Source organism: Oncorhynchus mykiss, chromosome 29 (genome assembly GCF_057628025.1).
Source record: "Oncorhynchus mykiss isolate SJ-2025 chromosome 29, ASM5762802v1, whole genome shotgun sequence".
NCBI lineage: Eukaryota > Metazoa > Chordata > Actinopteri > Salmoniformes > Salmonidae > Oncorhynchus > Oncorhynchus mykiss.
The window spans coordinates 27,842,933-28,092,838 of record NC_143050.1 but is presented as its reverse complement, the minus strand read 5'-3'; the positions used below and the strand labels follow the sequence as shown (position 1 = coordinate 28,092,838).

The 249,906-nt window shown below is 43.6% G+C and overlaps 5 protein-coding genes and 1 pseudogene across 17 annotated transcripts; 4 read left to right on the top strand and 2 right to left on the bottom strand.

Annotated features, from left to right (window-relative positions):
• Positions 1-10,262: 10,262 nt before the first annotated feature.
• Positions 10,263-15,918, bottom strand: LOC110509788 (ADP-ribosylation factor-like protein 3). Of its 3 annotated transcripts, none has more exons than XR_016493316.1 (6): positions 15,599-15,711; positions 14,311-14,454; positions 13,648-13,764; positions 13,500-13,545; positions 13,182-13,367; positions 10,263-11,129 (listed from the first exon to the last, which is right to left on the bottom strand). XR_016493316.1 is itself a non-coding variant. In XM_021590894.3 (6 exons), exons 1-6 carry the CDS (start codon positions 15,599-15,601, stop codon positions 11,082-11,084), a joined length of 549 nt encoding a protein of 182 aa, XP_021446569.1. In that variant the 5' UTR covers positions 15,602-15,918; the 3' UTR covers positions 10,263-11,081. The 3 variants fall into 3 exon arrangements, 2 of the variants coding, with proteins under 2 accessions (XP_021446569.1, XP_021446568.1); XM_021590894.3 differs by having other exon boundaries at positions 13,495-13,545; positions 15,599-15,918; XM_021590893.3 differs by lacking the exon at positions 15,599-15,711 and having other exon boundaries at positions 13,495-13,545; positions 14,311-14,472.
• A 25,493-nt stretch (positions 15,919-41,411) lies between these two features.
• Positions 41,412-54,216, top strand: wbp1 (WW domain binding protein 1). 2 transcript variants are annotated; one of them, XM_021590896.3, is made up of 4 exons: positions 41,412-41,687; positions 48,353-48,455; positions 48,702-48,869; positions 51,502-54,216. In XM_021590896.3, the coding sequence occupies exons 1-4, from the start codon at positions 41,625-41,627 to the stop codon at positions 52,002-52,004; spliced, it is 837 nt and encodes a 278-aa protein (XP_021446571.3). In that variant the 5' UTR covers positions 41,412-41,624; the 3' UTR covers positions 52,005-54,216. The 2 variants fall into 2 exon arrangements, with proteins under 2 accessions (XP_021446571.3, XP_021446572.3); XM_021590897.3 differs by having other exon boundaries at positions 41,454-41,687; positions 48,353-48,416.
• Positions 54,217-60,157: 5,941 nt separating this feature from the next.
• lman2la (lectin, mannose-binding 2-like a) lies at positions 60,158-64,975 on the bottom strand. 2 transcript variants are annotated; one of them, XM_021590898.3, is made up of 9 exons: positions 64,735-64,975; positions 64,376-64,494; positions 63,998-64,115; positions 63,825-63,907; positions 63,398-63,430; positions 62,933-63,094; positions 62,089-62,203; positions 61,654-61,776; positions 60,158-61,177 (listed from the first exon to the last, which is right to left on the bottom strand). In XM_021590898.3, exons 1-9 carry the CDS (start codon positions 64,862-64,864, stop codon positions 61,035-61,037), a joined length of 1,026 nt encoding a protein of 341 aa, XP_021446573.1. In that variant the 5' UTR covers positions 64,865-64,975; the 3' UTR covers positions 60,158-61,034. The 2 variants fall into 2 exon arrangements, with proteins under 2 accessions (XP_021446573.1, XP_021446574.2); XM_021590899.3 differs by having other exon boundaries at positions 60,158-61,071; positions 64,735-64,973.
• A 14,547-nt stretch (positions 64,976-79,522) lies between these two features.
• On the top strand, positions 79,523-94,580 carry LOC110509341 (mitochondrial fission process protein 1-like; annotated as a pseudogene). The gene is made up of 4 exons (XR_016493149.1): positions 79,523-79,565; positions 88,806-88,933; positions 89,227-89,460; positions 93,582-94,580. The product of XR_016493149.1 is annotated as a mitochondrial fission process protein 1-like (transcript).
• A 1,382-nt stretch (positions 94,581-95,962) lies between these two features.
• On the top strand, positions 95,963-97,402 carry LOC149970404 (uncharacterized). Its single transcript, XM_090226938.1, has 3 exons — positions 95,963-96,061; positions 96,278-96,544; positions 97,191-97,402. Exons 1-3 carry the CDS (start codon positions 95,998-96,000, stop codon positions 97,346-97,348), a joined length of 489 nt encoding a protein of 162 aa, XP_090083064.1. The 5' UTR covers positions 95,963-95,997; the 3' UTR covers positions 97,349-97,402.
• Positions 97,403-125,798: 28,396 nt separating this feature from the next.
• Positions 125,799-235,326, top strand: LOC110509342 (mediator of RNA polymerase II transcription subunit 13-like). 8 transcript variants are annotated; one of them, XM_090226937.1, is made up of 31 exons: positions 125,799-127,356; positions 139,591-139,828; positions 190,427-190,511; positions 191,155-191,238; positions 210,227-210,372; positions 210,592-210,816; positions 215,985-216,149; positions 216,947-217,103; positions 217,247-217,351; positions 217,678-218,340; positions 218,441-218,642; positions 218,737-218,812; positions 218,918-219,048; positions 219,234-219,306; positions 219,588-219,805; positions 220,807-220,985; positions 221,179-222,107; positions 222,567-222,746; positions 223,174-223,409; positions 223,593-223,818; positions 225,021-225,336; positions 225,478-225,736; positions 225,942-226,130; positions 228,704-228,927; positions 229,252-229,394; positions 229,668-229,826; positions 230,394-230,558; positions 231,253-231,404; positions 232,514-232,678; positions 232,798-232,925; positions 233,194-235,326. In XM_090226937.1, exons 1-31 carry the CDS (start codon positions 127,285-127,287, stop codon positions 233,324-233,326), a joined length of 6,423 nt encoding a protein of 2,140 aa, XP_090083063.1. In that variant the 5' UTR covers positions 125,799-127,284; the 3' UTR covers positions 233,327-235,326. The 8 variants fall into 8 exon arrangements, with proteins under 8 accessions (XP_090083063.1, XP_036823187.1, XP_090083062.1 ...); XM_036967292.2 differs by having other exon boundaries at positions 220,771-220,985; XM_090226936.1 differs by having other exon boundaries at positions 219,585-219,805.
• The last annotated feature ends 14,580 nt before the right edge of the window (positions 235,327-249,906 follow it).

The following is a 249,906-nucleotide window of genomic DNA, read 5'->3' as shown; positions in this document are numbered from 1 at the left end:
AATTACCAGTTGTGAAGTTGTAAATACCAGTTAGATGGATTCATGTTCTTTGAACTTGTTGAGAAACGCAGATTGGCTAATGGCCAACAAACTGCTTCAACCATGAACTAAAAGTACATCATTCTTGTACAGAGCCTTCAAAAAATATGAATGATTCTTGAATTATGGACTAAATAGATTTTTTTTCACCCATCGACACACAATACCCCATAATGACAAAGTGAAAACTTGTTTTTGGAAATGTTAGCAAATATATTGAAAATTAAATACAGAAATATTATATTAGTAGTCACACCCCTTTGCTATGACACTCCAAATTGAGCTTGTGTGCATCCAATCTCCATTGATCACCCTTGAGATGTCACTACAACTTGATCAGAGTCCACCTGTGGCCAATTCAATTGATTGGACATGATTTAGAAAGACACCTGTCTATATAAGGTCCCACAATTGACAGTGCATGTCAGAGCCATGAGGTTGAAGGAATTGTCCGTAGAGCTCCACGACGGGATGGTGTCGAGGCGCATTGAAGGTCCCCAAGAACACAGTGGCCTCCATCATTCTTAAATGGAAGAAGTCTGGAACCACCAAAACACTTCCTAGAGCTGGCTGCCTGAACAAACTGAGCAATCGGCGGAGAAGGGACTTGTTCAGGGAGGTGGCCAAGAACCTGATGGTCACTCTGACAGAGCTCCAGAGTTCCTCTGGGGAGATGGGAGAAACTTCCGGTAGGACAACCATTTCTGCAGCACTCCACCAATCAGACCTTTATGGTAAAGTGGCCAGACGCCACTCCTCAGTAAAAGGCTCACGACAGCCCGCTTGGAGTTTGCCAAAAGGCACCTATAGGACTCTCAGACCATGAGAAACATCTGGTCTGATGAAACCAAGATTGAACTCTTTGGCCTGAATACCAAGAACCACGTCTGGAGGAAACCTGGCACCATCCCTACGGTGAAGCATGGTGGTGGCAGCATCATGCTGTGGGGATGTTTTTCAGTGGCAGGGACTGGAAGACTAGTCAGAATCGAGGGAAAGATGAACGAAGCAAATTACAAAGCGATCCTTGATGAAAACCTGCTCCAGAGCGGTCAGGACTCTGAATGTCCTTGAGTGGCCCTGCCAGAGCCCGGACTTGAACATCTCTGTAGAGACCTGAAAATAGCTGTGCAGCGACGCTCCCCATCCAACCTGACAGAGCTTTTTTTATTTAAAAACATTTTTTTTTTTTACAAACTTGGAAAGATTTCTAAAAACCTGTTTTTGCTTTGTCAGTATGGAGTATTGTGTAGTTTGATGAGGGACAATTGCAATACATTATAGAATAAGGCTGTAACGTAACAAAATGTGGAAAAGGTCTAGGGATCTGAATACTTTCCAAGTGCACTGTGTGTGAGTGTGTGGATAGGGGTTGAGTCAAAGGATCACTGATAAGATTCACACGGGTCGGAGCTGCCACACGAATCAATGACTGACGACACAGATGCCACAAGCCAGAGATGAGACGGGACCATGCAGAAGAAGGAACTCAGATTTCCTTTTGCTTCAACATCTCTCATATTGTTTGTAATTTTCTTTCATAAAATAGCTGTAGCCATACCGCTGAAATCACAAGCCAGCTACTACTTGCTAGCTTCATTGACAAACACGTATCTAGTTAGCAAGTGATTTTCGGCACTGATAAACAGTGTGTAACTTGTACGTTTTTAAGATAGTTTGACAGCTTGCAGATGATGAAGTTGTAGACATGTTATTGTTCTCAGAGATCATGTCATGAGAGTACATACAGACTTTCCCGACTCAATAGACTGTACAGTACATGCAGTGCACTGACTAGTTTCTCAAGCACATTTTTTTAACTTGAGAAATACTGCATTAAACACCTTATTTAGATGTAAAATTTCCCGACGAAGGCCTCCTTGGCAAAACAAATTCTGAACTGCCGACGGTGGTTACTTCCCCTCAGGACGGCCCCTCCACCACCACTCTGGTGCTGGACATGGACCCAGTGGACCTTTCAACTCCTCCTCTACCAGGGCTGTAGCCAGGGTCTGAGTCTTAGTGAGGTCTGGAGGGACATTTTAAGAAAGTTCAAGCTCAATTACTGTATTTCTATACAATTTAAAAACTGAAATGCTATTTGGAGATAAAAAAAAAAACAAGCAAAGACTACCCCAACCATTATCACATTGGTTGCTGTAGCTTCATTCACTTCAGTATGATCTACAAACACATACCCTATTACCTATCAAATTAGCTGCTGTACTCACATTGACTCAGCACAGGGATTCAAAACAATAATTTGATACGTATAGAGGGATCTGTTAGCAGAAAAATATTTTATTAACAAAAGGTAAGCAAATACGCTTGCTTTACATAACCTTTTGTCTTTGTTGCAGTTTTACAGCTAATTTCCTGCAATTATTCACATTTTGCCGTGACTCATGACATGTTAATATGATATCTGAGTGAGAGTGACTAACAAAATACATGGGGGATCCCTGGAGGTCAAGGCCACCTGGAGGTCAGGGCTACTGGGCACGTGCCCCGCATTCCCTGTCGGTAAAGTTTTATTAAGCTGGCTAGACTTAATAAACTCATTTACCTATCTAAAAATATTTAACTGACATGGGCTAATTGTGTGACTGCATGTCAGTAAGTGACATGTAACAAGAAGAAAACTGCTGGTGCACAACCAAGTATCGAAAATGCATCTTGTGTATTATACTATTATAGCAGCGGGAGGTCCGGGCTCACTGACAGACAAGCAACAGAGACAGACATGGCTGTGTGACGTGTCACAACAAAGGCTGCTCTCACTTTGGGAAGGGATTGCGGACCTTCTTCCTCCTGCGGGGTGGAGGTTTGCTTCTGCTCTCGGCCCATGTCTCGCTGGGCTATGGCTGGGGCCCTCCACGGGGCATGAAGAAACCAGTCTCAGGTGGAGAACAGAGCCATAGATACATATGAGGACACTGAGGTCTGGACCACGATAATATAAATAAAATAAAAACTCAGTCAGGGTCTCAACTTACTGTTAAGAATGCAAAAAACATTTCCTTAGGTCTTTCCTTCCTGTACAATCCTGTATTGCACGATTGCATCATTACATGCCATTAAATACTTAATTTCTTAACACTTTCAAAACATTTTTGGGGTATAATGTAATCTAATCTCGCTTCAGCTCTCAGCACAGACTGTGAAACTGTGTGTGTTAGTGTGAGAGGGGACGGGCTGGATGTAGCCAATCAGAATCAAGTGAATTGATGGATGAAATGTCTCTAGCTGAATCCTGGGAGAAGACCGTCTCCAGAGAGAGGGCTGCTCTGCCCGTTACTGCTTTTACACATCCTTATTTGCTCTCGTTGCCTTCTTTGATCAATGTTGATGCCCGGCTTTGTGATGCCCGTAAAGGCATATACAGTACTAGTAAAGAATATGGACACACCTACTCATTCCAAGGTTTTTCTTAATTTTTTTATTTTTTTACATTGTAGAATAATAGTGAAAACATCAAAACTATGAAATAACACATCATGTAATAGCCAACAAAGTATTACACGAATCAAAATATATTTTATATTTGAGATTCTTCAAAGTAACCATCTTTTGCCTTGATGACAGCTTTGCACACTCTTGGAATTCTCTCAACCAGCTTCATGAGGTATAGTCACCTGGAATGCCTTGTTAAAAGTACATTTGTGGAATTTCTTTCCTTCTTAACGCGTTTGAGCCAATCAGTTGTGTTGTGACAAGATAGGGGTGGTATACAGAAGATAGCCCTATTTGGTAAAAGACCAAGTCCATATTATGACAAGAACAGCTCAAATAAGCAAAGAGAAACAACAGCCCATCATTACTTTAAGACATAGGTCAGTCAATCTGGAAAATGTCAAGAATATTGAAAGTTTGTTCAAGTGCAGTTGCAAAAACGATCAAACGCTATGATGAAACTAGCTCTCATGAGGACCACCACAGGAATGGAAGACCCAGAGTTACCTCTGCTGCAGAGCATAAGTTCATTTGAGTTAATTTCACTTCAGATTGTGGCCAAAATAAATGCTTAACAGACACATATCAACATCAACTGTTCAGAGGAGACTGCGTGAATCAGGCCTTCATGGTCGAATTGCTGCAAAGAAACCAATACTAAAGAACATCAGTAACACGAAAAGACTTGCTTTGGCCAAGAAACACAAGCAATGGACAATAGACCGGTGGAAATCTGTCCTTTGTTTGATGAGTCCAAACCAAATTTTTGGTTCCAACCGCCATGTCTTTGTGAGACGCAGAGTAGGTGAACGGATGACCTCCGCATATGTGGTTTCCACCGTGAAGCATGGAGGAGGTGTGATGGTGTGGGGATGTTTGTCTGTTGACACTGTCAGTGATTTGTTTAGAATTCAAGGCAGCATGGCTACAGCATGGCTACCAAGGCAGCATTAACCAGCATGGCTACCACAGCATTCTGCAGCGATACGCCATCCCAACTGATTTACACTATCATTTGTTTTTCAACAGGACAATGACCCAACACACCTCCAGGCTGTGTAAGGGCTATTTGACCAAGGAGAGTGATGGAGTGTTGCATCAGATGACCTCGCCTCCACAATCACCCGACCTCAACCCAATTGAGATGGTTTGGGATGAGTTGGACCGCAGAGTGAAGGAAAAGCAGCCAACAAGTGCTCAGTTCATGTGGGAACCCCTTCAAGACTTTTGGAAAAGCATTCCAGGTGGATCTGGTTGAAAGAATGCCAAGAGTGTGCAAAGCTGTCATCAAGGCAAAGGGTGGCTTCTTTGAAGAATCTAAAATCTCAAATATATTTTGATTTGTTTAATACTTTTTTGGTTACTACATGATTCCATATGTGTTATTTCATAGTTTTGATGTCTTCACTATTATTCTATAATGTAGAAAATAGTTTAAAAAAAGAAAAACCCTGGAACGAGTAGGTGTGTCCAAACTTTTGACTGGTATATATATACACACACACTACATGAACAACAGTATGTGGACACCTGCTCGTCGAACATATCATTCCAAGGCCATTAATATGAGCTAGTCCCCTCTTTGCTGTCATAACAGCCTCCACTCTTCTGAGAAGGCTTTCCACTAGATGTTGGAACATTGCTGCGGGGACTTGCTTCCATTCAGTCACAAGAGCATTAGTGAGGTCGAGCACTGATGTTGGGCAATTAGGCCTGGCTCGCAGTCGGTGTTCGAAATCCTCCCAAAGGTGTTCGATTGGGTTGAGGTCAGGGTTCTGTGCAGGCCAGTCTAGTTCTTCCCTACCAATCTCGACAAATAATTTCTGTATGGACCTCGCTTTGTGCACAGGGGCATTGTCATGCTGAAACAGGAAAGGTCCTTCCCCAAACTGTTGCCACAAAGTTGGAAGCACAGAAGCGTGTAGAATGTCATTGTATGCTGTAGCGTTAAGATTTCCCTTCACTGGAACAAAGGGGCCAAGCCTGAACCATGAAAAACAGCCCCAGACCATTATTCGTCCTCCACCAAACTTTACAGTACAAATCAAATCAAACTTTGTCACATGCGCCTAATACAACAGGTGTAGTAGACCTTACCGTGAAATGCTTACTTACAAGACCTTAACCAACAATGCAGTTGAAGAAAGAGTTAGGAATATATTTACCAAATAAACTAAAGTTAAAAATAATAAAAACTGAAAAATGTAACACAATAAAATAACGAGGCTATATACAGGGGGTACCGGTACTGAGTCAATGTGCGGGGGTGCAGGTTAGTCGAGGTAATTTGTACATGTATTGGGGCAGGTAGCGTTCTCCTGACATCTGCCAAACCCAGATTTGTCCGTCGGATTGCCAGATGATCACTCCAGAGAACGCGTATCCACTGCTCCAGAGTCCAATGACAGCGAGCTTTACATCACTCCAGCCGCCGCTTGGTATAGTGCATGGTGATATTAGGTTTGTGTGCGGCTGCTCGACCAGGGAAACCCATTCGTGAAGCTCCCGATGAACAGTTATTGCGCTAACATTGCTTCCAGAGGCAGTTTGGAACTCGGTAGTAAGTGCTGTAACCGAGGACAGACGATTTTGGCACTTGACGGTCCCGTTCTGTGAAATGGTGTGACCTACCACTTTGCGGCGTAGCTGTTGTTGCTCCTAGATGTTTCCACTTCACAATAACAGCACTTACAGTTGACTGGGGCAGCTCTAGCAGAGCAGAAATTTGATGAACTGACTTGTTAGAAAGGTGGCATCCTATGACGGTTCCAAGGTGAAAGTCAATGAGCTCTTCAGTAAGGCCCTTCTACTGCCAACGTTTGTCTATGGAGATTGCATTGCTGTGTGCGCGATTTTATACACCTGTCTGCAACGGGTGTGGCTGAATTAGCCTAATCCACTAATTTGAAGGGGTCTCCACATACTTTTATATATACATTGTAGTTGTGTAGAGAGAGATTGATTAATTTCAGTTTGACCTTTCATGTCTAGTTTTATAAATGTTATTATGTTGCTGGTTATTGTTACAGTATAATAACTGTATTACAAATATTATTTTTTATTTTCAAACAATAAAGTAGGCAGAGCAGCAGAAGTAACAATCTGCTATAGGGAAAGTAAGACAAATATTAGGAAATTAATCATACAGTATCAGAGAAAGACTACAAAATGGTTGTTTAAATTAATATATCCACATAGACAGTCACTGATTGGAGTTTACCAGAGTAAGTGCCCCTCTACAAGGCCCCTCTTAGCCTTGTACATTTGCCTATTTGTTAGTTAAGATTTGTCTGTATCCTTTTCTCAAAAGTAAAAAAAATAAAGAGCATTTAAAAGGTGTTTATCAAAAAAATCTTCCCAGGGGGCTGATGGCCCCAATCAATGTTATACTCTCCTACGCCCCTGCCTGTAGTATAGTTACAGACAGAGACTGTGTGACACACAACACTTTAATTAAGTTAGAGGATATCTCTCTCTTTACCCTGCTGGTCAATCTGTCTTTCTGTCCTTCGTTTCCCCTGTGTGGGAGGCCGGTGTTCTGGGGTAAGAAGCTGGGAAAGTCCCATGATTTATGGCCTACTGCAGGCCTGACTGCCTCTCGCCTCAGCGAGGTTAGCAGTGAGGGTAACGAGGGTTGATTGCTTCGCTCTATTCTCTTATTTGGGAAATCCTATATTGTTCATTGGGATTTATTGTCACTCTCATCCTCTGCAGTTTGTGATCTGATTAACATCATATTTGGGAAAGGGAAACAACTTTGAGTGCATTTTATTAGTTTGATTATTACATTGTGTGGTTCAGATGTTAATAATTAAGCAATGCAGAGAGAGAGAGTTATGGAGATTTTATCACCTGTCTCACATGGTAGACTTTCATTTCCCTGTTATATTTTTTTCACTTTTCACCTTTAGAAGAGCACTACATGCACCCCATAAAACTATAAACACCTATTTATACACTGGACAAACCCAAGAGCTAAACTTGTGATTCTTTATTTAATTTTCTCAGAACTTAAATGCAACTCCTTATAGATTTCCTCATTTCAGTAGAAAATATATGAAATACTTTTTTAGAATCCATTTCATTAATACGTTCATCTTTACATTACATGTTTCTCTGCTTAGGTAGAGTGATGACCACTATTGCTTTCAAGTGTACCAAAGCAGCAAACCACAGTGAATATGGATGGATCACACTTGTGCATGGTCTACAAAACCCTCCATACTCTATGCTGACTGTTGAATCACCTTGAGGTCCAGTTGAATACTCCTGCTCTCGTTTTGCCTCAGATGGAGGATCAACAGACTTCGGGTTATTAAAGCCAGCCAAGCTTACATGGAGAGCACGGCACACGGCAGAATATTGTGACTCAAGGCCAGAGGAGGAGGTTTGTTTTTATCATGGCAAAGCACCCAAATCATGTTGGTATGAAGAGGGCTATATAAATGCAAATTGTATTGGAGATCTATTAGAGTCCTGGAAAAGGGTTGTATGTAAATGTCTATAAGACCACAGTGGAGCACTCAGCCCAGGCAGATTAGTATGGGCTGCGATAAAAGACAAAATAGAAATAAAAAAAATGGAATTGCCTTGTGGTAAATCATGGTGAACAAGGTGAGAACTTCACTGAATGGTTGAGGTATTCTATGTGATTTATTGTATATGCAAGAGAGATGTATTGAAGAGAGATTGTTGTAAATGCGCCAGTGTCAGAGATTGGTGGGTGCAGTTCATAGTATTTGCTTTACTACGGAAAGAACTCTCATGCATAAAATGTGATCGTGTTCAAATTCTAAGGTACGAAATCCAGAGATCATTAGAGTTGCGTTTCGTAGTAATTTGGGGCTTTTATTGTAGTGGTGCAAATTCTCTAGTCTAGACGAACTACATTAGTCCAGCCCAATGAGAGTGAGAAACAAGGGAAAGTTTAAATCGGCTAAATCATTTCTTGCTTTGCTTGTTTGTGTCCTAAAGGATACTGAATAATGACTTTATTTTACCCTATAAAATCACAACCAATATAGATCAATTAATTAAGCCCATAACATAAACTCATCACATACACATGTTGAAATGTATGTTGTTGAAAAACAGTACAAGTACTATGCAACAAGAGGGGACATGTGAGTGCCTTGAGCAAGCATTGTCATGGAGATCAATAGTAGAGAAATAGTGCCCTCTAGTAATTTTCTAGTAGAAGCGCAGGCATTCCTGTCTGACATTCGGTGCTTGGGCCTTAGTAGCTAGGTTCCTATCCAATTTGCAACAGATTTTCATGGGAATTTTCTGGAATCTGCATGAAACAATATGCACATTATCCCACCAGTGTGTTGCCAAGAAACAGATTTATTACAGATAAAAGTATGTGCTTGATAACATAGTCCAACTCAATCATCAAGTTTGCAGACAACACAACGAGACAGCCTACAGGGAGGTGGTGAGGGCACTTGGAGTGTGGTGTCAGGAAAACAACCTCTCACTCAACGTCAACAAAACAAAGGAGAAGATCGTAGACTTCAGGAAAGAGCAGAGGGAGCACCCCCCTATCCACATCAAAGGGACAGCAGTGGAGAAGGTGGAAAGTTAAGTTCCTGGGCATACACATCACAGACAAACTGAAATTGTCCACCCCCAAAGACAGTGTGGTGAAGAAGGCACAACAGCACGTCTTCAACCTCAGGAGGCTGAAGAAATGTGGCTTGTCACCCAAAACCCTGACAAACTTTTACAGATGCACAACCGAGAGCATCCTGTCGGCAACTGCACCGCCCTCAACCGCAAGGCTCTCTAGAGGCTTGTGTAGTGTGCACAACGCATCACCGGGGGCAAATTACCTGCCCTCCATGACACTTACAGCACTGGATGTCACAGGAAGGCCAAAAATGTCATCAAGGACAACAACCACCCGAGCCACTGTCTATTCACACCGCTACCATCCAGAAGGCGAGGTCAGTTCAGGTGCATCAAATAGCTTCTATCTCAAGGCCATCAGACTGCTAAACAACAATCACTAACTCAGAGGCTGCTACCTACATTGAGACCCAATCACTAGTCACACTTTAAACAATGGCACTTTAATCTTACATTACTCATATCACATGCATATTCTGTATTTTATACCACCTACTGCACCTTGCCTATGCCGCTCGACCATCGCTCATCCATATACCTATATGTACATATTCTCATTCACCCCTTTAGATTTGTGTGTATTAGGTAGATGTTGAGGAATTGTTAGATTACTTGTTTAATATTAATGCACTGTTGGAACTAGAAGCACAAGCATTTCACTACACTCGCATTAACATCTGTGTATGTGATAAATACATTTTGATTTGCACATAAAATAACTTTTGCGGTTAAATTCCCCTGTACCGAAGAAAAAAATACAAGTTAAATGGGTTGCCATCACATTTTCAACTCTATTGATGTTTTTGTCACAAAAACGGATTAGTTAGCCTTATAGAACATTTGCCCCACTGTGTGGGTCGGCTACCTACATGAGATTATTACGGATAATAGAAGCGATAAAATGTGTTTGTTAAATGGTAGCCAAGCATCGATCATCATGTCACCAGAATAAGACCCTCAATATTTATTGAAAAGGTGCATCAAGCTTTCCCGAGTCATAGTGGGAGGACCACATAACATCATTGCGTGACTCCAAGTTGACTTCGATATGATAGTTATTAAATCAATATTTGCGAATTAAGGCGTTTCAACTGCCATTTCGCGCATAATTTATTTTACCGACACAAAAAGATCAGAGCATTTTGAACAAACACATTTTATTTGTTAATTCTTTAGGTAATTAAATTGGCATGAAATGGTTGGATAGAAACCTGGTTACTGATACAGAGCAGGATATTTCCCTGCCCCACTGGTACTAAGGACAGAGTTTCAATCACATACAAGCAAACAAAGTACCCACTGGGCAAAAACTGGTTGAATCAACATTGTTTCCACATCATTTCAACCCAAAATAATCTATGTGATAACATGGAATCAACATGGAAAACTAAATGTCATCAACATAAGGGCATGTTGTGTTTTTTTTTCACCCAACTTTTAACCGAAATCCAATGACACGATGAAAGTTTTTGTTTATTTCACGTTGAATTCAGGTTAGTTGACAACTCAACCAAATGTAAATCAAAACTAGACGTTAGAACTGATGTCTGTGCCCAGTGGGTCGTGTCTATTCAGCTGTTCATTCTTAAAAAACTACTTTCATAATGTAGACATCTTCACAATAAGCCTCCTGACTATTACAAAAAGGTGGCAAAAGTAAGCACACAGAAATGACAGTGGAGTAATATCTGAATAATTGAAATGTTTAAATAATAACGTATATACAGTATATACAACTGGAGAAGCATTAATAAAATGCTGGTAATGTCAACATTACAGAAACTTTCTCTTTAAAGTATTTACTCTATTGCAACTGGCTCAGGATCTAGTCCAAAAAATATCACAATACTTTTAAAACATATTATGACAGCAAGTCAAAAGCTTTGATAATGAACACCACTCCACCTTTCACCTCCTACCCTTCGTTTGAGTCTTTGGGAATAAGTATACCCCTGGCGTCACTTCTTACGAACTGCTATGTTCTTGCACACCCACGTCATGCCATCCTATAAAGTAAGTAAACAGACTCATATTACACCGGCATAGTATTAAACGTTAGTGTGCAATCAGTGTCTATGATGCTCTCTAAATGTTTGTACAGTATGTGTGTGTTGTGTGCAAATGTAGTGTACGGGCGGTGTGTGTGTACAGTGCATTCTGAAATGATTCAGAACCCTTGACTTTTCCACATCTTGTTACGTTACAGCCTTATTCTAAAATGGATTAAATGAATATTTTTCCTCATCCATCCACACACTACCCCATAATGACAAATCGAAAACAGGTTTTTAGAAATGTTTGCTAATTTATAAAAAATAATAAACCGAAAAAACATATTTACATCATAAGTATTCAGACCCTTTGCTATGATACTCGAAATTGAGCACAGGTGCATCCTGTTTCCATTGATCATCCTCGAGATGTTTCTACAACTTGAGTGGAGTCCACCTGTGGGAAATTCAATTAATTGGACATGATTTGTAAAGGCCTGTCTATATAAGGTCCCACAGTTGACGGTGCATGTCAGATAAAAAAACCAAACCATGAGGTCGAAGGAATTGTCTGTAGAGCTCGGAGACATGATTGTGTCGAGGCACAGATCTATGGAAGGGTAACAGAACATGTTTGCAACATTGAAGGTCCCCAAGAACACAGTCGCCTCCATCATTCTTAAATGGAAGAAGTTTGGAACCACCAAGACTCTTCCTAGAGCTGGCCGCCCAGCCAAACTGAGCAATCGGGGAAGAAGGGACATGTTCAAGGAGGTGACCAAGAACCTGAAGGTCACTCTGAAAGAGCTCCAGAGTTCCTCTGTGGAGATGGGAGAACCTTTCAGAATGACAACCATATCTGCAGCACTCCACCAAGGATGTATAGTAGAGTGGCCAGACGGAAGACAATCCTCAGTAAAAGGCACATGACAGCCAGCTTGGAGTTTGCCAAAAGGCTTCTAAAGGACACTCAGACCATAAGAAACAAGATTCTCTGTTCTGATGAAAACAAGATTGAACTCTTTGGCCTGAATGCCAAGCGTCACGTCTGGAGGAAACCTGGTAACATCCGTACGGTGAAGCATGGTGGTGGCAGCATCATGCTGTGGGGATGTTTTTCAGCGGCAGGGACTGGGAGACTAGTCAGGTTGAATGAAGCAAAGTACAGAGAGATCCTTGATGAAAACCTGCTCCAGAGCGCTCAGGACAACAACCCTTCCAACAGGACAACAATCCTAAGCACACAGCCAAGACAACACAGGGGTGGCTTCGAGGCCTCCCGAGTGGTGCAGTGGTCTAAGGCACTGCATCGCAGTGCTAGCTGTGGCACTAGAGATTCTGGGTTCGAGTCCAGGCTCTGTTGAGCCGGCCGCAACTGGGAGACCCATGGGGTGGCACACAATTGGGTCACGTCTGGGTTAGGGGAGGGTTTGGTTGGCAGGGATGTTCTTGTCCAACCGCACACTAGAGACTCCTGTGGCGGGCCGGGCGGAGTGCACGCCGACGGGGTCGCCAGGTGTACGGTGTTTCCTTTGACACATTGGTACGGCTGGATTCCGGGTTAAGTGGGCAGTGTGTCAAGAAGCAGTGCGGCTTGGTTGGGTTGTTTTGCCTCTCCCGAGTCCTTACAGGAGTTGTAGCGATGAGACAAGACTGTAACTACTAATTGGATACAACGAAATTGGGGTGAAAACGGGTTAAAAAAAAATTAAAGTATATATAAAAAAAATGTACAACAAGGAATGGCTTTGGGATAAGTCTCTGAATGTCCTTGAGTGGCCCAGCTAGAGCCCAGACTTGAATCCAATCAAACATCTCTGGAGAGACCTGAAAATAGCTGTGCAGCAAAGTCCCCATCCAACCTAACAGAGCTTGAGAGGATCTGCAAATACAGGTGTGCCAAGCTTGTAGCGTCATACCCAAGAAGACTCAAGGCTGTAATCGCTGCCAAAGGTGCAACAAAGTACTGAGTAATGGGTCTGAATACTTATGTAAATTTGATATTTGTTTTTTCTTTTTAATACATTTGCAAAAATGTCTAAACCACCGTAGATGTGTGTTTTATACCTGTACTCCCTCTGCGGTAATTGCAGAGCAGGCCTGGATCTGCCATACCCGGTCTCTGATGGTGTGCAGGTTGAGACCCTCAGCTAGCTCTGATGCAGGAGCCGCAGTCATCAGGTCCTGCTTGTTGGCAAATATCAACAGTGGCACCATGCTCAACTTCTCTTCTTCCATCAACTCAGCTAGCTCCTGTGTGTTTGTGTGTGTGTAAGAGAAGGGCGGGGGAGGGGTTCAATCAATAACTGCATCAAAATAGGGATATCAGAAGACAGCTGAATAGAATATTGTGCATTTTTACAGACTGGTGCCGCTTTACCTGACCTGTCTCTTCAAAGCGTTTCCTGTCTGAACTGTCAATCACATAGATCTGTGACGAAGATGGACAGAGGAGAGTATTAGTGACAGATAGCTTGATACGGTTGAACCTTTCTGTCTCCATTTATTTGTGGTCAGAACTTTTTGGACCTACCAGTACGTCTGTGTTCTCAAAGTAGTTCCTCCAGTACGGGCGGATCTTGCGCTGGCCTCCAATGTCCCAAACATTTAGCTTAAATCCCTGGGACTGCATGCTCTTTATGTTGAATCCCTGTGGACAGAGGAGGAGAGTGCCCATCAATGCAATGCTTTAGACAGTTTGTGATCACTGTGAGCATGTGTAACTATGCTTTCATGAGTGTCTGAGCTGTGTTTATGCTATTGTCTGTATCCAGGGTTGGGCAGGTTACTTCCTAAATGTAATATTTTACAGTTACTAGTTAGTTACCTGTCAAATTGTATTCAGTAATGTACATTTTGGAACACCCAAACACAGTAAAGTAATATGTTTATTCTGTTACTTTTGGATTACTTTCCCCTTAAGAGGCATTAGAAGATCACAAAAAGGATCCATCAAATGCATTTGGTGCGTCATCATAGTGATCTCTGCATTTTTATTTTTATTTTGCTACATCATTTCTGAATTTAAAAGTAATCAAAGTAGTCATCTAGTTTTTCAAAAGTATCTGTAATCTGATTACAATATTTTTAATGGTAACGTAACTGATTGCAGGTATTGTTTCTTCTAATAAGTTAATATGTAACTGATTACATGTAATCAATTACTCCCCAATCCTGTGTACATCAGTACATTTACCTGAGTAGGGGTGATGTGGCTGACATCCTCTGAGGCCAGCTGTTTAAGCAGGGTGGTCTTGCCAGCGTTGTCCAGCCCTAGCAACAGTAACCGCACCTCCTGGTCCGGAGAGTGCTTCAGTCTTCGCAGAATCGACAGCAAACCCTGCAGTTCATCACACATCCAGGTCAGGTGACATCATGACAAACAGCACAAGTTGGTATTTAGGTTATAGCTATGTAATGAAATAAGAACCTAGGCAACAAGGCATTAGGTTCAAACATAATTAACAGCAGGTGGTCCAGCTACAAACAACTTATGTTCTGTTAACAGGGTTACCTGAAAGCACATTATTGCATAACAGAGCCAACACACCAGGGCAGAAATAATGCGGAGGCCAGAGGCCAGGGGCCACGGGCAACCTCAGCCAATCACGAAACGCCCTGGTGTGATTGGGTTTGGCATGGCACAGATTAATCAAGACGAGCCCGAGCTCTGTGTGCAGGAGGAAATAAGCACTAAGAGCACAGATTTAACTGTTAGCCTCTTGCCATGGCCTACTTTCACACCACCTTTGATTGGACAGTTGAGACATGTGCACAGCACGAAGACTCTTCCAGTGTTGAGGGAGGCTTAAGAGGTCTTCTTATTCACTGCTGTCACTGTACTTTTTGATCTAGCCAACTAAATAGACAGCAGATTCTCTACCCACATCCTTGTGATATAGTTCATGTCACAATCACTGTAGATTACATGCAATCTGAGTAGGCAACAATAATTCGGACTAGCTAAATAAATTGAAAGACTACACGTGTCACGGGTGATTCTGTAGTCAGCTTGGAGGATGAATGTATTTTCAAAGGTTTGGGGTACTTTATTACTGCAGGAATCAGTAATATGGTATCAAGCCGTACTTGTTAGTTTAAATAACTGATTACCAACCACAAGTTAAAAAGGTGTCCATAACATTTGAAACGTTGTCACTGTTATTAGCTAGCTATAGCTTGCCTATGCGTAACCTTACTTGACAGATAAGACATGGTATTATTTGTTATAAAGTTATGTTCTGACAGTAACAACAGTAATTCATTATTTACATGAATGACAATAAGCATGCCCTGCCAGGTAGACCTTTTTGGCAGGTACAGGCTGTACTGTAGCTAACGTTAACTGTTAGCTGTTAGAAAGCTACGTTAAAGTTAGTCGCGTCGCACTTTTTGGATAACTGCCTAACGTTACTCTCTCACCCATACGATATTGCATTTAGCTCAATTCCAACTTTATGTTGATCATATTGCAGGGTACTTACCATGGTTTGCTCAGCTAGTGGCTCCTGTTCGGGCTCAGTGAGTGGATTAGCTAGCTAGCTAGTAGCATTTGACTGTATTCATTCTGAACAGCTGAAAAGCTCCCCGTAGCTATGGTAGCCGTGACGTCACCATAAACAACGACCTGGGCCATTATTTGGCCGGGCACGAGACCCATTTATATCTACGATTATTTAAGTTTTTATGAATAGGAATGGCCAATCTTAATAAGTGATCTCTTACTAAATTGTCTTCATTTCCAGTGCTTGTGACTCACTCAGACAAATAGTCTACAGCAGGGATTTCGCAAGTATGGCTAACTGCGGCAGAGAGCATAGGCGAGTTGGTGTGTCGAAAGGAGTGAGTGTGTGTGTGTGTGTGGAAAGCGAATACGGTAATATGGCATATTTGTTGTCACACAAGACCGTTATGCGTGGCTGATTGGGCTGCACAACAAATCGATAAACCGGCAAACAGTGCACTGGTGTATGGACATCCTGCCGACCTGAGACCTGACCAATAGTGTGCAACTGCAGCCCGCAATTCGGCAGTTCCCCCCTCAATCATTCCATTGGTACATTTATGAACACCCCCGCTCCCCCCTCGAACAATTCAATTCAAGAGGCTTTATTGGCATGGGAAACATATGTTAACTTTGTCTAAGCAAATTAGGTAGATAGTATACAAAAGTTAAATAAACAATAAAAATGAACAGTTAACATTACACTCACAGAAGTTCCAAAATAATAAAGACATAAATGTCATTTATGTATATATACACAGTGTTGTTACGATGTACAAATGGTTAAAGTACAAAAGGGAAAATAAATAAGCATAAATATGGGTTATATTTACAATGGAGTTTGTTTTTCACTGGTTGACCTTTTCTTGTAGCAACAGGTCACAATCTTGCTGCTGTGATGGCACACTGTGGTATTTTACCCAGTAGACAGTAGACATGGGAGTTTATCAAAATCAGGTTTGTTTTCAAATTCTTTGTGGATCTGTGTAATCTGAGGGAAAAATGTGTCTCTAATGTGGTCATACATTAGGCAGGAGGTTAGGAAGTGCCGCTCAGTTTCCACCTCAATTTGTGGGCAGTGTGCCCATAGCCTGTAGCCTGTCTTCTCGAACATCTCATTGGTTCTGTGCACCCCACTGTTTACGAGTGTATGGCTAGCTATAGCTACCCCTGCCCCTTCATCAAATCAAATGTTATTGGTCACATACAATTGGTTAGTAGATGTCAATGCGAGCGTAGCAAAATGCTTGTGCTTCTAGTTCCAACAGTACAGTAATATCTAACGAGTGATCTAACAATTCCTCAACATTTACCTAATACACACAAATCTAACGGGGTGAATGAGAATATGTACATATAAGTATATGAATGAGCGATGGACGAGCGGCATAGGCAAGGTGCAATAGATGGTATAAAATACAGTATATGCATGTGATATGAGTAATGTAAGATATGTAAACATGATTAAAGTGGCATTATTTAAAGTGGCATTGTTTAAAATGACTAGTGATCCGTTTATTAAAGTGTCCAGTGATTGGGTCTCAATGTAGGCAGCAGCTTCTGATTGTGATTGCTGTTTAGCAGTCTGATGGCCTTGAGAATGAAAAATAGCTTCTCTCTCTCGGTCCCAGCTTTGATGCACCTGTACTGACTTCGCCTTCTGGATGATAGCGATGTGAACAGACAGTGGCTCGGGTGGTTGTAGTCCCTGATGATACTTTTGGCCTTCCTGTGACATCAGGTGCTGTAGGTGTCATGGAGGGCAGGTAGTTTGCCCCCGGTGATTTTTCTACATATTCCCCAAGGTGTCTACAGCATTGTGACGTAGTTTCACGCCTTTATGTTGAAGAATAAGTGTAAGCGGCTACATTGCGCAAGTGGTCACCTGATGGCTCTGAGTGATTCTTGCGTAAAATACAGAGGTAGCCATTTTTCCTCTCGCTCCTACTGAAAAACATTTGCTATCTCACTGGGAGTCTCGTGAGTGAAAACATCCGAAGCTCATCAAAGGTAAACAATTTAATTTAATTGCTTTTCTGATTTTCGTGACCAAGTTACCTGCTGCTAGCTGGACATAATGCTATGCTAGGCTATCGATAAACTTACACAAATGCTTGTCTTGCTTTGGCTGTAAAGCATATTTTGAAAATCTGAGATTACAGGGTGATTAACAAAAGGCTAAGCTGTGTTTCAATATATTTCACTTGTGAATTTCATGAATAGGAATATTTATGTCCGTTGCGTTATGCTAATTAGTGTCAGATGATGACAACGATCCCAGACACGGGATGGAGTTACAACAAGTTTTAAGAGGTCCCAGTTTTTGAATGTGGCATATGTACCACAGTACAGTTGAAGTCGGACGTTCACATACACTTAGGTTGGAGTCATTAAAACTCGTTTTTTCAACCACTCCACAATTTTCTTGTTAACAAACTATAGTTTTGGCATGTTGGTTAGGACATCTACTTTGTGCATGACACAAGTAATTTTTCCAACAATTGTTTACAGACAGATTATTTCACTTACCATTTACTGTATCACAATTGGGTCAGAAGTGGGTCAGAAGTTTACATACACTAAGTTGACTGTGCCTTTAAACACCTTCCAGAAAATGATGTCATGGCGTTAGAAGCTTCTGATAGGTTAATTGACATAATTTGAGTCAGTTGGAGGTGTACCAGTGGATGTATTTCAAGGCCTACCTTCTAACTCAGTGCCTCTTTGCTTGACATCATGGGAAAACCAAAAGAAATCAGCCAAGACCTCAGGAAAAAAATTGTAGACCTCAGCAAGTCTGGTTTATCCTTGGGAACAATTTCCAAACTCCTGAAGGTATCACATTCATCTGTACAAACAATAGTACACAAGTATAAGCACCATTGGACCGCGCAGCCGTCATACCGCTCAGGAAGGAGACGTGTTCTGTCTCCTAGAGATGAACGTACTTTGGTGTGACTCAATCCCAGAACAACAGCAAAGGACCTTGTGAAGATGCTGGAGGAAACAGGTACAAAAGTAATACACACACACACACATACATACACACAGTGGGGCAAAAAAATAGTTAGCCACCAATTGTGCAAGTTCTCCCACTTAAAAAGATGAGGCCTGTAATTTTCATCATAGGTACACTTCAACTATGACAGACAAAATGAGAAAAGAAAATCCAGAAAATCACATTGTAGGATTTTTAATTTATTTATTTGAAAATTATGGTGGAAAATAAGTATTTGGTCACCTACAAACAAGATTTCTGGCTCTCACAGACCTCTTTAAGAGGCTCCTCAGTCCTCCACTCGTTACCTGTATTAATGGCACCTGTTTGAACTTATCAGTATAAAAGACACCTGTCCACAACCTCAAACAGTCACACACACCAAACTCCACTATGGCCAAGACCAAAGAGCTGTCAAAGGACACCAGAAACAAAATTGCAGGAGGACAAAGAATGCTGTGTTGCATCCAAAGAACACCATACCTACTGTGAAGCATGGGGGTGGAAACATCATGCTTTGGGGCTGTTTTTCTGCAAAGGGACCAGGACGACTGATCCGTGTAAAAGGAAAGAATGAATGGCTCCATGTATCGTGAGATTTTGTGTGAAAACCTCCTTCCATCAGCAAGGGCATTGAAGATGAAACGTGGCTGGGTCTTTCAGCATGACAATGATCCCAAACACACCGCCCGGGCAATGAAGGAGTGGCTTCGTAAGAAGCATTTCAAGGTCCTGGAGTGGCCTAGCCAGTCTCCAGATCTCAACCCCATAGAAAATCTTTGGAGGGAGTTGAAAGTCCATGTTGCCCAGCAACAGCCCCAAAACATCACTGCTCTAGAGGAGATCTGCATGGAGGAATGGGCCAAAATACCAGCAACAGTGTGTGAAAACCTTGTGAAGACTTATCGAAAACATTTGACCTCTGTCATTGCCAACAAAGGGTTTATAACAAAGTATTGAGATAAACTTGTTATTGACCAAATACTTATTTTCCACCATAATTTGCAAATAAATTCATGAAAAAATCCTACAATGTGATTTTCTGTATTTTTTTTCTCATTTTGTCTGTCATAGTTGAAGGGTACCCATGATGAAAATTACAGGCCTCTCTCATCTTTTTAAGTGGGAGAACTTTCACAATTGGTGGCTGACTAAATACTTTTTTGCCCCACTCACTGTATGTATGTATGTATGTATGTATGTATGTATGTATGTATGTATGTATGTATGTATGTATGTATGTATGTATGTATGTATGTATGTATGTATGTATGTATGTATGTATGTATGTATGTATGTATGTATGTATGTATGTATGTATGCATGTATGCATACAGTAAAACAAGTCCTATATCGACAACCTGAAAGGTCGCTCAGCAAGGAAGAAGCCACTGTTCCAAAACCACCAGAAAAAAGCCAGACTACGGTTTGCAACTGCACATGGGGACAAAGATCGTACTTTTTGGAGAATTGTCCTCTGGTCTGATGAAACAAAAATAGAACTGTTTGGCCATAATGACCATCGTTATGTCTGGAGGAAAGAGGGGGTAGGCTGCTATCCTACTTGAAATAAAATCATGGGAGGTAGAAAAAAATTGCCACATTAGCTACCACCGGCAACACAACCTGGTCTCAGCTGGTCTCAGAGCATTTCGTATTATTCTTTTCTATTATTTTACCTTTAGACTTGTGTGTATTGTTGTGAATTGTTTGATACTACTGCATTGTTGGAGCTAGGAACCCAAGCTTTTCGCTACACCAGCGATAATATCCGCTTAATATGTGTATGTGACCAATACAATTTGGATTTCAGAGTCCCAGTTCCCAGTTTTTTTGAATGCGGCATTACACAGAACAATGTGTGTAATTGCTAGCTATTCTTTTGAGTGCTGACGATACAACATTTTATGCGACTTTGGAGCTCCAGTCCGCCCACACAAGTCGCGTGCAACTCCATTGTATTGTGGAGTTGAGTTAAATCAATTTTTCCCAGTCGGAGCTTGTTTTTTTTACTTGTTCCCAGGTGTTGTGAATACACTAAAAAGTCAGAAGTCTGAGATTACCGAGTTCCCAGTTGTTTTGTACAAGGCATCAATAGATGGGTTAGCTGACAATGTCAGGAAAACAATGTGCACTCTTTAATGGGGCAGAAGTCTAAAAAACTACCATGTGGGGAATCATAGGTGACTCATTGCAGCTAGTTTCATCTTGTTCTTGATACCGTGTCTTGTATTGAGTTATTTTGACTGATTTCATGTCAATGCTAATATAACAAAAAAAATCCCTAGCTAGCTAACCAAAAACTGTAAAACTGTATTTGAGAGACAAGTGCTCATTGTGCAAATGTATTTATGTTTTCAATAAACATTGGAGACAAAATATAGTTTACACGTTGGCAACAATCTAAGCCATCCGTCTGTTTTGCCCCATAGTTGCACACGTCGGTTTATGTTGCTAAACAACTCCTTTCTTTAATTACATTTTTTTAGACGATAAGATATGCATATTAGTAGATTTGGATAGGAAACACTGACATTTCTAAAACTGTTTGAATCATGTCTGTGAGTATAATAGAACTTATTTAGCAGGCGAAACCCCGAGGACAAACCATTCAGATTTGTTTTTTGAGGTCACCTCTTTTCAATGGGTTTTCATTGGGAAACCAGAACTTGCAGTTCCTACCGCTTCCACTGGATGTCAACAGTCTTTAGAAAATGGTTGAGGTTTTTCCTTTGTGTAATGAAGTAGCCCTGTTCAGAACGAGGGCTGCCAGACCTCTGGTTGAAACAGCTCTCATTCTCTCACCCTTCACAGTAGAAGCCTCAAACAAGGTTTTAAAGACTGTTGACATTTAGTGGAAGCCGTAGGAAGTGCAATATGAACCCATAGACACTGTATATTCAATAGGCAATGACTTGGAAAAAACTACAAACCTCAGATTTTCCACTTCCTGGTTGGATTTTTTTCTCAGGTTTTTGCCTGCCATATGAGTTCTGTTATACTCACAGACATCATTCAAACAGTTTTAGAAACTTCAAAGTGTTTTCTATCCAAATCTACTAATTATATGCATATTCTAGCTTTTGGACCTGAGTAGCAGGCAGTTTACTCTGGGCACCTTATTATCCAAAGAAGTTTTAAGGTATGATTGACGGTAGGTTGTCCACACCAACTAGTATAAAGAGTGTTTTCTCCTGCTTCGCCCCACAGATCTTTACTATAGGCTTCTGAGATATTCTGTATGTGAATCGCTGTCTGCAATTGCATTTTATTACTACAGAGTTTAATTCCAAGGTTCCTGTTTCAGCTATCTGGAAGACTGATTGTTGAAGGAAACTTACATCACCCCATGCAAAAGACCACCCAACATTTGGCGAGCTTGCCAGGAGTTGGTGACCACTGCGTCTGGATGATCTTCGTCCCACTGTGCAGCTCATCAAATTATAAGGTAAGCAGACGCCTGTTAAACCAAAAGTTTGAAATGAGAAAAAGCACTGTAATATGATGTATATGTGGTAAATGACACAGAATCCCAGATGTAATAGTTAGAAATTCCTGAGGGTCTAATGGAACCTTGTGTGAGGGACTTGGTTAGAATGAACCAAATCAGTACTGAGGTACTGGGTGACAAGTGATTGAAAGTGTTATTTGCGCATGGTGTCCTTACCTGAGGGAAGGCACAGGTTTTAAGAATGGTTGTGTCACGGCTGTCTTCGTCCTCCTCATCTGACGAGAAGAAGCGAGAAGGATCGGAGGACCAATACGCAGCGTGGTAAGTGTTCGTCATTTTATTGGAAAAAACTGAACACCACAAAACAACAAAATTACACCCGTGACGCTAATAAACAATAGTGCTGACACAAACACTACACATAGACAATCACCCACAACAACATAACAGGCTACCTAAATATGGTTCCCAATCAGAGACAATGACTAACACCTGCCTCTGATTGAGAACCATATCAGGCCAAACACAGAAACAGACAAACTAGACATCCAACATAGAATGCCCACTCAGATCACACCCTGACTAAACAAAACATAGAAACATACAAAGCAAACTATGGTCAGGGCGTGACAGGTTGTGTATGGTGTCCTTACCTGAGGGAAGACATTGGTTTTGTTTTGATATATGCACAGTTGCTGGGATTATAGATTTGGTGTGGGACAATTGTTGTATGAGTTGAGTGTATTTGATAACAGTCAATGGATATATGCTAGTCAATATCAATCATTTATATGTGCTGAAATAAATCTAGACTGGTATAGACAACAGGTCTGGAAGACTAGTACAAGAAGGGATAGATTTGCAAATTGCGTATTGGGAAAGACATGTTGTGAGTTTACTCTTCTATTACATCCACAAGAGAGGAGACAGGGAGACCACATACTGAAGTTAAAATACAATTGAAACCAATTGTGGTTATTTACCACACATATGTGGAACCATTTACAATTGCGTGGTTAGTGAATAAATGTAGTGAAACTAAAGAAGACGAGGGGTTAGAGAAAATAGAACTGCGTTGGGTATATCATCCTATGTTAGGTTCTACTACCCGTATACTGGGATAGAACTGGGTTTTTCTACAGTACCATACAGCTAAGTCACTCAGTCCACATTACATAGAACCTGATTAAAACAAAATCACGGAGCACCATGACAGATTCAACCAAAGGCAGTGCAGAGACAGTGGGGCCCACACCAACGAAGGCTGGGCCTCACCTCTCCCACACTGCCCTGACTGATGCTGACTTTTCGTTGACGGTTCTGCATATATAGATCAAACCACAGGGAAGAAACATGCAGGGTTTGGTATTGTGACAATGGATAGAACCAGCTCAACAGGCTGAAATTTTGGCGCTAACCACTGCCTGTGAAATGAGAGAAAGGAAAAGGTTTACACTTTTCTTTTATTCTGCTTATGCAATAGGGGGTTGTCTCTCCTAGTGTGGTGTCTGGAGGAGTAGGGGTTTTCACAATGCTTGTGGAAGTCCTATTTGTAATATAACTATGGTTTTAGATCTCTTGGAGGCTATGATGCTGCCCTCTGCTTTGGCTGTTGTGAAGGTTGCTGCTCACACTGGGGGGAAAGATTGTGTGAGTATGGGTAACGCCATGGCAGATGAGGCTAAATTAGCTGCCTCAAAGTGTCATAGGCACTCCATGTCCTTCTCTGCTACTGTTGGGAAAGACACTGATGATTTGGCATCTAAACAGGCTTTGGATGTTGGTTCTCATTTGGTATAACAACAGCGGGGTAGTAAACTTGACACAGTTTCTAAAATTTGGAGACAGACTGTCTGGCAGACAGTGAATGCCAGCTTGTCTTATCACCTCTGTTTGCCAAGTGGCCCATTTGTCAAGGGGGGGATATGATAGAGGCAATTTCTTTGGATTGGTTTTGTCCAAATTTGACTCAGCATGTGAAACAGTTTCTGTTTCGATGTGCTACGTGCACGCAATTTAACATTGCCAAAGGAACACCTCTGAAACCAGGTCATTTCCCTATGCCAAGAGGACCATTTGTCCATCTTGCCATGGATTGTATAGATCTTGCAGAAAGACAAGAAAGTAAAAGGTACTGTTTAGTCCTTATTGACAGGTTCACCAGGCAGGTGGAGGCATTTCCCACCACACACTGTGATGCTAAGACAGTAGCAAAGCTACTAGTGAGGGAGATAACATCTCAGAAACACCAAATCTAGGTATTATCTGCAGACAACGGTACCCACTTCACTGGTGATATAGTGAAGCAGGTAGCCATAAGGATGGGAGTGGACCAGAAGTTTGTGTCCATCTACCACCCCCAGAGTAATGGGGTTACCGAGAGAGCTAACCAATCCATTAAACAAGGGCTAGCTTAGGCATGCCGATCCACCAAGAAATCTTGGGTGGATTGTTTACCACTGGTGTTAATGAAAATGTGCAGTAGTGTTAATAAAGGCATGGGGTGTACACCACATGAAATGTTGACAGGAAGACCCATGAATGACAGACAAATAGACAACATTCTAGCTGAAGTAGAACACTTGGAGTACATGAAAGAGCTAACTACTATTGTCAGATCTCTCCACTCTCACACTTGGAAAGCTCAGGAGGAGGTACTAGGTGAGGACCCCGACTACCAGCCTGTGGAGGTTGGAGACTGGGTCAAAATCCGGGTCCACAAGAGAAAATGGAACCAGACAAAATGGATGGCGTCATTCGAGGCAACCATGGCAACTCCAACGGCAGTTAGAGTTCAGGAAAGGTCCGGCTGGCAACACCTGTCCTACTGCCAGAAGGTGTTCAGCCCACAGGAGATAATGGAGCCAGACACAGTCTGAAACAAGAGGCAGAAGCAGATGTGAGTCGAGACCAAAGACTTGAAAAAGATGAAGGGCACGATCAAAGCCCTGAAGAACCAACTGTTTTACATGATCAGCAAGGTTATGTTGTAAATAAACAAACTGTCACGTCTGCTCCCGCTCCCCCCCGGTTCTTGAGGGCACCAGGCTGCCCAGCATCACGCACTCCTGCAATCTATTACGCACATCTGCCTCCCCTCGTCACGCGCGTCAGCGATATTGAACTCACCCATCACCTGTTTATTACCTCCCCTATATTTGTCAGTTCCATTGCTCTGCTCCCCGCTGCTGCATTAATTGTTTTTTGTCTGTGTTACTTGTTTGCTGACACTGTTCCTGTCTCATTCCATGTCCTTTCTATATTAAATGTTTACTCCCCGTACCTGCTTCGTCTCTCCAGCGTCATACATGTGACACAAACCCTATAAGAGAGGGAATACGACAGCATGTGGTCATTGGTGGTTGACTGTGTTGGCTCTATCCACACTACACTCTTGACCCAAACTGCTACAGACCTATATCTATCCTACCATGCCTTTCTAAGGTCTTCGAAAGCCAAGTCAACAAACAGATTACCGACCATTTCGAATCTCACCATACCTTCTCTGCTATGCAATCTGGTTTCAGAGCTGGTCATGGGTGCACCTCAGCCACGCTCAAGGTCCTAAATTATATCTTAACCGCCATCGATAAGAAACATTACTGTGCAGCCGTATTCATTGATCTGGCCAAGGCTTTCGACTCTGTCAATCACCACATCCTCATCGGCAGACTCGACAGCCTTGGTTTCTCAAATGATTGCCTTGCCTGGTTCACCAACTACTTCTCTGATAGAGTTCAGTGTGTCAAATCGGAGGGTCTGCTGTCCGGACCTCTGGCAGTCTCTATGGGGGTGCCACAGGGTTCAATTCTTGGACCGACTCTCTTCTCTGTATACATCAATGAGGTCGCTCTTGCTGCTGGTGAGTCTCTGATCCACCTCTACGCAGACGACACCATTCTGTATACTTCTGGCCCTTCTTTGGACACTGTGTTAACAACCCTCCAGGCAAGCTTCAATGCCATACAACTCTCCTTCCGTGGCCTCCAATTGCTCTTAAATACAAGTAAAACTAAATGCATGCTCTTCAACCGATCGCTACCTGTACCTACCCGCCTGTCCAACATTACTACTCTGGACGGCTCTGACTTAGAATACGTGGACAACTACAAATACTTAGGTGTCTGGTTAGACTGTAAACTCTCCTTCCAGACCCATATCAAACATCTCCAATCCAAAGTTAAATCTAGAATTGGCTTCCTATTTCGCAACAAAGCATCCTTCACTCATGTTGCCAAACATACCCTTGTAAAACTGACCATCCTACCAATCCTCGACTTTGGCGATGTCATTTACAAAATAGCCTCCAATACCCTACTCAACAAATTGGATGCAGTCTATCACAGTGCAATCCGTTTTGTCACCAAAGCCCCATATACTACCCACCATTGCGACCTGTACGCTCTCGTTGGCTGGCCCTCGCTTCATACTCGTCGCCAAACCCACTGGCTCCATGTCATCTACAAGACCCTGCTAGGTAAAGTCCCCCCTTATCTCAGCTCGCTGGTCACCATTGCATCTCCCACCTGTAGCACACGCTCCAGCAGGTATATCTCTCTAGTCACCCCCAAAACCAATTATTTCTTTGGCCGCCTCTCCTTCCAGTTCTCTGCTGCCAATGACTGGAACGAACTGCAAAAATCTCTGAAACTGGAAACACTTATCTCCCTCACTAGCTTTAAGCACCAACTGTCAGAGCAGTTCACAGATTACTGCACCTGTACATAGCCCACCTATAATTTAGCCCAAACAACTACCTCTTTCCCTACTGTATTTTATTTTTTTATTTATTTTGCTCCTTTGCACCCCATTATTTGTATTTCTACTTTGCACATTCTCCCATTGCAAATCTACCATTCCAGTGTTTTACTTGCTATATTGTATTTACTTTGCCACCATGGCCTTTTTGCCTTTACCTCCCTTATCTCACCTCATTTGCTCACATCGTATATAGACTTGTTTATACTGTATTATTGACTGTATGTTTGTTTTACTCCATGTGTAACTCTGTGTCGTTGTATGTGTCGAACTGCTTTGCTTTATCTTGGCCAGGTCGCAATTGTAAATGAGAACTTGTTCTCAACTTGCCTACCTGGTTAAATAAAGGTGAAATAAAAAAATAAAAAAAATAAAAAAATGTTGTGTGGGTGAAGCCGGCCCTGTCAACACGTGGGTAAAGTTTGTTTGAGACTTAGATAGAAAAGTGTCCCCAAACTGGACTGCGGTGTTAATTTAGTCTAAACCCAAATCCATGAGAGAGTTGTTTGGTTCAATGAGTAGACCAATGGCAGAGACAGATCAGGTGGAATGTTGTATTTTATGAGGAGGGAAAAAGACAAGCAGAGCCAGTGTAATTGTACCATAGGATTCTTTAATGGACATGAGCTAATTGATCAGGGTAATAAGAACATATCGAAAGGGACTGGGATACAAGATCTGGGGAGGGTGTTTGACAAATGGGAATCCAGAAGCTGTGGATAAAATAGGGACTGTAACTCATGGGTTTTGGTCATGGCATAATCCCCGGGATTATGATAATTAAAAGACAGTTAGGAAAAGGCTTATGTGTACTCACCCAACAATGTATGGTTGGAGTGAAAACCTGGGGACCACTGTGGCTGAACCAATTTTAGAGAATCTGAAGGAAGAACGTGTTCCGCCATTATGTATCTGTAACAATGGCTCTTTGGCTGTGTGTGTGTAACAGTGCATTGTATGTCATATGCAGGCTACCTCCCTGAAGAAGAAGAGCGAAGAAGAATGTCTCATATTTAATTACTAGAGTGATCTATCTTGCTCTAAATGATGGTATGGGATCACCTTGGGGGTTTATGTGGATTTGCGGTGGTAGAGGTTATCTGGCAATTCCAAATAACTGCCGCGGGTGTTGTTTCCTCAGTGAAACTCTACCAATGCTCTCAGACCCCACCTTTGCTATACTAACTAATCGTTCCACTGATCCCATTTCCACACGTATGAAAAGGTTGATTCCAATTAACAATGAGGCGTATGGCCATGTCCTTAAACCAGCTGAGATAATCGGTATCTCCATTATTCCTAGCATTGGTGTATCCATTTTAGGTAAATGGATTAATAATTTGATTTACTTGCTACAAGCTCATATTAATTTGACCTACAAGAGTTTTAGCCAGCTCTGCCTGGATGTCCAGAATCTTAAGGCAGGATTACCTGCTGGACCTCGATGACGAATGCGTAATGATACTTCCTGACTCCTCCGATAACATGACCAAAATCCTGCTTGATATGTCTAAACTCTCTAATACTCTCAGCCCTAGTGACGATGTTCTGACCAGGATGGGTAAAGGGTTCACTGGGAAATTTGGAAATGTTATGGGCCAATGCCATGATTACTGTATATATGTGATAACCTTTATATGCTTGCAATGTGCAATGATGGAAAAGTACTGGGTAATGGAGATGTACTGCTTTTAGTTCTCAGGCTGAGAATTGCCTGCACCTGCTGATAGTCACGCAGCCTCAAGGCCGAGATGTTCCGAAAGCAGCAAAGCGCCTGAGACTACACAGGTGTGGCTGATGGCTTATAGTAGAGTGAGAAACCCCAGTCTAGACATGTTTTCTCATCTTGGATACTTTGTATCTAATTCATTGCAACAATGTTAAGGTATGATTGACGGTTGGTTGTCCACACCAACTAGTATAAAGAGTGTTGGGTCCTGTTCACCACACAGATCTTTACTATAGACTACTGAGGTATTCTGTATGTGAATCTCTGTCTGCAATTGCATTTTATTACTAAAGAGTTTTATACCAAGGTTCCTGTGATTGTTGAAGGAAACTTACATCACCCTAAGCAAAGGACCACCCAACAGCAAGCAGTAAGAGGTAAGGCAAAATTGGGCAACCTTGCCTAATTCCTCTTCCGCAGACAGATTGGACATCAATTATCGAGAAGAAGCAAGTCTTTCTTGGGCATAGGTATTAATGTAATCAGACCTTGAGTCAAACTGGGTGGGAGAGCATTATTTGCAATGCTTTCAGAAAAGACCTGCAACAGAAATAGGGCTAACTGTTGAGAAAAAGTTGTGTAAAACTCAGCAGATTATACCATCAATCCCAGGAGACTTGTTCTTTTGAAGGTGTTCAATAGAATAAATGATCTCTTCAACTATAATAGGGTCATCACACTGTTCCCGCTCAGTTTCCCCAATTGATTTCACATCCCCCAGAGAGTCAAAGAAAAGAGTTGAGGAAACCTCACAATACAAACTATATAAATTCCTGTAGAAGTTGCAACTAAAGTTAGAGATTAATTTGGGATAATCTGTGATGAGACCATTAATATTTAGTTGTTGAATTGTATTATTTTTAGAGTGGTATTTTTCTAACCTGAAAAAATAAGATGAATTTTCTTCACCCTCCTCTAGCCACTTCTTCCTAAATCTGACAAGGCCTCCCTCTGCTTTCAGTTAATACAACTTGTTTTGTAGCTCAAACAGAACAGCTGTCACGCCCTGACCTTAGTTATCTTTGTTTTCTTTATTATTTTGGTTAGGTCAGGGTTTGACGAGGGTCATATATGTGTTTTTGTCCTGTCTAGGGTTTTTGTATGTTTATGGGGTTGTTTTTCCAGTCTAGGTGTTTTTATGTCTATGGTTGCCTAGATTGGTTCTCAATCAGTGGCAGCTGTTTATCGTTGTCTCTGATTGGGGACCATATTTAGGTAGCCATATTCCTTGGGTATTTCGTGGGTTATTATTCTGTGTGTTGTTGCCTGTTTCAGCACTCGTTGTATATAGCTTCACGGTTTGTTCAGTGTTTGTTCTTCTCATTAAAAGAGTTATGTACTCTTATTAAGCTGCACCTTTGTCTCCTCGTTACAACGAACGTGACAACATCTTAGTCCTCCTCAGAGACTTTCAACAGGCTTTTGAACAAGAGGTGATCTTTGTAATTACACCTTCTTCAGCTCTCCTCCTCTTGGCAAGAATACTCCCATCTTTTCTTAAATATTTTCCATTCTCATATTTAATGTATGAATTGTTATTTATTGCTTTGTTCCAAAAGTGTGTAATGAAATTGATTATCTCCATCTTGACCAACACATATATTAATATAGAGCTATTAAGCTTCCAGTAGGATGCTCTGCCAAGGCCATTATCAGTGATAAAAAGTTTAATGTCAATATAAATAGCTCCATGATCATGTCAGGAGAATTTTCAATCCCAATGATAATAACAATCAATCAATATCTTTGACCAATCCCCGATGTTTGTAAGACCATGGGTTTAATAATAATTAGTCAAAGACTCAGCTTATGCAAAAGGTTAGTACAGTCTATTCACGAGAACGTTCTCTAGTCAAGAATACAAAAACATCCATTTTATAGCTGCGCACATACTTCCACACAAACAGCAGGTATCCTACGCACATACTGTATCACTACCCAGCTGACAAAGATTAGGGAGACCGTGAGAAGTACTCCCCTCCCAAATCTCCAAGAGCCCTAGTCAGGTCCGCACCGGATTTTGCTCAGTCTGTGTCTAAGATACTATAAAGATATTGTACAGATATATTGTTTTACCCTAATTCTGACAAACTACACACATCATCAGATTATAATTTTATGATTCTAATCAATTACATACAATTATACGTTTTCAGAGTGAATTATTTCATCATTATATTTCAACATTGAAATTATTTTATCAATCCACCCTTAATGTCTAAATAATACACACTAATACATCAAACACTATATGGAAACAAATGTTATACAAAAATAATCAAAACCAGTACATGCATGTACATTTGATATTTATCAATGACTGTTCTAGGCCTATATCAAATTTTAAAACTCTTCCTGTAAGGATTTTTATTACAATATTCATAAAAAACAGTCTAAACATAAAACATTGTCTCCTCCAACATTGGCTCCTCATAGTAAAAAAAAACCTGGAGACCTGTATTCCTCATCCCACTGGCCAGAGCTCGGAATCGGTCCGAATCTCACCATCTGTTGCGTCATTGACCTCTCCAGAGTCCTAGTGATCTAACCTCTCACACATGGGACCAAACAACATCCACTCAGAACCAAAACACTCATACAAGTGAAAGTTGCCAACAACACAATGATTATGACATTTTTACATTTCCCAAACATACTGTCAAACCAATTCGTAAGAGAATTATCCACCCCAGAGTTCTCTGCTAATTTGTGAGCTGATGTGGTTAACCCAACCAGGGCCTTGGTCACTGATCCGTCTGGAGCTGTGTTATTTAAAAAATAAACGTACAGCAATGAACCCCAATCATTCTACATGCCCCGCCCTTTTCTGCCAATAACATATCGAGAGTCAATCTATTTTACCAGGTCATGAGGGAGGTGGCGGATAATTGGTCAGAGAACCCCCTTACTGTATCCCCAGTATCATTCACGAATCTCTGTTGATTATAATGGAGGTCATTAATCCAATCCACATTTTTATTTATTGTCAACCACCAAAAGAATGTAGTGGTATGATCTACCTATTTGATTCATAGCTTTGCATTAATCTGTAACTTCCCTGAGGATGCCAATAGCATCCATCTAGACAAAGCTACTCCCATCCTGGTCAAAACTCCTCCTGTGCCTACTTCAGCCTCCTATAACTGGCCTCTGATGACTAACTCAAACTGGTTGGACCAATAACCCCGGGGAGCAAGTTCCTAACCACCCTTTTTGGTAGTTTCTGTCGTATGCGTCCTTTGCTGGTACAAGCCCTCCCTACATCAGTTATAGGTGCTGTGAGGTTAAGAATTGTCTCCTGTACTTCCAAACCTAAGTCGGTCACATTAACGATTACCTTTCAGCCATTAAAATCCTCTGAGTTCTCGGTGCCATTCTTGTATCTATAACACTGGTACTCATCAGGAGTTAAAGTGAGCCGAGGTGAGTTGGCAGAGTACTTCAATCTGGCCAACCCAATCCCTGTAAAGTTATTTGCTTTCATAGGGAATTGTTTAATGTTTACCTTAAATCCTACATCTTGATCGTCTTTGACTCCTTATTCTGTAAGACACTCATCAGTGTATTATATAGTTTATCTTTGACTTCTTATCAATGACAATGGCATCCTATAATTAGTACAGGTAGGTGGTGGATATGGATGTATCAGAAAGGTTACCAAGACTATGATGCAGCTCAGAGCCCCTACTCTTCCCAAAAACCGCCAACCCTCTCCTGCCCTTAGTCGGTCTGCTAGGTACCACCCCATACTCACACTTCTAGGATCACCCACAGTGATGAGCGGTCGGGATAGGAAATCTTCATTAAGGAGGTAACCCCCGGACCCTGTTGGTACTCGGTTCTTCTCCTAACTCTGTGTGTGATCAGCAGTGCTTTGTGTATGTGTACATACCCTTTTGCAGTGGGTAACGCGGACCCAAGTGACTCTCTCAGCTATTCTAATGGCAAAGGCGGTGGTTTAACAGAACCTGGTATGGGCCTTCCCAACGGGGCTGCTTCCAGTCTATTCTCCTCAGGGACTGGATCCACACCCAGTCTCCTGGTTGGATTGAGTGAATCACCTTATCCTGTAATTCACCTGTTGGACACAAAATCTTGGACATACGGGTTTGGTTAACAAACAGTCTTCTCATGTGTTCTAGTATATCTTCAACTTCTATGTCTACCTGTTCTGGTCCCTAACTCTGGCCTTCTATTTGTTCTACCTGATTACCTAAACTGTCATCCATTATTTAAATAAATAGATCCTAGTAACCCAACTCTAGGGATAATATCTTGACCTAATTATTTTGTTACCATAATCGTGTCCGCCAAGTAAGTTGGGAACTCTTCTACCCATTTGCTATATTTATCTATTATGTCTAATAGATAAATGACCTAATTACCTGTACCATCCCTCCGGTTGATACATGGCTCTGCCCATGTATCAATATGGCTGCATACCTAAACAATGACTTAGGTAGTATGGGCAACTTATCCTTGTACCAAATATTTTCTGAAGCCCTCTTTTCCTGTCTTAGGATGTGTGACTCCTTCTAATGCCCTTGCTACATCCCTCTGTGTCCATGCCCTATAGACTTCTATCGTGTCTGGTTATGCTCCGTCCCCAGCTCTGGGGTTGGGTAAGGTTATGAGTGGAAATTGGGGTATCTTCTCATCGTCTTCTAATTATTCTGTGTCACTTCTATCTTCTCTCAATCCTGGCTTATTATGAGATTCTAACCTTTGTAACGCTCCAGGTCTCCTGCTCCTCACTCCCAGTCTCTCCCCCTCCTTCTCCCAAACCATCAAGGTCACCTTAGGCCTCCGCATAGGGCGGGGGAGCCCTTCTCCATCTGACTTTTCTACTATCTGTCTGTCGCTCCTTCCCACAACCGTCAGTAACAAATATAGGTTGTTTCCAAATATTGACTAAATGTCTCATCTGTCTGTCTGAACTCATGGATTTTTAGAAAAATCACATGTCTATGGTAGTAATCTCTAAGGTTATTACATAGTTTGATTAAGGTTATCTTGATGCTCTCAATGATCCTGAATCACCACAGATGTCATATATCCCTGTCCTGTTGGCTTAGAATATGTTCTAAATACTTAACATAAGTCTACCATTAGTCCAAGGCTATGCCATTTCTTTCTTCTTATTGGTTCAAATTACAAATGTCAAATAACTATAAACTCGTTCATAATTATCACTTACACAAATTACCTTGAAATCAGTATTACAAATGACCTTAAATTCATTATCCAAATGGCCCTCCCATGAGGCTGATCAGATCACAAAGGAAAGCCATGATAGAGGTCAAAAGTCATACCACCCTTTCACAGTAGTGTTTCTTAAAATATTAGACAAATTAAAGAAAAAACGTCAACCCTTTTCTAGATGTTATATCCCAGGTTCCAAGAATAATCCCTTTATCAAAATAATTTACGTGTTTAATTCAAACTCAGAAAATAAAACTTACTTGTGTGTGTACCCCTTTAAGATATCGTGTCTCTAAGAAAAATGGAAATTTCCTCAAACCCAAAGGTTAAAAACAAACAAAAGATTTCCAGGCCTTTTCAATTTGGTAGAAATATGCCTCTATCTCACTGCTCCCTTCAAGATTACAGCCCCCAGAAAACATTCCAAAGAGAGACAATGAAGCACTCCTTTTCCCAGAAAGAAAACACTTGGTCAGCATTCATTATACTACCCCGATTCAGAAACCCAAACGTTGACTACAAACAAAACCTAATAATAATAATGATACCCATTGTACTCTTTCCAATCATTAGTTTTAAATTTCCTCAATGGTTATATGTACTTAATTGAACATGCCTTGGATACAATACTGTACTTTAAATCTATGAAATTCCCCTACTACTTGACTAGTTTGGCCCAAGCTTGCTTTGCAACATTAAAACCCATTCAGTCTGTCTGCAAACAGTCTCAAAATGCTTGATAGGAATATCCTGCCATTAGACACACAACTGTGATTAATGAGCACTGTCCCTGTAAAATCAAATTAACTCAACCTGCAATCCACTTTACTGACCTGACATTGTTCCACGTAATGGAAACAGATTATAATGTTAGAATACATTAACTTCCTGTTCAAATTCACTGGTCTTACCTAAACAATCAACAACAAAAAAATAATAATCAAAAACTATCACGAATCGTAAAGGTTTTAACTATTCAGACCTGTATTCCTCTCAGCCAAATATAAACCAACTCCCCTATTCTTTCCCGCAGGCGAAAACATGATCCTTACTCAAACAGAGTTCTGCTTTAATTCTGTCGTAAGGCAGGCGAAAACATGATCCTTACTCAAACAGAGTTCTGCTTTAATTCTGTCGTAAGAGTAAAACCAAACTTTCCAACTTTCTCTTCTCTTTCGGCTTCACCCTTATCTTCTCTTTTCCCTTCCTCTCTTGACTCTTGTCACTCTCTCCTACTCAGAATTGAGGAATAATTACTATTATGACTTTTGATAAGTTATTAGGTCTCACACGCACATCATTCTTTCCCCTGCTGATATCTTTCTTGTAACTTTCTCAATAAGGTTGCCAAATCCTGTCCTCCTTTCTGTGTCCTCTGAATCCCCACTGTCATTCCTCATTTAGTCATGCCTGTTCTTCCTCATCCTCGGACTCTTCTCGCTCTCTCATTCGCCTACGTTCCCTCTTCTGTCTCTCCCTAAACTGTCTCTGTCTACTGTTCCTTGGTGGGGCCTTTGCAGTTGTAGCAGTTTCTGTCCTCGGGTTCTATCCACTTTCTACACTCCCTGTTTTCCCCCTTTCTTTTTAAAATCTTTCCTGCAATTTCCTCAAGAGTGGCGAACAAATGTTCTGCTTCTGTCTGTTCTTTCTTAGTTTTCGTTTCCTTGCCATTATGCTCATGGTGTATAGCATACCTCTTTACTCTTTACTTTGGCTAATGTTCCCCATCAGTCTCTTTTATGATTTGGCAAATTTCAGGCTTCAGAACACTCTCCCTCCTCTCCCTGTCTAGGATCTACCAGTCCATTATTAGCATTGAACACGTCTCTCAGTCTCTCTAAATACTGGCTAACAGTTTCCCCATCCCCTTGTGTATCTTTGAAAAGTCTGCATGTCTATGGTAATAGAACTGTGTCAATTTGTCTGCATAATCCCCATCTCCTGCCCATGGTAAAACCGGTTCTCCTCCTTGCCCTGGAACCCAGGCTCCTCTCACTGCTTAAATAACCCGGACGACGCTAGGCCAACCGAACGACAGAGCCTGGGCGCGAACCCAGGGACTCTGATGGCACAGCTGTTGGTGGTACAGCGCCCTTAACCACTGCGCCACCCGGGAGGCCCATTACCTTCTACTCTTTTCCGGGCCTCTGACAGCCACACCCTGGCTGTATCCAAACCTTCTGATTGTTGTCTCTGGATGTTATTACCACAGGTTTCATGCATCTGTTCTATTATAACCTCCAGCTTGTCCACATCTAGTCGCCCCATAAACCCGTATTTCTTTCTCCATTTCGGACCATAATACACATTCCTCTTATCCTCAGACTGCATATACCTCCCGTCCCTGGTTAATTCCGGGACCTCTTGAGGATTTACCACCCATGTTTATTCAATTACTGTTATGCTTATTCTCACAATCTATGTGTGTACTTACTCAATTACTACATTTATTTTCTAATATGTATTCTCACTTTCTATGGGTGTAACCACCTTCCTCCTGTTTGGAATAATCAGACCTATTTTGCGAGCCTCCGGTAGATCTCAACTATCCTCTCCAAAATGTATTTTGACAGGGGATCTATATTCATACAAATTATGTCCCTGACCTACTTTCTTATCATTTTTATTATTATATTTCACCTTCCACATTACGTTTTTCCGCCTAATATATTATGCAAAAGGTGAGTAGAGTCTATTCACGAGAACGTTCTCTAGTCAAGAATACAAAAACATCCATTTTATAGCTGCGCACATATTTCCACACAAAACAGTAGGTATCCTACGCACATACATACACACAAACAGTAGGTATCCTACGCACATACATACACACAAACAGTAGGTATCCTACGCACATACATACACACAAACAGTAGGTATCCTACGCACATACATACACACAAACAGTAGGTATCCTACGCACATGCATATACACAAACAGTAGGTATCCTATGCACATACTGTATCACCACCCAACCGACAAAGATTAGGGAGACCGTGAGAAGTACTCCCTGTCCTCCCCCAAGATTAGGGGGACAGTGAGAAGTACTCCCCACCCCTACCAAATCTCCCAGAGGCCTAGCCAGGTCGGCCCCCGAACTTTGCTCAGACAGTCTGTGTCTAAGATACTATAAAGATATATTGTACAGATATATAGTTTTACCCTAATTCTGACTAAAACTACACACGTCATTAATTATAATTTTACTGACTAAAATCACACACAATCAGATTATACTTTTATGATTCTAATCAATTTCATACAATTATAAGGTCTCAGAGTGAATAATTTCATCATTATCTTTCAACATTTAAATGATTTCATCAGATCAGTAAGGGGAGTGGCCAGGATGTTAACAGAAATACCCTGTTAATCAAAACGTTTAGACAACAATCAAAAATCTATGCATGATTGTCTGGAGCGTGCCTTATTACTCCAAGTGAAAGACTTTACTCTCCTCTATCTATAATGTCAAACCTTTCCATAAACTGCCTAAAACTTGTATTCATAGAAGTGGACTTTCCCGGAGGCCATCTATCAATTAAATTATTCGTAGAAATATTAAAATCCCCACCTACTATAAGTAAAGCATTAAGGAATTTGGTTAGCCAATGGAGAATACACTTTTCTAAGGATTCAAGTAAGTGATCATTTTGAAGTTTGGAATTGTAACCACAAATGTTGGGAATAATAATGATGTTGTTACAGTTGATAACAAGACAAAGAAAGTGACCAGAAGGGTCAGAGTCAGAGTGCAAAATACTTCCATTGAAATTATTCTTTAGAGTGGTAACTCCAGCAGAGAGTTCAGAACCATGAGAGAGACATACTGCCCTACCAAGCAAAAAGGCATTAACTACTCATTTGGTCAAAAATGAGTTGTCATTTTTGCTACAATAAATACATGCTTAATCATCTGGACAAGTATCCTGCCTCTATTGTATTGTGCTTGGAGAAAATGGGGGTCATGTTAGCAGTGACTGCATGAAGTTACTGTGAAGCCAAGGTAAATAAAAGCCATTTTTCTCAATTCCACGCTATGAGCAGTTACTGCCTTTTCGCTTGGTAGGGCAGCATATATCATTACCCCACTGAGATCTCCAGAAGTTGATGTCGGTAGCAACTGAATGAGACTCTTGAAAAAAACATCTGTTTTAAGCTGTTTGGCAAATAAAAATAAGGCTTTGCACTTTACATTATTTCTTAACCCCCTAGCATTGAGTGAAACTATAGACAACGACAAAGTGGAATTTTGAACAAAGTACAACGAGCTAAACAACAATTGCAAATCAAATAAGAATGAAAGGAAACCAGCGTTGCACACCATATAGATAGATATAAATGATTGAGTGAGAGTAGTTTAGCATAACAAAGCTAACCACCAGAACAAGAAACAACAAAGAGCTTGCTCACTGACTATAGTCCAGGTAAAAATATCAGAAGTGAGAGAACAAATAAAATTGTAAATATCCATTACTCCAGTAATCCTGTGCAGTTAGAATGAAGGTTATATCACCTTAGAGCCGGGAGTGGGATCTGCTCACATCAGAGGTAGCTATCTAGGTAGCCTATGTTGACCAACGGGCACAGTCTATGACAGTTCCCAAGGAGTAAGGTTGATTTCGGATCAGTTGATGAAAGCGCCCCCTCAGAGGAAGTAAGCCGCTTTCACTTCTTTTCATGCTTTTTCCACAGCTGGCCAGTTTCTCACTCCTTTCTCTGTCTGCTTTCGAGAGGTCTTCAGCAAACCGCAGGTTGTTATCGCGTAGGAAAGTAGATTTCTTGGCTGCTTTCCAAATGGCATCACTGTAGATCCGTGATGTGAACTGGAGAAGGACACCTCTGGGCTTGGAGTCACCCTGCCTTCTCGTGCCGAGGCGATGTACAGTGTCGACAACATCTGCTAGCTTAGCCTTCTCTACAGGGAGGATAGCTTGGTAGACAGGCACGTGTCATAGAGTCTGTCAGACCAGTATAGTTGTGGCAGTTGTCAATCAAAGCATTTGTCTCCTGTGTAAAGACATTGGATGATGCCTGAGCATTGCTAGCTGAGGAGGTAGCCATAAGATGTCTCTTCTGTCAGTGCGCTGTGACATTTTGGAAAATATAATCTTAAATCATCAATAACCTGTTTTTTTAGCAAGCAAAGTAGTAATTTGGTAGTTCAAAATAATACACTTTTCGCTATCTTCAAAAGTTGGTATGCAGAGCTTGGTAGGACACGTGTGCTCAAGCTGCCATCTTGGAGCCTCTCCTAAACAACTCCTTTCCACATGCCCACTACTTTCTTTTCGACACACCCAATATTTGACACGCCCACTACTTTCCTTTCGACACACCCACTCGCCCATACTCCGGTCGCCATATTGAGTGGTAGCTCCCCCTTCTCGGGTTTGTTCCAACTAGGTACCACACCTGATCAACTGAGCTAATTGATCAGTTCAGTGATTTCCTAAATTCAACACACCTGGTTTTCCAAGTTGCTTACCCTTGGTCTACAGGTAACGCTAAAATTTGGGGATTTTTTTCCATAGCAATTTGCTATTATTTTTAGCTTGTCTGTCTGAAAACCATGAACTTTACTACCAGTAGATACACTGCTCAAAAAAATAAAGGGAACACTTAAACAACACAATGTAACTCCAAGTCAATCACACTTCTGTGAAATCAAACTGTCCACTTAGGAAGCAACACTGATTGACAATAAATTTCACATGCTGTTGTGCAAATGGAATAGACAACAGGTGGAAATTATAGGCAATTAGCAAGACACCCCCAATAAAGGAGTGGTTCTGCAGGTGGTGACCACAGACCACTTCTCAGTTCCTATGCTTCATGGCTGATGTTCTGGTCACTTTTGAATGCTGGCGGTGCTTTTACTCTAGTGGTAGCATGAGACGGAGTCTACAACCCACACAAGTGGCTCAGGTAGTGCAGCTCATCCAGGATGGCACATCAATGCGAGCTGTGGCAAGAAAGTTTGCTGTGTCTGTCCGCGTAGTGTCCAAAGCATGGAGGCGCTACCAGGAGACAGGCCAGTGCATCAGGAGATGTGGAGGAGGCCGTAGGAGGGCAACAACCCAGCAGCAGGACCGCTACTTCCGCCTTTGTGCAAGGAGGAGCACTGCCAGAGCCCTGCAAAATGACCTCCAGCAGGCCACAAATGTGCATGTGTCTGCTCAAACGGTCAGAAACAGACTCCATGAGGGTGGTATGAGGGCCCGACGTCCACAGGTGGGGGTTGTGCTTACAGCCCAACACTGTGCAGGACGTTTGGCATTTGCCAGAGAACACCAAGATTTGCAAATTCGCCACTGGCGCCCTGTACTTTTCACATATGAACGCAGGTTCACACTGAGCACATGTGACAGACATGACAGTCTGGAGATGCCGTGGAGAACGTTCTGCTGCCTGCAACATCCTCCAGCATGACCGGTTTGGCGGTGGGTCAGTCATGGTGTGGGGTGGCATTTCTTTGGGGGGACGCACAGCCCTCCATGTGCTCGCCAGAGGTAGCCTGACTGCCAATTAGGTACCGAGATGAGCTCCTCAGACCCCTTGTGAGACCATATGCTGGTGCGGTTGGCCCTGGGTTCCTCCTAATGCAAGACAATGCTAGACCTCATGTGGCTGGAGTGTGCCAGCAGTTCCTGCAAGAGGAAGGCATTGATGCTATGGACTGGCCCGCCCGTTCCCCAGACCTGAATCCAATTGAGCACATCTGGGACATCAAGTCTCGCTCCATCCACCGCCATGTTGCACCACAGACTGTCCAGGAGTTGGCGGATGCTTTAGTCCAGGTCTGGGAGGAGATCCCTCAGGAGACCATCCACCACCTCATCAGGAGCATGCCCAGGCGTTGTAGGGAGGTCATACAGGCACATGGAGGCCACACACACTACTGAGCCTCATTTTTACTTGTTTTAAGGACATTACATCAAAGTTGGATCAGCCTGTAGTGTGGTTTTCCACTTTAATCCAGACCTCCATAGGTTGATAAATTTGATTTCCATTGATCCTTTGTGTGATTTTCTTGTCAGCACATTCAACTATGTAAAGAAAAAAGTATTTAATACGAATATTTCATTCATTCAGATCTAGGATGTGTTATTTTAGTGTTCCCTTTATTTTTTTGAGCAGTGTATTATGTCCTCCAATAAGTGTTTTATTTGTCCTTTTGAAAACTGATATTACAGTAAAGTACACACATTAAAGGGTAAATAAATATGTTTTAAGCAAAATTGTTTAGTTTTTTTTTTGACAATTGAAAACTTCAAGGATTTGGGCAGGGTTGTCAAACGCATTCCATGGTGAGCAGAGTGTCTGCAGGTTTTCGGTTTTTCCATTTAAATTAAGGCCTAGAAAACCAGGTGAGTTCCTTACTAATTTGTGACCTTAATTCATCAATCAAGTACAAGGGGGAGAAAAAAACACACACACTTGGCCCTCTGTGGAATGAGTTGGACATGTGAAGTAGGGCATTGAAGGAGTTGGTTTGATGGGAAGTCGTAATGTCATTTGCCTTTTTCCCAATATGTCATGATATATATGTCATGGACCACCTATTGAGCTGTTCATTTTGTTACACACACCTTTTAAGTAAATCCGATGTTAAATGGGGTGAAAAGGAGACAGGAGTGCCACTTTACAAGTTGCACAAAAATACTTCTCCAGTTGTATTACAACACCGCCATCCAGTGGCTAGTGCAACATCTCTGTTTCTGGTTGAGATTTGAGTCACTGAACGCCTTCCGACAGAGACAAAACATGTCATGTACGTAACGGTTTGAATTAGCTGTTCATTTCACAAGTTGTGGATCACCTGCTATATGATTCCCGTCGTGTTGTTGGCCAACAACCCAGAAAGATGCCACAGAAAACACTGGGATCCATTGTAGGTCTGCTTTGCACCGGGACCTGTTTGGTACAGGTAAGCTGCAGTTTGCGTTCATAGCGCGGTAAGTTCTTTTAACCAAGCCCGTGGATCGCAGCTGGAAGTAGGCCTTCTATTGTGCCTTTTTGTTTCCCCACAAAGGAACTTGGGCATGGCTCGCTAGCAACTCCAACTTTGGGTGACGTCAGTTTGGGCAAATCGTGTGTTTGTTGATATATTTATAGCTACTATGTTTATAGCTTCAAATACTTACGATATTATCCGAAGTTTTTAAACTATTGGTACAATTAGTTGATAAACCAACAATAGCTAGCTACCCTAACGTTCGGTTATTTTGTCCGGTAGAGCACCGCAGTATACCTTTTTTTGCTTTCGATATTTAGAATTTGCTCATTTGTTCCTAGGATGATGATGGTAGAGAAGAAGGTTCACACAGTTTTTTTTACCGAGAGTTTTCTTTAAGAGGGGGTAAAGGAGAAAATATGCTATTTTCTTGCGCTCGGGTGGTATAGGCGACCTTAGTAAAAGTACAATACCGGTGATTGCGTGAAAGTAAAAACATATACATTGTGTTCCAATTCAGGAGAATTAGACCTAATATAAAGATTATACACACTGCATCGGGCCTTCAGTAGCTGAAGGCCCAATATTTTGTTGAGATTACCTTTTTAGTTACTACGAGTGTTATATTTAACCCCCCATCCATGCTGTATTAATGATTTTACCACTTTCCTGATATTTTTTTTTTTTTTTTTTATATTTAAAAAAAATGTATGTGCATTTTTTTTTTATTGTGATAGTTCTAAATGTTAATACCCATATGATCTACAGACAAGTGTGGTGGGTTCCTTTACTTTTCATATGAAAGGTACACTTAATTTTTCCAAAATTATTTTCCTTAATTTTTAAAAAGCTATTTATCCTGTTATAGCTGTGGTTATTTGTTCTCATACAGATTTAATTTTCAATAGTTTCTTATCCAAATTACCTATGTGTTAAACCACTTGACGTTAGGTCAGTCCCTCCAACTTGCCCTCTTAATGGCTAGGTGGAAGTTTCAAACTGCTGATACCAGTCTCCACAAGCTTTGATCTCCACAAGTGCATATGTTTTAGGTGTTGTGCCAATGACATTCCTGTGGAAGATGTCGTTTTTCAGAAGGGGCAAGAAATGGGTATCTTGGCTCTGGTTATTGAATAGCTTAACATGGTAGGCCTACTTCTTGTGAGAGAATAGGTTCCTACCCCGGTGTCTTGGCTAAATTCCCCATTTGGACAATACCATAATGTTTGTAATCATTCCTCTGACAAGTAATTATAGCTCATTCAATCAACTCTCCACCCTATGCAACTAACACTTGTTGAACGCTAAAAAATAATTATTTTATTTAAACTACTAATAAAATATTTACATTTCGGCCTTCATCAAAACAATGACAGACGGAATGGACAAGTACATGGGGATTAGGGAAGACAATCAGCTGGTGGTGCCAGTGAGAGGTGTCTGTCAATACAAGTAGGTCCACAGGGTAAGAGGTATTGTGGTCAATGGCTCCACCTAGTGGTATATACATGATGTTAAATATGTGCAATATTTAAAATATTTTTCCGCTTCAGATTTCAAAACCATCTTCATATAGAGCTACAGAAATGTTGATCTGTACGTGAACAAATAACCACAGCTGTAGTAGTATAAATATCTGTTTTTTTTTTTTTTAAATGGAGAAATTTGGAAAAAAGTAAAAGGTGTACGTACCTAAGACAGGTTATAGCTCGTGGACAGTGAGTTATTGAAAAAAGGACAAAACATTGTAAATATTCATGAAATTCTAATGGGTGTACTATGAAAGAGGGAGGTCTGTGACTTAACATCAAGTGGTTTTACAGGTACAGTGCCTTAGTAAAGTATTCTGACCCCTTGACTTTTTCCACATTTTGTTACAGCCTTATTTTAAAAGGGATTAAATATGTTTTTCCTCCGCAATCTACAAATGGTACCCCATAATGACAAAGCAAAAACTGATTTTTAGATTTTTTTTGCCCATTTATTAAATAATACATTTACATTCAGACCCTTTTGCTATGAGACTCAGAATTGAGTTCCAGTGTTTCCATTGATCATCATTGATGTTTCTACAACTTGATTGGAGTCCACCAGTGATAAATTCAATTGATTGGAGAGGATTTGGAAAGGCACACAAATGTCTATATAAGGTCCCACAGTTGACAGTGCATGTCGGAGCAAAAACCAAGCCATGAAGTCGAAGGAATTGTCCATAGAGATCTGAGACAGGGTTGTGTCGTGGCCCAGATCTGGGGAAGGGTACCAAACATTTCTGCAGCATTGAAGGTCCCCAAGAACACAGTGGCCTCCACCATTCTTAAATGGAAGAGGTTTGGAACCACCAAGACTCTTCCTAGAGCTGGCCCCCTGGCCAAACTGGGCAATCGGGGAGAAGGGCCTTGGTTAATGAGTTGACCAAGAACCCGATGGTCAATCTGACAGAGCTCCGGAGTTCCTCTGTGGAGATGGGAGAACCTTCCAGAAGCACAACCATCTCTGCAGCACTCTACCAATCAGGCCTTTATGGTAGAATGGCCAGATGGAAGCCACTCCTCAGTAAAAGGCACATTATAGCCCGCTTGGAGTTTGCCAAAAGGCACCTAAAGACCATGACCATGAGAAACAAGATGATCTGGTCTGATGAAACCAAGATTGAACTCTTTGGCCTGAATGCCAAGCGTCATGTCTGGAGGAAACCTGGCACCATCCCTATGGTGAAGCAGGGTGATGGTAGCATCATGCTGGGTCTGAATACTTATGTAAATGACATTTCAGTTTATTTGTAATTAGCTAAATGTAACTTTTTTTTGTTGCTTTGTCATTATGGGGTATTGTGTGTAGATGTGGGGAAAAAACAAATTAATACATTTTAGAATAAGGCTCTAACATAACTAATGTGGAAAATGTCAAGGGGTCTAAATACTTTCCGAAGGCACTGTATGTCATTTGGATAAGAAATTATAAAAAATAAAAAAAAAGATCAGTACGTGAACAAATAACCATAATTCGCAGTGGTTAAGGGCGCTGTACTGCAGCGCCAGCTGTGCCATCAGAGTCCCTGGGTTCGCGCCCAGGCTCTGTCGTAACCGGCCGCGACCGGGAAGTCCGTGGGGCGACGCACAATTGGCCTAGCGTCGTCCGGGTTAGGGAGGGATTGGCCGGTAGGGATCTCCTTGTCTCATCGTGCACCAGCGACTCCTGTGGCGGGCCGGGCGCAGTGCGCACTAGCCAAGGTTGCCAGGTGCACGGTGTAGCCTCCGACACATTGGTGCGGCTGGCTTCCGGGTTGGATGCGCGCTGTGTTAAGAAGCAGTACGGCTGGTTGGGTTGTGTATCGGAGGACGCATGACATTCAGCCTTCGTCTCTCCCGAGCCCGTACGGGAGTTGTAGCAATGAGACAAGATAGTAGCTACTACAACAATTGGATACCACGAAATTGGGGAGAAAAAGGGGTAAAATTAAAAAAATTACCTAAAAATTAAAAAAATTACCATAATTGTGATAGGATTAAATATGTATAACATTTAAGGGCAATTATTTTGGGAAAAAAACTAAAGGTGTACCTTTCATGAGAGGTAAAGGAACCCACCGCTCAAATGGATAGGAAGGTATTGAATGTTAGACCTAACTTAATAAAAAATGGCAAGTTACAACGTATATTTGTAGAAACTGGTGAGCAGTGGCGAAAATGAGAGCCATGAGCGTAGAGCCATCGCTTGTGCCTCATCTCCCTACATTGCTAATGGTGCGCATCAGTTATTTCAGATGGTGTCAACGTAAAAGACATTTTGAGAGTAGAATGTTGATGTTTTTTAAGTCACAAGAAGTGACCTTGTCAGTCGTTCTTTTAAAAATCTCCCCCAGCAAAGAACCCACCCCTACCTTTCCCACCGCTGCTGAAAAATATCCTAGGGGAAAAACTGAAGATCATAGGTCGATTTATGATCTTGTCATTTTTACATAACACCTTCAAAATAAAGTATTAAAATATAATTGTTGTGGGGGGGACAAAGTTGGCATTAAGGTGCACTATGCAGAAATCTAATAGTTTGCCTACAGTCATTTCAGTTTGTAACCACAAGTAAGTATAGTGTTGAGAATAATTGTGCCATCTAATCTGCTATGGAAAATATATATTTCACAACAACAAATATTGTATTTCCAACTGTTTGAAGCTGGTGTACAAAAGTGAGACGGGGAAAAAACAACGGGAAGCATAGAAATAGCGCACTTAACAGATCTACCGCTTCTTAGGCTTGCTTTCAATGAGAATGACAGATCTATAACTCACTTTTCTATGTGATTTTTCAGTTCTCCAAAAAGAACATTATTGCAGCTTTAATTGATTAAATCCTGTAATCACCAGGTTCTGCTGATGGCACTTTTAAGATGGTCCTTTAGCCTCGAATGTATAATATTCCCCCCCTTTTTTTTTTTTTTAAACCAACAAAGTCACTTCTTGAAAAATGGGGTGGATTTGGAAAAAGGTTTACCCTTGCTCTCTACCGTTATCTGATTCTACTTATATCACTCGTCTTCCTAGGACCTTCAGTGGGCGAGGTATTGACGAGCAAACTTCGAATATCCAAACTGAAAACAAATTTAATGTGGCGGTCCACTAAACTAGCTAGCTAATGTTTGCAAGCATAATATTTTGTAGACATAGTGAGATTTTATCTGTAGCTACTGGACAATTTACTATTTTGAAGTATACAACAAGTCACTTCGATAGCTGGCTGTTAGCTACCACCAGTAAACACAGCACGCAAAATGACTGGTGAGCGAGCTAGCTTTCTAGCTAAGTAACTGCATTTTTCCATTTATGTATTTGTTGGTAGCAATGTATATAGCTTGCTGTAACTTAGCTAGCTACTGGCCACAAACCAGTTTTATTTAGCCTATCACAGTACCTGGTTAAAATGCTACTCTGCTAGACTTAGTTAAAACAACTTGAGTGCATTTGGCAGCTTCTATGATATGTTTGTATAATCAGGGGATGTCACTTACCTGTCAATGCAACACCTATAGTGCATTCAGAAAGTGTTCAGACCCCATGACTTTTCTCACATTTTGTTACGTGTACAGCCTTATTCTAAAATTAATACAATTATTTCCCCCCCCCCCCCCCCCCCCTCGCCAATCTACACATTACCCCATAATGACAAAACAAAAACAGGTTTCGAAATGTTTGCAAATTTATCAAAAAGAAAATTAAAATCACATTTTCATAAGTCGTCAGACCCTTTACTCAGTACTTTGTTGAAGCACCTTTGGCAGTGATTACAGCCTCACTGTATTCTTGGTATGACGCTACAAGCTTGGCACACCTGTATTTGGGGAGTTTCTCCCATTCTTCTCTGCAGATCCTCTCAAGTTCTGTCAGGTTTGATTGGGAGCGTCGCTACACAGCTATTTTAAGAGAGAGCTCCAGAGATCTTCAGAGATGTTCGATCGGTTTCAAGTCCGGGCTCTGGTTGGGCCATTTCAAGGACATTCAGAGACTTGTCCCGAAGCCACTTCTGTGTTTTGGCTGTGTGCTTAGGGTCGTTGTCCTGTTGAAAGGTGAAATTCCGTCCCAGTCTGAGGTACTGAGTGCTCTGGAGCAGGTTTTCATCAAGGATCTCTGTACTTTGCTGTTCATCTTTCCCTTGATCCTGACTAGTCTCTCAGTCCCTGCCGCTGAAAAACATCCCCACAGCATGACGCTGCCACCACCATGCTTCACCGTGTGGATAGTGCCGTGTTTCCTCCAGACGCGACGCTTGGCAGTCAGGCCGATGAGTTCAATCTTGGTTTCATCAGACCAGAGAATTGTTTCTCATGGTCAGAGTCCTTTAGGTGCCTTTTGGCAAACTCCAAGCAGGCTGTCGTGCATTTTTACTAAGGAGTGGTTTCCGTCTGGCCACTCTACCATAAAGGCCTGATTGGTGGAGTGCTACATGCACTGTGAACTGTGGAACCTTGTATAGACAGGTGTGTGCCTTTTCAAATCATGTCCAATCAATTTAATTTACTTCTGGTGGACTCCCAAGTTGTAGAAAAAGGATGATCAATGGAAACAGGATGCGCCTGAGCTCAATTTCGAGTCTCATAGCAAAGGGTCTGAATACTTATGTAAATGAGGTATTTCCGATTTAATGTATTTTATTTGCCAAAATGTCTAAACCTGTTTTCACATTTATTCATTTTTTTAAATTTAACTAGGCAAGTCAGTTAAGGACAAATGATTATTTACAATGATGGCCAAACCCGGGCGACGCTGGGCCAATTGTGCACTTCGCTATGGGACTCCCAATCACGGCCGGATGTGATACAGTATTGTGTGTGGATTGAGGATTTGAATGAATCCATTTTAGCATAAGGCCGTAATGTGGAAAAATGGAAGGGGTCTGAATACTTTCAGAATGCACTATTTTCTCATTTGATTTAACGCATTGAAGGCTATTTGAATGTTCATCCACAGTGAAAGTGGGTCTGTGACTTTGCAGGCTTGCTTGTTAGTGTTTTGTGCAGTAAATGCCAATGTAACTTTGTCAAACAGCTGAGCATGTTTGCATAATCCTGAGATTTTCTCCCAGTTGTGTGTGTGTGTGAGAGAGATGTCACTGAATAGCATGCCTGTGTGTTTGTGTTTTAGGGTAAGGAGTTCTGTTTTGGAGTGAACAATGAGCAATACCGGTGTGAGATGGGGTACTGCTGCGGTGAGACGGAGTGCTGCACCTACTACTACGAGCTGTGGTGTATGTTCTGAGTGTCCTCTTCTATCCTTGCCTTTCTAGCACCACTGTCCCTCTTCCTGATATTTATTTTCCTCTGATTTTTACATGATATATTCTTCATTATGGGAATCTCTGAATTTGTCACTTTCATTGAGTCACTCCAATTTGACAAATAAATATGTAGTAATGCTGAAATCAATGGCGCTGAAACAAATTAGCATTGGCCAAAATGGGTTGATTGAATGTATCTACATTATTTTTTTGCAGGGTTCTGGCTGGTGTGGACCCTCATCATAATGCTGAGTTGCTGCTGTGCCTACCGTCACCGCCGGGTCAAGATGCGGCTGCAGCAGGAGCAGCGCCAGCGCGAAATCAGCCTTATGGCCTACCAGGGTGCTTCTAGCGCCTTCATTTCCCCTCCACCTCTCAATCTGAGTGAGTCTCTCAGCCCCAACTGGCTACTTATTGCATGACCCCCCCCCCCCCCCCCCCCCCCCCCCATCTGCACCTATTACATCCCTGAAATGACTTTACCACTTGTCCCTGAGTCAACTGTTTAGAGTAATTAGGCCTAGTGGCTTGGAGATGGTTCTTAGCAGATTCAGAACCATGCCTGACAATTAGTTATTTAGTTCAACACCAGATAACCCTATCTAGACCGTGTTAACCCTTTACACTTGTGGGAATTGGCCTAAATGTTTAGGGCTAAATTTAAATGTTTCTTACAAAATAAATATTAAATGCATAAGCATGGTAGCATTTGAAAGGGAACAGTTTGGAGATTACGGGAAAATGATTAGACCAAAGTTGAGGACACAACAGATCATCTGAAAACAGACTGAATCCAAACATGATACTGTTGATTTAATGTGCATTTTGATATTCACTGTTTTTTTGTTTTTTGTTGCTGCATTTGTTGATAATGAAATCTGAAAATACTCTGGATACATTCAGTAAAGTGATAAAAATATTCCTGGAAAAAGTGGGGTGGCTGCAATAGACAAAAAAATGACAAGGATTTGAGTGAGAGGATTAACTGGTGTCTCCATGTGGCCACACCTCTCCAAAGTGTGAACAGTTCCTAGGTAATTTCAATGCACTTTTTGACTCAAAGAAGAGTCTTCAACTAAAGTTATATCTTTTTTGCTGTCCTAGCTGTGCCGTTGAACTACAGCAAGCACACTTCTAGTTGTTTAGAATACTGCATCCCCGCCATCACACAATTACTTTTTACGTAATCCAAAAATGGCCCTTTTTTTTTTATAAATCACAATCAGGTCAGGTGAGCATCATTTGAAAGCTTCTTCTGTTACCAACATGACAAGTTTATAGGGTTGTCACAATATCCAAATTTTTACTTGGATACTCGGTTTAGTGTCGCAATACTCGATAGCATCATAATTCCTAATACCAAAACGATACCACAGCAAAAAAAAGGCATATTAGCCAAAGCCACGGAATGGCACTTGATCCAGACCGATTAAGTCAGCTACAGCTCTGTTCAATCGTTGTGCATCTTTTGAGTTTAAAATCATTGCAGTTGCACTTAATTATGTCGACATTTTTGAGACGTCTGTGCATGCCTTAATGAATCAATTATACAGTCAATTTGAATTTTTACCAATCTAACGACGTAATGGGAATAATTTATTTGAATGGTTAATCTCTATTGATAAACTAGGTACATCAAGATGTAGCCTAGGCCTATCCACAATACAGATGAATTTCTATTCAATAGGAGTGTGCATACATTGAGTTATTGAGCTTGTTTTGGCTGATTTCATGGGGCTACAGTTGACAAGCTGTACTGATCAACAACATTTGCCTAGACGTGGCTTCTTTTATAAAACTGTGTGCTGCCTTTAGCTAGCAATGATGTAATTCGCGAGGCAAGAGGGGGGTGACCTGTCGGAGCACAGTCAGTTCTCTGAGGCAATAGGTCATCTTTGTGAGAGAGACCGAATAAGTGAATGAATGACGTTTTTGGTGGCAATCAGCATATTTTGCATTATGGTTTGCATATTAAGACAAAGTACTATGGTAATGAATTGCTTTTTAGCCGTCAGCTAGCTAGCAAGGAAAGTTAGCCTACAAAGCTGGAAACTACCGGTATCTTTGTCCATTGTAAAGGGTTGTAGCCTGTATGGACATTGTTTTGCGAACAGTAATTAAGTTTCTACATGCTGTGTCACATTATTCAAGCGTGTTAACTTCTGTGGAGCATGAGCAGGGAGCTAACATGATGCACCCCAGACTCCCAGTGCAGGCTAGCAATGAAGTGGAGCAGGCACGGTGCGCACTATAATAAGAGGTTGGCTGCGCTGATACAGGCTTGACACGTTTGACAGAAGTACCGGAAAAAATAAATAAATCTAGTACCGAACCATTTTTCATGTTCTACTATCGAAAAAGTACAGAAGTTTTGGTATACCGAAAACACTACAAGCTAAGTTCTAAAATACGATCTTAGTGTCAGGCTTTGACAGGGCAATTCAGAGAAACGGATCGTAATTTTGTTACGCATAGAAATGAGTCGTGCATGTTCTGCTGCACAGTTTCTTCACAATAGACAAACGGACTCATTCTGTTCAGAACAACCCAGGGTATGACCCCATGTCATCTTGTACATCAAACATAGTGATCAGAGACGTTGACACGGTATATGATATGGAAATGTGAGGTTCGCATTTGGACTGTTTGGCTTGATTGTATGATTTCGAAACGGTATTTATTATAATCGACGTTTCATCTTTCAAAATAGAGTCCTTTTAATTTACAGCTTTTCCCTCAGACAACAAATTTTTTTGCAGAAGTTGCCCAATTTGCAGGAGGGATGGGGGCAACTTGTCATGTGCTCAAGTTTCAGAACGGCGGTCAGTCAACCTATACAGCGCCGTGAAGCACAGAGCCTGAGCTCTGACGTCATTTATAGCATATTACTGTACAGCCACTTCATTCCAATTCAGGCGGTATTGGTGCCCAAATCTGCAATTTTCAAACCGTATATGGGTATGAGTGTAAAGGGTTAAGATGGTTGACTCCTGTGTGTTTGTTTATTTACACCAAGGGTTCTGGACAGACTGCAAGCTTCCTGACTATGAGGAGGTGGTGGGTCATCCCCCGACTCCCCCTCCGCCTTACTCCGAGATTCCCCCAGAGACCACCACTGCCATCATGCTGCCCTCCATCCAATCAGAAGTGGTCTTGATGCTGGAGCCCTCAACAGAGGACGTGCCAAGAGAGGAGCAGACCGCCAATTTGTCATCAGACCAAGAAGCCGCGTCTGTGCCCAGCCAATCAGAGCGACCAGTGGAGGTGGACCCTGAAGGCCCATTGGAGGAGCTGCTGACCCGGCGCAGGCACGTGACGGGCGACTCAGGGATTGAGGTGTGTGTTTGCCAACTAGATGAGGGCTCTGGGCCGGAGGAGGACGAGGAGCTGGTGTGTCAGGGGGCCACGGGGGACTGCTGCTCTGCCTCTGATAACCACCACACCCTCAGACATAAAGCGAGAACCCCTGAGCCCCAACCTCAGGGTCAGACCACCAGCACCGGAGACCGCCTGGTCTGAGCTCCACCACCTACCATCCCAGAGGCTGCTGTTGCTGCCCGATCTGTGCTTTAGGGAGGGAGACCCAGGAGAGCTCTTGTCATTGTCATCATAACAATAACTCCGACACCACCAGCAAATGAATGCCCCACAATAACTCACCAAATTAACCAGGTTGTCCTGTTGTTTAACATCTTTCTCAGTTATGATCCATATAATGAAGATGACAAAAAGAAAAGCTCTTATTTGAGAAATATGATTTTTTCGTGTGGCTAATGACTTAATTGTTTAATACCCATGGTCCCTCTGCTTTGTTTAGTTCTTAACATGGGGATGATGAGGAAGAATGTTAAGTCTTCCTGGATGGGGGAGGGGCTAAAACCTCTAGAGACCACCAGGTGGTAAGAAGAGGTGTTGACGCTGGCACAGAATTGACTACATCTACCCACCCCCACTGTCTGGCCTGGACATTTTCTTCTGGTCCTTCTAACATTTCCCCCGCGTGGGGACAGGACAGTATACCGCAACAGTCACCAACCCACAGGCCTCTAGGCCCCAGCACATAAGGGTCAAAACAGGAAAATAATGCTTCAAGACACAATCCTGACCTGAGGGGACTGAACAAGGTGTACGACAAAAGGAACTTGTTTTGTTTTTGTAAGGGTGTGTACTGTGTAATCTAGGAGACAGCTGCAAAGTGATGTCACCCCTGAGTCATCTTAGCCTGTGCCTGGTTTCTTCGAGAAGTGACGGCAGGGCTATTTGCATCTAGAGAAGAGGCTGGGAAGGGGAAGTGAAGCTGTGCCTGTCTCTTATAGGCTCTCCATCTCTGGACTATGTCCCAGTAACATCAGACTCCTCCCCCTGAATCCCCCCGCTTCCCATCCCTCGTGACTCCACCAGTACTCCGGTCAACACTTGGCCAGACTGAAATGTATTGAATGGACTGGAACAGACGTTTTGATGTGCGGCCAAGTTCTGTCTGTGGCCAAGTGAACTCAAGACTGTAAGCTGTGACATTATCCCATCGCTGTGCCTGCAACTTGGTGTCTATAAAAAGCCTTGCGGTGGTCGACTGTGTGTCCCCCAGCCCGGCAGTGATATTACCAGGGATACTGAAGGTTCAGCTCTCTAGTACTTTGCTCCTTTATCATTTTCTTGTCATTGTATTACTTCTTTCTAAAACCAGCTTTGGCTGAGGCCACTATTACCCACATTAATAGCAACACAGCTCTACCAAGGTGCTGCTGTGGGTGTATTGTGTGTTTTATAGGATGTGTAGAGGAGTAGTCTTATTTAGGGTAGCCACAAAGTGCCCTGGCCCCTGGTGTAATGCACTCAACTCACCAGGCTTTAGACCACTTTTATAAACAATGCACTAGGATATTGCATGGAAGGCATGAGTCATTTGTTTTTGTCTGTGTGTAGGTAGTGTGTTCTGATTCGTTGTGTCTGCAACATATAGCGACACACTCCTAGGCCATTGGCCCCAAGCTGGCACTGATGAATCGGCGTTTGCTGTTTTGATCCAGCATCAGCCAGAGCCTGATAGTGACGCAGCTTCATCACGAGTCTCCTGGTCGTGTGGGGCTTGGACTGAGTGAATCAAGGTTTTAAGTATAGACACCCTGTACCTAGTTTCATTATGTTATGACTGCACGGGGCCTGCAGTGTGCTGTTGCATACACCCTTGGCTTGCGGTGGTGTGAACCCTGTAGAAGCAATGCTAGAGATTTGTGGTAGTATTTTCCATTCAGTGGGGGTGGCTTTGCTGTGTGTGTAGTGTTAGCATAGCTGCACACAGATAAACTGCATGTACCTCAGTGTTGTGCGTCGCAGAGTTGTAGAATCGGGTGTGGAGTGCATGTGATCTTACTGTGCAGTTCCACCTTGAAGAAGAAGCACCACACAAGTCCAGCTGCTTTAAATGGCAGTGATGTTTTATTATTTAGGGTATTGATTTGCCTTCATACAGCACTGATCAATTAGGTTATGGACTGATGCACTGTTTATTAACATCTAATGAAAAAGGAAATTGACACAGATGTATTCTGAATATCTATCCATAAATATGTAGGATCTTAATTTGATCACTCTGTTGCAGGAGAACTTTCCTGCAATTCAGGAAATGTAAAACGTGTTGCATTTGAGATTTTAAAATTCAAAAGGCACTCAAACATCTGAGGTGTCTTTGTTGCAGGTGCATGGTAACGGTTGAGGAAAAATAAGAAAACTGCACACTGCTCTGGCTAGTATCACTGCTCTGGCTAGTATCACTGCTCTGGCTAGTATCACTGCTCTGGCTAGTATCACTGCTCTGGCTAGTATCACTGCTCTGGCTAGTATCACTGCGCTGGCTAGTATCACTGCGCTGGCTAGTATCACTGCTCTGGCTAGTATCACTGCTCTGGCTAGTATCACTGCGCTGGCTAGTATCACTGCGCTGGCTAGTATCACTGCGCTGGCTAGTATCACTGCTCTGGCTAGTATCACTGCTCTGGCTAGTATCACTGCTCTGGCTAGTATCACTGCTCTGGCTAGTATCACTGCTCTGGCTAGTATCACTGCTCTGGCTAGTATCACTGCGCTGGCTAGTATCACTGCGCTGGCTAGTATCACTGCTCTGGCTAGTATCACTGCGCTGGCTAGTATCACTGCGCTGGCTAGTATCACTGCTCTGGCTAGTATCACTGCTCTGGCTAGTATCACTGCTCTGGCTAGTATCACTGCTCTGGCTAGTATCACTGCTCTGGCTAGTATCACTGCGCTGGCTAGTATCACTGCGCTGGCTAGTATCACTGCGCTGGCTAGTATCACTGCGCTGGCTAGTATCACTGCTCTGGCTAGTATCACTGCGCTGGCTAGTATCACTGCGCTGGCTAGTATCACTGCTCTGGCTAGTATCACTGCTCTGGCTAGTATCACTGCTCTGGCTAGTATCACTGCTCTGGCTAGTATCACTGCTCTGGCTAGTATCACTGCGCTGGCTAGTATCACTGCTCTGGCTAGTATCACTGCTCTGGCTAGTATCACTGCTCTGGCTAGTATCACTGCTCTGGCTAGTATCACTGCTCTGGCTAGTATCACTGCTCTGGCTAGTATCACTGCGCTGGCTAGTATCACTGCGCGGCTAGTATCACTGCTCTGGCTAGTATCACTGCTCTGGCTAGTATCACTGCTCTGGCTAGTATCACTGCTCTGGCTAGTATCACTGCTCTGGCTAGTATCACTGCTCTGGCTAGTATCACTGCTCTGGCTAGTATCACTGCGCTGGCTAGTATCACTGCGCTGGCTAGTATCACTGCGCTGGCTAGTATCACTGCTCTGGCTAGTATCACTGCTCTGGCTAGTATCACTGCTCTGGCTAGTATCACTGCTCTGGCTAGTATCACTGCTCTGGCTAGTATCACTGCTCTGGCTAGTATCACTGCTCTGGCTAGTATCACTGCGCTGGCTAGTATCACTGCGCTGGCTAGTATCACTGCGCTGGCTAGTATCACTGCTCTGGCTAGTATCACTGCTCTGGCTAGTATCACTGCTCTGGCTAGTATCACTGCTCTTTGTTAAGCTTTATATATCAGCCTTAAGGCCTTATTTTGTACTATAAACTTTAATAGAATACTTATGAAATGCACATTGATATATTTGGTGACACGTTTATTTTCCCTCGACTCCAACCCCTTTCGATGCATCGTACTGGGTGGAGTGGAGCAATGTCTACAGAAGGGTGCAAATTAAAAATACAAAAGCTCTGGGGGGGAAAAAGGCCTTGAGGCAGATACGTAAAGCTTAATAAAGAGCAATGGTACTTTTTGTTTTTCCCCCTCGTGTATTTGAGACTTAAAAAGGATTCTGCAGTTATGTCATTTTCACTTTGAAATTTCAGACATGATTGTATCAACCCCTACAAAAATGTCCATGAATTATATTTTCACATTTCCTGTTGCTGCATGATTATTTTCCTGCTGTAGCAAACTGGCTCAAATGTAAGTTTCTACATCTAAGTTGTCTGTCTTCAACAGTGTGAAGCCTTGATGCTGTAGAAGTAACGTTTTAGAAGTCGTAGAGCATAGTCATGCACACACACTCCTGTTCTCATTCTCACATTAGGACATGTTTTTGATAAGACACCTTAAGCTGCCTTGGTAGGTTGCTAGGGAACAGACATGAGGATCGAGCTGCAGAAGGCCTATGAACAGGCTCCGTTTAGAGGTCATTCTGAGGCATAGGGAAATGCCTTACTGCGGTCAGTTGAAGTTGGGTACAGGTAGACTAGATGTGTTTTAGGCTTCTGTATTTGATGAGTAGGTGGTTATATTTCAGACGTATGCTTTTTGAAGATGGAAAAAATGTTTGAGCATGTCTTTCCCCCCCCCCCCCCCTGGTAGTCCAGAGTCGTCCTTTATACAAATGGAGTCTGAAGTGTAAACGTCTGACATGTATTGGTCAGCTCAACTTGTTGTTCTAGGATGTGGTAAACTCAGAGTGAAACCACAAGACAAGATCATGACTCCTATATGTTGCAGAAATTGTGGCCTGTAGAATAGGCAACATTTATTTAGTCAGAAAACATATGAGAAATTCCGTTATCTGTGGTCATGTAGAATTTTCTTCTTAGGTACCCCTATTTTGCTTAGATAAAAAAAAAAAAAAAAGTTTAAAGGATATGATGGACATTAGTTTGATATTTGAAATGACCTGAAAGCATGTTGAATTAGTAAATGGGAGAAAAAAAATGTACATGAATGCTTGTTTTGTTTTCTTGTGATTCATGTTTTTTTGTAATGGTTGGGGAAAATCTCCCAACTACAAATGTAGAGGCTGAAGTGCATTCATTTTGATGCAGTATAGATGAAGGTAATAGAAATTGAAAAGGTGTTTTCTTGTTTTTGAAATGAGGATAATGGGGACCCATGGATTCAGTCCCATTGCTTACTGGGCAAGATAATTGCCAAACAAACTTATTTGGCTTTCACGTGTTTACCTAGATAAAGGGCTATCAGTCAATCATGGACAAACATCCTTCCATTCATCTGTTCTGTAATTTTCCGCTTTGCCTACAGTTGCAGACATGGTAATATCTGAACATAATTGTTTGGACATCTTTTCTGTAGTAAATAATAGGCTATTTGTAAAAAAAACAACAAAAAAACAATTATATTGATATTTTCTTTTGTTTTCAATGTTCAGAAGCTTGTATCTCTCTCTTTTCCTCTCAAGCCCCCCACCTGGTCCACATGGCCTCTCTGGTATACCAGCAAAGAGGGCACAAGCTAGGTCCAGTGGCAGGTTGGGTACATGGTCCCTGGTGAGGTAACTATCCCCAGGTGTGATGATTTTTTTTTTGGGGGGGGGGTGGCTTGAGTCATGGCTCGTTGCATAAACCTCTGAATCATGAGGAACCCCTCCCCCTCCAGGGGGCCCAAACATGGTCACAGAGAGTGCGTGGTAACCCTCACCAATGTTGGTCATTTTTGAGGCAGGGTTCTTGCCCACGCATGTACTGCAGGCACAGTGCACAATTTATATTTTGAGATTGTTTGCCAGTACCAAACAATTACTGTACTCAAACCCACATGTGACGTCTCACTTACATATGCATACTGTCCTATTGTCATGAATAGCAAACATGCTGTTTTTTATGGACATCTGTATTTGACACTGATCAGAAATCTACTATTGGCACCAGTGCCATCAGTTGTCAGCTCAAGTTTAATTTACCTTGCTCACTAGGCCAAGTCTCTGTCATTGTAGAATATCCTCCTTTCACCCGAAGTGTTCCTCTTCATTTCAGCGACACACGCCTCTGTAATATACTGTACCTGACTAGGCTATGCAAAAACATAAACCCACTGATGTATGCTGCAATAACTCCTGTCTGTAGTTGCCAGTACAAGCAATATTTCTGTCACACTGTACCTCAGTTGGTATGTGTAATGTCTTTGTTTAAAAAAATATATATATATATATATATATAAAACAAAAATTCATGGTTATTATTGCTACTATGTCATTTGTGTGTATGCTTTAAAAGTAAATGTGTATCTTCATGTTACCTCTTGGTGTGTGTGGGGAGGGGAGAAAAGATGAAGCCCTTCTAGTAAATTCTTCACCTTTCTGTTCATCTTTAGTGATATAGTGGATGGAATGTTTTGCTCTCATTCTAATTTAAGTATATTACTCTTGCTTTTATTATTATGGGGGGGTACATCTGTTTTGGTTAAAGTAGTGTTTTGAATGCTTTTTGTGGGATTAATGCCATTTTAATCTTTCCTCAGACTAACATTTATTCTGTTTGCTCTGTGGGTACTTTTGCCACTGGTCCATCCCTTGTGTGTTGCCCTGTCATGGCGCATTGGGTGTCTTTGTAAACCGCAGCACGTCTGTCTGTTTTTGGTATTTGAGGCATTTTCAATGACTAAATAGTAATAAGGTCTGGCCTTTTTCTCCTCGATTGCCCAACCTTTTGATATAGATAGCGACCTGTATGGAAGCCAATATAACCCAATGCTAGATGGCAGAGTGACGACACCTCAGCTAGCCCGGAATATTTTTAATTTTTACATGGTCTCACTTAGGGGTGGGTTGCACTTGAATTATACAACACTAAGGCAACAATGTACTCGCCCCATAATCAAGGATGCTCTGTTACCCACTTGTAACCCAGATGTTTCTTGCATTTCTCCCTCAACCATAGTTGGATAATGTCAAGCGGATGTTGATTCGCGTGGGAAGACTTTTCCAAAACAGCACAAATACCCACGCTTGAAAAGGAAGCGGTTGTCCAGAAGCGCATACCCCTTTCATTATCACCTAGAACAAGCCAAACAAATAGAGGAATGCACTGAAATGTGTGGTACATTTGAATGCTTTGGTTTAGTGGGGGTCTGCTGTGTACTCTAGGGGTCATTTGTATTTTATTTTTTATAATAAAACAAACCTTGGCACTCAACTGAAGTTGTACTGTTGTTTTTTGCTTGGAACTTTCTAGTTTGCTGTTGTTTCTCAAGCCTATAGTGTTGGCGTTTTGATAGACTACTTGAGAGCATAACATACTCCACAGTAAGCGGTTCCCCACCCAGGCATCTGAACCAGTTGTGCTATTGCTCGGAGCATCAGAAGGCAGAGTGAGATGGTGTCTGAGGCACGCGGAGGAGGAGTACCCAAGACATCCTCTAACATGCTCTTCTTTAGGGACAAAGTCACATGTAGTAGTCCCACATTGCCAGATATGCCTAAAAGGATGGGGGCAACACTTCCAAGTATAATATTAGTGCAGAACACAAACTTAACCATGTGTGGTTTCATGATATACAATCGCGTGACTTGAGTAGAATATTTCCTTCAACCTTCAGTGACGGTAATACAACATTACCTGCTATCATTCCTACTTTGACACCCATTTGGTTGAAACTAAGCCAAAGATATGGGACTCGTATCTACGGTACATCTTAATGATCATTATCCATTTTATTGACCTACTTTCCCATATCCTGAGCTGACAAGTGAGGAAACGACATCACTAAGGGTTGTAACTTAATGGCAAGAAAAACGAGTTTACCATCAATATAGTAAACAAGCTCCTGTATTTTACATATTGTGGAAAGACGAGGCACAGACCGAGTGGCTTAACAGGAGTAAAAGGCAGCATGTGCAATGCACTGTCTTCAAACACTGCTCATGAAACGAGACACAGTTTAGATGCAGTGGATTGTCTTGTTCTCAGAATGTGGAATTAAAATGGATTGTATCTGCAGTATCCCATTTCCAAACTATAATTCAATGTTCCCAACCTTTCTCGGTTACTGTACCACCAACTGAATTTTGTTCTGCCCGGAGTACCCCCTTGTGCATTTTACCAGTAGGCCTATGGTCTCATGAGTTAAGTACCCCCTAGGGGTCCAAGAACTCCTGGTTTGGAACCCCTGCTATCATTTATTGAAATTCCTTTTCAAATTTGAATGGTTAAAATTCTGAGGTCAGGTGTGGGGAAAAACAGTAAAGTACACATTGGTTTCGGATCGAAACCACTGGCTAGGGCGCTCTGGTAATATGTCACAAAACCAAAACAGTTTGGGTGGGTGCAGAAAAGCAAAGGGGCACAACCTAACTTGAAGTTAAGTCTGGATACTGTAAGATCAGGCAACTCAAATAAATGAATGCAACCAAAAGGAGAGGGATTGGTCACCTTTTCATTTCATATACAGAATAAAAGAAAAACGACCTAATCACTCTTAACATAAATAGTGGTAAAATAATGACTAGTCTAGCACCTTCATGCATTCTACTGTAGATTCAGTTTGACAACAAAAGCATATTCTCTGCAACCATACATTTTTCAAACTAATAAAATTGAGTATGAGAATTCATTGAAACCGTCTGAATCAATTGAAACGCACAAAGACTTACATTGATTGCAAGCACCATAGAGGCAAATATGACATGATGCTGTTTCTAGAGCGAAGCAGAAAAGTGACGGATCAATTGCCAGATAGGCCATTGAAAACATCTTTGGTGTGACACGGATCAAGCGCTGATGGGACCTGGTCATGTGGAGTCAGAACACATCGGTTACTTTGTCTCTGACATTCAAAACGCTAAAACTGAGTATAAATCCATCTCCCCAGACCCTTAAAAAGACAACCAAACTATTAACCAGCAATGGCACTGTCTGACAACACGGAGGTCATTTTCACACAGTAAGTACATAATAATAATAATAATATGCTCTATATTTGTGTAGAGTAAGGCCTGGTTGGTGAGAGTAGGGGTGGGGACAGACAAACTTTCTGTATGTCTACTCATGGCAGGGGTCAGTGTGGTTGGCTACTGTAGTTGAAATGCATCCACCGCTGCTCAGTCTTTCCCAGGATTCATTAGTGTTGTCCCAATGGTACCTCTGTCCATCAAGCATATTGGTCTACATTGGGAGGTCAGTTATATTGTCTCCATCTTGCCAGTCATTTCAATATCTCAGTGCAGTTGTCGGCAGACTACAGTAGTGGTTATGATGGGAGGCCTCCCTCCCGCTCTTTTCCCCCTCTCTCCGTCTCAGTAGAAGCGTTTGCGTCTGTTCTCGTTCCAGTGGCTGTAGACGATGAGGCCGACCACGATGAGCAGGAAACAGCCCAGCATGGAGAAGAGGATGGTGAAGAACATAGCAATACTACTCCACCCTTCTTCATTCTCACCCACTGACACAGAGAGATAGAGATGTTAGTATGGATAGAAAGTGAAAAATAGTGACAAGGAGCCATAATAAGTAGGCCTTAGACAAGTACGCCTTGTCTGAGCCAGAACAGCCCATAGGGGCAGTAGCCTATCCCCTGTTTCTGTAGCATGAGGCATCTTGATGTACAAGTACACCCCCTGGACAGGAAGGTAGTTTATCACATGGCCTTACCCCCAATCCATCTCTTTAATGCTGAGTGACAAGCAGAAAGGCATCAGGTCCCATTTTTAGTGTCTTTTTGGTATGACCAGGGATCGAATCCCCAAACTTCTGCCAGTCTCAGGGCAGACACTACATGTCACTGAGTTGGTTAAAGAGCCCTAATACTATAACATAATTTGATAGTATATATATTTGAGCTTTTTATCAAGAATAACTGTTATTTGAGTAGAGTAACGCCAATGAAGTGTATGTTTGTGAGAGGTAGTGGAGCCTTACTCTTTAGTAGGTCCATGTTATCTACACTGGGTAGAGTGATCTCATCTTCCTCCTCCTTTTCCTCTGTCTCACTGCGTAACACAGTCAGCTGGTACAGTTTCAGGGAGACCACATCATGATTGTCTGTGAACAGACCGTTTCAGTCATTCAAAGAAAACTGCAGCAAGAACACATTCAAATGGACCAAAATGCAATATCTTAGTTCCCTATTAGACCACATGCCCTCAATTTGACTTACGTGTCACATTAATTTCATTCTGGGCATATCAAAATAAATTATAGTGATAATCTGGGATGGTCATATCTCACTTGAAATTAGAGACCTCAAGGATACACCAAGTAGATTAAGTAAATAAAAACTAGGCGCTAATTCATGGCAATAAAACAGCTGACTTCATTCACGCTACTATGTAAAACAGTAGAGGGGAGTACTACCAGAGAGATCTCCAGTGACGGCCGAGGCTCCAAAGTAGTAGCCCTGGGGCAGCCGTACCCCCGGTATGTCCAGGCAGTCCCTCCATTCATGCTGCCCATCAATGTCAATCATAATCTAGTAGAGATAGAGATTAGGAGTATGGTTAACAGGGTCAGCCAGGTCACCCGTGACACAAGTCAGTATTTGACATCCATCTATGTCTGAGGACGCCGGGAGATGACGTGGAAACCGACCACTAGGTTCAAGTACAGTGTAGGTTTTGGTTTTGGTTTTGCTAGGGTGCTGTGGACAGGAATGTCATACAAGCAAGCCAATACAGCAAGCCAGTAAGCATCTGCCTCTGGTGCCAAAGGTTGTATGTTCGAATCCAGCAATATAACGTTTCGTTGTTGTTTTTTTAAAGCCTATCCCAAACCTTAACCATTCATACTTAATGCCCAAAGTTAACCCTAACCTCAAATGTTAGTTAATGCCTAAACTTAACCTTAAACACTTTGAAATGTGACATTTGGAACAACTTCGAAACTTTACATTTTGAGAAACATGGTTGAACATCTAATTCTGACGTGAGACTGTGAGAGCTAGTTGAACAGAGTATGCCCAGGCACTACCTAACACAGTCAAAGCATCATATCTCTGACATTCTCTTGCAAAGTTGAGTTAACGGGTGTGAATGAAACAATTCACTTCAACACAACAGATATCTGTTTGTACAGAAGTGACCCAATATGCATCTTGGATAAAATGAGGCATTACATTATTATTAAGTTAATACACAATAACTTGGATATTGATAACATCGTAGAGTCGTTCAAATGTATGTGTGTGTGTGCCTGCTCTCACCGTGAGCCTGCGACGGACATATCTGATGAAGATGAAGGTGTCGTGGTTGAGGTTGCGCACCATGGCGTTGCAGCCGCCCAGCTCAGTGGGACGCCCGTCTCGTTCGTGGTCGTAACTAATGCTTCCGTTCCCCACCATGGCCAACACAAAGGGGAAGATCCTCTGGTGGAAGGTGTGAAAAAAGAAAGCAGGTACCGAATAGTGAGAGATAGATTCAGAGCAACAGGTAAAAGATGCAGCATCCACAACAGTACAATACTGCTGGTAATAGTTGCTTGAGTGACCTCATTCTCTACCTAATCCCCTACTCATCCAAATGCACATTTTTATTCAAGGTGCAACCAATTGTTAATAGGTAGTAAACAACAAGAACGTGGGGGAGCATGTTCATTAGGGGGTTGATGAGAGTAGCTAAGGAGAGGGGTATGGGGGGCATTTGGTATGGGTGGTCCAAACATGGGGTACCTGTGTGCGTGTGGTGTACCTCGTCTTCTGTGCCTGTCTCCGTAGGGATGCACAAAACAGAGAAGCACAACACAAGGCCCATTACACAGGTATGTGAGCCCTGCCCAAAACAAGCACTCCCAACAAAACCGTATAAATATTCCACTGTATTGGCTTGCTTGTATGACTATGGTCTGTTTTGAGGTGGGAGGTGTTAGTTGTCAGTTAGCTAAGGCCCCTCTCAGAGCACAGGAAGATCAGGACATGTTGACCCAGATTTGACAGGATATGACACAAACACTGCTGCCAGACAGTACAATAAAATAAAAAGGAAGTGGTTGAGATAAAGTCCTATAATTGGTGACATAGCATATAACAGTATTGTAGCTACTCCTTCCCTCCACAGAAACACATAGAAGAGGTTGACAGGTATATGCACATACTGTACCTCAAGGTGTTTTTCCTCATTGGGGTACGTGTCCACAAATACACCCAGCCCTGTGAAAAGGTCCTGATTCCCAAACACAGGACCTACACAATGACAGAAATGCATTTATACAGTTGCATTGCATTGTACCTACACTCTGGTATTTCTGTTGGAACTACATTGTGGGACAGTACCTTTCTGCATGCGCTCCTTGGTGTACCAAATTGCCAGTCCATCCCCATTCAGATTCTTCTTGCCTTGGCCATGAATCTTAAAGTGCACTTGTAACTCCCAGTCCCTTAGGTGACAGGGCTGGCCACACAAACATACATAGATATGACCATTTTGGCAAAGCTGTGCAAAATGTGACATGCATAGAGAGCAGTGGAGGCTGGTGGGAGGAATGGCATCAATGGAACGGTATCAAACATATGGAAACCATGTTACACTCCGTTCCATTAATGCCATTACAATGAGCCCATCCTCCTATAGCTCCCCCCATCAGCCTCCTCTGATAGAGAGAATCAGTATCAGTGATGTAGACTTAACAGTGTGCAATGTTCTGTACTCACAATGCGGCTCCACACTGCCCCCTGCTTGCTCTGCATGTCTGTTGTGAGGCGCACCTGCTCTGTGGTTACCATGGCATCGCCCATCAATTCCCAATGGGAGGAGCTGGACGACCCCACACCTAAGCACACATTATTTGTAACACACATAGAACAGAAAATACTGAGGGACAGTTGTCATATTATATAAAACAAGTTGTACATAGCGTAGAGCCTTGATGTAGTGGGAGCAAAAAACGATCTTACGAGCATCAACACTCTACAGTCAGTATAACATTGTTGCAATGTCGAATATACAGCATTAATTTCAGCGTTCTCACATTATACTATAATAAAGGGTGATACAATGGCGCTAACGTTACCTTGATAGGGTTTTGACAATGAATGCTCCCTTTTCAGAAACTCCTCCATTTCATGATTATCATCGTCGGCAAAAGATCGACAAGTTGTAATAAGAATAATCACAAACGTCCAATATGTTTTTAGAGTCATGGTCTGACGAATAAAAATATCGGAGAGAATATTCAATATCTGTCAGTTGTTGTTTGTGGCGGCGGCCATTTCAGATTACGACTCCTCCCATTCAACAATAAAACGCCCTATGGCTTGTGATTGGTTTGTAGGTTCGCATTGCGTCTTGTTATTTGTTCACTTGGTTGTCAATCACTTTACACTTTCCAAATCAAATACATTTTTATTTATCACATGCGGCGAATACAATTGGTGTAGACTTTACAGTGAAATGCTTGCTTACGAACCATTCCAAACGATACAGAGTAAAACAATAAAAATACATATATATTTAATAACTAACACGAGGAATAAAATTAAATACACAAGAATGGCGCTATATACAGGGAGTACCAGTACCAGATCAATGTATAGAGAGGTACAAGGTATTTGAGGTACACTCTTAAGAAAAAAATGGTTCCAAATGGTTTATTCGGCTGTCCCTAGGATAACACTTTTTGGTTCCAAGTAGGACCTTTTTGGGTTCATGTAGAACCCTTTTGGGTTCCACGTAGAAACCTCTGTGGATAGGGTTCTACATGGAACCCATAAGGGTTCTACCTGGATCCAAGAATGGTTGTTCAAAGGGTTACCCTATGGGGACAGGCAAAGAACCCTTTTAGGTTTTAGATAACACTTTTTTTTCTAAGAGTTTAGATACAGTATGGACATGAAGGCAGGGTAAAGTGACATTGTGATAGATGATAATAAGAGTAAAATAAACAGAGCAGCAGCAGCAAATGATCAGTGCAAAAGTGTATGTGAATGTATGTATGTAATGTGTATATGTGTTGTGTCAGTCTATGTGTGTGTGTATATAGTGTATGGGTTTTGTGTGGGAGTGTCTATGTAGAGTGTGTGAGTGAGTGTGTATGTAGTTTGTACACTGAACAAAAACAAAGATTTTACTGAGTTACAGTTCATAAGGAAATCAGTCATTTGAAATACATTCATTAGGCCAAAAATCTATGTAATTCACATTACTGGGATTACAGATATGCATCTGTTGTCACATATACCTTAAAAAGAAGTAGGGCATGGATCAGAAAAACAGTCAGTATCTGGTGTGACCACCATTTGCCTCATGTTGTGCGACACATCTCCTTTGCATAGAGTTGATCAGGCTGTTGATTGTGGCCTATGGAATGTTGTCTGACTCCTCTTCAATGGCTGTGTGAAGTTGCTGGATATTGGCAGGAACTGGAACTCACTGTCATACATGTCGCTCCAGAGCATCCCAAACGGGCTCAATGGGTGACATGTCTGGTGAGTATGCAAGCCATGGAAAAACGGGGACATTTTTAGCTTCCAGGAATTGTGCACAGATCCTTGCGACATGGGGCCGTGCATTATCATGCTGAAACATGAGGGGATGGCGACAGATCGTATCTCTGTGCATTCAAATTACCATCGGAAAAATGCATTTGTGTTCGTTGTCCATAGCTTATGCCTGCCCATACCATAACCCCACCGCCACCATGGGGCACTCTGTTCACAGTGTTGACATCAGCAAACCGCTCACCCACACAGTCTGCCATCTGCCCGGTACAGTTGAAAACTTGATTAATCAATGAAGAGCACACTTCTGCAGCTTGAAAGTGGCCATCGAAGGTGAGCATTTGCCCACTGCAGTTACAGTCAGGCAAGACCCTGGTGAGGACAACGAGCACACAGATGAGCTTCCCAGAGACGGTTTCAGTTTGTGCAGAACATGTTTGGTTGTGTAAACCCACAGTTTAATCAGCTGTCCGGGTGGTTGGTCTCAGACGATTCCGCAGGTGAAGAAGCCAGATGTGGCGGTCCTGGGCTGGCGTGTTTACACATGGTCTGCTGTTGTGAGGCCGGTTGGACATACTGCCAAATTCTCTAAAAAGAAGTTGGAGGTGCACCTGTTTAATAATAATGCTGACTATTTAGCAGTCTGGCTATTTAGCAGTTTTATGGCTTGGGGGTAGAAGCTGTCTCTGAGCTGAGAGCCATTGCTCCGGTACCGTTTACCAGACGGTAGTTGTGTGAACAGTCTATGGCTTGGGTGGCTGGAGTCTTTGGCAATTTTTCAAACCTTCCTCTGATACTGTCAATAGAAACATGCAGAGATTGGCTAAATCAGATCAATATCTCGGACTATGTATGATGCCTATTTATGATGCTACAGTCAGAAAGGAAGAGGCGATCCAGTACCTCTGCTACAGTGTGATCCATTGAGGTAGCCTATATGAACGATGTGACCGATATATTCCGCTAAATCCCAATTTCAATTATGTGTTAATCTTGGTTGTCATTAGTTACAAACATCCACAAAGTCAAAATTGGCTATATGTTAAAACCTCATGAAAACAAATATTCACTTTTTGGTCTTAATTTAAGTTTAGGGTTAGGCATAAGGTTAGTAGTGTGGTTAAGATTAAGTTTAAAAGAACACTAACTGTCGGTGTATGACATCAATTATCATCAGGGACTATCTATAAATTCTTTACTTTTATCACGGGACTTGGACTTTATCCTTCTGTGAAATATTATATTTGTGAGTTTATAGTGGTTGAATCTCATGATAATAGTCCTAACAATGTACCAGTACATTTGAAGTCAGACAAATAGACTACAGTATGCTTTTTTCACTTTCTGAATAGCACCCTACAGTTTTAGATACTCCCTCAGTGTGTCGCAATGCAAGACTTGATTCGCACAACTGCTAGTTGTGGGACTGTCCATCTACAGTCATGGCCAAAAGTTTTGAGAATGACACAAATATTAATTTTCACAGTCTGCTGCTTCAGTGTCTTTAGATATTTTTGTCAGATGTTACTATGGAATACTGAAGTATAATTACAAGCATTTCATAAGTGTCAAAGGCTTTTATTGACAATTACATGAAGTTGATTTCAAAGAGTCAATATTTACAGTGTTGACCCTTCTTTTTCAAGACCTCTGCAATCCGCCCTGGCATGCTGTCAATTAACTTCTGGGCCACATCCTGACTGATGGTAGCCCATTCTTGCATAATCAATACTTGGAGTTTGTCAGAATTTGTGGGGTTTTGTTTGTCCACCCGCCTCTTGAGGATTGACCACAATTTCTCAATGGGATTAAGGTCTGGGGAGTTTCCTGGCCATGGACCCCAAATATCAATGTTTTGTTCCCCGAGCCACTTAGTTATCACTTTTGCCTCATGGCAAGGTGCTCCATCATGCTGGAAAAGGCATTGTTCATCACCAAACTGTTCCAGGATGGTCGGGAGAAGTTGCTCTCAGAGGATGTGTTGGTACCGTTCTTTATTCATGGCTGTGTTCTTAGTGAGTGAGCCCACTCCCTTGGCTGAGAAGCAACCCCACACATGAATGGTCTCAGGATGCTTTACTGTTGGCATGACACAGGACTGATGGTAGCGCTCACCTTGTCTTCTCCGGACAAGCTTTTTTACGGATGCCCCAAACAATCGGAAAGGGGATTCACCAGAGAAAATTACTTTACCCCAGTCCTCAGCAGTCCAATCCCTGTACCTTTTGCAGAATATCAGTCTGTCCCTGATGTTTTCCTGGAGAGAAGTGGCTTCTTTGCTGCCCTTCTTCACATCATGTCAGTGATTCTCTCGTTACCACAGATGTGAGTGTTGATGAGGGCAAGGCTGGAGATCCCTCTGTCATGCTGGTTGAGTTCGAATAACAAACTGAAAGCTTCAAAAGGAGGGTGGTGCTTGGAATCATTGTTCTTCCTCTGTCAGCCATGGTTACCTGCAAGGAAACACGTGCCGTCATCATTGCTTTGCACAAAAAGGGCTTCACAGGCAAGGATATTGCTGCCAGTAAGATTGCACCTAAATCAACCATTTATCGGATCATTAAGAACTTCAAGGAGAGCGGTTCAATTGTTGTGAAGAAGGCTTCAGGGCGCCAGGACCGTCTCCTAAAGTTGATTCAGATGCGGGATCAGGGCACTGTCAGTACAGAGCTTGCTCAGGAATGGCAGCAGGCAGGTGTGAGTGCATCTGCACACAGAGTGATGCAAAGACTTTTGGAGGATGGCTTAGTGTCAACTGGTCCTTTTGTGGCAGGGCTGAAATGCAGTGGAAATGTTTTCTTGGGATTCAGTTCATTTGCATAACATTCTGGAGTATATGTAAATTGCCATCATACAAACTGAGGCAGCAGACTTTGTGAAAATTAATATTTGTGTCATTCTCAAAACTTTTAGCCACGACTGTACAGTATCGTTACATATGTAAGACAAAATTTTATACATTGTGTAAAGAAGCATGGATCCCATTCAAGAAAAACAGAGCAAGGAGGTCGTCATTTATCGTGACACATGGGTCCGCGATAGTAGTTGTTTATAGATGTCTTGAACAAAGGATTTGTCCCGTCTCAACCCTCTCATCATTGTCAGACCAAGCGTAGGTAGCTAGGTAACTAATCGGAAAAAGATGTAGCTCGAGCTGGGTTGCTAGCTAGCCAGTTGGTCTAGTATGAATGTGATTCAGTTATAAATAGCTCCCCTGTACTATACGTGGTATTGCTTTGTTATTGTTGCATTAGACCAATTCTAAACTTGGCAAAACCATCAAATAGTACTGTAGTCAAATAGCTAGTTATTTCAAACAGCTACAACTAGCTAGCTAGCTTAGTGGGATTGGGTTAAATTCCAAGGTACTTCTTACGTGACTCATTATTGACAAAAAATGAAACGCCCATAACATCTGCACCAGTACCATTACTGAGGTAAAGACAGTTTCAAGTTGGATATTCGACGGATATATGCGCTTTCAAACCACTTTCAAACCACTTGAGCCACAGACTACAAATAAGTGTCATGTTAGAAAAAATGTTGGAAAAATTGCGAACAACATTACACAGGTCTTATTTTCACGATTTGGACATTAATTCGCTTTCCAAAGCTAATAAACATGTGTAAATGTGAGCATCATTTTGTAGTCCTAGTTGAATTAGTTACGGAGTGTAAACAAATTCCAAACTTTTTTTACATTTGAATTTCAACAGCTCCTTGGTCATGTGACCTACTTGACTCAAACAAGGTCCAGAATGTCCACTGACTACCCTTCTATATTTCACACCCTTTAGTTTGTCCATCTTCATCTCACACGATTTTACATTCATTTTTCAAAATGTAAAATGTCAATAGCTCCTTGGTCATGTGACCTAGGGACTTCAAACAAGGTTCAGAATGTCCACTCAGTGGGCCTACACATTGCACACCCGTTAGTTTGTAAATTTTCATCTCACAAGATTTTACATTAATTTTCTAAATGTAAAATCTCAATAGCTCCTTGGTCATGTAACCTAATGACTTCAAACATGATGCAGAATGTACCCTTCTATATTGCAAACTCTTGTTTGTGTACTGTAAAATCACGCGGTGTAACGTACATTTTTCATAGTTTTACATTTCAATAGCTCCTTGGTCATGTCAATTACACACCTAAGAAGTGTGCAGTGGATATACACCCATATTGCATAACCTCTAGTTATGTCTCTTCTATATTGTTGTACATTAATAGTAATTTGACAATTAGGGGGTTTGGTCCAGTGTTGGGTTTACACTTTTCTTTAATATTTATCTATAATAATTGGTAGTTCTAAGTACTTATTGTAAATTATTTTTTTCCCACAGTATTTAACAGTGGTACACAATAGGAGAGAGACAGATAATATCTTCTTTCGTTGTTAATATCAACCATAAAGGAAAAGAGCAAAGTATGAGAGTCATGCTATTAATTGTCCAAAGCAGGGATGGAGAGTGAGCTAGTGAAGTAGGCTGCAGTGGGTTTGCTGGTCAATACATATACTGAACATGTAACCACAGTAATGGTGTCAAGTAAATAAAAATGTAATATTGACAAATTAAACTGAAATTGTAGAGCTTTAATCTTTTCCAACATGTCAGACACTTAACTTCAAATAAGTATGAAACATTTCACAGTGTTAACTTTCTCTTTATCCCTGGTTGATGGACATTTCAGAGCCTCTTCAGTGTGGATGGGGTATAGCATACATTTTCAACAACAAAGACTGCACTTCTAGTTTGTGTTCTTTACTCTGTTGAACTCTTTTGTCTTCATTCCTAGGCACAGCACATGGAACCACCGTTGGCATGCAAAACATTCAATCTAAAACAAAACAAAGCGTAACACGTTATAAATAATATCAAATATCAATGCAGTATGACGAATAACAAATTAGCCATGTTATATCATAAATTGTCTTTGCATGCAGTCAATGTTGTCAAAAGATTAGAAACATGTTAAATAAAGTTACTAACCCAGTCAGTCTTTGGGCCATATCCGGGTTCTTTATCAGTGGCACACATGAAGCAGTTGTTGGCTTTGTTGAACTCTGAAATCATAGGCATGAACTGAACATACTACATAAAAATAAAGAATTTACATTTACTTTGTATTAAATGTCATTACATACTAGACATTTTTAGTACACTGCTTAAAAAAATAAAGGGAACACTTAAACAACACACTGTAACTCCTAGTCAATCACACTTCTGTGAAATCAAACTGTCCACTTAGGAAGCAACACTGATTGACAATAAATGTCACATGCTGTTGTGCAAATGGAATAGACAGCAGGTGGAAATTATAGGCAATTAGCAAGACACCCCCAATAAAGGAGTGGTTCTGCATGTGATAACCACAGACCACTTCTCAGTTCCTATGCTTCCTGTCTGATGTTTTGGTCACTTTTGAATGCTGGCGGTGCTTTCACTCTAGTGGTAGCATGAGACGGAGTCTACAACCCACACAAGTGGCTCAGGTAGTGCAGCTCATCCAGGATGGCACATCAATGCGAGCCGTGGCAAGAAGGTTTTGCTGTGTCGGTCAGCGTAGTGTCCAGAGCATGGGGGCGCTACCAGGAGACAGGCCAGTGCATCAGGAGATGTGGAGGAGGCCGTAGGAGGGCAACAACCCAGCAGCAGGACCGCTACTTCCGCCTTTGTGCAAGGAGGAGCAGGAGGAGCACTGCCAGAGCCCTGCAAAATGACCTCCAGCAGGCCACAAATGTGCATGTGTCTGCTCAAACGGTCAGAAACAGACTCCATGAGGGTGGTATGAGGGCCCGACGTCCACAGGTGGGGGTTGTGCTTACAGCCCAACACCGTGCAGGACGTTTGGCATTTGCCAGAGAACACCAAGTTTGGCAAATTCGCTACTGGCGCCCTGTGCTCTTCACAGATGAAAGCAGGTTCACACTGAGCACATGTGACAGACGTGACAGAGTCTGGAGACGCCGTGGAGAACATTCTGCTGCCTGCAACGTCCTCCAGCATGACCGGTTTGGCGGTGGGTCAGTCATGTTGTGGGGTGGCATTTCTTTGGGGGGCCGCACAGCCCTCCATGTGCTCGCCAAAGGTAGCCTGACTGCCATTAGGTACCGAGATGAGATCCTCAGGCCCCTTGTGAGACCATGTGCTGGTGCGGTTGGCCCTGGGATCCTCCTAATGCAAGGCAATGCTAGACCTCATGTGGCTGGAGTGTGTCAGCAGTTCCTGAAAGAGGAAGGCATTGATGCTATGGACTGGCCCGCCCGTTTCCCAGACCTGAATCCAATTGAGCACATCTGGGACATCATGTCTCGCTCCATCCACCAATGCCACGTTGCACCACAGACTGTCCAGGAGTTGGCGGATGCTTTAATCCAGGTCTGGGAGGAGATCCCTCAGGAGACCATCCACCACCTCATCAGGAGCATGCCCAGGCGTTGTAGGGAGGTCATACAGGCACATGGAGGCCACACACACTACTGAGCCTAATTTTGACTTGTTTTAAGGACATTACATCAAAGTTGGATCAGTCTGTAGTGTGATTTTCCACTTTAATTTTGAGTGTGACTCCAAATCCAGACCTCCATGGGTTGATAAATTTGATTTCCATTGATCATTTGTGTGATTTTGTTGTCAGCACATTCAACTATGTAAAGAAAAAAGTATTTAATAAGAATATTGCATTCATTCAGATCTAGGATGTGTTATTTTTTTGAGCAGTGTATATCCTCAGCCATTTCTTTTCGCAGTTGCTCCATGTGTTTTTGAAGGCTCCATATCATTTTGGGAGGGGATGTTGGGGAAGTTCTGTACAACTTCCTTGACCATCTATGTAAGGTCTTGGGTGTCGTGAATGTGGAGTCAGGCGCAGGGAAACAGAGAGTTCAGTATAGTGCTCTTTTAATGCACACACAGTAAAAACACGGCTACCCACTAAACACTGGGTGCTTAAAACAAAATGCCCCAGATACGGGGAACGAAAATATAACAGCACTATACACTAACATACAACAGCACGTTCGTCTCTAACCAACACCAGGGTTACAATATTCAATCCCGCACAAAGAAACGTGCGGGCCGGCTGACTAATAAAACCCAACTAATTACAAACTTAAAACAGGTGCTATCAATAAACATATAAGGAGGGGGAGGAAAGAAATCAGTGGCAGCTAGTAGACCGGCGATGACGACCGCCGAGCGCCACCCGAACGGGAAGGGGAGCCACCTTCGGTCGGACTCGTGACAATCTTCACCAAAAAATAAAATAGAGTTTTTGACGTAATTGTCACATAACAGCTAACCATTTATTATTGAAAATATAACTATCAAACCTGCATTACAAAGACCCCACCGCTGAAGGTGTCCTGCTGCATGGTGTGAATGATTTCCCCTCCTTTCCACTTTATGTCCACCAAGTCGTCTTTTCCATGACAGGATCTTCTCATTTTGAAGTACTCTTTTTTATGTAAACATAACGGAATTCTGATTAGTTATAGGCAAATGAATACACAAGCCAAATGTGTATGCTGTTTTCCTTATCACTATAATCTAGTAGTAGTTTAGTAGTAGAGGTAATTTCCTTTATGCCCTATTCTACACACAGCCTAAATTATAGGCACTGAACCATTTACAGGACAATAATAAAAGTAGCATATAGGATCCAACCCTATCACAGAGTGAATACATGTTGAGCATTTGTAGACTTTAAGAAAAAAATATTAAGTGACAGTTTCATCAGTACGTGCTTAAAGAAAGTCATATCACAAAGATCACAGATGACAGTGCCCACCAAATCTATGACAATAGAGAATGAATTGTAAGCACCAAAGTGTGTTTGTCAAAATAACATTTGAAAATGTCAGTTGTTGAACATAATACTTCTATTTGCAATAGCAATTTATGATATATGCAGTTGAGGAATATTCCATGTACCAACACTACATGTAGGATGGACATAAGACATTCCCACATACAGAATTTTTGTATTTATTATTTCAGCTTTATTCAACCAAGTAAGCCAGTTGAGAACAAGTTCTCATTTACAACTGAAACCTGGCCAAGATAAAGCAAAGCAGTGTGACACAAACAACACAGAGTTACACATGGAATAAACTAACATACAGTCAATAACACAATAGAAAAGTCTATATACAGTGTGTGCAAATGAAGTAAGATTAGGGAGGTAAGGCAATAAATAGACCACAGTGGCAAAATAATTACAGATGGGCTATGGACAGGTACAATGATCTGTAAGCTGCTCTGATAGCTGATGCTTAAAGATAGTGAGGGAGATATGAGTCTCCAGCTTCAGTGATTTTTGCAATTAGTTTCAGTCATTGGCAGCAGAGAACTGGAAGGAAAGGTGGTCAAAAGAGGAATTGTCTTTTGGGGTGACCAGTGAAATATGCCTGCTGGAGCATGTGCTACGGGTGGGTGCTGCTATGGTGACCAGTGAGCTGAGATAAGGTGGGGCTTTACCTAGCAAGGACGTATAGATGACCTGGAGCCAGTGGGTTTGGCGACGAATATGAAGCGAGGGCCAGCAAACGAGAGCATACAGGTCGCAGTGGTGGGTAGTATATGGGGCTTTGGTGACAAAATGGATGGCACTGTGATAGACTGCATCCAATTTGCCAAGTCAAGGATCGGTAGCATAGTCAGTTTTACGAGGGTATGTTTGGCAGCATGAGTGAAGGATGCTTTGTGGCGAAATAGGAAGCTAATTCTAGGTTTAATTTTGGATTAGAGATGCTTAATATGAGTCTGGAAGGAGAGTTTACAGTCTAGCCAGACACCTAGGTATTTGTAGTTGTCCACATATTTTACGTCAGAACCGTCCAGAGTAGTGATGCTAGGCGGGCGGGCAGGTGCGGGCAGTGATCGGTTGAAGAGCCTGCATTTAGTTTTACTTGCATTTAAGAGCAGTTGGAGGCGACGGAAGGAGAGTTGCATGGTTAGTTAACACAGATTCCAAAGAAGGGTCAGAATTATACAGAATGGTGTCGTCTGCGTAGAAGTGGATCAGAGAATCACCAGCCGCAAGAGCAACATCATTGATGTATACAGAGAAAAGAGTCGACCCGAGAATTGAACCTTGTGGCACCCCCATATAGACTGCCAGAGGTCCGGACAACAGGCCCTCCGATTTGACACACTGAACTCTATCTGAGAAGTAGTTGGTGAACCGGGTGAGGCAGTCATTTGAGAACCCAAGGCTGTTGAGTCTGCCGATAAGTTCCTAACTTCCCTGAAAAGTTGCATATCGTGGGGGCTCTTCGATGCTAATGCAGTTGGCCCCACAGGATGTTTTTGTGCTGGTTAAGGGCAGTCAGGTCTGGAGTGAACGAAGGGCTACATCTGTTCTTTGTTAAAAAAAATTGAATGGGGCATGTTTAATTAAGATGGTGAGGAAAGCACTTTTAAATAATAACCAGGCATCCTCTACTGACGGAATGAGGTCAATATCTTTCCAGGATACCCGGGCCAGGTCGATTAGAAAGGCCTACTCGCTGAAGTGTTTTAGGGAGCATTTGACTGTGATGAGGGATGGTCATTTGACGCAGGCAATGAGGCAGTGATTGCTGAGATCCTGGTTGAAGACAGCAGAGGTGTATTTAGAGGACAGGTTGGTCAGGATGATATTTATGAGGATGCCGGAGTTTATGGATTTGGGGTTGTACCTGGTAGGTTCCATGATCATTTGGGTGAGATTGAGGGCATCTAGCTTAGATTATAGGATGGCCAGGGTGTTAAGCATTTCACAGTTTAAGTCACCTAACAGTACAAACTCTGAAGATAAATGGGGGACAATTCATTCAGATATGGTGTCCAGGGTGCATCTGGCGGCTGAGGGGGGTCTATAACAAGCGGCAACAGTGAGATTTATTTCTGGAAAGGTGGATTTTTAAAAGTAGAAGCTCGAACTGTTTGGGCACAGACCTGGATAGCATGACAGAACTCTGCAGTAGATTGCAACACCACCTCCTTTGGCAGTTCAGTCTTGGGGGAAAATGTATACACATACATAGAGGCCACTCAGAATCCAGAATGAATATGACAATGTGGCCAGCACAGGACATAATACACCCTTCCAACAATCTACTTATTGATCTTCTTTACTTCTTATCTGGTAAACTGCTACTGTGTGTCAATAAAAGAGCCACAATTAGGGGTTAGTGTACTCCAGTAAAAAAGGTCTGGTTTAGATTAAAAACTATTGCCCTGTGTCCCCGTTCATAGGGGCATGAGAGACTCGTCACTGCTAGAATTGAGTTGGCACTTTATTGGCCCAAACACCCACAGACCAACAAGGTTGAGGTTACTCACGACAGTAATTAGAATGTTTTTTTTTGTTGTATTGATGCATTGTGTTTTCTAACTATCCAAGAATTGGATCCAAAGTGTTCGGAAATATTTGTTCCCATAAATACAAAGGAGGATGTCTCTCCTCATACCTCTGGCACTTTAGTCAGAATGCCAGACTGTGCACCACAGAGCCAATCAGGAGAGAATACATACTGGTCAACGGTGCCAATTGAAAGTCGAGGGGTGTGTTTGTGCCTTTTGGATTACTCTCTCTTTACAGAAATCCCCTGTGGTTCAAGTCAAGAGCTACCCTTCTGCTTTCAGTCTGCTCTGTGCATGTCTGAAAGTGACAGAGCCAGCAGCCAAGAGTTTTTCACAGTATTTCATAAAAAATGATGACACTTGTGAATGTAGGTAAAATGCTAATATGTATTAGATCCAGTACAATGGAATAACTAAGACCTGAATGCAGCATGTTCCGATTCCTCCTTCTCTGGGCCAGCTGACTGATACGGCCTGCATGCACAGCCTTCTGTCTTTCTCTCTCATTCTCATATACCTGTCTCCAACCGCTTCTCTCCTTGCCCTCTCCCTGTCTTCAAATCAAATGTTTTGTCACATGCGACAAATACAACAGGTACAGTAGACCTTACCGTGAAATGCTTACTTTTCAAACCCGTAACCAACAATGCAGTTGAGAAAAACAAGAGTTAAGAAAAATATTTGCTAAATTAACTAAAGTAAAAATAAAAGATCAACAATAAAATAACAATAACGTGGCTATATACAGTTGGTACCGGTGCTGAGTCAATGTGCGGGGGTACAGGTTAGTCGAGGTAATATGTACATGTAGGTAGGGGTAAAGTGATTATGCATAGATAATAAATTGCCTGTAGCGGCAGTGTAAAAATAAAGGGGGGGGGGGGGGGGGGGGGGGTCACTGCAAATAGTTTAGGTAGCCATTTGATTAGTTGTTTGGCAGTCTTATGGCTTGGGGGTAGAAGCTGTGACCTGGCACTCCAGTACCGCTTGCCATGCGGTAGCAAAGAGAACAGTCTATGACTACGGTGGCTGGAGTCTTTGGCAATTTTTAGGGCTTTCCTCTGACACTGCCTGGTATAGAGGTCCTGGGTGGCTAGACGCTTGGCCTCAGGGATGTACTGGGCCGTACGCATTACCCTTTGTAGCGCCTTGCGGTCAGAGGCAGAGCAGTTGCCATACCAGGCGGTGATGCAACCAGTCAGGATACTCTCGATGGTGCAGCTGTAGAACATTTTGAGGATCTGAGGACCCATGCCAAATGTTTTCAGTCTTCTGAGGGGGAATAGGCATTGTCATTCCCTCTTCACGACTGTCTTGGTGTGTTTGAACCATGATAGTGATGTGGAGACTAAGGAACTTGAAGCTCTCAACCAACTCCACTACAGCCCCGTTGATGAGAATGGGGATGGGGTCGGCCCTCCTTTTCCATGATCATCTCCTTTGTCTTGACGTTGAGGGAGAGGTTGTTGTCCTGGCACCACACTGTAGGGTCTCTGACCTCCTCCCTATATGCTGTCTCATCATTGTCGGTGATCAGGCCTACCACCATTGTGTTGTCGGCAAACTTGATAATGGTGTTGGAGTCGTACTTGGCCACGCAGTCGTGGGTGAACAGGGAGTACAGGAGGGGACTAAGCACGCACACCTAAGGGGCCCCTGTGTTGAGGATCAGCGTGGCAGATGTGATGTTCCCTACCCTTACCACCTGGGGGTGGCCCGTCAGGAAGTCCAGGATCCAGTTGCAGAGGGACGTGTTTAGTCCCAGGGTCCTTAGCTTATTGATGAGTTTTGAGGGCACTATGGTGTTGAACGCTGAGCTGTAGTCAATGAACGGCATTCTCACATAGGTGTTCCTGTTGTCCAGGTGGGAAAGGGCAGTGTTGATTGCAATAGAGATGGGGGGGGGGGGGGGGGGTATGCACATTTTAGTGGGTTTAGGGTTTCTGGAATGATGGTGTTGTGAGCCATGACCAGCCTTTCAAAGCACTTCATGGCTACAGACGTGAGTGCTACAGGTCGGTAGTCTTCTTGAAAAATGTAGGTATTACAGACTCGGCCAGGGACAGGTTGAAAATGTCAGTGAAAACACTTGCCAGTTGGTCAGCACATGCTCAGAGTACACGTCCTGGTAATCCGTCTGTTGACCTGTTTTAAAGTTCTTGCTCACATCAGCTATGGCAAGCGTGATCACACAGTCATCAGGAACAGCTGGTGCTCTCATGCATCCTTCAGTATTGCTTACCTCGAAGTGTGCATATAAGTAATTTAGCTCGTCTTTTAGGCTTGTGTCACTGGGCAGCTTGCATCTGGGCTTCCCTTTGTAGTCTGTAATAGCTTGCAAGCCCTGCCACATCCAATGAGCGTCGGAGCCGGTGGAGTAGGATTCAATCTTTGTCCAGTATTTACGCTTTGCCTGTTTGATGGTTCATCTGAGGGCATAGAAGGATTGGGGTATGTACGTACGTACGGTCACTGTGGGGACAACGTCATCAATGCACTTATTGATTAAGCCGGTGACTGATGCCATCGGATGAGTCCCGGAACATATTACAGTCTGTGCTAGCAAAAGTTCCGTATTTAGCAAGTCACTGGTACTTCCTGCTTTAGCTTTAGCTTGTAAGCGAGAATCAGGAAGATTAGAATTATGGTCAGATTTGACAAAAGGAAGGCGAGGGAGAGCTTTGTACGCGTCTCTGTGTGGAGTAAAGGTGGTATAGAGTTTTTTCCCCCCTCTTGTTGCACATGTAACATGCTGTTAGAAATTAGGTCAAAAGGATTTAAGTTTCCCTGCATTAAAGTCCCCGGTCACTAGGAGTGCCCCTTATGGATGAGCATTTTCTTGTTTGCTTTTGGCTCTATACAGCTCGTTGAGTGTGGTCTTAGCGCCAGCATCAGTTTGTGGTGGTAAATAGACAGAATATAGATGAAAACCTTCTTGGTAAATAGTGTGGTCTATCATGAGATACTCGACCTTAAGGATAGAAGCGCCCATCGGCGTAATTGTTCACGATGTTGGAAAAGATTTTCCAGTTGTGTCACAACTTCCGCAGAAGTTGGTCCCTCTCCTTGTTCGGGTGGCGTTTGGCGGTCAACGTCACCGGTTTTCTAGTCGCCACCGATCCACGTTTCATTTTCCATTTGTTGTGTCTTTATTGTACACACCTGGTTTCCATTCCATAATTATTGTTCCCTATTTAACCCTCTGGTTCCCCCATGGTTTTGTGCGTGTTTGTTCATGTTTAGTTGTCTTGACTTTGTGAGCTGGAATATTTTTCTCCTTCTTGGAATATTTTGTTTTGTGTTTGAGTAAAGTTACGAATATTACTCATCTCTGTGTCCTGCGCCTGACTCCGCCTTACCTGCATCACCTAGACACTTGACAAGTTGTTTCATCAGGAATGTATGATGATCCCTCCACCTAAAGCTAAAGACAGGCACAATATAGTTGACCTCCGTGCAGGCTTTTGAAAATACATACGAACTAACTGATTTGGTTGCATTGGAACCATTGAATTCGGCACAACCTAAAATTGCCACTTTGGAGTCGGGACTATACGCCACTGAAGAGATTCTTATGGCTTTCAAATAATCTCGCCCGCAGACTTCCTCTTCCAGTGCGTACCCCGGCAGAGTTGTCCCACTCAGGGCCTGTTTGATCTGGCATAGCGCAAGACGTATCTTAAGCCATTCTCTCATCCGCAACGCAGGAGAAAAACTCCCTGCTTTTATTTGAAAAAGGGTGCTGTGGCCGCTGTTTGTGAAAATCTTCACTGTTGAATCGTCCGGTTGGAAAATGTAACCCATATGGCAGTCACTCATATCCCGCACTCCATTAAAACAATCAGGGGCATCCCAAATAATGTCTTCGATGGTTTTGTCATTGTGTTCTTGACAAGAGGAACACAGTACACATGTTTAATTTCTTATTTAGTGTTCTGGGTTTATTTTAATTTCTTATTTAGTGTTCTGGGTTTATTTTAATTTATTCTTTAGTGTTCTGGGGTTTATTTTAATTTCTTATTTAGTGTTCTGGGTTTTATTTTAATTTCTTATTTAGTGTTCTGGGGGCTTATCGAGGTCGTTCATGGTGTTAACAGCTCTTACTTATCCTCTTTGGGCTATGGGGCAGTATTTTAATGTCCGGAGGAAAAACGTGCCCAAAGTAAACTGCCTGCTACTCAGGCCCAGAAGCTAGGATATGCATTTAATTGGTACATTTGGATAGAAAACACTCTAAAGTTTCTAAACCTGTTAAAATAATGTGTGAGTATAACAGAACTGATATGGTAGGCGAAACCCCGAGGACAAACCATCGGGGGAAAAAATCAGTCTACCACTATTTCCAATGGCTGTCATGTTTATTATGAGGCGAAATCCTCCCAAATGTCAGTTACTAAGGCTTCCACTAGATGTCAACAGTCTTTAGAAAGAGTTTAAGGCTTGTTTTTGGAAAAATGAGCTAGAATTTGTAGTTTTTCTATGTGGCTCCCATTTTGGCTGCGTTCTTTGTTTATCTCCGGTAAAGACAATAACGATTCTCCATTATTGTGTCATTTATTTACGTATTAGGGTACCTGAGGTTTTATTATAAATGTTGTTTGACTTGTTTGGAAAAGTTTATTATTTTTGTATGCATTTTGAAGGAGGGAAACCGGTGGATTACTGAATGAAGCGCGCCAGCTAAACTGAGTTTTTGGGGACATAAAGAAGGCCATTATCGAACAAAAGGACCATTTGTGATGTATCTGGGACCTTTTGGAGTGCCAACAGAAGAAGATCTTCAAAGGTAAGTAAGTCATTTATTTTATCGCTATTTCTGACTTTCGTGGCGCACCTGCCTGGTTGAAAAATGTTTTTCATGCTTTTGTGTGCAGGCCGCTGTCCTCAGATAATCACATGGTGTGCTTTCGCCGTAAAGCCATTTTGAAATCTGACACAGCGGCTGGATTAATAACAAGAAAACAAAAACTTAAGCTTTATTTTGATGTATGACACTTGTATTTTCATAAATGTTAAATATGACTATTTCTGTAATTTGAATTTCGCGCTCTGCAATTTGACCAGATGTTGTCGAGGTGTGCCGCTAGCGGAACACCTAGCCATAACAGGTTTTAAGTGAGCAAAACCTTGAGACTTCCTAAATATTGGATTTTGCGCACCAGCTGTTATTGACATATAGACAGAACCGCCACCACTTGTCTGATCGGAGGCAGCTGTTATATCTTGCTGATGCACGGATAAACCAGCCAACTGTATTTTATCCATGTCGTCGTTCACCCACGACTCTGTGAAACATAAGATATTACAGTTTTTAACTTAATCTCCCGTTGGTAAGATAGTCTTGAACGGAGCTCATCCAGTATATTTTCCAATGATTGCATGTTGACAAATAGTACGGATGGTTGAGGCGGGCGGGTTACCCACTCGCCGACGAATTCTCACAAGGCACCACGACCTGAGTCCCCTATATCAGCGTCAACTCTTCGTGCGAATGACGGGGATTTGGGCCTGGTCGGATACCTGGAGTAAATCTTTCACGTCGTTAAAGAAAAAATCTTCATCCAGTTTGAAGTGAGTAATCACTGTTCTGATAACCAGAAGCTATTTTCGGTAATAAGAGATGGGGGCAGAAACATTATGTACAATAAAAAAAATGTGCTGACTCACTCCCAGAACAATTATTTTGTGTGGAGGTGCTGACTAATGGCAAATAAATTCTAAACTATAAAAATAGAGTCCCACACCCCATATATAAACTCCCAGTAATTTATTGGAGTGTTTGACTCTCTTTATTTTCATAGAAACTTTATGTACAAAATAAGTTACAAACAATACAATAAAACATGCATAAACAGCACAATTGGTTAGGACCTGTAAAACGGCATCCATCGCTTCCGTCGTCATTCTAATAAAACTGTGTCTTTCTCTCTCTCTGTCACTCACACTCTCACCTCCCCCTTTGCTGAGCTGAGATGTGCTGGAGCAGTACTAGTAGTAGACAACTCTGTTTACTGTACCAAGGCACGCACGCACGCACGCACAGACAGACAGACAGACAGACAGACAGACAGACAGACAGACAGACAGACAGACAGACAGACAGACAGTCAGTCAGTCAGTCAGTCAGTCAGTCAGTCGATGATATCAAGAATGCAGCTCTGGGACATAGACTTGATCTTATCTTAGCTGTTTTCATGCAGGTTGTTTGATTGTGCCAATAAAGCACTTTGATTTGATTGGCTTATTATCTCAGAAGCACAAACGGCTCTGGAGCCTCCTTAAGTAGCCACATAAACATCTAGCCTATAACTAGAGCTTCATGTTTAGCAAATGAAGCATCTTTAAAAAGTTATTACAACACCAATCAATTGTCGATCAGTGTATTGTAAAACACATTCAGTAGCCTGTGTGGTAGTTGAAAAAGGGAAATTACAGATACAGTGTTACAGAATATGTCATTTGTGCTCAGAATGTACTGTTCTGGCATAATGAGTACCATAACCTGTTCCAGATACAGATTCACTGAAGTGGCAGAATTGGACTCTGTTCACCTGATAAGAAAGATAGTGAAGGGCTGCTGTGTGCATTGAATGTATTTTTAGTGCTGCCAGTGTGTTAGGAGAAGAAGGCTACAAGCAGGGCTCTAAATTATATTTTTCTTTGGTAGCACTGGTAGTCTGGTCCCAGTGGTCCCTGTCCCCTTACCAGGCTCAAACCAATAGTCCTCTGATCGCAAACAGCTGTGGCAGCTCTCCTTGACAACGTACAAACCAGTTTGCTAGCTCCATTGGCAAGATTTCAAGCTAGTGAGATACTTTCATGCCAACTCCTTTTGATACCAAACATGACATTGGCATGACAAGGAGTGGCAAGTTCTAGAATGTTAAAAAACAGACTGGGGTACCCAGGCTATAGCTCTGTTGCTCCCAAGTTCTAGCACTGGTGCTCCAAATTTACTGGTACTCCCAGCACAAAACAGTATAGGAACACCAGAGAAGGAGATTAGGCCTATCCTATCTTTGAAGCACATCTCCTGGAGTAGCTATCCAGCTCCTTTCTTTTCTTCCAAAACCATCTTAAACCATAGCCTATTGGCCATTGGTCACATCACCAGGTTGTTAGCCAACTACATGACTGGACAAGGTATCAGGTCAACAAATAGTTAGTGGTCCACTAGGAGGCTAGTTTAACACGGCCCACGACATGGTTTATGAAATTACAAAATGTGACCCACCAAAAATGTAGCTCCAGTAATATGAATCATAACTTTTGAACAGTTTGCCTAGCCTAGTTTTCTGCATTGCATCTGTCGTCGAAAGCCAAGTTAACAAACAGATCACCGACCATTTCTAATCCCACCGTACCTTCTCCGCTATGCAATCTGGTTTCAGGGCTGGTCATGGGTGCACCTCAGCCATGCTCAAGGTCCTAAACGATATCATAACCGCCATCGATAAGAGACAATACCGTGCAGCCGTATTCATCAACCTGGCCAAGGCTTTCGACTCTGTCAATCACCACATTCTTATCGGCAGACTCTACAGCCTTGGTTTCTCAAAGGACTGCCTCGCCTGGTTCACCAACAACTTCTCAGATAGAGTTCAGTGTGTCAAATCGGAGGGCCTGTTGTCCGGACCTCTGGCAGTCTCTATGGGGGTGCCACAGGGTTCAATTCTCGGGCTAACTCTCTTCTCTGTATATATCAATGATGTCGCTCTTGCTGCTGGTGATTCTCTGATCCACCTCTACGTAGACAACACCATTCTATACTTCTGGCCCTTCTTTGGACACTGTGTTAACTAACCTCCAGACGAGCTTCAATGCCATACAACTCTCCTTCCGTGGCCTCCAAATGCAAGTAAAACTAAATGCATACACTTCAACCGATCGCTGGCCGCACCTTCCCGCCCGTACAGCATCACTACTCTGGACGGTTCTGACTTAGAATATGTGGACAACTACAAATACCTAGGTGTCTGGTTAGACTGTAAACTCTCCTTCCAGACTCACATTAAGCATCTCCAATCCAAAATTAAATCTAGAATCAGCTTCCTATTTCACAACAAAGCATCCTTCACTTATGCTGCCAAACATACCCTCGTAAAACTGACTATCCTACCGATCCTCGACTTCAGTGATGTCATTTACAAAATAGCCTCTAACACTCTACTCAACAAATTGGATGCAGTCTATCACAGTGCCATCCGTTTTGTCACCAAAGCCCCATATACTACCCACCACTGTGACCTGTACTCTCTCGTTGGCTGGCCCTCACTTCATACTTATCACCAGACCCACTGGCTCCAGGTCATCTACAAGTCTTTGCTAGGTGAAACCCCCCCTCCTTATCTCAGCTCACTGGTCACCATAGCAGCACCCACCCGTAGCACGTGCTCCAGCAGGTATATTTCACTGGTCACCCCCAAAGCCAATTACTCCTTTGGCTGCCTTTCCTTACAGTTTTCTGCTGCCAATGACTGTAACTAATTGCAAGAATCACTGAAGCTGGAGACTCATATCTCCCTCACTAACTTTAAGCACCAGCTGTCAGAGCAGCTCATAGGTCACTGCACCTGTACGTAGCCCATCCAACTACCTCATCCCCATACTGTATTTATTTATTTTGCTCCTTTGCACCCCAGTATCTCTACTTGCGCATTCATCTTCTGCACATCTATCACTCTAGTGTTTAATTGCTATATTGTAATTACTTCGCCACTATGGCCTATTTATTGCCTTACCTCCCTTATCTTACCTCATTTGCACACACTGTATATATACTTTTTCTACTGTATTATTGACTGTATGCTTGTTTATTCCATGTGTAACTCTGTGTTGTTGTTTGTGTCTAACTGCTTTGCTTTATCTTGGCCAGGTCGCAGTTCTCAACTAGCCTACTTGGTTAAATAAAGTGTGTGAAATATAAATATATTTTTAAATTGTAAAGGTGGAACCATGATGGAAGTAGCCAAGTACCTCCACTCCACAAAGATTTAATCCACAGAGTTGAGTGCTGACTAGAGTTGAGTTGAACCTCAGACACCCTTGAGTTGCTATGCAGTCGATACTTAAAACCATTCAAATCTTAAACCATAACCGTGTATCTATGTTTGTTGTTGCATGTATTTTTTGTTTGTTACTGAAATACAAACTCTAGTCTCAGCTCAACTCTATGGATGGAGTTGAGTCAGACTTGTCCGTTCTTATGGTTCTCACAGGTGAAGCGTAAAGGTTAGTGAACACTGCTGTTACCCTGCTCCCCAACCAAGGTGCATGAATGAGGAGAAAAATTCAGCAACTCTTTGAGGACAGTGGAAGTTGATAAAAGTGATTATTCCAGACAGGAAACAGTTTCCCGTACATTTTCCGTCAGAAACATTTTATTCTACTGTTTAAAATTGCAAATAGGATAATTGGTCATAAAGTCAATCTTGTCCAAAACAGAAGAGTTTTGTGAGACTTGTGGTCATGACTGTATCACAATGTGAATGAAGGTTGGGTTTGTAAATCCTGCCCACAGCTGGCAGCACACAAGTAATAATCAATTCAGAGTGCAGCTGCATGTGACCCAATCGTAATGTCTATGGTCATTTTTGGTTAACTTTAGGGCTAGTTTGGGACCATCAGTAAATTACACAATGTACATGGGACAATATGTTAAAATTCCAATAGCTCCAAATGTTAATGACTTAAACCTCAAACCAACTATAAATTGTAGAAATGAATTCACAAATATTGAAAGCATTTAATGAGAAAATGTAAAAGGATTGCAACATTAAAATAGACTAATTTACATTGTGTCATTTATTTACACTCCCTAACCCCAGAGATAGGCTATCCAAAGGCAAACTAACATTTCCACGGTTGCACACCAGCTGGCTGAAGTTACAGTAATTGGCGAAATTATTTGGCTAACTCTTCCCACATGCGAACACACAACTGAAAACAACTGAGTCGTGTGCAATAGCATTTTTAATCAACCAAATCAGGAAGTAAAAAAAACATCAGGAATTGCAGTCGCCCTTTAAAGAAGCAGTCATCAGATTCCACTGTCCTCTGAGGGTTGTTGAATTTCCTGTAAACTCTCAAGTTATAGAACCATCTCTCAGGCCAAATATGATACAAATGTAACAACAACCGGAGCGCGTCGGACACAAAACACTAAATTGAACAACTGCTTGTTTCCAACACCACAAATATGTTGCCGTTCAATGTATTATGTGGCTAAATATTTTTCTAGGCACACTGATCAAATCAATATTCCAGGTCGTACAGCGAAGTGTTTTTGAGCATATACGGCCAAGAAGGTCGCAATTGGAGCCCAGAGTACAACACTATTGATACCATTTTATTTATTTTCCTTTTCACAGCACTAGCATATATAGGCTGTGAACACAATGTGTCATGATGACTAGGGGTGTGTTCTTAAATTCTGGAGCATTGTCAGATTGTCCTTTTGTAAATTCAGAGCGCACACCGGACGCTCAGGCGGAGGAATCAAGCACCACGCTAATTGGCTAGCTACTTCCAGACACAAATGAGAACATCTGTGTCCATTTTAGTCATCCGAGCAGAAATGTTTAGGCTCTTCTCATGTTATCCAGAACGTTGGTGACCGTGCTGCTGGCAACGATTTAATGACGCTTTTTTTTTGCCGATGTTTACTTGACAACGGCCATATTCAGTCGGTGTTCAGGCTGAGCGTTCGTAAATTCATCAATTCTGCTCCCTGCACACACAGGCGAGAGTGCTCTGAAATTGGGAGTAGATAGCCAGAGCGAATTTACGAATGTTTGACTGATTCTTGCTCAAAATTAGCTATTTTTAAAAGTTTGCCCCTATCCCATTTAATGTAACTCCAGGTATATCACAAATGAACTGGTTGTTGAGACATATCGAGTGACTACTAGAATCAACGACGTCAGTAGTTTGCGTCGCCTTATGTACCATGTGGCTATCGACCATTAAATCGGGGAGGGGTCTGTCCTTGTTCGTAAATTGGTAACGCGCGATATCTCAAGACGGCACTGGTCCGATTTTGACGAAATTTGGGTGCGTCTTGGCATAGCGACCCGGCAAACTTGCATTGATTTCCGCCATTTTGAATTTCGTTTGAGGGGAAAACACTTAAACTGCTGATCTTCTGGCAGCGAATTACCGATTTGTATGAACGTTCATATGTTATCTGGCAGACCACAGGTCTCTCAGTGCAATATTTTCCAGACTAGTACCTAATACACAGCTGTGTGGTCTGCCACATAAATGCATATAAATCAGTCAAGGATATTCGTATTGTAACTCAATTTGGTACACGTTGCGAATTATGTCTTGCCATAGATATTCACGGGGGGCGCTGCGTCATTCGCGGGGACGACATTCTGCATGGTTTTCTGTTGTATTTCAAATCAAATTGTATATGTCAATTGTATTTTGTGCCGAATACAACAGCAGGTGCTTACCTACAAGCCCTTAACCAATAATGCAGTTGTGCTGTGTCTAGTGTTTATTTTAATTTTATTTGATTTAACTAGGCAAGTCTGTTAAAGTCAAATTCTTATTTACAATGACAGCCTACCAAAAGTCAAAAATAAAATAAAAATATCGTCGGGGCTGGGGTAGGCCGTCATTGTAATAATACGAATTTGTTCTTAACTGACTTGCCTAATTAAATAAATAAGGAGAGACCTAAGACAACATCATAGCAAGGCAGCAACACAACATGGTACAAAATGTGTCTTCTGTCTGTGCTGTCCATTTTGTCTTACTATTTTATTTATTTTTAATTCCAGCCCCATCCTCACATGAGGCCTCTTGCCATCATCGTAAATAAAAATGTGTACATAATTGGCTTACCTGGTTAAATAAAAAAGGCCTACGGATCTAACGTTAGCCTAATGTTTGCCCACAGGGTGGCAGTACAGGTTCAGCAGCAGCCAACAGCTGCGTACTAATGACAGACCAAGGGCATTATTAGTCATTCCAACCCTGTTGGAGCAGACGGTGCATATTGCTCCAAAGGTCACCGCCCATTCTAGGGAAAGAGTTGTGTCAGGGGGGTTACTGCTAATAAGCAGAACACTGAACAAAAGTCTATATTAATGTACCCCCCTTTATATGGCAGAGGTCCAAGAGGGAAATTTGAATTATTATTCTAATACATTATGTTTTACCTCCCCAACTCTCCTCCGGTGAGGGTTGGCTATGATTTGTGTAGAGGCCTCTCACAACAGTGAGGCAGTTAAAGCCTTATTACACTCGTATCTTACCCTGGCATGTAATCTTGTGCTGACAGGCTATGCCAATGAGGTGGGGGAGGCCTTCCGTGCCCTGGCGCCAGTGAGCGCTGTATGGGCCACACGTGCGGTTGCCACCGTGTATGTTTCCGCTGATGATTTGGACAAGGGGAAGAAGGCTGCTGTGGTAAGGAAGGACTTTTTGTAAAAGCAAAGCTTTATGGTCTCTTGGAGCGGCAGGTAAACTAGCAGTTAAGAGCGTTGGGCCAGTAACCGAAGGGTTGCCGGTTCAAATTCCCAAGCCGGCAAGGTGGAAAAATCTGCCGTTCTGCCCTTGAGCAAGGCAGTTAACCCCCAACGTTGACGTCAATTTAAGGCAGCCCCCTGCACCTCTCTGATTCCGAGGGGTTGGATTAAATGCAGAATACACATTTTGGTTGAATGCATTCGGTTGTGCAATTATCTATCCCTGTTCTGTAGGAGCATGGTGACAACCCAGGGAAGAGAACCAAGGTAGCTGCAGCGGTGGTGGACACGTTTTGTATGGCAGGCCCTGGCTTCGGTCGCTATCCCATGCTTCACCATCAACTGTGTGTGTGCTGCCTCTCTCTACCTCCTAGGAAGAACCACGCACCTGCCCCTCTCCGTACGCAAGTGGACCACCATGGCCATCGGCCTCTCCACCATTCCCTTCATCATCCACCCTATCGACAGGTCAGTGTGTGTGTTGGTGGGGGGTTAAGTGTGTGTGTACATGTGTGCCAGATATACACTGAGTGTACAAAACATAAAGAATCCAGGTGAAATTTACATGGATTGTGTATGTTTGCTATTCAGAGGGTGAATGGGTAAGACAAAAATATTTAGTGCCTTTGAACGGGGTATGGTAGTAGGTGCCTTTGAACGGGGTATGGTAGTAGGTGCCTTTGAACGGGGTATGGTAGTAGGTGCCTTTGAACGGGGTATGGTAGTAGGTGCCTTTGAACGGGGTATGGTAGTAGGTACCTTTGAACGGGGTATGGTAGTAGGTGCCTTTGAACGGGGTATGGTAGTAGGTGCCTTTGAACGGGGTATGGTAGTAGGTGCCTTTGAACGGGGTATGGTAGTAGGTGCCTTTGAACGGGGTATGGTAGTAGGTACCTTTGAACGGGGTATGGTAGTAGGTGCCTTTGAACGGGGTATGGTAGTAGGTGCCTTTGAACGGGGTATGGTAGTAGGTGCCTTTGAACGGGGTATGGTAGTAGGTGCCTTTGAACGGGGTATGGTAGTAGGTGCCTTTGAACGGGGTATGGTAGTAGGTGCCTTTGAACGGGGTATGGTAGTAGGTGCCAGGCGCACCGGTTTGAACTGCAACGCTGCTGTGTTTTTCACACTCAACAGTTTCACGTGTGTATCAAGAATGGTCCACCACCCAAAGGATATCTAGCCAACTTCACATAACTGTGGGAAGCATTGGCGACAACATGGGCCAGCATCTCTGTGGAACGCTTTCGACACCTTGTAAAGTCCATGACCCAACTCAATATTAAGAAGGTGTTGTTAATGTTTTGTACACTCCGTGTATGTTCGAGAGAGAGAGCATGATAAACGTGTGTGAGAAAGAAAGGAGGGAGAGCAAGAGAAACTCTGCGAGTGACAGGGGGGGAAGAGTGTGTACTTAGGGACGTTTGCAATTCAATGTTTATGGAAAGAAGTTTGTCAAGGTATTAGTTTGCAGTTAAATGTCTAAGCCTGCCTGTGTGTGTGTGTGCACCACACCAGCCCATTGAGATGAACAATTCCCACATTATCTTAGTTAACAACATGACATTTAAAAAAAAATATGTTTGCATCTATTTAAGTGTCATATTAGGAGTCACACACACCTTTGCTTCTGTCATATAATTTTTTAAGGCTTGGTAGCCTACTTTATGTCATGTTAGATGTGTAGCCACCATTCTTATTTATCTCAATCCATGAGGTCTCAATGAAGAGGTATATTCAGGGTTCAGTTTGTAGGGGGGTGGGAGGGATTCCCCCTCTCTGCTTCTGCCATCCCTATGGACTTCCCCACCTCTGGTATGCATTACATTTATTTAGAAATTACAGGTCATTGGCTTCCTAAAAAAAAGTGCTGTTTTGTTTTATCACTTGAATGCAATTTGTTCTGTCAGGAAACCTGCAATTTGGGCAGCCCACAGCTTTTCTCAAACAGCTGATTGTGGAGTTGCTGTCACGAACAGCAGACAACATGCGATTGTGGGGAAAACACTGTTTTGAAAGCAAAAGGTCTCTGCTGAAAAGCAGAGAAATTCAAACTCCCTGTATTGGCTCCACTGTTTTACAACCAGAGTATCTTGCATGGCTTTGAGATACAGCCTACACAGTAAATGTTGCATTACCCACAGTTGAAGTCGGAAGTTTACATACACCTTAGCCAAATACATTTAAACTCAGTTTCACAATTCCTGAAAATTCCCTGTCTTAGGTCAGTTAGGATCACCACTTTATTTTAAGAATGTGAAATGTCAGAATAAAAGTAGATAGAATGAGTTATTTCAGCTTTGATTTCTTTCATCACATTCCCAGTGGGTCAGACGTTTACATACACTCAATTAGTATTTGGTAGCATTGCCTTTAAATTGTTTAACTTGAGTCAAATGTTTCGGGTAGCCTTCCACAAGCTTCCCACAATAAGTTGGGTGAATTTTGGCCCATTCCTCCTGACAGAGCTGGTGTAACAGAGTCAGGTTTGTAAGGCCTCCTTTCTTGCACACGCTTTTTCAGTACTGCCCACACATTTTCTATTGGATCGAGGTCAGGGCTTTGTGATGGCCAATCCAATGCATTGACTTTGTTGTCCTTAAGCCATTTTGCAACAACTTTGGAAGTATTCTTGGGGTCATTGTGTATTTGGAAGACCCATTTGCGACCAAGCTTTAACTTCCTGACTGATGTCTTGATGTTTCTTCAATACATCCACATAATTTTCCTCCCTCATGATTCCATCTATTTTGTGAAGTGCACCAGTCTCTCCTGCAGCAAAGCACCCCCACAACATGATGCTGCCACCCCCATGCTTCTTGGTTGGGATTGTGTTCTTCGGCTTACAAGCGATGGTCATTATGGCCAAACAGTTCTATTTTTGTTTCATCAGACCAGAGGACATTTCTCCAAAAAGGACAATCATTGTCCTCATGTGCAGTTGCAAACTGTAGTCTGGCTTTTTTTATGGTTGTTTTGGAGCTGTGGCTTCTTCCTTGCTGAGCGGCCTTTCAGGTTATGTCGATATAGGACTCATTTTACTGTGGATATAGATACTTTTGTACCTGTTTCCTCCAGCATCTCCACAAGGTCCTTTGCTGTTGTTCTGGGATTTATTTGCACTTTTCGCACCGAAGTACGTTTATCTCTAGGATCAGAACGCATCTCCTTGCTGAGCGGTATGACGGCTGCGTGGTCCCGTGGTATTTATACTTGCGTACTATTGTTTGTACAGATGAATGTGGTACCTTCAGGAGTTTGGAAATTGCTCCCAAGGATGAACCAGACTTGTTGAGGTCTACAATTTTTTTTATTAGTTCTTTGCGGATTTCTTTTTGATTTTCCCATGATGCCAAGCAGAGGCACTGAGTTTGAAGGTAGGTCTTGAAATACATCCACAGGTACACCTCCAATTGACTCAAATTATGTCAATTAGCCTATCAGAAGCTTCTAAAGCCATGACATAATTTTCTGGAATTTTCCAAGCTGTTTAAAGGCACAGTCAACTTAGTGTATATACATTTCTGACCCACTGGAATTGTGATACAGCGATAAGTGAAATAATCTGCCTGTAAACAATTATTGGAAAACCTACTTGTGTCATGCACAAAGTAGATGTCCTAACCGACTTGCCAAAACTATAGTTTGTTAACAAGACATTTGTGGAGTGGTTGAAAAACAAGTTTTAATGACTCCAACCTAAGTGTATGTAAACTTCTGATTTCAACTGTATATCATAAAGCCTTACTTCGATGGCCTAATTTTACCCTAGCAGTTTTAGGAAATTCCTGGGTTACAGGCCACATCAGGCCTGCAAGTCACATTATGCTGGTTTGCAAAGTGATGCGTAATTCCTATTGGAGTCCATCCAGAGTTAGGATATCCAACAGTTGGAATTTTTATTCACTTGCATTCAGAATGACAGCCAGGGTTAGGAAACTTCATTAAAAAAGACTCCCTAAAACATTTAAAATGGAACAACCATTTCAGTAACGGGTGCAATAAATATATCTAACTGATTGGATTAGTTAGAAAAATGTATGCTATTTATCTTTGTACAGCATCAGACCAATCAATCAATGCACCTACAAAATCCCAGATATTAAAAACAATCCTAAAATAATCTAGCTGCAGTAGAGCATGCTGGGAAATATGATAATGATGGGACTGTTTTACACTACAAAGTGAAAAACAATAACTGTGGTTATTAACACCAAAACTGTGGGTTATTTTACACCACTGAGTGTTACTTTCACTTTTATAGAGTGAATTTAACCCCTTAATCAAAACTAGAAATGTTACACTGAAAAATCAACGCTGGCCAATTTGTTGTGTATTCACCCACCTAGTGCGGCCATTCACAGTGAGTGCATAGTTAAAACTATATCTATCGGCCTATATGCACTTGGTAATGGCTGTAGGGAGCCAGGACACTTTATTAACAAATGTTCCCCCCTTTATTCGTTCAACATATGGAACTCTGGGTTCACGAGTGGCTTTGTAAATTGTAATGGTCTTCACTGTGTCTGAGGTAAGGTCCCATCCTTGCTAACTCAAACCCTAAAGCCCTTCTCTGTCTCTATGCTCCACAGGGGAGTGGACTTCCTACTGGACTCCAGCCTGCGTACGGTCAGTCTATAGGAAAGAAGCACGACTAAAAGGACCACATCCATCCTGTAGCCAGCTGTAGCCAGCTTGAAGCCTCTGCTGATCACTCTACTAACGTCACTGTGAAGCCAACACAGCAGGGTTACTCAACTCCAGTCCTCCAGAGTCCACAGTTGTCTATGCCCCTCTCTTTCAACCCTATTGTCATCTTTTTATTTTCAACTCCCACGTTAGGGGGACTTAGGACTCCTCGGCCCGTCAATTACATTGTATCAGGGAGAATAGAGATCCAGTAGACAGTGTTGCCCTCCAGGACTGGAGTTGAATACCCCTAGCTGCTACTGGCCTGCAGTGCACACCTGTTCATGTTCAGACCTCCACTTGGCGTGTATCCAGGTAGCTCTTGCTGTTAGCCATATTCAGGAAACATTCGGGTCAGTGTCATCATACCTGGCATTGAGAACCTATTTTCATTACAAGTAAACATTTATCTTAGTTTTTTTGTTTATTACAGAAAGAATGACAATGCACAGTTGTCTGTCACTTTGAATAAAGCTTGACAGAGTATAGTGTGATGCACTTTTCAATGTTCAGTCTTGAGATTAACCTCAGAGCTTTTTTGCCCCTTGCCATTCAACACTGAGTTGAACAGAATATATGTTAAGTTTTTGTTAGCAGTAATGATTCAGTTCCTTTGGTGACATTTTAGGTATAGAAAGTATTGTAATAATTGTGTAACATGGCCTATGCAGAAAGCGTATGAAACGATTATGCATAAAATACATATCATTATTGCCAAGGCTACCCATCAGTATACATTGCTGTGCTGCACTATGCAACAAAACCAAGTCATTTTACACAAAAATGGGAATTGCGATTGGAATGTGTAAGTGAATGTGACATACTGGGAAATGTTGCCAATTGTTCATACACCAGAACTAACATTCAGCAACAATTGTTATTTAAATGTTGTTATAAGTCAATTCCTGTGTTTGTTATATAATGTTTAATTCTTAGTGAATGTGAAAAAGCCAAAGGCAACAAAACTCGACAGCTTTGTGATAGTTTGTGAACATTTCCTCTTTCAGATCATTTGTCCACATCGTCACAAAATCAAATGTCATACTGTATTTCAATGTCTTTTTTTAACAGATTTATTTTCATGCTGGAAACATAAGGGAATGTTTAACTGTTGTTTCCACAACATTTTCCTCAAAGATTTAACACTTGTAAGAGACACTTATTTTATAACATGCTTTATTTCCAATGTTTTAGCCTTAATATTCAAATATGTTTTCAAACCAGCTACTGAAATCATTTGACATTTTCTTTAGTATGAAAAAAGTTCAAACACATTTTATCATTGAAACTGAAAGATATACTGTAATGTGCCATTACCTAGTTTGAAACTGTTTTAAAATATACTCTAGAAAAACAACATATCCTATATTGTATAAATCAATAATGTTGCCTTATTTCTTTCCTCAAGCATTGGTATGTGCAAACAATGTTCTACATATTTTAACAGTTTATAAGCGAGAATAAGAATCTTTGTTTTAATGAATGGGCAACCCTTCATACACAGCCAAAACATTATTGCAGAGAGTAATTTAACTTTCAAAAATCCATATCACAGTTTAACATTCCTTTTATGCTGCAGTGTCAGAAAAAATTGAGTAACTATGGATGTGTTATGACAACACACTTACTGGCAACAAGTAGCACAGAACTGTCACAGTAGCATTCCTCTGGGGAATTATGATTGATAACTCTTGCCAAGAGATATTGTTCAGTGTTTGATGTTAGTCACTAAGGTCTAACATGTTGGACAAATGTCTGCATTCATTTGAAACGACTTTGGGTGCATTTAGAAAAAATATGTGTGGTCAATGGAGAATGATAGAGGCCTCTAGTGGCCAAAAGGCCATGCTAGCAGGGGCGTGCCATTGAGGGCTTCCTTGATGTTAATATAGTCAACTGGGTGGGACTTCCAATTTCATTGGCTGATCCCACCTGGTGGCCCTGTTGGAGTCATGTCCAACCTGCTCATCAGGAGGGATCAGCCAGTCTTGAAGAAGAAAATGTACTACTTCAAAATGGAGGTAGCCTCAATGGAACATATACAAAGATACAGAGTTCTCTATCTCTGTGGTGCAGTCACCTCTTTCATTCCCTGCAGATTGTACTGCAACAATGCAACACAACATAGATTAACCAATAAAATGCCTAGAGTGCCACTGTCAAAACCAATCAAATCAAAGAGCTCAATGAGTTCAACTAGTGTTAGTAATTCGTCCTGATTGAGTAAGCGTTCCACAGCTGACAGCACTTGTTTTAATTAACTGCATTAGCTACTCACATAAAAAGTCCAGGTGGCCTGAGTGCAGGAATATAGTCAGAATGATGTTCTTTATCAACAGTGCTCTGTTTTTGATGCTTGTGGCCACAACTGTGGCCCAAACAGGTGTGCCAAACAATTTGATAACTGGCTTAATGTTTATTTAAGTCTGGCTCTACCATTTTTAAAGCTTGCATTCATTTTCCTTTTGCTAATGTGGAAACTTATTAAGTTATCTGTTTCCTGTTTTTAATTTTTTTAAATCTTTTTTTTACAAAAAGCAGTGAAGTTAGGTGTGCCTCTGACTTGTTTCAGCTCTGTTCTTCCCTCCACTACCTCTAGGAGTTCCACAATTAAGGTACAGTGTAGACCAGTGGACCATCTCTGTGGAGATTCCACAAACGTATGACTCGGATGAGCTGCAGCCGTATGACTCGGATGAGCTGCAGCCGTATGACTCGGATGAGCTGCAGCCGTATGACTCGGATGAGCTGCAGCCGTATGACTCGGATGAGCTGCAGCCGTATGACTCGGATGAGCTGCAGCCGTATGACTCGGTTGAGCTGCAGCCGTATGACTCGGATGAGACTCCTGGTGTAGAGGAACAAGGTGAGCTGATGTCCTCCACTCATTCAGTTATCACCTTTTTATTGAGTTTGTGTAGACATTGTTTTGATCTGAGGACCAGAAGTACATTTCTGGTGTATTCATTCTGTTGTGAAATGCTTCTTAAATGGAAATGAACAGGGAGGGACGTAACTTGTCCATTGTACTTCTTTGCAACTGTTTGGCCTAACGACTACACCCCTGGGTCAATGCTCGGCTATCATAATGTGGTCAGTGTGGCCCCGGAAATGTCTCAAACATACTTAAATCAAGGGATGGAAGATAACTCTATAATCCAACGTGACACATTGTAGATTGAAATACTAGTTTAAACTGCCTTTTTGTCCTCGCGCTAGCTAAAGTTAGGCTATAACAACCCCTTGGATTCCATAACAGCTACCCCAATGCTAGGTGTTGCCTTTTCATGTAATCCAATTGGCTACTTTTGCCTAGCATGAGGCTGAAAAGGCCAGCTCATCAAAGCTAGCAGTATTTCAATTTGTTATTTCTGGTAATGAGTACAGTGCTCCTCCATCCCTGGACTTGAGATATGTTTACAAGCCATATTTTGCGCTGCCCACATGGCTTAGCATTGTTTGTAACGTCCAAGTAGGTCATCAACTAAGTTGAAATATATTGTCTTTTCCAGGTCAACTGACGGTGTGTCCAGTCTGGCTCTTGTTACTGGTGGTCCCTCTAGTGTTGCTGACTGCTATGGGAGCTTTGTCTGTGGGCTACTACATGTGTGTGTGGAGGGGTGGTAGAATAGGCTACTGGCCCAGCAGAGACCTATTAACAAAATGTTAACAAGTTTGCTTTCTGTTCTGATTGGTTTGACAATAAATGATTGCATAAATGTTTCTTCCTGCCTTTGTAAAGTCCTACACTGATGTGTAAATAGATTACATGAAATGTCCACAAGAGGGCCTCGCAATTCACTGACTTGTCAGTGAACCGCTTGCTACTGGGAATTCTATATGCTACAATTCATCTGGACCTAGGAGATTCCAGGCAGTCAAAGGTGTTCCTTTGGGATGCGTTATGTTCATCTCCCATGTTAGGGTTGGTAGTGTCATTTAGGCTAAACTCATTGATCTTGTTTTTGTGATGGCCATGGGGTCACATTGTGACAACTGGTGGTGCTCCTGACTGCTTGCTACACCTTCAGAAACATTTTTTGCAGTAGTTCTAGTTTCTTTCTGCTGTGGCTTCAGGACAACTTTAAGGATGCACTTGCATACCACCAGCGGTCACATTAACATGTGGTGTGCCCTGCGCTAGAATCAATGAGACCATCACTACCCAGGCGCAAATCAGAGGAAAGGGGCAATTGTTCATCCGTCTCACCAATGTCCCCCTTTTCCCAGCCCCTGTGAATGCCCATCACATACAGGGAGAATAATTAAATTCCTCAGCTGTCTCCTTTGGCCTCCTAATGCCACCTGATATTGGTCAAGGGTGCCTCATGTGTTTGCTCTAGGGCTGGTCCTCTCAACCCTGAATGAAAACCTTACACTGTGTACATGCACTGCTCTCCAACCTGTCAGTCAGAACATAGTTCTGATTATGCTAATTAAGGGGAATCTAGTCCACTAACATGGGTTAGCGGAAGTTGAAATCTAGACTGGAGAACTGGCTGCTGGTTTGTTGGTGTATGATGCTTTCCCATGCAAATGGGACTATGCTGTTCTGGTGGCCGGACTGGGACAATAATTCAGCCCCCCTCGGCAGGCCACCAGTCATGCAAACACCCCATCCCTACACACACCCTGACCCTACCTAGACAGGCAGTAGTACTGACACATTGGCAGTACAGCATAGCGTCTCAACCATTTCTGTGCCAGAGACTGACAAGACATGGTATTTTTTTATTTTCTTTAACCGGCTCGTTTAAAACAAATACAATTGAAACACCACTGGAGATGACGGGGGGGGGGGGGGCAAGACGATGTACAAAAAGTGGTGTAATTTCTAAACAGTTCACCCGATATGGATGACAATACCCTCAAATTAAAGCTCAGTCTGCAGTTTACCTTAGTTGTAGCATTTCAAATTCATAGTGCTGGAGTACATACCCAAAACACTATCATACTTTTGTAGCTCACTGTATTTTACTGAACCTATTCTAGTGCTTGACATTTCGGGTTGACAATTAGTCTATAATTGCCATACATTGTTAAAATAGAGCTCTGGAATTTCCAGATTAGTTTTTTGGTCAATAGAGATTAATTACATCCGGTAAATGTGTCCTAAAAACATTGTAGGCTACTACCCTTGAGACCTACAGTATAGGCCTTTGCCCTCGCAGTGGCTGGTGTGCATTTTGCACCCCCCCCCCCCCCCCCCCCCCCTCCATATCCAATGCAAGAGAGGGGGCAGCAGGGTAGCCTAGTGGTTAGAGCGTTGGACTAGTAACCGGAAGGTTGCAATTTCAAACCCCCGAGCTGACAACGTACAAATCTGTCGTTCTGCCCCTGAACAGGCAGTTAACCCACTGTTCCTAGGCTGTCATTGAAAATAAGAATTTGTTCTTAACTAACTTGACAGATATTTAACCAGGCATCTCTTGTCTATATATTACACCTACAGAAAGCTGAGACCGTTGATTCATCAAGGACAAAGCTTCTAAAGCTGTTTTTCCCACAAAGTAATTTTGCATGGGGGGAGAGGAGTGGCTCGCTCATCACAGCAGCATGCCCCAGCGAAGCAGACACTTCCATTGCATGAGGATAATGCACTTTACTGTTTGACCAAATCATGGTTTTAGCTGTCTAAAACAGCACGTTTTGAGTAAGGTGACAATGTAGAATGTCTTTCTACGTAGGCACTCTTTCCGTTTGGCTGTGTAACTGATGACAGAATCGGAGCAGGTCTCTTTGCTGATGCCGTGTTTGACTTTGAGGCTGAGCTGTCAGGCAAACTCACATTATCAGAAAACTGGTCTGGCCCATCTTGGTAGGGGGGTTGGCTGTTGCCCATTGATCAGGCTCATTATAGATTAGTATAACAGAGAAGTTGCGCAATAATAATTTTAAAAAAATGACCACACAATGTCACATTTTTTATGTGACAAATATATCTGTGTGTGTCAATTTCGAGCTGCCCACCCAACAAAAAACTGATTCAGCCCATCTGGCATTTTTCAGAATTGCCAGATGACCAATCTGACCCTGTGGCCCAATGCACTATTTAGACACTATGTTGGTGTTACCTGTATACAAAAGCATAGCACCATTTTAATGGCAAAGCATCAGACACCAACCAACAATCAGTACCTGTTTCTCATTCCCTCTAATCCATTTTCACACCACGGTCTAGATTCCCCTCTTAATGATCATAATCAGAAGTATGTTCTGATTGGCAGGTTGGAGCGAGGTGTATCGGTACACAGTGTGATAGTAAGTTTTTAATTCAGGGTTGTGAGAGGACCTCCCCCAGATCAAATACACATACTGTACATGTTATGAGGCTGGCTCCCTTGAGCAATATCAGGTGTTATTTAGAGGCCGACGGAAACAGAGCTGATGAATTGAAGTAATTTCTCCGTATGTGATGGATGGGGGTGTTCACAGGGTCTGGGAAAAGGGGAGTATTGTTCATCTGTCCGATAGCCACATCCCTCTTTGATTTGTGCCTGGGTAGTGAAGGCCAAGATAACCCCCCCCCTCCCCTTTAGCTCCCACCCCATCCCCACACCCCAGTCGTCCCACTCATAACAATGCATGAGAGCGGGAACTGTCAAAAACATGACAAGCCAACACAATTATTTGGTACTTTGGCTATAATTTTATATACTTCATGTTATTTCTTAAGTAGCCTAATATCTAAATGACTAAAACAGAATTTTGTACAAAATTGCGGTACTAAAATTGCACAGATTAATTTCTTCACTAAAGTTATGAGTACTTAATGCTTATGTTAAAAATAGAATATGGCATGTAGAATGAAAATGACTCTCAATCATGTTGACTGATGACCTGTAGTTACTACAGTTAACTGTCAAAATAATGGAAACACTGCTGTCAATACAAACTATATTGACAGCAAGTGCTTCCACACAGGTGTGGTTCCTGAGTTAATTAAGCAATGAACATCCCTTAGGGTCATGTGTATATAAATGCTGGGCAGGCCGGTATTTTGGCCACCATGGCATGCCCCCATCCACAGGGCACAAGTGGTCACTGAATGGTTCGGTGAGCATGAAAACAACGTAAACCACACAGCGCCTTCAGAAAGTATTCATACCCCTGACTTGTGCCACATGTTGTTACAGCCGGAATAAATCAAAAATAAAAACCACCCACCCACACAAAATTCCCCCATAAAGAAAAAGGAAAACATGTTTTTAGAAATGTTTGCAAATAAAGAAATACCTAAATTACGTAAGTATTCACACCCCTGAGTGAACACTTTGTAGAGAAGCACCTTTGGTGGCAATTACAGATGTGATTATTTTTGGGATAAGTCTCTAAGAGCTTTGCACACCTGGATTGTACAATATTTGGCCATCTTTTAAAAACGGTCATGTTGATCGTTAATCATTGCTAGACAGCCATTTTCAAGTCTTGCCATAGATTCTCAAGACGATTTAAGTCAACACTGTAACTAGGCCACTCAGGAGCATTCAATCTTGTCTTGTATAACTCCAATGTAGATTTGGCCTTGGGTTTTAGGTTATTGTCCTGCTGGAAGGAGTCTGTTGAGAGTCCGAGATTCTGTTGGAAAGCAGACTAAACCAGGTTTTCTTATGGGATTTTGCCAGAGCTGACAGCTGTTTCCCGTTTTTTTTCTTTCAGAAAAACTAGTCTTTGCCAGTGACAAGCATACCCATAACATAATGCAGCACCACCATGCTTGATAATATGAGAGTGGTACTCAGTGATGTGTTGGATTTCCCCCAAACATAATGCTTTTTATACAAGACAAAAAGTTAATTTCTTTGCAACATTCTTTGCAGTATTACTTTAGTGCCTTGTTGCAAACAGGATGCGTGGTTTGGAATATTCTGGTTTTGTACAAGCTTCCTTCTTTTCACTCTGTCATTTAGGTTATTATTGTGGAGTAACTACAAAGTTGTTGATCCATCCTCAGTTTTCTCCTGTCACAGCCAAACTCTGGAACTGTTTTAAAATCACCATTATCCTCATTGTGAAATCCCTGAACAGATTCCTTCCTCTCCGGCAACGGCGTTGGGGAGGACTCATGTATCTTGTAGTGACTGGGTGTATTGATACCTAAAATGTAAATAATAACTTCACCATGCTCAAAGGGATATTCAGCATCTGCTTTTTTTCTTTCTTTTACACATCTACCAATCGTTCACTTCTTTGTGAGGCATTGAAACCCTCCCAGGTCTTTGTGGTTGAATCTGTGCTTGACATTTCAAATCAATTCAAATTGTATTAGTCACGTTGCGCCGAATACAACAGTGAAATGCTTACTTAAGAGCCCCTAACCAACAATGCAGTTTAAAAAAATATATGAATAAGAAATAAAAGTAACAAATAATTCATTAGCAGCAGTAAAATAGCAATAGCGAGACTATATACAGGGGGGTACCGGTACAGAGTCAATGTGCGGGTGCACCGTTTAGTCAAGGTAATTGAGGTAATATGTACATGTAGGTAGTGACTATTCATAGATGACAACAACAGAGAGTAGCAGCAATGTAAAAGAGGGGGGAGGGGGGGGGACAATGCAAATAGTCTAGGAAGCCATTTGATTAGATGTTCAGGAGTCTTATGGTTTGGGGGTAGAAGCTCTTTAGAAGCCTCTTGGACCAAGCTATGGCGCTCCGGTACCGCTTGCCGTGTGGTAGCAGAGAAAACAGTCTATGACTAGGGTTGCTGGAGTCTTTGACAATTTTTAGGCCCTTCCTCTGACACTGCCTGGTGTAGAGGTCCTGGGTGGCTAGATGCTTGGCCTCAGGGATGTACTGGGCCGTACGCGTTACCCTTTGTAGCGCCTTGCGGTTGGAGGCCGAGCAGTTGTCATACCAGGCAGTGATGCAACCAGTCAGGATGCTCTCTATGATGCAGCTGTAGAACATTTTGAGGATCTGAGGACCCATGCCAAATCTTTTCAGTCTCCTGAGAGGGAATAGGTTTTGTCATGCCCTCTTCACAACTGTCTTGGTGTGCTTGGACCATGTTAGTTTGTTGGTGATGTGGACGTCAAGGAACTTGAAGCTCTCAACCTGCTCCACTGCAGCCCTGTTGATGAGAATGGGGGGCGTGCTCGGTCCTCTTTTTTTCCTGTGGTCCACAATAATCTCCTTTGTATTGATCACGTTGAGGGAGAGGTTGTTGTCCTGGCACCACAAGGCCAGGTCTCTGACCTCCTCCCGGGAGGCTGTCTCGTCATTGTCGGTGATCAAGCTGTGCATAAATGAGAACAACAGAGAGTAGCAGCACTGTTGTGTCATTGGCAAACTTGATGGTGTTGGAGTCGTGCCTGGCCGTGCAGTCATGAGTGAACAGGGAGTACAGGAGGGGACTGAGCACGCACCCCTTGGGGGCCCCTGTGTTGAGGATCAGCGTGGCAGATGTGTTGTTACCTACTCTTACCACCTGGGGGTGGCCCGTCAGGTAGTCCAGGATCCAGTTGCAAAGGGAGGTGTTTAGTCCCAGGGTCCTTAGCTTATTGATGAGCTTTGAGGTCACTAAGGTGTTGAACGCTGAGCTGAAGTCAATGAATAGCATTCTCACATAGGTGTTCCTTTTGTCCAGCTGGGAAAGGGCAGTGTGGACTGTGGATCTGTTAGGGTGGTATGCAAATTGGAGTGGGTCTAGGGTTTCTGGGATAATGGTGTTGATGTGAGCCATGACCAGCCTTTCAAAGCACTTCATGGCTACAGATGTGAGTGCTACGGGTCGTTAGTCATTTAAGCAGGTTACCTTAGTATTCTTTTTTACTACCTTACAGATATGTGTGGGGTACAAAGATGGGGTAGTTATTAAAAAATAATATTAAACACTATTATTGAACACTGAATGAGTCCATGCAACTTACTATGTGATTTGCTAAGCTCATTTTTACTCCTAAACGTATTTAAGCAACCACAAGAAAGGGGTTGATTACTTATTGATATTTCAGATTGACATGATTTTATCATTTTCGAAAATGTTCTTCAAACAAAATTCCACTTTGGCATTATGGGGCATTGTGTGTAGATCAGTGACACAAAATCTAAATGTAATCCATTTAACATTCAGGCTGTAACATAAATGTGGAAAAAGGGAAAGGGGTGTGAATACTTTCTGAAGGCTCTGTAGGCCATGGCCATCTTAGTTACCATATCTCAACCTAATTGAACACTTATTATGGGAGATTCTGGAACGGCGTCTGAGACAGTGTTTTCCACTATCAACAAAACATCAAATTATGGAATTTCTTGTGGAAGAATGGTGTGGCATCCCTTCAATAGAGTTCCAGACGTCTGGTAGAATCTATGCCAAGGTGTATTGAAGATGTTCTGGCTTGTGGCCCAATTCCCTATTAAGACACTATGTCGGTATTTATTTTATTTAGCAGTTACTTGAATGTTTTCTTTGTACGTTAATTACCCAAAGTGTAATTCTGTTGTTCGTAGGGAAAATGAAGGTCCCTCCTGCTCCCATGAGTAGACCAGGAATCAACAACCGTACCTAAAATGACTGAAGAATATACACAGAGCAGAGATGCTGGCATTTCATATTTTTACAGAATGTTACAAGTACCACATGATTCTCTGACACAAGATACTAAATAATTCTTTGGAGTGGAGTAGGTTAGAAAACATTTTGGTCATGGTAGATTTATAAATGGTTAAGCTCATTGACGGGCCACATTAAGGGCAATAATTAAAGTGTTTTATCCACACTGGTGGATTTATTGAGGTCAGCTGAAGTCTACATTTGGTTAGCAGTGGCAGTGTATGTGTAGATTGATTTTCATGAATGATTCTACCTCAGATCAAAAGTGAAAACAAAAAGAAACCGAGCATATCAATTAAACCATAAAATAAATAGGGGAAGGAAATTAGAAAAATGATGCCAGAAATCTAAATTAATACACTTTCAGTTACATCTTTGAAATGGTTACCGAACAAGAATCATCAACTGGATAAGGCTGCTTTGAGGGTACTTTGCTTATTCAAGCGGACAACAAAAATGCATAATTATATACAGTGGGGCAAAAAAGTATTTAGTCAGCCACTAATTGTGCAAGTTCTCCCACTTAAAAAGATGAGAGAGGCCTGTAATTTTCATCATAGGTACACTTCAACTATGACAGACAAAATGAGAAAAAAAATCCAGAAAATCACATTGTAGGATTTTTAATGAATTTATTTGCAAATTATGGTGGAAAATAAAGGCCTGATTGGTGGAGTGCTGCAGAGATGGTTGTGCTTCTGGAAGGTTCTCCCATCTCCACAGAGGAACTCTGGAGCTCTGTCAGAGTGACTATTGGGTTCCTGGTCACCTCCCTGACCAAGGCTCTTCTTCCCCGATTAATCAGTTTGTCCGGACGGCCAGCTCTAGGAAGAGTCTTTGTGGTTCCAAACTTCTTCCATTGAAGAATGATGGAGGCCACTGTGTTCTTGGGGACCATTAAAGCTACAGAAAGGTTTTGCTTCCCTTCCCCAGATCTGTGCCTCGACACAATCCTCTCTCGGAGCTCTACGAACACTTCCTTTGACCTCATGGCTTGGTTTTTGCTCTGACATGCTATGTCAACTGTGGGACCTTATATAGACAGGTGTGTGCCTTTAAAAATCATGTCCAATCAATTGAATTTACCACAGGTAGACTCCAATCAAGTTGTAGAAACCTCTCAAGGATGATCAATGGAAACAGGATGTACCTGAGCACTATTTCGAGTCTCATAGCAAAGGGTCTGAATACTTATGTAAATAAGGTATTTCTGTTTTATACATTTTCAAACCTGTTTTTGCTTTGTCATTATGGGGCATTGTGTGTGGATTGAAGCATACAGTCATTTGTTGCAATTGGAAATGACTGGACATGTACACGTACAGTACATCAAGAACAATGGTCTTGAACAGAATGTCCAATACCGTACATTTAATTTGTGTTTGTATGTTTGTATCAATAACCAAGAATATAACCAATAACTGCTTAGTAGAGAATCTAAAAATAGACTAAATGCTAGGAGTAATACTTCAAACACAGGTGGATCACTATGTGTTAGCTTAATAAATGCCCTCAGAGGTTAGAGCAAAAACAACACAAAGGGTCAAATGTCAATAATCTGGCATAGGCTGATAGGGTTAACCATATTGCCTCCATCACAGAACCATTTCGCCTTCATTCCAAGGTGGGAAAAGTGTAACAGATTGATACTTAGTTTTGTGATACTATAGTGATAGTTGATTTTATGCTGTAAAGTATGATGTGCCTGGAATGCTCTGTAGGTCTCAGTGTTGCTCTCTTTTTTTAAATGTGTCTGGAGAAGTTAAAAAGTGAGCTGGCCATAAGCGTTACATTATGTATGAGGAACTCCTGCTGGATTTAGTTCAGGTGGCATCATAAGGGGCAGCGAAGTGGATATTCTGCCCTTTCACTTAAGGCCCACTATCTGTGGTAATCTCTCTACATAAAAGCAGCACAACCATGGTTATCATTGTACCCACTCTTTGAGATGGCGATTCAGACGTTTTCATGTTGCACTATGTCTGATGTGGTTATACAGTACGACTACAAACAGTGGTGTAGTAGAGGGTAAATGCAGTTAAATGCAGTTTACCCACTTTTTTTTGCTTGCCAGGTTACCCACCTTTTGCAGAAAAATCCATTGAAGAAAAATGCATTATTAGTTTTTTTACCGATACCAGCGATCAAACTTAACCCACCATTTTTTTTGTTACCACTACATCACTGACTACAAAACATACATTGGTTATCCCATCTCATCTCTCTGTTAAATAGGAGAATTATCATTACAGATACAGCGTTGCCAAAATACACTACCAGTCAAAAGTTTGGACACACCTACTCATTCAAGGGTTTTTCTTATTTTTATTTTTTTACTATGTTCTGCATTTGTAATAAAAATGAACTAGGCAAGTCAGTTAAGAATAAATTCTTATTTACAATGACGACTTACCCTGGCCAAACCCTAACTCAGATGGCACTGGGCCAATTGTGCGCTGAATAGGGACTCCCAATCACGGCCGGCTGGGATATAGCCTGGAATTGAACCATGGTCTGTAGTGATGCCTCTAGCACTGAGATGCAATGCCTTAGACCGCTGTGCCACTCGGGAGCCCCCAACATTGTAGAATAATAGTGAAGACATCAAAACTATGAAATAACACATGGAATCATGTAGTAACCCAGTAGCCACCATTTGCCTTGATGACAGCTTTGCACACTCTTGGCATTCTCTAAACCAGCTTCATGAGGCAGTCGCCTGGAATGCATTTTAATTAACAGGTGTGCCTTGTTAAAAGTTAATTTGTTGAATTTCTTTCCTTCTTAATGTGTTTGAGCCAATCAGTTGTGTTGTGAGAAGGTAGGGGTGGTATACAGAAAATAGCCCTATTTGGTAAAAGACCAAGTCCATATTATGGCAAGAACAGCTAAAATAAGCAAAGAGAAATTACTGTCCATCATTACTTTAAGACATGAAGGTCAGTCAATCTGGAAAATTTCCAGAAATTTGAAAGTTTCTTCAAGTGCAGTTGAAAAAACCATCAGGCACTATGATGAAACTGGCTCTCATGAAGACCGCCACAGGAAAGGAAGACCCAGAGTTATCTCTGCTGCAGAGGATAAGTTCATTAGAGTTAATTGCACCTCAGATTACTGCTGTGTCTTTGTGAGATGCAGAGTAGGTGAACGGATGAACTCCACATGTGTGGTTCCCAACATGAAGCATGGAAGAGGAGGTGTGATGGTGTGGGAGTGCTTTGCTGGTGACACTGTCAGTGATTTATTTAGAATTCAAGGTACACTTAACCAGCATGGCTACCATAGCATTCTGCAGAGATACGCCATCCCATCTGGTTTGCACTTAGTCCCACTATCATTTGTTTTTCAACAGGACAATGACCCAAAACACACCTCTAGGCTGTGTAAGGGCTATTTGACCAAGAATGGAGAGTGATGGAGTACAGCATCAGATGACCTGGCCTCCACAATCACCCGACCTCAACCCAGTTGAGATGGTTTGGGATGAGTTGGACCGCAGAGTGAAAGGAAAAGAAGCCAACAAGTGCTCAGTTTATGTGGGAACTCCTTAAAGACAGTTGGAAAATAATTTATCGTGAAGCTGGTTGAGAGAATGCCAAGAGTGTGCAAAGCTGTCATCAAGGCAAAGTGTGGCTACATTGAATAATCTAAAATATGAAATATGTAACACTTTTTTGGTTACTACGTGATTCCGTATGTGTTATTTCATAGTTTTGATATCCTCACTATTATTCTACAATGTAGAAAACCCCTTGAATGAGTAGGTGTGTCCAAACTTTTCACTGGTACTGTACATGTATATACTTCGGGGTTATTTGGTTGTTTTTGAAAACAAATGTCCTAGTCAATGGAGAAAGTGTGCTTGACATAAACAACCAAATCACATTTAATTTTGAAGTCAATATTCTGTTTGGGGGTTTATGGAACAGCTCTTAATTTCAGTTGGAGTCTTAAATACTTTTAACTAGCCTGGAGAAAGAAATGAAGCCATTTTCATAACACATTTCACTACTTTGCTTCGTTTCTGCCAAATAGGGATTACATGAATAATTAAGGGCTTCAGGGAAAAACATTGATGAAGTTGTCAATTTCTTTGTGAATATGAAATATGCATGCCTAGTTAAAATATGAAGAAATAAAGCGAGACAATCAGCCTGAAACTATGACAGTATGTTATATTTTAATTCAGTTAATGAAAAACACCTAACAAAGGTAACTGATTTCTGCCTCAAATAATCAAGGGTCAAATATGACAGAGCCTTTCAAGCCATGTCTATGCAGTTCTCTTTGCTGGAATATATCTAACATCCGGTTTGATTAACATAGTTGTTGTCCTTGAAATTGACATGTAATAATGCTTGATACTCTTTTGAATGATCTATCACATGACAGAGCCTACAAAGCCCTTTGAGCTTATCCCTCCAAATCACAGAGAAGCACATCGACACCACAGCCTAGTACCCTTTCTGATGCAGTATGTTGGTACAAGCCAAATGCAGGGGGACCAAACCCTAACGCTAAAATAAGGCCAAAATATATTCTTCTAAAGCAGTGAATGAGTTATTAGTTTGTGTTTCAGTGCCCAAAGACAAAGCTTCCGAGCTTTACAGAGGCATGTGGCAAGCACATAAAATCATGGAAGCGCCACATGCTGGAAAATAATGCCAGATTAGGGAGAATTACAGTATATTTGGCACAGTAGACTCATGCAGGGGGAGATAGGACCTTGGCGAGGGGGCTACATTCTTCTCACTAACACAGACATGCATCATATTAATTCGTAGCAGTGCCACATAAACCAGGAAGGGTAACGGGACCCGGCACATACAACAAAACATACAACAGTCACAACACATCAAATATTGTGGAACAAATACTGAAACAACTACAAACATAATTGTATGATGAACATGAAAATATATTACACTGTAATAAATTGACACGGCCAAACAATCAGGCAGGTCCTTGTAGATAATATACGAGAAAACAACAAGGTGACGACAGCCTGCAGAGATATCAGGAGACCTGTAGCCACAGCAGTGCTTTGGGAAGTGGCTCGAATTGTCTATCGCTCTCTCGCTCTCTTTCTCTCTCTCGCTGGACTGCTATAATTTTCTTGGGTGGAATGATGGATGAGCTGGTGTCAGCCTGTGTTCATTATAATGCAGACCATCTATTCTTCTGTGAGACACCCTGTACTCCAGGAAATGCCAGAGAGGTATTGGGCTCGGGAGGGAAGAGAAACTCACGTCTGCCCATAGAGGAATCTGCTGAGGCTTTTGTTGATTTACCACCTAGTGATGATCAATCAATCAGTAATGAAGATAGTGTTCTTCTGTATTCTTTTAGGGCACTTAAAGCACAGTCACTATGCCATGATTACAACCCTTTTCAGGACCTGCTTTGCACACTGTGTTACCTTCCAACTAACACAGCCATTACGCTGTTGTGTTTGTCTGCGAGATTTATGTAGGTCATGCCTATCAAACTATTGAAACGATAAATGATTCATGATGGTTTCTCCACCTAAAGCAAAGCTTTTCTAAGAGGTAACGCTTGCAAGGACTTAAGTGAAACACAAAGTTCCATGTCTTTATTTGTAGACACAGGTGGCTTAATGTCCTTCATTTATCAAAACACAACAAAACGAAAAGCACTTCCGTTCCAATTATTAGAGTAGTTGTTGATAGCAGTGAGTCCAAGGATTTATGTCCACTGTCTCTGCAGGTGTTTTTGGGGTGTGAGGAGGGAACACACAAACACACCTTAACAAGACTAACCAGAGTCTAGACACAGGCATTAGATGCAATCATTACAGTAATGCCTGTTTCCATTCTAATCTAGCTCACGTCACTGAGATACGCTGGCTGTGATTAGGAATGTGTTGTACTGAAATAGATTCAACTAAGTGGATAGCACTTCACTGTATGAGCCGTCTAGCTAGTAAACACAAATGTGTAGTGTAACGCTACATGGGAGAGTCCTTTGGAGGCCTGGAGGAGGTATTGAACGAGGAGGGAAAAAAAGTACAAATGAATTCTGGCTTGTTCCCTGAGCAGGGGATCAATAACGACGAGGAGGCTGAGCTCTCACCCATCTGATTCATATCTTTGTTTTTTCTGCTCTTCAGCTCGAAACACAAGGCAAGACGCCAAAGTGGTAAATTTGCTGGCCAGATATTTCAGGTGTTTCCTCAACACATGCAGCATGAATAACAGCATGACTAGGCCATTAAATGCAATAGCTATCACCATCTCATGATGTAAACTCCCCTACGTATTTATTTGGACAGTGAAGCTACAACTTTTAATTTTGCTCTATACTCAAGCATTTTAGGTTTGAGATCAAATGTTTTACATGAGGCGACAGTAGACTAAACAATGCCCCCTTTTATTTTAGGGTATGTTCATATCTGTTTTAACATTTAGAAATGAATGCACTTCATGTACAGCATCTAGTCCCCCGATGTGAAGGTGTCAAAAGGATTTGGACACATTCACTTATATTCATAATCATGGTAGCATCCACATTAATGTAGAAGTATTCTGAAACATATGATATTCTTATTTACAATAAAAGCCACTCAAAAATGACGCAAACCATTATTTACTGTTAATTTCTATTGGGCACAACATAATCCAAAACACAACCAAAAGGAACAGCAAATGCCTCCAAAATGTTTGTAAGCTCGATGTAGTTATTGTGTGCCATTGCTGACAGGTGTATCAAATCGAGCACACAGCCATGCAATCTCCATAGACAAACATTGGCAGTAGGATGGCCTTACTGAAGAGCTAAGAGATTTTTAAAGTAGCACCGTCATAGGATGCCACCTTTCCAACATGTCAGTTTGTCAGATTTCTACCCTGCTAGAGCTTCCCCGGGCCAACTGTAAGTGGTGTTATTGTGAAGTCGAAACGTCTAGGCCGTGAAGTAGTAGGCCACACAAGCTTACAGAATGGGACAGGCCAAGTGCTGAAGTTCGTAGCACAAAATAAATCACCTGTCCTTGGTTGCAACACTCACTACGACTTCCAAACTGCCTCTGGACGCAACGTCAGCACAAGAACTGTGTTCGTCGGGAGCTCCATGAAATGGGTTTCCATGGCCGAGCATCTGCACACAAGCCTAAGATCACCATGCGCAATGCCAAGTGTTGGCTGGAGTGGTGTAAAGCCCGCCACCATTGGAGCAGTGGAAACGCATTTTCTGGAGTGATGAATCACACTTCACCATCTGGCAGTCCGACGGACAAATCTGGATTTGGTGGAAGCCAGGAGAACGTTACCTGCCCCAATACATAGTGTGAACTGTAAAGTTTGGGGGAAGAGGAATAATGGTCTGGGGCTGTTTTTCATGGTTCTGGCTAGGCCCCTTAGTTCCAGTGAAGAAAAATCTTAACACTACAGCATACATTCTAGACGATTATGTGCTTCAAACTGTGTGGCAACAGTTTGGGGAAGGCCCTTTCCTGGTCCACAACCCTACACCTTTGGGATGAATTGGAACGCCGACTGCGAGCCAGGCCAAATCGCCAAACATCAGTGCTCGACCTCACTAATGTTCTTGTGGCTGAATGGAAGCAAGTCGCTGCAGCAACATTCCAACATCTAGTGGAAAACCTTCCCAGAAGAGTGGAGGCTGTAATAGCAGCAAAGAGGGGACCGACTCCATATTAATGATATTGGAATGAGAAGTTTGACAAGCAGGTGTCCAAATACTTTTGATCATGTAGTGTACATCAAGTGCTTTCATTTCTAAATGGTTAAACAGATATGTATGAATTAACCTCAAATAAAAGGTGACATTCTGTGTTGCCTCATAAAACCTTTTGATTTCAAATTCAAAATGATGTATTTTAAAGTTTATAAATCTGGCACACCTGGCTCATTTGGTTGTGTATTCTACATCACTATAAACATTTTAAGATATTATTGGGCTACAATTATATTTCATACAGGTATAGTCATGCAAAATGTATCAAATAAGACCCATTGAGTTGTTTGGCAGCCATTTTGGAAAAAGACTTCTGAGGGGTTAATGCGCTGTGGGGTTAATGCACTCACTTAAGCCTGAACAGTGCCTGCCAGGCAGCACTGTCTCCCAGGCTGCGTTCTGCCCCCAGGACCAGAGCAGTCACATGTAAGGGACAACGAGCCAGATAGTCTCATTCAAACAGAGCAAGAAAGCTGAAGCCTAGAGGAAATAATGTAATATAGCTAGGCTAGCATCTTTCACATTTTTACTTTATACTGATGTATCACTGATATTATTTCAGATTGAGTTGTTGTAGAATAATAATATTTTTGTGTTTGTTAGTTAGCTTTTTGAAGGGCTGCTAGCAAGCTCACTTGGCTAGATAGTCTTGTTAGTCATCCAACAATGACATCCACATCCGACTTCTTCACCTGCCGGATTGTCTGAGACCAGCCACCTGGACAGCTGATGAAACTGTGGGTTTTCACAACTGAAGAATTTCAGCACAAACTGTCAGAAACCGTCTCAGGGAAGCTCATCTGTGTGCTCTTCGTCCTCACCAGGGTCTTGACCAGACTGCAGTTCGGCGTTGTAACCGACTTCAGTGGGAAAATGCTCACCTTCGATGGCCACTGGCACACTGGAGAAGTGTGCTCTTCAACTGTACCGGGCAGATGGCAGACAGGCAGATGGCAGACGGGCAGATGGCAGACGGGCGTCGTGTGGGCGGTTTGCTGATGTCAACCTTGTGAACAGAGTGCTCCATGGTGGCGGTGCGGTTATGGTATGGGCAGGTATAAGCTACGGACAACGAACATAAAAGCATTTTATTGATAGCAATTTGAATGCACAGAGATTCTCATGAGGAGATCCTGAGGCCCAGTGTCATGCCATTCATCTGCCGCCATTACGTCATGTTTCAGCATGATAATGCACAGTCCCATGACACAAGGATCTGTACACAGTTCCTGGAAGCTGAAAATGTCCCAGTTCTTCCATGGCCTGCATAGTCACCAGACATGTCACCCGTTGAGCATGTTTGGGATGCTATGGATCGACATGTACTACAGCATGTTCCAGTTCCCACCAATGTCCAGCAACTTCACACAGCCATTGAAGAGGAGTGGAACAACATGCCATAGGCCACAATCAACAGCCTGATCAACTCTATGTGAAGGAGATGTGTCGCGCTGCATAAGGGCAAGTTGGTGTTCACATCAGACTGACTGGTTTTCTGATCCACGCCCATACGTTTTTTAAATCTGGGACCAACAGATGCATATCTGCATTCCCAGTCATGTGAAATCTATAGATTAGGGCCTAATGAATGTATTTCAATTTACTGATTTCCTTATATGAACTGTAACTCAGTAGAATCTTTGAAATAGTTTCATGTTGAGTTTAATCTCTCTTTAGAGTCTTTAATGAAAAGAAGCAGATATAGTATTATTGAGGATTTGCTGTGAATGATCTGTGTGTCCCATTTCTCTCTGCCTGGGTGTAACTGTGTGCATTTGGTCCCTTCAGTCACTCCATACCCAAAGTTGGAGCTCCTCTACTATGCTGAGCCGGGGATTCTGGAATTCTGGGATTCTGGAATTCTACAGAAGTTCTACAGGAACCCAGTCTACTTACAGTTTGTGCAAATGTAGATTTTGTTTTCATTTCTTAAAAGAGGGACTAGAAATATGGGCTCAATCAGGATATGGACAAGGTCAGGACAAAACACCCATGTTGGCACCAGATATAAATGACGCTAGAGTAAGACGAGACAAGCCATCATCTTCAACAGTGCATCTATTGTCACAGGTCTAATTCAACATTGCCTCCACAGTGCTTCTTTTAGAACACAAGCCGGGAGGTGAAATAACAGCAAAATGTACACAATAGCCAGTGTGTTGGAATAGCAACAAAAAAAACAGCAGTGCTTAAATAAGAGTTCAAGTGCAACCCATTTCACCAGGAGGCAAATGTAAACAGGGGAAATCCTTTGTAGTCTTGATAAGAAAACTAATCTCCCCACACCTAAGACAGGTAAGTCCTCAGGCTGGTCTGGGTTTGGGGCTAGGACATACGCCTGAAGAGAAGCATGACAGGACATATGAACATACTGTAAGTGGTGTTAGCGGATAGTGTTCTAATACAGATTTTTTTCATGCTTCTAGAAAGAGGGGTTTCGTCACCTCACAAAATTGTCAGATTTTTTATGGTTGTCTTGTCGGTACTTCGCCAGCCACATTGACTTAAAAATAAAACTGCTTTGCTCTGCTAATATAAAAACCCTCTCCTCTAATGTAGTTGGTTTCCAGCAGCTTGTCCAAAGGAGAGTTTACGTACTCTGAGTCCTCTCTGCTCTTTCTGGGCAACTAGTCATTCCCCTTCTCTCCCCTCTGCCTTGTCCCCTCCCCTTCGACTAGGGCGCTGCAGGCTCCGCCTTCACTTTCTAGTGGATGAAATGGCAAATATGAACAAGAATAGAGACACATCAACTTTAACTTTAAATACATGTTATCCATTCTGCCACAGGTCAAGCTCTGCCGCTTTACCCCCTCAGCTCTCATTCTGGACCGCTCCCCCTCAGCTCTCATTCTGGACCGCTCCCCCTCAGCTCTCATTCTGGACCGCTCCCCCTCAGCTCTCATTCTGGACCGCTCCCCCTCAGCTCTCATTCTGGACCGCTCCCCCTCAGCTCTCATTCTGGACTGCTCCCCCTCAGCTCTCATTCTGGACCGCTCCCCCTCAGCTCTCATTCTGGACCGCTCCCCCTCAGCTCTCATTCTGGACCGCTCCCCCTCAGCTCTCATTCTGGACCGCTCCCCCTCAGCTCTCATTCTGGACCGCTCCCCCTCAGCTCTCATTCTGGACCGCTCCCCCTCAGGCAGAACGTTTATCACCCAAAGAACTCGGCGAGTGAGACAGAATAGCATCAAATAACTTGGTTGTCCATGCATCTACAGATAAATGTATCTACGGTAAATGTACCTTCTCTGGATTGAAACCTTGTATTGTTGGACAATAACATTCATTGAATTTATTTTTGGGAAAATCAACAGTTTACTGAAACATGCACACATGTTTTCTGTTCTGATTGACATTGCAGCATCAGCACAGCACTGACAAAGCCTAAATGGACTTAATGCTGGACAACTGTATACGTTTACTATAGTTGTGGAGCCTCTCAGTTTTCCCCTTTCTACCAGTGGAGACTGCTGTGGGGAGGATGGCTTCTAATAATGGCTGGAACAGAGCAAATGGAATGGCATCAAACACATGGAAACCATGTTGTTTGATATATTTGATAGCATTCCACTGATTCCGCTCCAGCCGTTACCACGAGCACATTCTCCCCAATTAAGGTGCCACCAACCTCCTGTGAATTCTACATCCTGTCGCGAAACTTCCGAAGACAAGTTGGTGCACGTTTATCAGTTGAATTAATGAGGGCTTGTAATCAGCACCATCACACCAACTGCTCAAATCGCTTATGTATTTTTTAAAATGTATTTTGTGCACTTCTTTGACATATGATCTTCTGCTGAATTAGTTACAATCACAGCTGGATTTGTCTCGTCATTGGTGGGAATTTCTCCAATGACTATGAATTTGAGAGAGGTAAACATTTGTTCAACCTCATTCTTCAGAAGTGTCAGGGCTATTATGTACTAGTAGAAGGAATGCAATGCAATATGTTTACATCAGGACTAAGGAGTGCACCATTTAAGTTGAATCAATATTATGTTACACAATATCAGATGCGTAACTTACTGTACTGCAATGCTTCAGTGACACCATTCCTCTTATCACAGCGTTCCCTGCTGATGGATCCCTAAGATGTCCCCTGTCTTGTCTTATCAGCCAATGGTGTGTAGCCTGTTACTATTTCTTGTTACCTTTTTAGGACTAAATTACCCTTTCAATTCCAAATGGCAATCACTGTAGGCCTATGTAAACCAATTAGCATGCCAATTAGCCTGGCAAGCATGTTCATATGTAAATATTTCAATTAGTCATTGTGATGCTGAATTTTGAAAGGAGGCTGTCAGATATTTTCATGATACTTACTTGTAGTACATGGAACCAGAAAAGTTACACTGTGGACTGAATTGATTTACTTGATTTATTTAATGTTACGGTCAACCATCACACATCTAATTAGACAAAGACAAAAGCATTAGTGAAACAAAGTAGTACATCCAATCATTGATTGAAGAAGGACTACAATGAAGGTCAGGTAGCAGTCTTGACCCAATTCATATGGATAGACACAAAATTGGCTCATGACAAAGCCTACAAGGCATCATCCTAATTTATGAGCCTCTGAGGCTGCTATTGAATCTGATCAGCCTGGCAAGAATAGAGATCACCCACTGGATCATATACATCAGCCTATAAGGCACTGACTGTTAATATGCCTGCGAGGAGCTTTGCTCATCAAACAGCCTACGAGGCAGCATCTTGATTTATCAGTCTCTGAGGCTTCTATTGAATCTGATGAGCCTGGGAAGCTATAGAGTTCACCCACAGGATCATATGCATCAGCCTATAAGGCACATTGATAGCTAATACTGTATGCCTGCAAGAAGCTTTTCTCATGAAACAGCCTACAAGGCAGCCTCCATCCTGAGTATTCGAGACTGATATTGAATCTGATCAGACTGGCATACAGCTCAGCCACTGGATCATATGCATCAGCCTATAAGGCACTTTGATTTAGGAGCGTTAATCATGAAACAGCCTACAAGACAGCATCCGGACTTATAAGCCTCTGAAGCTGATATTGAATCTGATCAAGCTCTGAGGCTGAAAGCTAATCTGATCAGCCTGTCAGGAATGGAGCTCTGTAAATATTATCCTCAAAACATGAAGTGTCCCTTATAATTATACACATATTAGTTAGGCAAGCTAACAACCAGCATAGATAACTAGCTAGCTTTCTAGCTAGCTAACAAGACAACCTAGCTAACTAGCTCGCAAGACTAGCTAGCCAAGTGAGCTTGAAAAGCAGCCCTGCTAGCTAGCTAACAAACATAAAAAGATTGCTCATCTACAACAAACCAGTCTGGATCTGTTTGAATGTGGCTCAACGGATCGTTGTTCCTTGCCTGCGATTGGCTCTGGTCTTTGGGGTGGCACACAGCCTGGGGGACAGCGCAGCCTGGGAGACAGTGCTGCCTTTCAGGCACTGTTCAGAGATTAAATGCCCCACAAACGGTTAATGTGTCAATCCTGTTATGCTCTACAGTGCAGTCAGAAAGTATTCATACCCCTTGACTTAATGTTGTGTTACAGCCTGAATTCAAAGTGGATTAAATACTTTAAAAATCTCACCCATCTACACACAATACCCCATAATGACACAGTCAAAACATGTTTTGAGACATTTTTGCAAATGTGTCAAAACTGAAATACAGACATAGCTAATTTACATAAATATTCACAACCCTGAGTCAATACTTTGTAGAAGCACCATTGGCAGCAATTACAGTTGTGATTCTTTCTGCATAAATCTCTAAGAGCTTTCCACACCTGGATTGCGCAACATTGTCCCATTATTCTTTTCAAAATTCTTCAATCTCTGTCAAATTGGCTGTTGATCATTGCTAGACAGCCATTTTCAGGTCTTGCCATAGATTTTCAAGTAGCTTCAAGACAAATCTGTAACTCGGCAACTCAGGGAACAATCACTGTATTCTTGGTAAGCAACTCCAGTGTAGATTTGGCCTTGTGTTTTAATTTATTGTTCTGCTGAAAGGTGAATTCATCTCCCAGTGTCTGGTGGAAAGCAGACTGAACCAGATTCCTGTAGGATTTTACCTGTGCTTAGCTCCATTCCGTTTATTTTTTATCCTGAAAAACTACCTAGTCTTTAACGATTACAAGCATACCCATAACATGATGAAACCACCACTATGCTTGAAAATATATAGTGGTACTCAGTAATGTGTTGTATTGGATTTGACCCAAACATATCACTTTGTATTCAGGACAAAAAGTGAATTGCTTTGCCAAATTTTTTTGCAGTATTACTTTAGTGCCTTGTTTTTAACAGGATGCATGTTTTGGAATATTTTTTTTCTGTAAAAACTCCTTTCACCATTGGCCTCATGGAGAAATCCCTGAGCAGTTTCCTTCCACTCCAGCAACCGAGTTAGGAAGAACGCCTTTATCTTGTAGTGACTGGGTGTATTACTACACCACCCAAAGTGTATTTAATAACTTCCCCATGCTCAAAGGGATATTCAATGTCTTTTTTTCATTTTTACCCATCTACCAATTCTTTGCGAGTCACTGGAAAACGTCCCTAGTTTTTGTGGTGGAATCTGTTTGAAATTCACTGCTCGACTGAGGAACCTTACAGTATGTGTGGGGTACAGAGATGAGGTAGGCATTGAAAAATGTTAAACACTATGATTGCACACAAAGTGAGTCCATGCAACTTATTGTGTGTCTTGTTGAGCAAATTTGTAACTCCTGAAATGATTTAGGCTTTCCATAAAAAAAGGGTTTGAATACGACGTAAGACATTTCAGCTATTCATTTCTAATTACACTTTCACATTATCCCTTCTATTGTGTAGGCCAGTGACACAATCTAAATTTAATCAATTTTAAACTGTCTGTAACACAACACCATTTTGAAAAAGTCAAGGGGTGTGAATACTTTCTGAAGGCACTGTATATCCACACATCTTTTTAAACCCCTGTAATAGCTGTGTGTGTGAAATATGGTAATCCAAAAAGATAGCCACCCCACTATAAGGAAATCTATGGCTAAGCTTCCAACATTCTCATGTCAACGGCGCAATATGAATAATAATAATAATATATGTATTTTATATAGCACTTTTATACAGAATATGGTTGATTTTTAAACAATAGTTGTAGTTGGTGCTTTCAAAGTTGGTTATATTATATATCATTTTCCATGACCTTTTCAGAACCACTGGTCAAACTAAGTTTAAAATGTATCAGAGTTTCCTTTAATAAGCAATTTATACAGGTCATCCTGATATGTACCTTAGAGGTCAAAGGTCAACGTTTGGTTGATCTGAACATTCCAAAACTGTGTCTGATGGATAGCTGTGAATCTAAACTTTCCAATGATATATGATGAAAGGGTATACAGTACATGAGCAATAACTTGTTGAATACCATATGGGAAACTTAATGGGATGGAGGGATGAAAGAAAGAGTGATAAAAGCTGCCATTGCTGCACTGTTATCACACATTTTCCAACTCTAGGGACGTAGACCTTCAAAAAAATATCCTCTTCACCCCCGGCGAGCCTGACAGACCCCCCTTGCTCATGCACTATTATGACAGTATAAAAGGTCAGCCATTTTGGTGTGGGAGTATGTCAACCTGTCACGCCCTGGCCATAGAGAGGCTTTTTATTATCTATTTTGGTGAGGCCAGGGTGTGACTAGGGTGGGCGTTCTATGTTCTTTTTTCTATGTTTTTGTATTTCTTTGTTTTTGGCCGGGTATGGTTCTCAATCAGGGACAGCTGTCTGCCGTTGTCTCTGATTGAGAACCATACTTAGGTAGCTCTTGCCCACATGGATTTTGTGGGTAGTTGTTTTCTGTGTCTGTGTTTTCACCATTCAGAACTGTTTCGATTTTCATTTAGTTGTTTCACTTGGTTATTTTGTATTTTGTGTTCAGTGATATTAAATTTACATGGACACTTACCACGCTGCGATTTGGTCCGATCTTTCCTGTTCATCAGACGAAGAAGTTCGTTACACAACCATGGACAGACAGTGATGTGTTACGATATTGTGTAAACTAATACATTTGAAGATTATCTACACATTTTGTTTGTTAGTTAGCTAGCCAGTCAGTTTTAGAGTAATGATTACATACTGCCAATATGCCAACATTCCATATAAACAATCCAGTCAACCCACAGCCATACCGTTTCTGGAATCAGTTGATGATAGGACTTAGACAAGTTGTACATGCAACAACTACTGATATTGTGTCATGTTATTGTAACGGATGTGAAACGGCTAGCTTAGTTAGCGTGGGCGCTAAACAGCGTTTCAATCAGTGACGTCACTTGCTCTGAGACCTTGAAGTAGTAGTTCCCCTTGCTCTGCAAGGGCCGCGGCTTTTGTGGAGCGATGGGTAACGACGCTTCGTAGGCGTCAGTTGTTGATGTGTGCAGAAGGTCCCTGGTTCGCGCCCGGGTATGGGCGAGGGGACGGTTTAAAATTATACTGTTACATTATTACACTCACAGAAAATAAATATCTAGACACTTATGGTCTGTTTACATATATGTTAGAGGCTATTTTATACGGAAAGTGTGTATAAAACCGGTATAAACTGTATTATAATTATATAACAATATTTGGGGCTGACAATATTTATATTAAACAATGTCAAATTTATCAAATGCCTTACTTTTATTTTCCTGTAGAAGCAGGAAATGCATTCCAAACCATTTTCTGGGTTTGGCATGGGTCCTCAAATCCTCCAAAAGTTATACAGCTGTACCATTGAGAGCATCTTGACTGGCTGCGTCACTACTTGATATGGAAATAGCACCGCCCTCAATCGCATGGCGCTACAGAGGTCGGTGTGGACAGCCCAGTACATCACCGTGGCCAACCTCCCTGCCATCCAGGACCTCTATATCAGGAGGTGTGAAATAAAGCCCTGGAAAATCCAACCACCCAAGCCATAGAATGTTGTCTCTGCTTCCGCATGGAAAGCTTTACCGGTGCATCATGTCTGACACCAACAGGCTTCTGAACAGCTTCTATCATTGTGCCATAAGACTGCAAAATAGCTAACGAGCTAACAAAATGGCTACACGGACTGTCTGTGTTGACCCTTGTATTTGATTCTTATTTTTGCACTGTCTCTATGTAATCACAGGGCCCAACACACTCCGCACACTGATACTCCAACACACATACAAACACTCACTATCATTTGCTCACACACACAATATGCACATACATTTATAATGACTTCCGGCGCCGACAGAGATGGCCGCCTCGCTTCGCGTTCCTAGGAAACTATGCAGTGTTTTGTTTTTTTACGTGTTATTTCTTACATTAGTACCCCAGGTCATCTTAGGTTTCATTACATACAGTCGAGAAGAACTACTGAATATAAGATCAGCGTCAACTCACCATCAGTACGACCAAGAATATGTTTTTCGCGACGCGGATCCTGTGTTCTGCCTTTTACCCAGGACAACGGAATGGATCCCATGCAGCGACCCAAAAAAACGACTCCGAAAAAGAGGGAAACGAGGCGGTCTTCTGGTCAGACTCCGGAGACGGGCACATCGTGCACCATTCCCTAGCATTCTTCTCGCCAATGTCCAGTCTCTTGACAACAAGGTTGATGAAATCCGAGCAAGGGTAGCATTCCAGAGGGACATCAGAGACTGTAACGTTCTTTGCTTCACGGAAACATGGATCACTGGAGAGACGCTATCCGAGGCGGTGCAGCCAGCGGGTTTCTCCACGCATCGCGCCGACAGAAACAAACATCTTTCTGGTAAGAAGAGGGAAGGGGGCGTATGCCTTATGGCTAACGAGACATGGTGTGATGAAAGAAACATACAGGAACTCAAATCCTTCTGTTCACCTGATTTAGAATTCCTCACAATCAAATGTAGACCGCATTATCTACCAAGAGAATTCTCTTCGATTATAATCACAGCCGTATATATCCCCCCCCAAGCAGACACATCGATGGCTCTGAACGAACTTTATTTGACTCTTTGCAAACTGGAATCCATTTATCCGGAGGCTGCATTCATTGTAGCTGGGGATTTTAACAAAGCTAATCTGAAAACAAGACTCCCTAAATTTTATCAGCATATCGATTGCGCAACCAGGGGTGGAAAAACCTTGGATCATTGTTACTCTAACTTCCGCGACGCATATAAGGCCCTGCCCCGCCCTCCTTTCGGAAAAGCTGACCACGACTCCATTTTGTTGATCCCTGCCTACAGACAGAAACTAAAACAAGAGGCTCCCACGCTGAGGTCTGTCCAACGCTGGTCCGACCAAGCTGACTCCACACTCCAAGACTGCTTCCATCACTTGCTTCCATCATCTTTTTTGCCCGCTTTGAGGACAATACAGTGCCACTGACACGGCCTGCAACGAAAACATGCGGACTCTCCTTCACTGCAGCCGAGGTGAGTAAGACATTTAAACGTGTTAACCCTCGCAAGGCTGCAGGCCCAGACGGCATCCCCAGCCGCGCCCTCAGAGCATGCGCAGACCAGCTGGCCGGTGTGTTTACGGACATATTCAATCAATCCCTATACCAGTCTGCTGTTCCCACATGCTTCAAGAGGGCCACCATTGTTCCTGTTCCCAAGAAAGCTAAGGTAACTGAGCTAAACGACTACCACCCCGTAGCACTCACTTCCGTCATCATGAAGTGCTTTGAGAGACTAGTCAAGGACCATATCACCTCCACCCTAGACCCACTCCAATTTGCTTACCGCCCAAATAGGTCCACAGACGATGCAATCTCAACCACACTGCACACTGCCCTAACCCATCTGGACAAGAGGAATACCTATGTGAGAATGCTGTTCATCGACTACAGCTCGGCATTCAACACCATAGTACCCTCCAAGCTCGTCATCAAGCTCGAGACCCTGGGTCTCGACCCCGCCCTGTGCAACTGGGTACTGGACTTCCTGACGGGCCGCCCCCAGGTGGTGAGGGTAGGCAACAACATCTCCACCCCGCTGATCCTCAACACTGGGGCCCCACAAAGGTGCGTTCTGAGCCCTCTCCTGTACTCCCTGTTCACCCACGACTGCGTGGCCACGCACGCCTCCAACTCAATCATCAAGTTTGCGGACGACACAACAGTGGTAGGCTTGATTACCAACAACGACGAGACGGCCTACAGGGAGGAGGTGAGGGCCCTCGGAGTGTGGTATCAGGAAAATAACCTCACACTCAACGTCAACAAAACTAAGGAGATGATTGTGGACTTCAGGAAACAGCAGAGGGAACACCCCCCTATCCACATCGATGGAACAGTAGTGGAGAGGGAAACAAGTTTTAAGTTCCTCGGCATACACATCACAGACAAACTGAATTGGTCCACTCACACAGACAGCATCGTGAAGAAGGCGCAGCAGCGCCTCTTCAACCTCAGGAGGCTGAAGAAATTCGGTTTGTCACCAAAAGCACTCACAAACTTCTACAGATGCATAATCGAGAGCATCCTGGCGGGCTGTATCACCGCCTGGTACGGCAACTGCTCCGCCCACAACCGTAAGGCTCTCCAGAGGGTAGTGAGGTCTGCACAACGCATCACCGGGGGCAAACTACCTGCCCTCCAGGACACCTACACCACCCGATGTTACAGGAAGGCCATAAAGATCATCAAGGACATCAACCACCCGAGCCACTGCCTGTTCACCCCGCTATCATCCAGAAGGCGAGGTCAGTACAGGTGCATCAAAGCTGGGACCGAGAGACTGAAAAACAGCTTCTATCTCAAGGCCATCAGACTGTTAAACAGCCACCACTAACATTGAGTGGCTGCTGCCAACACACTGACACTGACACTGACTCAACTCCAGCCACTTTAATAATGGGAATTGATGGGAAATTATGTAAATATAACACTAGCCACTTTAAACAATGCTACCTTATATAATGTTACTTACCCTACATTATTCATCTCATATGCATACGTATATACTGTACTCTATATCATCGACTGCATCCTTATGTAATACATGTATCACTAGCCACTTTAACTATGCCACTTTGTTTACATACTCACCTCATGTATATACTGTACCCGATACCATCTACTGTATCCTGCCTATGCTGCTCTGTACCATCACTCATTCATATATCCTTATGTACATATTCTTTATCCCCTTACACTGTGTATAAGACAGTAGTTTTGGTATTGTTAGTTAGATTACTTGTTGGTTATTACTGCATTGTCGGAACTAGAAGCACAAGCATTTCGCTACACTCGCATTAACATCTGCTAACCATGTGTATGTGACAAATAAAATTTGATTTGACTCTACACATACACACACCCACTCACATGCTGCTACTCTGTTTATCATATATCCTGACCTTACCCTTATAAGGCGACTAGGCATCAGGCTCCCGAGTGGTGCAGTGGTCTAAGGTACTGCATCTCAGTGCTAAGAGATGGCGTCATTACAGAACCTGGTTTGATTCCGGCCAGTATCACAACTGGCCGTCATCGGGAGTCCCATAGGGCGGCGCACAATTGGCCCAGCATCGTCCAGGTTATGGGGAGGGTTTGGCCGGGTTAGGTCGTCATTGTAAAATAAGCATTTGTTCTTAACTGACTTGCTGTCACGCCCTGGTCTTAGTATTTTGTGTTTTCTTTATTAATTTGGTCAGGCCAGGGTGTGACATGGGTTTTGTATGTGGTGTGTTTTGTCTTGGGGTTTTTGTTAGGTATTGGGTTTGTGGTTTAGTAGGGGTATCTAGCATAGTCTATGGCTGTCTGGAGTGGTTCTCAATCAGAGGCAGGTGTTTATCGTTGTCTCTGATTGGGAACCATATTTAGGCAGCCATATTCTTTGAGTGTTTCGTGGGTGATTGTTCCTGTCTCTGTTTGTTTACACCAGATAGGCTGTATAGGTTTTCACGTTACGTTTGTTGTTTTTGTATTGTTCGTTTTTTCGTCATCATTAAATATGTATCAAGAATACCACGCTGCATTTTGGTCCGACTCTCCTTCACCTAAAGAAAACCGTTACACTTGCCTAGTTAAATAAAGGTTAAATACAATATATCTATATATCTATATATATCTATATAAAATATATACATATCTACCTCTATTGATCCAGGATCCCTGCACATTGTAAATATGGTGCTGGAACTGACCATGTATGTAGTATGCTTACTTACTTTATTGTGCTCTTCTTATTTCTTATTTGTATATCTCCTGTGTTTTGTTCTACCTTGTTATTTTTAGTACTACATTGTTATTGATCACTGTATTGTTGGGTTTAGAGCTTCCAAGAAAGGCATTTCACTGTACTTGTAGATGTGACATTAAAACCTTTGATTGTGACACTATCATGGATGTAGTCATTGGGTGATTCTGACTTTCCTTGTTTATGACATCACCTGGAAACCCTGTAAATAGAAGGCTCTGCTGTGAATGATTACATTATGTAATAATCATAATGCAACACAGTCTATTACCAACGAAGGAATTGCAACAGTGATGTAACAATAACATGTGTAGGCCTGGTAATGATTCCATTGATACATTCACTGCAACCGTTCTATTGTTAAGCATAACAATGTAACAACGCAACAATACACTGTAACAATAGGGGAGATAATGTGTGATGTGGTTAGATGACAGCTGATTGCCAGTGAGAGCCACTGGCGCCTCTAGCGTCGCATCAAGGCCTGTGTCAAAGATTTTAATCTAAACAGTGCTGTAATCCCTTACTTTGATCACGTGAGGACTCTATTTGGCCAAATGGGAAAGCGAGTCTCTCGTAGCCTGCCGGCCGCCATTACATTGCTATGCGTGGTGGGCTGCTGTTCGCGTAAGCACTCAGTAGTACACACTCACATACACACAGAGTGAGAGCCACACATATTCCTACATACACACACACACACACACACACGCTCACTTACGAATGTTACAGCAAAGACACTGATTGAGACATAAACAATGCCTGGAAAGGGACTCGCTGCTTCTGAATTACTTGATGAGAAACACCGCATATCATCGACGGTTTAATGTATGATTTTCACATCATAAATGTTGCTTTAAGATGGAACACGTAATTTTCCACGTTTTTTTAGAGGGAGATAAGGAGACTAGACTCGTCTGACCAGTGTGCAGCATTTATTTGACAATCATAACGTCAGACAGGGATTGTCACCATTACTGGATTGTCAACGTTTTATTGGATACATTACTGCAGCTATTGTTATTTCAAGCTAAATAAATATTTCGAGGTCTAATTACCAGGAAACTGGCAGGACATTTCGTAATGATATAAAAGAGAAAGGAAGGATGGATTTAAAAAAAAAAAAAAACCTCGGTCTACTGCTGCCGTTTTCCTTCTGGTGGATTGAGTATACTTTTCGTTTGAAGAAATAAGAAAATGTTTCACATTAACATATTGAATTGACTTTTTGTTTGCGAGACCATCGACTCCTGCAGTCCACCTTGGGTTACCCGACCAAAGAGCAATATTTTATTTTGCAGTCTGATGTTATTTGCAAAGTGAAACAAGGATTAAACATTCCAGTCACAGTTGCCTGTTGTGTGTGGCAGGCTACATTGTGAGGGGGACGGTGGTGGTAAGAAAGAAAGCTATTAATAGCTCATGCAATTCTAGAAAACTATCACAACTGGTGCATTAGCTTGTGCGGCTGGGAATCGAATTTAGATTTCTTGCATGCAATTCGCAGCTGACTGGTCTCCAACACCTAAACGGTCGATTTCGTGTTCAATTAGGGGATAATAAACGCGTAATAAACTACAGTGTTTTTCTAGAAGTTCTCGGACTAAGCACTCGTTTTGATGGGGTTTTACGCGCTGGAAGAAAATAATAGATCGACTTCACATGGATTACACTATTATACATATATGTACATTTTTTAAAATAAATTATTAAAGTAGGGCTACCATCAGAAAGACTGGAATGGAAACGGATTGACATTTCTCTCCATGGATTAAGACACGGATACATTTTAGCCTAGCCTACCTGCTTTCTGCGTTCGACAATGATCAGGTTTGGATCGCCTGAGCTGGACTGTAACAATGTTCTGATCTGCGAACCCACTTGGATGTACGAAAAGAAACCATTAGTTTGGTATACAGTCAACGCGGGTTATTGATACATTTGGAATTCTTTCTTTGTTGACAAAATAATTGGGCTACTTGAGGTTAGCTGTTGATCTGTTAGACAATTTCCCGTGTTTTGGCGGTGGCGTGGCAGACTTGTGAGGGAACCGATTTGTCACCACTGCTCGGTTTTGATACCGATCAAGGATTTCGAAATGCCCTGCACTGACGACCCGATCGGCGGACGATTATGACTACAGCAGCGAATTGGGTGGCTAACGGGGCAAGCCTTGAAGACTGCCACTCCAACCTCTTCTCTCTGGTACAGTAAAACAAATAATGGGTGCACATAAAGACATGAGCGAGGCGTGAGCGACAAGTCATAAGACCGTAGTAGGCAAGCTTTAGATCTGCACTCGCAGTACAAAGGTGAACCAATTGTCGGGGCAGTTATTAACCAATCATTAACGCGAGCCACTGGTCTAGGAAAACTACTGTATTTTTTATGACTAAACGTATTATGATACTATATTATACTTCACGGGCTTTAACACTAGGCCTACATTGTTTTGTAGCTTGTTCAAATATATACAGCCTCATAAAAAATAGTAGCCTAATATTGCCAGTTTATTGTTCATGTCACACTTTAATTTCTAGGCCTATAATTTATTTTAAATTCACCAAATTATGTCACTATTGCTTTTTCTTAGCCGACAGCATGGTAGCTTAGTGATGTGACATTGTGTAGACAGATTGAACTAGCAGACATACTTAAAAATCAAGACAGACAAAACAATGAAGAATAGCTAGGCCTATTAAGACTTACACTAAAACCTGGAACACTTTCTCCGAACTGCACTTCTCAACAACTCACGTGGAAAAAGCATTTCCACTGTAGCCTCTCAAGTATTTTTTGAGTTGGTGGAAAAATGTGAGGCATTTCCTGATTTTCTGCAAATCATTTTGTAATAGTAGCAATGCAAAGGCTACCATAGGCCTAGGCTACTGCCCAAACAGAGCACTCAAGAGCAGCAGGTTATGACACCGAAGGGTACTCAAAGCAATTATTATACCTGGATTGATATGAAATAAGAGGTATTCAAAAGCTATTTATTCAACCCTTTACCCCTCTGCTCAAAGTGCAGGTGAAGTAATGTGTTCTGTCCTAGAAAGGAAACATGAGCTGTCTGCCAGTAGCATGTCTCAAGTTAACAACAGGATTTCCACTTTCAAAGTCCTTATTGGAAGATTATATGCAACCTTTGCTCAGATTATCAAACAGACCTTTCATTTTACATGCATTAGCGGAATTCACAAGTTTCTGTTATGGCCTTGATTCAATCCCAACTCTCCATGTCCCAAACGTTTCTCAACTTCACTGAGTTTGACCCTGCACTCACAGAGTTAACTGCATTGCACTACTACTACATGCACTGAAGTGGAAAGGCATGTGGATTGAGTTTGGGCATGGGGTCAGGAGCCACAACAACAATAGGGGTCCTGGGGGCATTTTAGGTTATGATGCTGGTAGTCATGTTCATCTCTAGTAGCATTGTGCCTCCGACACTACACTAGTTACAGTCACGCTCTCAGTGTGGTTTGTGAGGTTTCGCGGTAGCAGGCGAACCTTTCCTCCAATGTGGCCAGCGAGTGTGGGAGGAGAGGAGGAAAACCTTTGCAGGAGATTTATCCAATACCGTGCAAATTCAGGGACGCCCTCTTGATTGATTTAGTGCTCTCTGTTGGTATACATTCATTTAATCAGATCAAATTTAAGTGTGTTTAGTGCAGTCACCAGAGCTCCCCTGTCAGGTTCTCTCTTTCAGCGGGCCTGTGGAAACAGAGTAAAAGAGTGATTGTTTTTTTTGTCAACTTTCTATGCCCAGTGTTTTCCCTCCAAAAGACTCCCCCTGCATTATTATGCTATGCTGTGCAGAGGGCTGGCAAGGCTCCACGCTCTCTCTGTCTGTGTGAACAGAAAGGTGAGAGGGAAGAGGAAAGTCTGCTTGTTGTTCTGAATATTTATAAGTGGTTAGAGGCACAGCAGTTAGTTACTGTGGTGGCTGTCAGGAAGTCAAAGTCAGATGAGCACTAATGACAAACCAGTGTCTTGTCAAGGAGGGAGAGAGATGGGGAGATCGCTCACTGCAGTGTGCTGAGGTCAAACAGAAAAGCCGGAATTTAGAGTCATGTTTCATGCGCTATTGCTTTTGTATTACTGCTAATACTTCTATAATAACTATTGTGTACCATATTTGTCATTGTGTTTACATGGTGACAGTTCCTGTACGTATATTATATTTAAATATGTTCACACCTTGGTCTCAGGGTCATGTATGTGCAGCATAGTTTATGTAAAGTTGGTGCTTTACCAGTGAAAGTAATTTTCTGACAGCCTGTTGAACACCATGCCCCTGTGCAGTAACCTCGTCTGAATGATTTAATACGTGTTATTATTATTATTATTGACCATGTCAATAGAACACCTAAAAAGTTTAGCATTAAGCAGCATATATTCATTAGAAACAGATTACTGTCAGCCTATGTCAACTGCATTGTGAGAGAAAGGCTGTTAAAAATGTAAAATACTTTCATCTCAGTATCATCATGACTGGTACGACCAAAAAAATCCTCGAAAAAGAATGAACAGGAGCCTAAGAAAGAGGGGTATGAAGAAAGAACTTAAGCAGTCTTGTTTGAGGCAGAAGAATCTGTCTTTCTTTCTAGTGCTGGATAAAAGCAGTTAGAGAGTGAACGAGCGGAGCAGGGGAATCTGTTTTCGTTTGAGGGAAGTATTATGTGTGATGTGTATTTCCTGAGCGCTAGCCTCGGCCCATTTGAGAGAAAGAGAAAGTGAGAGAGAGAGAGAGAGAGAGAGAGAGAGAGAGAGAGAGAGAGAGAGAGAGAGAGAAAGAAAGGGAGAGAGATCATGGCTGTCCCTCTAGCTTGGGCAGGTTCTTTATACTGACTCATGCTTGAGTCACTGCTAAAATATGAAACACAAGGAGCGCACAGCCCATGACGCAGGGAGCATCAGCATGTGCACAAACACACAAGCTAACACACACACACAGGGGGAAGCAAACACACACACATGCTTGCAAAAACACACTAAGGTATCAGAATATGCTCATAAACATATTTACACACACACACACACACACACACACACACACACACACACACACACACACACAGGGACATGTACGCTTGTACAAACATAGGTTGGATTTTCTTGCTTTAATTAATGGCGTCCTCCTGTCCCCCAGACAGGGATGCTCGGAGTGAAACACTGGTAATTAAGTGTCGTCAAGTGGAGGTATAATGTGATCAGCTAAGAGGTGCTTATTAGACAAACTGTATTCCAATAGAGGTCCATGCATGTATAATGATAACCAACCGTGTAAGATGGAGAGCGAGGGGAATAAGATAAGAGATGAGCTGGTTAATACAATTGAACAGGATGACCCACTGTATTTAGGTTACTTAGTGGCCCTGCTCATAAGGAGCTATAATAATGGCCAGTATTCAAATGTTGGAGGATTACTACTATGTGCTCACCCGGGACTTTGTTCTTTAAGTACTAAAAGAGCATCAAGCCAGGAATTCTGGGATGCTAACTCTTAGAAAAAATGGTTCCAAAAGAGTTATTCGGCTGTCCCCATAGGAGAACCCTTTTGGGTTTCATGTAGAACTCTCTGTGAAAAGGGTTCTACATCGAACCCAAAAGGGTTCTACCTGGAACTAAAAGGGCTCTTTTTTTTTTCAAAGGGTTCTCTTTTGGGGACAGCCAAATAACCATTTTAGGTTCTAGATAGCACCTTTTTTTTTCTAAGAGTGTAGATCTCTAGCCCAATGCCCTGTGGTCTTTCTCCATCTGGCCAGCTATAGCGCTCCGTCTATCAGTGCCCTAGTAGCCAAACCAAGACCAACTCCAGCCTTCCTTGGCTGGTCTTCTTGCTATAGTGTAGTGACAGTTTGCCCTGGCCTCACTTGGAAAGGCTGTGTGTAGAGTTAGCTAATCTCCCTCTGTCACTGCATGGGGATCCCTGTCATCACAACAGGGCTCTACTCAGTGGGGGCTTGTCCCCCCATATCATCCTTCCAGGATAACATCCTTAGCTCAACACAGACCCACTTTACCCCCACTCCTCTGTCCCCCCCCCCCCCCCACACACACACACACACACACACAACCGGCCCAATAGATTACTCCACTACAAATCAATCTATTAACGAGCCTTCTCACATTTCACAGGGGTGGGCATGATGATTGAGGGAGGGGAAGGCAGAGAAAGAGGCCTCTCTTTGCTACCAATCCCTTGATATAAATCCTGGGTGGTGGGCCATAGATCTTGTCTGAGCGGGACCTGTCTCAGCCCTGCCAGAGAGTTGAAGTACGACTGAAAAAGAGGGGAGAGGTAGCCAACTTGGTCCTGTGTGGGACAGGGTGTGGGTCAGGGATGGGGATGGGGACAGGGAGTGGGACAGGGATGGTAACGGCATGAATGGGGTGGGTGGGAGATCTTTTGGAGTGGCTTGATTTTGAAATATGTCAGCCCTGCAGTGCCAGCTGTGTGCTATTCTTAGCCCTCTGGTGTTCCTGCATACAGGGCGACAGAAGGGAGAGTGGAAAAGGGGACTTGGCAGGAATGAGCAGTGGTGAGGCTGATGCTGTGGCTGCTACTGAGGGGATGTCTAACATTGTGATGCTCCTCAGCCAGGACTGCCCTCTTTATCTCCATCAAAGGGACACAACCTGTTTGGGTGACACTTAGTTTTTCCCCTCACACTATTTCATATGGCTCGATAGAGTTTCACCACACTGTTTTCCCACCATAATGCTGGCTTTTGGAAATCTGTTTTCATGATTTCCATGATGCGATTTCTCATATGTGAACTTGATACTGTGTTTTAAAAGCTTGATTGTTTGGGTATCAACACGCTGTGACTGGGAGAGGATTAGGTGTCATCCAGAGATGCTGTAAGGATGTTTTACAGATGTTGTGGTCTTTGTTACTGCAGCACTGAGAAGCCTTTTGTAATTACCATAATTGACCCAGCAATCTTGATAGAGAGAGCATTTCCATTTAAAGGAGCCATCTCTCTCGGCTTGTAACTGGGCTAATATTATTTGTGCTTCTGACGGTTTAGCCAATATATGGCACTTGGCTGCGATTCAATAACAGTTATACTCCAGTTAAAGGCTGTTTAAAGCCACAGAAGAGTGTCCGGGATAAGAGTAGCTAGGTGAAATACGTTTTGTTGTGCGGTTGTGAAGTCTAATAACGATGTGGTCATGTCCTATTGAGAAATGGTCCCCAATGAATCAGCGGTGCACTCTCGAGGAAACGAACATGCTAGGTCCAGATTGTTGATTTGAAAACCATCGCCAGCGCATTGATTTGTGCCGCGCTGCTGCCACAAGTGTGCTCTCATCTTAAATTAGCAGACATCCGGCCTTTTCACATGGTAATGAACATTTGCACACTCAATCTCAGCCCTGGCACACACGGTGAATGGGATTTCCAATATAATGTGGAGACACGTTGGAGTCAATATAGTCGATGCCTTGTCATGCAGTGCGTATTGAGCCTCAGCGATGATAAAAAAATGTGCTATCTAGAACCTAAAGGGTTAGATGTTCCCTTATGAACAAGATAAACTATGTATATGTAAGGGAAGCAGCCCAGAGTGAATTGTACTGGAGTACTTGAAGGTCATGCTAGGCTGTGTTAAGATGTTGCGAGAGACAGGAAGTCAAGGCACTCAGTCAGTGCAGTCACTTCTCTGATTCTTCTCTTGAAGGGCTCTGATTCTTCTCTTGAAGGGCTCTGATTCTTCTCTTGAAGGGCTCTGATTCCATGCTGCCACTCCCACTTGGTAAACAAACAGCAGATTACAGGCAGAAGAGAAGTGAGCTGCAGGTCTAAACCTGTTCAGGTGTCAGTGCATGGTTCTGTAATGCCAGCGCTGCAGACAGAGAGAGGTGGGCTATTGATGTCTGTTTCTGTTGTTTACTTAGTGTAATGAAGCAAGTCATGTTAGGTTCATGAACATAGGACTTTTTATTTTTTCTGTAGGCATTCAATTTGCATTCACTTTTAATTACATAGGCGACATCCAATTATTTATATCATATTTCAGACTTTCATTTACATCTGTCCAATTTAAATGTTGAACACGTCTCTGCTGCCTCCTTGCAGTGCTCAATGAAGTCAGTACATCTGGATAATGTCAAATTGTTCGTAACAAAAGCACAGTCATAACCTTCAGAGTTATCTTATATACTGAAAAAATATAAATGCAACATGTAAAGTGTTGGTCCAATGTTTCATGAGCTGAAATAAAATATCCCTGAATTTTTCCCTACACACAAAAAACGCATTTCTCTCAGAATGTGTGCACAAATTTGTTTACATCCCTGTTAGTGAACATTTCTCCTGACAGGTGTGGCATATCAAGAAGCTGATTAAACTGCATGATCATTACACAGGTGCACCTTGTGCTGGGGACAATAAAAGGCCACTCTAAAATGTGCAGTTTTGTCACACAACACAATGCCACAGATGTCTTGAGTTTTGAGTGAGTGTGCAACTGCAGGAATGTATGTCCAATATGTCCAACCGGCCTCACATCCGCAGACCACGTGTAACTACGCCAGCCCAGGACCTCCACATCCGGCTTCCTCACCTACGGGATTGTCTGAGATCAGCCACCCGGACAGCGGATGAAACTGAGGAGTATTTCTGTCTGTAATAAAGCCCTTTTGTGCTAAAAAAATAATTCTGATTGGCTGGGCCTGGCTCCCAATTGGGTGGACATGTGCCCTCCGAAGCCCACCCATGGCTGTGCCCCTGCCCTGTGATGTGAAATAAATAGATTAGGGCCTAATGAATTTATTACAGTTGAGTGATTTCCTTATATGAATTGTAACCCAGTAAAATCGTTGAAATTGTTGTATGTTGCGTTTTACTGAAAATGTATATTTTTGTTCAGTATAGTTGGATATTAATGTGCTGCTTCTGTTAAGTCAGGGGCTTTCCTGACATTTATATTGTGCTGGATATAGTCATTATTATTATTATTCCAATCAGAGACAGTGAATTTCAGGTGCATGGTAGCTAATGGAGGTGTTACCGGAGAGAGAGAAGGAGGGGAGGGCAAGAGATGGAGAATTACATCCCTTTGTAATTTACAGTCAACAGAACAGACCCCTAAACTGCTTGAAATGTTATCTTTCTGCAGTAACCCTGGAGACAGAATCTTGAAAATTGAATAAGTTGCTGAAGTCTTACAGATTGTGTATGTTGCCTAGCAACTGTTTTTACTTCCCTTTTTCTTCCTGGTGTATTTCTTCTGGCCTGTCACAGTTAATTAAGTTGTGCTGGAGACACACTTCTGGTAAATGTATTTGCTCATTAATAATTCACGTTAAGCAGGGCCACTGTTTTAGGTAGGTCCTCCGTTTAAGATTGAACCCAACAGTATGGCCCCATGTCTTTGTTTGTCAGCATTTGTTTGCCACACCAAACACTGGCTATGTGTGGCCTCTCTCCCCCTTCTTCATTGGTCTTCCTCCTTCTCATGTCCCGCCCCCCTCCCCTTGCATCAGGTGAGAAGTCAGAGGTTGATTGCAGCTCTCCGCAGTGTGAGCCACAGCTGATTGGCAGGTCCATCCGTCACTCTGCCCCCGGGGACGGGTGTAGCTCTAATTAGGTCGCTTGGCTTGCTTGCCTCCTAGGGCCAGATCCTACAACAGAAACACGATCAAATGACGCCCCTTCCTTTGTAGGGCCTTGTAGAGGTGCCGGCAGAGGGCAGAATAAAAGCACCTGTTTAGTGCCGAGAGTCTTAGAGGCCCTTTTCTGCACCTGTTTCGTGCTTTTGTGTTCCTGTCTTGTCTCCTCTGCTATGCTCATATCTGCAGAGCTCCCTGTGCACCGTAAAATGCAAAAGGGAAAAAAGCAGGCGGTAATATGGGTTAATTTGAATTCAATGGGCTAATTGAAGAAGGGGGATCTAGCCTGTTCTGATTTCTCATAGTCAATCAGACTGGTCCTTATAGGCTCTCAGGACTTCCAGTGTCTGCCACCCTCCCTGGCCATGCGGAAAATAGATTCTTTCTGGTTTTCAAAATAGTTACATTTTTCAACACAGACTACAGGGTAAAGGTCATTTCAGTTTCCAAATCAAATCATTTCAGGAGTTGAGCAATAATTTTCTGAAAATAATACAAATATTTTCCAATTCATGTGAAATCTATTTATGACTTGAATTTCAGATTATTTTCTAAATTTGAGCTAAATGGATTTGACTCTGTTGAGTCCTTTTGGATGATATGTGAGTGTCGTGTCTACAGTATTGTAGACCTTCCAAAACAGCTTGTCAGTTAAACAAACCCCACATATTGGCAGCATGGCAAGTGTCTTCAGATATTTGACAGGCGGAAAATGCCACCCTGACAGAAAGTGTTTCACAGAAGCTTTGATAGGTAAAGCTGCTGATATATCAGCTGTCTCTCTATTGCCTAAAGTGCTCTCCTCTGTCCAACTCTATCGCTCTTACGTTGCTACAAGGATCCTAGAGTGGTATCAGTGTTATACTCTCTCATCATTCAGATGGTGCGGCTTTGATACCAGGTCCTCATCTCCCGACTGGTGAGGAGACGCTCCTGTTCAAGACACCCACATTCTAAAAATACTAAATGGCCTTAAATAGTGAGGAAGTTACTTTTTTTAGAAACTCAAGCTGTTTGCTAAACTGAACTTAACATTCAGACAGAAAAGATAGCATTGTGTGTTGATAATACGTCAAGAGTGTATGAACTCCAGACAACTCTGTGCTATATTTTTTGTTGTTGTCGCTGCTTACAAAAGGCTGCTTTTTATGATTGGCTACCTGTGGGTTTGTGTAACGAAACAATAGAGTGCCCTAACAGTGTTGTTTGTCATGGAAGGGGAAGGAAGGAAGTGTTCCCCACCAACTATACAGTCGTGCCTCTGCGTGTGTTGTCTTGCATGACCTTGTGTTCAATGCACACCTTTCTGTTCCAGACTGTTGCAGTGCCTTGTGTGCACGAGCACGCGTGTCTTTCAGCGTGGAGGTAAAATGGCCTTTGCGGCATGGAGGTAAAATCCATTCCCTACGTCTCGTAGAGGTTTTCCGCAACGCTCCAAGTTGCTAGCCCTTTCCTGCAGTCAAATGACCTAGTGACCTCATGGGTGGAATGTTATTCATATTTTTCATAATTTCATAATTAATAAACATACTTTCTTTTAAACTGCCGAAATACGTTTTTTCTATGTCAAACGGTTTTGTTATATATCAGTCTTCTGTGATGTATATAAAGTGTAATATTGGGATGCAAACTCAAAATGTAATACATTTCAACTCTATATCTGACGTGGTACAGGCGTCTTTTTTTTTTTAAGCCCATAACCATGTGTGTGAGGTGTATACTGTGGTTTCAAAGTAGATTTGTTTAAGACTATCAAGAAAGTAAGAAGTGAGAAGTGAAGTGACCATGATTTAGCCCACTGCAGTAAAAGGTTAAGGCAGGACAATAAGCTGAATGTTTTCTCGCTCCACGATCACTCTTGTGGCTTCACCTTTCTGTCGGTCGCTGACCTCAAAGGTGAAGCTCGAGTCAAGTGTGCTTTCCTGTCTGTGTGGAAACCTTTTAACCTGTGTTATGGGGCTTTACCTGTTATTATGTGTCTCCTGTTCAGAGTCTATAGGTTTCTATTAGGTTGTGTACACTATGTTTACTGTATACAGCATACTCACTATCAACATACTGAGATGTGCTGGTTTGCTGAGGCGTAATACAGTGAACCCAAACCAGTAGTTGTAACATCTACATTACTACATTATATAAGTGTGCCTGTACTGTATGTGCCTGACTGGACACTACTTGCAATTCCAGCTATGTGTGTGTGCCAAAGGTTCACCAGAGGAGAAGCTTTGACTCCCATATGTGTTTGATTACAACCAGATGCTTAGTGTTTTCTGTATGACCTCTGGGGAAGGATCTTCTATTGGTTGATACCTGAAACACAGATATGCACTGAAAGCTCACAGTTAGACTCTCTCTTCTTCTCCACAGACTAGGGAGAGATAGCACTTCTCACTTGTTGCTGTTATCAATCACAGGATGTATAATACCATAGGCAGCACTGTCACAGAGAGAGAGAGAGAAAAGCGAGAGAGACGAATGAAGAGAAAAGCGAGGTAATGGAGGTTAGAGGAAGGTCCTCTCCGTGACTGTGTTCATTAAGAGATGAGAGAGCAAAGGGTCAGTAAACAAGGTGCATGAAAAAGTTCTGTTTTTATTACTTGTGGAAAAAATTGATTTGGAGGAAACTGGTTGTTTGCACATGTTGTGAGTGATTTATGCTCCCTCGATGTATGAGGGATAAAGTGTCACTAGCCCTCTCACTTCCGCTCCTTGGCTCCCAGGCTGCACAGCAACCTGCCCAGGGCCTGCACACACACACCTCATTATCACATCACGCCTGTTATCATTGGACAAAATTATTCTCGCTGACTGTCAACCAGAAAATGTGCCTCTAAAATTGAGCGCCCTTAGTCTGCATCACAGCTCTGGACTGTGTGCATGTGTGTGTGTGTATGTGTTTGCATGTGTGTGTGTGAGGTACTGTGCCATTAGATTAGCTTATAGCAGGAGTTCCTTCACGGTTCAATGGGGTCATCATGGGGGTTATTGATATGTGATGCGTAGGGGGAGTCTAGTGCAGTCTCAGCCATAGTAAAACACTACATGGCCTCCCAGTGATCCTGTTTCAGGTTTAGAAGTGACCCCTGTCAGACTCTCTCTAAGGTTTTGACATTCACAGAGAGTGACTCGTCCTCGGGCCGATGTCGGATTTCTTCTCCTCTGCTTTGGGAGAAGCACATCCTTGACCTCCGGCGGGACTATTTTTAGGCCAGATTATCGACGTGTCAATGTTTATATCTCAGATTACACACACTCTGTCATTATGGACGAGTGGGTTTGTAATTACGAGCTACGTTTTTTCACAGGGGCTGTCTGTGACACACTCGTATGCTATACTGTACAGACAGACAACCACACTTGCATGTACGCATGCACGCACGCACGCACGCACACACTCACACACACACAAACAAACACTCACACAAACAAACAGTACACACACAGTACACACAGTACACACATTTTCCTGCGTGTGTCTGTCCATTTGGCCGGTTCTTCCATCAAACTCCAATGGGACAGATAGTATTCTTTTCTCCAAGTTGGTGAGGGGTGGCGTGGTGCCAGCCAGGACGGCGTGCCAAGCTAGGCCCTCACAGCTTGCTGAACACAGGAGAGAAGCCTAGCCCTGGCAGTGTGGCTCACAGAGCGATCTCCCTTATCCTGCCAAATCTGCTTCTGTGGGTATTGAACACAGCCTTTGTGAGATGTTCATTTTCAGCCTTGTTCTTCATAGACACCCACACTGGATCATAATTTGACGACTCTGTTATTGAGTTGCGTTCAAAAGCAAAATCAATGTCTCTTGTGGGGACTTCAGGGTTTTCAGCCATAACTTCCCTAATATGGATCAATGGCCCCATTGTTTATTGTATTTAAATAAAACCCAAACCACAGAAGGGAAAAGACAGACTGTACACATGACAACAATATTCCACCCAAGCCAGACTGTTTTACCTTTCTGAGAAAATCTATCCTCGGTGTCATTGGTGTTTTCACATCTGATTAAAGATCCCTCTCCCTGGTGCAGTGGGGGTGCCTTTTTACTGCTCATCGATAGATTGAACAAACGTCCTATTTGACAAGGCTGTCTGCTGCCTCGCTCCCCCAGCCCTCTGATAGACAACATAAATGCGTTTTATTCCATCAAATGAAATTGAGAAGATGTCAGATACTGGCTATGCTGCGGTGATTGACCCTGACACAATTTCTCCCCCCTTCTTCTCTCGCTCTTTGTCTTTCTTTCTTTCTTTCTTTCTCTGTTGCTCTCTATTAATCACTCTCTCATTTTCTCTCTCTCTCACACCTGCTTATTCAGTGTCATACTATACAGTATATACATTTTTACAACAGCTCTGGTGAAATTAAAATATGAATCATGTGAATAGAATAATAGTAGTAGCAGTGGATTTATTCACATTTTTTTTTACAAGGCATTAATCAGAACCCTTGTTAGCAGGAAGGCCATAGTACAATACTGTTTAGAGAGCATAGTCATTGAGGTGAACATGTTCAATTATAGCGGGACCAATCCTTGTGTATTATATCCTGGTTATGTCATATTGAGGCCACTCATCTCCTTCATTACAGTAATCCACCACTCAATTACAATTCAACCAACTTTATTGATACTAATTCGTTTTTACGATAATACAAAAATAATTACAGTATTCAAATACAATAATTCAAAGCTCTCTGTCTCTCTCTATGTATTGCAGTTCAATTAAATTCACTTTATTGATACTAATTATGATAACACAAAATAATGACAGTATGCAGAAATAATAATAACACACTCTTTCTCTTTTTCTTCTCCAGGCGGAGCTGACGGGCATCAAATGGCGGTGCTACAGCTTCCGCGGCGGTGGCGAGTACGGACCGGTGATCTCAGCGCCGGCACAGGATGACCCGGTGCTGCGCAGCTTCATACGCTGTGTGCAGGCCAACCTGCTGTGTGTGTGGCGCCGCAAAGTCAAGCCTGACGCCAAGGAGCTGTGGATCTTCTGGTGGGGCGATGAGCCCAACCTCTCCGACGTCATCCATCACGAGCTGGAAGGTGAGCCCGCCGCTGCTGATCGCTGTTGCGCAGTCATACGCTCATCTTCTCCCCCCTTCTTCTGACCTCCCTTGCTCTCCACTTTCTATCCCCCCATCCCTCCAGTAGGCTACCACCACCCTCTGGGTTTGTTGCATGTGGACCTTGAGAGTGACAGTTGAATAGGCATTTTATTAAAAGTGCTCATGCTGTGCTGTGGGGTCAGTGACTTGGGGGAAAAGGGGCTTTATGTTTAGTGATGTGTAGCGTTGTGTGGTCCGTGTTTTACTGTCTTGTGTTGTGTGGCATTGTGCTGGCTCAGGAAAGTCTCTGTAATGAAGCACACAGTAAGACCCTACGTGCGATTTTTTTTGCTGTTGTTTAGATCCTGTATGTGTGTGTGTGTGTGTGTGTGTGTGCATTACCGAGAGATATCTCACCTGAAAGAGTGCCACTGTCAGCACTATCTCCTCTATTTATAGAAACATTTGCAATATCTGGCTGCACGCTTGCAGCAGGGAACTAGCTTATTGACTAAGCCAGGGGAAGAGAAAGATAAGAGGGACAAGAGGAGGAAGTGAAGGATTGGTTTATGGAAAGGTTTTGGTAGTAATGCAGTGAGCGGGAGAAGGGATGAGAGAGGAGGAATGAGTAAAGCAGAGAGAGGGAGAAGGGATGAGAAAGGAGGAATGAGTAAAGCAGAGAGAGGGAGAAGGGATGAGAGAAGAGGAATGAGTAAAGCAGAGAGAGGGAGAAGGGATGAGAGAAGAGAAGAGGAATGAGTAAATCAGAGAGAGGGAGAAGGGATGAGAGAGGAGGAATGAGTAAAGCAGAGAGAGGGAGAAGGGATGAGAGAGGAGGAATGAGTAAATCAGAGAGAGGGAGAAGGGATGAGAGAAGAGGAATGAGTAAAGCAGAGAGAGGGAGAAGAGATGAGAGAAGAGAAGAGGAATGAGTAAAGCAGAGAGAGGGAGTAGGGATGAGAGAAGAGAAGAGGAATGAGTAAATCAGAGAGAGGGAGAAGGGATGAGAGAAGAGGAATGAGTAAAGCAGAGAGAGGGAGAAGGGATGAGAGAAGAGAAGAGGAATGAGTAAAGCAGAGAGAGGGAGAAGGGATGAGAGAGGAGGAATGAGTAAAGCAAAGAGAGGGAGAAGGGATGAGAGAAGAGAAGAGGAATGAGTAAAGCAGAGAGAGGGAGAAGGGATGATAGAGGAGGAATGAGTAAAGCAACGAGAGGGAGAAGGGATGAGAGAGGAGGAATGAGTTAAGCAGAGAGAGGGAGAAGAGATGAGAGAAGAGGAATGAGTAAAGCAGAGAGAGGGAGAAGGGATGAGAGAAGAGAAGAGGAATGAGTAAAGCAGAGAGAGGGAGAAGGGATGAGAGAGGAGGAATGAGTTAAGCAGAGAGAGGGAGAAGGGATGAGAGAGGAGGAATGAGTTAAGCAGAGAGAGGGAGAAGGGATGAGAGAAGAGGAATGAGTAAAGCAGAGAGAGGGAGAAGGGATGATAGAGGAGGAAGAGAACTAGTAGTAAGGAGAAGGGGTGGTCTAGTGGAGAGATAGAGATGAGAAGGCAGGAGCAGCGAGAGCAATCTTCCCGCTTTCTCATCTTCATTTGTTAATGGAAGGTGACACTAATGAGTGGGAATGCTTCTGCATGGGTCAGCGTGGCTGGATCTTGTGCGTGTGTCTTCCCGTCTGTGGTCGGAGACCTACTGTTCATATTGAATGCAGAGATGTGTAACCACCACTGTTTCAATTGTTGTTGTTGGCTGTAGGAAGTGTGAGTCTATTTGAGTCCCAGAGATATTGAACGCTTCAGTAGATCCAAACTTCAGAAATGTGTCCGTCTTTGAAATGTAGTGAAATGCATTATTAATATGTGCAAAATTACAACTATTGATATTTATGAGCATCTGGATTATTAGTAACAATTGTGACCCTCTTGACATGTCAAATTAAACAAAGGGTTTGTTGTTGTAGGAGGATTATTTATGAAAATCAAAAGCAACAGAGGGAGAAACATTCATAGTGTATCTCTCTCTCTCCTGACCTGGAGTTACATAAAACAGTGAAGAGGAGGAGGGGGGCAGCATAGAACAAGTCCACTAATCTAATCTCCCCAGTCATTCCTCGCCACTGGGCCACACTTATCGATTCTCCTCATTGTCCAAAAAAGTGTATGCAGGAGAAAACACTGTGGTGCTGCTGCTGATTGCATAACCTCTGCAAGATTTCACTGCTGCTGATGTTTCTCTACCGCTGCAGAGGCAGTCCGTCAGCACTCAGCAGGGGAAGCTTGGATCCTCTGTGTTCACTCTGCAAAACACTATCGACATGAAGAGTCTGACTAAGGCTGAAGCTGTCATATGGTCGAGAGGGTATTCTACACAAAAGAAGCCCACTTAACTTTCCCACTTTCTCACGTTGTCCCTCCAGAGCACATGAGCCAAATATTAAGCACAATATTTCAGGTTTCCTGTAGTTTCTTCAAACCTGTTGTACAGTTGGCACAGAACATGCTCTCAAAGTGAACAGCCTAAGAGGCCAAAGTCACATCTTCTTTAAATTATTTTTGATTGGTTGTTGGTCTGAGCAGGCTTTAGCAGGCTGGTGTGTATGTGTGTGTTTTATGGCAGAGAACAGGGAGGGAAGGCAGGGCTTCCTGCTTATCAGATAAAGCGTGGGAGAAAAATATGCAGTGTTTTTTTTTCTTCTTCCCAGAGCGTAGGACTGCTATACTGTGGCCTCCATTACCAAGACATCCAGTCCCCTCCCTCACTCGGTCACTCACAAACCAAACATGCTTAACCCCCCCTCACCCCTCCATTCCTTAGAATCCGCTCTGAACTCCCCAAGAGCACGAGGGTTTCCAGACCCTGGGTGCCCCACCATACCCTGTCCCCTCCTCTAACCTCCTATTTTCCCCCTCCAATTATTCCTGCATTTTCCCCTGGCATGTCTCCACACAGGGACCTCTGTGCAGCTGGCCGGGAGCCACAGGGAGCCAAAGGTCGAGGGAGCTGAATAGAGCACAGGACAAAGACCTGGTTACATTGTAATGGGCTGGCTGGGAGACCTCTGTCTCTGGGAGGGAGAGCACCTCAGAACAGGAACACAGAGGCCAGAGATAATGCTTTAGAGGGGGAAAAAACCTGACTAACTGACTCGTGTTTTGATGTGGTTTAGCTAAATATGAGGCGATACGGTGTAGCTAAGGATGATGTTATAGCCTAATTCCTAGGCTGCCTGTTATACGGAATACTTTTTACAGTTCAATATTATGAAATAATTGTATGCAATATTAATTACAGTGATACCATTGCATATGTTTGAGTTTTCATTTTAAACGTGGTAATCAGGTTGATACATTTAATGATAATGTCATTATTTCATAGCTTGTATTTACAGTTTGGAGTATATGGTTTTCAGTAAATATCTAAGTGAAAAAAGAGCTCCAGTAATATAATTTCTCTGTTTAATCCGGATTATGCAATTTGCCAGAATGATTGTCCTCTGACCTAGCCCATGGTCACTGTGTGGTGTGCTGTGAGCTGCCCTTTCCCCCTGAGCACTAAAAATGGATACATACTCATTGTGAGCCAGATGTACTAAGCTTTTACATCACTGCAAAGTTACTGCAAAGGTACCTGAAAAAAATACACTTTCATGCTTTAGCTCTGATATTCAATTGAGCTGTGTAATCTTTGCAGTGGCAGAACATCTCAATAAATCTGGTACCTCAGACAACAGTCCACACATGCTCCATCTGTGTTCAGGTATCAGTGTCTCAGGCGCTCTCTCAGCCCGGCTCTGTATGCCATTGTCATTGGCTCAATGTCGAACCAGTGGAGTGTTTAAACATCATGCCCAATGCATGTGGCTCTGCGATTAGCTTCCCCAGGGTCCTAAGACCTGGTGGAATTGCCCTATATTTTCACTATCTCACTAGTACTGCTTTATGAAAATCTCTTATTTCTTTATTTCTGAGATGACTCTTTTTGTAAGGGTGGTGAGGGGGTAATCTGATCTAGTTCTGGCCGTTTGCTGAGGAGGAGAAGTTATTTATCAGTATGTGCCTGTGCCCTACGGTGTGGGCCGTGTCATGCATGCCTGAGAGGCTGTGACGTGCTGTAAGATGAGTCAATCTGTGTCCACGGATATCCGGTCAACACCTCATGGCAATCGGAATATTTTAACCTACTGTAATGATTACATTTGACTGTGTGGTTATTAGATGGGACTATTGATATTAGTGTTGTCATGACTACCATAACCCAGTTTGCCCCAGAGTCATGTACAGTATATAGAGTTGGGCCAATGCGGATTCTGACTGAACGTTCTGAGAGTGCCACTTTTTCCTCCATAGCCGTTGCTAAGCAATAATTGACACTTCCACCTTGTGCTGTTTATTTCGGATAGTTTTCAAAGCCTATGAAGATGTCCAGTGAAAGCAGATATGCAATGTGCTGACACCACAACACAGTACCGACTTGGAAACAGGATTATTCGTAATGATATGAAATAAAAACATTTGTTCAAGTCACATCCTCATTTGCTTGTTTACAGCGGATCATTTCAAAGGGAATTGTCCGAGGCGATCTCTTATTGTTGCATCCAACGATGTGTATAAATCCTCGATGGCTGATGCTATTTAATGGCTAATGAAGCCACCGGCCGCAATATTGCTACTCCTCAGAAGGAGCAGTCCTCCATAGGAATGAATGGATTTCTACAGTATTTCAATAAAATGTTTCAAGGACAAAATGCCATGTATTTATGTATTTCTTTGATATAGTGGGGACAGTATCATTAGTATCAACAAATGTATGTTCAGTTCACATAATATAATTTAAAAGTATGCATTAAGGTGTCTTAATAAAATATACTAGTTATTTATATAGCTTCCAAAATCAAAAATATATTTTACAATGGAGGAGTACCAGAATGGCTGCACTGTGGCTTCAAAACAGTGCCCCGTCTGTCATCTAGGGCTAATACATGTCATTGGTTACATCACCAACATTTAGAGAAAAAAGGTGCTAACATGGCATCCGTTCTGAAACCTGGCCGAGCTCTCGTAAATTACTCGGGTTTGCCTTATCTGTGACCTAGAACAACTAGGCCCTGCTTTGCCATACCTTCGACTCACATTGTGTATCTGATCCCCTTCACTGGTCCAGGGTCAGATTGGTTCTTTAGCTCATAATGTTTGACAATGCGCTGGTGAGCTACTATGTACATCCACAAAGAAGAAACCATATAAACTGCAACTCTTTTTCTCCTGTGGTAGTCGAGCGAGGGAGCGTTGTAGTAGTTTTCCGTCATTTGTAGCTAGTGTAGTAATACCCACATAGTGAAGTAATACCCACAAGGTCGTGGTTACAACTCCGACCGATGTGGCCCAAAACCGAGAAGCAAGCTTCGAAGTCGGAACAGTTTGTCTGGTTGAAGCGAGCGGATTGGAGTATGGGAACCATGCACATTTCTACTGTATGCGGTGCTCATTTCACCCCAGAGGACTTTGATGGCTTAGTATACCCAATGAATGGCAGGATTCAGAATGAGACTGACTGAAAACAGGTGATGTGCTGAACTTGAATGTGAAGCCCGCAACCTCTATTTCCTACCGACCTACCAGTACGTTGCGAACAGTGGCGTTTAACTTCTTGCGACGAGCAAACCCGTATCCGGGAGCGTAATCATAGCCTCAAATGCATTAGCATAACGCAACGGACATAAATACCCCCTAAACTTTTCCTATTCATGAAAATCGCAGATGAAATGAAATAAACATATTCAAACACAAGCTTAGCCTTCTGTTAACAACACTGTCATCTCAGATTTTCAAAATATGCGTTACAGCCAACGCTAGACAAGCATTTGTGTAAGTTTATCATGGCATAATGCTATGCTAGGCTCTGCTGGCAGCAGGCAACATTTTCACAAAAATAAGAAAAGCAACCAAATTAAATAATTTACCTTTGAAGAACTTCGGATGCTTTCACTCAGGAGACTCCCAGTTAGATAGCAAATGTTCCTTTTTTCCAAAACAATTATTTTTGTAGGCGAAAAAGCTCCCGTTTCTTCACCATGCTTGGCTCAAAAATCGACCGAAAAATGCTACAACTATAACGCCAAACTTTTTTCAAGATTAGCTACATAATATCGGCAGAAACACCGCAAACGTTGTTTAGGATCCATCCTCAAGATGTTTTTAACAAATATATTCGATAATATATCCGTCGAGGCAGTTGGTTTCTCATAAGAAGCGATTGGAAAAATGGCTACCTCAGTATTTTACGCAAGGTTTTCTGCGGGAGACACCATGTGACCACATGCCATATATGGTCCCTTACAGCCATTCTTCAAGGGAAATGCCTAAAAAGACGTCACAATGCTGTAGACACCTTGGGGGAAACGTGGAAAACATAAGCTCATTCATAGCTCATTCACAGCCATATAAGGAGTCATTAGAATGAGGCGGTTTCAAAAAATGCGGCACTTCCTGGTTGTTTTTTTATCTGGGTTTCGTCTGTAACATCAGTTCTGTGGCACTCACAGACAATATCTTTGCAGATTTGGAAACGTCAGAGTGTCTTCTTTCCAAAGCTGTCAATTATATGCATAGTCAAGCATCTTTTCGTGACAAAATATCTTGTTTAAAACGGGAACGTTTTTAATCCAAAAATTTAAATAGCGCCCCCTAAATCCAACTGGTTAAGATGAGAAGGGACGCTTTTTTCATGAGTATGATCTTATTTCTATTACAGCATATTGGATGACTGTCATTCATATTCCATTCACCCAGTTCAATGTAACATGGATAGGTTTAGAATGAAAGTTTACAGCGTAGGTGCACACAGGTCGAGAGAAAAATTTGAGGTGACATTCAATATCGCCTTGCACACTCTTGCCTACATCTAGCTGATATAGGGTGTAATCATTAGTCCAACAGTTGCAAACGAGAGTTTCTATTGGACAAATTCAGGTACAGTGCAGTTACAAATTCAGGTACAGTTACATAAGTATTCTGACCCTTTGCTCTGAGACTTGAAATTGAGTTCAGGTGCATCCTGTTTCCATTGATCATCCTTGAGAAGTTTCTACAACTTGTTTAGAGTCCACCTGTGGTAAATTAAATTGATTGGACATGATTTTTAAAGGCACACACCTGTCTATATATGGTCCCACAGTTGACAGTGCATGTCAGAGTAAAAACCAAGCCATGTGGTCGAAGTAATCGTCTGTAGAGCTCCAAGACAGGATTTTGTCGAGGTACAGATTTGGCGTGGGGTACCAAAAACTTTCTGCAGCACTGAAGGTCCCCAAGAACACAGTGGCCTCCATCATTCTTAAATGGAAGATGTTTGGAACCACCAAGACTCTTCCTAGAGCCGGCCGTCAGGCAAAACTGAGCAATCGGGGGAGAAGGGTCTTGGTCAGGGGGGTGACCAAGAACCCAATGGTCACTCTGACAGAGCTCTAGAGTTCCTCTGTGGAGAAGGGAGAACCTTCCAACCATCTCTGCAGCACTCCCCCAATCAGACCTTGGCCAGACTTAAGTCACTCCTCAGTAAAAGGAACATGACAGCCTGCTTGGAGTTTGCCAAAAGGCACCTAAAGACTCTCAGACCATGAGAAACAAGATTGGAAGAGTTCCAGTGTTGTGTTGGATAGTCCTAGCTAGTTAGTTGAGATAGCATCCCGCTGTTTGAGCAGGGTGTTTGATTAGGCTAAACTAGCGAGCTGCATTTGATAGCTAAGTAGGTGAAACAAAGTGAGAAAAAAAACAACCAAAATCTCTCTCTCTTTCTTGCTTCTCCTTCATTTTGGAAGAATCTTTTAATTTCTTCAAAACTCTTCAACTATTGTCTTTCTCTCTCTTTGAATCAACTACTCACCACATTTTATGCACTGCAGTACTAGCTAGATAGCTGTAGCTTATGCTTTCAGTACTAGATTCATTCTCTGGTCATTTGATTGGGTGGTCAACATGTCAGTTCATGCTGCAAGAGCTCTGATAGGTTGGAGGACGTCCTCCGGAAGTTGTCATAATTCACAGTGCAATCCGTTTTGTCACCAAAGCCCCATATACTACCCACCATTGCGACCTGTACGCTCTCGTTGGCTGGCCCTCGCTTCATACTCGTCGCCAAACCCACTGGCTCCCTGTCATCTACAAGACCCTGCTAGGTAAAGGCCCCCCATTATCTCAGCTCGCTGGTCACCATAGCATCTCCCAACTGTAGCACACGCTCCAGCAGGTATATCTCTCTAGTCACCCCCAAAACCAATTCTTTCTTTGGCCGCCTCTCCTTCCAGTTCTCTGCTGCCAATGACTGGAACGAACTACAAAAATCTCTGAAACTGGAAACACTTATCTCCCTCACTAGCTTTAAGCACCAACTGTCAGAGCAGCTCACAGATTACTGCACCTGTACATAGCCCACCTATAATTTAGCCCAAACAACTACCTCTTTCCCAACTGTATTTAATTAATTAATTTATTTTGCTCCTTTGCACCCCATTATCTTTATTTCTACTTTGCACATTCTTCCATTGCAAAACTACCATTCCAGTGTTTTACTTGCTATATTGTATTTACTTTGCCACCATGGCCTTTTTTGCCTTTACCTCCCTTCTCACCTCATTTGCTCACATTGTATATAGACTTGTTTATACTGTATTATTGACTGTATGTTTGTTTTACTCCATGTGTAACTCTGTGTCGTTGTATCTGTCGAACTGCTTTGCTTTATCTTGGCCAGGTCGCAATTGTAAATAAGAACTTGTTCTCAACTTGCCTACCTGGTTAAATAAAGGTAAAATAAATAAATAAAAAAAAAATAATTACTGTGTAAGTCTATGGAAGGGGGTGAGAACCATGGGTCTCCTAGGTTTTGTATTGAAGTCATTGTACCCAGAGGAAGACGGAAGCTAACTGTCCTCTGGCTAGACCATGGTGCTACCCTACATAGTGCTGTTGAGGCTACTGTAGACCTTCATTGCAAAATAGTGTATTTTAAATAAATTTTTATTGACGTGATTATATTTTATCTAAAAATTATCATTTTAAATGTTTTACATAAAAATAAAAATATATCATGGAGGATGGTCCTCCCCTTCCTCCTCTGAGTAAGCTCCACTGATCGCGAGTGTAAGCTGTCATGGAAATTGTTCCGGGAGGAAAGGGGACATTGCGAGTCATAGGATGCAGATGGCCTTATGTATTTCCAAAACTTTAGTTTAGCAGGCTAACAACCTTGCAAGCTGATTTGTAACTTTAAATTCCTAAAGTATTTACTTGTAAGTTGGCTGATGTTATTAAAACCAGTAGTAGTGAGTGCAAATTAGTTATACATTTTAAGTTATTTCTGTTGTAGTGTCACGTTCTGACCTTAGTTCCTTTTTTATGTCTTTGTGTTAGGTTGGTTAGGGCGTGAGTTGGGGTGGGTAGTCTATGTTCTTTTTTCTATGTTGTTATATTTATATGTGTTTTGCCTAGTGTTTTGCCTCAATCAGAGGTGTCGTTCGTTGTCTCTGATTGAGAATCATACTTAGGTAGCCTGTTTTCCCCATTTTGGTTGTGGGTGTTTGTTTTCTGTTGAGTGTATGTCACCTCGCAGAACTGTTTCGTTTCTTCCATTCACTTCGTTATTTTGTTTTGTGTGTTCAGTTAATAAATTAACATGGACACTTACCACGCTGCGATTGGTCCGATATTTCATACTCGTCGTCAGACGACGAAGAGATCTGTTACAATAAGCTGGCTTGCTGGGTCCTCAAATGTTTTTTTTCCAGCATGACTTCTGCATTCTGATCAGTTTAATGTGATAACTTGAAAATACAAAAGTATGGTGTAACTTTGCATTGGGATTTATTTTTGCGTATTATATTGCAAATCCATAAGTTAAATGTGGTTATGTTTATGCTACCTAACCTGTAAGTCATTTAGCCGAAGCTCTTATACAGAGCGACTTAGTACATTCATCGACAGTTAGCGACAGTTAGTACATTCATCTTAAAATAGCTAGGTGCGAGAAGAGGTGCTGTGGGATTATTTAAGATACTCTTTGGAAAGGTAGGGTTTCAGATGTTTTCGGAAGATGGGCAGGGACTTTAATGTCTTAGCTTCAGTAGCAAGCTGGTTCCACCATTGGGGTGCCAGGACAGAGAAGAGCTTTGACTGGGCTAAGCGGGAGCTGCCCTCCCATAGGGGTGGGAGAACCAAGAGACCAGAGTTGGCAGAACGGGGTACTCGGGTGGGGTGTAGGTTTTGAGCATAGCCTGAAGGTAGGGCGGGGCAGTTCCTCTTGCTTCTCCATAGACAAGTACCATGATCTTGTAATGCATGCGAGCTTCGACTGAAAGCCAGTTGAGTGTGCGGAGGAGCGGGTAAACATAGGAGAACTTGGGAAGATTGAACACCAGGCGGGCTGCGGCGTCACAGATATGTTTCTGTGTGAGCTGCAACGCTTTGTGAGTGAGGTAGGGTCGTACTCTACAGATATTGTAGAGCATGAATCTGCAGGAGGGAGTCACTGTTTGCAGAGAATGACAGGGTTTTGTCCAGGGTCGTGCCAAGGTTCTTTGCACTCTGTGAGGGGGACACCGTGGAGTTGTCAACTGTGATGGAGAGGTCTTGTAGCGGGCAGGCCTTCCCCGGGAGGAAGAGCGGCACTGTCTTGTCGAGGTTGAGCTTGAGGTGGTGGGCCGAGATCCAAGTTGAGATATCTGCCAGGCATGCAGGGATGCTTGCCGCCCCCTGGGTGCCAGAGGAGTAGTTGAGTGTCATCCGCATAGCAATGATAGGAGAGACCATGTCAGGATATGATGGAGCGGAGTGATTAGGTGTATAGAGAGAAGAGGAGAGGGCCTAGAACCGAGCCCTGTGGGACAGCAGTAGTAAGAGTACATGGTGCAGACACAGATCCTCTCCACGTCACCTGGTAGGAGCGGCCTGCCAGGTAGGATGCAATCCAAGAGTGTGCAAAGCCTGAGATGCTGAGCCCTGAGAGGAGGATCTGATGGTTCATGGTGTCGAAGGCAGCGGATAGATCTAGGATGATGAGAACAGAGGAGAGAAAGTACGCTCTGGCAGTGTGGAGAGCCTCCGTGACAGAGAGGAAAGCAGTCTCGGTTGAGTGACTCGTCTTGAAGCCTGACTAGTTAGGGTCAAGAAGATCATTCTGAGAGAGATAGTGAGAGAGTTGGTCAGAGACCGCAATCTCAAGTGTTTTGGAAAGAAAATAAATACACGATATCTGTTGTTTTTTATGTGAGAGCTGTTGCGTGTTGGTTTCTTGAGGAGGGGAGCGACTCTAGACATTTTGAAGTCAGAGGGGACGCAGCCAGTGGTCAGGGATGAGTTGATGAGGGAAGTGAGAATGGGAGAAGGACTCCAGATATGGTCTGGAGAAGGAGCGAGGGGATGGGGTTGAATGGGCAGGCTGTTGGGCAGCCGGACCTCACTAGTTGCAGGATTTCATCAAGGGAGATGGGAGAAAGGGGTCAAAGCATAGGGCAGTTCTGTGGGAGTGGGACCAGTGGACTCAATAGGATGAGTGAATGAGGAGCTGATGCCTTCAACCTTCTTTTCAAAGTGGTTGACAAAGTTGAGACGATTAAGGTGGGAGGCGAAGGTGGAAAAGAGTTTTCTAGCAGCAGCTTGAAATTTAGAGTGAAAGAAAGTGGCTTATACAGAGGAAGATAAGGTGGAGAGGAGGAAGTGACAGGATGATAGGTCCACCCACACCACGTCTCACAAAGACACGGCAGTTGGAAACGAAAATCTCAAATTTGGACTCCAGACCAAAGGACAGATTTCCACCGGTCTAATGTCCATTGCTCGTGTTTCTTGGCCCAAGCAAGTCTTCTTCTTATTGGTGTCCTTTAGTAGTGGTTTCAATTCGACCATGAAGGCCTGATTCACACAATCTCCTTTGAACAGTTGATGTTGAGATGTGTCTGTTACTTGAACTCCGTGAAGCATTTATTTGGGCTACAATTTCTGAGGCTGGTACCTCTAATGAACTTATCCTTTGCAGCAGAGGTAACTCAGGGTCTTCCATTCCTGTGGCGGTCCTCATGAGTGCCAGTTTCATCGTAGCACTTGATGGTTTTTGCGATTGCACTTGAAGAAACTTTCAAAGTTCTTGAAATGTTATGTATTGATTGACCTTAATGTCTTAAAGTAATGATGGACTGTCGTTTCTCTTTGCATATTTGAGCTGATCTTGCCATAATATGGACATTTACCAAATAGGTCTATCTTCTGTATACCCCCCTATCTTGTCAGCGAGAAGTGCAGTGGTCTAAGGTACTGCATTTCAGTGCTAGAGGCATTACTACAGACACCCTGGATTGAATCCAGGCTGTATCACAACCGGTTGTAATTGGGAGTCCCATAGGGCGGCGCACAATTGGCGCAGCGTCGTCCGGGTTTGGCCGGTGTAGGCTGACATTGTAAATAAGAATTTGTTCTTAAATGATTTTCCTAGTTAAATAAAAACCCAACTGATTGGCTCAAATGCATTAAGATGGAAAAATGAACTTTTAAGAAGGCACACCTGTTAATTGAAATGCATTCCAGGTGACTACCTTTTGAAGCTGATTGAGAGAATGCAAGAGTGTGCAAAGCTGTCATCAAGGCAAAGGGGGGCTATTTGAAGAATTTCAAATATAAAACATATTTGGATTTGTTTAACACTTTTTTGGTTACTACATGATTGCATTTGTGTTATTTCATAGTTTCGATGTCTTCACTATTATTCTACAATTAGTAAAAAATAAAGAAAAACCCTTGAATGAGTAGATGTTCTAAAACTTTTGACTGGTAGTGTATAAGAGTACAGGACTGCCCCGGTGGAGCACACTTCAGACCTGTATTTTATGCATCTAGGTTTGACTGTGACCTCTCCAGCTCGCTGTTAAATAATTATTAATTTAAGATTGACTTCATGTGTCCCTGGTGGTAATTTCCCCAACAATTAATTTTTGTGGAGTTTCAACACCATGACTTGGAAAGGACCTCCAGGGACACGAGAAGTCAACCTTTTCACAGGTAACAACAAACGGGTGTGATCATTCTACAGTGGTTCCTGCATCGTACACTCAAACCGGTGTGATTAGAATGCTTATTTAGAACGTCCAGTTTCAGGTGACGCAACAGTCAGCATTTAAGTTAGCCACACTTTTCTTTCACAGAAACATTTTATAGGAACGCACACATGTCCAAAGTTATTATTTGTAAGGAAATCAACAAGGATGGCAATGCGAGCGCCACCCAGAAAATGTGCCAATTCGCACCAGACAGTGCAAATGTCTGCGTACTTGATCTGTAGAAACGTTGGTGGAGTGCGTGGGCTCTCCTCAAAGAGGAGAAACTGTCTGCAACTTTGAAATGGGCTACTTCTTTGTGAATCAATGAGGCAGAACACACCTCAATTCAAACTGTTTGAAAATGAAATTTGTTAGAATATAATTTGAAATTGACAAGTTGAAACATAGCCTATAGATAATTAGCAGGCAGCGCGTGTTAACTGTCCTGTTGCGTAACTATCACATTTTGTAAGAGTGAGTCCATTCTGACATCACGTGCATTGAACAACTATCGCTGGGGTGAGACCGTTAGAGATATCTGGAACTCATGTGTGAAAAGGTTAAATTAATAATCTTTATTATCAGCTTGCTGGAGAGGTTCCAACCAACTCAATGCACCATAGTACACATGTCGGTCAGGAGCTCCACCGGGGCAGTCCCGTTAGTTCTCTTATATACTGCTTACACAGACAAGTTATATTTGCATGATTTAGCTTATTCATTATTCTTAATTATTTAATCATTAACATTTGCATGTGACCAACCAATACCTCACAAGGCTTCTCGCCAAACTGAGACCTTGAAACTGAGATATCCCTTTTGTTCTCAAAACAAGGTTCTGGGCGTACTGCCAAATTGCAGATACTAATAGTGAGGATTCCTCCCAGGCACAATCTATCAGTCACTTGCATGAACCCAGTCGATTTGGTTATTAGAAAAGCATAAACATAACATTTCCCAACACAATGGGTTGTTGCCAAGGGGTGGGGAGCGTATGTAAAGCCTACAGGGAGAGGAGTGAACAGGTATAGAAAACACACACACTATCAAGGCAAAAGGCGAGACCCAAATGCAGACACAGGAGGCAGATGGTTGGAATCTTACAATGTATATTAATCCAAAGGGGAAGGCAAGAGAATGGTCGTGGACAGGCAAAAAGGTAAAAACCGGATCAGAGTCCAGGAGGTACAGAGTGGCAGACAGGCTCGTGGTCAAGGCAGGCAGAATGGTCAGGCAGGCGGGTACAAAGTCCAGAAACAGGCAAGGGTCAAAACCGGGAGGACTAGAAAAAGGAAAATGCAAAAAGCAGGAGAACAGGAAAACCGCTGGTTAACTTCGAAACATACAAGACGAACTGGCACAGAGAGACAGGAAACACAGGGATAAATACACTGGGGAAAATAAGCGACACCTGGAGGGGGTGGAGACAATCACAGGGACATGTGAAACAGATCAGGGCGTGACACACACATCGTTTCCAAAGCTACAAAATAGCAAAATGAGATCATCTGCAAACAACTAGGTAAGATACTCAAGTGATAGAGTGGTGTGGAGCCTTCCTCTCTTTCCTTCCTCTAATAACTCAGCAGAACAACTTGGCAGAACCGTCTTTGTTTCGGCGACGAGACCGCCACTGATACGACCGCCGCTGACAGCTGCCTCTGAAAAAACGGGACTGAAGTACTAACACTAATTGCTAATTGCCTAGCAGAGGTGAAGAGCACACCTCTCAGTACTAATTGCTGATTGCCAAGGAGAGGAGAACCCATTCCAATCATGATGGGTTGCACTGTGTTGGAGGCTCTGGCAGACTGCTGAAGGGCACTATGACTTGATGGTTGACTTTGAGCACCAGTCAGTGCTGCTTCTGCTCCTGCACCTGAACAGCATGTGTCCAAGGTGAATGGAGAGGGGGAGAGGAACGCAATGAATCACCTCATCATGTCAGGATCAGGAGCCACATCAGCGTATTCACTCAAGTGTTATGAATATGGAAAGACAATCTCATCACATCATTTAATTTGATGTGGTTATTGATTAGGCCAGTGTTACTTTAACCACATTCTTATGCTCAAATTAAAGTTAATTGTAAATACACTGTAGTAGATACTACACTTTTCATTATCTGACTGAAACACTCATTCCAGGCTAATCCGGTGTATTTTTATTCCACCACCAATTTTCACTGGAAATGAGAGCAAATTGATGAAGCAGCAAATGGAAAGTAGGTCATGAAAGGAGTTAATAAAGAGAGATTTTATCAGTAGGATGAGATGGGGTAATAAAGATCTAAACACAACAAGTGGATCAGACTGACAATCCTGAGAAAATAATCTGTGATAATTAAATCTCTTATAAAGCGAGAGAGGGAATGAACAGAACTGATATGACTGGAGGCTTGTCATTCACAACAACAGCATGGAAACCTGTGCAAGATAGCAGACAGAAACGTTACCTCTGTAAGAGCAGAGAGCTTAGGGGCTATGGCCCTCGGTGGAAAGCTGCCTGCCATGATTTGTGAAGCCATAAGGGATGTGTGTGTGTGTGTGTGTGTGTCTGTAATTGCCAGGAGTTTCTGTGCTGCCAGAGGTTGTAAGGTTCCCAGGTAATTGTTCACTGAAATAAACAATGCCAGATTTGTGTGTGTACTTGAGCCCTGGAGGAAGTCTCACCTCTGCCTCCACCTGTACGGTCTCACTGTGATCACATCATCTCTTGTGTGTAGTCTGTACTGTACCAAGGTCCTTCCCACCACCTGCTCCACTAGCCAGAATGGCATCAGTGCATATGATTATTATGGCTGTATTTATTTGGCTATATTTGTTTGTACTGGCTAGGATTCTATTAGTAGTTTAAAAAAATGTTGCTGCCATCCTGGGTTATGTCTCCCTTGAAAATCCTTAGAAAAATTGTTATTTTATCTCAATTGGGATCACCTGTATTTATAAGGGACAAATAAATAAAAGATAAGGTTTCTGTTACTTTTCATTGTTTAAATATTCACTTAAATCTACTCAGCTACTGTCTCTGATAAAAATGTGAAGTTGTTATAATTATTTTAGATTGACATAATATACAGTATGGAGGGGTCACAACATTGTTGCATGTTGGAATGTACAGATAGGTGTTGCATTGGTGTCTACACTCTTAGAAAAAGGGTTCCAAAAGGGTTCTTCGGCTGTCTCCATAGAATAACCCTTTTTTGGTTTCAGGTAGAACTATTTTGGCTTCCATGTAGAACCTTTTAGGGAAAGGGTTCTACATGGAACCCAATAGTGTCTTACCTGGAACCAAAAAGGGTTATTCAAAGGGTTATCCTATGGGGACACCCAAGAACCCTTTTAGGTTCAAGATAGCACCTTTTTTTCTAAGAGTGTACAGATATAGGATCTTAATTAGATTACTCACTTGTTGCTGAGAATTTTCCTGCACAGCAGGCTTCTAAATATTGTAATGTCCACTTTAAAATGTCAGAACGCCCTAAGGAAAAATGTATCAACCCCTACAAAAAATGCCCATTAATTATAATTCACATAATAATTCACATTTCCTGTTGCTGCTGGATTAAGTTTCCACGTTAGCTAACTCAAATTAAGATCCTACATCTGTATGGACAGAAGGTACATCCCCCAGAGCGTCCCTTATTATTCTCTCTCCATACCTTACTGTTCTGTCCTCCTTTCTCTCCCTCTGTCCTGCTGTCTGAGACATTGCCATTGTTTCAGTGATCTCACTGCCATACATCATGTGCTAAATATAGCTCCCTGAGCGAAAGAAAGAGAGAGCCAATGAATGGAGGGAGGAAGTAAAACACTGGGCTCTTCCCTTTTGACAGTTTTCTCTCTTTCTTCCCCTCAATGTGTTCTTTTGTCTTTCCATCCACAAGTTGCCAGCTAGTTGAATGTTATAGACAGGTGCTGGGAGATGTGACCTAGGCATTATAGAGGTGAAACGCCAGACAGTGTTACTTTCCCCCTCCTAATCTCCTAGTCATAGCGTGCCTCACTTTACCAGCTGTGTGGTAAATATGATCCTACACACATAGCCAAGGTGGGATTTGATACCCCTAAACAAATTACATTCAGTCTAAACACTATTAACAGATCTTGAATGCACATTGAATGTTTAACAGGGAATGGTGTGTGTGCTTTGGCAGAATATCCTGTTCATGTTTCTGACTGGGGCCTGATAAGGTGTGTGTGGGAGAGTGATTTCAGAAAAGTGTTGTTGTGTTGTTAGGAAAGCATTTAGTGAAGGTATGACTAGAGTTGCAAAGGGAGGGTGTATTACTGGACATTTTCTAAGTTTACCAGTAAGCTACCAGAATTTTGGTGTCTTTCAAGGATTTTATTTAATCTATCACAATACATTTTGTGTTCCTTTTGGGTACTTCAGTTTAGGCCAGGTGTCTGTAATTATCTCTGTCCCTCTGTGTGGATTTATCCCATGTCAAACATATAACATAATTAAATAAGATGATTCTAAAATAAAAATAGAATGACAAAGCTTTAAAGCTTTATCCTAAATATAAACCATCAACTTTGTGAATACCATTGGTGTTTAAGCATGAAATATATATATATATATTTTTTACACACTTGTATTTATTTTGCTATGTCAATATGTATTTGTTGTCAATGTTTTGGCATCAAACTGGTGACAGTTGTGAAAAACTTCAATAGTTGGAAGAGTTGAAGAGTTAGTTGAAAATAATGCCATTGTTGATTAGATGCTTTTTTGGCAATTAATTCAGCTATTTTCTCTTGAACCATATTGTTTATATACTACAAACTCATGGACAATACGAACACAGATTTAAAATTGTATACTAAATATGCATTAAAAAAAAAAGTTATTAAAGTATAATTTACCAAAGTTACGATAGATTGCCATTTATTTTCTGTTAAATACCTAAATTACTGAAGATTCCTGTAACTTTGGTAAATTACCGGTAGCTTTTCAAGTCTAGGTATGACTGGAGATGTGAAGAAGGGATTGGAGGTTGGATGTAAGAGATTAGGTCAACAAGGCAACTGTCCAATAGGGGTAAAGAGGGTCAACCCCAGGAAGGGGCTGAACGGGTTGGAGCTACTGCTGCAGAATGGACAGGAAAGAAACATGTTCAGGATGTACAATGTCTTATTGAAAATGACCACTGTTTGGCAAATGTCCATCAGTGGAAGAACTCTTGTAATTCGATCTCAAGTCCTGTTTCAAGAACTTTCTTTTAATAACAATGACATGCACAGTATGGTTAGCTTTGTGCTTTGCTTATGCAGATAAATTAAACTGAAACAAAATGTATGTTTGAGAGAGAGAGAAATGTCTATGTTTTTTCATTGTGAACATCTGTTTTTAGTTCTGTATCTATTCATGATAGATCATTTAATTAGTCATTATACACATGAATGACTGGCATTCTGTTTCACCAGAGTTCCTGCAATTGTTACAGTCTTTACAGTTTAAAACCCCTAGACCTTGGAAATCCTGATTTTAATTAGTCTCCAAAATGATGTCACAATAAAAGCAATACAACTATGGTGATCACTTTAAGGCTGGCATATTCTGCCTTGTTTAAACAACTCCTCAACCCCTTCAGTACCTGTGGACCCCTTTGAATCACCAGTACAGATGTAGTATTTTAATTTGATCCCTCTTTTGTTGCTGAGAATTTTCCTGCACGGCAGGAAATGAAACGTGTAGTGTATTTGCTTTTAAAGTTTGTAATTTCCACTTTGAAATGTCAGACTTGATTTGCTCTAACAAAAAATGCACTGTATCAACCTCATACAAAAAAAATATAATCCACTTAATGATTCAGGATTATTTTCCTGCTGTAGCAAACTGGCTCAAATGAAGATCCTACTCCATTTTGTTCCTCTTCTTGAGCTGAGGGGAGCCCAGCGAGAGACTAGCCCCTTTAATCTGATTTTAATAAAGGCCTGATTAAGTATTGCTCCTCAGACTTTTCTGTGTCAATGAGTTTTACTTGGCATCCATCCACGTGGTCTTCTCTGCCTGCTGATCGTTCCCTCCTCTTTTAGGCTGGCGTTCTTTCATGCTTTCTTTTTCCTCCTCCCTTGTTCTTTGGTTCTCTGTGATGTTGGGGCTTTAAGTGACAGGGTATACTCGGAACAGGGCACCCTCATAACATTTAACAACATGGCCATGTTTGTTCCTGGAGGTTGACTCAAACGGCGGTGACTGTGAGGGGAGCTAAAGAACAGGGATGAATAATACCTTGAGTTTGTGCCTGAATTGTGAACTAGGTCGCTCTGACACATGTCACAATGGGACTTTGAGCGAGCAGTCATGTAGAAAAAATGAACTACGGGTAATTGTCCCCAACAAACAGAACCTGCCCGAGATAATTGAGAGCCCCCTGAAGGAATGCACGCTGCCGAGAGGAGTGAAACTGCTGCCTGCAGCCTCTGACTTTTTACAGTTTGGCCCTGGCTAGTGAAACAATGAGTCACTTTTGGAAAATACCAATTCCATGATAGCAAAAAAAGACTGAGAGGGGGAAGGTGGAGAAGGAGGAGCGAGAGAAGGGGGAGGGAGGTAGGGAGTGAGAGATGGGTATTAAGTGAGCGAGAGTAGGGCGAGAGGGAGGTACAGCGACCGAGAGAGAAAAGAAAAGCAGGGAGTGAAAAGAGCAGGGCAAGTTGAGGAAAAACAGCCTCAGTGCTGTTTATTTGTACGTAAATTTGCGAGTAGGGACTGTGTCTCTGATTTCCTCCCCCATCCTCTCCTCCTCTCGCAGGCTTCACGGGCGTGGTCTGTGACCCCCTTGACCCCGAGCAGTGTGTGTCTGTGTGAGAGACAGAGAGAGCAAGAGAGAAAGAGGGAGAGAGACAGAGAGAGAATGTGTGTGTGTGATGACAAAGTAGAGGGGGAGACTGTTCCCAGCTGCACAGAGGGGGGAGTGTACATTTTCCCTCCACAAGCCTTCGGTTTTGAAAGAAAAGCCACCAACTGAAAGAATGAGGGCTTTGTGTGTGTGTGTGTGTGTGTGCGTGCGTGCGTGCGTGCGTGCGTGCGTGCGTGTGTGTGTGTGTGTGTGCGCGCGTGTGTGTGTGAGAGAGTAAGAGCGAGAGAACGAGGCAAAGGGAGTGCAAGTTGGGAGAGGGGAAAGGCAAGAGGAAAAGAGGGGAAAAATACAGGGAGGAGGGAGGAGAGACGGACATACAGACTGATGGAGGGAGGGAGTGGGAGAGAGCCCACATGGTGTTGTGTAGCTGCTGGTCTACCAGTGTCTGGGTGGAAGTACTAATGTAGGATCTTAATTTGATCACTCTTTTGTTGCTGAGAATTTCCCTGCACCTTAGGAAATGCAAACTTGTAGTGTATTCAAGGTTTTGAAAGGCTTCTAAAGTTTGTCATTTCCACTTTAAAATGTCAGACTTGATTTTCCGTAACTAAACATGTATCAACCTGTACAAAAACATTTTATCCACATAATAATTCACATTTCCTGTTGCTGCAGGATTATTTTCCTGCTGTAGCAAACTGGCTCAAATTAAGATCCTGCATCTGTATTTGTGGTTGGGCCCATGTTTAAAGTACTTGCTGTACTTCAATTTTTTTCTCTCCGTGCTCTGTCTTGGAGAGATTGCCAATCTAGAGAACACTTTCTACATCTATCCAAAATATGCTTAATCTGACAGCAAAGGAACACATTGTGAATGTTTTTGTCATTGTGTTCCCTTTCAGAAATATTACCCATTTATTCTGACAGAACATTTCACAATCAAATAAAACAGACTTCTGAGTGATCTATCCTCCATTTGATGTGTAATTTCAATGAATCAATCGACTGTGGTTCTCACTGTTTCAAAATGCCACAGGTTTTAAATGTTGTAATGTAATGCCCTAATTAGGAATTCAAATTGTAGCTCACAAAAATCTTAATAGAGTCCTAACTTCCAACTTTTGCAGAAATCTCCCATTGACATCAATGTATAATTTGTTACAGAATTATTATTGGACAGTTGCGTGATACGGTATACCATTTTACAAGTCCAGAGTATTGTAAGGCTCTGTATCTATTTTCTTAGTCAACCTTGTGTTCTGTTTCTTTGTGTTCTTGAACGTAGCCCTGTCTTTCATTTTTTCATTTAATTTCACCTGTGTTAGTTACTCACCTGGTCTCATCAGCTCCTTATTTGGTTCAGTTCATTCTGTTTGTGCCTTTGAGGTATTGTTCATTTTGAATCTACTAAGCCTTTTCCTAGCTCGTTTGTGAGAACCAGTTATAGCCTTCAGTCTTAGTTTTGTTTCACCTGCCTGTTTGCCTACTTTTGTATGACCATTGCCTGCCTGTGACCACGATTCCTGAAAACATCTGCTGCAATCTGCGAGTGAATCTACAGCTTTTTCTCCCTGAGTATTCATTACAAGTATATATCAGGTGTTAGAGCGTTGGGCCATTAACTGAAAGGCCAATAGTTTGAATCCCTGAGCTGACAAGGTGACAAACCTGTCAACGTGCCCTTGAGCAAGGCACTTAACCCTAATTGCTCCAGGGTCGGCATTGATAATGGCTGACCCTGGCCATGACCCCACTCTCCGAGGGTGTCTCAGGGGGATATGCAAAAAACACATTTGCAGTTCACACATGCGTATAATACACATTTGTACATGTGGACAAATATTATCACCCACCAAATTATTTATTTTATCATTATGTTCTGTTACTATCATGTTCAGATTTGTGCATATCATCACATTCCTCGTCATACATTACACAGTGCCAGAGCTACACAATCAATGCATTTGTGTATAGTTATTCTAACGATGTCCAAAATCAGGAATTCAGCTTCACTGCATTTCCTGGACTCCTCCTGCCTTTGATCACAGTGCAGTGGTCGGCTGCCAGGTGGAGTGGACGTACTGTATAAGCTCCTCAGCCAGAATGTGCCGTAACAGCTCCACTGATTTCCCCCACAAGTCAATAGTAATGGTTTATCACAAAATAAAAACAGTTATTCTAAGGCAATAATATCACCAGAAACTATTCTACCATATCAGACTAGTCCCTCAAATATACTGCAGTAATTTGTTAATGAATACAGTAATTACGATAAAGTATATAATTTACACCAATGGATACTGAAAGCCGACACACTCATGGCTGAGGTTTTATGCTGTAAGTGAGTAATCAGTGGTGCTCTTTAATGCATTCAAACAATCGCATAAGGGTACTTCATCCGTATCCTTTGTGCATTACACAAACAGTAAACATCTAAAGATGATCTGTTTATGAAAGTGCCTGCATGTCATGCTATTATTATACCAGCTAAATCACTCAGCTGTTCATTTTTACACCTCAGCCACAATGAGCAGCCAGAAATGGGCAAACCCATTTCCCCGGGAAAACAGTGGTAGACAGGCACCACCATTCCTTGCCTGTTGCTGCAGTGCGTTAGTACTGTAGGTGTTTTACAGTACAAGGTTAATGTGAGTGCAGCAGGGAGACCCAGAGGGACCGGTGCTGTCCAGAGAGGTCTATCTGTTGGCTGGTGTTGTCTAAGTAGGCAAGCCCTGGGTCTGGGTCCCGGTCTGGGCTGTGAACATGCTGTGTGTCTGAGTGGATCCTGTCGAGGGGCCAGCTCTCCTCTCCTCCCCTGGTGCTCCGCTCTGCTGGGAATGATTGGGAGTCTTGGCAAGAGGATAGTACAGCACCTCCCCCCTTCTCTGTCTCTCCCTCTTTCTCTCCCTCTCTTTCTCTGTGTTTGTCTCTCTCTGTGTCCCCCTCCCCCCTCTCTCTCTGGACCCCCCCCCCCCCCCCTCTCTATCTCTCTCCTCTCCTCTTGGCTGAGTTCTCTTGTCAAGCTCCTCCCAGCAATAGTGGAGAGAGAGAGACAGGGGGAGCAGGGAATACCTGTGGAATCACTAAGCTTCTCAATGGCTGCCCTGGTGCCCTTGTGCCCTGGATCACACCTCGAGGCCCATTGTGAGGTAATGAAGGAGTGAAGTGGCTCTAGTTTAACAGGAAGGTTAATGTGGAGGGAGAAAGGGCGTTCCATTACATTGGACTGCAGCACATGACGCTGGACTGTGTAGCTTAATGGTGTTTCTTTATTATTTGTTTCATCAAATAAAACTCTAATGATGTTATTTTCACTTTTTTATGACTTTTGTTTCGCCATTTAACATTTGCAATGTTTATTTTCATCTATGTAAAGCACTTGGAGCACCCTTAATGCCCTGTGCTCCCAAAAGCATAACCATTTTGCAAATTGGCTTATATTGGTGACCTCACCGCAGAGTTACATGGTCAGGGAGTTAGAGGGCTAACCCTTAGGGAGACATCCCAACCATACAGCAGGCCCAATCTGGTGACATTTGTACTGAAGCAAACACAAAAACAAAACAAACAAAACACCAGCAATACACTTCATATTTACCAGCATTTACATATTATACTTAAATCTCACTCAATGTCTCTAGCCTTTCTGGCGAGGGTGATCAGGCCTCATCAGAAAGTAAGGTCAGAGGTCATTCAACACCATTAAGTTAGTGTTCTTTCCATTTGTCTTTCCCTGTACTTCAGACTCATTATTTGAAGACATTTAAAATATTTCAAACATTCTGTGTACCAAGTTTACATTGGGTTTCTCAATGTATTCATTATCAGGAGAACTCACCTGTGCAACCACAATTTGGACAATAGATACTTCAGAAAATGTCATTTGTGTGCCCTTTACAGTGCATCCTTCCTAACTTGTGAAGAACCCACACAATAAATCAGACAATGTATTAACATCACTAACAAATATTCATAATAGGTGGGTTGTGTATGTGTGCTGGCTTGTGTGGTAAAATGTAGGGTAAAAACAAACAAATGGCCAGGCCTTACTTAATTGGAAGCTCCCTTTATGGCTAGATCTGGGTACCTTTATACTTAAAATAGCTACAGAATTTCACTAACTGCTCTCCCCAGGCAACAGCCACGGGAAACATTTCAAAGGGAGAGATAGGGACACCCTATCCTCTCCTAAAAGAGAAAATAAACATTTAGTTAGTTTTCACTTTGCCAAATCTTGATCACTAACAAAAAGGTTTTAGTTACAGATAAAACAAAACATGATGAATTCTGTTCACAGGGAGGCCACAGTCCTCCCTCCACTCTTTAATCGTTTGTGTTTTAATCCATCTCAACGTTTCCTGTATATACTGTTACCAATCGCTGTTGGATATTCACTTCACACTCATCGAGACAGATCTACTCATTAACAACATTTAAAAAATATATATTTAAAAAATATAGTACTTCTCTATAACCTATCATACTAGTACACAAGCATCACAATTTATCCATACACACACACACTCTATGGCCTCAAGGCCACTGAGGCTTTCACCCACTCGGGATTTACACTCCGCAGAGAACACCCTGTTTGGGAGTTACCCTTCTGGGATTTACCCTCCGCAGTGACGGCCCTTTTTGGGACACCCTAAATCTACAACCGGTCGTAACACAATGGGCCTACTGAATAAACTCAGGCTTTCTAGATCCGTATCCTATCATTTTTTATTCAGCTTATGACTCTCATCTCCCCAATATGTCAGAATGAATGGTAACAGGTGTAGGAACTGTGCCTACCTTGTTTTTGGTGCCAGCTCCTGCTCCACTGATTCGGACTCTCTAGTTCAACTGTAAATCGTGGTGAATCCTGCCGACAATGCCAACTGTTAGGCTCTTAACAAACTAAGTAAAAACTCAAACTTACAACTAGAAAAATCTCAAACCACGTTTATTCACCCACTGAGCCGGCGCACACCCAGAGAAAATTATTTAGTGTAGAGGTGCTTACTAACGGCGAATAAACTAAGATATTAAAACAAAGAGTGTCGCACACCCCAAAAGTATAAACCCAGTAATTTATTGGGTAAAACACCAATGTTTCTGCATTTTTTTACAAATATTTGTTTTATTTGACCTTTATTTAACCAGGTAGGCCAGTTGAGAACAAGTTCTCATTTACAACTGCGACCTGGCCAAGATAAAGCAAAGCAGTGAGACAAAAACAACAACACAGAGTTACACATAAACAGTCAATAACACACAAAAAATAAAAATAGAAAAATCTATGTACAGTGGAGGTAGGCAATAAATAGGCCCTAGAGTTGAGAATAATTACAATTTAGCATTCATACTGGACTGATAGATATAGAGCATATAGGTCGCAGTGGTGGGTAGTATATGGGGCTTTGGTGACAAAACGGATGGCACTGTGATAGACTACATCCAGTTTGCTGAGTAGAGTGTTGGGGGCTATTTTGTAAATTACATCGCCGAAGTCAAGGATCGGTAGGATAGTCAGTTTTACAAGGGTATGTTTGGTGGCATGAGTGAAGGAGGCTTTGTTGCAAAATAGGAAGCCGATTCTAGATTTAATTTTGGATTGAAGATGCTTAATGTTAGTCTGGAAGGAGAGTTTAAAGTCTAACCAGACATCTAGGTATTTGTAGTTGTCCACATATTCTAAGTCAGAACCGTCCAAAGTAGTGATGCTAGTCGGGCGGGAGGGTGCAGGAAGCAGTCGGTTGAAGAGCATAGTTTTACTACCATTTAAGAGCAGTTGGAGGCTACGGAAGGAGTGTTGTATGGCGTTGAAGCTCATTTGGAGGTTTGTTAGCACAGTGTCCAAAGAAGGGCCAGATGTATACAGAATGGTGTTGTCTGCGTAGAGGTGGATCAGAGAATCACCAGCAGCAAGAGCGACATCATTGATATATACAGAGACAAGAGTCGGTCCGAGAATTGAACCCTGTGGCACCCTATAGAGACTGCCAAGGTCTCTACAGGCCCTCCGATTTGATACACTGAACTCTATCTGAGAAGTAGTTGGTGAACCAGGCGAAGCAGTCATTTGAGAAGCCAAGGCTATTGAGTCTGCCGATAAGAATGCGGTGAGTGACAGAGTCGAAAGCCTTGGTCAGGTCGATGAAGACGGCTGCACAGTACTGTCTTTTATCAATGGCGGTTATGATATTGTTTAGGACCTTGAGCGTGGCTGAGGTGAATCCATGACCAGCTCGGAAACCAGATTGCATCGTGGAGAAGGTACGGTGGGATTCGAAATGGTCGGTGATCTGTTTATTAACTTGGCTTTCAAAGATTTTAGAAAGGCAGGGCAGGTTGGATATAGGTCTATAACAGTTTGGGTCTAGAGTGTCTCCCCCTTTGAAGAAGGGGATGACCGCAGCACCTTTCCAGTCTTTGGGGATCTCAGACGATACGAAAGTGAGGTTGAATGGGCTAGTAATAGGGGTTGCAACAATTTCGGCGGATAATTTTAGAAAGAGAGGGTCCAGATTGGCTAGCCCAGTTGATTTGTAGGGATCCAGATTTTGCAGTTCTTTCAGAACAACAGCTGTCTGGATTTGGGTCAGGGTGGGTGGGGGGTCGGACAAGTTGCTGCAGGGTGTGCTGAGATGTTGGTCGGGGTAGGGGTAGCCAGGTGGAAAGCATGGCCAGCCGTGGAAAAATGCTTATTGAAATTAGAGATTATTGTAGATTCATCGGTGGTGCCAGTGTTTCCTATCCTCAGTGCAGTGGGCAGCTGGGAGGAGGTGCTCTTATTCTCCATGGATTTTACAGTGTCCCAAAACTTTGTGGAATTAGTGCTACAGGAAGTCCTTCTTCAGGGTGTTCATGGCTCCTTACACATCTAGACAACCAATACATCTCTGTTTCTAGGCAGGAATTGAATTGGTTCCTCTCACTGGTGTAGTTACAGACCTGCCTGTTACTAAAAGCTTTGTGGGCATGGAAGTGTATGTGTTAGATAGGACTGTAGTATGAGAGTCATTGTGGTGGGCCTCTCTGACCCCCCCTCCTAGAGATTTCTTCTCACTTCCTCTGTTGATTTGACCTCGAGACACATTCCTCGCTCCTCCCTAGTTCCGCAGCCAGTCTGCCTTATCAGACACGAACAACTGCCCTTCACCTCCCTCCTTAGAAACAGAATAGGAACTTTCTACTCAGTAACTTTCCATATTCCTAGTTCCCATCTACCCTTCATTGACCCCAAACATATACATTCCTTAAACATGTAAAGTAATTCACGAGTTCTAGTATGGTAACATGAATAAGTACACTACAAGCTAGAATCTAACACCATACTTATGAATATTCATCCTTTTTGGATTTACATAGTTACACAGATGTAATATTTACATAGCGTTAATGTTGCATGTGGACACAAAACCTGTGGCTTTGCCCACCACTCTTGGGATGTAGACATGAAGCCATTGCATTATGAACATAGACAATTTTTATAATCGGAGGTAGAATGAGTTTACCGTGTGGCCTTTGATAATGACTGCGGTATTACTGCGGTCCTCGTGGAGAGTCAGGTCTGTGCATGTCCACTAGTGCCTTAAGACAAGAGCTTGACTCTCCAGGTTCCTAACCTGTGTGTCTGGAATGTCAAGATGAGTGGATGTTGAAGAAAGCATCACTTCACTCTGCAAAACAACGATGGATATGAAGAGTCTGACTAAGGCTGAAGCTGTGACATGGTCAAGATGGTATTCAACACAAAAGAAGACCCACTGTACTTTCCCACTTCACATGTAGTCCCTCCAAAGTGCATGAGCCAAATGTTAAACACAATATTTGAAGGTATAAATACTACAATTCCTGCAGTTTTTTCTTCCCTGTTGGACTCAGGCCTGTTGGCAAGGAGCATCTTCTCAGAGCGAACAGCCTACGAGGCCAAAGTCACACCTTTAAAAAAAATTGGATTGTATCCTGGCCTGAGCAGGCATCATCAGGCCTGTGTGTGTGTGTGTGTGTGTGTGTGTGTGTGTGTGTGTGTGTGTGTGTGTGTGTGAATTAATGTCATGGCTTAAAGGAGTTAGAACACAGAGCGTATTAGATCCAGAGCAGGTTGTAAGGTGTGCTAGTCTAAAAACTCCTTGACTTGTTATTTCATCTCAACGGCATAATGGACTTTGATTAAGTACCATTGACTTTCCACATCCTCTTTACGTTGCTTGTGTGTGTTTGGCCACACATATGGCTTGTCACAGAAGGCTGTATATGATTTAGGGCTGACCCCATTTAGTCGACTGGTCAATTGTTTGGTCGAAATGCTGTTGGTCGACCAATATTTTTTTTAGTCGAGCAGTGGCAAATATATAAAAAATGTTTATGGCACACCAGACACCTGTCTGATTCACACCTGTCTGAGTGGACTAATCCATTGTGGAGGCCGCCGGATGCCACACCAGTATATCATCAGTAGTACCGTTAATTACCATCATTTCGAATCTACATTGTTTGGTTCTGGTCATTTCTGTTAATGCGTTCAATATATTATTATTACAGTCTTACCGTTGTTATTGTAGTAGTGGACACGTTGTTTGCAGAGTGCAGAACCTAGGCTACACTTGTGAGAAAAGAGTTTGGGTTTATTTCATTCCATTTACCAGTTGTCAATGTATTCATTGTGTTTTGTTTGGAGCGCTCCTGTCAATCTTGATTAAGGACGCGCACCTGATTACGCATAAAAGTAAGCCTAGGCTTCCTGGCCTGTATGCAAATGTGGGCTTATAAATGTGCCCATTTGGAGATCTGATACTCTTTCTGATTGTCTTAACTCACCATCACTGTGGAGCTTTTCAGTCATTTTTTCTTAGCCGCAAACGGTAAGTAAACAAAGTCTGTTTTTACATCCATTGAGAATGACAATAGTTCCTCAACGTAGCCTATTTGAATAATCTTTCCTGCTCTCTCCCTTTCGATAACCACTGTGTGAAAGGAGAAAAAAATATCATGCTCTGATCCTGTGGAAACGTCATAAAAAGGCCTACCTGATTACTTCTTATCCCTTGCGCAAATAGCCTATAGCTGTGTCTGTCTGTCCGGAGCTCACTGGTGCGGGAAACTCTGGAGGGCCCAGAATATTATATATGTTGTTGCAAGCTTGGGGCCGGACCAAGTTAATAGTTAATACAATGTTTGAAGTTCCTTGCAGACAGCCTATGTGTAGCCAATGTGATGTATAGGATATATATTTTTATCAGGATATTTTCTACCTGCAAGCTCCAACATTTTTATTTGTTGGCTTTTTGTAGGCAATTTTTTTACATATGGGCAATGGCACTAGAAGTTACTTTTAGATTTGTAGAATTTTCATTAACCACGTGACATTGATTTTGAGATATGAAGACTTTATTATAAATGAAATAAAATTGTTCCACAAAAATGTGCATATGAAAATCATCAGTAGATGACGACTCGGTACATAGATCAGTAGAAATGGTAAGATAACTTGGCACTCCAAATGGAAAAGGTATGCCCGTTATCAGCAACTTCAGGAGCGTAACGGCAGAATCTGTAAAAGCCTCTTTAGTAATTTGTGTGTCTTCATTTTGAATCGCAGTGCTTAAAGCATCCGACAACCTTAGTAGCTTACATATAATTGACTTCATTCAAACATAGGGTGTGTCTACATATGGAAAAATACACGTTTTAAAATAGTTCTTCTCTCCTTTTATTTTAATTGTAACGATCTGGGCGTTGTGGGGTGCGGAGTCAGGCGCAGGAGGCAGAAAGTTCAGGATAGCATTTATTACGCACTGGGAAAAAATAGCGCTCGCCAAGAATACCGGGCGCACAAATAACAAATGCCCAACACAATACGTACTGCCACACAGTAACACATTGGGAAAAATAGTTACGCCCGCACAAAGAGCCGGCGGGACTAACGGCTTAAATAGCCCAACTAATCAACCTCAACAAGGAACAGGTGAAACTAAACAGACAAAACAAACAGAAAAGGGAAAAGGGATCGGTGGCAGCTAGTAGGCCGGTGACGACGACCGCCGAGCGCCACCCGAACAGGGAGATGAGCCACCTTCGGTAGGAGTCGTGACAATAATTACATAAGAAGAATCTAGAAATATATATATCTGGATCAGGGATTCCCAAAATTGGTCCTCGGGACCCCAAAGGGCTCATGCGGTTTTTGCCGTCGCACTACACAGTTGATTCAAATAATCGACTAATCGTCAAGCTTTGACAATTTGAATCAGCTGTTTGGTGTTAGGGAAAAAACAAAACGTGCCCCCTTTGGGGTCCTGAGTTTAGGAAACCCTGGTCTAGATCTATCACAGTTTAATGTCCCTCGTCAGTCCAAACAGGCATTTATGTTGCATTTATTTATTTACTGTAAATGGCGAGATTTACACTCAACACCCAGGTCTAAAGGAAATTGGGTCACTCTGGGGTGTGTGTGTGTGTCTGTTTTGTCATCTGCGCTGAGCTGGGACAGAGAAGATAAGTGACTGTCAAATGATGTAACCGTGTTAGATAACTCTGTTGGCTTTCCTCTTTTCTGGATTGGCAGGGTTGGCTGGGGTCCTAGGTCCATAGTGGCTCTTCCAGAGAGAGAGAGAGAGAGAGAGAGCCTAGTTCTGTGTAGCCTACCGAGAGAGAGAGAGAGAGAGAGAGAACGAGAGAGAGCCTACCTCTGTGTAGCCTACAGAGAGAGAGAGAGAGAGAGAGAGAGTCAATCACAATCTCTCTCACACTCCCCCCTCTCATCCCCACTCTCTCTCTGTATAGTTGCTCTCTTTTACTGTCTCTGTTCTGCCCTAATATTCCCACTCTCTTTTCCTCCATCCCTCCCTCCCTCCCTCTGAGTTCCCCCTCCTCTCTTTCTCTCTGACAGACACACAGGAGTCAGGCTGGCCTGCTGTATTAACTGTTTACATTAGTGTTTAATCCTTCCATCCCTCTGCTGTTTGTTTAATGCGGTCAGACCTAACTAGATCAGCTAGTTTGTAAGATTACACAGCTCTAAGACTGGCCTCAATGTGGCTGTAATATAGTACTGCATATTAAATATACATTTTATATATTTGCATTTAAGAACAAATTCTTATTTGCAATGACAGCCTACCCCGGCCAAACCCAGATGACGCCTGGCCAATTGTGCGCCACCCTATGGGACGTCCAATCACGGCCGGATGTGATACAGCCTGGAATCAAACCAGTGCCTCTTGCACTGAGATACAGTGCCTTAGACCACTGCGCCACTCGAGAGCCCCAACATGGCGGAAATCAGATTGTATCGGAGAGGATCAAATTTGACAAATGTTGAATGAGTTCAGTGTTGGGTTGTTAATGTTAAGAATCAATGACAAGCTTGAAAAATGGCATAATTATTGGAATGAAGGAATTATTATTATGTATTTTTATGATAACAATTATGGTACACCAAATATGTTTCTTCAAATATGTGCTGGGTTTGACCTGCGGTAGGCTTATGTTGCTTTAAAATAATAAGCAGAACAAACCATTAAAGCTTCTTGGTAAAATGAAACTGAAAGACTATCAAACATACACTGTAGTCATGTAGAATCCCAGTGAGTGTAGTCCCGCCCTGTACTGTATAAATCTTCTATGTTGTTCTCAATTATACACTTACGCTCCTGGTTTCATACATGATCTGTGTCTTTTCTGTCGTTATTGTGTAATGATTCTCTCATTGTGTGTGTGTGTGTGTGTGTGTGTGTGTGTGTGTGTGTGTGTAATGTACAGCTGGTTGTGCGTAATGGATCCCTATTTTCACATGGAGTGTTCAGCTTGTCTGAGGGAGCGAGGGAGTGCTTTCTTTTTCTGCTGTAGGAGAATGATCATGGCAGCGTGGATGGTGATATGAATAAAACAACATTAGTTCTTGTTAGGGGGACTCCATAGATCTCCCAGTCAGAGGTGAAGAAACCGGGCCCCTGGGGACCTCTCAGCTAGCCTTACCACACAGCAGCCTGATAAAATGTGTGTGTGTGTGTGTCTGAGAGAGAGGTGATGTGGAAGACCTATTGCTTTGTATGTGTTGTATTTTTCCTCTTGCCTGGTAGGCTTCACATGGCAGCTTTGTAGCCTAGCAGTTCCTTCACGTGGCTTGTTTGGTAAGGAATCTGATCCGAGACACATTTCTCAGTAGGAGATAAAACAGATTAACACTAAACGAAACACGGTAGAACAAGGCTAATTCTAGAAGGCAAGGCTAGGTACCATATTTGAGTTAAAAGACTGTGATTTAAAAGCAGACTCAGGCCTGTTGTGTTGACATGGCCTGGATGGGAGCCAGACACCCCCTTCAACCCCAGCACTGACCCCTGTTCAGGAGGGCAGAGCCAGGGGTTGTGTGTAATGTGACTACCCCTGATCCAGAGTGGTGCCGTGTGGCTCTGAGTAGTGGGTGGAGAGTTAGGAGAGAACAGACCCCCTCCACTTCTCCTCTCCACTCTACACCGCCTCACTGACACACAACTATGTGAGAGCTCTGGCTCACTCCCCTAATTGACTCCAGATTTCTCCCTCTTTTCCCTCCTTTTCCTCTACCTCCCTCTCCTCTTCGTCCTTCTCCTCCATTATATTGGGTCTTTGTGCCTGTGTGTGTGTGTGTTCGGGATGTTTGGCTGGGGCACCCACACTATCTGTCTGTAGGCTTCAAAGACAGGGTGAGGGAGAGAGAGAGGCAGAGAAAGACAGAATATAACAAAGAACAAAGAACAAAAACATATACATGATCAAAAATAAATCTTAGAATCAACAATTAAAGACTACCAGAACCCACTGGATTCTACAATCACATTGAATGAACTACAGGACAAAATACAAACCCTCCAACCCCAAAAAAAACTGTGGTGTTGATGGTATCCTCAATTAAATGATAAAATGTACAGACAAATTCCAATTGGCTATACTTAAACTCTTAAACATCATCCTTAGCTCCTTAGCTCTTAGCTCATCTTCCCCAATATTTGGAACCAAGGACTGATCACCCCAATCCACAAAAGTGGAGACAAATTTGACCCCAATAACTACTGTGGGATATGCGTCAACAGCAAGCTTGGGAAAATCGGCTTTTTACCAAATTACCGTAAGACAGGTCATGTAATCACCCTGCACACCCTAATTAGCAAACCAAAACAAAGGCAAAGTCTTCTCATGCTTTGTTGATTTAAACATGTTGGACTCAATTTGGCATGAGGGTCTGCTATACAAATTGATGGAAAGTGACATTATAAAATCCATGTACACAAACAACAAGTGTGCGGTTAACAAGTGTGCAGGCAAAAAACACACACATTTCTTCCCACAGGGCCATGGGGTGAAACAGGGATGCAGCTTAAGCCCCAACCTGTTCAACATAAACTCAGCAAAAAAAGAAACGTCCTCTCACTGTCAACTGCGTTTTTTTAAGCAAACTTAACATGTGTAAATATTTGTAGGAACATAACAAGATTCAACAACTGAGACATAAACTCAACAAGTTCCACAGACATGTGACTAACAGAAAAGGAATAATGTGCACCTGAACAAAGGGGGGGGGGGCAGGTGCATTTATACGGAGACTTGATTACACACAGGTGGATTGTATTTATTTATCATCATTAGTCATTTAGGTCAACATTGGATCATTCAGAGATCCTCACTGAACTTCTGGAGAGAGTTTGCTGCACTGAAAGTAAAGGGGCTGAATAATTTTGCACGCCCAATTTTTCAGTTTTTGATTTGTTAAAAAAGTTTGAAATATCCAATAAATGTTGTTCCACTTCATGATTGTGTCCCACTTGTTGTTGATTCTTCACAAAAAAATACAGTTTTCTATCTTTATGTTTGAAGCCTGAAATGTGGCAAAAGGTCGCAAAGTTCAAGGGGGCCGAATACTTTCGCAAGGCACTGTATTTCCCTCAGATTACACAGATCCACAAAGAATTGAAAACAAACCCGATTTTGATAAACTCGCATATCTACTGGGTGAAATTCCACAGTGTGCCATCACTGCAGTAAGATTTGTGGCCTGTTGCCACAAGAAAAGGCCAAGCAGTGAAGAACAAACACCATTGTAAATTCAACCCATATTTATGTTTATTTATTTTCGGTTTTGTACTTGAACTATTTGCACATAATATGACATTTGAAATGTCTTTATTAATTTAGAACTTTTGTGTAATGTTTACCGTACATTTCTATTGTTTATTTTACTTTTGTTTCATCTATTCACTTGCTTTGGGAATGTTAACATATGTTTCCGATGCCAATAAAGCCCTTAAATTGAATTGAAATTGAGGGAGAGAGCGAGAGACGAAAGAGAGAGGTATTTCCCTGTGAAAGGTCTTGACTGTGGGTCAGGCTTGACAGATGAGACAGCCCTTGTATTGGCAGAACAGAACGGAGCAATCCCTTCCCTGCAGCTCCAAGTCAGGCAGACGCCCCTCTGGCACCCCCTTAAGTCTCCCTACGGCTACACTGTTTCCTCCTAAGTCGGAACCATAAAACGATCTGAATGATTCCTATCAAAACCATGTTGTTTATAATAAAAACTATTTAGCTAGCCTCAACAGCGCAATAACTGTTTGGGAAATGACAGCATAGCAGGTTGTTATCCCATTCCAGGAAAACTCCCATTAGGAATCAGGATCTCTTTTAGAACTGCGACACCAAACTTAAAACATGGGAGAGTGATGTTTTTGTTTCTTACACTGCCGTCGGGTAGCATTGTGGAGTGTCCAAAACGTTATGACAACCTTTCATGCTAGCCAGGCAGCAGTGGGTGGTTGCGGTCCTGGGGCCCGAGGAGGAGGAAGATAGAAAGAGGGAGAGTAAGAGAGAGAGAGAGAGAGAGAGAGAGAGAGAGAGAGAGAGAGAGAGAAGGAAAGAAGGGCAGAGAGAGGCGGTTGTTGCACAATGCTTTTGAGAAAAGCTGCAGCCACAGGAACAACTGGGGGACGAGCCAGAAAGAACAGATGCTCGGAGGAGCTGCTGCTTGCCTGTTTCTGTGGAGAGAGAAAAGAGGAGAGGGGGAGAGAAATAAAGAAAGACAGAAAAAAAGAGGGAGAGATGGTACGAGAGGACAGCTTGTGCTGGGAAGGCTGTGCTTTTGCAGCTGGACATTTCTGTTTGTAGTGATGTCAGAGACAGAGGGGGGGAGGGTGTGTGTGTGTAGTGGGGAGTTGAGGGGTTGCTAGTGGGGGGAGGACCCTGTGACACCCTGACCCCCTGTCTTGAACCCTGTGACAGCCTGACCCCCTGTCTTGAACCCTGTGACAGGTGAGGGGCTGTAGGCAAAGTGTCGGCTACCCCAGTCATCTGGACCACCATCAGACTGCCCTTCATCTCTTAACAGATTGAGTCCAATTTATTATTTTTCTTAATTTAACTAGGCAAGACAGTTAAGAACATATTCTTATTTTCAATGGCGATCTAGGAACAGTGGGTTAACTGCCTTGTTCAGGGGCAGAATGACAGATCTTTACCTTATCAGCTCAATCTTTCAACATTTTGGTTACTAGTCCAACGCTCTAACCACTAGGCTACCTGCCGCCCCAATATTTGGCACTAATATGCCAAACTCCCACCTGAAACAAATGCATTGGTGTTTAAAGGGGGCTGCGTCCAAGCTAAAGAGAAAGCTAAAGAGAGATAGAGTCTCTTCATTCGCCAAGGCGCTGGGGGAAAGCCAGCGAGAACTTAAATCCCCAGTTAATTCCTGTTGGAAATTAAAAAGTGGTGTATTTTGGAGGCCAGACAGATCTAAGTGACGTTGTCATCTTCAGCGCTCCTGGGCATGTGCCAGCAGCCACGGCTTTTTCTCCCTCTCTCTGTCAGGGGAGCAGCGCTCTGTTTGCTCTGCACTCAATTGTTTGCTGGTTTAAGCCCTGCTGCTGTTCAGCTCAGTGTTGAAGAGCTGGTGGATCACACACCAGAGTGGAGATGAGAGAAAAGGAGAGGAGGAGTGGGAGTTCCTCTCTTCTTCTCTTCACCTCCTCTCCTCTACCTCAGTCTCAGTCCTTTGGCCAGCTTTGCTTTGTTCTCTGCCTCCTTTATAAGTGGTTGTCTGGTACTTGTTACATCACTGGGCTGTAGTGTAGCCAGTGACACAGGGATATACGGTCACCGGATACATTTTTTGTGTTCGCTCCAACAGTACCTGTGTTATCCTGCAAAGCTGTTATGTATGGACTCATATTACAACAGACTGTTTACCACTTTGGAATTTAAAACCACGGATCCTCATTTAACACTGACAAGTTAGTCAGGACAGTCTCAAATAGACATGACGGGTGGATGAAATGTCATATCCATCCATAGACGAGAGATCCTACTCAGGTTAATGTTATCTGCTTGATTCATTCATTTTGAACGGAGTCTCAGTGGTCACACATGGTCAGAGCCTAACATCCTTTAAAGTTCAGAAGATCGTGCAACAACCCAACCAGATTTTGAGCATCCAATGAGATTATAAGAGCACATTCCGTGCTACAACTTCTCTGTGAAGTCAAAACCCCAGCATGGGTCTATATCCCAGCGATGGGAAGAGAGAACATTACACACCTGCCAGTGTGCATTGTCTGCTTAAATGTGTGATGGCGGATTCCCCTCCCTACACACACACGGGCTGTGATGGTCATGGAATTTTGCATGGCGGCCAGCCAAATGACCACGGTCACCTTAATAACCATTCGAATAGCACAATATATACGGTTAGAATAGCACAATATACAGTACCAGTCAAAAGTTTGGACAGACCTACTCATTCAAAGGGTTTTTCTTTATTTTTACTATTTTCTACATTGTAAAATAATAGTGAAGACATCAAAACTTTTGAACTCCCGAGTGGTGCAGCGGTCTAAGGCACTGCATCTCAGTGCTAAAGGTGTAAGTACAGACCCTGGTTCGATCGCTGGCTGTATCACAACCAGCCATGATCGGGAGTCCCATAGGGCGGCGCACAATTGGCCCAGCGTAGGCCGGCTTAGGCGAGGGTTTGGCCGGAGTGTTCAGCATAAGTGGGAACTCCTTCAAGACTGTTGGAAAAGCATTCCAGGTGAAGCTGGTTGAGAGAATGCCAAGAGTGTGCAAAGCTGTCAAGGCAAAGGGTGGCTACTTTGAAGAATCTCAAATAAAATATATTTTGATTTGTTTAACACTTCTTTGGTTACTACATTATTCCATGTGTGTTATTTCATAGTTGTGATGTTTTCATTATTATTCTACAATGTAGAAAACAGTAAAAATAAAGAAAAACCCTTGAATGAGTAGGTGTGTCCTAACCTGACTGGTACTGTATATGTGTATGTAATACAAAAGACGTACATTTTTACCTCCGCTCCTGACTGCATGTTCTGCCATAGAAATATAACGAATAGAACGGGCATCCCCATTAAAGTCAATGATGGCATAATGGTTGGACTGGCTGACATTGCGAGCGTGCCCATATGAGCAAAGCAGGAACTAAAAGCTAGGTTGAAGATACCCAGGTTGCTACATATGATTCTATGTGGATGCTTTTGAAAATTAACAGATTTATGGGACCAGTGCTAACAAGCATCTCTGGTCACTTAGTTGAGAATTCTTCCTCATTTTTGCAGAGAGTTATGGGATACAAGAATCCTCTTGACTTAACATTTGTTATCTTCAACCTAGACTAAAAGCTAGGTTGAAGCTGACAAAGTCTAAGTTAACAAGATTCTAATATCCCGTAACTCTTTGCAACAAGGGAATCAGCTATGCTAGTTAGCAACGCCGCTGGTAGTTAGCAACAGCGCTGGTCCCAGATTTGTGATGACGTTGTCTTAACCTGTATATTATCGACCTGGACTAATAGCTGGAAGTAAAAGCACAAAGTAATAGCAAGAAGTGTACCAATCAATATAGCCTGTGATTTGTTGATTCAACTCAACTGACATGACAAAATATACTATATATTGCATTACATGAGCCACAGCTGTTATCATTTGAAGGAACATTCTACATTACCATAGAAAATCTTGCATCACAATACCAGGCAGCTATTGCGAGTGTACCCATTAGTTTACTGTCCTTGTATAATGAACACAAGGGGAGACAGAGAGCTGGTTTCAAGCGCAGGGCCCAGCAGGTGTTTATTGAAAAGGACCACAGGACCAGTAGGTAACTGGGTCCAGGGGCAGGCAGAAGGTCATACACAGGGGGTCCAAAGGCAACAGTACAGGTAGGGAAAACGCAAGTAACGTAGTCCGGGAGATCCGACAATAGGTAGATAACAGGAAATCCGATAGGTTAAAGTACAGGCAAGAAATAGGCAAAAAGGCAAGTCACTGGAAAAACAGAGCTCTGAAAGACTTGTGTCACAAAACAAACAATACTTCACAGTGATGGGGTTCAAAGAACTGAGCTAAATAGTGATAATGACACACGTGTTTGATCAGGTGATTAGAATTCAGGTGATTGGGATCTGGAGAGTGAGCTGCGTTCAAGGGATCTAACTGTTTGAGACTGTGAGCTGGAAAGTAGCGTTGAAAGTGAGCTGCGTTCAGGGTATCTATGTGTTTGAGGGTGTGAGTAGGAAGCAGACGTTACAACTTGCTATCCGATATCCTTGGGATGTCCCTACCCCATTGAAGTTGAAATTGTAAGGGTTAAGGTTAGGGTAAGGGATTTATGTATGGACATCCCAAGGATTCCACATAGCACTTAGTCATGGGAAGTTTGGATCTTTTTACTGACTGATATTTTCGACTCGTTAAGTCAAAAGAACGAATCTTACGACTCACTTTTCATTAATTTGAGTCAGTAATGCAAATAGATAGAGGAGTCATCATTGTATCTGTGCCATTATAGCATCTGTGACAGCATGGGCAACACCGTTGAGACCATCTCCAGTTTGAAGTAGTCAATTTTCTTCTTCACGATTGGCTGATCCCTCCTGATGACCAGGTTGGACATGACTCCAACAAGGTCACCAGGAGGGATCATTCAATGAAGTTGGAAGTCTATTTTCAGGTCTCTCCAGAGATGTTTGTTGGTTTTAAGTCCGGGCTCTGGCTTGGCCACTCAATTCTGTTGTTCATTTACTTCTGTGTTTTGAGTCGTTGTCCTGTTGCATCACCCAACTTCGGTTGAGCTTCAATTGGCGAACAGATAGCCTTACATTCTCCTGCAAAATGTCTTGATAAACTTGGGAATACATTTTTCCGTCGACGATAGCAAGCTGTCCAGGCCCTGATGCAGCATAGCAGCCCCAAACCATGATGCTCCCTCCACCACAGTTGGGATGAGGTTTTGATGTTGGTGTGCTGTGCCTTTTTTTCTCCACACATAGTGTTGCGAGTTCCTTCCAAACAACTCAACTTTAGTTTAATCTGTCGACAGAATGTCCAGGTGATCTTTAGCGAACTTCAGACGTGCAGCAATGTAGTTTTTCTGGACAGCAGTGGCTTCTTCCGTGGTTTCCTTCCATGAACATCATTCTTGTTTCGTGTTTTACGTATCGTAGACCCATCAACAGAGATGTTAGCATGTTCCAGAGATTTCTGTAAGTCTTTAGCTGACACTCTAAGATTCTTCTTAACCTCAATAACCTCATTCTCCAACCAAGATGGCGTAGCAATTGGACGTCTGTTTTGTCTTGTCCCGTCGCGTGTATATATCATTTTCTTTGTATATATTTTTTTATCTCAATTTCCATATACGGACTGAACATACTCTCCTGCAACCCGGCTCACCTAATGTGGTACGGATCTGCTATTTTTTATACTTTAGAACCGGAAACCCCAATCATAAGCTAGCCAGCTGACTAGCTACTAGCTAGTAGTCAGTTAGCCACTGCTAGCGGTCATCACCGTTAACTCGGACATCAGCCAGCCTCAGCCCGGTCAATTCCTGCCAGTCTGCATAGCGTGATATCAACCCAGAGCTTATCGGACTGCTTTTTCTCTACCACATCACCGGATTCCTACCGCAAGCTCTGAACCTTTACACCGCATCATCGCAGCTAGATAGCTGCTACCCGAGTCGCTACTTCTGGCTAACGTCTGTGTCCCGAAACAAGCACCAGTTAGCCTGGAGCTTTCCTCGAGCTGGGCCCATCTCCTGGCTAGCCGAAGAGGTCCCTTAGCCAATTCTTGGGCTACAATACCTCTTTTTCCAATTGGTCCAGACCCTTTACTGCCGACACAGAGCCCCGTCAATCCATCACGACTGGTCTGCCGACGTAACTGTCCGAGGGGGTTTCAACAGGCTCTTCCGTTGCGACCTCCCACGGAGGCCCATCTGCTAGCCTGCTATCCCCGGCCCGCTAGCTGTCTGAATTGCCGTGTCTCCAGCTCGCCTAGCTACTCACTGGACCCTATGATCACTCGGCTACACATGCCTCCCCCTAATGTCAATATGCCTTGTCTATTGCTGTTCTGGTTAGTGGTTATTGTCTTATTTCACTGTAGAGCCTCCAGCCCTGCTCAATATGCCTTACCTAGCCCTTTTGTTCCACCCCCACACATGCGGTGATCTCACCTGGCTTAAATGGTGCCTCTGGAGACAAAACCTCTCTCATCATCACTCAATGCCTAGGTTTACCTCCACTGTTCTCACATCCTACCATACCCTTGTCTGTACATTATGCCTTGAATCTATTCCTCTCACATAAATGATCAAGGAACCTATAAGGTACAACCCTAAATCCGTAACCATGGGCACCCTCTTAGATATTATCCTGACCAACTTGCTCTCTAAATACACCTCTGCTGTCTTTAAAAAGGGATCTCAACAATCACTGGCTCATTGCCTGCATGCGTAATTGGTCCGCTGTCAAACGACCACCCCTCATCACTGTCAATCGCTCCCTAAAACACTTCAGCGAGCAGGCCTTTTTAATCAACCCGACCCAGGTATCCTGGAAGGATACTGACCTCATGCAGTCAGTAGAGGATGCCTGGTTGCTCTTTTAAAGTGCTTTCCTCACCATCTTAAATAAGAATGCCCCATTCAAAAAATGTAGAACTAAGAACATGCAGGCCCTTGGTTCACCCCAGACTTGACTGCCATTGATCAGCACAAAAACATCCTGTGGCATTCTGCATTAGCATCGAATAGCCCCCATGATATGCAACTTTTCAGGGAAGTCACAAACCAATATACTCAGTCAGTTAGGAAAGCTAAGGCTAGCTTTTTCAAACAGAAATTTGCATCCTATAGCACTAATTCCCAAAAGTTTTAGGACACTGTAAAGTTCATGGAGAATAAGAACACCTCCTCTCAGCTGCCCTGCACCGAGGATAGGAAACACTGTCACCACCGATAAATCTATGATAATCGATCATTTCAATAAGCATTTTTCTACGGCTGGCCGCGGTTTCCACCTGGCTTCCCCTACCCTGGCCAACATCTCAGCACCCCCTGCAGCAACTTTCCCCCCCCTGCTTCTCCTTCACCCATATCCAGACACCTGATGTTCTGAAAGAGCTGCAAAATCTGGATCCCAACAAATCAGCTGGCCCATTCATCCTCTCTTTCGTATCGTCTGAGATCCCCAAAGATTGTAAAGCTGCCACGGTCATCCCCCTCTTCAAAGGGGGAGACACTCTAGACCCAACCGACCATTTCGAATCCCACCGTACCTTCTCCACTATGCAATCTGGTTTCCGAGCTGGTCATGGGTGCACCTCATCCACGCTCAAGGTCCTAAACAATATCATAACCGCCATCGATAAAAGACAGTACCGTGCAGCTGTCTTCATCGATCGGGCCAGGCTTTCGACTCTGTCACTCACCGAATTCTTATCAGCAGATTCAATAGCCTTGGTTTCTCAAATGACTGCTTCGCCTGGTTCACCAACTATTTCTCAGATAGAGTTCAGTGTGTTAAATCGGAGGGCCTGTTGTCCGGACCTCTGGCGGTCTGTATGGGGGTGCCACAGGGTTCAATTCTCAGGCCGTCTCTTTTCTCTGTATATGTCAATGATTTCGCTCTTGCTGCTGGTGATTCTCTGATCCAGCTCTACGCAGACAACACCATTCTGTATACATCTGGCCCTTCTTTGGACACTGTGCTAACAAACTTCCAAACGAGCTTCAATACAACACTCCTTCCATGGCCTCCAACTGCTTTTAAATGCTAGTAAAACTAAGTGCATGCTCTTCAACCGATCGCTGCCCGCACCCGCCCGCCTGACTAGCATCACTACTCTGGACGGTTCTGACTTAGAATATGTGGACAACTACAAATACCTAGGTGTTTGGTTAGACTGTAAACTCTCTTTCCAGACTCACATTAAGCATCTCCAATCCAAAATGAAATCTAGAATCGGCTTCCTATTTTGCAACAAAGCCTCCTTCACTTATGTTGCCAAACATACCCTTGTAAAACTGACTATCCTACCAATCCTTGACTTTGGCGATGTCATTTTCGAAATTGTTACGGTGCGTGAATGAGGACCCAAAAGCGAATTAACGTAAACAGAGCTTCTTTAATAACAAAACATAGGTAGGCTCAGATGGACCGGCAGATTCCGACAGGACAGGACAAGGTTGCAGCAAACATGACGATAGTCTGGTTCAGGCATGAATAACACAAACAAGAATCCGACAAAGACAGGAACAAAAACAGAGAGAGATATAGGGGACTAATCAGAGGGAAAAAGGGAACAGGTGGGAAAAGGGGTGACGAGGTAGTTAGGAGGAGACAAGGAACAGCTGGGGGAAAGAGAGGGAGAAAAGGTAACCTAATAACGACCAGCAGAGGGAGACAGGGTGAAGGGAAAGGACAGAAACAAGACACAACATGACAATACATGACAGAAATAGCCTCCAACATTCTACTCAGTAAACTGGATGTAGTCTATCACAGTGCCATCCGTTTTATCACCAAAGCCCCATATACTACCCACCACTGCGACCTGTATGCTCTCGTTGGCTGACCCTCACAGGTCATCTATAAGTCCTTGCTAGGTAAAGCCCTGCCTTATCTCAGCTCACTGGTCACCATAGCAACACCCACCCGTAGCACGCGCTTCAGCAGGTATATTTCACTGGTCATCCCCATTGCCAACACTTCCTTTGGCCTTTCTCTGCTGCCAATGACTGGAACAAATTGCAAAAATCACTGAAGCTGGAGTCTTATATCTCCCTCTCTAACTTTAAGCATCAGCTGTCAGAGCAGCTTACCCATCAATGTACCTGTACACAGCCAATTTGTAAATAGCATACCTAACTACCTCATCCCCATATTGTTACTTATCCTCTTGTTCTTTTGCACCCCAATATCTCTACTTGCACATCTATCACTCCAATGTCAATGCTAAATTGTATTTTTTTCGCCTCTATGGCCTATTTATTGCCTACCTCCCTACTGTTCTACATTTGCACACACTGTACATAGATTTTTCTATTGTGTTATTTTTATTTTTTTATATTTTTTGAATTTTTTACCCCTTTTTCTCCCCAATTTCGTGGTATCCAATTGTTGCAGTAGCTACTATCTTGTCTCATCGCTACAACTCCCGTACGGGCTCGGGAGAGACAAAGGTTGAAAGTCATACACAACCCAACCATCCGCACACACAACCCAACCATCCGCACAGCGCGCATCCAACCCGGAAGCCAGCCGCACCAATGTGTCGGAGGCTACACCGTGCACCTGGCAACCTTGGTTAGCGCGCACTGCGCCCGGCCCGCCACAGGAGTCGCTGGTGCGCGATGAGACAAGGACATCCCTACCGACCAAGCCCTCCCTAACCCGGACGACGCTAGGCCAATTGTGCGTCGCCCCACGGACCTCCCGGTCGCGGTGAAATAAATTGTGCATAAAGGTGAAATAAATTGTGCATTCTGCACTGTGCTCTTGCAGTCATCTTTGCAGGACGGCCACACCTAGGGAGAGTAGCAACAATGCTAAACTTTCTCCATTTATAGACAACTTGTCTTACAGTGGACTGATGAACATCAAGGCTTTTAGAGATACTTTTGTAACCCTTTCCAGCTTTATGCAAGTCAACAATTCTTATGTCTTCTGAGATCTCTTTTGTTTGAGGCAACGCTTCTTGTGAATAGCAAACTCAAATTTTGTGAGTGTTTTTTATAGGTCTGGGTAGCTCTAACCAACATCTCCAATCTCATCTCCAATCGCATTGGAAAAGTCATTAGCCTAGGGGTTCACATACTCTTTCCAACCTACACTGTGAATGTTTAAATTATGTATTCAATATAGACAAGAAAAATACAATAACTTGTGTGTAATTAGTTTAAGGACACTGTGTTTGTCTATTGTTGTGACTAAGATGAAGATCAGATCAAATTGTATGACAAATATATGCAGAAATCCAGGTAATTCCAAAGGGTTCACATACTTTTTCTTCCCACTGTATGTCATTAAGGTATTTCTGTTTTTATTTTTACTACATTTGCAAAAGTTTAAACAAAAATGTGGTTTTGTTTTATCAGTATGTATTATTATATGTAGATTGATATGGGGAAAAAATGATGTAATAAATTTTTTAATAAGGCTGTAACGTATCAAAATGTGGACAAAATCAAGGGATCTGAGTACTTTCCGAAGGCACTGTATACTGCATGTCAGGTCAGTTGTTGGTCTGGGGACGTCTCCAGAGTCACCGAAGGAGCGCGTGGTAATACTGATGTAGAATTAATTGCAAGTCACACGAACGACAAAAATGTACTCTGAAAAATCACTCTCTGGCTCTCTCCTCTCAGCAGGGTCTCAGCAGAGTCACTCAGAAAAATGTATCATGACTGTCGAGTCAGTTAAAAGAGTCAGTTAAAAAATAATGATTTGTCCGCGGACTAGCCATCACTAAGAGCACTAATCATTAGTTTACCACTCAAATTGCCAGGGTCAGAGGTTCCAAGCCCGTTCTATTCATTCTATCTGTATGTGTGCTGCTGCTTCTGCTACAGGGGAGAATCATTTGCTACAACATCTTGCTTGTTTCAGCAAGGAGCAACAAAGTTTTATCACGTTGTTAAGAGTCCACATTACCGTACGAATGGACTCAAATGCCTGAATGGCTGGCAGTCCCGTCTTCAGTCAAATGTTCTTTACATTTTTTTACATTTTATTTCATGACCGGCTTCATCCATAACCGTCAGTTACATGGTTATGTGGTAATTATGCCAGCCCTAACACACGGTGTGTGTGTCCTGCCCCATTACCCAAACTGGTGATCTGCTCTAATGGCATTGTAGGCCCATTAGTAAATGAGGGGTCCCACACTGACACGCCATGCCCATGAGATGAGCCTCTCTCTCTCTCTCTCTCTCTCTCTCTCTCCTCCCCTCTCTTCTGCATCTGTTTAGACATACAGTAGTGTCCGACAGGTCATTAATAAAGCTGCTGTGTGTCACATGCGCACACACACACACACACACACACACACACAGCCAGAGAGATAGACAGACACACCGCCAGACACTAGGCCCACTGGCTCTATTGATCCTTGAAACATTTGTGAGCGAGAGAGTCCACCTAATAGAGGACTGTAGTCTCTCTCTCTCTCTCTCTCTTTCTCTCTCTCTCTCTCTCTCTCTCTCTCTCTCTCTCTCACTCGCACTCTCTCGCTTTCTCACACACTCTCTCTCTCTCTCGTTCTCAATTCAATTCAAGGGGCTTTATTGGCATGGGAAACATATGTTAACATTGCCAAAGCAAGTGAAGTAGATAATATACAAAAGTGATATAAACAATAAAAATGAAATGTAAATATTTTCTTGTGGCAACAGTTCACAAATCTTGCTGCTGTGATGGCATACCCCGGTATTTTACCCAGTAGATATGCGAGTTTATCAAAATCGGGTTTGTGGATTTGTGTAATCTGAGGGAAATATGTCTCTAATATGGTCATACATTGGACAGGAGGTTAGGAAGTGCAGCTCAGTTTCCACCTGATTTTGTGGGCAGTGTGCGCATAGCCTGTCTTCTCTGGAGAGCCAGGTCTTCCTACGCCGGCCTTTCTCAATAGCAAGGCTATGCTCACTAAGTCTGTACATAGTCAAAGCTTTCCTTAAGTTTGGGTCAGTCACAGTGTTCAGGTATTCTGCTGTGTACTCTCTGTTTAGGGCCAAATATCATTCTAGTTTGCTCTGTTTTTCTGTTAATTCTTTCCAATGTGTCAAGTGATTATCTTTTTGTTTTCTCATGATTTGGTTGGGTCAAATTGTGTTGCTGTCCTGGGGCTCTGTGGGGTGTGTTTGTGTTTGTGAACAGAGCCCCAGGACCAGCTTGATTAGGGGACTCTTCTCCAGGTTCATCTCTCTGTAGCTGTTGGATTTGTTATGGAAGGTTTGGGAATCACTTCCTTTTAGGTGGTTGTAGAATTTAACGGCTCTTTTCTGGATTTTGATAATTAGCGGGTATCGGCCTAATTCTGCTCTGCATGCATTATTTGGTGTTCTACGTTGTACACAGAGGATATTTTTTGCAGAATTCTGCACGCTGAGTCTCAATTTGGTGTTTGTCCCATTTTGTGAAATCTTGGTTGGTGAGCGAACCCCAGACCTCACAACCATAAAGGGCAATGGGTTCTATAACTGATTCAAGTATTTTTAGCCAGATCCTAATTGGTATGTCGAATTTTGCGGTCCTTTTTATGGCATAGACTGCCCTTCTCTCTCTCCCTCTCCTTCTCCCTCTCTCTCTCCCCTCCCTCCCTCTCCTCTCCTCTCCTCTCCTCTCCTCTCCTCTCCTCTCCTCTCCTCTCCTCTCCTCTCCTCTCCTCTCCTCTCCTCTCCTCTCCTCTCCTCTCCTCTCCTCTCCTCTCCTCTCCTCTCCTCTCCGTAGCCTGGATCAATAGCATCTTTGTGTGTGGACAGTGGACACTCCCTCTAGTGGTGGTGGTCAGCTAATGCAGACAGGCTGGACCAGGCAAGGAGGGGGGAGAGGACGATATTGGGGGAGATTGAGGACAGAGGGACAGAGAGTGAAGAAGAGGTAGAGGAATAGGAAGAGACAGGGGGTGGAATTAAGGTTTATTTTGAATTGTACACATTTTCAGCTTAAAGCTGAATTGCAGCATACATAGTCATGCAAAATAATATGAGATGTAGTATAGAATATAACAGTTAAGTAGCATTAAGCAGTCTCAGAAAGTAAGGCATAGATAAGTATGTTGTAGTATCTGTCAATCTGAGTAAGGGGAAGGTTCAGTTTATATAGATGTAATGGTAGAGGGGAAGGGAGAAAAGAGCGATTGATTGAGAGATTGAGGGGGGGGGGGGGCAGCAGAGCAGCATTGTGGCGAGGGAGGCGGGGCATGTGAAATTAACACGTCTTTGCACTGGGAATGAAGCCATCACGCACTAAAGCAGCGCTCATTCCCTACACAGCACACACTGATACGAGTACACACATCTGCATGCACTGATAGATGCACACAAACACATGCAGCCCACACAAATCCACACAACACAAATGAGCCCAGGCACACAGACAAGTTCGCACAACATGATGCAAATGCCGCTACACAACAAACAAAGTGACAGGTACTCTCACTTTCACTCAGTTCTTGAGCACACAGAAACACCAAACATGCTTCCTCCCTTTTCTCTCTCATTCTCCTTATCTGTGTCATCTGAGAGTCACACATCTGAGAGCTGCACTCACAACTGAAATGGAGAAGTGAAACTAAACTATGCGGCCACCCTGACAACGTTGACGGTTATCATCCACAGCTTACATTGTGAGGTGGTGCTCCCTCCACTTCCCAGGAGCCTGCCGAGGCCCTGCTGAGGCCCTGCTGAGAGGAGAGGACCAGATATACTGTAACACTCATCTAGATAAGGATCTATACATCTCACCTCACTGTTCCACACATTTCACCTCTTTAAGCACAGCAATCACATAGAGGAGTGATTGGCGGGGACTTGGTGCTACTCTGCAGATGTTTGTCAAACATAAGCCCACTGTTACCAGGAAGGATTTGAATAGTTAAATATCTCAGATCAGATTTCACACAGTTTCTACCTGTGTGTGTGTGTGTGTGTGTGTGTGTGTGTGTGTGTGTGTGTGTGTGTATGCGTGTGTGCGTTTGTGAGTGTATGTGTGTGTGTGTGTGCACAAGACAGAAATAGTCACACCTTGTGTTGAAGGCTCGATAAGGTGCAGCTCGAGCTCCTCGGTGACTGCAATGTAAACAATAGCTGTAATGACATTCACGAGGCTCGGGGAGTGGCGAAAGGAATTCCAGACTTTTCTTTTACAAGTTGTGATCTCGGGAATAGCATCAGTTGGTACCTGCACTCGGAGCGATGTTTTGCTGTTGTCAGTGTTTTAATCTAAACCAGTCAGAAATAAATAACCAACGAGTTGATCACATCAGTTCAGTTTCCTTACGGGTGGCTCCCAGAGGTAGGGAGCTCATTGTGTGGCTGTGGCTGGATGTGGCTGGGCAGGAGAGAGAATTTCCCCAGGCAGGGTGACTCAAACCTGGGTGAAGAGGGGTTGAGAACCTGGGCGTGCTCCGTGGAGGTGGTGGGTTGAGTGAATGTGAGAGAGGGGGAGAGAAGGGGGAAAGGACTGGAGGGAGAAGGGGAAGTGGTAGGGTAGATAGATGAAGGCGACTGGCGGCGAATTGGCATTGTGAAAAAGGGATTGGAGAGAGAAAGGGGCGAGCTAATGAGCTGGATTTTCTGGAGAGTTGGCATTCCGCTCATGGACCACTCTTCCCTGTAGAATAGCTGGCTGGAGCTAAGCTTCCTGTTTGAGCCCTGGATCGGGAATGAACGAGGGAGGGAGGAGGGGAGGAAAGGGGGTGGGGGTGTTGGAAGCAATAGAACAGATGAAGAAGGAGAGGATAGAAGGAGGGAGGAAGAGAGAGGGGGGGTGGCGGTGGAATTGAATACCGGGGAGCTGTGTTCTCACAGCCAGTGTTGCCATGGTTACCCTGGAATTCTGGCGAGTAAGGAAATTTCATTCACTCCAGTGTGAAAAAAGGGAGGGAAATATCAAAAAAGCAAGAAAACACAACCCCCAAAGAAAAAATAAATATCATCCTCCATGTGCCCTCCACCCCTCTGTGCTCTGTCGCTTTTTTCCTCCCCCCATCCATTGCTCCCTTCCCCCGTGTACCCACCCAGTGCTTTTTGTTTGCCACTACCCTGTAAGTAAACACAACACCCACTCACAAGCCTCCCATCCCTGCCAATCGCCCTCCAGGTAAGGCAGAGAACAAAAAACACTAGAGCTATCAGTAGCCGTTCCTCTTCTCGGAAGAAGGAAGAACGGGGGAACCAGTAGTGGTAGGATCCATCCACTACTCCACACAAGTCACATTTAAGCTGGCTGCTGACATGGCAAGAACTGGAACTAAGCGCTGTCACCCTGACGACTCTCCTGAGCGCTGCTGGGCTGTCAGGGCTGGCATCTGCGCGTGGTGCTGCCCGCCTCTCCTCTCCTTGTCTCTCCTCTCCTGCCTCCCTGCGTGGCCTCTGGCCCACAGACACACACATACAAACAAACACACACAGACACATACACACACTCTGCAGCACACTGTCTCTCCCAGCGCTGGTTAACTGGAGCTGACAGCTGCACACGGGTTGACAGTGGCGCTGGTGCAGTGGACCTGACAGCTTTACAGAGGCACAGTGATCACACACACACACACAGATACACAAACACAGATGCAGCGCACGCAAGTGTACTTCTAGGTTCTTCCACATTGCTCCACAGTGGTTTAACTTGTATGGTAGATACTGTAACTGTGGTTCAGGGCATCTGATGAGTCAGTCTGTTGATGGGTGTACAGTACATGTAGATACTTGTGTCTGTGGGTAAAATTCATCTGTATTCCTAGAAGCCTCCTCTGCTTTTGGCATGCATTACAGTCAATAGAGAATGTCTCCTGTGTGTCTGTGCAATGTGTTTGAGTGTATGAACAGAAATAGAATGAATAGAACGGGCATCCCCATTCAAGTCATAATGGTAATGGGTGGACTGGTGGCCATTGCGAGTGTTCCCATAGGAGCAAAGCATAGAGATAGATAGAGGACTCATAAACCGTTTTAGCATGGACATTGCCATTGAGAGCTTCCACCATGCTTCCATGCTTTAAAGTAGTTAACATAGTCAACTGGGTGGGGATTCCCAGGAGTTGTAGCCTCAATGGCAATGCCCATGCTGTCACAGACCCATTAATGGCACAGATATAAAGATGAGTCCTCTATCTTTCTCTGTGGAAGAAATGTAGTTCAGGATGACACATGTTAAGACGAGGGGATTCTAATATACCATAACTCTTTGCAAACATGGAACCAACATTGCTAGTTAGTAACAGCGCTAGTAGTAATTATCAATGGCGCTCGTCCCATGAATTTGTTTATTTTCAAACCCTGCCGCATGGATCATTACATTTTCTTAACCAGTATTTTTCTTTTTACGTAGGAGCAAAGCAGGAAGTAAATTAGGAAGTGTACCTATCAGTCTGTGCTGAGATTTGTTGAATCAACTCAACTGACATGACAAAAAATACCTTCCATTGCATGAGCAAATCAGTTAGCGTCATTTGAATGTACATTCTATATTACCATGGACATTATTGCGTCACCATACCAGGCAGCCATTACGAGTGTACCCATCATCTGTTTTCCAGTCAAATTGACAGGGTTAGAGGTTCCAGGCCCATTCTATTCAATCCATTTCTATGGTATGAAATGTGTTGACTTCACTGTATCCACCAGTTGCTGACCCATCCATCTTCTCTTCCTGTCTTCCAGTGGCTGAGGAGGGACTATGGGAGTGTGGGCTGTCATATGAATGCCGGACCCTCCTGTTCAAGGCCATTCACAACCTGCTGGAGAGGTACAGTACAACTACATTTCCCATGAGCCACTTGGAAAATGACTTGTCAGCTCATCCCATGTCATATATGTAAAGTATCACGTAAAGTAAGCTGAATATTCCCAGTCTAGGCATAGGCTATTTCTGCTTAATAACCATTTCTACTCCCACCAACTGCTAAGGAAATAATGCTGACAAAAATAGAGACCACCAACGGTTAAAAGACTAATAAAGTAATAATCCAATTAAAACCTGGACTGAATCAATAACTCCAGTAAAGCTTCCCCATCTGCTAAAAAGAACCAGCACATATTTGGTTTAAATGAAGTTAAACATCAATGATCATCATAGGGGGGGGGCAGGCTGAATGAACCTTCTTATTACCTTGAGTCTACCTCCTCCTCTCTTCCAACTCTATACCTCTGCTCTATATTGCATTGTCATAAAGCCTTAAATAGAGTCTTCATCTAATGGTACTGTGTAACTCCATTGATGTGAGTGTTTAGGTATGAAAACAAATCTATTCTATTTCATTCTCTGTTCTTCCCTGATTGGGTATGTGTGTGCCAATCTCTATGTACAGTATGTGTCTATGTGCATGTATATGTGTGTGTATATTATATATATACTGTGATACAGATGTTTAATGTCTCCCCTCCCCCAGGTGTCTGATGGACAAGGACTTTGTGCGGATTGGGAAGTGGTTTGTCAAGCCATATGAGCTGGAGGAGAAGCATATGGGCACCAGGTGAGTTTAACCATCCTTCTCAATCCCGCACACAACCTCCTCACGGCATCAGCGCCACGTTGCTCTGACACAGTGATAACTAGATTGACATTGGGGGAACGTTGCCCCCATGCTGGGTCCGGGGGGTGTGACAGACAGGCGGTGTGAATGGTTGCCATGCGCCGGCTGCTCCCACCCTGCCTGGGATGTGGTGACACCTCTGACTGCCTCGCGGCACCTGGCTGTGAGCCCATGGGATCATGTCACTGCGCTCGCAGGTGGGAAAGGTGGGAAAGGCTCGTGCTGTGAGACAGACGACGGCTCGGCTCCTGTGTGTGAGAGTGCGAGAACTGGTCCGCCAGACTGCCTGAGTGTCAGACTATTGAGAGAGGGGTAGCGAGCGTTGGTGAGGTGTGAGAGCTGAGCAGAGGAAGGATTTGTGGCTGTGTGTGTGTGTGCCTGCCAGAGACATACAGAACAGAGGAGCACAGGAGAGGGGAATTGTTGTTTTAACTCCGCTTTTTGCTTAGCTTGAAGTTTGGTGCATTATTGACAGTTTAAAATGTTTTTTTTTTAATATAAGATGGAATTAATTGCAGCTGTTCATAAATTAGACACATATTCCTATCTGCTTGGTTACAGGAAACATTTAACTCAAAGACATCTCGCAAGAGGGATTCAGATGATCATGACACATGATAATTAGTTACAATTATGCAAATACATTGAGTTGCAGTTTGAGAACTCTCCATATCCATGTTTTTAGGAGTGAGATCCTCTCCTACGATAAGTAGCTGTGGAGAGGTTCCCAGTGATAAAGATGCAAGCTGTGGCACAATTCCAAAGGTGTTGAAAGAATTGAGTGTGACTCCTTCAAGGGCTAGGACACAGCATGCAGAGAGAGAGCGAGAGACCACTCAGCCATAGCCGCGAGAAGTAGGCTACATTGACTCATTTACTTGTGGAACACGCATGCAGTGCAACATGAAATAGATGCATTAAACACGCTATCAAGGCCAACTTCAAATACCGACATCAATGTGATAGTAACGGGAGCATAAAAACAGCTGACTGTGAATGCAAACTATGCCAGATAAATCCTGGACATGCATTGAAATAAAGGCATACATCAAAGGACTTACTTAGGCCTATAATCGACAAAGACACATAAAGACAAACAAACTCAACCAAGGAATTAAGAAAATCATGAAATTCTAAAGGAAAATCTACGCATTAAGGCCACACCGGTGATTCAGCACCACTGAATTATCAGCGCCTTGCTACAGGTAGCCAGCTAGAATTATTCTATTTGTGGGAAGTTAGACATTTTTTGGGGCACAGTTGAGCAGCCTACAATGCTTAGATGAAAATCATAACTGGCATGCAGCTCTTTATAAATAGTAGGATCAATTGTAAATTGGCAATCATATGAAAAATGTTGCCAACCCCCTGCTATAGGCTATATGAAGGACTGGCATATACAGTGTACTATGACAATGCAGTTGTCTCGTGCGCTTCCCACCAAAGTTGGGAAACATTCTGCGAATATTGAAGCAAGGCATCAACAAGGTGGCTCTCAGAATATTGCAAGAGATCGAGAATGTTAATATTGCAATATAGTAGCCGACGCGGAAGGCGGCCGCAAAAAAACCCCGGGCCACCTAATATCTGATATTATTGTGTTGCCTACGCAGCATCTGGGTGCCCATTACATATACAGTGCCTTGCGAAAGTATTCGGCCCCCTTGAACTTTGCGACCTTTTGCCACATTTCAGGCTTCAAACATAAAGATATAAAACTGTATTTTTTTGTGAAGAAAAAACAACAAGTGGGACACAATCATGAAATGGAACGACATTTATTGGATATTTCAAACTTTTTTAACAAATCAAAAACTGAAAAATTGGGCGTGCAAAATTATTCAGCCCCCTTAAGTTAATACTTTGTAGCGCCACCTTTTGCTGCGATTACAGCTGTAAGTCGCTTGGGGTATGTCTCTATCAGTTTTGCACATCGAGAGACTGACATTTTTTCCCATTCCTCCTTGCAAAACAGCTCGAGCTCAGTGAGGTTGGATGGAGAGCATTTGTGAACAGCAGTTTTCAGTTCTTTCCACAGATTCTCGATTGGATTCAGGTCTGGACTTTGACTTGGCCATTCTAACACCTGGATATGTTTATTTTTGAACCATTCCATTGTAGATTTTGCTTTATGTTTTGGATCATTGTCTTGTTGGAAGACAAATCTCCGTCCCAGTCTCAGGTCTTTTGCAGACTCCATCAGGTTTTCTTCCAGAATGGTCCAGTATTTGGCTCCATCCATCTTCTCATCAATTTTAACCATCTTCCCTGTCCCTGCTGAAGAAAAGCAGGCCCAAACCATGATGCTGCCACCACCATGTTTGACAGTGGGGATGGTGTGTTCAGGGTGATGAGCTGTGTTGCTTTTACGCCAAACATAAGGTTTTGCATTGTTGCCAAAAAGTTCAATTTTGGTTTCATCTGACCAGAGCACCTTCTTCCACATGTTTGGTGTGTCTCCCAGGTGGCTTGTGGCAAACTTTAAACAACACTTTTTATGGATATCTTTAAGAAATGGCTTTCTTCTTGCCACTCTTCCATAAAGGCCAGATTTGTGCAATATACGACTGATTGTTGTCCTATGGACAGAGTCTCCCACCTCAGCTGTAGATCTCTGCAGTTCATCCAGAGTGATCATGGCCCTCTTGGCTGCATCTCTGATCAGTCTTCTCCTTGTATGAGCTGAAAGTTTAGAGGGACGGCCAGGTCTTGGTAGATTTGCAGTGGTCTGATACTCCTTCCATTTCAATATTATCGCTTGCACAGTGCTCCTTGGGATGTTTAAAGCTTGGGAAATCTTTTTGTATCCAAATCCGGCTTTAAACTTCTTCACAACAGTATCTCGGACCTGCCTGGTGTGTTCCTTGTTCTTCATGATGCTCTCTGCGCTTTTAACGGACCTCTGAGACTATCACAGTGCAGGTGCATTTATACAGAGACTTGATTACACACAGGTGGATTGTATTTATCATCATTAGTCATTTAGGTCAACATTGGATCATTCAGAGATCCTCACTGAACTTCTGGAGAGAGTTTGCTGCACTGAAAGTAAAGGGGCTGCATAATTTTGCACGCCCAATTTTTCAGTTTTTGATTTGTTAAAAAAGTTTGAAATATCCAATACATGTCGTTCCACTTCATGATTGTGTCCCACTTGTTGTTGATTCTTCACAAACAAATACAGTTTTATATCTTTATGTTTGAAGCCTGAAATGTGGCAAAAGGTCGCAAAGTTCAAGGGGGCCGAATACTTTCGCAAGGCACTGTATATATAATATACACAGTGTATTCAGACCCCCACATTTTGTACCGTTACAGCCTTATTCTAAAATTGAAGAAATTATAAATTTTTCTCATCAGTCTACACACAATACCCCATAATGACAATGCAAGAACAGTTAAAAAAAAAATTTTTTTGCAAATGTATAAAACAATAAAAAAATAAATTGAGCTCAGGTGCATCCTGTTTCCATTTACTTACGTATTCAGACCCTTTACTCAGTACTTTGTTGAAGCACCTTTGGCAGCGTTTACATCCTCAAGTCTTCTTGGGTATGACCCTACAAGATTGGAACACCTGTATTTGGGGAGTTTCTCCCATTCTTCTTTGCAGATCCTCTCAAGCTCTGTCAGGTTTGATGGGAAGCGTTGCTACACAGCTATTTTCAGGTCTCTTCAGAGATGTTCGATCGGGTTCAAGTCCGGGCTTTGGCTGGGCCATTTCAAGGACATTCAGAGACTTGTCCCGAAGCCACTCCTGCATTGTCTTGGCTGTGTGCTTAGGGTCGTTGTCCTGTTTGAAGGTGAACCTTCACCCCAGTCTGAAGTCCTGAGCGCTCTGGAGCAGGTTTTCATCATGGATCTCTGTACTTTGCTCTGATCATCTTTCTCGATACTGACTAGTCTCCCAGTCCCTGCCGCTGAAAAATATCCCCACAGCATGATGCTGCCACAACTAGTTTCCTCCAGATGTGACGCTTGGCATTCAGGCCGAAGAGTTCAATCTTGGTTTCATCAGACCTGAGAATCTTGTTTCTCGTGTTCTGGGTCCTTTAGGTGCCTTTTGGCAAACTCCAAGCGGGCTGTCATGTGCCTTTTACTGAGGAGTGGCTTCGGTCTGACCACTCTACCGTAAAGGCCTGGTTGCTGGAGTGCTGCAGAGATGGTTGTCCTTCTTGAAGGTTCTCCTATCTCCACAGAGGAACTCTAGAGCTCTGTCAGAGTGACCATCTGGTTCTTGGTCACCTCCCTGACTAAGGCCCTTCTCCCCGATTGCTCAGTTTGTCCGGGTGGCCAGCTCTAGGAAGAGATTTGGTGGTTCCAAACGTCTTCCATTTAAGAATGATGGAGGCGACTGTGTTCTTGGGGAGCGTCAATGCTGCAGAAATGTTTTGGTACCCTTCTCCAGATCTACAGACAATTCCTTCAACCTCATGGCTTGGTTTTTGCTCTGACATGCACTGTCAACTGTGGGACCTTATGTAGAGAGGTGTGTGCCTTTTCAAATCATGTCCAATTAATTGAATTTACCACACGTGGAGTTCAATTAAGTTGTAGAAGCATCTCAAGGATATTCAGTGGAAACAGTACTCCATTTCGAGTCTGATAGCAAAGGGTCTGAATACTCATGTAAATAAGGTCTTTCTGTTTAAAAAAATGTATAAATTGCAAATTTGTCAAAAAACATATATGCTGCAGCACCCGTACTTCCCGCGGCTATGCATTTAGCCTCTGTTTGTTGTAATGGTTTTAGACACATCCTCTAACTAACCAATTGAGAAAAGGAGCCTCACAAAAGAACACACTTTCATTGCCTCATAGTCATTTGAGCTATGGCAGCTCCACCAATCAATCACAATTCAAGTGTGTGGGAGTCCTAAACTGTCCTGGATGTCTTCTCTAAATCATGTCTTCCTCTGCGCTGCGTTTAGTGCCAACATTGTCTTCATTGTGCCGCAGTTAGTTTCCGTTTTTAATGAGTGAAATTGCTGCTTGCTAATTAATTTGCCTATTAAGACGGCATTGTCTTTGCTTTGACTGTGCAACGAGAAAATGATGAGAGAGAAGAGAGCGAGAGAAAGAGAGAGCAACAGAGAGAGGAGAGCAGAAAAGAGAAAAGAAAAACACTTGCATGCCTCCGCTCCGGGGAAGAGCTGGACGACAGAGAGGAGGAACTCTGTCACTCTGAAGGAGTGCGGGAGCGAGAGCAAGTGAGTGAGTGAGTGAAGAAGTGAGAAGAAGGAGGAGGAACGGAAACTGTCCTGAACAAGGGGAATGGTAGATGTGTTGAGTTACAGTGATGGGATATGTGTGTTGCTGCTGCTGTGTGATGATGAGGATGTGTGTCTAGAGTGGAGGGTGGATACAGCTCTTTGAAGCTTTGAAAAGGGGGCTGGAGCTGTGGGGGTTGGACAAATGTGACACCGCTTGACACTCCTTAGAACAATAAGGAGCAGTCTTTCCCCTGAGAAGGGGAGGGGGTTGTGAGGGTGGGGCTGGGTTGGGGCTTCGAGAGTGCAGGCCTTTCCCAGAGAGACCAAATTTGGTTAGCCCCTATGCTAGGCTCTGAGAGGCCAGGGTGTTTGTGTGTGCGTCTCTCTCTCTCTCTCTCTCTGTGTGTGTGTTTGCGTACGTCTGCATGTGCATGTATGAGGGAGGGTCCTAAGGGGGGCAGAAATCTGCCATAGGAATGGCTAGTGAAGAAGGGACAGATAAGGGAGGATAGGGGGGGGATTAGCCACTGTTGCACCCACGTGATTATTCTCCAGTTTGACAGCTTTGTCTGAATACACTGTCAGCTGGCGCACCCCCTGCCAAGCCTGCCCCACTGCCTTCCTGTGAATTATTGAACAGACTGAAAGAAAGAGAGGGGGGGGGGGGGAGTGAGACGGAGAGAGAGACAAAAAAGAGGGAGGGGGGACACTGCACCATTCCTCAACATCCAGTCTGAAAGACAGACAGACACAAACACAAACGCACACATCTAGATGTACTCACACATTCACTCTTAATGGTGATCACACTCAATTGAACAATGGCATGTCTGAACAGAAATTAAAATTCCAATAAAAAAACATGCACACACACTACTCCCCCCCTACTCACACACATACACACACTACTCCCCCCCTACTCACACACATGCACACACTACTCTCCCCCCTACTCACACACATACACACACTACTCTCCCCCCTACTCACACACTACTCACACACATACACACACTACTCTCCCCCCTACTCACACACATACACACACTACTCTCCCCCCTACTCACACACATACACACACTGCTCCCCCCCTACTCACACACATACACACACTACTCTCCCCCCTACTCACACACATACACACACTACTCTCCCCCCTACTCACACACTACTCACACACATACACACACTACTCTCCCCCCTACTCACACACATACACACACTACTCTCCCCCCTACTCACACACATACACACACTACTCTCCCCCCTACTCACACACTACTCACACACATACACACACTACTCTCCCCCCTACTCACACACATACACACACTACTCTCCCCCCTACTCACACACTACTCACGCACATACACACACTACTCCCCCCCCTACTCACACACATACACACACTACTCCCCCCCTACTCACACACATACACACACTGCTCCCCCCCTACTCACACACATACACACACTACTCCCCCCCTACTCACACACATACACACACTGCTCCCCCCCTACTCACACACATACACACACTACTCTCCCCCCTACTCACACACATACACACACTACTCCCCCCTACTCACACACATACACACACTACTCTCCCCCCTACTCACACACTACTCACACACATACACACACTACTCTCCCCCCTACTCACACACATACACACACTACTCTCCCCCTACTCACACACATACACACACTACTCTCCCCCCTACTCACACACATACACACACTACTCTCCCCCTACTCACACACATACACCCTACTCTCCCCCCTACTCACACACATACACCCTACTCTCCCCCCTACTCACACACATATACACACTACTCTCCCCCTACTCACACACATACACACACTACTTTCCCATCCACTCACTCACTCACTCACTCACACACACACACACACACACACACACACACACACACACACACACACACACACACACACACACACACACACACACACACACACAGATGCACTGGACATGACCAACCCACAAAACAATTCACAGGGCCCATCTATCAGTGACATCATGCACATTGGAGCATTGCTCAGTTGAGCGTGTGCTACTGCTGCTGTCTCCTTTGTACCTACTCTGCCTTGTCCTGTATACACGTCCACTGAGAAGCTATCCCCTCTCTGTCTCATAGGTGGCGCTAATGGGCAGTATCCGCCTGTCTGCCCGTGTTCTGGGCTTTGGCAGTGTCTCTGGTGTTTATTCCTGTGTGCCTGTAGGGCATGGGAAGGATTGGCACATCTATGGAGATATGCCCCCCTCCCCTTGCACGGCACACACTCCCTCTCTTCTCTCTCTTTGTGTCTGAGAGTCAGGAAGAGATTGTGTGTTGGTTACGGATTGCATCAGATGCTGAGGGAGAACGAGAGAGCGAGGAAGTGAGAGAGAGAGAGGAAGAAAGAGAGGGAGAGAAAGAGAAACAGAGAGAGGGAGTGAGAGAGAAGAAGGGAGTGAGTGAAAGGGATAGAGAGATATCTGTGGAGAGTTAAAACATAGATAAGAACGAAGCATTACCAGAGACAGCTGAATGATTGGAGTGTATTGAAGACTCAAGCAGCAGGGCTTCTCCTCCTCTCCTGTACTCTATGCATGCTAAACATAGACGTTTGTTCGGCTGCACTACCTTCATTCATTTGCATTTCTTTCTGTGCATATGGTGATATGCATACTGACACTGTACAGTATGTTCACAATTCAGTGGTGAGGGGCAAAGTTATTCTCTGGTCCTCTCAACTCACTGTCTGTTTCTGTTTGCCAGACAAAGAATTCCCCTTTTTAGGTACTGTACAATGTGGGTTTTGTAGTGTGTGAGAATTAATTTGTCTTTGCATAATACCAACACTACAAATGTGTGTATGAATATTGGTGTGTGTGCATGCGTGTGTCTTTACAGTGTGTGCGTGTGTCTTTACAGTGTGTGCGTGTTTCTGTACAGTGTGTGTGTGTGCATGTGTCTGTACAGTGTGTGTGTGTGTGTGTGTGCATGTGTCTTTACAGTGTGTGTGTGTGTGCATGTGTCTTTACTGTGTGTGTGTGTGTGTGTGCATGTGTCTGTACAATGTGTGTGTGTGTGTGCATGTGTCTTTACAGTGTGTGTGCATGTGTCTTTACATTGTGTGTGCGCGTGCATGTGTCTTTACAGTGTGTGTGTGTGCATGTGTCTTTACAGTGTGTGTGTGCGTGCGTGATGCTCCTGGTGTAAGGCTGTCTGGATGACTTCCCTCGCTCCCCTCGGCCAGGAGGGAGCCAATGACATTGAGACATTAGCCATCTCCCTGGCAACGGACATTTGCTGTCAGGCTACATCACAAGGTCACGCCGCTACCTCAGGAAAGTAAAAAAAATAAGAACTCTCTCCCTCCCCTTCTCTTTCCCTCTTTCTCCTCTCCCTCTCCCCTCCGTCCTTCTCCTTCCCAAATCTGTCTCCCAGCTCTCTCTCTCCCGTCCCTTGTCTCTCGCCCATCTGTCTCTCGTCCCTTTCTCCCTCCCTCCCCTCTCTCTCCTGCATCCTTCCTCCCCCTCCGCTTTACATCCATAGAGATGCATCTCAGAGTGGCATGTTAATTGTTTCCCATTGCGTGTGACTGAGAGGATGGAACAGATCACTGGCAGTTCATTCTGCTGGCTTGACTGCCTCAGTGATTGTGGCACACTGCTAAGGGATGAGGAGGGCTTGCTCTGAGATAAGCCTGGTGTGTGTTTGTGTGTGTGATCTTGAGTGTGTGTGTGTGATCTTGAGTGTGTGTGCAGGTGTGTGTGTAGGGCTCCTGGAGCAGTGCAGGCATGTGCATCCAACAGTTTTCGTGGTGATACACTTGTACACTCTTAGAACAAAAATCTAGAGACTAAAAGGCTTCTTTAGCGGTCCCCATAGGACAAGGGTCACCAACCTTTTCCGAGTTCAGATCACTTTCTGTGCCCAAAAGCAAGCCAAGCTCTACCGCTCAAGAGTTTTTTGAAATCATGACTTAAAAAACACAAGCTTATGCAACATTAACATAGATTATCACTGCATATTGGCTCTGCTTGAATTGCCCTGTCAACGTTGATATTTTCAGAATATTTAGAAATTATATTTCAAAATAATTTTAGGTAAATGATCACACTGGTAATAAATAATTTGTTGTATTACTTGTGAGGCACAGCTGAATGAATGAGCATAATAACATTTTACTGGACTGTTGGCCTGGATCTGATGGTCAGCCGGAGGGAGGGAGGGAGCAGCGATGAAACTGCCTCTCACTTCCTCCCTCTGCTGAGAAAAGGGGACACAGTCTTCAAGTTTATGGCGAAACTCAATTCGCAGTGCATTATTTCTGCCTCTTGCACCAATTCATGTTGTTACTCCTAGGACCAGAGAAAGTAAAATATTCCTCAATATTAAAAAAGACACAGCTGCTAATAATAACAACTCAAGCTTATTGGAACACTTTGCAATAGGCTACTCGTTCATTGTAACTGCAGTGCTGGTTGTAGTGTGAGTGGAAGTAGGGAGAAAATGCATTTTATGGCTTATAGTAGTGTTGACAGTCCTGAATAACAACTTAAACATGAATTTACTTCTAAAAACAGCAGCTCTTTGCTGTATTCATTTAGTCTCTTTAGTCAGGGTTTAAAAAGTTTTGAAATCTCACAGTGTCAACTTTGCTGTGCGCTCGAGGCTTCTTTTTACAGCCTATGGTGCGAGGAAATTTGCACAGGCATGGTGGTTTGAGATATATTTGTTCTCTGGGCCTGCCGAGTATCCAGATTTCTACCTTCAGACACATGAAATGGTTTGAAACGGTTACACTGACTTTGTGGTGTTAGGGCTACTGAATCAAGTAGGAATGCCAGGGCTGCTTTGTGGTGCTAGGGCTGCTGAATCAAGTAGGAATGCTAGGGCTGCTTTGTGGTGCTGGGGCTGCTGAATCAAGTAGGAATGCTAGGGCTGCTTTGTGGTGCTAGGGCTGCTGAATCAAGTAGGAATGCTAGGGCTGCTTTGTGGTGCTAGGGCTGCTGAAACAAATAGGAATTCTAGTCTTTATCGTTGTTGTTTTTTACAGAAATGTTTGGTGAACGACTACGAATGCCTCGGAGCAACTGGTTGGTGACCACTGCCATATGATAACCCTTTGAAGAACCCTTTTTGATTCCAAGTAGAAGACTTTTGAGTTCTATGTAGAACCATTTCCACAGAGTGCTCTACATGGGACCCAAAAGGGTTCTACCTGGAACCAAAAAGGGTTGTACCTAGAACCAAAAATGGTTATCCTATGGGACCAGCAGTAGAACCCATTTGGAACCTTTTTTTCTACGTGTAGGGTAGAGTTGTGTGGATCAGTCGCGTGACAAGAAGTTTCCCTCCTTTTTAAGCGCCGCGCTCTCTTCGTGGGATACTGCTCAGCTCTGCCCCCTTTCAAGTGGAAGATGACTGAAGAGCATGGAGAGAAAGAAGAAGAGGACACACTATGCATTTTTCTGCCAGTGATTCACCAACCAGCATGTTGCATACCGCTGCTTAGGAATTCTATTAATGGCATCAGAATTTTATTTTTATTTCTCTTCATTTGTATGTGATCAGGTTAATTCCTTGTGGTTTACATAAGCATTGTAAAGGATGGGATGAGTGTAGCATAGAAAACACACACTGATTTATTTCTCAAAGAGGATCATGTCAGAGTAATGCCTCGTCAATTTACCACTTAGTGACTTAATGCATCATGATGACTCACAGACATACTACTGTTCAGCTGAACAACAACTCTACTTGGGAATGGAACAATACCAGACGATGTGACCTGTGATAATTTTATTTATTTTATTTTTATTTTACCTTTATTTAACCAGGTAGGCAAGTTGAGAACAAGTTCTCATTTACAATTGCGACCTGGCCAAGATAAAGCAAAGCAGTTCGACAGATACAACAACACAGAGTTACACATGGAGTAAAACAAACATACAGTCAATAATAAAGTATAAACAAGTCTATATACAATGTGAGCAAATGAGGTGAGAAGGGAGGTAAAGGCAAAAAAGGCCTTGGTGGCAAGGTAAATACAATATAGCAAGTAAAACACTGGAATGGTAGTTTTGCAATGGAAGAATGTGCAAAGTAGAAATAAAAATAATGGGGTGCAAAGGAGCAAAATAAATAAATAAATTAAATACAGTTGGGAAAGAGGTAGTTGATAGGGCTAAATTATAGGTGGGCTATGTACAGGTGCAGTAATCTGTGAGCTGCTCTGACAGTTGGTGCTTAAAGCTAGTGAGGGAGATAAGTGTTTCCAGTTTCAGAGATTTTTGTAGTTCGTTCCAGTCATTGGCAGCAGAGAACTGGAAACTGCCAAAGAAAGAATTGGTTTTGGGGGTGACTAGAGAGATATACCTGCTGGAGCGTGTGCTACAGGTGGGAGATGCTATGGTGACCAGCGAGCTGAGATAAGGGGGGACTTTACCTAGCAGGGTCTTGTAGATGACATGGAGCCAGTGGGTTTGGCGACGAGTATGAAGCGAGGGCCAGCCAACGAGAGCGTACAGGTCGCAATGGTGGGTGCTAGACTTGTTTTTGACACCGTCAGGGTTGGGGTCAGAATTGTTTCATTTCAAGCAGAAATTCTGGTGGAAATTCTTACATGCAAAATGTGGACAATAATTGTCAGTATTCTTTTCCCGTATCGCGCCTTCGTTGTCCCATGATATGGCCCCTAGCTGCCCACCTCCCCATCTCCTTCACCACCACACTATCAATCATTTAATAGGCCCGTTAATTGAGTGACAAAAAGCAGAGGGAAACATTTCCTTTATCCTCGGGGATTCTTATAGCGTCAGTAAACACCTCAGTCACTGAGCAGAGAGAGAGGATCAATAGAAATACAGATTATATATCACACCAGCACAGCAGCCACCGCATCCTTGTTTCATAGCTATCCAAATTCTGTCTAGCTTGACTGTAGGCTATTTACCATCCACAGAGACGTTCCTTAAGCCCCAGGTTCCTGTAATATATTAAATGCAGCATATGATAATATCTGTTATTCCAGGTCGCACGCTGTCTATCTAAAGCCCTGACCACTAAAAACACTCAAATAAAATAGTAATGAGCGTTATTTCCATTGATCAATGTGTGATGGTCTGTCATTTGTCAGAGTGGCAAGGAGTGGGATGTAATAGCAAGCTGAACAGAGATGTAATGTAATAGCTAGCTGAACATAGCTGTAATGTAATAGCTAGCTGAACAGAGATGTAATGTAATAGCTTGCTGAACAGAGCTGTAATGTAATAGCTAGCTGAACAGAGATGTAATGTAATAGCTTGCTGAACAGAGCTGTAATGTAATAGCTTGCTGAACAGAGATGTAATGTAATAGCTTGCTGAACATAGCTGTAATGTAATAGCTAGCTGAACAGAGATGTAATGTAATAGCTTGCTGAACAGAGGTGTAATGTAATAGCTTGCTGAGCAGAGCTGTAATGTAATAGCTTGCTGAACAGAGCTGTAATGTAAAAGCTTGCTGAACAGAGATGTAATGTAATAGCTAGCTGAACAGAGCTGTAATGTAATAGCTAGCTGAACAGAGCTGTAATGTAATAGCTAGCTGAACAGAGATGTAATGTAATAGCTAGCTGAACAGAGATGTAATGTAATAGCTAGCTGAACAGAGATGTAATGTAATAGCTAGCTGAACAGAGCTGTAATGTAATAGCTAGCTGAACAGAGCTGTAATGTAATAGCTAGCTGAACAGAGATGTAATGTAATAGCTAGCTGAACAGAGCTGTAATGTAAAAGCTTGCTGAACAGAGATGTAATGTAATAGCTAGCTGAACAGAGCTGTAATGTAATAGCTAGCTGAACAGAGCTGTAATGTAATAGCTAGCTGAACAGAGATGTAATGTAATAGCTAGCTGAACAGAGCTGTAATGTAATAGCTAGCTGAACAGAGCTGTAATGTAATAGCTAGCTGAACAGAGATGGCAACCAGGCTAAATGTGTGGTGCTTTTTTTTAATAATTCAAAAGGACACCGGTGTGTGTACTGTGTATGTACATGACATGTACAACTAATGTGTCCTTGAACCAGGAGTCACCTCATTGGACAGCAGCAGCCATATAAATGGCTCTCTGTGTGTTTAAGCGCTAACATTGTGCTAGCTAGTAGCAACACAGGCTAAGGCCACCCACCAGACAGCTAATGAATAATGCAGAAGGCTGGGTGGCTGCATTCTCCTGATTTCCTGGTTAAAATGAGAGGCGTTGGGAAGGGATGGGAGAGGAGACAGAGGGCCTTCCTATTGGTCATTGTCAGGTTACGAGCACCAGCGTCGTTCTGTTAATCTGTAAAGAGGTCAGAGCAGATTGGAGCGGCCCGGTCGTCTAGTAACAGTCATCATCACCCAGACAGATTAACATAATTCACAATTGAGATTCCGTGGTGGCGCAGAGAGGCAAAGTCAGGTCAGTGAAGTGGTGGAACCGATTAGTGGGGCTCATCGGCTGGAGATTCACATTTCGCTAGTCAGTATAAATGCCCAAGGTGTGCTTAATATGCACACTAGTGTGGATAATGAAATCTAGCCAGAACACAATCTCATTACTCTCCCCTATATGATTCTCTCTCTCTCTCTCCTACTCTCTCTCTCTCTCTCTCTCTCTCTCTCTCTCTCTCTCTCTCTCTCTCTCTCTCTCTCTCTCTCTCTCTCTCTCTCTCTCTCTCTCTCTCTCTCAGAGCCAGTACTTTACATTAAACATCAGCAAGAGAATGGATTGCTATTGAGATGAACACAGTGCTCTCTGATGCATTTACTTGCCATTGTTCAGACCCCCCAGTGGTGCTGGTCCGTGTTGTGTGGCAGGCTGCTCAGTGTGGTGCCAATGTCACAGGAACACGTTGTCACCTCGTAGACATCATCAGTGGCTCTTGTACGGAACAAAGTCATGCTCTGTGTGTGCACTGAATCTAACGTACATGAGTTCAAACAACCGTTGATATGTAGGGCTTTCAGCTAAGACAAATATATGTTGGCGCACACACATGCACATACACACACATGCACACACACACACAGTACAGTATATGGGTCATTCCACCAATTCGGTGCCTTTTGAGAAGTGTAACCTAATTTTAACATTCTATCATAAAGAGCACATGTTCAACTTCATAAAAACACGTTTTCCCATCTCAAAAGGTAAAAAAATAATAATACGTGCCTAGTAAGTGCCAAATAAAGTAACAGGGATGACGAGTTCATCCTAAATCAAATAAAATCAAATGAAATTTGCCATCTGCGCCGAATACAACGGGTTTAGACTTTAACTCTGCGTTGTTAGGAAAGGCTCGTAAGCAAACATTTCACTGTAAATATTTAAGTTACACAAAAGGAGTCAAATACAAATAGCAATGAATCCCCTTGCAACAAGGGGGAATGGAAGCTTGTTTTGTGCAACAGGGTGTGGTAATTGAATGTAATCCATGGGTAACAGTGTTCTGCTCAGCCCACTCATTTTTCCACCACAAAACACTAGAAATGGACAAAAAGAGTAGAGCCAGCTCACCTGCTTTTACACTAGACATTACTATTAGATGTTCACTGTTCCTTTTTACATTTTTTCAAAAAAAAGAAATAGGTTCCCCATATTAAAACGAGAGTTCAGTTCACGTAACAGGGTTGACCTTAAAAAGAGCGACAGACGTATGTGAATCACATGAAATAGATCATCTTCACAGATTACTTTCTCAAAGCAACAAAATAGCAAGGGCTTTACAATGATGGTGAAAAGGAGGAGAAATCTTGGGGTCAAGTGGGTTAAAATCTTCTTAGAAGTCACAGATGGTGCAGTATTTTGGCAGTTTAGCTTTATTCCTATAGAACATAAGGTTGATTTCATTCTACATGTGTTCTATATTAAAAGGCACTTCATTTAATTTAAGAGGCTTTTAAAAATCAATATTGGTGCACAATTTCTACTTAAAATATCAAAGGTACTCAAAAGGCACTCATTTCGTGGAACAACCCAGATGAAGTGGCTGTGTTTGGGTCCTATCCTGCTCTGCAGTGTCTGATTGCTTTGAGCATAAAAGCATTAATTGTGCTCACTACCAAGCCATTAAACCTGGCTGTGATCTCAGCTTTAAGTGCGGCGGAATCTGAGAGTGTGTGGCGTTGAATTATTCACCTCCCCCTCTCTTTCTCTCCTTCTCTCGCTCTCTCCTCTTTTTCTCAATCGCTCACCTGTTCTCTCCTCTCTCTAGTGCTCTCTTTCTCTCCTTGCTGCTTTCACTCCCTCTCCCCTCTCTCTACCTCCAGTCCTGTCAGCCCCGGGGCTAGGCTTCACCATCATTTATTAATACCCGGCTTATACAGTACAAAGCACATCTCCGCCAAGCCTGCCTTCCTGCCTGCCTGCCACTAGAGCATCATATGGCACACGGTACTGCACAAGCACCCCCTAGGAAACAGGCAGGGAACCCAGTGTCCACACACACTGACACACACATGCTTACTCTGCAGGAAAATTCCTTTGGAAAGGACAGGCTGCATCAATCTCACGGTTATAAGATCCTCTAGTTGTGTAGCTGCTCTTGTGGTCAGCCAAGGGCCATTTTGATCTTGTCGGTCCGGATTGTTGCTTGAAATGGAGCAAAGCATTATCTTATGATTGTTGTGATTACATGTATTGTCATTATTGTTATCATGCCCCATGTTGTGGAAGTATTTGGTACAGTGTAACAGCTGTATGTGCAGCAGTAGATTTACCAAGCGCTGTTAGCCAGTCTGTCTGGGTTGTAGACTTTCAGCTCACGTCCCGCTGCCACGCTGTTGAAATATGAAAAGACTCAGCTAGTGTTCTGATTGCTGGATGTTTCACTTCCTCAATATAGATGAGGAGGGAGGGGAGAAGCCAGCTAGTTAGCTGGGCGGTGATATTATGTTCTGAACATTTTTCATGGAGATTTCCCTTGATCTCCTGCTCTGGCTGTGGTCAGGAGAAAGGGTCATGGAAAGGACTAATGTCCTTTTGTGTATAAACCGGGGGGTTGACTGTTGAGTAAATAAAATGACCAACGTAAAGAGGAAGTTGTGGGAGCTGCTGACACAGACGTATTAACGGTGTGTAGAGGCAGTGGAATTGGAGACACTCCAGAGGTGATAGAAAGTGTATGAGAGGACAATTGTCAAAGTTATAGCGTTTATAGTTTAGAGTCCCGTGTGTCTCAGTTGGTAAAGCATGGCACTTGCAATGCAAGGGTTTGATTCCCACGGGAACCAGTACGAAAAAGCCCCAAAATGTCTGCACTCAGTGTGTGCTAAATGACTAAGATGTAGATTGTATTTATGATTGGTTGATAAAGTGATTATTTTCAGTATGTAAAACTAAGGGGAACAATAAAAAAAATAGTATAGTTTGTCTTAAGTATTTTTCATTTGGCCACTAAGAAAATAGAAGGGGAAGTATCCTACAGTAGGGGAAGTATTGTGCCCATACTACATTATACTGTTCCCTACAGTAGGATAAGTATTGTTCCCATACTGCATTATGCTGTTCCCTACAGTAGGGGAAGTATTGTGCCCATACTACATTATACTGTTCCCTACAGTAGGATAAGTATTGTTCCCATACTGCATTATACTGTTCCCTACAGTAGGGGAAGTATTGTGCCCATACTACATTATACTGTTCCCTACAGTAGGGGAAGTATTGTTCCCATACTACATTATACTGTTCCCTACAGTAGGGGAAGTATTGTTCCCATACTGCATTATACTGTTCCCTACAGTAGGATAAGTATTGTTCCCATACTACATTATACTGTTCCCTACAGTAGGGGAGGTATTGTTCCCATACTACATTATACTGTTCCCTACAGTAGGGGAGGTATTGTTCCCATACTACATTATACTGTTCCCTACAGTAGGGGAGGTATTGTTCCCATACTATATTATACTGTTCCCTACAGTAGGGGAGGTATTGTTCCCATACTACATTATACTGTTCCCTACAGTAGGGAAGGTATTGTGCCCATACTGCATTATACTGTTCCCTACAGTAGGGGAGGTATTGTTCCCATACTATATTATACTGTTCCCTACAGTAGGGGAAGTATTGTGCCCATACTACATTATACTGTTCCCTACAGTAGGGGAAGTATTGTTCCCATACTATATTATACTGTTCCCTACAGTAGGGGAAGTATTGTGCCCATACTACATTATACTGTTCCCTACAGTAGGGGAGGTATTGTTCCCATACTACATTATACTGTTCCCTACAGTAGGGGAGGTATTGTGCTCACACTGCATTCTTCTGTACATGACTACATCCCAAACGCCTGTGAGCTGTTGCCCACTCTTATGGATGAGTTCACACTGGTCAGTGATGCACGGTCACCATAGGGAGGCAGCATCAGACAACAAAGCATGCTTTTCATACAGTAGTGCCAAGGCTAGGCCCAAACCGACTGTGTGTGTGTGTGTGTGTGTGTGTGTGTTGGTGGGCTGACTGAACTCTTGACTACAGACTGTCCCCCAAAGGCGCCCCTCACAGCTATAAATAGCTCTTCATATGGCGTTCAGTGAGCGGGTGGAGGAGGACTGTAGAGACTGAAAGGATTGAGATTGGAGGTGTAGTTCTATAGAACAGAGGCCAGTGGGAGTTTATTGGCCTGATGCAGTAACGGGAAAATCAGGAAGTGTGTATGTGTGGTGTGTGTGTGCTTCAGTGTGTGTGAGTCTGGATAGCAGTGCTGGAACCGCCTGCTGTTATGACGCTATGTTTTTCTTGGTGAGCGTGAGGAATGTTTATGTAGGAGAGAAACTGGCCTCTCTCCCCAATCGCTCAGCGCCATCTTCAGGTCACATCAACAGTGAATAACATTACTGTAACAAGATACAGTACCTTCTGGCTCCCTGAGATATTGTCCTTAATTCTATTCAAAAACATTATATTCCAGATGTGTGGCTTTGGTATTGGACTGTGTGTTGAATTGGTGATCCATCATGGCTCTAACATAGGCCAGTTTCCTCGGGTTACAGAGATATTGCATAGGCACTAGGCAGCAGGGTAATCACATGGAGGTTACATGCTGGGTTTATTTACTGCTGATGTATAAATATGGCTAGCCAGGCGATGGGGTTTATAGATAAAAAAAATAAAAAAAGTACATTAATGGAGCAATCTCGTGGTTAAGGATGTCCAGCCCATCCTCAGATAAACAGTAGATTGCAGTAATGTGTTAGCTATTACACATGTGTGATAAAGGAAAGACCACCGTGATAAATCCAGGAAGTGTTGCAAAGAGTAGAGGCCATACATAAACATTACTACAATCAATCATAGGGAAATGAGGATTTATCCTCACAACAAGAACCTATAGGTTGGAAGATGAACAATAAGCCTATATGCTTTTATGAAAAGCCAAGGTTTTTAAAAGACAAATTATACGTTTTTTTTCCCTTACCTACTGTATGTAGAAATCTGTAAGTCACATTTGACTAATTTGTAGTTTCCGTGTATTTCAGTTACCCTAGTTATCAAGTAACTACATGCTATAACAGCAACATATTGGAAAGTATTTCCAGAAATCTCTGGCCAAGATCTCTGGCCAACAACTTTGCCATGTTACTTAATTGTACTTGACAGCTCCGAACAGGGTACTCTGCTGTAGGACTATGACTGATGTTGTCTTTGTGTGTTCTCTGTCCCTACAGTGAGCACCTGTCGTGCTCCTTCACCTTCTTCCTGCATGGGGAGAGTAACGTGTGCACCAGCGTAGAAGTCGCCCAGCACCAGCCTGCCTACCACATCACTGACGACCACACCCGCCTGGCCCAGATCTCCTCAGCCCCTGTACAAGGTGAGATACTCAGGGAGGACAGAGAGACATAGGAGCCCACCAACCACTGGATGTCTTTATCTGCCTCTGTTTTAGCCTGAGCATCACTGTTATAACTATGTGTAGTCAAATCTCTGAAATCCAACATGACAATGGTCCTTTCCGATATACTGTACCTCTGTAGTCCATCTATCTGACTCTCTGTCTGTCTGGCCATCCTTCCACCTGTTACCTGTGCAGTGATCCTGAGTCCGTATGGTCTGGCGGGCTCCCTGACTGGCCAAGCCTATAAGATGAGTGACCCAGCTGTAAGAAAACTGATGGAGGAGTGGAGCTACTTCTACCCCATGGTGCTTCAGCGCCACAGAGAAGGGGGCGCAGGCACGGGGGGCATGGGCGCTGAGAGGGAGGGCACTGACCGACCATATGACCCACACAGCCATGTGGCCGTTGAGGTCATCGTAGGTAAGTACGGTGACACTCAAAAAACTGTTGCCACCTTTGCTTGTAACTGAATGGACACACTTTGGTGTTTATATAGACACTGTATATGAATAATATGCTATAGGTGAGAATAGGCTATTGGTCAAGAGTATTTTTATTGTGTTACTGAAATGTACTATCGTTATCAGACCAAAAGAGGGAACAAGAGGAAACAACAGCGATTTTAGTCTCAGCTTAAATTAGCCATTGTCTGTATGAGGATAAATAGTACGTGTGGTTAATAAGTGGTGGATCCAGAGTTCTTAAGGGACGAGTGTTGTCTCTCAGGGTGCATTGAGGTAAGGAGTAAAGAGGAGGAAAGGGGAGGAAAGACTAGGGGAGAGGAGGGGAGGAAAGACTAGAGGAGAGGAGGGGAGGAAAGACTAGTGGAGAGGAGGGGAGGAAAGACTAGGGGATAGGAGGGGGAAAGACTAGGGGATAGGAGGGGAGGAAATACTAGTGGAGAGGAGGGGATGAAAGACTAGGGGATATGAGGGGGAAAGACTAGGGGAGAGGAGGGGAGGAAAGACTAGAGGAGAGGAGGGGAGGAAAGACTAGCGGAGAGGATAGGAGGAAAGACTAGGGGATAGGAGGGGAGGAAAGACTATAGGAGGGGAGGAAAGACTAGAGGAGAGGAGGGGAGGAAAGACTAGGGGAGAGGAGAGGAGGAAAGACTATAGGAGGGGAGGAAAGACTAGAGGAGAGGAGGTGAGGAAAGACTAGGGGAGAGGAGGGGAGGAAAGACTAGGGGAGAGGAGGGGAGGAAAGACTAGGGGAGAGGATGCGAGGAAAGACTAGAGGAGGTGAGGAAAGACTAGGGGATAGGAGGGGAGGAAAGACTAGGGGAGAGGAGGGGAGGAAAGACTAGAGGGGAGGAAAGACTAGAGGAGAGGAGGGGGGAGACTAGGGGATAGGAGGGGGGATAGACTAGGGGAGAGGGGGGAGACTAGGGGATAGGAGTGGAGGAAAGACTAGGGGATAGGAGGGGAGGAAAGACTAGGGGATAGGAGGGGAGAAAAGACTAGGGGATAGGAGGGGAGGAAAGACTAGGGGAGAGGAGAGGAGGAAAGACTAGGGGATAGGAGAGGAGGAAAGACTAGGAGATAGGAGGGGAGGAAAGACTAGGCGCTGAGAGGGAGGGCACTGACCGACCATATGACCCACACAGCCATGTGGCCGTTGAGGTCATCGTAGGTAAGTACGGTGACACTCAAAAAACTGTTGCCACCTTTGCTTGTAACTGAATGGACACACTTTGGTGTTTATATAGACACTGTATATGAATAATATGCTATAGGTGAGAATAGGCTATTGGTCAAGAGTATTTTTATTGTGTTACTGAAATGTACTATCGTTATCAGACCAAAAGAGGGAACAAGAGGAAACAACAGCGATTTTAGTCTCAGCTTAAATTAGCCATTGTCTGTATGAGGATAAATAGTACGTGTGGTTAATAAGTGGTGGATCCAGAGTTCTTAAGGGACGAGTGTTGTCTCTCAGGGTGCATTGAGGTAAGGAGTAAAGAGGAGGAAAGGGGAGGAAAGACTAGGGGAGAGGAGGGGAGGAAAGACTAGAGGAGAGGAGGGGAGGAAAGACTAGTGGAGAGGAGGGGAGGAAAGACTAGGGGATAGGAGGGGGAAAGACTAGGGGATAGGAGGGGAGGAAATACTAGTGGAGAGGAGGGGATGAAAGACTAGGGGATATGAGGGGGAAAGACTAGGGGAGAGGAGGGGAGGAAAGACTAGAGGAGAGGAGGGGAGGAAAGACTAGCGGAGAGGATAGGAGGAAAGACTAGGGGATAGGAGGGGAGGAAAGACTATAGGAGAGGAGGGGAGGAAAGACTAGGGGAGAGGAGAGGAGGAAAGACTATAGGAGGGGAGGAAAGACTAGAGGAGAGGAGGTGAGGAAAGACTAGGGGAGAGGAGGGGAGGAAAGACTAGGGGAGAGGAGGGGAGGAAAGACTAGGGGAGAGGATGCGAGGAAAGACTAGAGGAGGTGAGGAAAGACTAGGGGATAGGAGGGGAGGAAAGACTAGGGGAGAGGAGGGGAGGAAAGACTAGAGGGGAGGAAAGACTAGAGGAGAGGAGGGGGGAGACTAGGGGATAGGAGGGGGGATAGACTAGGGGAGAGGGGGGAGACTAGGGGATAGGAGTGGAGGAAAGACTAGGGGATAGGAGGGGAGGAAAGACTAGGGGATAGGAGGGGAGAAAAGACTAGGGGATAGGAGGGGAGGAAAGACTAGGGGAGAGGAGAGGAGGAAAGACTAGGGGATAGGAGAGGAGGAAAGACTAGGAGATAGGAGGGGAGGAAAGACTAGGCGCTGAGAGGGAGGGCACTGACCGACCATATGACCCACACAGCCATGTGGCCGTTGAGGTCATCGTAGGTAAGTACGGTGACACTCAAAAAACTGTTGCCACCTTTGCTTGTAACTGAATGGACACACTTTGGTGTTTATATAGACACTGTATATGAATAATATGCTATAGGTGAGAATAGGCTATTGGTCAAGAGTATTTTTATTGTGTTACTGAAATGTACTATCGTTATCAGACCAAAAGAGGGAACAAGAGGAAACAACAGCGATTTTAGTCTCAGCTTAAATTAGCCATTGTCTGTATGAGGATAAATAGTACGTGTGGTTAATAAGTGGTGGATCCAGAGTTCTTAAGGGACGAGTGTTGTCTCTCAGGGTGCATTGAGGTAAGGAGTAAAGAGGAGGAAAGGGGAGGAAAGACTAGGGGAGAGGAGGGGAGGAAAGACTAGAGGAGAGGAGGGGAGGAAAGACTAGTGGAGAGGAGGGGAGGAAAGACTAGGGGATAGGAGGGGGAAAGACTAGGGGATAGGAGGGGAGGAAATACTAGTGGAGAGGAGGGGATGAAAGACTAGGGGATATGAGGGGGAAAGACTAGGGGAGAGGAGGGGAGGAAAGACTAGAGGAGAGGAGGGGAGGAAAGACTAGCGGAGAGGATAGGAGGAAAGACTAGGGGATAGGAGGGGAGGAAAGACTATAGGAGGGGAGGAAAGACTAGAGGAGAGGAGGGGAGGAAAGACTAGGGGAGAGGAGAGGAGGAAAGACTATAGGAGGGGAGGAAAGACTAGAGGAGAGGAGGGGAGGAAAGACTAGGGGAGAGGAGGGGAGGAAAGACTAGGGGAGAGGAGGGGAGGAAAGACTAGGGGAGAGGATGCGAGGAAAGACTAGAGGAGGTGAGGAAAGACTAGGGGATAGGAGGGGAGGAAAGACTAGGGGAGAGGAGGGGAGGAAAGACTAGAGGGGAGGAAAGACTAGAGGAGAGGAGGGGGGAGACTAGGGGATAGGAGGGGGGATAGACTAGGGGAGAGGGGGGAGACTAGGGGATAGGAGTGGAGGAAAGACTAGAGGATAGGAGGGGAGGAAAGACTAGGGGATAGGAGGGGAGAAAAGACTAGGGGATAGGAGGGGAGGAAAGACTAGGGGAGAGGAGAGGAGGAAAGACTAGGGGATAGGAGAGGAGGAAAGACTAGGAGATAGGAGGGGAGGAAAGACTAGGGGATAGGAGGGGAGGAAAGACTAGGGGATAGGAGGGGAGGAAAGACTAGAGGAGAGGAGGGGAGGAAAGACTAGAGGAGAGGAGGGGAGAAAAGACTAGGGGATATGAGGGGGAAAGACTAGGGGAGAGGATAGGAGGAAAGACTAGGGGATAGGAGGGGAGGAAAGACTATAGGAGGGGAGGAAAGACTAGAGGAGAGGAGGGGAGGAAAGACTTGGGGAGAGGAGAGGAGGAAAGACTATAGGAGGGGAGGAAAGACTAGAGGAGAGGAGGGGAGGAAAGACTAGGGGAGAGGAGGGGAGGAAAGACTAGGGGAGAGGAGGGGAGGAAAGACTAGAGGAGGTGAGGAAAGACTAGGGGATAGGAGGGGAGGAAAGACTAGGGGAGAGGAGGGGATGAAAGAGGAGAGGAGGGGAGGGGAGGGGGGGAAAGACTAGGGGATAGGAGGGGAGGAAAGACTAGGGAATAGGAGGGGGGGAAAGACTAGGGGATAGGAGGGGAGGAAAGACTAGGGGATAGGAGGGGAGGAAAGACTAGGGGATAGGAGAGGAGGAAAGACTAGGAAAAGAGGAGAGGAGGAAAGACCAGGGAATAGGAGGGGAGGAAAGACTAGAGGAGGGGAGGAAAGACTAGGGGAGAGGAGGGGAGGAAAGACTAGTGGAGAGGAGGGGAGGAAAGACTAGTGGAGAGGAGGGGAGGAAAGACTAGGGGATAGGAGTGGAGGAAAGACTAGAGGAGAGGAGGGGGAGAAAGACTAGGGGATAGGAGGGGAGGTAAGACTAGGGGATAGGAGGGGAGCAAAGACTAGTGGAGAGGAGGGGAGGAAAGACTAGGGAAGAGGAGAGGAGGTGAGGAAAGACTAGGGGATAGGAGGGGGAAAGACTAGGGGAAGGAGGGGAGGAAAGACTAAGGGATAGGAGGGGAGGAAAGACTAGTGGAGAGGAGGGGATGAAAGACTAGGGGATAGGAGGGGAGGAAAGACTAGAGGAGAGGAGGGGGGAAGACTAGGGGATAGGAGGGGAGGAAAGACTAGAGGAGAGGAGGGGAGGAAAGACTAGAGGAGGGGAGGAAAGACTAGGGGATAGGAGGGGGAAAGACTAGGGGATAGGAGGGGTAAAGACTAGGGGAAGGAGGGGAGGAAAGACTAGTGGAGAGGAGAGGAGGAAAGACTACGAGAGAGGAGAGGAGGAAAGACTAGGGAATAGGAGGGGAGGAAAGACTAGAGGAGGGGAGGAAAGACTAGGGGAGAGGAGAGGAGGAAAGAGGAGAGGAGGGGAGGAAAGACTAGAGGAGAGGAGGAAAGGGGAGAGGAGATAAAATGAAAGGAGAAGAGAAGCCAGGGGAGTAAAGGAGAGGAGACTTCAAGGAAGCTCCAGGAAGTGACAGACACACAGCACCATCTAATCAACCCATTGACTGGCTGCCTGACCCCTCATCATTGATTAGGACTGCTTGGAATCAGACCTCCCTAAGCCCCAGCACCAGCCAGCAACTGTAGGCCATGCAAGGATAAGCTAATGCAATGCAGCCCTGGGTGTATAGGCTACAGGAAAAGTATGTGACGTGTATAGGTGTGAGTGTTTGGAGGGATTTAAACTAAACTCTTTCGTCTTCTTGTAGGTGGTGTGAGGATGATCTACCCAGCAGCCTTTGTGCTGGTTGCCCAAGGCGACCTGCCTGTGGAGGAGCCCCCACCTGCACCGGGAGCCCAGGGTGGCAGCAGAGACCCATCTCACTGCAGCATTCCCCTCACACCCCCCACTTCACCTGAACAGCCCTGCTCAGGTACTGAAACACACACACAAGACACACGCACGCACACACACCATGACACGCAGGTGCTCACACATACTGTACACACATGCTCATGTCCGTACACATTTACACTTAAATAGACATAGAGCACATACTCAAACACCCACCCATGCAAGCACGCACGCACACACACACACACACGCACACGCACACACACACACACACACACACCATGTCACCACCAAAAACTCCAGAAATTCACCCTAAATAATTGCATTCCCAGAACGAATAACATAATCTCTGAATCAGCGCTATTTACTCAACAAAACAACTCAATACTGCAATCCATGACTCAACTCTAAATGCAATACAATCCATATAATTGTCCTCATTACTCAATCCATACGCTTCATATGAAATAACGCACAGAAGAAGTTACTATATTGATTACTGTGTGTATTATGGAGTCCTCATCTAGGACAAAGTCTTTGAGAATTGGGCTGCACATACAGATATTTTGCTGAAGATGTAAGACCTCAGACAAATGAGATTGGTTTGTAACTCACTGAAACTGAATCCTCAGCATCCTAATCCACATTCAATTAAGTCTGCTTAATGAAAGTCTTACAAATTAGGAGATAAAACAGCTGATACAAACAAACAAACACCGCTATAGCTGCAGAGTAAATCTTGAGTGTCTTATTACAATTTTTCAATGGCTGAAAAGTCCTAGTAAAGTGTCTCCTGCTATGCACTATTAAAACATCCACCCACAGCCTTGCCCAAGGGAGCAAACTCCACTGAATGTCATCTGTTGTTTATTTCAGCGGACAGTGGCTTTGTGACAACGGTGTCCAGCGTCCTCCCTGCCCAGGAGAGTGCCATGGGGGTCACCAACAGCCCAAAGCATTCTGGGAAGAAACTGACCAATCAGGTGGTGCATCAGGCGTGGAAGGAGTGTTATCTTAACCAACTGCAACACAAGTGAGTGTCCAGATTGCCTGCTGGCTAACTGAGGCCCAGATCCAGGCAAAGCACTATTTATCTTCTGGCATCTGCTGTGGGATTGTTATTGTTGATGTGCGGTGACACGACTGGCGCCCTCACACCTCTCTGTGTGCCCATAGATACAGTGGGCCCAGTAGCGTGACGCCAAAGAAGGAGGCACCAAATGGGGTGCCCACCTGGGACTTCACCGACCCAGAGGAGAGGGCACCATGCAGCTGCTCCAGGTTGGCATGGGGGTTGGCATCTGGGGGTAGTGCCCCAGCCGTTTAGCACGGCAGCATGGCACCAGCCAGCTAGACATCTGGGCTTCATTTTTAGGCTTTTAACCGAAAGTCTAGTGCTACTTATGTGGAGCATATTGAAATAGATTGTGTAGAAATAATGTGAACATGGTGAAAATATATATATTTGTCTTCTGAATGTTGGTATTTTTTATATGATATGATTCAGATATGTTGAACGTGTACAATATACGAAAAGTTTTAAAAACAGCATCCTCACCTGCCACTCTAGTTCTGTCTGCCATCTGATCCTGTTTCTCTTCCTGAAGGTTAAAGCAGCAGAAACAGCAGCAGCAGACCAACACCTCCTCTGCCAACCCTCCGTCTGGTGCCAACCCCACCCCCTCCTCTGGCCCGGCCCTCCCCCCTCCCTCCCTGCCCAAGCACAAGGCCACGGACAAACCCGAGAAAGCCGACAAACAGCCGAAGAGAGCCGCCGCCATGACCCCCTTCCACCACCGCCTCTCTGTGGGCCAGGAGGCCTGCCTGGAACAAGACTCATCTGGAGGGTCCCAGCTCGGCCTAGTCAGCCTGGACCCTCCACTGGATCCCATGCCCAGCTGCAAGTACCCCAAGCCCCTCTCCGCCGGCAGGAAAGCTCCAGAGTCCCTGCTCCACTCCCCTGTCTCCCCATTACCCCCCACGCTCAGCCCTCATCCACGGGGGGGGCAGGACCCTGAGGTACTGAACACCTCTTTGGGCATGGCCCCCTTTCCGGATGGGGCGTCAGGGATGGGGGGGATGGAACCCAGTGAGACGGCTCTGTATGCAGCCCCTCTGGGGCCCAGGGAGAGGGAGGCTGGGGCAGGCTGGTGGAGAGGCTTCAGGACTCCCAGGGCTGATAAGGCTGGGTTCAGGCCTCCAGAGCTCCCCAGTGACAGAGTGGAAGTAAAGACAGAGACGCAGGCCACTGAGGGAGTTGCACTGAAGAGGTGAGAGAGAGTGAGATTCATAGTGCATTAATTACTCATTCAAAGACACACATACGCACAGACTTGATCACTCTAAGTTTCCTTTCTTATTTCCTTCCAGACTATTCATGCAGACACAGAAGCGCTTCAAGATCTCGGAGGAGTGTGTTAGGGCACACATCCAGACCCTGGGTCTCCTGCATCAGCCTGGGGACCCTGGGGATGACCCCTACGACTTCAAGGAGGGAGACATCGAGTACAGCTTCCCCACCTCCAAGAGACTGAAGGGCCAGGGCAGAGACCCCAACAAAAGAGGCCCCAAAGTAAGGCTCTTGTTACCAGTGAAAGTTCCATTTGTTGATTGACACCCAAGCTAGAAAGGGCGAATAAATTAAATACAGTGTGTCTGTCTTCCAGGGAGAGGAGATCAGCAACGGTGCACTGCCTGATGGGAAAGACGCCATGTCCATCTTTAGCTCTGCTCCCAAAGCTGGTGAGGAATACAAATTCTATTCTAAATGAAAAATGTTCCCCAACACATTGATCATAGTGTGTGTTCTGAGCGTTGTCTTTGATGGTCTTGTTTGTGCGTTTCTAGATGATGACTCACCGCAGGAGGATGATGCGGCGGCCAAAGCCCAAAACCCTTCTCTAACCAGGGAGACTGATCTGGTGGTCCTCATCTCAGACCTGGAGAACATCTTCGACGAGGATGAGGAGGAACTTAGGGTGAGAAACATTCTAAGAATTACTGCATGTCTAAAATCTGTTCCATTTTCATTCCCGCTTTACACAAAATGTAATACACTCAACATCACAATAATACATAATATATATTATTTAGCAAACGCTTTTATCCAAGGCTACTTACATCTGTGTTTTATAATAATATATAGACTGCTTGCCCCAACCAGCACACAGCCAGGGTCCTGGTATCAGGAAGTGAAGATCGGAGGGAAGGGAGGGTGGCTGTGCCCTATCCTTCAAGTGAGTCCAGATTTACATGTATACGTGATTTGTTTGTTATCTTATGCATGTTATCTTAGCTGAGTTTAGCGTGACCTGGGAAAAATCATCTGTTTTTTCTACTCCTTCTCTCACATCATCACTCTATGTCTCTCTTATCTCTCGCTGTCCGTCTCTCGCTGTCCATCTCTCTCTCTCTCTCTCTCTCTCTCTCTCTCTCTCTCTCTCTCTCTCTCTTTCTCTCTCTCTCGCTCCACCCCTCATCTCCTCCCCCCATCTCTCTCTCTCTCTCCATTCAGCAGTAGCAGACCTCCAGCGGATGTTTCCCACACCCCCTTCCCTGGAGCAGCACCCGGCCTTCTCCCCCATCATGACATACCGCGACACCCCCAGCCAGGAGCCCCCAGCCCCCTCGGTGGGCTCTGACCACCCCCTGGGCCCCCTGTCCTCCACCCAGCTCCAGGAGTACCGGATGGAGGTGGAAGAGGGCATGGCCAGTCCCAAACCTGAGGACATCAAGGTGAGGCATCACAGAAGCAATGGGAATGGACAGGATTAAGTCTGTAGTATGTGCAGAAAGACTACTGTAGATTACAGACAATTATGTTTTACTTTACCATGTTAAAAAATAATATGTTTGACTTTGTATAGTGAGATGAGTCCCATGAAAAGTGACACCATGTAATCTATTGATGTTGTCAAATTGGTAGATATGGTTAGTGGTATGGTTAGTGATAGAATGGTGAAAAGGCTTAAAGGCCCAGTGCAGTCCAAATTCAGTTTTCCTGTTTTTGTATCATATTGTACAACAGGTGATGAAACTAACGCTTAAAGTGTGATTTTTTTTACCAGTGTTATTTCCTTATAGTTGCTGGTTGAAAATATAATCTACACAGGACCTTCTAATCAGCAGGTTTGCATGGGCGGGAATTTCGGCTTTCCATGGTGACATCACCATGTGGTATATTAGTTAATAAACCAATAACAAAGAGTTCCAAACCTCTCCCCAAATAACATCTAATTTTCAGTTTTGCCTCACCCCTTAGACCACTCCCAGACAGTCTTATCAAAATTATTGTTTGAGAAAAAGTTATTTGCTAAAAAACTATTTTTTCCCATTTTTATGGAAAAATTGGCAAAAAAGGTACTTACAGGTTACCCATAAATTATATCTGCATTGGGCCTTTAAAATAAAGTAGCTACAGGGCACTATGCAGCCTACCAGTCTTAATGTAAACCTTACTGCCTGGTTTGATCTTATCTGATGTTGCTGTAGCATGTTTATACTGTACCTGCTGACCTGGCCTGCTAGGGGACTTACTGGTATGTGGAACCAAATACCTGAACCTCTCAATACACCTCAAATCTCACACAGCCTGTTTGAACTCATGACAGTGTTAATTACGTGCTAATTGTCTCTCATTGTGACCTGTTACTGTGAGGACCCATTTGCAATGAGCTCTCCTTCCCCATCCCCCTCTTCAGGACTTCTCATTTGTGTACCGTGTCCCCTCCGTCCAGCCACAGATGGGCTGCTCCATGTTTGCTCCGCTGCGGACCCTCCCCAGCCAGTGTCTGCCCCCCCTCAAGTTGCCTGACCAGTGTTACTACCGGCCTTCCTGGGCCCTGTTGCCCAAGATGGAGCACTACTCCTCCCTGCCGCCCTCTCATCACACCCCATTCATCAGAGATGGATATGTGTAAGTACTGTACCAGTTCTATTAAAGGTGGATGGATGTTCATAAAATATGTATTAAGCGTTACCATACTAAATTTACAGCTATCAATAAAATGTTAAGGAGGAGTTTTTATGGACAGTATAATTTGAAGGTTTGGGGATAAGTATTTTGCTCTGTCTGATCACCAATTCCTCTTTGTGTGTTTGTCCTCCAGCAACATCCCCAGTGTTGGGGACCAGGAGTATACCCAGTTGAGTGCCAGCGCCCTGTCCGTGGGCACCACCGGTGGCATCCTCCCCTCACCCTCCCCTGCCACCCCCCGCTTTTCTGTCCCCACCCCTCGTACCCCCCGCACCCCCAGAGGCGTTGGCACGGCCAGCGGGCAGGGCTCGGTGAAGCAGGAGGGCACCGGGACAGAGCTGAGCTCCCCTACCTCCACGCCTTCCACCAGCCTGCCTATGAGCTCCGTAGCTGAGCCCCATACGTCCAGCCCCCCAATACCCGAGGCCCACAGCCTGTACGCCGCCCTGCTTCTCTCTGACTCAGTCCTCAATGTCTTCAAAGACCGCAACTTTGACAGCTGCTGCATCTGCGCCTGCAACATGAATGTGAAGGGCGCCGACGTGGGCGTGTACATCCCAGACTCCACGCTTGAGGACCAGTACCGCTGCATGTGCGGCTTCAGCGCCATCGTCAACCGCCGGCTGGCCCACGGCACGGGCCTCTTCCTGGAGGACGAGCTGGACATCTTTGGGAGGGGCTCCGAGGTGGGCCAGGCGGCTGAGAGGAGACTGGCGCTCTGCCGCAGAGACCCACCCATGGGAGACCCCCGGGCCAAGCGCCCCCAGGACTCCTCCCCTGCCCCTTCCTCCGTTATGGTGCTCCTCCAGCAGCAGTGCTCCCAGCCCATCTCCTCCCTAGCCTCCATGCACCTCCCTCCTTCCTGCTCCTGCAACGGCCGCCAGGGGGCCCTGCTCCAGAGCTGGATGGCTGACAAGCAGTGGGCGGATGGCAGTGATGCGTGTGTGGAGTGTTACAACGCGCTGGTACAGGGACAGCAGTATGTGGATAACCCCGCCGGAGGGAAAGTAGATCCGGCTGTTGTGAGGAGCAGCGCTCTCCATTCCTGGCCTCACACCAATAGTAAGGAGGAGTGATCTGGCTGGGATGATAAAAGGATGCCAAGAGATGATACACTCTTAGAAAAAACGTTGCCACCTAGAACCTTAAAGGGTTCATTCAGCTGTCCCCATAGGGTTCTACCTGGAACCAAAAAGGGTTATCCTATGGGGACAGCTGAACCCTTTTGGAACCCTTTTTTCTAAGAGTGTAGTAGTAGGAGGGTGCCAGTGGTGATGTCTATGTGTGGTGAACTGATTACAGAGTTATAGAGACAAATGCCTTTTTTTTCTTATAATGGAAAAACAAGCAAGATCAATCCATTCACTCAAAGTTTAAATCCATGTTTCTCTTTGTTAGTTTCGGACTGTTGTGTGATGTGACGTTCAATGTGTATGATGTGTATTTATGTAATGTATGTATTTGTTTGTGTTCTCGTGTGTGTGTGTGTGTGTGTGTGTGTGTCTCCTTGTCTCTCCCCAGTGCTGGACATCAGTATGCTGTCATCCCAGGACGTGGTGCGTATGCTGCTGTCGCTGCAGCCCTACCTCCAGGACGCCATCCAGAAGAAACGGATGGGCCGGACCTGGGAGAACATCCAGCATGTACAAGGACCGCTCACATGGCAACAGTTCCACAAGATGGCTGGACGGGGCTCCTACGGTAAGCCACCAGGGACACTGTTCAGTCTCTAGTGATTTGCTTTGTGGTGTATTTTAGCAGCCACATTAACTGTGGATGACTTTGGGCCTGATTTTCGTCTGGATTTCAGCATGTGATGTGAGATGTGAATTTAAGATTAAGAGTTTTGGAGTCGACCTGACAGAGTAGGCCCTACGTTATATTAACAATATTGTCAATGCAAAGATATTTGATTTGGTTTGCAATGTTTCTTAGCAGCCCTTACTGGATCATGCTCTTATGTCAATGTAGGAGTAGGCCCTGTATTATATTGACATTGCCAGTACAAAGGATGACATGAGAAATGTAATCGAATAAGAATTTTAGAAAATTAGACCTTTAGCTAGTCCAGTCAAGCATCCCATAATGCAGTACAATGTCTCACATGCATCATCTTGCTTCTGACTAGGGTCCGAGGAGTCGCCAGAGCCTCTGCCTATTCCCACCCTGTTGTTGGGCTACTACGACTACTATGACCGTAACTTCCTGGCGCTGTCGCCCCTGGCGCTGCCCTTCTGGGAGAAGCTGCTGTTGGAACCGTACGGGGGACAGAGAGACGTGGCCTTCCTGGTGCTCTGCCCCAACTCTGACACCCTGCTGGCTGGGGCACAGGTCTTCTTCCAGGAGCTCAGCGCTGTCTACGAGGTAGGTCCTGTCATCTACATCTACTGTATCACAACCCTCTTGTCCAGGAAATTCTTACTTTTTTCTTTCAGAATATACAGTAATTACCAATAGACGTTTAAATATGTGAAGATGTATGCAATCAAGCTGAGATACTGCGTATATGATCTATAGCCCTTGACCCCTGCCTATGTCCATTTTCAGACATGCCGGTTGGGGAAACACAGACCCCTGGCCAAGGTGTCCAGAGATGGCCTGGTGCGTGTGGGGGCAGTGGACACAGAGACAGAAACAGAGAAGGAGAAAGAGAAGGAGAGGCAGGAGGAGGAGCAGATAGACCAGTGGTTCACAGGGCCCTGGGCTGGACAGCAACACATCGACAACCTCAGAAAACTTAAACTCTATGCCCGAGCCTGCAGAAGGCAGCTAGGTAAGAAACTGAGCTTTATGATTGCATTCTATTCTATCGTTTATGCTACTGTACCTATTAACCCTCCCCTTGTGATGTTTATGTGATATAGACCTAACTCTCTGTGGAGACACTATATTTACATATGTATGTGGACACCCCTCCAAATTAGTGGATTTGGCTTTTTCAGCCACAACCTTTGCTGACAGATGTATACAATTGAGCTCACAGCCATGCAATCTCCATAGACAAACATTGGCAGTAGAATGGCCTTACTGAAGAGCTCAGTGGCTTTCAACATGGCACCGTCATAGGATGCCACCTTTCCATCAAGTCAGTTCATAACATTTCTGCCCTGCTAGAGCTGCCCCAGTCAACTGTAAGTGCTGCGAAGTGGCAGGCCACACAAGCTCACTGAATGGGACCGCCGTGTGTTGAAGCGTGTAAAAAAAAACGTCTGTCCTCGGTTGCAACACTCACTACCGATTTCCAAACTGCCGGTGGAAGCAATGTCAGCAGAAGAACTGTTTGTTAGGAGATTCATGAAATGGGTTTCCATGGCCAAGCAGCCGCACACAAGCCTAATATCACCATGTGCAATGCCAAGCGTCGGCTGGAGTGGTGTAAAGCTCGCCACCATTGTACTCTGGAGCAGTGGAAACGTGTTCTCTGGAGTGATGAATCACTCTTCACCATCTGGCAGTCTGACGGACTAATCTGGGTTTGGTGGATGCCAGGAGAACTCTACCTGCCCCAATGCATAGTGCCAACTGTAAAGTTTGTTGGAGGAGGAATAATGGTCTGGGGCTGTTTTTCATGGTTTGGGCTAGGCCCCTTAGTTCCAGTGAAGGGAAATCTTAACTCTACAGCATACAGTGACATTCCAGACAATTCTGTGCTTCCAACTGTGTTGCAACACTTTGGGGAAGGACCTTTCCTGTTTCAGCATGACAATGCCCATGTGTGCAAAGCAAGGTTCATACAGAAATGGTTTGTCGAGATCAGTGTGGAAGAACTTGACTGGCCTGCACAGATCCCTGACCTCACTCCATCAAACACCTAATGTTCTTGTGGCTGAATGCAAAGCCTTCTCAGAAGAGTGGAGACTGGTGTCCACATGCTTTTTGTCATGTAGTGTATTCCAGGTCTTACTAAATTGGTATTACACAAACTACTCTGTGCATTTCATCTCTAACTTCCCCTCTATGTTTTCCTCCACCCAGGTCCACAGTTGTCTGCCCTGTCTTTGGACAGTAGTTTGTTTATACCCCCCAAGCATCAGCCTCCCTTAGCCCCTACGCCCTCCTCAGCCCAGCCTGCCCCCTCCTCCAGCCAGCTCCCCTCTGGCCCCGGGGCCCCTGCTGAGGGAGATCCCGCGGCAGCCCCTAGCTCAGGAAGCACCCCCACCCCCACGGCAGCAGCCTCGGACCAACCAGGCCCAGCAGAGATTACCCAAGGAGGGGCCGCTGAGGCCAAGACTACCCCCAATGCCACACCACCACCACCCCCACCCAGCCAGCCAGCAGAGACCCCTGAGAGGTGAAAATCTATGCTAGGGCATATATGCTTCTATATTGCTATTGTATTACTATGTTATCATTCAGTATTCTATGTTATTATTCAGTATTCTATGTTGTTATGATAGTGGGATATTAATCATGTCTCCTCCTAATTTACCAGTTTGGCAGAGCGGGAGCGAATCGGCATTCCCACGCTGGCGGACTCGGCCGATAGCCACGCCCACCCCCCGGCCATCGTGATCTATGTGGTGGACCCCTTCCTCTGCTCAGGCGGAGCGAGGGATGGCGGAGGAGGTGGAGAGGAGGAGGAGGGAGAGGAGGTGGAGGTGGGCAGTGTGTGGTTACTAGGGCTGATGCGTTGCTACACAGAGATGCTAAAGACATTGCCGGAGAGCATGAGACCAGCTCTGGTGTTACAGGTAGGTTCATATACCCTACTGTTCTCTCTATAGCTTCTGTATCGTTGAATAATAAGATTGTATAGATTGTAAAGAGACAGAGACTGTGGGTAGCACCCTAATTCCTGTATAGTGCACTCCTCTCCTCTTACCAACAGTAATGAATATCTCCCCAGGTCAAGCTGCTCTCATACCAGTGTTCATTCATTCCCTATGTGTTGTCCAGGTGGTGCCTTGTCAGTACCTGCTCCAGCCAGCCAGTGGTGAGAGCCCTCTGTACCTGCAGCACCTGCGCTCCCTGGCCTTCTCAGCCTACTCTCAGTGCAGACGCCTCCTACCCACAAAGACACACATCAAGTCTCTGACCGGTTTCGGCCCCGCCTCCACTCTAGAATCTGTGCTTAAGAGCCCAGAGGTAAGGCTTCAAATCAAATCAAATCAAAGTTTGTTTGTCACGTGTGCCAAATACAACAGGTGTAGGTTCAACAGGTTCACCTTACAGTGAAATGCTTACTTACAAGCCCTTAGCCAACAGTGCAATTTTTAAGTAAAAAAATAGGTATTAGGTAAACAATAGATAAGTAAAGAAATACAAAAAAGACAGTAAAATTACAGTGAAAATAACAGTAGCGAGGCTATATACAGGTGGTACCGGTACAGTGTCAATGTGCGGGGGCACCGGTTAGTCGGGCTAATTGAGGTAATATGTACATGTAGGTATAGTTAAAGTGACTATGCATAGATAATAAACAGTGAGTAGCAGCAATGTCACAGAGGGGGTTGGCGGGTGGGGGGTGGCGGGTGGCAGGACACAATGCAAATAATCATGGTAGCCAATGTGCGGGGACACCGGTTAGTCGGGCTAATTGAGGTAATATGTACATGTAGGTATAGTTAAAGTGACTATGCATAGATAATAAACAGTGAGTAGCAGCAGCATAGAAGAGGGGTTGGGGGTAAAAGCTGTTGAGAAGCCTTTTGGTCCTAGACTTGGCACTCCGGTACCGCTTGTCATGCGGTAGCAGAGAGAATAGTCTATGACTGGGGTGGCTGGGAAATGTAACAATTTTTAGGGCCACCTCTGACACCGCCTGATGTAGAGGTCCTGGATGGCAGGCAGCTTAGCCCTAGTGATGTACTGGCCGCACGCACTACCCTCTGTAGTGCCTTGCAGTCGGAAACTGAGCAGTTGCCGTACCAGGCTGTGATGCAACCAGGATGCTCTCGATGTTGCAGCTGTAGAACCTTTTGAAGATCTGAGGACGCATGCCAAATCTTTTCAGTCTCCTGATGGGGATAGGTTTTGTCATGCCCTCTTCACGACTGTCTTGATGTGTTTGGACCATGATAGTTTGTTGATGATGTGGACACTAAGGAAGCTCTCAACCTGCTCCAGTACAGCCCTGTCGATGAGAATGGGGGCGTGCTCGGTCCTCCTTTTCCTGTAGTCCACAATCATCTCCTTTGTCTTGATTACGTTTAGGGAGAAGTTGTTATTCTGCCACCACCCGGCCAGGTCTCTGACTTCCTTCCTATAGGCTGTCTCGTCGTTGTCGGCCTACCACTGTTGTGTCGTCTGCAAACGTAATTTCTGGTGTGGGAGTTGTGCCTGGCCATGCAGGCATGGGTGAACAGGGAGTACAGGAGGGGACTGAGCATGCACCCCTGAGGGGCTCCAGTATTGAGGATCAGCGTGGTAGATGTGTTGCTACCCCCAAACCCTTCTAAGCATTGTGTGTGAGACCAACCATAAGTCTGTGTGATTACTGGGGGCTGATTACCGGGGGCTGAGACATGGACACCCATTTAAACAGACACAGGCTTTAGACACATAAGTGCCTAACCATTTATCTATACATCTCTCATCTATTTTTAACCCTATCAGTCCCGAGACTCCAGCAAAAATAGGCTTTTCGTTTTTACCTGACCTTCATTTATCTACATTACCAGCCCTTATATTTAGCCTCCCAATTAAGTGTTTTTTACGATTTTATTTTCAGGAAAAACAGGGCTACAAGTAGAAAACCAAACAACTTGACATAAACAGTTGCATTCATGAGTTTCAATGGCAAATGTCAATATAAAATTAAGGTTCGCCAAAGCAAAAACATGATAAAAATGAATGTATATGAATGCTGTAAGTACAGAAATTGTTTGCTCACTGGGAAAGGAATGTCCAACTAGTCAGTGACAAGCGTTTGGAGTTTGACAGCAACTATGTGAGCTAATTACAGTACTATAGACACTATGTCCTGGGATTTCCTATGATCTATGTAGAATAACCCCTTCCTTACATTTTAACCACTCTTGTGTAGCTTGTGAGCATCATAGAGTAGAACATGTTGAACATGAGTCTCAGCTTTTAGTAGTTTGTAGCTCAAACCATTTGGACTCTACAGATTTAGTATAAAAGACTCGGCCCCAGGCCCCTTCATGATCAGCCCTTCTCTCACAACTCTAGCGTAGTCCCCGGTAATCACACAGACTTATGATTGGTATCACTGTCACGTTCTGACCATAGAGAGCCCTTATTTTCTATGGTAGAGTAGGTCAGGGCGTGACTGGGGGGTTTTCTAGTTATTATTTTCTATGTGGGGTTCTAGTTTAGTTTTTCTATGTTGGTGTTTGGTATGATTCCCAATTAGAGGCAGCTGGCTATTGTTGTCTCTAATTGGGGATCATATTTAAGTAGCAATTTTTTCCACCTGTGTTTTATACCTCTTTGTTACGGTTCGTTGTTTGTTTCGTTCTTGCTTTGTTGTTTGTGCGTTTCTAATAAATAATATGTGGAAACCATATCGCGCTGCATCTTGTTCCGATAATTATTCCAGCGAACGTGACAATCACACACAATGTTTAGAAGGGGTTAGAAATCCGGTTGGACTCATTGTGTTAACTTGTAAATAAACACTTCAACTCTCTCACAATCCTACTCTCTTCTTTACCTCTCTCTCTCTCTCTCTCTCTCTCCCCCTGTCCCCTCCCCAGCACCCCAGCCCTCTACAGGGCTACTCTCCCCCGTACATTCTGGGTCCTACCCGTGCTAAGATGCCGGAGCCAGGGGAGGTGTGGGCAGAGATCCCTCCTAGGTACAACGTGCTGTTTGTGGGCTACTGCCTGTCCCACGACCAGCGCTGGATCCTGGTCTCCTGCACCGACCAACAGGGAGAGCTACTGGAGACCTGCATCATCAACATCGACGTGCCCAACAGGTACAGTCAGTCAATCAGTCAGTCACTCAGTTACTCAGGGCCTGGGAGAGTGGAGGATATCTATGGAGAGGTGTGTGCTAATTGTGATAATGTGCTAGTTGTGATAATGTGAAACATACCCTGGGCTTTTTTGTCCTTCATTGTGTCTTCATAGTATGCTAGGCTATATTAAATTGAGTAAAGTCAGACACTATTGTAGCATTTCACAATCTGCAGGAGAATAGCATGCACCTATTTGGTTGTTGAATTAATACAGGTTATGCCATGGTAATGCTATGCAGACATTACCAAATGTTCTTCTCCTCTCTCCCTGCTCCTCTTCAGAGTGCGGCGGCCCAAGGTCTCGGCCAGGAAGATGGGGCTGCAGAAGTTATGGGACTGGTGTGTCGGCATCATCCAGATGACCTCACTGCCATGGAGGATCGTGATTGGTCGGCTGGGCAGACTAGGACACGGGGAACTGAAAGGTGAGTTCAGTAAAGAACAGTATAGAATGCCTAACTCTGTCTCATTGCCCTTGCTGTTTGCTGTAGAAATCTCCAAGGTGGATCATGACAACGTTTTAAATTAAGCTGAAGCTGGTGGTATTGTTACTGATATTGTTTAGGGCAGATTTTTTAAATCTCTATATTTTCAGCAACATCATTTCAGTTGATCCAGAGGAGATGACAGTAGACTGTAGAACCATTCCCTGTATTGACCTAATTCTCTCCCCCTCTCCCATGCCTCCCTCCCTCCAGACTGGAGCGTTCTCCTGGGGGAGCACTCCCTCCACTCCATCAGTCGCCAGCTGAAGGAGGCGTGTCGTATGTGCGGCATCTCCTCAGCGGACTCCCCCTCCGTCCTCAGCGCCTGCCTGGTTGCCATGGAGCCCCAGGGCTCCATCGTGGTGATGCCAGGTTAGCAACAGCAGCATCAGCACGCTGGGCCGGCCCATTGATGATGTGTTTAATGTACCTTTCAGATCTAAAAATGGAATAGACATAATTAATACATGTTTTAGAAGCTCACTCTAAGAGCCCTTGGGTTGCAGATACACCATGTTATGACCCAGAGGTGAACAGTGTAATAGTGTGTTTAGCCCCAATGCACAGTACAGTACAGAGGTTGTACGATCTTAATAGAGATGGCAGTAGTAATGCGTGGAGGGTTAGCTCTGCACAACACCAAGGAGCAGACACATTACTGCGCTCAGGGAACACATTACACTTCCACACATTGAAGGAGCACTTTGTTCTGCCACACTCACTTCACAGCACACGGTAATGCAGACATAATAGAGATTGCAAGGTTCTGCCAAGTGGATTTTACAGTACAGACACTCTGCACTGCAAGACATTGTGCACAGCAATAGAAACTTTAGCACACTCAACTGATTTCTTTGCCGACACACCGCAAGCTCTATTGAGGTAAATCACAATGCAACCTTACATAACATATTGATAATAAATTGTTTGTGTGTGCAGATGCGGTTACAATGGGCTCGGTGTTTGGTCGCAGCACGGCCCTCAACCTGCAGACGTCCCAGCTGAACACCCCTCAGGATGCTTCCTGTACCCACATCCTGGTATTCCCCACCTCTGCCACCACCCAGCTGGCCGCCAGCTCCTACCCCACAGAGGACAACGCTGGTAAGGGCTCCACATTAGACCTCCATGTTTGCACTCCCTAACTGGGAGTGTCATACTGGAGCATAGTGCAGAGTGCATTTAGATGCAAGGTTAATCAATACAACCTAGATGTTAGAGACAATAAAAATATCTAAAACTATATACTTGAGCTGGAAATCGCAAGGTTTAATATCAGTAACTAGGTATTGTGTACTCAGTATCTTACAGTAGCTGTTGCTGGATTTATTATTCTATGCAGTTCACACATAAGTGCCTACCTATTTATCTATTTTTATCCCTGTCAGTCCCGAGGCCCCAGCAAAAAAAGGCTTTTCATTTATCAAACCTTCATTTATCCGCATGACCAGCCCTTATAGTTAGCCTCACAATGAAGTGTTTTGCCATTTTATTTTCAGGAAAAACAGTGCTACAAGTACGAAACAAAATCATTTGACATAAACAGCTGCATTCGTGAGTTTTATAGACAAATGTCAATGTAAAAATAACGTCCGCCAAAGCAAAAAGCTGATTTAAAAAGAAATGAAAACCCACCAGGGTGCACAATTGTCTAAGGATTGTTTGCATGCTCCCTTTGGAACTGTCACTGCCTTAATGGTTTCAGAAGAAGATACACTGGACTACACAGTGTAGTCTACACCTCTTGTGTATGACAAGTTACATGTGTACGTCTATAGCTGACTGTGTTTGTCTCCAGATGACATGTTCGACCTGCCTTTCCCTGATGAGCTGGAGAATGACATAGGACATGACATTCTCAACCTTCACCCTTCCCCCAACACCTCCCCAGTACCCTCCCCTGGCTCCCCCTCTGGCATGGGGGGAAGCTCACATTTCCAGCATAACAGGGTGAGTTCAGGAACCAGGCTGGGACTCGATTCATGTGAATTATGCAGAACTTTTCCTGATACTGTTGGTGGATTATAGAATATTGGAATGTTCTAGAATCCTGCTTTAAAATAACAGTGAGGGCCCTATTTAATCTGTATCGTGGAAAATCAGCTTTAGAGTGTGATTCAAATTTGAAGGCAATGTTCCCGCTTTAGCAGAGATTGCATTCACGGGAAACACTGCGAATGCAGGCTCAATTGGAAATGACCTTACATTTCTATCACGGAATCTGTTACACGGAACCCAAACCGGCTGTGCGCCATTGTGCATAAATGTATTTTGTCCCCCCACATCAAACGTGATCACGACACGCAGGTTAAAATATCAAAACAAACTCTGAACCAATTATATTAATTTGGGGACAGGTCGAAAAGCATTAAACATGTATGGCAATTTAGCTAGCTAGCTTGCACTTGCTGTTGCTAGCTAATTTGTCCTGGGATATAAACATTGAGTTGTTATTTTACCTGAAATGCAGGTCCTCTACTCCACCAATTAATCCACACATAAAATGATCAACCGAATCGTTTCTAGTCATCTCTCTTCCTTCCAGGCCTTTTCTTCTCTTGACTTTATATTGCAATTGACAACTTTCATAAATTAGGTGCATTAACACCACAGACCTCATTCGTCTTTCAGTCACCCACGTGGGTATAACCAATGAGGAGATGGCACGTGGGTACCTGCTTCTATAAACCAATGAGGAGATGGGAGAGGCAGGACTTGCAGCGCGATATGCGTCAGAAATAGAACTGATTTCTATTTTAGCCTTTGGCAACTCAGACGCTCTTTGGTGCGCTCGAGCAGTGTGGGTGCAATAATTTAATAACATAGATTTCTACATTTACTTAGAACCACGTGGTCAGCCTGTTACTCTTCAGCGGGGTGAGTTTCGCCTGTGTTATGGTGTGGCACTATGGTCCATAACTAAAATCCTATGGTGTACTTGTAATGTTCAGTACACAGACATCTGTTATAGTCGAAAATAGAGCAGCTGTGTGGTCTGGTCTTTGGCAGCCATGTTGCCCCCAGTATTAATGTTCCGTCTGTCCCATGTGCTCCTCCAGAGTCAGGGAGAGAGGCTTCTGTCCAGGGAGAACCCTCCGGAGGAGCTGAAGCAGCAGCCTCTAGCCCTGGGATACTACGTCTCCACTGCCCAGGCCGACAGCCTGCCTCACTGGTTCTGGGCCTCCTGCCCTCAGGCTCAGAACCAGTGTCCACTCTTCCTCAAGGTAAGGGATCCATGAACTCGTTGATTTTGTTTGTGCCGGTGGGGGGCGTGTGCATTCATTCTTTTGTGTGTGTACGTCTGTGTGTGTTTAGCCACTTACTGTGTGTTTTCTCCCTCCAGGCATCGCTACACCACCACATCTCCATCGCCACAGCCCAATCAGACGAGCCCACTCAGACGAGCTCAGACAAGACCGCTAAGAGGACGCCTCACCCTCTGGACTCCAAGACCACCTCTGACGTGCTCAGGTTAGTAGGTCTCTGCTGTATGCCCTGTACCCACTGCCCATCCCATCTTACCTTCTCCTACTGTGTAACACCCCAACATCTCCTCTTCTCTCACTCCGACACATAGGTTGTCATTGTCACTGACTTGTCCTCTATGGTGAAGTAGTAGCTGTATGCCTGCATCATGTGTAGGCTGTTGAGGACAACACTTGATCTACTATGATGTATGTTCATGTTATGTGTTCTCTAACCCCAAACCCTGGTGCTCATGTCTTGCATCCTGCTGTAGGTTTGTGTTGGAGCAGTACAACGCCCTCTCGTGGCTGACGTGTAACCCTGCCACCCAGGACCGCCGCTCCTGCCTGCCCGTCCACCTGGCCGTGCTCACACAGATGTACAATGCCATCCTCAACATGCTCTAGCGATGGGACTTACCCACAGACAGCTGAGGAAACTGAGTACTGTACAATCCATGGCCTCTGAGGTCATGTGTGCCTGCCTGCCTGCAATGCCTCTGCCTGGACACCAGAGAGCGCTGGAGGTCTGTTTTCTTTTAATGAATGAACGCATGGGACGAGATTTATGGACCCCTTTTACACCTGGTGTTATCATGCGATCTGTGATCGAATCGTGGCCATATTTCAGGGGATTGATGGCCAAAATGGTGGCAGGAGAACAACAGATGGTCCTTGGTTGGGAAAACAAACAAACGCCTATGTACAGTACAGAGACTTTTGAACATGAACAGTATGGTCAGCCGTGAGACCAGCCTAGTGCAATTCTTACCTTTAGAAAACGTCTCTTGTAAGATGTGGTGATGTGCCAACAACCATTGTACGTTGAAAAGGCACATACAGCCTGAGAGAGAAGATGGAGATATCCAACTATGCCCTTTTTATTGTCATAATAGGACATTTCAGTGTTACACTTGTCATTATCAGATCAGCATTGTTGTACAGGAGGACTTTCCACCCTGTTCCTGTGAGACTGAAGATGTTTTGAAGCCATGGAGGAGACATGTTAAAGGGTGGACTATGTGAATTACAGTATGGTCCTGCATGAAGAATTGGACCTTGTCCCTTACCAGCCATGACAGTGATACCCTGGGAGCTATAAAAGCCAAAATCATATAGGATGGGAGCCTGGGAGTCACATGCATAAAAGTCCTGTATCTGCCCCACACTGCACAACCAGGGAACCAAATGACCACAGCAACACAGCAGCTTCTTACCTTCGATTTGACACATTTGTATAGAACTGTGGTTGTAATGACTCAAAGTTTAGTAATGAAATTCATACCAACATTCATAAGAGGGTGAAGAACACAAACATTTCCTATGAGGGGAAAAGCATTTGATAATGACACTTTTTCCTTACTTTTGGAAGTGACAGTTGTATTGCTGTAGATATGAACACACTGAATACTAGTTGACAAATCTTTATAGTGTAAAAAAAATGATTTGCAAAGAATTGAGACTTATTTTTAATATTTAAAACATAATTTTGAACACAGAAAAATGATCAAGGCCCTTTCCAAATTTAATATCAATCGCCTTTGGGTCGGAAATGGAAATTGTCCTTTTAAAGGAAATTGTAACAAAAATTGTTAAAATGCCATATTTATATATAGTATATAATGCATATAAATTCAAATATATATATGTATATAAATATATATATATATATATTACCTCTCTAAAACAACCACATGATGGTGATGGTGGTGGGGGTTTATACATAACTTTCTTTTTGAAGAGGCAAATACAGTATACATCTTTTATTAAAGACAATGCATTTTAGTTCTATACTTTTAAACTTTTTCAATTATTGAAATGTTGACTTTTAGCCTTTTTATTGAATCCGTTTCAGTTAAGGTTCTCAATACTGCAAAGATATATTTATAAAGTGTCTCTCTTCTCCTGCTAAATAAACTTGAAATAGGCAATAGACTTCAATGTTATGTATTTGAGAGTTACTTGGGTGTTGTATATTTAACTAATATGCTTTACTTCAGTGGTGGTCCCAAATGATGTCAAGCAAACCATCAGAAAAGCCTATTCCTTGAGCCCCTCCACTCAAATAGCCCTGCTATTTGTACAATTCCTAGCATGTTTGTATACAATTTTCAGCTGTGTTTTGGGAATTTCTCAAGGCTGTACATTTCACGCCGGTTTGATTTACTTTATATTAAGTGATTCCTATGAAGTATTTTCAAATATAAATATATGCATATGAAGTCTCATTCAAATACAGCCAAGGGTGTAATGCCAATACTTGTACACTAAAGTACAAAAGAGGACAAGTTTGCAAATTTGTTACATCTGCCATCACTTTGAATATGAGACAGATCAATCTTGGAGAAGAGATCTGTGACTTTTACACTCTTTTTTTTAGTAAATTATTAAAACTCTTGACAAATAAATTCCCTTTGAGTGTGTGTGTTCTTCTATTTGACACTGGATGCATTAATCTTGTGATATCTTTATTTGATTTGGGACAGTGCCACTCAGAATAATCTCATTAAATTTGAGACAGCCTGCGTGATTAGTCCCAGACATTGATTCCATTGGCATGTTGTCACTGATTATATGTCAAGTGCTTGGAATGGTGTGGTGTACCAATGTTCTGCTATCTGCCTTTACGTAGAAAAGAGGAAAGGGGAGGAGAGGGCCTGTTAGCATGTTTCAATGCTTTCCCTCTGTTCTGTCAACACAGGGGCCTGTGAATTGGATCAACACCTCAGACCCCCGATCACATCTGCCCTCCATATTACAGACTATGAGGGAGACATGCTGTGAGCTGCCCTCCATATTACAGACTATGTGGGAGACATGCTGAGAGCTGCCCTCCATATTACAGACTATGAGGGAGACATGCTGTGAGCTGCCCTCAATATTACAGACTATAGGGGAGACATGCTGAGAGCTGCCCTCCATATTACAGACTATGGGGGAGACATGTTGAGAGCTGCCCTCCATATTAAAGACTATGTGGGAGACATGCTGAGAACTGCCCTCCATATTGTCGACTATGTGGGAGACATGCTGAGAGCTGCCCTCCACATTACAGACTATAGGGGAGACATGCTGAGACCTGCCCTCCATATTACAGATTATGTGGGAGACATGCTGAGAGCTGCCCTCCATTTTACAAACTATGTGGGAGACATGCTGAGACCTGCCCTCCATATTACAGATTATGGGGGAGACATGCTGAGAGCTGCCATCCATATTACAGACTATGTGTCAGGGCCCGGTTACGAACCCGGGTCTCCGGAGTGAGAAACAGTCACTTAACCTACTGAGCCACGAATAGTCGGCAGAACCCAGAAGATGAGGCAGACACAGCAGTACTTGAGACGGTGTATTTAATGAAGTAAAAAGAGAAGTCCTTCAGGAAAACATGTAACTCCACAACCTCAAAAGGAATTCCACAAGAACAAAGGTAATCCTCCAAGACAAAAAAGGTAAATCCACAAGGTGGTAGGAATAGCATAAAAAGCCTCAAAAGATACTCAAAAAATAAATAAACAAGAACAAAAACAGAATTCCACAAGAGAGTCTACCGGGATCAACAAGAGTTCACAGAATACTAGGGCTGGGTGCTAACATACAAACACAGAGCAAAGAACTGAGGAAAACTAAGGGTTTAAATACAATCAGGGGAAACGAGGCACAGGTGCAAATGATAATGGGGATCAAGGGAAAACAAAAGGTCAAAAAGCACAATGGGGGCATCTAGTGACCAAAAACCGGAACAACCCTGGCCAAATCCTGACACTATGTGGGAGACTATGCTGAGAGCTACCATCCATATTACATACTATGTGGGAGACATGCTGAGAGCTACCATCCATATTGGAGACTATGTGCCAGACATGTTGTGAGCTGCCCTCCATATTACAGACTATGTGGGAGACAAGCTGAGACCTGCCCTCCATATTACAGATTATGGGGGAGACATGCTGAGAGCTGCCCTCCATATTAAAGACTATGTGGGAGACATGCTGAGAGGTGCCATCCATATTACAGACTATGTGGGAGACATGCTGAGAGCTACCATCCATATTACAGACTATGTGGGAGACATGCTGAGAGCTACCATCCATATTACAGACTATGTGGGAGACATGCTGAGAGCTGCCCTCCATATTGGAGACTATGTGCCAGACATGTTGTGAGCTGCCCTCCATATTACAGACTATGTGGGAGACAAGCTGAGAGCTGCCCCCCATATTGGAAACTATGTGGGAGACATGCTGAGAGCTGCCCTCCATATTACAGACTATGAGGGAGACATGCTGTGAGCTGCCCTCCATATTACAGACTATGTGGGAGACATGCTGAGAGCTGCCCTCCGAATTGGAGACTGTGGAAGAAATCCTGAGAGCTGCCCTCCATATTATAGACTATGTGGGAGACATGCTGAGATCTGCCCTCCATTTTACAGACTATGTGGGAGACATGCTGAGAGCTGCCCACCATATTACAGACTATGGTGGAGACATGCTGAGAGCTGCCCTCCATATTACAGACTATAGGGGAGACATACTGAGAGCTGCCCTCCATATTACAGACTATGTGGGAGACATGCTGAGAGCTGCCCTCCATATTACAGACTATTATGGAGAAGTGCTGAGAACTGCCCTCCAATTTCCAGACTATGTGGGAGACATGCTGAGAGCTGCCCTCCATATTTGAGACTATGTCGGAGACATGCTGAGAGCTGCCCTCCATATTACAGACTATGAGGGAGACATCCTGAGAGGTGCCATCCAATTTCAAGACTATGTGGGAGACATGGAGAGAGCTGCCCTCCATATTACAGACTATGTGGGAGAGACATGCTGAGAGCTGCCCTCCATATTATAGATTGTGTGGCAGGCATGCTGAGAGCTGCCCTCCATATTAGAGACTCTGTGGGAGACATCCTGAGAGCTGCCCTCCAATTTCCAGACTATATGGGAGACATGGTGAGAGCTGCCCTTCTCACAACAGACTAAGTGGGAGACATGCTGAGAGCTGCCCTCCATATTACAGACTATGTGGGAGACATGCTGAGAGCTGGCTTCCATATTATAGACTATGTGGGAGACATGCTGAGTGCTGCCCTCCATATTACAGACTATGTGGGAGACATGCTGAGAGCTGCCCTCCATATTGGAGACTATGTCGGAGACATGCTGAGAGCTGCCCTCCATATTACAGACTATGAGGGAGAAATGCTGAGAGCTGCCCTCCATATTACAGACTATGTGGGAGACATGCTGAGAACTGCCCTCCATATTACAGACTATGTGGGAGACATGCTGAGAGCTGCCCTCCATATTACAGACTATGTGGGAGACATGCTGAGAGGTGCCCTCCTTATTGGAGACTGTGGTAGAAATCCAGAGAGCTGCCATCCATATTGGAGACAATGTGAGAACATGCTAAGAGCTGCCCTCCACATGAGAGACTATGTGGGAGACATGCTGAGAGCTGCACTCCACATTACAGACTTTGGGGGAGACATGCTGAGAGCTGCCCTCCATATTGCCGACTATGGGGGAGACATGCTGAGAGCTGCCCTCCATATTGCAGACTATGTGGGAGACGTGCTGAGAGCTGCCCTCCAATTTCCAGACTATGTGGGAGACATGGAGAGAGCTGCCCTCCATTATGGAGACTATGTCGGAGAAATGCTGAGAGCTGCCCTCCATATAACAGACTATGTGGCAGACATCCTGAGAGCTTCCCCCCAATTTCCAGACTATGTGGGAGACATGGAGAGAGCTGCCCTCCATAGTGGAGACTATGTGGGAGACATGATGAGAGCTGCCCTTCTCATTACAGACTACAGTGCCTTGCGAAAGTATTCGGCCCCCTTGAACTTTGCGACCTTTTGCCACATTTCAGGCTTCAAACATAAAGATATAAAACTGTATTTTTTTGTGAAGAATCAACAACAAGTGGGACACAATCATGAAGTGGAACGACATGTATTGGATATTTCAAACTTTTTTAACAAATCAAAAACTGAAAAATTGGGCGTGCAAAATTATGCAGCCCCTTTACTTTCAGTGCAGCAAACTCTCTCCAGAAGTTCAGTGAGGATCTCTGAATGATCCAATGTTGACCTAAATGACTAATGATGATAAATACAATCCACCTGTGTGTAATCAAGTCTCCGTATAAATGCACCTGCACTGTGATAGTCTCAGAGGTCCGTCAAAAGCGCAGAGAGCATCATGAAGAACAAGGAACACACCAGGCAGGTCCGAGATACTGTTGTGAAGAAGTTTAAAGCCGGATTTGGATACAAAAAGATTTCCCAAGCTTTAAACATCCCAAGGAGCACTGTGCAAGCGATAATATTGAAATGGAAGGAGTATCAGACCACTGCAAATCTACCAAGACCTGGCCGTCCCTCTAAACTTTCAGCTCATACAAGGAGAAGACTGATCAGAGATGCAGCCAAGAGGGCCATGATCACTCTGGATGAACTGCAGAGATCTACAGCTGAGGTGGGAGACTCTGTCCATAGGACAACAATCAGTCGTATATTGCACAAATCTGGCCTTTATGGAAGAGTGGCAAGAAGAAAGCCATTTCTTAAAGATATCCATAAAAAGTGTCGTTTAAAGTTTGCCACAAGCCACCTGGGAGACACACCAAACATGTGGAAGAAGGTGCTCTGGTCAGATGAAACCAAAATTGAACTTTTTGGCAACAATGCAAAACCTTATGTTTGGCGTAAAAGCAACACAGCTCATCACCCTGAACACACCATCCCCACTGTCAAACATGGTGGTGGCAGCATCATGGTTTGGGCCTGCTTTTCTTCAGCAGGTACAGGGAAGATGGTTAAAATTGATGAGAAGATGGATGGAGCCAAATACTGGACCATTCTGGAAGAAAACCTGATGGAGTCTGCAAAAGACCTGAGACTGGGACGGAGATTTGTCTTCCAACAAGACAATGATCCAAAACATAAAGCAAAATCTACAATGGAATGGTTCAAAAATAAACATATCCAGGTGTTAGAATGGCCAAGTCAAAGTCCAGACCTGAATCCAATCGAGAATCTGTGGAAAGAACTGAAAACTGCTGTTCACAAATGCTCTCCATCCAACCTCACTGAGCTCGAGCTGTTTTGCAAGGAGGAATGGGAAAAAATGTCAGTCTCTCGATGTGCAAAACTGATAGAGACATACCCCAAGCGACTTACAGCTGTAATCGCAGCAAAAGGTGGCGCTACAAAGTATTAACTTAAGGGGGCTGAATAATTTTGCACGCCCAATTTTTCAGTTTTTGATTTGTTAAAAAAGTTTGAAATATCCAATAAATGTCGTTCCATTTCATGATTGTGTCCCACTTGTTGTTTTTTCTTCACAAAAAAATACAGTTTTATATCTTTATGTTTGAAGCCTGAAATGTGGCAAAAGGTCGCAAAGTTCAAGGGGGCCGAATACTTTCGCAAGGCACTGTATGTGGGAGACATGCTGAGAGCTGCCCTCCATATTAGAGACTATGTGGGAGACATGCTGAGAGCTGCCCTCCATATTACAGACTATGTGGGAAACATGCTGAGAGCTGCCCTCCAATTACCAGACTATGTGGGAGACATGGAGAGAGCTGCCATTCTCATTACAGACTATGTGGGAGACATGCTGAGAGCTGCCCTCCATATTACAGACTATGTGGGAGACATGGAGAGAGCTGCCCTCCATATTGGAGACTATGTGGGAGACATGATGAGAGCTGCCCTTCTCATTACAGACTATGTGGGAGACATGCTGAGAGCTGCCCTCCATATTACAGACTATGTGGGAGACATGGGAGAGCTGCCCTCCATATTGGAGACTCTGTCGGAGACATGCTGAGAGCTGCCCTCCATATTACAGACTATGTGGGAGACATGATGAGAGCTGCCCTTCTCATTACAGACTATGTGGGAGACATGCTGAGAGCTGCCCTCCATATTACAGACTATGTGGGAGACATGATGAGATCTGCCCTTCTCATTACAGACTATGTGGGAGACATGCTGAGAGCTGCCCTTCATTTTACAGACTATGTGGGAGACATGCTGAGAGCTGCCCTCCATATTACAGACTATGTTGGGGAGATGCTGAGAACTGCCCTCCAATTTCCAGACTATGTTGGAGACATGCTGAGAGCTGCCCTCCATATGACAGACTATGTGGGAGACATGCTGAGAGCTGCCCTCCATATGACAGACTATGTGGGAGACATGCTGAGAGCTGCCGTCCTCATTACAGATTATGTGGGAGACATGCTGAGAGTTGCCCTCCATATTACAGACTATGTGGGAGACATGCTGAGAGCTGCCCTCCAATTTCCAGACTATGTGGGAGACATGGAGAGAGCTGCCCTCCTTATTGGAGACTGTGGTAGAAATCCAGAGAGTTGCCCTCCATATTACAGACTTTGTGGGAGACATACTGAGTGCTGCCCTCCATATTACAGACTATGTGGGAGACATGCTGAGAGCTAACCTCCATATTGGAGACTATGTGCCAGACATGCTGTGAGCTGCCCTGCATATTACAGACTATGTGGGAGACATGCTGAGAGCTGCCCTCCATATTACAGACTATGTGGGAGACATGCTGAGAGCTGCCCTCCTTATTGGAGACTGTGGTAGAAATCCAGAGAGCTGCCCTCCATATTACAGACTTTGTGGGAGACATGCTCAGAGCTGCCATCCATATTGGAGACTATGTGGAAACATGCTAAGAGCTGCCCTCCACATGGGAGACTATGTGGGAGACATGCTGAGAGCTGCCCTCCACATTAAAGACTATGTGGGAGACATGCTGAGAGCTGCCCTCCATATTACAGACTATGTGAGAGACATGCTGAGAGCTGCCATCCATATTACAGACAATGTGGGAGAAATCCTGAGAGCTGCCCTCCAATTTCCAGACTATGTGGGTGACATGGAGAGAGCTGCCCTCCATTATGGAGACTATGTCGCAGACAAGCTGAGAGCTGCCCTCCATATAACAGACTATGTGGGAGACATCCTGCGAGCTCTCCTCCAATTTCAAGACTATGTGGGAGACATGGAGAGAGCTGCCCTCCATATTGGAGACTATGTGGGAGACATGATGAGAGCTGCCCTCCATATTAGAGACTTTGTGGGAGACATGCTGAGAGCTGCCCTTCATATTACAGACTATGTGGGAGACATGCTGAGAGCTGCCCTCCATATTACAGACTATGTGGGAGACATGCTGAGAGCTGCCCTCCATATTATAGACTATAGGGGAGACATACTGAGAGCTGCCCTCCATATTACAGACTATGTGGGAGACATGCTGAGAGCTGCCCTCCATATTACAGACTATTATGGAGAAGTGCTGAGAACTGCCCTCCAATTTCCAGACTATGTGGGAGACATGCTGAGAGCTGCCCTCCATATTTGAGACTATGTCGGAGACATGCTGAGAGCTGCCCTGCATATTACAGACTATGTGGGAGACATGCTGAGAGCTGCCCTCCATATTACAGACTATGTGGGAGACATGCTGAGAGCTGCCCTCCTTATTGGAGACTGTGGTAGAAATCCAGAGAGCTGCCCTCATATTACAGACTTTGTGGGAGACATGCTGAGAGCTGCCCTCGACATTACAGACTACATGGGAGACATGCTAAGAGCTGCCATCCATATTGGATACTATGTGGGAACATGCTAAGAGCTGCCCTCCACATGGGAGACTATGTGGGAGACATGCTGAGAGCTGCCCTCCACATTACAGACTTTGTGGGAGACATGCTGAGAGCTGCCCTCCATATTGCCGACTATGGGGGAGACATGCTGAGTGCTGCCCTCCATATTGCAGACTATGTGGGAGACATGCTGAGAGCTGCCCCCCAATTTCCAGACTATGTGGGTGACATGGAGAGAGCTGCCCTCCATTATGGAGATTATGTCGCAGACAAGCTGAGAGCTGCCCTCCATATAACAGGCTATGTGGGAGACATCCTGAGAGCTCTCCTCCAATTTCAAGACTATGTGGGAGACATGGAGAGAGCTGCCCTCCATATTGGAGACTATGTAGGAGACATGATGAGAGCTGCCCTCCATATGAGAGACTTTTTTAAGGGAGACATGCTGAGAGCTGCCCTCCATATAACAGACTATGTGGGAGACATCCTGAGAGCTCTCCTCCAATTTCAAGACTATGTGGGAGACATGGAGAGAGCTGCCCTCCATATTGGAGACTATGTGGGAGACATGATGAGAGCTGCCCTCCATATTAGAGACTTTGTGGGAGACATGCTGAGAGCTGCCCTTCATATTACAGACTATGTGGGAGACATGCTGAGAGCTGCCCTCCATATTACAGACTATGTGGGAGACATGCTGAGAGCTGCCCTCCATATTATAGACTATAGGGGAGACATACTGAGAGCTGCCCTCCATATTACAGACTATGTTGGAGACATGCTGAGAGCTGCCCTCCATATTACAGACTATTATGGAGAAGTGCTGAGAACTGCCCTCCAATTTCCAGACTATGTGGGAGACATGCTGAGAGCTGCCCTCCATATTTGAGACTATGTCGGAGACATGCTGAGAGCTGCCCTGCATATTACAGACTATGTGGGAGACATGCTGAGAGCTGCCCTCCATATTACAGACTATGTGGGAGACATGCTGAGAGCTGCCCTCCTTATTGGAGACTGTGGTAGAAATCCAGAGAGCTGCCCTCATATTACAGACTTTGTGGGAGACATGCTGAGAGCTGCCCTCGACATTACAGACTACATGGGAGACATGCTAAGAGCTGCCATCCATATTGGATACTATGTGGGAACATGCTAAGAGCTGCCCTCCACATGGGAGACTATGTGGGAGACATGCTGAGAGCTGCCCTCCACATTACAGACTTTGTGGGAGACATGCTGAGAGCTGCCCTCCATATTGCCGACTATGGGGGAGACATGCTGAGTGCTGCCCTCCATATTGCAGACTATGTGGGAGACATGCTGAGAGCTGCCCCCCAATTTCCAGACTATGTGGGTGACATGGAGAGAGCTGCCCTCCATTATGGAGATTATGTCGCAGACAAGCTGAGAGCTGCCCTCCATATAACAGGCTATGTGGGAGACATCCTGAGAGCTCTCCTCCAATTTCAAGACTATGTGGGAGACATGGAGAGAGCTGCCCTCCATATTGGAGACTATGTAGGAGACATGATGAGAGCTGCCCTCCATATGAGAGACTTTTTTAAGGGAGACATGCTGAGAGCTGCCATCCATATTACAGACTATGTGGGAGACATGCTGAGAGCTCTCCTCCATATGACAGACTATGTGGGAGACATGCTGAGAGCTGCCGTCCTCATTACAGATTATGTGGGAGACATGCTGAGAGTTGCCCTCCATATTACAGACTATGTGGGAGACATGCTGAGAGCTGCCCTCCAATTTCCAGACTATGTGGGAGACATGGAGAGAGCTGCCCTCCTTCTTGGAGACTGTGGTAGAAATCCAGAGAGTTGCCCTCCATATTACAGACTTTGTGGGAGACATACTGAGTGCTGCCCTCCATATTACAGACTATGTGGGAGACATGCTGAGAGCTAACCTCCATATTGGAGACTATGTGCCAGACATGCTGTGAGCTGCCCTGCATATTACAGACTATGTGGGAGACATGCTGAGAGCTGCCCTCCATATTACAGACTATGTGGGAGACATGCTGAGAGCTGCCCTCCTTATTGGAGACTGTGGTAGAAATCCAGAGAGCTGCCCTCCATATTACAGACTTTGTGGGAGACATGCTCAGAGCTGCCATCCATATTGGAGACTATGTGGGAACATGCTAAGAGCTGCCCTCCACATGGGAGACTATGTGGGAGACATGCTGAGAGCTGCCCTCCACATTAAAGACTATGTGGGAGACATGCTGAGAGCTGCCCTCCATATTACAGACTTTGTGAGAGACATTATGAGAGCTGCCATCCATATTACAGACAATGTGGGAGAAATCCTGAGAGCTGCCCTCCAATTTCCAGACTATGTGGGTGACATGGAGAGAGCTGCCCTCCATTATGGAGACTATGTCGCAGACAAGCTGAGAGCTGCCCTCCATATAACAGACTATGTGGGAGACATCCTGAGAGCTCTCCTCCAATTTCAAGACTATGTGGGAGACATGGAGAGAGCTGCTCTCCATATTGGAGACTATGTGGGAGACATGATGAGAGCTGCCCTCCATATTAGAGACTTTGTGGGAGACATGCTGAGAGCTGCCCTTCATATTACAGACTATGTGGGAGACATGCTGAGAGCTGCCCTCCATATTACAGACTATGTGGGAGACATGCTGAGAGCTGCCCTCCATATTATAGACTATAGGGGAGACATACTGAGAGCTGCCCTCCATATTACAGACTATGTGGGAGACATGCTGAGAGCTGCCCTCCATATTACAGACTATAGGGGAGACATACTGAGAACTGCCCTCCAATTTCCAGACTATGTGGGAGACATGCTGAGAGCTGCCCTCCATATTTGAGACTATGTCGGAGACATGCTGAGAGCTGCCCTGCATATTACAGACTATGTGGGAGACATGCTGAGAGCTGCCCTCCTTATTGGAGACTGTGGTAGAAATCCAGAGAGCTGCCCTCATATTACAGACTTTGTGGGAGACATGCTGAGAGCTGCCCTCGACATTACAGACTACATGGGAGACATGCTAAGAGCTGCCCTCCACATGGGAGACTATGTGGGAGACATGCTGAGAGCTGCCCTCCACATTACAGACTTTGTGGGAGACATGCTGAGAGCTGCCCTCCATATTGCCGACTATGGGGGAGACATGCTGAGTGCTGCCCTCCATATTGCAGACTATGTGGGAGACATGCTGAGAGCTGCTCTCCAATTTCCAGACTATGTGGGAGACATGGTGAGAGCTGCCCTCCATATTACAGACTACGTGGGAGACATGCTGAGAGCTGCCCTCCACATTACAGACTATGGGGGAGACATGCTGAGAGCTGCCCTCCATATTGCCGACTATGGCGGAGACATGCTATGAGCTGCCCTCCATATTGCAGACTATGTGGGAGACATGCTGAGAGCTGCCCTCCACATTACAGACTATGTGGGAGACATGCTGAGAGCTGCCCTCCACATTACAGACTATGTGGGAGACATGCTGAAAGCTGCCCTCCAATTTCCAGACTATGTAGGAGACATGCTGAGAGCTGCCCTCCAATTTCCACACTATGGGGGCGACATGCTGAGAGCTGCCCTCCATATTACAGACTATGTGGGAGACATGCTGAGAGCTGCCCTCCACATTAAAGACTATGTGGGAGACATGCTGAGAGCTGCCCTCCATATTACAGACTTTGTGAGAGACATGCTGAGAGCTGCCATCCATATTACAGACAATGTGGGAGAAATCCTGAGAGCTGCCCTCCAATTTCCAGACTATGTGGGTGACATGGAGAGAGCTGCCCTCCATTATGGAGACTATGTCGCAGACAAGCTGAGAGCTGCCCTCCATATAACAGACTATGTGGGAGACATCCTGAGAGCTCTCCTCCAATTTCAAGACTATGTGGGAGACATGGAGAGAGCTGCCCTCCATATTGGAGACTATGTGGGAGACATGATGAGAGCTGCCCTCCATATTAGAGACTTTGTGGGAGACATGCTGAGAGCTGCCCTTCATATTACAGACTATGTGGGAGACATGCTGAGAGCTGCCCTCCATATTACAGACTATGTGGGAGACATGCTGAGAGCTGCCCTCCATATTATAGACTATAGGGGAGACATACTGAGAGCTGCCCTCCATATTACAGACTATGTGGGAGACATGCTGAGAGCTGCCCTCCATATTACAGACTATTATGGAGAAGTGCTGAGAATTGCCCTCCAATTTCCAGACTATGTGGGAGACATGCTGAGAGCTGCCCTCCATATTTGAGACTATGTCGGAGACATGCTGAGAGCTGCCCTGCATATTACAGACTATGTGGGAGACATGCTGAGAGCTGCCCTCCATATTACAGACTATGTGGGAGACATGCTGAGAGCTGCCCTCCTTATTGGAGACTGTGGTAGAAATCCAGAGAGCTGCCCTCATATTACAGACTTTGTGGGAGACATGCTGAGAGCTGCCCTGCATATTACAGACTATGTGGGAGACATGCTGAGAGCTGCCCTCGACATTACAGACTACATGGGAGACATGCTAAGAGCTGCCATCCATATTGGATACTATGTGGGAACATGCTAAGAGCTGCCCTCCACATGGGAGACTATGTGGGAGACATGCTGAGAGCTGCCCTCCACATTACAGACTTTGTGGGAGACATGCTGAGAGCTGCCCTCCATATTGCCGACTATGGGGGAGACATGCTGAGTGCTGCCCTCCATATTGCAGACTATGTGGGAGACATGCTGAGAGCTGCCCCCCAATTTCCAGACTATGTGGGTGACATGGAGAGAGCTGCCCTCCATTATGGAGATTATGTCGCAGACAAGCTGAGAGCTGCCCTCCATATAACAGGCTATGTGGGAGACATCCTGAGAGCTCTCCTCCAATTTCAAGACTATGTGGGAGACATGGAGAGAGCTGCCCTCCATATTGGAGACTATGTAGGAGACATGATGAGAGCTGCCCTCCATATGAGAGACTTTTTTAAGGGAGACATGCTGAGAGCTGCCATCCATATTACAGACTATGTGGGAGACATGCTGAGAATTGCCCTCAATATTACAGACTATGTGGGAGACATGCTGAGAGCTGCCGTCCTCATTACAGATTATGTGGGAGACATGCTGAGAGTTGCCCTCCATATTACAGACTATGTGGGAGACATGCTGAGAGCTGCCCTCCAATTTCCAGACTATGTGGGAGACATGGAGAGAGCTGCCCTCCTTATTGGAGACTGTGGTAGAAATCCAGAGAGTTGCCCTCCATATTACAGACTTTGTGGGAGACATACTGAGTGCTGCCCTCCATATTACAGACTATGTGGGAGACATGCTGAGAGCTAACCTCCATATTGGAGACTATGTGCCAGACATGCTGTGAGCTGCCCTGCATATTACAGACTATGTGGGAGACATGCTGAGAGCTGCCCTCCATATTACAGACTATGTGGGAGACATGCTGAGAGCTGCCCTCCTTATTGGAGACTGTGGTAGAAATCCAGAGAGCTGCCCTCCATATTACAGACTTTGTGGGAGACATGCTCAGAGCTGCCATCCATATTGGAGACTATGTGGGAACATGCTAAGAGCTGCCCTCCACATGGGAGACTATGTGGGAGACATGCTGAGAGCAGCCCTCCACATTAAAGACTATGTGGGAGACATGCTGAGAGCTGCCCTCCATATTACAGACTTTGTGAGAGACATTATGAGAGCTGCCATCCATATTACAGACAATGTGGGAGAAATCCTGAGAGCTGCCCTCCAATTTCCAGACTATGTGGGTGACATGGAGAGAGCTGCCCTCCATTATGGAGACTATGTCGCAGACAAGCTGAGAGCTGCCCTCCATATAACAGACTATGTGGGAGACATCCTGAGAGCTCTCCTCCAATTTCAAGACTATGTGGGAGACATGGAGAGAGCTGCTCTCCATATTGGAGACTATGTGGGAGACATGATGAGAGCTGCCCTCCATATTAGAGACTTTGTGGGAGACATGCTGAGAGCTGCCCTTCATATTACAGACTATGTGGGAGACATGCTGAGAGCTGCCCTCCATATTACAGACTATGTGGGAGACATGCTGAGAGCTGCCCTCCATATTATAGACTATAGGGGAGACATACTGAGAGCTGCCCTCCATATTACAGACTATGTGGGAGACATGCTGAGAGCTGCCCTCCATATTACAGACTATTATGGAGAAGTGCTGAGAACTGCCCTCCAATTTCCAGACTATGTGGGAGACATGCTGAGAGCTGCCCTCCATATTTGAGACTATGTCGGAGACATGCTGAGAGCTGCCCTGCATATTACAGACAATGTGGGAGACATGCTGAGAGCTGCCCTCCATATTACAGACTATGTGGGAGACATGCTGAGAGCTGCCCTCCACATTACAGACTTTGTGGGAGACATGCTGAGAGCTGCCCTCCATATTGCCGACTATGTGGGAGACATGCTGAGAGCTGCTCTCCAATTTCCAGACTATGTGGGAGACATGGTGAGAGCTGCCCTCCATATTACAGACTACGTGGGAGACATGCTGAGAGCTGCCCTCCACATTACAGACTATGGGGGAGACATGCTGAGAGCTGCCCTCCATATTGCCGACTATGGCGGAGACATGCTATGAGCTGCCCTCCATATTGCAGACTATGTGGGAGACATGCTGAGAGCTGCCCTCCACATTACAGACTATGTGGGAGACATGCTGAGAGCTGCCCTCCACATTACAGACTATGTGGGAGACATGCTGAAAGCTGCCCTCCAATTTCCAGACTATGTAGGAGACATGCTGAGAGCTGCCCTCCAATTTCCACACTATGGGGGCGACATGCTGAGAGCTGCCCTCCATATTACAGACTATGTGGGAGACATGCTGAGAGCTGCCCTCCATATTACAGACTATGTGGGAGACATGCTGAGAGCTGCCCTCCATATTACAGACTATGTGGGAGACATCCTGAGAGCTGCTCTTTAGTGTTACTGTACCAGCCCAGACACAGCTTGTTCTCTCATTAACACCATATCTTCATCAGCCCTTATCGGAGATGATTATCAGTATGACACCGTTGTGCTTACAAAAACAGTTCTGTTTCTGACTCATTGAAACAAAACAGAAACATGACAGATAGTGTCAGTTGCCTTGCACCTCACTGGTTTCATTCATAAATATATCTTTATCTACACACAGTGCATACTGTACACATATTGTAGATCTGTTTTTCTGTGCCACAGGTCTGGACTTCCTGTAACGAGTGCGCTGAGAGTCAGGAAGCAAGTTCAGGGAGTTAGTGTTTTAATAA

Excerpts from the sequence above, each read along its gene's own strand:
- LOC110509788 (XM_021590893.3), bottom strand. The coding sequence starts at position 14,472 with ATGTGTGATGAACTGCAGGGTTTGCTGTCGATTCTGCGAAGACTGAAG. Across the intron at positions 13,765-14,310 it reads GCCACATCACCCCTACTCAG|GGATTCAACATAAAGAGCAT; the intron begins GTAAATGTACTG and ends CTCTGTCCACAG. Across the intron at positions 13,546-13,647 it reads TTGAGAACACAGACGTACTG|ATCTATGTGATTGACAGTTC; the intron begins GTAGGTCCAAAA and ends TCTTCGTCACAG.
- wbp1 (XM_021590896.3), top strand. The coding sequence starts at position 41,625 with ATGCCACAGAAAACACTGGGATCCATTGTAGGTCTGCTTTGCACCGGG. Across the intron at positions 41,688-48,352 it reads CCGGGACCTGTTTGGTACAG|GGTAAGGAGTTCTGTTTTGG; the intron begins GTAAGCTGCAGT and ends TTTGTGTTTTAG. Across the intron at positions 48,870-51,501 it reads CCCTCCACCTCTCAATCTGA|GGTTCTGGACAGACTGCAAG; the intron begins GTGAGTCTCTCA and ends ATTTACACCAAG.
- lman2la (XM_021590898.3), bottom strand. The coding sequence starts at position 64,864 with ATGACTCTAAAAACATATTGGACGTTTGTGATTATTCTTATTACAACT. Across the intron at positions 62,204-62,932 it reads ATGTCCGTCGCAGGCTCACG|ATTATGATTGACATTGATGG; the intron begins GTGAGAGCAGGC and ends TATCTCTACTAG. Across the intron at positions 61,777-62,088 it reads CGTCACTGGAGATCTCTCTG|ACAATCATGATGTGGTCTCC; the intron begins GTAGTACTCCCC and ends GTCTGTTCACAG.
- LOC149970404 (XM_090226938.1), top strand. The coding sequence starts at position 95,998 with ATGATGTTCTTTATCAACAGTGCTCTGTTTTTGATGCTTGTGGCCACA. Across the intron at positions 96,062-96,277 it reads CACAACTGTGGCCCAAACAG|GAGTTCCACAATTAAGGTAC; the intron begins GTGTGCCAAACA and ends CACTACCTCTAG. Across the intron at positions 96,545-97,190 it reads TCCTGGTGTAGAGGAACAAG|GTCAACTGACGGTGTGTCCA; the intron begins GTGAGCTGATGT and ends TGTCTTTTCCAG.
- LOC110509342 (XM_036967288.2), top strand. The coding sequence starts at position 127,285 with ATGACTACAGCAGCGAATTGGGTGGCTAACGGGGCAAGCCTTGAAGAC. Across the intron at positions 219,307-219,584 it reads GGCTGTGCCCTATCCTTCAA|CAGTAGCAGACCTCCAGCGG; the intron begins GTGAGTCCAGAT and ends CTCTCCATTCAG. Across the intron at positions 225,337-225,477 it reads CCAGCAGAGACCCCTGAGAG|TTTGGCAGAGCGGGAGCGAA; the intron begins GTGAAAATCTAT and ends CTAATTTACCAG.